General features: G+C 44.6%; 1 pseudogene; it reads right to left on the reverse strand.

Annotated features, from left to right (window-relative positions):
- Nucleotides 1–237245: 237245 nt before the first annotated feature.
- Nucleotides 237246–237363, reverse strand: LOC126191874 (5S ribosomal RNA; annotated as a pseudogene).
- Nucleotides 237364–288358: the final 50995 nt, after the last annotated feature.

Raw genomic sequence — 288358 nt, forward strand, 5'->3', positions numbered from 1 at the left:
GTGAGGGAAAGTGGAATAAAGTACAAAGACATCCGTGTGATACTCAGTTTCTATAAGAATGAGGTGGCAGTGATTAGGAACTGCCACCAGGAACAAGAATCAAATATTAGAAAAGGGGTAAGACAAGGATGTGCTCTCTTTCCTCTTACATTCAGTGCTTACATCCAGGAAGCTATAGACCAAGTTCGAGAAACTACTGAGGTGGGGATCAACATTAATGGGCAGAAGATAGACACGCTACGTTATGCAGATGATATTGCTATAGTCACGGAGACAAAAGAAGATCTAGAGGAAGTCCTCAGAACAATGGAAAAAATTCTATGCAATCAGTATGGAATGAGAATAAACAAGAAAAAACTAAAGTGATGGTATGCAGTACAGGAGCAGAATATGAACCTCTGAGAATGAGAATTGGAAGAGAGGAGCTGGAAGTAGAGGAATTTACTTACCTGGGAAGCAAAATCACAAGAGATGGTAGAAGCCGGAAAGAAATTGCGACCAGAATATAAAAGGCCAAAATTGCATTTAATCAAAAATGGTTCAAATGGCTCTGAGCACTATGGGACTCAACATCTTAGGTCATAAGTCCCCTAGAACTTAGAACTACTTAAACCTAACTAACCTAAGGACATCACACACAAGCCCATGCCCGAGGCAGGATTCGAACCTGCGACCGTAGCAGTCCCGCGGTTCCGGACTGCAGCGCCGGAACCGCACGGCCACCGCGGCCGGCTGCATTTAATCGGAGAAGGAACTTACTCACCAACAACAACATCAGTCTGAAAATAAGGAAACGTATCATGAAAGGTTTCGTTTGGAGTGTGGCCCTATACGGGTGTGAAACTTGGACAATTGGAAGAGAAGAGAGAAGACGGGTAGAGGCGCTGGAGATGTGGTGCTATAGAAGAATGATGAAGATCAGCTGGAGAGACTAAGTAACAAATGAAGAGATGCTTAGAAGAGTACAGGAAACCAGATCTCTATGGAGTCACATCCAAACAAGAAGAGACAAACTTGTAGGGCACATCCTACGACACAACAACATCATTGGAACAATAGCAGAAGGAGCTTTTGAGGGAAGGAATCGGCGGGGGCGACCACGGATATCATACATGCAACAGATCATGAATGACGTTGGGTGTAACACATACGTGGAAATGAAGAGGAAGGCAGGCAGAAGAGAGGAATGGCGCTCTGCTGCAAACCAACCTCAGGGTTGAACACTAAAAGAAGAAGAAGACTGAGTAATTGCTAGTGTGCTATGCATGTACAAAACTCAAGAGTTGTTCATAGGATTTGTCGAAATGGAAAAGGTGTTCGACAGTGTAAGATGATGCAAGATGTTCAAAATTCTGAGAAAAATTAGGACGAAGCTTTAGCTATAGACGGGTAATATACAATATGTAAGAGAACCAAGAGGGAACAATCAGAATGGAAGACCGAGTACGAAATGTTCGGATTAAAAGAGAGAAGTGGTCTTTAGCCCCGACTCTTCAGTCTCTACATCGAGAAAGCAATGACGGAACAGTGGTATTAAAATTGAGGGGGACTGGATGTCAATTATAAGATTCGCTGATGACATTGCTATCGTCAGCGAAAGCGAAGAAGAATTACAAGACCAGCTGAATGGAGCGAACGGTCTAATGAGTACAGAATATGAATGGAGAGTAAACCGAAGAAAGACAAATGTAATGAGGAGTACCCGAAACGAGATTAGCCATATACACTTACTATCGAAATTGGTGACTGTAAAGTAGACGAAGTAAAGGAATTCTGCTACCTTTAACACAGAACAGACGACCGAAGCTAGGAGGACATAAAAAACTCATTAGCACTGGTCAACACGACATGCCTGGCCAAAAGAAGATTGTTAGTATCAAAGAACGCCGGAGAAACGTGGCCACGGATTTACGCGAACACCACATATGACAAGTAGTTTGGGAGCCCATTCATTCCTAGAGCTGGCACTGTCTGCGGATCTCCACCTTTATGCCGCTGTGTACGCTTCTTTCCCCACATGACCGGTACATAAAGGGCTTCCTGTCGATCAACATTATAGGGTCGGTCTTCCCGTATGTTGCAGCCGCCATCACACCATCAATAGTTACGTCAGTATAGAACGATTTAAGGAAGGCAAGATGTCGAAGAACGATTAAGTGTTTTTTGTTATATTATTAACTGTGACTGTCAAAAAGACAACAACGAAAAATGGTTCAAATGGCTCTAACCACTATGGGACTTAACATCTGAGGTCATCAGTCCCCTAGACTTAGAACTACTTAAACCTAACTAACCTAAGGACCTCACACACATTCATGCCCGAGGCAGGATTAGAACCTGCGACCGTAGTAGCATTGCGGTTCGACAACAACGAAAGAAAAAAATAATATGTAATGGTTTACAAAAGAACAGCTATATATTCCATGTGAAATTGCTCGCTGACATACGATGCCTCTTGCGACTTACATAAAATTATTACTTATGATATGGAACAGATCAGAGAGAGAGAGAGAGAGAGAGAGAGAAAAAACATCGTAATTGCAGAGGAATTTGCAGCTGAAAAAAGATTAGAAGCAACTGAAATTTATGCCAAAAGGAAGTTATTAGTGTGAAGTTTAGGATTGCAATATACACTCCTGGAAATTGAAATAAGAACACCGTGAATTCATTGTCCCAGGAAGGGGAAACTTTATTGACACATTCCTGGGGTCAGATACATCACATGATCACACTGACAGAACCACAGGCACATAGACACAGGCAACAGAGCATGCACAATGTCGGCACTAGTACAGTGTATATCCACCTTTCGCAGCAATGCAGGCTGCTATTCTCCCATGGAGACGATCGTAGAGATGCTGGATGTAGTCCTGTGGAACGGCTTGCCATGCCATTTCCACCTGGCACCTCAGTTGGACCAGCGTTCGTGCTGGACGTGCAGACCGCGTGAGACGACGCTGCATCCAGTCCCAAACATGCTCAATGGGGGACAGATCCGGAGATCTTGCTGGCCAGGGTAGTTGACTTACACCTTCTAGAGCACGTTGGGTGGCACGGGATACATGCGGACGTGCATTGTCCTGTTGGAACAGCAAGTTCCCTTGCCGGTCTAGGAATGGTAGAACGATGGGTTCGATGACGGTTTGGATGTACCGTGCACAATTCAGTGTCCCCTGGACGATCACCAGTGGTGTACGGCCAGTGTAGGAGATCGCTCCCCACACCATGATGCCGGGTGTTGGCCCTGTGTGCCTCGGTCGTATGCAGTCGTGATTGTGGCGCCCACCTGCACGGCGCCAAACACGCATACGACCATCATTGGCACCAAGGCAGAAGCGACTCTCATCGCTGAAGACGACACGTCTCCATTCGTCCCTCCATTCACGCCTGTCGCGATACCACTGGAGGCGGGCTGCACGATGTTGGGGCGTGAGCGGAAGACGGCCTAACGGTGTGCGGGACCGTAGCCCAGCTTCATGGAGACGGTTGCGAATGGTCCTCGCCGATACCCCAGGAGCAACAGTGTCCCTAATTTGCTGGGAAGTGGCGGTGCGGTCCCCTACGGCACTGCGTAGGATCCTACGGTCTTGGCATGCATCTGTGCGTCGCTGCGGTCCGGTCCCAGGTCGACGGGCACGTGCACCTTCCGCCGACCACTGGCGACAACATCGATGTACTGTGGAGACCTCACGCCCCACGTGTTGAGCAATTCGGCGGTACGTCCACCCGGCCTCCCGCATGCCCACTATACGCCCTCGCTCAAAGTCCGTCAACTGCACATACGGTTCACGTCCACGCTGTCGCGGCATGCTACCAGTGTTAAAGACTGCGATGGAGCTCCGTATGCCACGGCAAACTGGCTGACACTGACGGCGGCGGTGCACAAATGCTGCGCAGCTAGCGCCATTCGACGGCCAACACCGCGGTTCCTGGTGTGTCCGCTGTGCCGTGCGTGTGATCATTGCTTGTACAGCCCTCTCGCAGTGTCCGGAGCAAGTATGGTGGGTCTGACACACCGGTGTCAATGTGTTCTTTTTTCCATTTCCAGGAGTGTATGTCTGCAACACGACTGTCATAAAAACCTGCAAAGCAATTGCACATTCCGTGTAATAATATCTTCAGTTAATTAAAGGAAAGCAAAGAAACCATTCGATTTTGTTTTGTTTTGTGATTATTATTTTGCATGGCATGGCGATGAATAGATACTATTTTAGAGCAATTTGTAAATACAAACAAATAGGGATGAAAGTACTTATAGATAAAAGTACTTATAGATTTACATTTTCATCAGTCCGTAACTAAATATTGCTAGAGCTGTATGTCCAGATTCCTTAATCATTTGTAAAACTAATTTGCACTTACAGGCTACAAGTTAATGAACAGATCCTCGATATGGTAACAGTTTTCTCCAGTTCAATGTGGAATACAGCTGTAATTTAATTCCACAAGCTAAAACTGTATGACTGTAACTCCATCTTCTGGTGGAGTATGGGCTACGGCTGTCCAATGTTCAATAAAAACAATACCAATCGCCGTTATATAGGCCTAGAAATACACCTACATAACGGCGATTGGTATTGTTTTCATTGAGTTAACATTTAAAATGAAAGCATTGTCCCAGAGAATCACTTGTAAACCGCATTTTGAAATCTCAAATATAATCATTATTGCACAAACTTACGCTACATGAGAATTTTGTATTAAATTACTGAACAACTAAGTACTTGTTTGTTTTAAATGTGTAGTACGAAGACATGCATGGATCGATGCATACAACTGCTACCTCAGGCATATCCTGATGCGAAACAATGATTTCTGCTTGTTTATAGACTAGAAAACGTCGATTAGTATTTGAAAAATTTGCCTTCTTCATGTTATGTCGCGCCCTTGTAAATTAAGTTAAGACAGGGATTTGCGTTTCCACCAGCGCGACATTTACGTAGCTGTTAAGGGGCGGGGACGGCGGCAAAGTACCGACCCAGAGGTAGTTGTCCGCACATCACCGGTGTCCATAAATCTCCGTGCGTGTGTCTCCCTGGACGCCATGCCGAAGACTAGTCATAATCTGAGGAAGAATATTCTGAGAGTACATATTAATACGTGGTGCTACAGAAGGACTTTGAAAATTACGCTCCTGGAAATTGAAATAAGAACACCGTGAATTCATTGTCCCAGGAAGGGGAAACTTTATTGACACATTCCTGGGGTCAGATACATCACATGATCACACTGACAGAACCACAGGCACATAGACACAGGCAACAGAGCATGCACAATGTCGGCACTAGTACAGTGTATATCCACCTTTCGCAGCAATGCAGGCTGCTATTCTCCCATGGAGACGATCGTAGAGATGCTGGATGTAGTCCTGTGGAACGGCTTGCCATGCCATTTCCACCTGGCACCTCAGTTGGACCAGCGTTCGTGCTGGACGTGCAGACCGCGTGAGACGACGCTTCATCCAGTCCCAAACATGCTCAATGGGGGACAGATCCGGAGATCTTGCTGGCCAGGGTAGTTGACTTACACCTTCTAGAGCACGTTGGGTGGCACGGGATACATGCGGACGTGCATTGTCCTGTTGGAACAGCAAGTTCCCTTGCCGGTCTAGGAATGGTAGAACGATGGGTTCGATGACGGTTTGGATGTACCGTGCACTATTCAGTGTCCCCTGGACGATCACCAGTGGTGTACGGCCAGTGTAGGAGATCGCTCCCCACACCATGATGCCGGGTGTTGGCCCTGTGTGCCTCGGTCGTATGCAGTCCTGATTGTGGCGCTCACGTGCACGGCGCCAAACACGCATACGACCATCATTGGTACCAAGGCAGAAGCGACTCTCATCGCTGAAGACGACACGTCTCCATTCGTCCCTCCATTCACGCCTGTCGCGACACCACTGGAGGCGGGCTGCACGATGTTGGGGCGTGAGCGGAAGACGGCCTAACGGTGTGCGGGACCGTAGCCCAGCTTCATGGAGACGGTTGCGAATGGTCCTCGCCGATACCCCAGGAGCAACAGTGTCCCTAATTTGCTGGGAAGTGGCGGTGCGGTCCCCTACGGCACTGCGTAGGATCCTACGGTCTTGGCGTGCATCCGTGCGTCGCTGCGGTCCGGTCCCAGGTCGACGGGCACGTGCACCTTCCGCCGACCACTGGCGACAACATCGATGTACTGTGGAGACCTCACGCCCCACGTGTTGATCAATTCGGCGGTACGTCCACCCTGCCTCCCGCATGCCCACTATACGCCCTCGCTCAAAGTCCGTCAACTGCACATACGGTTCACGTCCACGCTGTCGCGGCATGCTACCAGTGTTAAAGACTGCGATGGAGCTCCGTATGCCACGGCAAACTGGCTGACACTGACGGCGGCGGTGCACAAATGCTGCGGAGCTAGCGCCATTCGACGGCCAACACCGCGGTTCCTGGTGTGTCCGCTGTGCCGTGCGTGTGATCATTGCTTGTACAGCCCTCTCGCAGTGTCCGGAACAAGTATGGTGGGTCTGACACACCGGTGTCAATGTGTTCTTTTTTCCATTTCCAGGAGTGTACATAGACTGATAATATAAGGAATGAGGAAGCCTTCCAAAGAATCGGTGGAGAAAGGAACGTGTGGGAAACACTGACAAGAAGAAGGGACAGAATAAGAGGACATGTGTTTTAGAGGTCAGGAAATGACTTCCATGGTACTAGAGGGAGCTGTAGAGGGTAAAAACTATAGGGGTAGAAAGAGATTTAACATAAGAAATGAATTTGTTACTGGCCGCTTCACGCCAGTCGGAAGTATTCTGCTTTTATGACGTATGTTACTCCAGAACACGTAAACCTTCAACTGTAAAATAGTAAGAGAATCTAATTTTCCATACGAAATTATCGTCGATACCTTACAATCTCTTCCTGGAAAATTCTTCGCAACCATCCGCCTGCTTAGCTCAGTGGTAACGTGCTTGCCTCCCATGCAGCGGGTTCGATTCCCGGCCGGGTTGGAGATGTTCTCCGTTGGTGGACTGGGTGTTGTGTTGTCCTCATGATCATTTCATTCTCATCACCGGCAAGCAAGTCGCACATGTGGCGTCGACTGAAATAAGACTTGCACTCGTTGGCCGAACTTTACTGGATGGGGCCTCGCCAACAACGTCATACGATAATTTCATTTCATTCCTTTGCAACGGCAAATTTTCCTTTGCCTTTCTTTATCACGCCTTTTGTGGAAATACTAACAAATGCAATATAGTGAGCATTATTTCGTTTTACTTGTGCACTTTCAGTGTAAGTAATGTAAAAATCGAAAATAAATTTTTTTCCGCATATAGATTCACCCCCACGATCCTCGTATTGCCTTTATGTACTCACTTCGCTACGCGAACGACTACCCGGGAACTGTACTAACGTAAATGGGTCGTATCTCGCCCGACATCATCTGGAGGTCCCACTTCTGTTACTTTCATTTCATGTTAAGATTTGGACGAAATTGATGGTGATGATGAGTAGGCGCGGACCCCTCAAGAGTCTGTATCAGCCATGCTGTCGTTTCAACCTGCTGTTTACCTTCTTGCCTCATTGTTCACGTATTGCCGCAGATTACCACATTCGAGTCAGAATTTTTAAGCATTTGTTATTCAATAACACGAGAAGGCATAAAACAATGAAACATCGCGTGCCGCATGAAAATAAATTTTCAGACACTGAGAAGAAAAGAAAAAAATGACCACTTCTCTGTGGCATATGTCACTTTGTAAGCATGTATCCTGCGCTATCGTTAACAACAAAAAGAAGCTGTAATTGTGCGAAGTAAATCAAATTACTTCATTCCGACGATGGTAAAATTAATTTCCAATCCCTAAAGTCAGTTTACACTTGAAAAGCAATGCATAGCTTGTACCAATGTAGTTACACAAACAGACCAAAAATGAATATTTTTGTCAATTTTCGGGCTATTCAGTAGTTATCTACGACAACAATAAAAGTTGTCAAAAAAATAAATAGGTTTATGTTGCAACATCCGAAATTTTATTGGCAAAAGGAGCACTGTCCCCTTGATGAGGCCGGCCGGGGTGGCCGAGCAGTTCTAGGCGCTACAGTCTGGAACCGCGCGACCGCTACGGTCGCAGGTTCGAATCCTGCCTCGGGCATGGATGAGTATGAAGTCCTTAGGTTAGTTAGGTTTAAGTAATTCTAAGTTCTAGGGGACTGATGACCTCAGAAGTTAAGTCCCATAGTGCTCAGAGCCATTTTGAACCCTTGATGAGGAGAAGCTTTCATGCCTACCCTTTTATTTTAATGGGGAAACAGTAGCCACTGTCATATAATTTGCAACAATCAGTGTTAAAATTCTGAAAAGAAGCCGTCTACACGATGCACTCAGAAATAAGTTTTGTGAATTTCCTCACCTGTGAAAACTTTAGTATACTTATTTTCGAGTACTAGGGTTGTAGTGCGTCAAGTAACAGCACATGTTAGATGACCATGTAGGGATATCCACATTCAGCGGAGACATTGCGAATGATGGAACTGTGTTCATCTTTTAAGCGGTATCGGGTGAGCGGAAAAAAGTGGAACCCCTGAATCCGTGTTGCTTGGATCACCGAACACCTCTACATTGAAGCTGATCGGGGATCATAGTTTGAAGGAGTCTGCATTCCCTCAACCATGTTGTCGATTTTCTGCGCAAATCCGAGATCAACTTTTCTAATTTGATCTTTCAACCATTTTCTTCGAAAGATCTCATCTCTCTCATATTTATATTTTTCTGTTATATTCCTGCTTTTTATGTACATGTGAAACTACCACATCCTGCTTTTTATGTATATGTGAAACTACCACAAGACAGGTTAATCCCTTTTTCATTTGTAATGGATCCTTTTCTTGCTTTGTTTCGCTCTTGAGATATCAAATTTATGAAGACCTTAAATCTAATCCTTAAGGCACTGTGATTTTATTCTCTATAGTCTAAAGAAATAATTCTTTCACTTTTCTGTAATTGAGCCTGTTCCCTTTTGCTTCAAATGGCACTGAGCACTATGGGACTTAACTTCTGAGGTCATCAGTCCCCTAGAACTTAGAACTACTTAAACCTAACTAACCTAAGGACGTCACACACACCCATGCCCGAGGCAGGATTCGAACCTGCGACTGTAGCGGTCTCTCGGTTCCAGAATGTAGCGCCTAGAACCGCTCTGCCACACGGGCCGGTGATGTTCTCTTTTATATTTAACATCATGTCCGCTGTTTCTACAATTTCGCCATCTTCGGTACGATTCTTTTTTCTCCGCTAAAGTTTGAGAGGTGGCATGAGCCCTCTCATATTTCTTACGATTCTCCTCTTTAATTGCTTGAGGTGGAAAGTCACTATTCCTTCACACGCGGACTTCCCACGCAGCATCTCTCGTCACCCGGGTGGTCCGGTGACAGGCGGGCTCCGCTGATCTGGTAAGGGTTAAGCCGACGGGTGTGAGGAAGTCGAGTGAATGCTTTGCAGACGCCGACATTGTCAAAAGACACGCCCGGAGGGGTCTGAAGTAGCGGCTGGGCTAGAGGTTCCATTACTTCGCAGAATCTTAGCGAAAACACTTTCTGGCGGGCTACCAGCGAGGCGTGGGAATGACTTGTGTACCCAGGCAGTTGTGGCGGGAAAATTCCCGCGCTTTCTGCAAAATAGTAACTGTGATTGGCTTCTCAGGGCATAGCTCCGTGACGTAGCAAAATCAGCGCAGAAATTGGCGCCAGGAATCTCCATTGGTGGAATGGTAGTGCTCCGGCAATAGAGTGGAATTTTCCGCCGGTTTTCGAGTTGCTGATTGGAACGTTTAACCACGGCCACTGTCGTGGGGGCGGGAATGTTGTGTGTTCGGCCTGTACGGGTGCTCTAGGCAGTCGGCTCTCGCCTTTCGGTCGAGGACGTCGAAGCAACCAGCCATCGCCTCCGGTACGCCAGATCGTGTTCTGGCAGTTAAGAAGACAGTTTGGTAATGTATGTCCGCAGCTCCGGCAGATAGGGATTTTCCCAGGTGATAATCAGAGCTCAGCAGAGCGCGCCTGTTCGTCTTTTTCTAACATTGTTCTGTCTTGAGTAGCAGCAATTAATGTTGGGTTAGCTGTGTGTCTCTCTTAAGATTTGAGTGGCAAGGAATTGGCTCCACATACCACTTCGTCTTAAACCTCACAATTTAGTTTAGGGACAACTTCACCTTCACAGTGTTTGTATGAGTATCCAATTTGAGCCAATTTGATGTATTGTAAATGTTTCATGTGTTTTTGTTTATTATTTTGTGTTTAGTCTTAATAAATCATATTGTTATTTTGGACAGAACTTTCATTCTGGTAATCGGTAGAGCAACCCTATCATTCCTCACTATGTTAATGAAACCTTCGTTTATTTAACTTATTTATCAAATTAAATTATTGCAGGTGCCAAACTCTCTTCTACTCCACTGGCAGGGTTGATTAGAGTCAGTTCGCGTATTTTTTTAATCCTTGTGCAACAGCAAAAGTCGGAGTTAGAATAGGGGCGGCTTAGAGCATCATTTACATATGTAGATTCTAGAAGAATTTAGTGTTAAATACACTGCTAGCCCCGGCGCCTCGCATAAAATGGCGACCCTTAGCCTCGGATCTTTCCTGTGAATCACTGATAAGCTAATAGTGTTGTTAGTAGGAACATTCAAATTTTTTTTCTCTACAAATTTTAATAATTAATACCCAAGTTCTTTTTCTTGTAGTTCCGCGATTAGTTTTTAAGTAGCGGCGCATTATTACAGTTTTTGTTTTCAGTGTATATATTTTTTGTTCATTGTTTTTTGTGTTTCGTTGATGTGGTGTCCGTACCACATCGCACTTTGTCGGATTTGTGTGCGGTTTCTGTACCACATCAAATTGTGCTTGTAATTACAGCGTTGGAACAGCGTTGGAACAGCGTTGTTGAAATTTTATGTCTATGAGTAAAAATACAGGGAGTAGATTATTTTTGTTGTGTATTTTAGACAAATTTTTTTTCTCATGAATGATCACGAGAAGTAAGGCACGACTATTAGTGAGCGAAGCTAAAACAAAAGTGGATACTATAATGGATAAGGGGCACGTTACTGACGGGGATAGGTTCGGAGATGAGATGGGCACATTTTTAGCAGCACAGGGCGGCAGGTTCATTGATGAGCACGGTGATTTGGACGCGATCTTAGAGCAACATCGCGGCCGTGATTATGATTGTGAGGTAGAGGATGAAACAGAGACAGGCACACAGGTCGAGACAGTAGCAGAAGTTTATTGTCAAACGATCGAGAGCAGACACAGGCCAGCTCGGTCACGTCAGAGCTCTAGCGCCCAGGTGTCCAGAGTTACATCGCCCATGTGCGACGAGGATCAAAAAGATGACATTAACCCAATACTGAGCTTCCTACGATCAATGAAAGAAGAAGCTGATGAACAACGTAAGAAGGAGAAGGAAGAAGATGAGAAACAGCGTAAGAAGGAAAAGGAAGAAGCGGACGAACAGCGTAAGAATGACACTCAGACTATAATTTCGCATATAGGAGAAATTCGTGGGGAATTACTAACAATAAAGAAAGAATGTGGAGAAGCAAAACAAATGTCAATGGTAGCACAAAAAGTAGCAGGCCTAGCCAAAACGGCAGCAACAGGGGCAATGAAAATCGCAAAAGTAACTTCTCAACTTGCAGGTCGCTTGCGACGTGCGACACAAGGCCACTCAAAATCCCTAGCGTTCTTAAAAGCTCAAGGTAATATTTCGGTTACGAACATCACGAAACGAATGAAAGAAGTAGAGAGTCGGATAGCAAAACTAGAGCGAAACGGGCATACGAGCACTGCGCGTTCGGATACCAATGATGGAGTACACAGAATTGTGTCTCCGAGGAGAAGCCCGCCGTGCTCTAGCCCAGTGACAGAGTGCGGAACTAACAATGCACACGCAGAAACACCTAGTAATAGTTCAAATAATAGTAGCCCACTTAGGAGAGTGAATTCGGAGTGCCACTTCCACTGTGATACAGAGGTAGCACATCACAGTTATCAGCAAGATAGATCAGGACACTCAGCAGACGTGCAAGCATCGGAAACTAGTGATAACACCAGTGCAAGGATCGGACAGGATTTTGATCAGAATCACTTCCTGTCGATACTAAAATTCCAGCAGTTCAAAGATAATGGAGGGTCGATGCATCCGAAGAGCTGGGTGATGCAGTTTACAAATTCATTACCGTCGTCATGGCCAACCCAGGCAAAATTAGAATTTATGTGTGGACACATCGAAGGCCAATCTGCGGAAAAGATGCGGGGTGTGGCAGCGACGTGTCGAACTTATCAGGAATTTGTTGGTGCATTCCTGCGGACCTACTGGTCAAAGGAAACGCAAGACAGGATTTTGTCCTGAACTGGAAGTGTCCGGGCATAGGAGCGCAACCAAATTTTTTGATGATTTACTCAAGAAGAATCAGTTTTTAGACAGTCCATATAGCAATGGAGAAATCATCAAATTTTGCTTTTCCAAATTGCCAGTTAGGTATCAACAGACACTCGTCGGGAAGTGTGGATGTGAAATAGAAGCATTCAAGAGTCTATTGCGCGAACTCGAAGTAGTCTTTGATAAACAAGACGCAAAGGACAGGAAGAAGGCGCAAAATAACAAATACAACTGGCCAGCAAGGGAAGACGACGGCAGATCGCATAATCGCACTGGTCAGTTAGGAAACCAGGGTTACGGAAATCAAGGTTACGCTATTCAAGGTTATGGAAACCAGAGACACGGAAACAAGAACGTCAGGGAACAGGGTCAATCTAGACAGGGAATCTGGGACAGGAGGAATAACGAACGGCAAAGCAACCGTAATTGGAGAGAGCGAAATCAAGGACAACAGGAGAACCAGGAGACTGAAATTAGACCTCCAAATCCTAATGCATGTCAGAGGAGGGGGAGTCTAACAAGGGATTGGCGCTAGTCCATAGGACTCCACCACATCTGTCACATAAAGAAGTTCGTGGAATAGTAGTAGTGTAAGTGGTGTAGATAGTAGAATGGGCAAAAATCGTTGCATTAGTAGATTAAGATTGCTAAAGTATTAACACGCTGCGTTGTCTCGCATAAGAATTTACTGCTGCTATCCTCTTTTTTGTTTATGTTCGCGACTTCCAATGTCGATGGAGTAGGAGACACTTTCTTTCCATGAGCAATGTTTTTGTCCTTTCCTGTCTGGTGTCCATGTTGAGGGATAGTGATGAGTTAGGAGATGTCGCACAAACGGGCGCATACAAGAACGTGCATTTAGAAGCGTTCTGAGAAGTCGTGATACGCTCTATAGCGGCCACAACCAGTTCGTGAGACGTTCATACCAATGCTTGCAGCACGCGTCAGTGCACTGCAAGATTGTGGTATATTGCGTGATTTCGAGGATGAATATGGGCAGTATAGTTTTTACAGTGATGCGCCAGCATCGTTGTCTTGCAAGTCGGGGTGAACCTGTGAGCGTTTGACTCCAGTGGTGCCCTAGACGGTAGAAATGCGGGTATAAAGCCTACCAAGCCAATGTGCTGGTTGGGGATTTAGCATGCTGCTTGCGACTGTCACAGATGAATAACCAGGGACTTATACTTGGATATTCGTGACATACTGTGTAGCTGGCGTGTGGTGGGCGACTGAATCCTCAACAGGAACCAGTCTTGGCTTGGTGATACTACATTGTCTCTGGAATGGTGCGCTTTTATTGCTAAAACTGCATCACATTAAAATTAAGTTCTACTATAAATTTATTGTCTTGTATAGCCATGGCTAACCCAGTCTCTGGAGTTTCAGTGAGGCGTAGTCAGGACTCGGAGGCCATGTCGTACGGCGCGCACATCACTGTCGTCAATAGCGGCGAGCAGCGAGACATCTCAACGTAACAGGAATTATGTAAGAGTATTGTATAAGGTAAACAAAAAAAATAATAATAAATAAATAAATAAATAAAAAAGGGTACGATATACTAGGATAAGTTAAACTGTAGGATTTAACAATAACTAGATTAATATTGTGGGGGTTTTCTACCACAAGTATTTGGCGCGCGCCTGTTGGGATGTTATTTTTCAGGTCATCAAATCACAGACCCGAGATGGAGGGACGACCGGCGAGCGAACGTAGATTAGTTGCATGTTTTTTATAGCTCAGTAAAACTGCAGCCTGCATAATAACATAATTTATTCAGAAGACATAGAATGTAGATCGTTGGCATATGGTAGTTAATTCTTGAGCATGACTACTGTCGATCTATATAATTAATAGTAATATTAGTGCAGGCCCGCACATTTAGCTGTTCATCCAGTGTAGCGTCACACACCATGTACAGTAGTGAGACCGATCTCTACACAAATATCAAGATAAATTATTTCCATGTCTAGATTACATACAGCACGATTTTGTTATAATGATAGCCATAGATTAATAACTATGAAAGTAAAATAAGAGTGTCTGAAATGACAGACCATCAATGTGTCATTATGTAAATTTATTATAACATAGAGGGTCATGGGGAAAAGTTAGGCATAAGATTTTTGTAAGAATTGTGCAGATGACAGGGATCGTGGCAATGCAGAGGCCAGCCGGAGCAAAAACAAGAGGTCATCGGCTACCTGCAAGAAGAGAGCATCAGCGCGCCACCTGACGTGAAGGGCGCGAGAGCATCCGGTCCTACAAGCTGACAGTCACCGGGCCGTATACCTGAGGGATTAGGCGGCAGACAGCCCTCGCCGGGCCACAAGCGAAAGTGAGGCTGGCCGTTGACCCTGACACGCGACCCACACGCGACAGCCTGCTAACTCTCCGGACGCGGCAGCCGTTTGGAGGGATTCCCTGGGGCAGACCACGTTCTCGTGAGTAAACGAAGAAGATCACATATCGTGTCAGAACCTGCGCCTCATGTGCCTCAGGACAGAAAGGGACGCTCTATACTCACCTGTTTGGGTTTTTACAACTCACTAGCATTGGCCGATCTGCATACACAAAGCAGTATCGTGCCACACTAACAAATGAATGGTCTCATATCTAACTTCTCCTCTCTATTAGAGAGCAGTTTTAGCAATCGTCGCTCCTAGTTCGATCCTGTATGGATGACCTCACACACTTGTGGAGTCACTCCACGTGCCATCATCCCTCGTTGAACTGCAATATTGGGAAACGTAAAGTACTGCCCAGCGAGAGAAGAGACCTAGACTAGTGATGTATCCCAACAAGTAGACCTCAGAGACAATTAATCAACGTGAGGAGAGCCTATCACTGTGTCTTCCTACCGTACTGCCGTGATCATATGCGTGGGTCTTGGTGCAATCTCAACAGAGTACAGCAGATGCTCCAGCACACCCTATTGCCGTTGCAACAATGTAGCAACAACACCCGACGTTTAGCCCTATGTGATGTCAGTACTGTGGAATTTGTGAAGTGCTTCGAATATTTCTAACAATGTGATTTAGTGCTTCATTCTCAGCACAATCGTGAACTTTGTGCAATGTGCACGCACAACTTTGAAAGGTCTCTGTTGGATTCCTTTCACGTTTGATTTCTTAAATCTGTTGTCATTTATGGAATAAATTCCTCTTCTAAATTTACTGTGGCGTTTCTGACTATCTGGGAAGAGACTGAGTAGTGGAACGTGTTACTTTTACACGTAAACAAGAACGATCTGTCACACTACTACACTTTAAAACACAGTTTATATGTAATTCATGTCACACAGTCTCATACGGAACCTACATCCGCTTTCTGTTATATACTGTATATGATAAGATACTGTCATCCCCCTTCCCTTCTGTGTGAGAGGATGAATGATCAAATGTGTTTGTAGTTGCATGCTTGAGGGTAGCAGACAAGGCTGTCTGCTAGAGAACAGTAGAACCAACGTCGGAACAGGTAGCTACGCTTTCTTAAAGCAGAGAGGTTTCTATTCTTAGTATGGTCCTGGCCGTCCGTTGTCATGTTGGTATAGGAAGCTGCCCCTCTGGCCCCTTCCGTTTGTCTTTGTGAGCCACCCTCAGGAAGCACGCTCGGTAGTAGGCAGTGGCAGTCGGGTGGTAGGCAGTAGGCAGTCTGGCGGTGGCGAGCGTCTGAAATGGTAAGATCTCCGGCTAAGCGCGTGTCTGCTAAGTCCGTAGGACAATGGATTTGTTAAGTTCAGCCTAACTGAGAATTTAATCACCTTTATTTCGGGTTAGCTCTAAAATATCTAAGGTTATCTTAAATTGCAGCGTAGTGTAATTCTAGTGTGAAGTTCATATTATTTTCCGGTAGTTGCTTTGTCACTACTTTATGAGTAAAGTGGAACCACGTGTTGGTCAGTAACTCTAACTAAGATCAATCTTAAATGCGAATGCTTGTGTGATTATAACGTCTCGTCTTGACAATATTTTCAATATAGCAACTTTTCTTTATGTTCAACCCACGTGGGGTGTACTTTGTGAGACCAGTACCGCGTGCTTATATAACTGTTTGACCCGTCAGGTTAACAGTAAGATGTTAGTAACCAGTTCGAGGTTTATCTTTTGTAATTTGCTTTTCGATCTAATTTATTTTAATTATCAAAATTATTGTGGAGTGATACGCTTTGTGTAAACCAAGTTGACCACGTGAAGCATGTGGTGTAATCATCAAAGTAGCCCTCAGCTATTCTTTTCGCGAAGATTTCACAAAGAGTTAATATGAATTTAGTATACCAGTGTGTGGTAATTACATGACGGACAGGATTGTGCTTCGAACGTAATTTCTTTGGGTAAAAATTTGAATCTGTTTGTAGTGGTTAACTTTCTCTTGCATGCGTTTCCACGTTCTTTGTGTGGTGTTTTATGAATGCAGTGTTGTATGCAGACTCCCAATCTTGGCTCCATATTTGATGTGTTCCGTAAGATTTTTACCATCCTAAATAAGGCACCAGCTTGTTACGAATAAAATTTAATATGCTGAAATTTCATGACCAATCTTAAAAATAAATTTCCAAATATAAACTGATTTCTTTCTTTTTATTTAAATTCTCCCTTTTATATATATATTACCGGTTGTTGTATGACTATTAAAAGATTATCATTAATGTTAGTCTGTTTGGGAATTTCGTAAACCTGGACTAGATACCTGATGAAACAGTTGCCCAGTAATCCACGGTTAACTTCCCCAGACAGCTCACAGCTTTCAACCCGGTTTCATTGTCCATCAGTACCGCTTTCATCATACCAAATTAAAGCTACAACATTACACATGGCGACCCTGTTATGTGATTCCGCTAGACTCTGGAATCTCTGAAATGTTAGATTGCGAGCGCGTTATAATCTTAATTTTTTTCCCCTACACCGCTCAAACAACTTCTGCGTTGTTTCTGAACAGACTTTCAAAAGATTCACGGCGTTGTTGAGCGGCGTTGTGTTGTTTGTCTTGTTTTGTTTTCTATATTTGTGTGTTTTATGTGTGTGTGTTTTATATGTGTGTGTGTTTTTGTTCTCGCTTGTACATTGCACTGTTTCGATCAAAGATAAAAATTTGTTTTGCGTGTGAAAAAGTGCGTACTAGGTTGGGTATCTTTCGTGTGACTGTCGTAATTTTTGGGGGACACATTTATTGAGATTAGTGTGTTGCGTACCAGGTGTAAATTGCACTAATGCTGACACGTATCCAAGCTAAAAGTAAGCGGTCCGACAACTTAAGCAACATGGACCAAGGGGATAATTTGATTTCCAATATTAACGCGTCGGGCGGTTCCGAAAATGCAATGGAGAATACTTCAGACGAAATGCAAAACAGCACGAACGGGCTCACATCAGAGCCAGAAATTAATTTGCCTCCAACTAACCAAATTGATTTGGCAGAACTCATGAAAGCCTTATTGCAACAAAGTAAAGAAAACGCACAGAAATTGGAAAAATCGATCCGAGAGCAAAAAGAATCATTTGAAAAATCGATCCGCGAGCTAGGCGAACAAATGACGCATACATTTGAAAAATCGATCTGCGAGCTAGGCGAACAAATGACGCATAAATCACAAAAATCGATCCGAGAGCTAGGCGAACAAATGACGCAGAAAACAGAAAAATCGATCCAAGAATTAGGCCGTACATTTGAACAAATCGATGACCGTCTGCAAGCCGTAGAACAGGGCAAGCGGAGTGGCGATGCTGAATCTAAAGAGAGCGAAGAACAGCTACTTAGGAATTTCCAAGCGCTGAGAGAAGAATGCCAAAGGGAACACCAGCAGGTACTCTCGAGGGTCCAAGAGGCGGAAACGCATTGTCCCACGTACGTTAGTAACACAATAGCGGACAACAGGTTAGCGATTCACGAGCTGAACCAGTCTGGTTTCGGCAGCCCTGCATGCCTATTCGATCACATGCTGCAGGCAAATCAATTTTTATACGACCCATACGGGCCTGCGGAACTAATTAGGATATGCATCACCAAATTGCCGATGCACTTGCGCCACGTCATTCTTGCGGAACGATGCAAAGAGGACGTGGAAACGTTTAAAACACTTCTCCAAGAGTTGGAATATAATACAGCAGAATGCCCGCCTAATCAGGCACAAAGTTATTACGGGGCACAGCAGCGCGGTCGCAGTCGTGGCCGTAGTACTAATCAACGGCTTGACCGGTCGTCGCGACGCGAACGGAACAATAATCGGGACCGGCCGTATAAAAACAGGGGTAACACTCGCGAGCACAGGTGGAACAACAGAAATGATCGAGGACGTGGACAAGATCGTGAACGCAACAGGTACGGCAACCAGCATCGTTACTACGATGAACACGGTGGGAGTAGGATTGTAGGCGGAGCCCCACATGATGTTGAAATTCGGCCGGCCAACCCTAGACATAATCCAGTAAATGGAAATGAACGAAACCGGCAATGACAAACGATTAGCGCAGAAGGCGCCCAATCGGAACAAATGTGTGACATGGCAAATGAGTACATAGGGTTTATAGAGAGGAGAATGAATTAATTAGTTTAAATTTGTGACGTATGCATTTTGAATAATATGTTAGTAAAAATTAATGATAAACATGTTTCTATGTGATTGATTGAAGTGATGTTTTTAAGTTTTTTTTCCTTGTGCAATTAGGATTTAGTTTGAGTCAAACGTGAAGATAAAAGGTTTCTTTGTGAACGAGTGAAATGCTGTTTATGTTTTTTTTGTGTAAATTGAAAAGAGTCGCTCCTGAGAGAAGCAAGATCGTTGCTGAATTAGTGCAAAAACTCAGGGGAATATCCGATCTGTGGGTATTATGGGTCTGGCAAACCCAGGTCCCCAGCTGTTAGTAGCCTTGTTTCTGATTTTCTGCTTTCAGTGCTACTATCTATCCATTACTGTTCTATAACTGTCAGTATAAATGAGGATCTCTTACTATAGTATGCGTGCTGTATGAATATTTTAAGATAGGAGAACTCTGAGAAAGGAATGAGTAAGTTTAGAATCTTGAAAACAGGATGCGATAATACGATTGTTTAACCATTGGCTTCCCAATTGTGATGATATGTTAATATTGATGATATATGTCTTTTTTGTTCTTTATAGCTGAGTACGTAAAGTGCTGTCGGTGGATTTCGTAAGTATATTGATTCCCTTCAAGGTGAAAGAAGAATTGTGGTTTGTGTAATTTACGTCACCCTGAAATATTATTGTGGCAGCCAAATACGAGCAGTTTTTCAGCAAATGGAGAATGGAACGGAAATATGGATCCTTTTTGTAGTCTTGATTGATATTGAGCTAAAGCCTGAAAAATTATTCTGCGTTAAAACTTGTCCTAGAAAAGCGACGTTTATGTGTTTTGCTGATGCTGTGAGGATTACAGCTTACTGTTTTCGCTGGTGCGGGATGCACTGCAGCCTATATGATTTGTACTGAGGAAGTTTCCCTCTTGAAGGTAGAGGATGATTAAGTAATTTTGATTATGGGAACGAAGGAATGCTTGGTTTAAGGTAATAAGGATGAAGCAAAACATTTGTCATTTGGACTACAGGAGGATTCGGATCTTTTGTGTCTGTTGTAAGTTCAACATATTAAGATGATACTGTTTTACAGAATAGAGGTGACCACAATTTTGCCATTCATGAGAAATGAATCCAGAATAACCACCACAGGCGAAATAACTGATTTGGAAGCGAAAGGTAACGTAAAGAAGGAACGAAATCGAAGCAAAATGAGTAAGAAAATGTAGCATAACCTGTATGATGCAGATATTTGTAACCTTCTCAGAGTCATCTGCGTTATTAACTCTTGTGATAACGTAATTTTAGATGAAATTTTCTTACTGTTTTATGTGTGAATATATGAGTATGATAAATGTATAATTGCGAGTCTCTTTTCAGGTGTGTGAACTGGTATAAATGTTTTGGCGTGTAAATAACCATTGTTCTTTTTACTGTGTATGTGTAAGGAAAGTTTCTCCATATTTATCATGTGACAGGACGTAGGCAGCGAGCGTCAAGAAGAGGACGAATTAGAACAATGTTGTAGTGGTATATACACTTTGCTGAAGTAGCATTGAAGTAGCTTGTTGGATTAATTAGTAGTGGATAGAAGTAGAATTTTTAGTAATGCATGTTTATGGGTAGTTAGTTTGTAGAATAGACAACAGGTGTGCATGTGTGTGTGTGTGTAAATAACATGTAAACCCTATGCTGTCCTGACCTATACTTGCACAAGGGATAATCCTATTCATTTTAGTGAATTAATAAATAGCATTTGATTTATTAGAACGTAAGTGAACCACATTAGTGATGTGGATTTAAATATTATATTGTCAGTTCATTTAATTTTTATTTTTACATTGTCAAGTCATTTCACTTTTATTTTTTTGACATTGTCAAGTCATTTAAATTTTATTTTATATTGTCGATTCATCTAATTTTTTTTATTTTAAAAAAAATTAAGTCTCACTTTTGTTCTTAAAAATTGTGAAAGACAATACTTAGTGGTATTATGTATGACATTGTGTAATCACACAACTACGATAAAAAAATTTTCTGTGAATGCAGTTGAGAACGTGAAAGCGAACCGGCTAAACTCTTACGAGACAGCGGGAGCAGCCGGACTAGTTGTAAACTGGCGGGTTTCCCAGCGGGGGACGATGTCAACCGGGCCACTTTGGGAGCGCGGTCGACCACAAAAGAAGGGCATGCGGCAAACACTTTCCCTTGTACCTGGAGCTCATGGGCGGCCGCCCTGTGCGACCCTTCCTGGAGGGGATGACCTGAGATGGGCGAGCGGTCCACCGCGCGGAAATCCATCTGCTGGCAACGCACCACACGCACACGACCGTGACGAGACGGCCGCGGAGAAACAACACAAGGGACGTGGAGCCTTTTGACAGGTACTGTCTAGAGAAACTTGCAGACGTCAACGACGCCTATCAACGTCTCCTGACGGATGCCCACTGTCAAGTGACAGTAAATCATGGTTCGATGTTATCTGGTCGCTAAGGGTGACACAAAGAAGAGCCATTAAGTGTCATCCTTGCCCAAGAATATCAACCTGGCGTGTCAATCGAGGATACCGCACGAATTTGACAACACAAACATGGAACCAAATCGAGATGTACGTGACACAGACCACCAAGAGAAACTTCATGAGAGGGCAGAGACGGCGGGATTGCACGCAAAGAGATGGACAAGAATCCCTACTGACAGCTGCGGCGACGAACCCCCCTCCCCCACCCCTTATATTGTGCCTCGGAACAGTAGAACTAGTGAGTGTATCAGTGAACAGTGATTATACGGTTCTTAGTTCAATGCATATATGTGTGTTTCTGTCACAGAAACTTTGACTCGTGTGTTTTGCAGGGATTCGATTTATTGGTGTTTATTAGACTGACTCTTGTATTTTGCAGGTGTTCTATTTTGTTTTTAGACTTTGACTCTTGTATTTTGCAGGTGTTTTATTTATTGGTGTTTTATTATTAGATGTTGACTATTGTACTGTTTTATTGATCAATGTTTGTTCTTGTGTTAGGTATTAGATTTGTGTTATTTTGTTTCGTAAATTCATTCAAGTGGCATTGCTTCGTTTATCAGTCAGAGTGCTATTCATTCTCATTGGACTATGATCGATTAGCCTTTGCATGGGGCATATTTATTGTGAGGAACCCCTTTAGGGTAATAATCACATAATTATTGTAGTTTCAGTATAATGACACAGTGCTCATTGATTGCTAACTAATTGAAATATAGTAGAGTGATTAAATTAGTGCCACATAGTTATTTTAATTCTACAAATTATTAGTTTTATAAGATATAATTTTTTTTTGCGATAACCACTTTGTAAAACATGTTTTTTCTCTTATCATTTTTTTTTTGCTTTTGCGAATTGTGCGTTGTAATGTTCTGCTTTATCATACTGATGTTATTTCATGTTCTTTTTTAATTGCTGTGGCACCTTTGCTATTTTCATAACTTTTGCTTGTTAATAAACAGTCATAAATTTTCCTGTGATCAGTTGGCTCTTGCAATGAGCAAATACTGGTGAACTCCATAAGGGTAACAACCAGAAATTGTTTTCATATGAATGACACAGGAACCATTGTTTTTACTTGCTGACCGAATTAGGTTTACACTATCTTTTAAATAGGTGTCACAGATTGTGTTTTTTTTTCCTGTTTGAAATTAGTAGATTTTAAAGATTTGTTGAAATTATTGTGTTTTAGCAAGTAGCTGGTGACCTTTTGCCTTTTCTTTACACTTTTGGTTTAAGTAGGGTGTGAGAAGCCTGCTTGGGAGTGTCCTAGCATGGCCAGAAAATTCCCTGCACAGTCTTTTCCCGGAGCGTTGGGGTTATGAAAGGTCTCTGTTGGATTCCTTTCATGTTTGATTTCTTAAATCTGTTGTCATTTATGGAATAAATTCCTCTTCTAAATTTACTGTGGCGTTTCTGACTATCTGGGAAGAGACTGAGTAGTGGAACGTGTTACTTTTAGACGTAAACAAGAACGATCTGTCACACTTCTACACTTTAAAACACAGTTTATATGTAATTCATGTCACACAGTCTCATACGGAACCTATATCCGCTTTCTGTTATATACTGTATATGATAAGATACTGTCATCCCCCTTCCCTTCTGTGTGAGAGGATGAATGATCAGATGTGTTTGTAGTTGCATGCTTGAGGGTAGCAGACAAGGCTGTCTGCTAGAGAACAGTAGGACCAACGTCGGAACAGGTAGCTACGCTTTCTTAAAGCAGAGAGGTTTGGAAGGGGCTCCCTGGGTATGGGTGTGTGATGTGAGTGTTAGTGTTCCATATTAAGAAGGTGAAGTTGGCTACATCATATATAATCCTCCCTCTATGAGCTGCACTTTTCGGTTGCAGTGGTTTTTTTTATAGATTGCGGCATGTGGAGTCAGTTTGCAAGATTGTTCTTGGGCGATTGACTCACTACCTTGCTCCTAAGTGAGCCAACCGCTCACCAATTACAATCTAAAATGGCGTAGGGGCAATGAGCCCCCTCTCATGTTTCTATCTTACGATTCTCCTCTTTAATTGCTTGCGGTGGAAAGTCGCTATTCCTTCACACGCGGACTTCCCACACAGCGTCTCTTGTAACCCGGGTGGTCCGGTGACAGGCGGGCTCCGCTGATCTGGAAAGGGTTAAGCCAACGGGTGTGAGGAAGTCGAGTGAATGCTTTGCAGATGCTGACATTGTAGAATAGCAGCAGACACGCTCGGAGGGGCCTGAAGTTACTTCGCAGAAACTTAGCGAAAACACTTTCTGGCGGGGTACCAGCGAGGCGTGGGAATGACTTGTGTACCCAGGCAGTTGTGGCGGGAAAATTCCCGCGCTTTCTGCAAAATAGTAACTGTGATTGGCTTGCTCAGGGCATAGCTCCGTGACGTAGCAAAATCAGCGCAGAAATTGGCGCCAAGAATCTCCATTGGTGGAATGGTAGTGCTCCGGCAATAGAGTGGAATTTTCCGCCGGTTTTCGAGTTGCTGATTGGAACGTTTAACCACGGCCACTGTCGTGGGGGCGGGAATGTTGTGTGTTCGGCCTGTACGGGTGCTCTAGGCAGTCGGCTCTCGCCTTTCGGTCGAGGACGTCGAAGCAACCAGCCATCGCCTCCGGTACGCCAGATCGTGTTCTGGCAGTTAAGAAGACAGTTTGGTAATGTATGTCCGGAGCTCCGGCAGATAGGGATTTTCCCAGGTGATAATCAGAGCTCAGCAGAGCGCGCCTGTTCGTCTTTTTCTAACTTTGTTCTGTCTTGAGTAGCAGCAATTAATGTTGGGTTAGCTGTGTGTCTCTCTTAAGATTTGAGTGGCAAGGAATTGGCTCCACATACCACTTCGTCTTAAACCTCACAATCTAGTTTAGGGACAACTTCACCTTCACAGTGTTTGTATGAGTATCCAATTTGAGCCAATTTGATGTGTTGTAAATGTTTCATGTGTTTTTGTTTATTATTTTGTGTTTAGTCTTAATAAATCGTATTGTTATTTTGGACAGAACTTTCATTCTGTTAATCGGTAGAGCAACCCTATCATTCCTCACTATGTTAATGAAACCTTCGTTTATTTAACTTATTTATCAAATTAAATTATTGCAGGTGCCAAACTCTCTTCTACTCCACTGGCAGGATTGATTAGAGTCAGTTCGCGTGTTTTTTTTTAATCCTTGTGCAACAGCAAAAGTCGGAGTTAGAATAGGGGGGGCTTAGAGCATCACTTACATATGTAGCCGGCCGAAGTAGCCGTGCGGTTAAAGGCGCTGCAGTCTGGAACCGCAAGACCGCTACGGTCGCAGGTTCGAATCCTGCCTCGGGCATGGATGTTTGTGATGTCCTTAGGTTAGTTAGGTTTAACTAGTTCTAAGTTCTAGGGGACTAATGACCTCAGCAGTTGAGTCCCATAGTGCTCAGAGCCATTTGAACCATTTGAACTTACATATGTAGATTCTAGAAGAATTTAGTGTTAAATACACTGCTAGCCCCGGCACTTTGCAAGTTTTCACACACCTTCACGCAATACCTTCATTCCGTTTGATTTTCTCCTTATTTGAAATTCTGACGAACTTTTTGCTGCGCTAAAATGTACAATACCTGCTTTGAAAGAAAACGCAGAACTTTTTACGTTTACCAGAACTCTGGCGACAATAGTGGCATATTGAATGTTTTTAATACAATAAATAAACCAGCATTTATGACTGCCAACAGTCAAATAACTAGTTAACATTTAGTTTTGCCTGCAGCGGTCTTCTAATATCCTCTTTTGATGAGTCTTGGAATTCCGTTAGATACATGGTCACGAATGATGAACCTGTAGACGTAAATAAAGGACATAAAAAGCACTCAAGACACAGTATGTACAGTGATGACCAAATGATAGAAATCTTCGGAGGAAATATATCACTTTGTGAGTAGAGAATTGAGATTTGACGATATCAGGAACACACTTCAGTTTCCAGTGGCGTTTGACACAAATTATTTTTGCTTTTAGTAAATAACAACAATAACTACTGTTTTGTTCTGTTATCTAGAGTCATCTGCAGATCCTGATATGAGGTTCCTTCTGATGCAACAATGGAACATTGGAGTGAAGATGACAGATTGTTGATTGTAATTGAAACTGGTAAACGTATGAGTAAGCCTGCGTGTGTGATCAGATAAGGTAAACGAAATTATTGTATCAGTCAGGGTGTTCTCCAAAATGGCATTCATTTCTTTATCTGAGAAAAGTTGTCAGTGACCATGCGGCTATCTGCTCTTCGCACCTCACGAACGCAACCACCGCCTTGCTCAAGGACATTTCAGGCACTGTGTCAGAAAGCCTAAGTATGATCAACAGAACGTAAACGAGCATGAAGAAACTAAAGCACACCCTTGTGCTGGGCAGGCATCGGAATGTCCACAGGAGTGGTAAGGACCAGGGAGGGGTGGGGGGGAGGGCCTAAAACGCCGCTCCATTGCCAAACTAATTATTCGTTGGTGTCTAAGCATGTGCCCTGTAAATTGATCCCTTCATTTAGTCAAGCTGTACATTAAATTTTTCATATACCCGATTCTATCCGATACCTGTTCATTAGCTTCTCACTCTAAGCATGCTACCTGCAACAAAGTCAGTAGCACCACAATTCAAAAGATACTCTACTCCTGTCTCTGTAGTTTCTCATCACTATTTATTTCAGAATAAAGCTACATTTTCTAACGAGACTTCCCTTGTAGGCGATTTTAACACATTCCACTTCTTCAGGACACGTTCTCTTTCAATTGCCAGTCAGCATTTTATGTCCGAGGAGCACCTTTTTCAGTAGTTGCTTGGCCAACAATTTGGATGACTGACTGATTTGCCCTCCTAAAATTAAGCTGCATGGCCTTGCAATGTTGACACCACAAACAGCTGAAAGCGAGGGGACATGCATCTCCACTGCGTGTCTTAATGGTGCAGCATCCTCTAGGGTGAAATATTCCACAAGTGAAATAGTCTTCCCTTCACATCTGCGGGCGAGTAGGCAAGCATTACGCAGGAGACCGTGGGGGAAAAAGTGTGAATAAGAAAGGTGCGGTAGCAGGAAGAACAGAGCCTCTGGTCATCTGCGGACAGGCTTGTAAATACAGAACCAAATGGATTAATGAAGGAGAAAGTCTAATAATGAATAAGAAAATTAGAACGTGGATAAGATATTATGAGCAGCGCAGTGAATACGTTAGTGCAGATGTTAAACACACGCAACTGATACACACCACAGTAGTACAAGTTTACATATCAAGTATCTCCGCAGATGATACAGAGATTGAAACACTGTAGGATATAAAAGAAAGTATTCGGGAAGTTAAGTGGGACTAAAATTTAATTGTGAGCTAGGACTGGAATTCGGTAACGGGAAGAGAAGGAAAAATACCAGGACGATACGCGGTAGGGAAGTAGAATGAAGGTGGAAGTCGTCTGGTAGAATTTTACAAAGAGAACAATTTAATGATTGTTAACACTTGGTTTAACAATCGTAAAAGAAGTGTGTATACGTGGCAGAGGCTTGGAGGCACAGGAAAGTTTCAGATAGGTTATATAATGGTAAAAAAAGAGATAAAGAAATCAGATTTTAAACTACAAAACATTTCCATTCTGTTTATTGTTTATGAACTGAAAATTGAAAGTGAATAAATTATAGAAAGGCAGGATATTGAGGAGATGGAACCTGGATCAATTGAAAGATCCAGATTGTGTTAAGGGGCTCCGGAAAGGCTCAAAATCATGAAAAGTTCAATTTTTACTTTTTTTGAGTTTTCTGAATCTGCAGACTATTACCTTTTAATAGATATATAATTTATTCAATTCCGAAGACTACAACTATTTTTAAATTTTTTTTGAAATGTGTTCTACATGGGCGTGACCCACTGTGGCGCTGTTAAACTGGTGTCAAATGGTGTTATTATTAACGTCCGTGTTCATCAGGTACATTTTAGTGATGTGAGATAAAGTATGTGTTGTGGCTAACCTGTGATGGTTCAATATATATCGCTGGTGTGATTGTCGATTGCTTCATGTTTATTTCCTCTGTCGTTATCTCGAAAATATTCGTAATTAATTCTGTTTCTTGAGTCTCTGTTTTGTTGAAGTATAATAATGAGTAAAAGTAAAGTTATTAGAAATCCTCTGAAGGCTTTTAAGAAAAGGAGAAATGTTGGAAAGCCAAAGGTATGTGTTATTACTGTAAACAATAAAGACGATGAAAATCCCCAACATAGCTTGTGTCCCAAAGAAGAAGACAGTTGGTGTAAATATAACAAAGGATTGCTAACTGGTGAAGTGTACACTCATAAGCATAGTCTGCCTCATGCAATAATGGAGGTGATAAAACCTTTTTTCAGAGACTTAGCAGCACCTGAACTGTTGAAAAAGTGTATTCGCGGAAAAACTCAAAACCCCAATCAAAGTGTAAATAGTGTTATATGGTCGAGAATCCCCAAGACTGTATTTGTTGGAATAGAAACACTTCACTTTGGTGTGTATGATGCTGTTGCGACTTTCAATGATGGCAACATTGTAAGGTGCAAGGTATTTAGAAATATGGGAATGAAGATAGGTTCTAACATGGTACGAGCGGTGCTTGCTTTAGACAAGGAACGCCTTCGGGCTGCAGACAGGGCTGTAAAGAGTCTAGAAATACAAGCAAGAGTAAACAGGAGGAGGAACAAGAGGAAGCTGGAGGAGGAGTTTGCAGAGGATGAAGATAATCCATCCTATGGACCTGGAATGCACTAAAAAGTTAATCCAATCTTTGTCGCTCGATTCCCAAAACTTTTATTTTCTCATACTAATTACATGTTTTCTAAGGATCTTCCAAACATATTTGTTTCAAACTTTCAGTAAATGTTACACAGTACTTTCTGCATAATTTAACACAGCCTTTTTCCAAAAAACTGTATATTTTTGAATATATAAATAAAAAATTGCAAAAAAGTTGTGAAATTTCATTACAATTGAAAAAAAAATCATCTTTAATAACTGAACTAAAATTTTGTAAAATCCCTGTGTTAAGTTGTAGCCCATATTCCAATAAATAGTCTGTAAAAAGTTCAACTTCCTACCTCAAATACTTTGTGAGGAAAGATGTAATTTATTAGCGTTATTTTAACATTGCAAGTATAGGGCGTTCCGGAGCCCCTTAAAAGGTCTAAAGGGACCATTAGGCGACGGTTGGCTGAAACAAGGAAACCTAATATAATAGAAGACGACTGGTTAGCTTTGAAAAATGAAATAATGAAGGCATTAGTGGGATTACACAGGCAAAACGCACAAGTTACTTAACTTAACTGACAAAAGCATGAAATATAGAAATGCATGAAATGAAGCAACCAAACATAGAATGAGAATGTTGAAAATGGCAAAGCAAGAAGATGTAGAAATGTTCATGACAATGGGAAAGATAGATGTCTTCTAGACAAAAGTTAAAGAGAAGTCTGGAGGGAAGAGAAGTACCTGCTGAATGTTAACAGCTCATATGGCAAGCTTGTAGTAAACAAAGACGGCAAGGCTGAGATGGGGCAAAAGTGCAATGGAACGAGCTTACGGAAAGCATCACACAGAGTAAAGAGGAACTATATGATGATGAAACTGGAGGTGTGATACTGCGAGAAGGATTTAACAAAGCAGTGAAAGTCCTTAGTCTAAAAGCGTCCCGTGGAATAAACAACACTCCCTCAGAATTATTGTCATCCTTGGTGTTATATCCTAGCCAGTAATGCCAACCGAGCCCGCTGCCAAAAAGGTTGGCAGCATCAAAGTCCGGACGCCGTCCGCATAAGCAGCGCCAGCGATACAGGAAATCGCCGCAAGTCTGCGCGCGCCACCGCTGGCTTCTGGCTTCTTAAGCGCTGGAGTCGCGAGCGCTAGGACAGTTCTGGATTCGCCGCTCAGTTGTATACTCGCCACCGAATTGTGTACCTGCTAGACAGTTGTGTGTTCATCGCAGCAGAGTTGTTGTTTGTCGTCAGCCGACGCTGACCTAGCCGCTCCGACTCGAACTAGACAGATTTCTGTAGACCATGTTCACCACTGTGTTCTGTATCGTCGTTAATAAAGATAAGTACCGACTTTCATTTAATCCGAGTGTTTGGGTTTTCATCTTTCTGTTCACTGTTCCAGCGGACCGGTCGGCCCGCTATTAAAAGTGTGGCGGTGACTTCGTAGGCCGTTTCTACAGCGAAGTGTTGTCGCTACGAAGGCCGTCACAAAACTTGGGAGAGCCAGCCAAGACAAAAGTCAAGAGTTTTAAACATGGCTGCTTGGTTCAGTGACCGTTTATAAATTAAAGTTGAACTAAATAAGCCCTCGGTCACAATGTCTAGTCTTTTTGACCAGTTTTCAACGCTTCTACGAGTGCCTTCATCAGAAATTAATATTTAAAAGTGACCTATAAAGTAGGTACAAGTCTGATGCTACCTTAGCTCGACATATGCGAGCAGCCCGTAATGGCTTCCACGTATTCTACTTTAAAATTGTGACTAAAGCTTTTTCGCTTAATATTAATACTTGACGTGTAAGTACTGCCATTTTTTGTACTGTTAATCAGTTTTCAAACTGTATTTCTATGCTCTTACGTAAAGAAAATAGTTACCATGTCTGCTGTTGTCAAATAAAACTTCGCCTGTGAGTTCATGTACTAAATACTGTTCATTTTAACATTCAGCTGTCTATATTTTAAATGTTAAGTAGCCTACTTACATTTACGGCTACTAGATGGCACTCTCGGTGTCATGTTCACCTGCCAGCACTTGCTAACGCGGGCGCCTCAGTCTGTTGCTACTTGTGGCTTTATGGGTATGAGCAGCAGACAGTGGCTTGCCTTTCATGTACTCTTTTTAAAATGTTTGTGACTCAAGCCTTTCTGTCTTCATATTTATTTTATACGTGACATGTAAGTACTGTCACTTTCTTGTACTTTTAGTCAGTACTTACACTTTTATATAAAAAGCTTTTGTTCCCCATGAACTTGTGCTTATGTTATAGGCCACTTTAAATATTTAATTTCTGATGAAAGCACTCGTATAAGTGTTGAAACATGGTCAAAAAGACTAAAAATTGTGACCGAGGGCTTATTTAGTACAACATGACAAAACTGTTCCATCTGGAATGCAAGACGTATGAGGCAGACGAAATACTCAGGTTTATTGAGGTCATTCGGAGAATCAGCCATGACGAATTGTATGAAACAGATGAAATACCATCAGACTTCAAGAAGAGCGTAGTAATTCCAATTCTAAGGAACGATGGTGCTAACAGGTGTGAATATTACCGAAACATCAATTTACTAAATCATGGTTGCGGAATAATGGAAATTTGGTGGAAGCCGACCTCGGGTTCCAGGGAAATATAGGAACACACGGGGCAATACTGACAATGCGACTCACCTAAAGACGATAGGCAAACGTACGTCTATAGCATTTGTAGATTTAAGCGAAATCTATTGATAATGTTTACTGGAATACATTGTAACGTTGTTACTTTAATTTTCTATGAAATCGGTGCTAATAGTCAATAAAAACAGGTTAAAGCTGTGAGCCGTCTGGGAAAGTTAGCTTACCGAATTACCAACCAGACTAACATTAATTATAATCTGTTAATAGTCATACGACAACCGGTGCTATATATATAAAAAAGAGAATTTAAATAAAAAGAAATAAATCAGTTTATATTTGGAAACTTATTTTAACATTGATCATTTAAATTTCAGCATATTAAACGTGAGTCATAACTAAGCTGGTGCCTTATTTAGGACTGTGAAAATGTGAGTTTGTAATCTTACGGAACACATCAAACAGGGAGCCAAGATTGGGAGACCACATACAACACTGCATTCATAAAATAACACACAAAGAACGTTGAAACATATGCAAGAGGAAATTAACCACAACGAACCATTTCAATTTTCACCCAAAGAAGTTACGTTCGTAGCGCAATCCTGTCCGTCATGTAATTACCACACACTGGTATACTAAATCCATACTAACTCTCTGTGAAATCTTCCCGAAAAGAATAGCTGAGGGCTACGTTGATGCTTTCACCGCATGCTTCACGTTGTCAACTTGGTTTACACAAAGAGTGTAACTCCACAATAATTTTGATAATTAAAATAAATTACATCGAAACGCAATTTACTAAAGAAAAACCTCGAACTGGTTACTATCGTCTTACTATTAACCTGATGGGTCAAACAGTTATATAAGCATTTGGTACTGGTCTCGCAAAGTACACCCCATGTGGGTTGAACATAAAGAAAAGTTGCTATATTGAAAAATATTGTCAAGACGAGACGTTATAATCACACAAGCATTCGCATTTAAGATTGATGATCTTAGTTAGAGTTACTGATCAACACGTGGTTCCACTTTACTCACAAAGTAGTGACAAAGCAACTACCGGAAGATATTCTGAACTTCACACGCGAATTACACTGCGTTGCAATTTAAGATAACATTAGATATTTTATAGCTAAACCTGAAATAAAGGTGATTAAATTTTCAGTTAGGCTGAACTTAAGAAATCCATTGTCCTACGGACTTAGCAGACACACGCTTAGCCGGAGATCTTACCACTTCAGACGCTCGCCACGGACAGACTGACCTGCGCTCCTACCGAGCGTGCTTCCTGAGGGTGGCTCACAAATACAAACGGAAGTGGCCAGAGGGGCAGCTTCCTATACAAACATGACAACGGACAGACAGGACCATACTAAGCATAGAAACCTCTCTGCTTTTAGAAAGCGTAGCTACCTGTTCCGACGTTGGTCCTACTGTTCTCTAGCACACAGGCTTGTCTGCTACCCTCAAGCATGCAACTAGAAACACATTTGCTCATTCATCCTCTCACACTTCCCCCATGAACCATGGACCTTGCCGTTGGTGGGGAGGCTTGCGTGCCTCAGCGATACAGATGGCCGTACCGTAAGTGCAACCACAACGGAGGGGTATCTGTTGAGAGGCCAGACAAACATGTGGTTCCTGAAGAGGGGCAGCAGCCTTCTCAGTAGTTGCAGGGGCAACAGACTGGATGATTGACTGATCTGGCCTTGTAACATTAACCAAAACGGCCTTGCTGTGCTGGTACTGCGAACGGCTGAAAGCAAGGGGAAACTACAGCCGTAATTTTTCCCGAGGACATGCAGCTTTACATGCAGCTTTACTGTATGATTAAATGATGATGGCGTCCTCTTGGGTAAAATATTCCGGAGGTAAAATAGTCCCCCATTCGGATCTCCGGGCGGGGACTACTCAAGAGGACGTCGTTATCAGGAGAAAGAAAACTGGCAATCTACGGATCAGAGCGTGGAATGTCAGATCCCTTAATCGGGCAGGTAGGTTAGAAAATTTAAAAAGGGAAATGGATAGGTTAAAGTTAGATATAGTGGGAATTAGTGAAGTTCGGTGGCAGGAGGAACAAGACTTTTGGTCAGGTGATTACAGGGTTATAAATACAAAATCAAATAGAGGTAATGCAGGAGTAGGTTTAATAATGAATAAAAAAATAGGAGTGCGGGTTAGCTACTACAAACAGCATAGTGAACCCATTATTGTGGCCAAGATAGACACAAAGCCCATGCCTACTACAGTAGTACAAGTTTATATGCCAACTAGCTCTGCAGATGATGAAGAAATTGATGAAATGTATGACGAGATAAAAGAAATTATTCAGGTAGTGAAGGGAGACGAAAATTTAATAGTCATGGGTGACTGGAATTCGTCAGTAGGAAAAGGGAGAGATGGAAATATAGTAGGTGAATATGGATTGGGGGGAAGAAATGAAAGAGGAAGCCGCCTTGTAGAATTTTGCACAGAGCATAACTTAATCATAGCTAACACTTGGTTCAAGAATCATAAAAGAAGGTTGTATACCTGGAAGAATCCTGGAGATACTAATAGGTATCAGATAGATTATATAATGGTAAGACAGAGATTTAGGAACCAGGTTTTAAATTGTAAGACATTTCCAGGGGCAGATGTGGATTCTGACCACAATCTATTGGTTATGAACTGCAGATTGAAACTGAAGAAACTGCAAAAAGGTGGGAATTTAAGGAGATGGGACCTGGATAAACTGAAAGAACCAGAGGTTGTAGAGAGTTTCAGGGAGAGCATAAGGGAACAATTGACAGGAATGGGGGAAAGAAATACAGTAGAAGAAGAATGGGTAGCTCTGAGGGACGAAGTAGTGAAGGCAGCAGAGGATCAAGTAGGTAAAAAGACGAGGGCTAATAGAAATCCTTGGGTAACAGAAGAAATATTGAATTTAATTGATGAAAGGACAAAATACAAAAATGCAGTAAATGATGCAGGCAAAAGGGAATACAAACGTCTCAACAATGAGATCGACAGAAAGTGCAAAATGGCTAAGCAGGGATGGCTAGAGGACAAATGTAAGGATGTAGAGGCTTGTCTCACTAGGGGTAAGATAGATACTGTCTACAGGAAAATTAAAGAGACCTTTGGAGAGAAGAGAACCACTTGTATGAATATCAAGAGCTCAGATGGCAACCCAGTTCTAAGCAAAGAAGGGAAGGCAGAAAGGTGGAAGGAGTATATAGAGGGTTTATACAAGGGTGATATACTTGAGGACAATATTATGGAAATGGAAGAGGATGTAGATGAAGATGAAATGGGAGATAAGATACTGCGTGAAGAGTTTGACAGAGCACTGAAAGACCTGAGTCGAAACAAGGCCCCGGGAGTAGACAACATTCCATTAGAACTACTGATGGCCTTGGGAGAGCCAGTCATGACAAAACTCTACCATCTGGTGAGCAAGATGTATGAGACAGGCGAAATACCCACAGACTTCAAGAAGAATATAATCCGAAAGAAGGCAGGTGTTGACAGATGTGAAAATTACCGAACTATCAGTTTAATAAGTCACAGCTGCAAAATACTAACGCGAATTCTTTACAGACGAATGGAAAAACTGGTAGAAGCGGACCTCGGGGAAGATCAGTTTGGATTCCGTAGAAATGTTGGAACACGAGAGGCAATACTAACCTTACGACTTATCTTAGAAGAAAGATTAAGAAAAGGCAAACTTACATTTCTAGCATTTGTAGACTTAGAGAAAGCTTTTGACAACGTTAACTGGAATACTCTCTTTCAAATTCTGAAGGTGGCAGGGGTAAAATACAGGGAGCGAAAGGCTATTTACAATTTGTACAGAAACCAGATGGCAGTTATAAGAGTCGAGGGGCATGAAAGGGAAGCAGTGGTTGGGAAAGGAGTGAGACAGGGTTGTAGCCTCTCCCCGATGTTATTCAATCTGTATATTGAGCAAGCAGTAAAGGAAACAAAAGAAAAATTCGGAGTAGGTATTAAAATTCATGGAGAAGAAGTAAAAACTTTGAGGTTCGCCGATGACATTGTAATTCTGTCAGAGACAGCAAAGGACTTGGAAGAGCAGTTGAACGGAATGGACAGTGTCTTGAAAGGAGGATATAAGATGAATATCAACAAAAGCAAAACGAGGATAATGGAATGTAGTCAAATTAAATCGGGTGATGCTGAGGGGATTAGATTAGGAAATGAGACACTTAAAGTAGTAAAGGAGTTTTGCTATTTAGGGAGTAAAATAACTGATGATGGTCGAAGTAGAGAGGATATAAAATGTAGACTGTCAATGGCAAGGAAATCGTTTCTGAAGAAGAGAAATTTGTTAACATCGAGTATTGATTTAAGTGTCAAGAAGTCGTTTCTAAAAATATTTGTATGGAGTGTAGCCATGTATGGAAGTGAAACATGGACGATAACCAGTTTGGACAAGAAGAGAATAGAAGCTTTCGAAATGTGGTGCTACAGAAGAATGCTGAAGATAAGGTGGGTAGATCACGTAACTAATGAGGAGGTATTGAATAGGATTGGGGAGAAGAGAAGTTTGTGGCACAACTTGACTAGAAGAAGGGATCGGTTGGTAGGACATGTTTTAAGGCATCAAGGGATCACAAATTTAGCATTGGAGGGCAGCGTGGAGGGTAAAAATCGTAGAGGGAGACCAAGAGATCAATACACTAAGCAGATTCAGAAGGATGTAGGTTGCAGTAGGTACTGGGAGATGAAGAAGCTTGCACAGGATAGAGTAACATGGAGATCAGCATCAAACCAGTCTCAGGACTGAAGACCACAACAACAACAACAACATCCTCTCACACAGAAGGGAAGGGGGATGACAGTATCTTATCATATACAGTATATAAAAGAAAGCGGATGTAGGTTCCGTATGAGACTGTGTGACATGAATTACATATAAACTGTGTTTTAAAGTGTAGTAGTGTGACAGATCGTTCTTGTTTATGTGTAAAAGTAACACGTTTCACTGCTCAGTCTCCTCCCAGATAGTCAGAAACACCACAGTAAATTTAGAAGCGGAATTTATGCCGTAAATGATAACATATTTAAGAAATTAACATGAAAGGAACCCAACAGAGACCTTTCAACATTCTATAAAATTTTAAAGGGTGCAGGGATGCAATCCAGGGAACGAACGACTACGTACTACTTGCACAGGAAACAAATTGCGGTTGCAATTTTTGGAAGGGCATGAAAGGGAAGGAATAGTGGAGAAGGGAGTGAGACAAGGATGTAAGGGCCTGTCTTCGACGTTAGTCAGTCTGTACGTTGAATGAAGGGAATCAAGAAGAGATTTGTAAGAGAGACGAAGCTGCAACTTCGAGGTGTGCCAATGAAACCGTAATTTTGAAAGAGACGGCAAATGATTTGGAAGAACAGTGGAATGGAATGGATTGTGTCTTGAAAAGTAATTATAACACAAACATTGTCCCCTTTACGACTCTGCTGAGAGACTTGGCAGGAATGTAGCCATGAGCAGCAGTTGGCACCTCAGTGACGTAACGAGCTCTTACAAATCGGTTATTTCATCCACAAACAGCATTAACCGTCCCTGTATTACACGACCAAGTGCAACAGGCATTGGACTCCATCCCACAAACTGACATTCGGCACCTGTGTAACAAAACACATTCGCGATTGCATGCTTGTATTCAATATTCTGTTGGCTAAACCAGTTATTAACGTAAAACCATTTCACATTTGCAGTGGCTTATCTCGCGGTTACCGTAATAATTACATTACATTACACTGGAACGTTAAATAAAGAAATGAGCAAATGTTTTCTCAAAGATTTGTTTAAAAATTAGAGCAACATCTGAGGCGCATGTGAATGATTCTCGAAATCACGTACAGCAGCAAGTGAGGCGCCGACGGAGAATTTAGTGTTTAATCTACCAATAATGATTTTAAGATTCTTAGTTAAACGTTGAATAATTTCTCAATCGGCACCCCATTTGCCGTACCCGATTACGAGCATCATTCAAAGGCGTTGAAAGTTTCTTGTACATTTGAACCCGTGTTCGTAAGTGTCAAGTTTTTATCTGAGAGCCGGCCGCGGTGGTCTAGCGGTTCTAGGCGCGAAGTCCGGAACTGCGCGACTGCTACCGTCGCAGGTTCGAATCCTGCCTCGGGCATGGATGTGTGTGATGTCCTTAGGTTAGTTAGGTTTAAGTAGTTCTAAGTTCTAGGGGACTGATGACCACAGATGTTAAGTCCCATAGTGCTCAGAACCATTTGAACCATTTTTTTTATCTGAGAAAATGTGTAAAACTTATTTTTGATACAGAAATATGTAAAGCTCCGTACAGGACAACAGAACACTATGTGAAAATTTATTTGTGTTCGGAACTATATGGCGCTCAAGCTACACGATGCGAAATCCAGGCTACCCAGTACATCAAACAATTAGTGCGCGAGAAACCAATCCGTTTTCAATGAAATTTACATACGCCATCTGAGTGCAAAACAAAATGACTCAGTTTAATATGTTGGACCTGAGCATTGCTAATCTTTATATTTAGCCTTGCGAACAATCACTGTACCAGAACTGTTATTGTAATTACGCAGCAAATGAACATAAAAACTAACGCATCTTTCTTTCTGATAAAACTGCTTGACAGTTCACAAGATAGCACTTTACTGAAATCTTTTACAGGAGTTAAGCCTCTGAAACGGTACTGATATTATTTTCACAAACATACTCAGCGAATCACTGTGCATTACGGTTGAAATGAACTTTGATAGTGATTAAATCTATTGGCCTACCTGTGCGCACGGAACGCTAGTGTTCTCTGCAGCTAGTTGCTATTAGGAATAATGATGTGACTGTCAAAAATCAAATTTCATATGCCGTAGTTGCGATGTGCAACCTAAGACTGTATCCTACCAATCTTGATACATTCTACTCTGTACACAACTCGCGATGTGCAGTGTGAGTGTGCCAACAGTCATGAAAGTAAATGGAAACGGTGAACTAATCTTAACGGCCGATAAACGATAGGGAAGACTACAAGTTTAATTGCGCTTCACTAAGCCGTAACAATAACACATCTTTTCATAAAGTTCTCACGCCTAGATAAGTTATTAAAATATTTCTTAACAATCCTCCTGTGTACAGTCGCCTCCCTTCACACTTGTTTCAACTATAAGACAAGACCATACACTTCATTATAAAATTTCTACAGCAAATTTCAACCATATGCAATGTTCTAACAATGTAAAGCAACACAGTTACGACTGAAAAAAAATCTGGATTATCTTAAAAGTTGGCTTGTATCATCCTTCCATTAATACAATATCATTTGCTCAATATCTTTCCCACAAACATATTGAGAGGCACCCACGTGCCTTGCTCATACTGTGGCATCAAGCAGTCAGGCCTGCAAGATGAGTGGTCTGCCAAGCGAGTGGATTCATTCTTATTTATCGAGTAACATGAACTCTCGTACTCACAATTAAGTCACTAATCAACCTCCTGTATGAATAATACGCAACGGAAACGCACATCTGCCTATCAGTAATTTACAGAACTCTGACTGTTCACTACGCACTGGCAATAACATTTTCTTTTTTCTTTTATTTAACGGCTTTTATCAACACGTGGCCACCGCACTCAATATGAATGGCGCACACATTATAAATTCGGGACATCATGACAACATACAATTCGAAGGAAAAGTCCACCAATCTTTTTCTTTTCACTATCTTATTTATTCCGATAAATTCTATAACCTAAACACACAAATTCTATAACCTACAGCAATAACACATGAGAAATTCCGCCCAGTGGGCATGGCGTTACATTGGTGATTCTCTACCTTGTTGTTGTGGTCTTCAGTCCTGAGACTGGTTTGATGCTGCTCTCCATGCTACTCTATCCTGTGCAAGCTTCTTCATCTCCCAGTACCTACTGCAACCTACATCCTTCTGAATCTGCTTGGTGTATTCATCTCTTGGTCTCCCTCTACGATTTTTACCCTCCACGCTGCCCTTCAGTGCTAAATTTGTGATCCCTTGATGCCTCAAAACATGTCCTACCAACCGATCCCTTCTTCTAGTCAAGTTGTGCCACAAACTTCACCCCAATCCTATTCAATACCTCCTCATTAGTTACGTGATCTACCCACCTTATCTTCAGCATTCTTCTGTAGCACCACATTTCGAAAGCTTCTATTCTCTTCTTGTCCAAACTGGTTATCGTCCATGTTTCACTTCCATACATGGCTACACTCCATACAAATACTTTCAGAAACGACTTCCTGACACTTAAATCTATACCCGATGTTAACAAATTTCTCTTCTTCAGAAACGATTTCCTTGCCATTGCCAGTATACATTTTATATCCTCTCTACTTCGACCATCATCAGTTATTTTACTCCCTAAATAGCAAAACTCCTTTACTACTTTAAGTGTCTCATTTCCTAATCTAATCCCCTCAGCATCACCCGATTTAATTTGACTACATTCCATTATCCTCGTTTTGCTTTTGTTGATGTTCATCTTATATCCTCCTTTCAAGACACTGTCCATTCCGTTCAACTGCTCTTCCAAGTCCTTTGCTGTCTCTGACAGAATTACAATGTCATCGGCGAACCTCAAAGTTTTTACTTCTTCTCCATGAATTTTAATACCTACTCCGAATTTTTCTTTTGTTTCCTTTACTGCTTGCTCAATATACAGATTGAGTAACATCTGGGAGAGGATACAACCCTGTCTCACTCCTTTCCCAACCACTGCTTCCCTTTCATGCCCCTCGACTCTTATAACTGCCATCTGGTTTCTGTACAAATTGTAAATAGCCTTTCGCTCCTTGTATTTTACCCCTGCCACCTTCAGAATTTAAAAGAGAGTATTCCAGTCAACATTGTCAAAAGCTTTCTCTAGGTCTACAAATGCTAGAAACGTAGGTTTGCCTTTTCTTAATCTTTCTTCTAAGATAAGTCGTAAGGTTAGTATTGCCTCACGTGTTCCAACATTTCTACGGAATCCAAACTGATCTTCCCCGAGGTCGGCTTCTACCAGTTTTTCCATTCGTCTGTAAAGAATTCGCGTTAGTATTTTGCAGCTGTGACTTATTAAACTGATAGTTCGGTAATTTTCACATCTGTCAACACCTGCTTTCTTTGGGATTGGAATTATTATATTCTTCTTGAAGTCTGTGGGTATTTCGCCTGTCTCATACATCTTGCTCACCAGATGGTAGAGTTTTGTCAGGACTGGCTCTCCCAAGGCCATCAGTAGTTCTAATGGAATGTTGTCTACTCCCGGGGCCTTGTTTCGACTCAGGTGTTTCAGTGCTCTGTCAAACTCTTCACGCAGTATCTTATCTCCCATTTCATCTTCATCTACATCCGCTTCCATTTCCATAAAACTGTCCTCAAGTACATCGCCCTTGTATAAACCCTCTATATACTCCTTCCACCGTTCTGCCTTCCCTTCTTTGCTTAGAACTGGGTTGCCATCTGAGCTCTTGATATTCATACAAGTGGTTCTCTTCTCTCCAAAGGTCTCTTTAATTTTCCTGTAGACAGTATCTATCTTACCCCTAGTGAGATAAGCCTCTACATCCTTACATTTGTCATCTAGCCATCCCTGCTTAGCCATTTTGCACTTTCTGTCGATCTCCTTTGGGAGACGTTTGTATTCCCTTTTGCCTGCTTCATTTACTGCATTTTTATATTTTCTCCTTTCATCAATTAAATTCAGTATTTCTTCTGTTACCCAAGGATTTCTATTAGCCCTCGTCTTTTTACCTACTTGATCCTCTGCTGCCTTCACTACTTCATCCCTCAGAGCTACCCATTCTTCTTCTACTGTATTTCTTTCCCCCAATCCTGTCAATTGTTCCCTTATGCTCTCCCTGAAACTCTCTACAACCTCTGGTTCTTTCAGTTTATCCAGGTCCCATCTCCTTAAATTCCCACCTTTTTGCAGTTTCTTCAGTTTCAATCTGCAGTTCATAACCAATAGATTGTGGTCAGAATCCACATCTGGCCCTGGAAATGTCTTACAATTTAAAACCTGGTTCCTAAATCTCTGTCTTACCACTAGATAATCTATCTGATACCTATTAGTATCTCCAGGATTCTTCCAGGTACACAACCTTCTTTTATGATTCTTGAACCAAGTGTTAGCTATGATTAAGTTATGCTCTGTGCAAAATTCTACAAGGCGGCTTCCTCTTTCATTTCTTCCCTCCAATCCATATTCGCCTACTATGTTTCCTTCTCTCCCTTTTCCTACTGACGAATTCCAGTCACCCATGACTATTAAATTTTCGTCTCCCTTCACTACGTGAATAATTTCTTTTATCTCGTCATACATTTCATCAATTTCTTCATCATCTGCAGAGCTAGTTGGCATATAAACTTGTACTACTGTAGTAGGCATGGGCTTTGTGTCTATCTTGGCCACAATAATGCGTTCACTATGCTGTTTGTAGTAGCTAACCCGCACTCCTATGTTTTTATTCATTATTAAACCTACTCCTGCATTACCCCTATTTGATTTTGTATTTATAACCCTGTAATCACCTGACCAAAAGTCTTGTTCCACCTGCCACCGAACTTCACTAATTCCCACTATATCTAACTTTAACCTATCCATTTCCCTTTTTAAATTTGCTAACCTACCTGCCCGATTAAGGGATCTGACATTCCACGCTCCGATCCGTAGAATGCCAGTTTTCTTTCTCCTGATAACGACGTCCTCTTGAGTAGTCCCCGCCCGGAGATCCGAATGGGGGACTATTTTACCTCCGGAATATTTTACCCAAGAGGACGCCATCATCATTTAATCATACAGTAAAGCTGCATGTCCTCGGGAAAAATTACGGCTGTAGTTTCCCTTTGCTTTCAGCCGTTCGCAGTACCAGCACAGCAAGGCCGTTTTGGTTAATGTTATAAGGCCAGATCAGTCAATCATCCAGACTGTTGCCCCTGCAACTACTGAAAAAGCTGCTGCCCCTCTTCAGGAACCACATGTTTGTCTGGCCTCTCAACAGATACCCCTCCGTTGTGGTTGCACCTACGGTACGGCCATCTGTATCGCTGAGGCACGCAAGCCTCCCCACCAACGGCAAGGTCCATGGTTCATGGGGGAAGCCATGGTTCATGGTTCATGGTTCTCTACCTTATGGTCTCGTAATTATTTAACGCCGCAGTGCACTTTCTGGATAGGATGGTGGATCTTTTGCTATATCTCACACTTCGGCTCTGACAACCATCATCACGAAACTTTCCTCCAGACCGAGCGGTACAAAAGGAACATACATACCCACTACCTCTGAAACTACCTTGCTACTCTCCCATGCAAACTACACATACTTAAATTACATGACATACACCACACTACAACATGGAATGCTACACAGGGAATAGTCACAACATTATCACTTTCAGCTTTCCCACTTCAATTAATATTTATCCCAGTTTCACACGACACAGCCCCACTTCGTAATTCTACTTTCCTACTATGAACTCTGGAGATATATGCACGTCTTCCTTTGCAATGCAAGCCAAGTGGCGTTGCTGGATAGACGGCTGACTCACCTGGTTTCTCTCTCAGAGTGTTATAGTTTGAATCAAGCGTCACACGGAAACATATCTGGCAAAGTAATATTAAGGACATATTCATCACACACACCAGTCCTCAACTGATACCATGGACGAGTACTTCTCTTGATCCTTTGTCTCATACACAGATTGAGACTCACACAGTACTCACCACGTGGAAGTACTCGCCTCTAATTTCAAGTCCTGCACACGCTATTTCTTAAATATTTCAACGTGTAGTACACACGCTAGTAATTCCGCTTAACTTAAGCACACGGAAGTATTTCAACTTATTGCTACACGTGGTTTCATTGTGACCGTTGGTCACTTCCGAAGATTACTACGATCCCATTTATATTACCTGCCTGACATTTAATTCTCCCCACAAAAGTTCCTGAAATAGAGAAATTATTATTTCAAACTACTCTTAAATATTCCACATGCATACCATGTCTCCACTCTTTTGTCTTTACGGAGCACAACTAAGACAGGTCTTAACAGCACAAGATCCAGCGGCAGAGTGCTGAAACATGGCCATTCTTCAGGTCATCTCGCACCTCTGTCGAGGTGGGGGAAGACCATGCTACCGTATTGGTCAGCCACATTTCAGGCGCTCAAAGCTCCGGTAAGTTTCATCTCTTTGGTTCCACCAAAGGTGGCCAAAGGATCGTCTCAAACATCATCATATATTCACATTCACTATCTGCGGTTAGCAGACGACCATACATTCATTCATTTCACAGATCTCACCAAACTGGATGTAGGGATTTACTTTGTGGGAGTGCACATGTGATCAATTAAATAAATAAATTGTCATTCTTTCCTACACTGGTATCCGGCTTCGCTGTATTAATTGAAATTGAATTATTTTACAAAAAAATGTGTTGTTCTGACAAAAATAATGAAGTATGTTGTACCTATTTTCAATGTCGGGTTGTACTGTACCCTTTCAATATTACTACAAAATCCTTTTCAAATAATGCTGCCTCTACTAAGCGGCAAGTTTCCATCGTTTTTAAACCACGTACATTACCAGACTGTCCAATATACTCTCCTACTGCTACTCTCTGACTTACTCTGACAAAGTTAACCTCTCTGACCAACATCTTTGGTCTCGAACACAGTCTTACAAAGAATATGCTTATATCGATATTACAGACGTTGAGTACATTTATCAAATTAGAAATTTCATTCACATTTATGAGCAAAACCTCCTGGAAATCATCCTGGCGAATAGACACCCCTCTTTCAGCGGTCAGATAATTTTTGTTTTTTTAAGTTCTCTACCTTCTGCAGGCCTCTTCAAACCGCTGTTGTCAGTCTCAGATTTTGTTTTATCAGCCTAATGTACTGAAGACTTGGTCTTCTTCGTGTTTCTCACCGGACATTTTTTCTTTAGTAATTCCGCAATGATGGGACTCCATGTGTATACATATCCAAAGCATCGATCCCTGCGTTTCCTCGGTAGTCCCGCGCAACGGTATTTTCTCCCCTTTGTTGTTGAAGACATCTTCCTCTGTAGTTCTTTAGGACTCTTCTCCAAAACCACGTCTCAGAATCCTGTAATCTGTTCCGTTTTAGCCCCCGTCTGTCCATATCTCCGAACGATGTAGGGCAACGCTTGAAACAAAAGTTTTTACCTAATGTTTCCTGGCGTATGTACTAATATTATTCGGTGTCAATAACTTCGTCTCGTAGTTGAATTCTATTTTAGCTTGTGAAATTCTGCATTTAATTTCCTAGTGTCGTCTTCCGTCTTCTATTATTCTACTACCAAAGCACTTAAAGCTTCTCGCTCGTCTCAGATTGTCTCCGTCCAGACGCACGTTTTCTGCTCTTGAAATGTTACTACATACATTGATTTCTTATTTATTTCATGCTACGTCTTTCTGAAAGTACCTTATCCGTGCCTTCCATGGCTTTTTGGAGACTGTTTTCAGATACGGTTAACACTGCGACACCATCTGCTAGTGCAACGATTCTTATGTTTTCTCTGTGTATGGGTATTCCTTCAACATATGCATCTTTACATTTGTTTATTGCATCCTAAATGTATAAATGGAAGAAGAATGGGGAAGAGCTGCTTCCCTGCAGAACACCTTTCCTTAGTACGGCAAATTTCGTCTCACTGTCGTTCATTTGGACAACTGCTGTCTGATTCTTGTAAAAGGGCTGGATTATTTAATTGTCTGGGTGTTCCAACTTAACGCGCATTAAATTTTGCTTCACTTTTCGTCAGCCTACATTGTCGCAAGTCCTTTCCAAATAAATAAGGCCTACAAATGGTGAAACGGATAAAATGAAGACAGAAGTAACTAGTTCTCGCAGCTACGCTCCACCAGAAACTGTACCATACGTAACCTGGTTGCACTTGACAGTGCGTCGCCTTGTGCCTACGTCACTTCTGTGGTGAAGCTCCGCTAAGCAAGAAGCCGCTTCCTGGAATTCTGCCCACGCGGCGGATGGCCCCTATAGGCTTACTGTTTCCAGACCGGACGTGACGTCCTCTCCCGAACATCCAGACCACGTCACGTTCTCAGAACATTGCCCGTTGCAATCGGCCTCAGTTTTCCAAGAGCAGCGTGTCCGTCACCTCTGTAGACGCCGACTGTTCGTGTTTGTTAATAACGAGCTTTTTACCAATCTAATATTTATGCTGATTAGGCCTTCAGTGACAACTTTTGGTATTAACACAGCATAAATTGGGCACGCTTCGAGTCGTTTTCATTTATTATCTGCGTTTTCTGCTGGTTGTATACGTTAACGGTGATGCTTTGACCATCTTTTAAAGTTGACGAGTTAGTAACGATGGTGGTGCAGCCAACTTTGTACTTAGGTTCTGAATTTTTAGAAGCCATGATATGAGGATGGTTGCTAGTCATTCGAAACAGGTAATCAGCAACTTGTAATAATATTTTATTTCGTAATAATATTTTATTTCGATCAGAAACGTTAAAATTTTTAACTAATTGGCTAAGAGATGAATAGTAGTTTTGTAGCGGATATTAAGTCACATCTTTTGTGTTTTTTAGATATATGGAGACCATTTTAATCATTTTAACTTCATTACACTGTTTTAATACATGCCTTCTTGTTCCACTGTCCACGTTGTTAATATGTTGTGGAGGGTGTTGAACCAGGAGGACAGCTACCTTTACCTGAGTACACATGTTTTCTGGTCAGCGTTCCAGTCCATGACTGATTTTAGAAACACATAAAGCGAGGCGTACTTGAATTTGCCAGAATGAATTTGTGTTTGGTGCAGCGATTGTATTACGAGTTCTACATATTTAAGCGCTGTATAGAATATTAAATTTATTTTGAGGGTATTGTTAATAGCTCAGTTGCAGAACTTCATGGTGAGTAAAAATTTTAGACAGTCTTTTTACACTTATGTATAACGTGTGAGCAGTTAAGTCCACTTCGTCGCTCGTGCGTCGTCTTGTACCTTGAAACAGAGAAAAGTTTCTACCGTGGAGCACGTGATATTTGCAAATGAACTGGGATTCTTTAATGTCTTAACAGTCCTCCCTGTCTTTAAAATGGAAATTTGTCTCCAGTTTCCAACAGCTTCTATTTCAAAATTCATTTTACTCGTAACTTGTTCTTAATAACATTTCTTAATTTGATTTCACTTACTGATTATTGGGTGTGGTAGAGTAATAATGTAAGATATGGACTATTAAGTATTGATAAGATTTTGTCGATTGAAACACTTCTAAATGTGACTAGAATCAATTCGGAAGAAATCTGAAACACACAAAAGTGAATACAGTTATTTCAAAATGGAATAAGAAAAACATATCAAACTTCTATTGCAGCTCTCGTCCAAGACGCAGCCCTGTCCTCTACTGCAGTCTCAAGGGGTCCTAATTTGCAAGACGACGATGCAGCAAACACATAAAACGACCTCACCGGCTGTGGCAGTATTACACGTAGCCTGTCATCGAGGTGACAGAAGTCTCGGAAGGAACGGACTTTCGTTCCACACAAGTGTTATAGTACTTTGACGGTCGAGACAGACTCTAGTATTTTTGTAACACATTTATTGTAAATTAGTTTGTTTTTTAGTCCCCACGCACATAATAAATAAGTTACACATCCCTATCTTCCCTTGTTTTAAAGCTTCATGTGTTTCGGATACAACTATGTTTCGCTTACGAAAATTTCTGTAAAAAGTTTAAGATTAATCATATTTATGTAGCTACGTTGCACACCAACTGTGTATTTGTTTTGTATAGGTTTTTTATATCGTTGACGGAACTGTCATGCTGATAAGTTCTTTGACATGCACTCCAATTGATTTTAGGACGCTGACCACACGAAGTGTAATTTCACTTTTCACTGCACGTATTTAACGCGTTATACGCTGCCACACTGACGAAAAACGCATAAAGGCTGCATTTTTCCTTTCTTGCATTTGGATTTCACATCTGAGATAGTATGGTTTTACGTCTTTTGACAGCAATATCACTTCAAATTTATATTTTTATGAATTGATGGTAAAATGTAAATGTCGTGTGACTAGGGCCTCCCGTCGGGTAGACCGTTCGCCGGGTGCAGGTCTTTCGATTTGACGCCACTTCGGCGACTTGCGTGTCGTTGGGGATGAAATGATGATGATTAGGACAACAGAACACCCTGTCCCTGAGCGGAGAAAATCTCCGACCCAGCCGGAAATCAAACCTGGGCCCTTAGGATTAACACGCTGTCGCACTGTCTATCGGGGGCGGACGATTTGATGGTGAAAAATGTTTTATAGTGATGTATAAAAGGTTGTGTCAGTAACTACCATGACTGTGCGAAACCATTATTAACGGCGCCAATCATATATCGCCTCCTCCACACAGATGTTTGGAATATTTTATACTATATGCTTACAGTTTTTTACTGTGATGCAAGTAACAGAGGTGTCTAAATTTTTAAATATGTATTTTTTAAATTTTATTTCTTGTTTCTTCTTGAAGATGCTGTAACTTTTGGTACTGTTTTCACCAACAGGTACCCTGATAACGTCGAAGAGATGAAATTAGCTTATAGCTAAATCGCGAAATAAAGGGATTACGTCAAAAATAAGACAGATACGCAGCAAAACGTCTTCTTCCTAGTTTTTTTCCTTTTCTTCTTTATAGCAATTGCATTGTTTCCATTATTAGAAGGAGGCGAGTTGCGTTAGTTTTTATACTCACTTCTTAACATAGACAAATACGTGTGGGTTTTCGTGTGCCATAATTACAGTTGGGGGGCACTGGTAGTTGTTAGTGTCTTGACTGACCAAAATAACCTGTGGCAGCGTACGGTGAGGTGGCCCTGCGATTTTTTTGTTGTTACGAAGAATCAAGGCAAGGCGGCGAGCGATTTGATTGTGCCATAAGTGTATTTAAGTATATTTCATGGTGTGGTTATCTAAGTGTAAGACTTTTGTATTAAAGTGTATTCACACGGTGTGGCCTTGGTGTTATATGAAGATACCATTATTGTTTAGAACTTGAAAACAAGCCAAGGACATTGTGAGATCATTGTGTATTAGCGATAAGTCATTCTACCTTCCGCTTGCATATGCAGTTTTCTGTATATTCTATAGTAGTTTGTATATCCTTGTACGTTACATTCTCCTGTCTGTTGTCCGTCTGGGAGATGAAGCAGTACTGTTTTATCTATATAATGTATGACTGTATCTTAGGATAAGCTTTTGCTCTATATCTTGTTGCCCATCTTGGAGAACAGATTATTTTATTACCGTGGGGGAATAACTGTTTTGTGCTTTCGATATGCTATTCGTTTTCTGAAGTTAATTATTCCAAATGTTGCCCACAAGTGTTTTTTGTATTTTTATCAGCTGTGGTACTGTAAATAGTTTTTGAATAAAGTAAAGTTTGATTAAAATAACCCCAACCAAACTCCACTCCCACCAAATCCTGCGCTACATGACGAATAACTAAATAAATAAGAAATAAAATGTCCATTTACTAAGAGCAAATGAAACATATAAGAAGAGTTGGACGGAGACACCATGTCTGAAACAAAGCTTTTGTTGCTCCAAACTTATTCGAGACAACATTCCTCACTTTTCTCTTTTAGCAGATACTTTGTATTATCATAGAAGTATTTTAATAATACAGAAAGGTTGCAGCTTAAGATCCCGTGGATGGCGAAGTCGTTAGGGACCAGGCATAAGCTAGAGTGAGGAAGTATGAGAAAATAAATCGACTGTATTCTTTTCAGAGGAACCGTCCAGACATTTATGTTACGTGTTTTAGGTAAAGAACGAAACATGTAACTCTAGATGGGAGGACAGGGATTTGAACCGACATTTTTCCAAATACTGATCCAGTGTCATTCCGCTGCTCCTCTTCCTTCTTCCTTCCGTATGGCCTTAGGGAAGTAAAGTCTACATGGTGGTCAACACAAAAGGCTACACTACAGGTTACACTACACTCCATGCTACATGCTACACAGTTAACATGTCTTTCTCTCTCAAGTGTGTCAGCGTCCTGGTGCTATTCTATATGTTACAAAGTATTCAGCTGTAACCTTTCCTAGACTGATGTCCTTTTCAACCGGTGACACCTGATGACAAATACGAGTTAGCTACTCAGTTGCCTATTCATCCATAAATCATTTACGAAATTATATCCAACATGCCATTTAAACTGAAAAAATGTCGCACAGAGCATCAGCGTACTGGAATTTCTGTCATTCATCCTATTCACAGACGAGGCTTCCAGACTGTGAAGCATTCTACGAAGAGTTGCCAACTTTCAACGCAAAACGCCATAGTGAGATAAGGCTGCATCTGTCCCAGGTTTGACTTCACGAAAGCTTCTGCAACAAATCTATTCCACGCTCAAGCTTGTCCCTTACGAAAGTGAAGGGGCAAAGTCCGTGACTGCTCTCATAACTTCACCAGAAGACATTTAATTTGCTAAAAATGAAGGTCCAACGTAAATAAAAACTGCATTGAAGCACATATTAGGAGAAAGAATTGCTCAAAAGACAAGTCGCTCACCATCCTCAAGTTCAGGAGGATTAATGGGGAAATTATCGTTGAAGTTTAATGTGAGGTGGTATGTGTAGGATGTGAAACAAATTATAACAACTCCCAAAAACAAGAAGACTGTTTTGCGTGTATTATTTTATTACCAATTTTTCGTGGCTATCTCGCATACATTGCATTGATTAACCCACCCAGTTGGATAGGGATTGATGGCAACTTATAATGTTTTTTAATCGATGGAAAATAAATGTTGTCAGTATTTCGATCTCTTTTTTGTATAGATTTGGATATTGTTAGTATCTGTGAAAGCATAAAATACACTGCCGGAAAAAATCCCAATACCTAAAAAGATAATTAATCTAGAGTACTGAAATTTCAGGAATACATTTGTCTAGGTAACATATTTAAGTGATTAACATTGCAAGATCGCAGGTTAATAGAGGTAGTACAGTTTACCATTTGGGGAGCATACATTTCAACCGTGATTTATACTGATCGGGAGATACAATCTGTGCTACAGCCCACACTACAACCTACATATACATCCTACACTACAATCTACATATGCAGCCTACACTAAAGCCTAAACCACAGCCTACAATTCAGGTTAAGCTAAGGAGTGCATTATAGTTGACACTGTAGGCTACACTACAGATTACACTACAGCCTACACTGCAGTCTAAACTACAGCCTACAGTACAGCCTACACCACAACCTACACTATGGCGTACCACACAGCCTACACTACAGCCTACACTACATCTTAAACTGCAGGCTACTTCACAGTTTACACTAAAGCCTACCTTACACTCGACACTACAGCCTACACTACAAACTACACTAAAGTCTACATGGTGGTCAACACAAAAGGCTACACTACAGGTTACACTACACTCCATGCTACATGCTACACAGTTAACATGTCTTTCTCTCTCAAGTGTGTCAGCGTCCTGGTGCTATTCTATATGTTACAAAGTATTCAGCTGTAACCTTTCCTAGACTGATGTCCTTTTCAACCGGTGACACCTGATGACAAATACGAGTTAGCTACTCAGTTGCCTATTCATCCATAAATCATTTACGAAATTATATCCAACATGCCATTTAAACTGAAAAAATGTCGCACAGAGCATCAGCGTACTGGAATTTCTGTCATTCATCCTATTCACAGACGAGGCTTCCAGACTGTGAAGCATTCTACGAAGAGTTGCCAACTTTCAACGCAAAACGCCATAGTGAGATAAGGCTGCATCTGTCCCAGGTTTGACTTCACGAAAGCTTCTGCAACAAATCTATTCCACGCTCAAGCTTGTCCCTTACGAAAGTGAAGGGGCAAAGTCCGTGACTGCTCTCATAACTTCATCAGAAGACATTTAATTTGCTAAAAATGAAGGTCCAACGTAAATAAAAACTGCATTGAAGCACATATTAGGAGAAAGAATTGCTCAAAAGACAAGTCGCTCACCATCCTCAAGTTCAGGAGGATTAATGGGGAAATTATCGTTGAAGTTTAATGTGAGGTGGTATGTGTAGGATGTGAAACAAATTATAACAACTCCCAAAAACAAGAAGACTGTTTTGCGTGTATTATTTTATTACCAATTTTTCGTGGCTATCTCGCATACATTGCATTGATTAACCCACCCAGTTGGATAGGGATTGATGGCAACTTATAATGTTTTTTAATCGATGGAAAATAAATGTTGTCAGTATTTCGATCTCTTTTTTGTATAGATTTGGATATTGTTAGTATCTGTGAAAGCATAAAATACACTGCCGGAAAAAATCCCAATACCTAAAAAGATAATTAATCTAGAGTACTGAAATTTCAGGAATACATTTGTCTAGGTAACATATTTAAGTGATTAACATTGCAAGATCGCAGGTTAATGTAAGCGTAGATAAGCCATTGAAAAATGTGAAACGCTGGTTCATTACTAATCGGTATAACCGACAGAATGTTGAATGCAAACATGCAACTTGTTGAACAGCTGCCGGATGTCAGTTCGTGGTATGGAGTTCCATGCCCGTTGCACTTGGTCGGGCAATACGGAGACGATTATTGCTGGTTGTGGATGACGGCGGATTTGTCGTCCGATTATGTCCCATATGTGCTCGATTTAGACAGACCAGGTGATCGAGCAGGCCAAGGCGAGATGTCGACACTCTGTACAGCATGTTGGGTTACAACAGCGGTATCTGGCCGAGCGTTATCCAGTTGGAAAACACCCTCTAGAATGCTGTTTATGAATGGTAGCACAACAGGTCGAATCGCCAGACTGATGTACAGTTTTTCAGTCAGGGAGCGTGGGATAACCACGAGAGTGTTCATACTGTCATACGAAATCGCACCCCAGACCGTAACTCCAGTGTGACTAGGACGCAGACAGCCTGGTTGCAAGTCCTCAACTGGCCTTCTAACCAACACCCAGCCATCACTGAAACCGAGGCAGAACCATCTTTCATCAGTAAACACAACAGACCTCCACCCTGTTCCCCAATGAGCTCTCGATTGACACTACTTAATCGCAAATGGCGGTGGTTTGGAGTCAGTGGAATGCACGATACCGTGCGCCTGGCTCGGAGGTATCGTTGAAGTGACCGATTTGTAACAGTTCGTTGTGTCACTGCGGTGCCAACAGCTCCTCAAATTGCTACTGCAGATGCAGTGCGATGCACAAGAGCCATACGCTGAACACAGTAGTCTTCCCTATTGGCAGTGCTACGTGACCAACCGGAGCCCGGTTTTCTTGTGACCGTACATTTCGTGACCACCACTGCTAGTTATCATGTACAATGGCTACATCCCTGTAAAGTCTTCCAGCATTATTGCAAAAGAAACTCCCAGCTTCTCGTAGCCCTACTACGAGACCTCGTGCAAACTCAGTGGAGTGCTGAGAATGGCGTCTTTATCTCCTTAGTCATTCTACAGTAACATCAGCTCACCACTTTCAAATTACAAGGTAACTAACGCTCACAACCGTTACAGCGTGTATTTACAGCAAATCGGATTTGCATCGTGATGGTGTCGCTACTAGCGCACCCGCCAGGCAAGCCGAGCGCGCTAACACGCTGTTTCCTGGACTCGGGTAGGCGCGCCGGCCCCGGATCGAATCCGCCCGGCGGTTTAACGACGAGGGCCGGTGAGCCGGTCACCCTGGATGTGGTTTTTAGGCGGTTTTCAACATCCCCCTAGGTGAATACCGGGCTGGTCCCCACGTCCCGCAGTGAAAGTCCTTAGTCTAAAAGCGACCCGTGGAATAAACAACCCTCCCTCAGAATTATTGTCATCCTTGGGAAAGCCAGCCAAGACAAAACTCAGAGTTTTAAACATGGATGCTTGGTTCAGTGACCGTTTATAAATTAAAGTTGAACTAAATAAGCCCTCGGTCACAATGTCTAGTCTTTTTGACCAGTTTTCAACGCTTCTATGAGTGCCTTCATCAGAAATTAATATTTAAAAGTGACCTATAAAGTAGGTACAAGTCTGATGCTACCTGTAGCTCGACATATGCGAGCAGCCCGTAATGGCTTGCTTTCCACGTATTCTACTTTAAAATTGTGACTAAAGCTTTTTCGCTTAATATTAATACTTGACGTGTAAGTACTGCCATTTTTTGTACAGATAATCAGTTTTCAAACTGTATTTCTCAGCACTTACATAAAGAAAATAGTTACCATGTCTGCTGTTGTCAAATAAAACTTCGCCTGTGAGTTCATGTACTAAATACTGTTCATTTTAACATTCAGCTGTCTATATTTTAAATGTTAAGTAGCCTACTTACATTTACAGCTACTAGATGGCACTCTTGGTGTCATGTTCACCTGCCAGCACTTGCTAACGCGGGCGCCTCAGTCTGTTGCTACTTGTGGCTTTATGGGTATGAGCAGCAGACAGTGGCTTGCCTTTCATGTACTCTTTTTAAAATGTTTGTGACTCAAGCCTTTCTGTCTTCATATTTATTTTATACGTGACATGTAAGTACTGTCACTTTCTTGTACTTTTAGTCAGTACTTACACTTTTATATAAAAAGCTTTTGTTCCCCATGAACTTGTGCTTATGTTATAGGCCACTTTAAATATTTAATTTCTAATGAAAGAACTCGTATAAGTGTTGAAACAAGGTCAAAAAGACTAAAAATTGTGACCGAGGGCTTATTTATTACAACATGACAAAAGTGTTCCACCTGGAATTGAGCATTTCAACTTCCCCCTAGGTGAATACCGGGCTGGTCCCCACGTCCTGCCTCAGTTACAAGGCCCGCAGACATCTGAACGCTTTCGCACTCTTCCATGGATTACACTAGCCGCCGACAGTTAGGGTACACTAATTCCTTCCTGGGGGTACAGGAAGGGCATCCGGCCACCCCTTCAACTAACATTTCACATCCGATTAACCATGCCGACCCTGCGTATCCGCAGGACAAACGGCACAAGCAAAAGAAAGAAAGAAAGGTGTCGCTACTAGCGCCACTCTTGTGTGACTAGCGAGAAATTTGAGCAGACACCGTCTTTCAGCTATAGGAACACACCTACGAACTTGTGGCACAACTCCTTCTTGGTGCTGTGATTTTTTTTTTTCTGTCAATGTATTACTTTTAGTCTTTCCAGGTAATTACAGGTATGGATGTTTTGAAACAATGACCAACTCACCGTTCTTTATTCTACATAATTTGCATCTTTTAGCTCGTTGTTACTATTCCACCACTTACGAAGGTAATATAGTATAATAATACATAAATGATATTTAAATATGTCACCAGTACAAGAACATGATTCATGCAGAAGGGGCCGTAACAAGGCACAAATGGATGGCTGAAAGTTAACATATGTGAAAAATCACTGCAGTAATCTCCACAATGCGATAAACCATTTAACGATGATCAAACATGGTTGTAGATACCCAGTCCCCCTTTTTAGAGGAAACTCTTCGCGGCGTTGTAAATTAATACCTCTTACGATATACGAGGTGTGGCTAGAAAAAAACCGGACTAGTACTGGTGAAACAATAAAACGAATGCAATAAGGCTGAAAGTCGCGTGGCCTGTCACGTGACTCTCGCTCCGCCTACTGCTCGAGTTTCATCTGCCTCCTGCACTCAGTCTGCCCGTGGCGTCTGTTTTAAGTAGTTGACGTTTTGTCTGTGCGTCGGAAAATGTTGAGTGTACAGAAAGAACAGCGTGTTAACATCAAATTTTGTTTCAAACTAGGAAAATCTGCAAGTGAAACGTTTGTAATGTTACAACAAGTGTACGGCGATGATTGTTTATCGCGAACACAAGTGTTTGAGTGGTTTAAACGATTTAAAGATGGCCGCGAAGACACCAGTGATGACACTCGCACTGGCAGACCATTGTCAGCAAAAACTGATGCAAACATTGAAAAAGTCGGTAAACTTGTTCGATAGTTTCCTTGTCAACTCCTGTTAACTCAGACACTGCTCTGATTGTTAAACGGCGATCTTTCTAAATTAGAGTGCATTGGGCATGTCCAGAAAAGAATGGGGTCCAGGTTGAGAAAATTATTGAAAGAAAAGTCAAAAATATTATTGGAAGATGGTAAGAAGATAGGTGGTAAAGGTCGACTGACAAATGTTGAAATAGATAGATTACAGAATTATTATGGCTTGGCCATAAGAAGAAATGTAGGGGATTTAGAAAACATAAAAAAAGCTGTATGGGTTATCTTTTTCCATAAGCTTTCCACAAATGAATCCAGTGCACCTTCTTTGCCCAAATGATCCTGACGCTTGGTGCAAGTACAGGAGAAGTGCCAGATATGATCACAAACATTTTTTACCTGCATCAGTAATGAATGAAATTAAACCCATATTTAGAGACCTTTGTAAAGATACCTTGTTGAAGAAATGTCTTGATGGGAAAACCCAAAATTTAAATGAATGTGTGAATTTTGTCATTTGGAACCGGTTACTGAAAACTTTAATTTTTCAGCTTACAACCCTCAAATTTGGTGTTTATGATGCTATTTTATGCTTCAGTGATAGTGTAATTAGAAAACTGGATGTTTTGGAATTATTGGGCATAAAAGCAGATATTGCTAATTTAAAATGCACAAAAGCAGCCAGACAGAAAAGAAGAGGGACCAAGAGAAGAAAAGATCAGTATGATTCAGATGATGTTCAATATGGTGCAGGAAAGTATTAGTGGTAAGTAATTCTCATCAATAACTATACTCGAATTGCAATATTAAACTTTAAATAGATTTTTCTCAAAACTACATTATTTTACTTTCAGGTACCATTATTTGATAAACTAATGGGGTTAGAAACACGACATTTGGTCAATTTGTACTGAAGATGGTAATAAGTTATTACAAGTAAATTGAGAACCACCAAACAATCAGAAACAGTTTTATAATAATTAATGTACAGAAAAAGTTAAATTTTACTAGTGAAAGAAAATTTTCTTCTTCAAAACCATAATAAGTATTATGTTCATTTTACTTGTAAATTGAGGTATATACAGGGTGACAAGTATTTAAACCGACAAACTCTGGGAGGTTGTTGGGGACATCAAAACAAATTTTTTCCCTAATGTCATTTTTTCCTATGAGGATTATTTAAACCGGTGGAGGCCGTATTAGGCTCTTCAGTTGTTAGAGGCCGTATTACGATCTTCAGTTCTTAGACTGCGTATTACGCTCTTCAGTTGTAGGCAACAGCTGTCCGCCAGTGTAGTAGTGCATTGTCTCTGTTTACTAATGGAGCGATACACCTGCAGTGAGTACACTGATATGGTTGGTGTGTACTACGTAGCGCACCATAACGGACGAGCTGCACAGCGGGTTTATCAACAACAATATCCTAATTGCCGTATCCCGCATCATACGACCTTTGTGGCTGTGTACCAACGTCTGCGTGAGACCGGGTCATTTAGCAGATTACCTGGACAGGGACGCCGTCGCACGGTAAGAACGCTGCAATTTGAGGAAGCTATCTTGCAGCACTTAAATCAGCACTCGGGCAATTGCACGTAACATGGGAACGAATCAGACGAATGTAAGAACAGTCCTTCGAGAGCAATTGTTACGTCCATTTCATTTACAACGTGTTCACAACCTGGAACCAGTTGATTATCCACCCAGAGCATAGTTTTCGCAGTGGTACCTGGAACAGTGTGAATTGCATCCTACATTTCCATCCTCTGTGTTGTTTACCGATGAAGCAACGTTCGAGCGTGATGGAGTCTTCAACATGCACAAGTCGCATGTTTGGAGTGAGGACAACCCACATTCCACAGTTATTAGCGCTCATCAAGTGCGGTTCTTCGTTAATGTGTGGGTCGGTGTTGTTGGGGACTCTTTAATTGGGCCGTATCTGATACCTAGACCATTAAATGGCAGGCACTATTACAATTTTCTCGCCAGAGAATTGCCAGAATTGCTGGAAGACGTCCCGCTCCCCACAACACAACGCATGTGATTCCAACATGACGGGGCGCCGGCACATTTCAGTCGTCGTGTGCGTCGATTCCCGGACCGACGGTTCCTAGAAACGTGGATTGGCAGAGGTAGTACTGTACCATGGCCTGCTCGATCCCCAGATATATCCCCTCTGGATTTTTTTGTGTGGGGAGAGATGCACCACATTGTTTACGCAACTCCTGTTGCATCAGAAGAGGATCTGGTTGCCCGGATAGTAGCAGCAGCAGGAACAATTGAGGATACTCCTGGGGTGTTTGCCCGTGTCAGACAGAACATGATCCGACGGCGTAACCTTTGTTTACGTGTCAATGGAGGCATTTTTGAAAATCTACTGTAATTGAAATTGGATTGTGTTAATGTGTTGTCTCTTGGTCATAAAAAAATCGGGAAGTGTTTGTTGGTTTAATTAATTTGCCGCCAGAGAAATCTTCCTCTACCGTTTTAAATACTCCCCATAGGAAAAAGTGACATTAGGGAAAAACATTTGTTTTGATGTCCCCTACAACCTCCCAGAGTTTGTTGGTTTAAATACTTTTTACCCTGTATGTCAGAGGTACCTCACACCACATTTCGTTATCTATATACTTCTTGCATCTCCACTGCTCTGGGAACAGCTTCTTTGAGCCTAATATGATGGCTGAACAAGCCAGAAATATTACACTGTACAGACGCCAGTGGCTTTCCCGCGAGCCCAAAAAGGCGACAAAGCTCATTGGAGGAGAGGCAGTGACGCTTGCTGACATAAAAAGCACCGCTAAATTTATGGCAGCAAGCCTGTCGGTTGGGGGAGGATTTTGCGATGCGTTTTGGATGACTTGTTGCGCGGCGATTTGTACGCACGTGATTGGGATTATGATCCGTCGCCGAGCAGTACTGGCAGTCTTGTAACCTGGTGGAGTCGACACGACTACTTTTTAGGAGTTTCTCTGCAATGAGTAACTTATTTGTAGACTCTCACCCAGAGCGCCAGAGATGTAAGGTCTGGAGTAAGAACTGGTGTCCCAGTCCACTTAGGAGTGTTATTACCGACTCCGTAGCCCAGGCGGATTTCCGTGGATTCCCATCAGGGCAGCTGATAGGAGTAACTTTTACACTACTGACCATTAGAATTGCTACACCAAGAAGAAATGCAGATGATAAACGAGTATTCATTGGACAAATATATTGTCTTAGAACTAACATGTGATTGCATTTCCACGCAATTTGGGTGCATAGACCCTGAGAAATCAGCACCCAGAACAACCACCTCTGTCCATAATATCGGCCTTGATACGACTGGGCATTGAGTCAAACAGAGCTTGGATGGCGTGTACATGTACAGCTGCCCATGCAGCTTCAACACGATACCACAGTTCATCAAGAGTAGTGACTGGCGTATTGTGACGAGCCAGTTGCTCGGCCACCATTGACCAGACGTTTTCAATTGGTAAGAGGTCTAGAGAATGTGCTGGCCAGGGCAGCAGCCGAACATTTTCTGTATCCAGAAAGGCCCATACAGGACCTGAAACATGCGGTCGAGCATTATCCTGCTGAAATGTAGGGTTTCGCAGGGATCGAATGAAGGATAGATCTACGGGTCGTAACACATCTGAAATGTAACGTCCACTGTTCAAAGTGCCGTCAATGCGAACAAGAGGTGACCGAGACGTGTAACCAATGGCACCCCATACCATCACGCCAGGTGATACGCCAGTATGGCGATGACGAATAAAACACGCTTCCAATGTGCGTTCACCGTCATGTCGCCAAACACGGATGCGACCATCATGATGCTGTAAACAGAACCTGGATTCATCCGAAAAAATGACGTTTTGCCATTCGTGCACCCAGGTTCCTCGTTGAGTACACCACCGCAGGCGCTCCTGTCTGTGATGCAGCGCCAAGAGTAAACGCAACCATGGTCTCCGAGCTGATAGTCGATGTTGCTGCAAACGTCGTCGAACTGTACGTGCAGATGGTTGTTGTCTTGCAAACGTCCCTATCTGTTGACTCAGGGATCGAGACGTGGCTGCACGATCCATTACAGCCATGCGGATGCCTGTCATCCCGACTGTTAGTGATACGAGGCCGTTGGGATCCAGCACGGCGTTCCGTATTACCCTCGTGAAACCACCGATTCCATATTATTCTAACAGTCATTGGATCTCGCCCAACGCGAGCAGCAATGTCGTCATACGATACACCGCAATCGCGCTAGGTTACAATCCGACCTTTATCGAAGTCGGAAACGTGATGGTACGCATTTCTCCTCCTTACACGAGGCATCACAACAACTTTTCACCAGGCAAAGCCGATCAACTGCTGTTTGTGTATGAGAAATCGGTTGGAAACTTTCCTCATGTCAGCACGTTGTAGGTGTCGCCACCAGCGCCAAACTTGTGTGAATGTTCTGAAAAACTAATCATCTGCATAACACAGCATCTTCTTCCTGTCGGTTAATTTTAGCGTCTGTAGCACGTCATCCTCGTGGTGTAGCAATTTTAATGACCAGTGATGTACATTAAAGTTAGAGTTATAAATGATATATCAAATGAAAGAGCAACTCAAACAGTTTTACCAAGAACTTTATAAATGTTCACTGTCATAGCCAAGTACGCGATTGTTTGAACTTCACTGTACCAAAGCGCTGGATAGGCCACAAGGGGCCCAATGACAGGGCATGCTTTGCATGGCCTCGACATTCACCCAACCTAACGCCATGCGATTTTTTCCTTTGGGGCTTCATCAAGGATCGTGTGTACGTACCTCTGCTACCAGCAGACCTCCCTGAATTAAGAAACCGGATTGAAACAGCTGTTGCTACAATCACTGAAGACACACTTATCAACGTTTGGGAAGAACTCGGCTATAGACTTGATGCGTGTCGTGTGACAAATGGTGCTCAAATTGAACATTTATAAGGTTCTTGGTAAAACTGTTTGAGTTGTTCTTTCATTTGACATATCATTTATAACTGTAAGTATAATACAGTATAATAAATATTATAAAGGGTTAAAACCCCGATATTCATTTATAAACACCCTGTGCTTCGTTTTGCGTCCACAATTTACGCCTCCCGCATTTACTTCCATTACCAAACTGATGAGTCCCTGACGCCTCAGGACATGTTGTATCAACCGACACTTTTTTTTTTTACTTTGGTTGTGCGTTAAATTTTTTTTCCTCCAGTTCGATTCACCACCTGCTACTTAGCTATTCGATCTAACCATCAAATCTTCAGCATTCTTCTGTAGCAACACCCATCAAAAGCTTCTATTGGGTTTTTATCTGCCCTGTTTACTCGCCACGTTTCACCTCCTCACTATGCTACATTCCAGACAAATACCTTCATAGATAATCTCCCAACACTTTAATTTATATTCTACGGTAAGAAATTTGTCTTTTTCAGAAATCCTTTATGTGCTATTGCCAGTCGGCATTTTCAATCGTCTCTACTTCGCCCATCATCAGTTACGTTGTTCCCCAAACAGCAAAACTCATCGACTACACTTAGTATCTCTTTTCTTTATATAACTTCTTTTGCATCGCCTGATTGAATTCTACTAGTTCCATTACCCTTGCCTTACTTTCGTGGATGTTCATGTTATAAACAATTTCTGAGCCACTATCCTTTCAATTCAACTTCTCTTCCAGGTCCTTTGCCGTCTGTGACAGAATGACAACGATGCTGGAAACATTTTTTTTTTAATTTTTTCTCCCTGAAGTTTAAAAGCAGAGTTCAGAGTACTTGACGGCTGAACACGAAAGTTTTGTCTCAAGTACAGATAGTGTTGAGGATCAGTGGACAACGTTCAAAACCATCGTACAATATGCATTAGATCAGTATGTCCCAAGCAAGATCGTAAGAGATGGAAAAGAGCCACCACGGTACAACAACTGAGTTAGAAAACTGCTGCGGAAGCAAAGGGAACCTCACAGCAAACGTAAACATAGCCAAAGCCTTGCAGACAAACAAAAATTACGCGAAGCGAAATGTAGTGTGAGGAGGGCTATGCGAGAGGCTTACAGTGAATTCTAAAGTAAAGTTCTATGTACTGACTTGCCAGAAAATCCTAAGAAATTTTGGTCTTATGTCAAAGCGGTACGTGGATCAAAACAAAATGCCCAGATACTCTGTGACCAAAATAATACTGAAACAGAGGATGACAGACTAAAGGCCGAAATACTATATGTCTTTTTCCAAAGCTGTTTCACAGAGGAAGACTGCACTGTAGTTCCTTCTCTAGACTGTCGCACAGAGGCCAAATGGTAGATATCGAAACAGACGACAGAGGGATAGAGAAACACTTAAAATCGCTCAAAAGAGGAAAGGCCGCTGGACCTGATGGGATACCAGTTCTACACTCCGGGAAATGGAAAAAAGAACACATTGACACCGGTTTGTCAGACCCACCATACTTGCTCCGGACACTGCGAGAGGGCTGTACAAGCACTGATCACACGCACGGCACAGCGGACACACCAGGAACCACGGTGTTGGCCGTCGAATGGCGCTAGCTGCGCAGCATTTGTGCACCGCCGCCGACAGTGTCAGCCAGTTTGCCGTGGCATACGGAGCTCCATCGCAGTCTTTAACACTGGTAGCATGCCGCGACAGCGTGGACGTGAACCGTATGTGCAGTTGACGGACTTTGAGCGAGGGCGTATAGTGGGCATGCGGGAGGCCGGGTGGACGTACCGCCGAATTGCTCAACACGTGGGGCGTGAGGTCTCCACAGTACATCGATGTTGTCGCAGTGGTCGGCGGAAGGTGCACGTGCCCGTCGACCTGGGACCGGACCGCAGCGGCGCACGGATGCACGCCAAGACCATAGGATCCTACGCAGTGCCGTAGGGGACCGCACCGCCACTTCCCAGCAAATTAGGGACACTGTTGCTCCTGGGGTATCGGCGAGGACGATTCGCAACCGTCTCCATGAAGCTGGGCTACGGTCCCGCACACCGTTAGGCCGTCTTCCGCTCACGCCCCAACATCGTGCAGCCCGCCTCCAGTGGTGTCGCGACAGGCGTGAATGGAGGGACGAATGGAGACGTGTCGTCTTCAGCGATGAGAGTCGCTTCTGCCTTGGTGCCAATGATGGTCGTATGCGTGTTTGGCGCCGTGCAGGTGAGCGCCACAATCAGGACTGCATACGACCGAGGCACACAGGGCCAACACCCGGCATCATGGTGTGGGGAGCGATCTCCTACACTGGCCGTACACCACTGGTGATCGTCGAGGGGACACTGAATAGTGCACGGTACATCCAAACCGTCATCGAACCCATCGTTCTACCATTCCTAGACCGGCAAGGGAACTTGCTGTTCCAACAGGACAATGCACGTCCGCATGTATCCCGTGCCACCCAACGTGCTCTAGAAGGTGTAAGTCAACTACCCTGGCCAGCAAGATCTCCGGATCTGTCCCCCATTGAGCATGTTTGGCACTGGATGAAGCGTCGTCTCACGCGGTCTGCACGTCCAGCACGAACGCTGGTCCAACTGAGGCGCCAGGTGGAAATGGCATGGCAAGCCGTTCCACAGGACTACATCCAGCATCTCTACGATCGTCTGCATGGGAGAATAGCAGCCTGCATTGCTGCGAAAGGTGGATATACACTGTACTAGTGCCGACATTGTGCATGCTCTGTTGCCTGTGTCTATGTGCCTGTGGTTCTGTCAGTGTGATCATGTGATGTATCTGACCCCAGGAATGTGTCAATAAAGTTTCCCCTTCCTGGGACAATGAATTCACGGTGTTCTTATTTCAATTTCCAGGAGTGTATTTTACACAGAGTACGCGAAGGAACTTGCCCTCCCTTCTTGCAGCGGTGGATCGTAGGTCTCTAGAAGAGCGTAGCGTTCCAAAGGATTGGAAAAGGGCACAGGTCATCCCCGTTTTCAAGAACGGACGTCGAACAGATGTGCAGAACTATAGACCTATATCTCTAACGTCGATCAGTTCTAGAATTTTGGAACACGCATTATGTTCGAGTATAATGACTTTTCTGGAGACTAGAAATCTACTCTTTAGGAATCAGCATCGGTTTCGAAAACGACGATCGCGTGACACAAAGCTGGTGCTATTCGTCCACGAGACTCAGAGGGCCATAGACACTGGTTCTCAGGTAGATGCCGTGTTTCTTGAGTTCCGCAAGGCGTTCGATACAGTTCCGCACAGTCGTTTGATGAACAAAGTAAGAGCATATGGACTATCAGACCAATTGTGTGATTAGATTGAAGAGTTCCTAGATAACAGAACGCAGCATGACATTCTCAATGGAGAGAAGTCTTCCGAAGTAAGAGTGATTTCGGGTGTGCCGCAGGGGAGTGTCGTAGCACCGTTGCTATTCACAATATACATAAACGACGTTGTGGATAACATCGGAAGTTCACTGAGGCTTTTTGCGGATGATGCTGTAGTATATCGAGAGGTTGTAACAATGGAAAATTGTACTGAAATGCAGGAGGATCTGCAACGAATTGACGCATGGTGCAGGGAATGGCAATTGAATCTCAATGTAGACACGTGTAATGTGCTGCAAATACATAGAAAGAAAGATCCTTTATCTTTTAGCTACAATATAGCAGTTCAGCAACTGGAAGCAGTTAATTCCATAAATTATCTGGGAGTACGCATTAGGAGTGATTTAAAATGGAATGATCATATAAAGTTGATCGTCGGTAAAGCAGGTGCCAGACTGAGGTTCATTGGAAGAATCCTAAGGAAATGCAATCTGAAAACAAAGGAAGTAGGTTACAGTACACTTGTTCGCCCACTGTTTGAATACTGCTCACCAGTGTGGGATCCGTACCAGATAGGGTTGATAGAAGAGATGGAGATGATCCAACGGAGAGCAGCGCGCTTCGTTAGAGGATCATTTAGTAATCGAGAAAGCGTTACGGAGATGATAGATAAACTCCAGTGGAAGACTCTGCAGGAGAGACGCTCAGTAGCTCGGTACGGGCTTTTGTTGAAGTTTCGAGAACATACCTTTATCGAGGAGTCAAGCGGTATATTGCTACCTCCTACGTATATGTCTCGAAGAAACCTTGAGGATAAAATCAAAGAGATTAGAGCCCACACAGAGGCATATCGACAATATTTCTTTCCACGAACAATACGAGACTGGAATAGATGGGAGAACCGATGAGGTACTCTAGGTACCCTCCGCCACACACCGTCAGGTGGCTTGCGGAGTATGGATGTAGATGTAGATGTAGAATTCCCTTTACAAGTTGTTCCTCGGACTTGTTTTTCTACTTTTGGCCAGTAGAGTCTCTTACAGTAATATAATAAACTTTTCTGTTCAGACACCTTGAAGATGCTGATGTTCAGTAATGAGGAGATAAAAAAGTTACATATATTTGATCACAACGTTATGCGGCTGTGCATGCGACGCCTGGAACGGCGTGCACCTCTTTGCCGCCTGGAAGCCGGCCGCGTCTTGCGTGACGGCGGTCCTTGTTCGGCGTCGCCCGCCGCCGCCGCCGCCGCTTAGCGTCTCGGCCTTATTTGCATAATGGCCGCTCACGAGCAAACGGCTGCTTGCCACGCGAGCTGCAGCCCGGGCGCCGCGCCTGTTTCCCCGACATTAAGCACCGGCCGGCGGCTGTGCGCCCCCCCGTAAACAGCGTATAAACAGCCGGCTCCGAGCACGACTGATGAAGGCCTCTAGATCACGAACGAAACTGAATATCTTCCGAAGAGCAGGCGATAAATTATACTCGAAGCCCGTACTTTACCCAGACGTGGCTCCACATCATGTCTTATCCTCAGAGTCCTGTCATCAGTGTGTAACAGCCGCCGCCACCCCCCCCCCCCCCCCAATCTCGTTAAAGAATCGAACTTTGCAACTGTACTCGGGCTCGTTTACCTATTTCTGACGTGGCTCATCTGCAAAGGGGGTTGGTAGTGAACGGTTGTATTTGTGCCCCTAATACTGAGTCATATATTGGCTAGCCTCTGAACAGCAGTGAATTGAGTAACTTGCGGAAAATGAGGCACACTATACAAGTTCAGATTGAAACTTATTTATTTCAAACAAAACACTTCTAACTCTGTGGCGCCGGCCAGTGTGGCCGAGCGGTTCTAGGCGCTTCAGTCTGTAACCGCGCGACCGCTACGGTCGCAGGTTCAAATCCTGCCTCGGGCATGGACGCGTGTGATGTCCTTAGGTTAGTTAGGTTTAAGTAGTTCTTAGTTCTAGGGGACTGATGACCTCAGCTGTTAAGTCCCATAGTGCTCAGAGCCATTTGAACAATTTTTTTAACTTTGTGGCCATGCATATTAAAGTTCACAATAAATCCGATCTGGATGGTTAATAATCGATGCAATACGTACACATGGTTTGTTGCCTCGCACCTCACATTTTCACGTTGTCCCTTCACAGTTTATTCGCATACACTGGCGTCCATGCTTACACTCGCGGCACTTTGGCGCTCCGAACTTACCACTACAACGGAGAACGGACAATGACCCCTTTTCCCGCTCCATATCCCCAGTCCTGAGTCGTGTCACGTGACACTACATTAATCAAAATTATTTCTTAACATGGCCACATTTCGTTTACAATTTTATAAGATTTAATTACTTAGACCTAAATACATCATATAATTTTACACACATTTATCACCACATAATTTTATAATTCGTTGCAATAAAAAAAAAAAAAGACTATGCAACAGAACTACGAACGCTCAAGTATTGCCACAATATTTGACGCCGACGTCACAAGCAGAAGAGCAAGAGATAGAAAAAGTTTATGATGATATTGAAGGGTAATCCATTGTGTAAAGACAGACGGTAATTTAATGATCATGGGGTACCGGAGTGCGGCGGTAGGGGAGGGAATAGAACACAGAGTTCCTACGGAATAAGGTTACGATAACAGGAATGAGAGAGGGGGAAAGGCTAATAGAGTTCTGTAATAAAATTTCAGCTAGTAAATTCGAAAACACTGTTAAAAAAATCACAAGAGCATGAGGTATATTTGGAAACGGCATGGAGACACAGGATGATACCAGTTCGATTACATCATGGTATGACATAGATATCGAAATCAGATATTGGATTGTAGGGCGTATCCAGTAAACGATGTACATTGAATCACAATTTAGAAATGATGAAGAGTAGATTGAAGTTTAACAGAATCTTCTGGAACAATCAGTGTGGAAGGAAGTGGGATAATGACGTATTGCTATTTGGAGTGCCACAGTAGCCATTTCAGTTGAAGAAAAAAGAAAAAAAAAAAAAGAAAGTCCATCACAGACGACGGAAAGGGAAATTTGGGTACAATCAAGGTAACCACATTTACATGACTACTCTGCAATTTACCTTAAGTGCCCTTATTCTACTTCTAAATCATTCCACTCGCGACAGCGCGGGGGAAAAACCAACAGTTAAATCTTTCCGTGAGAGCTCTGACGTCTCTTGTTTTCTTACAATGGTCATTTTTCCGTACGTAGGTGGTACCAACAAAATATTTTCGCATTTGGAGGAGAACGTTCGAGATTAAAATTTCGTGAAAAGATCTCCCTCTTTGTTTTAATGATTCCCACCCCAACTATCGCATCAAATCCGTCAAGCTGTCTCTCACATTTCGCGACAACACAGAACGCGATGTCCTTCTTTGAACATTTTATATGTCCTTCGTCAAGCTCATGCCGCACTGCAGTACTCTAGCAGAGGACGGACAAGTGTAGAGGAGGCAGTCTGTTTAGAAGACTTGTTGAACCTTTTAAGTGTTCTGCCAATAAAATGCAGTCTTTTGTTTGCCTTCTCCACAACATTATCTGTGTGGTAGTTCCAGTTTAAGTTGTTCCTAATAAGAATTTCTAGGTATTTAGTTGAATTAACAGCCTTTAATTTGTGTGATTTATCGTGTAACCGAAAATTCTTTTTATTATTCATGTGGATGACTTCAAACTAGGGTCAACTGCTACTTTTCGCACAATACAGATATCTTGTCTCGATCATCTTGTGTTTGGTTCAAAAATGATTCAAATGGCTCTGAGCACTATGGGACTCAACTGCTGAGGTCATTAGTCCCCTAGAACTTAGAACTAGTTAAACCTAACTATCCTAAGGACATCACAAACATCCATGCCCGAGGCAGGATTCGAACCTGCGACCGTAGCGGTCTTGCGGTTCCAGACTGCAGCGCCTTTAACCGCACGGCCACTTCGGCCGGCATCTTGTGTTTGGCTTTGATATTCTGATGACTTTATTAGACGGTAAATGACAGCGTCATGTGCAGACAGTACAAGATTGCTGCACAGATTGCCTCCGAAACCATATATATAGATTAGAAACAGCAGACCGCATATAACATTTCCTTGGGCAACGCGAGATACCACTTCTATTTTACTCGATGGCTTTCCTTCTCTTACTTCGAACTGTGTCCTTTCTGACAGGAAATGACAACTCCAATCGTACAATTGAGACGATACTCCGTAGACACGCAATTTCATTAGAAGCCGGTTGTGAGGAACTGTATCAAAAGTCATTATTTTCATCATGGCAGTGACAACAGCAACCGTTACGAAATTGTCTCGAATGATAAACAGCCCACAGTTGCACTAAATTACGTTTATTTTAAACCTTGACCATGGTTTCAGCTGCAATAATATAGCCTTCTTCAGAAGTCCTGTCATGATGAAAAAAACGTTCAAATGTGTGTGAAATCTTATGGGACTTAACTGCTAAGGTCATCAGTCCCTAAGCTTACACACTAATTAACCTAAATTATCCTAAGGACAAACACACACACCCATGCCCGAGGGAGGACGAACCTCCGCCGGGACCGGCCGCACAGTCCATGACTGCAGCGCCCCTGACCGCTCGGCTAATCCCGCGCGGCTGTCATGATGAAAATAATGAAATATGTACCTGCCCAGGTAGTGAAAGCAGCATATAGGTTTATGGACACGTCTTTAAAAATAGGACTTCTGGAGAAGGCTATATTATTATAGATGAAACCATGGTCAGGGTTTAAAATAAACATAATTTAGTGCAACTGTGGGCTGTTTTTCATTCGAGATAATTTCGTAACGGTTGCTGTTGTCGCTGCAATGATGAAAATGATGAAATATGTACCTGCCCAGGTAGTGAAGGCAGCATACAGGTATATGGACACGTCTTTAAAAATTATGAAAACAGGACTTCTGAAGAAGGCTATATTATTGTAGCTGAAACCATGATCAAGATTTAAAATAAACATAATTTAGTGCAACTGTGGGCTGTTTTTCATTCGAGACTGTATCTAAAGCCTTTTGTAAATCTAGAGCTAGGGTATCAGTTTGAAATTCCCTGTGGATAGCATTCACTACATCATGAGAATAAAGAACTAGTTGTGTTTGACAAGAGCGATAGTCCTCACTCTGTATCAACATACTGTATTCCTAGAGGTAATTCACAATTTTAGAACACATGTTGCAAAATCCTACTGCAAGTCAACGTCAGTGATATGGGTCTGTAAGTCAGCGTATTACTCCTGCTTCCTCTTTTGAATGTTAGTACCAGTGCAACATTCCAGTCTTTAGGTATGCATAGTTCATCGAGTGAGCGGCTGACAATATTTGTTAAGTATGGTGCTGTTATGCCGGCATTCTCTGGAAGGAATCTAACTGGTATATAATCTGGACGGGAAGACTTGCTTCTGTTGAATGATTTAAGCTATTTTGCTACAAAGAGGATAACAACTTGTAAGTTACTCATGTTGACAGCAGATTTGGTTGCCATTCTGGAATATTTACTTCGTCTTCTTTGGCGAAGTAAATTGTATTTAGTAACTCCACTTTAGTGGCACTGTCATCGGTAACGTTATCATCGCTATTTCACGGTGAAGGTGTTGGTTGCATCTTGCGGCTAGTGTAGTTCATATACAACCACAATGTCTTCGGATTTTCTGTCGTATTTCGAGACAAAGGTTCACTGTGGAAACTTCTTTCTTCTTTATTCGTATCAGAGGTACACTAAAATGAACACATATACAATGCATACAAAGAAACCTATACAGTATCCACCCAGAATTGGGTGCCCCTGTATAGGTACTTGGAATAGATTTTCCATTACTGAACCGAGCATCAGCATTCCAGACGTACAAGCAAATGATGTCATCTGTTGTACGTAGGCCTTTCTTAAGGCCAAAGTTAACTATACTGGCTTTTAATGTAGAGGGACTGTCGTCTGCCAAACAAGAGCTTTTGGGTGAACTCTGCCATACTAACTGCTGCGATGTTCTGTGCCCACAAGAAACCCACATAGATGATCAAATGTGTCGCCCCAAAATACCTGGAATGAGACTTGTTGCTAAAAGACGTCATAAACAATATGGAAGTGCCTTATTTGCACGACCCGACCTCCACATTATGTCTACATCCATCTCTGAATACAATGATATTGAAATACTCACAGTAGAACTTGATAACTGAATCGTATCGTCTATCTACAAACCACCTAATACGAAGTTCTCTTTTGTAACCCCTGAGAACTTCAACAAACACCAAACCAAGTTTGCAGTTGGAGACTTCAGCAGCCACAGTACAGTTTGGGGCTACTCAGGGGAAGTAGTGGTGAAATGGTCTGACGCCTTCCAACTAACTCTCATCCACGATACTGAACTCCCGGCAACTTTCAATAGTGGACGTTGGAAACGTGGATATAACCCAGATCTAATATTCGCAAGTGAGTACATAGGCCAACAGTGTGTTAACACAGTTTGCCACCCTGTATCCAATTCTCAACTAGCCGGCCGAAGTGGCCGCGCGGTTCTGGCGCTGCAGTCTGGAACCGCGAGACCACTACGGTCGCAGGTTCGAATCCTGCCTCGGGCATGGATGTGTGTGATGTCCTTAGGTTAGTTAGGTTTAACCAGTTCTAAGTTCTAGGGGACTAATGACCTCAGCAGTTGATTCCCATAGTGCTCAGAGCCATTTGAACCATTTGAACCAATTCTCAACTCCGCCCTGTGATGTGCCAAGTTACTGCAGTATCTCAACCGAGAACCATTCCATCCCGCAGAAGATAATACTTCCGTAAGGCTAACTGGGAGCTTTTTAGTACCAACCTGGATAAAATTGTAACTGATCTCCAGGCAACACCAGAAAACTACGATAAGTTAGTGGATTGAGTGAAGAAGGTATCACGGCCATCTATGCCACGGGGTTGCAGAACACAACACCTCTACGGATTAACAACCCAATCGGCAGTCCTAATGAATAAATACCTGTCGCTGTTTGAACAAGATCCATTCAATGAGCATACCATCTTGGCTGGTCAAGAAGTAATGCCTTCCATAGCAGAAAACAAACCCAGCCGGGAATCAAACCTGGGCCCTTAGGATTGACATTCAGTCGCGCTGACCACTCAGCTAACGGGGGCGGACAGGCGCCCCTGTCAGCCACAGTAACCGACCTGCCGACACAGCACTCAGCAGGAACTGGACCGTTCCACCCATTGCCGAGTAGCAATAACCGGGCCTAGGTCACTGGACCCCACCTGGAAAACTTCCGCGTAACATAGCAACCCGACGGTCAGCCGCAAGGAGCTGTATTTAAACCTCCCGGAGCCTGGCTGTCATCTTCGATCAACTGGGGTTTACTATGACATCTGGCCTATTGCCAGACAACGCCATACAGGTGAGGCAGCGGCGGTCACCGTAGCCTGGTCTCGAGCCTTCTACCTCCGTCTGACCATCCAAGCAGTTGTGCTGTCTTCACCATCTATGACTCTGGCATCCAACCATCTCTGCAGGTGCCGATGTTCAAACTGAGGACTCCTCCGCACTTTGCCACTGGGGCAAGACGTCGACTGTCGTATTTTTGATGACAGCAGCCGATGCCGTGGCCTGCCAACTTCCACGCACTGGAGGTCGGTGCTCGCTGCCGCTGACAGGGACGGTGTTGGAAGGTCAACTCACTGGGAGAGGACGTGCTGATGTACCTGGTGTACTCGCCGGGGATAGACAATAGCTGCCTCGAAAACTGAATGAACAGCAATAAATGGCTTCTTGTACCCACGAGTTGCCTTCTCCTGCATCCGCGTTCATCTCCGTTAGAGAATCATTGTCCACATCAGTGCTCACTTACAGAAGACGTACTTGTTGAGCGACGAACGAATGAAGTAAAGAAATGTTCAGGAAAGGATAGGAATACAGTCATGTAAGTCACTTAATAATGAGATAAAAAGGAATTTCAGGGAAACTAAAGGGAATTTGCTAAAAGAAAAATGTGAACAAATCGAAAAAGAAATGCTCGTCTGGAGGGCAGATATAATATGCAGATAAGTCAAAACAACCCTCGGTAAAATTGAAAGGGTACAGTACCGCCCGACATTGAAAATGGGTACAACATGCTTCATTATTTTTGTCAGAACAACACATTTTTTTTGTAAAATAACTCAATTTCAATCAATACAGCGAAGCCGGATACCAGTGTGGGAAAGAATGTCAATTTATTTATTTAATTGATCACATGTGCACTCCCACAAAGTAAATCCCTACATCCAGTTTGGTGAGATCTGTGAAATGAATGAATGTATGGTCGTCTGCTAACCGCAGATAGTGAATATGAATATATGATCATCTTTGAGTCGATCCTTTGGCCACCTTTGGTGGGACCAAACAGATGAAATTTACCTGAGCTTTGAGCGCCTGAAATGTGGCTGACCAATACGGTAGCAAGGTGCTCCCCCACTTCGACAGAGGTGTGAGAGGACCTGGAGAACGGCCATGTTTCAGCACTCTGCCGCTGGATCTTGTGCTGTTAAGACCTGTTTTAGTTGTGCTCCATAATGACAAAAGAGTGGAGACATGGTATGCATGTGGAATATTTAAGAGTAGTTTGAAATAATAATTTCTCTATTTCAGGAACTTTTGTGGGGAGAATTAAATGTCAGGCAGGTAATATTAATGGGATCGTAGGAATTTTCGGAAGTGACCAACGGTCACAATGAAACCACGTGTAGCAATAAGTTGAAATACTTCCGTGTGCTTAAGTTAAGCTGAATTACTAGCGTGTGTACAATAAGTTGAAATATTTAAGAAATAGCGTGTGTACCATAAGTTGAAATATTTAAGAAATGGCGAGTGCAGAACTTGAAATTAGAGACGAGTACTTCCACGTGGTGAGTACTGTGTGAGTCTCAAACTGTGTATGAGACAAAAGATAAAGAGAAGTACTCGTCCATGGTATCAGTTGAGGACTCGCGTGTGTGATGAATACGTTCTTAATATTACTTTGCGTGATATGATTCCGTGTGACGCTAGATTCAAACTCTGAGAGAGAAGCAAGGTGAGTCGGCCGTCTATCCAGCAACGCCACTTGGCTTGCATTGCACAGGAAGACGTGCATATATCTCCAGAGTTCATAGTAGGAAAGTAGAATTACGAAGTGGGGCAGTATCGTGTGAAACTGGGATAAATATTAATTGAAGTGGGAAAGCTGAAAGTGATAATGTTGTGACTATTCTCTGTGTAATATTTCATATTATAGTGTGGTGTATGTCACGTAATTTGGGTATGTGTGGTTTGCATGGGAGAGTAGCAGGGTAGTTTCAAAAGATTAGTGGGTTATGCTTGTTCCTTCGGTACCGCTCGGTCTGGAGGAAAGTTTCGTGATGATGATTGTGAGAGTCGAAGTGTGAGGTATAATAAAAGATCCACCATCCTATCCAGAAAGTGCACTGTAGCGTTAAATAATTACGAGACCATAATATAGAGATTCACCAATGTAAAGCCATGCCCACTGGGCGGAATTTCTCATGTGTTATTGTTGTAGGTTATAGAATTTGTGTGTTTAGGTTAGAGAATTTATCGGAATAAATAAGATAGTGAAAAAAAAAGATTGGTGGACTTTTCCTTCAAATTGTATGTTGTCATAATGTCCCGAATTTATAATGTGTGCGCCATTCATATCCAGTGCGGTGGCCACGTGTTGACAAAAGCCGTTAAATAAAAAAGAAAGAAAATGTGGTATTGCCAATGGGTAGTGTACAGTCAGAGTTCTGTAAATTACTGATAGTCAGATGCGTGTTTCCGTTGCGTATTAATCATATAGGAGGATAACTTGTAACTTAAGTGTGAGTACTAGAGTTCATGTTACTCGATAAATAAGAATGAATCCACTCGCTTGGCAGACCACTCATCTTGCAGGCCTGACTGCTTGATGCCACAGTATGAGCAAGACATGTGGGTGCCTCTCAAAATTAAGAGTAAAGACGTCAATGTTAAGAGTGCAGTGGGAATTCTACCGCTAAATGCAGACGAGAGGGCCGATTACACCGAAGATCTTTTCCAGAAATAGGATGTGTCTGATGATATGACAGAAGAAGAAATGGGAGCTGATGTGAAAGATGTAGGTAGATAACTGCGAATACTATTACTTGATCAGCTTAACAACGTATATGCAGAAGTCGCTGTCAAGAACGATGCTCACAAGAAAGGAAAGGAAAATTGTGAAGCTGTTAGATGACGGTCAGTTTCGTTTCCGTAAATTCAAAGGCAGCACAGAAAGTGCCTACGCTGTGCCTGATAATGTAGTCAAGACTTACGAAAAATCAAGTCCTTTTCATAGGATTTGTCGCCTTAGAAAAAGCTTTCCAAACCGTCAAAATTCTGAGGAAAACCGGGGTAAGCTGTAGGTATAGACAGGTAATTCACAATGTTCGTAAGAACCGAGAGGGATCATAAGAACGAAAGACAAAGAACGAAGTGCTCGGATTAAAAATGGTGTAAAATTGGGATGAATTCTCCCGCTCCCCCTCACCCCTCCCTTGTTTTTCAATCTATACAACGAAAACACAATGACAGAAATAAAAGAAACTTTCAAGCGTGGGATTAAAATTGAGGGGGAAGGGATATCAGTGATAAGATTCGCTGATGCCATTGCTGTCTGCAGTGAACGTGAAGAAGATTACAGGATCTGTTGAATGAAACGAACCATGTAAGGAGTGTAGAATATACGTTGAATATAAAGTGAAACAAGATGAGAGTAATAAGAAGTGACAGATAGGAGATTGGCGATAAAGTTGACATCAAAAATGGGAACCGCGAAGTAGACCAAGTGAAGGAATTCTGCTATCTCGGAAGCAAAATAACATGGTGGACGAAGCAAGGAAGACGAAAAAGCGGAGTATCACAGGCAAAGAGGCCATTCCTGGCCAAAAGAAGTCTGCTAATATCAAATATAGGCCTTTAATTATGGGAAGAAATTTCCGTGAACGTACGTTTCTAGCAGAGTATTTCGCGGTGATAAATCATAGACAATGGAAAAACCGGAAAAGAAGAGAAAGCGTTTGAGATATGGTCATGTAGAATGGTGTTGAATGTTACGTGGGCTGGCGAGAAAAGAAATGGGGCGGTTCTCCGCAGAATTGGCGAGCTAAGGAACATGTGGAGAAAGCTGACAAGAAGAGGGAACAGGATGACAGGACATCCGTCGAGGTCAGCCAATAACGTCTGTGGTGCTCGAGGGAACTTGTTTCAGATGGCTCTCTGCATTATGGAACTTAACATCTGAGGTCATCAGTCCCCTAGACTTAGAACTACTTAAACCTAACTAACCTAAGGACATTACACAATCCATGCCCGAGGATTCGAACCTGGTAGGAGGAGGGAGAGACTGGAGCACGTCCAAGAAATAAATGAGGACGCTGGGTGGAAGTCAGATGAAGAGGTTCCTCCACGAGGCAAAATCGTGACAGTCCGTAGCAGAAGACAGATCATTAAAAAAAATTCTGATGCCAGATACCTCAGTTAATACTCGTTCCTCAAACTTTGTAAGCAGGCTTTCGGGGTATAGTTGGCGTCTTATCTCGAAGCATGCATCGCATCAGGTTTGCCAGCACGACTTGGTCATTCAGGGCTCCCAGCTGCTTTTACTTGGTGCCCGATATTTGGTGGAAAAGGCATAATTACAGGTAGTGGTTGTAATTCGATAAGTGGAGCTAATTTTAAGGTCAGTGTTGAATTCAGTGGCAACAATTTTAACAAATTTCATTACCACAAAGTTTTGTGTGTCAGACGGTGTGATGGGTGTGCGACGGAACTAACCACACGTTTTCCACTCACTGCTAAGCGTGGTGGGTGATGGTCCCATCATGTACGGTGGGAAGCAGACGTGTCTTCTCGTTCAGTGTGTCCTGGCCAGACAACGGCAGGCGTTATTCGGTGAGAAGCTGGAACCTTTCATCGCCCCTCAGCACACCTCCAAATGAATGTTTTCGGAGGAGTCACTGTTGGCTATGGCTTACAGGCTTATGTTTTTTTTTTTCTTTTGTGAACCTGTAACTGCCCAGCACTATACCTGTAACGTAGAGTAACATCGACACGGGAGGAGATTTAAACGTAAATGATAAAATTCAATGGCACTTCACTAAATTCATGCGTAATACTTTGCTTAGCAAACAAGTTACAAACTAGTAAAGAAAGGAATCTTTAGAAGCAATAATGAACTTTTGCCGGTCTCTAGCTTACCATAAAATAAGGCTGGTAGAGAAAGTAGTATACACCAGCAGGACTTGAACCGGCATCCTTCGCAGCCTAGCGCCAGCACCCAGGCGTGGGTTTGTGGCCTCCGCTACTGAGTCCTGGACGATGCGAGCTCTAGTATCAGCAAGCCTATCGTCTTGAACATGTAAATGGATCTTATAAGCCGAAATGGTCTTTTTTTTTCAGTCATCGGACTGGTTTGATGCGGCTTGCCACGAATTCCTCTCCTCTACCCCCCTCTACATGTCAGAGAAGCACTTGCAACCTACGTCCTCAATTATTTGCTAGATGTATTCCAGTCTCTGTTGTCTTCTACAATTTTTGCCCTCCACATGGAAATCATTCCGTGGTGTCTTATCAGATGTCCTACCATCCTGTCCCTTCTCCTCATCAGTGTTTTCCACATATTCCTTTCCTTTCTGATTCTGCGCAGAACCTCCTCATTCCTTATCGGTCCACCTAATTTTCAACATGCGTCTGTGGCACCACATCTCAAATGCTTCTATTCTCTTCTGTTTCGGTTTTCCCACAGTCCATGTTTCACTACCATACAATGCTGCGCTCCAGACGTACATTCTCAGAAATTTCTTGCTCAAATTAGGGCCTATGTTTGATAACTTCACCTACTTCGTGACCATCAATCCTGGTGTTAAGTTTTTCACTGTTCTCATTTCTGCTACTTCTCATTACTTTCGTCTTTCTTCGATTTACTCTCAGTCCATATCCTGTATTCAGTAGATTGTTCGTTCCATTCAGCAGATCATGTACGAGGGTAAGTCAATTATTATCCGCAATTTAGTTATATTTTTGTTTACTTTGGTAGTAGTGTCGCATTACGTTGATGACGCATGCTTTCTTTATTTGTTGTTACATCTTCGCAATTTTCAAGCTGCTACATTAGTTTCGTTATCGCTGCCGTCTATTTGCACCAAAGAAGAGCAATGTTTAGTGATCCGTTTTTTGTGGTCGGAAGGCGTATCAAGGGCCGAAATACATCAAAGACTTTCGGTACAACGCGGGAACAGTGTTTTGCCACAATGGAGAGTCTACGAATGGATTGAAAAATTCCGAAAAGGTCGCACAAGTCTTACACACGATGAAGGAGCCGGACGACCGTTTACCGCCACAAATGAAGAAACCATTGAGCGTTCACGTGAAATGATTCTCTTAGACAGACGATTAACTATTGACGAAGTGGCACATCGTCTTCAACTTAGTCCACAACAGACTTGGGTTTCATAAAGTTTGTGCAACGTGGGTCCCAAAACAAATCACACAGTTGCATAAACAAACGCACTTGGACATCTGCGAAAACGTCTGGTTCGTTATGGTAACCAAGGGGCCAACTTCTTAGACAAGATCATTAATGGTGACGAAACAAAGATCCATCATTACGAGCCGAAGAGTAAACGGCAGCGTATGGAATGGAAACATCCAAATTCGCCGTGCAAGGAAAAGTTCAAGACCCAACCGTCCATAAGAAAACTGATGCTTACGGGTTTTCGGGACGCACAGGGTCCAGTACTGGAACGTTATGGGGAAAGGGGCACAACAATAAACAGTGTACGTTACAGTGAGATGCTTACTGCCAGGCTAAAGCCTGCAATTCGAAGCAAACGCCGAGGATTGCTGTCAAAAGGCGTTGTGTTGCTGCACGACAATGCCCGTCCGCATACTGGTGCCTACACTGCTGAAACGCTCCAGAAACTCAAATTTGAAGTACTGGATCATCCTCCATATGGTCACGATCTTGCCCCTTCTATCGCTTATTTGGTCCACTCAAATAGGCATCAAGGGGCCGTCGATTTGCCTCGGACGAAGCAGTGAAAGAAGCTGTGCATTCCTGGCTGGCAGCTCTTTCTTTTATGAGGACATCAGGAAGCTTATACAACGATGGACCAAGTGCGTTGAAACGCAAGGAGACTATGTCGAAACATGATGTTCTTGTAAGTTTCCTATTTGATAACAATAAAATTTTATAACTACTTTGCGGATAATAATTGACTTACTCTCGTAATTCTTCTTCACTTTCACTCAGGTCAGCACTGTCATCAGCGAATCGTATCATTGATATCCTTTCACTCTGTATTTTAATTACATTCCTGAATCTTTCTTTTATTTCCATCATTCCTTCTTCAGTGTACGGATTGAACAGTAGGGGTGAAAGACTCCAGCCCCGTATTACACCGTCTTTAATTCGAGCACTTTGTCCTTGGTCGACCACTCTTATTATTTCCTCTTGGCTCTTGTACATACTGTATGTTACCCCTCCACCCCTATAGCTTACCCCTATTTTTCTCAGAATTTCGGACATCTTGCACCATTTTACATTGTCGAACGCTTTTTCCAGGTCGACAAATCCTATGAACGTGTCTTGATTTTTCTTTTGTCTTGTTTCCATTGCATCCTGTCCCTTCTCCTTGTCAGTGGTTCCCACATATTCCTTTTCTCTCCGATTCTGCGCAGACCCTCCTCATTCTTTACCGTGTCTTCTTCCTCTTCTCTTCTCCTCAGCGATCACAGGCCCTGTAGACCACTCTCTGCATCACGATCTGCTTCCATCGCCTTCTATCTCTCGCAGCCTCCCTCCACCCTGCGGAAATTCCTAATGCTGCGATGTCCTCTGTCATCTTTCCACCTCGTACGAGGTCGGCCCAGTGGTGTTGTTGCCTGGAGAGTTCCATCAAATGCTTTTTTGGTGATTCTGTTACTTTCCATTCTAGCCACGTTTTAATTTCTGGATGATAGTGGGTTGCTTCATTAGCTGATAAATTTCATTGTTCTTTCGAATTCTCCATACACCATTCTCAAACACAGGTGCTCAGATTTTGCTCATTGCTTTTCTTTCGAAAACATTCAGTTTTTCTCTTTCATTCTTTGTAAGCGTCCAGCTTCTGAACCGTACAGTACTATGGGGCACATGATAGTGTTGTATATCTTCATCTGTGTGGTGATTGACAAAGATTTACTTTTGAGTGGGTTGCTTAGTGAGTACAGAGATTTTGACCATGGGGCTATTCTTTCGTTTATATCCATTGTTGCGATATTTTTACTGTTGAAACGTGATCCAAGGTATTTAAACTGAAGAACGTTTCGGAAATTTAGAATGTTGGTCAATTTCAAAGTAAGGATTTGGGTTTATGCCTCGACCTATTTTCCATACATTCTGTTTTCTCTTGGTTAATCAAAAGCCCCATTTTGCTGGCACTGTGCCTCAGAAATCTGTACATGTCTTTCAGTTCTTCTTCAGTTTCACTCAGCAACACTATATCATCTGCATAAGCCAGGAGTTTTACTTCACTGTATTCGAATCGGAGACCATTGCATAGATGTAAATTACTCTCCCGAACCACTTTCTCTAATGCAAGGTTGAAGAAGACATATGAAAGAGCGTTTCCTTGTCGCAAGCCTGTTTTGATTGGAAAGGCAGGAGATATGGATCCTCTGAACTTCACTGCTGTCTGGGAGCCATCCATGCACAGTTATATCATCCTAATGATTTTACTGGGTATACTAAATTCTCGTAATGTGTTGCAGAGGCTACTTCTATGGATGCTGTCATAGGCTCGCTGGGAGTCAATTAATTCCCAGTATTTCTCAAAGATCTGTCCCATAGTAAACAAATTATCAGTTGTGGAACAGTTTGTTCGAAATCCAACCTGGTAATCTTGAATAATGTTCTCTGCGTAAGATTTACGTTTTTCCAGAATGATCATAGACAGGATTTTATATGTTATGTTCAGCAAACTGATTCCTCTGTAATTTCCACATTACATTCTGTTTCCTTTCTTGTGTGTCGGACAAATTATTGCAGTTTTCCAATCTTCAGGCAGTGTTTCACTTTTTCATATCATTGTGATAAGGTTATAAATTTCTTTGTGTAGTTTGCTTCCGCCGTCTTTTAACATCTCTGTTGATATCTGGTCCTCGCCTGTTGCCTTGTTGTTTTTCAGCTTTTGAATGGTGTGAATAACTTCCTGTTCTGTGATTCTACATTCGTCATTATTAATGCTGTCACTCTCAGACACTGCGTAATTAAAAGTTATGTACGGATCTGTGGAATTTAACATTTCTGAGAAATACTCTTTCCATCTTTCGAAGATATCTTCCAGCTGTGTTAGCATATTTTGATTTTTATCTTTTATGAATAGGTTTTCACTTTGATAACCTCTCTTACTTGTATACTGAAACAGCTTCTTGGAGTTTCCATTCCTTCTTTCCACTCCTATAGATTCTAGCACTACAGTTAGATATTTCCTTTTCTCTGTTCGTAGAACTCTTGCTGTTTCTCTTCTAACCGCCTTGAAGGTCTCTCTCCTGTCCTCACTCTCCTTATTATGCAACCACACCATCTTGGCTTCTTTCCTCTTTGCTCTCTGACACTTTGTGTTGAACCATTTCCGTTTCTTCGTTTTCTTTTTCATGCCGAGTCTTTATTCTGCTGCATCTGTTACTACAGTGGCCGCGGTGGTCTAGCGGTTCCAGGCGCTCAGTCCGGAAGCGCACGACTGCTACGGTCGCAGGTTCGAATCCTGCCTCGGGCATGGATGTGTGTGATGTCCTTAGGTTAGTTAGGTTTAAGTAGTTCTAAGTTCTAGGGGACTGATGACCTCAGAAGTTAAGTCCCATAGTGCTCAGAGCCAGCCATGTTACTACAGTCTTTATTCTTTCCCAAGCCTTCTCGACGCTATTTACCTCCTCAGCTTCTTGCATTGCTGTAAATCGGTTATTTATTTCAATCGCATAGGTTTCTTTAACAGACAGTTCCTTCGGTCGTTCGATGTCTGAATTAGCTTTTGGTGTGGCTTTTGGTCTTTCGGTTGTTGAGTCCAAATCATCTTGATTTTCATCTTTACTACCACTAGGAAATGATCTGAGCCAATTTCAGCTCATCTGTACGTTCTGACATCTCTTATAAATGAAGTGCAACGTTGATCTGTCATAACATGGTCAATCTGATTTACTGTTTCGCCATTTGGAGAGCACACCTTTGTGTATTTCTTTGTGAGGGAACACCGTGAGCAAATTCTCATATTCTATGACAGTCCATTTTAGTTTGTGGTCGAGTACTTGCTATACTTTCCTGTCTTGGGGATGAACGTATCCTCTTTACCTACTTTTCCATAAAAGTCCCCTAGGATAATTCTCATATTTCTTGTTGGAATACTTTCGACTACTCTCTCTAATTATTCATAGCAGTCATCTTTCTCATCCTCAGTTGAATCTTCAGTCGGTGCATGGACATTTATACAGGGTGTTTCAAAAATGACCGGTATATTTGAAACGGCAATAAAAACTAAACGAGCAGCGATAGAAATACACCGTTTGTTGCAATATGCTTGGGACAACAGTACATTTTCAGGCAGACAAACTTTCGAAATTACAGTAGTTACAATTTTCAACAACAGATGGCGCTGCGGTCTGGGAAACTCTATAGTAAGATATTTTCCACATATCCACCATGCGTAGCAATAATATGGCGTAGTCTCTGAATGAAATTACCCGAAACCTTTGACAACGTGTCTGGCGGAATGGCTTCACATGCAGATGAGATGTACTGCTTCAGCTGTTCAATTGTTTCTGGATTCTGGCGGTACACCTGGTCTTTCAAGTGTCCCCACAGAAAGAAGTCACAGGGGTTCATGTCTGGCGAATAGGGAGGCCAATCCACGCCGCCTCCTGTATGTTTCGGATAGCCCAAAGCAATCACACGATCATCGAAATATTCATTCAGGAAATTAAAGACGTCGGCCGTGCGATGTGGCCGGGCACCATCTTGCATAAACCACGAGGTGTTCGCAGTGTCGTCTAAGGCAGTTTGTACCGCCACAAATGCACGAAGAATGTCCAGATAGCGTGATGCAGTAATCGTTTCGGATCTGAAAAATGGGCCAATGATTCCTTTGGAAGAAATGGCGGCCCAGACCAGTACTTTTTGAGGATGCAGGGACGATGGGACTGCAACATGGGGCTTTTCGGTTCCCCATATGCGCCAGTTCTGTTTATTGACGAAGCCGTCCAGGTAAAAATAAGCTTCGTCAGTAAACCAAATGCTGCCCACATGCATATCGCCGTCATCAATCCTGTGCACTATATCGTTAGCGAATGTCTCTCGTGCAGCTATGGTAGCGGCGCTGAGGGGTTGCCGCGTTTTAATTTTGTATGGATAGAGGTGTAAACTCTGGCGCATGAGACGATACGTGGACGTTGGCGTCATTTGGACCGCAGCTGCAACACGGCGAACGGAAACCCGAGGCCGCTGTTGGATCACCTGCTGCACTAGCTGCGCGTTGCCCTCTGTGGTTGCCGTACGCGGTCGCCCTACCTTTCCAGCACGTTCATCCGTCACGTTCCCAGTCCGTTGAAATTTTTCAAACAGATCCTTTATTGTATCGCTTTTCGGTCCTTTGGTTACATTAAACCTCCGTTGAAAACTTCGTCTTGTTGCAACAACACTGTGTTCTAGGCGGTGGAATTCCAACACCAGAAAAATCCTCTGTTCTAAGGAATAAACCATGTTGTCTACAGCACACTTGCACGTTGTGAACAGCACACGCTTACAGCAGAAAGACGACGTACAGAATGGCGCACCCACAGACGGTGTTGTCTTCTATATCTTTCACATCACTTGCAGCGCCATGTGTTGTTGAAAATTGTAACTACTGTAATTTCGAAAGTTTGTCCGCCTGAAAATGTACTGTTGTTCCAAGCATATTGCAACAAACGGTGTATTTCTATCGCTTCTCGTTTAGTTTTTATTGCCGTTTCAAATATACCGGTCATTTTTGAAACACCCTGTAAATGTTATATCGTACCACTGGTGTTTGATTGTTATGTAAGACATTCTTTTGTTAGTGGTATGGAATTCCTTAACCCGATTAACAATCCTGTTCTTAACAGCAAAACCAGTACCAAATTCACGATGTTTTTCATCTCCCTCATAAAAAATGACACAGGTATGCTCTGTGTGTTTCCCTTCTCCAAGCCACCTAACTTCCTGTAGAGCTACAATGTTTGTTTTGTCAGTCCTCCTAATTCTGAACATTCGTCTACCGGCTGCTGTGGCCGAACGGTTCTAGGCGCTTCAGTCCGGAACCGCGCTGCTGCTACGGTTCCAGGTTCGAATCCTGACTCGTGCATGGATGTGTGTGATGTCCTTAGTTAGGTTTAAGTAGTTCTAAGATCGAGGCGACAGATGACCTCAGATGTTAAGTCCCATAGTGCTCAGAGCCATTTGAACCAACATTCGTCTGTGGCGTCACATCTCAAATGCTTCGATTCTCTTCTGTTCCTATTTTCCGACAGTCCATCTTTGACCCCCCAAATCCCGCTATGGCTGCCGAAATCACCGGCGAAACCCTACCATGATATCAACGCTGGGACGTAAACTCGACCATAAGCTGAAAACAGCGTGAAACAAGACTCGTACGACCAAACTACTTTCTTCGATTGGTCCGTAGCCTCACTCTTATAGCCTGAACACCGCTTTGTTCTGTTAGGGCATTTCCGTCACTGATGCGTGGTTTTGGAATTTCAGTACGCCCTGCAATTTCCTGCTCATGGACCCCCGCTCGTGTTGCTTTGGTACTGACAGGATTCGCGTGTGCGACCTTTTTTGTTCTGCAGCGACTTCTGCAGCTGTCGCGCTGTTATTTTTCGCCACAGAAGTCTTCGAGGAACGTGTGCCACCACCACGCACCAAAAATTTTCGTTCGCGTTGTGACTTAGCGGATGATGTTTTTCCGCTTTTCCTGTAAGCAGTATAAATCTTTGTTATGGTGCCTTTTGAAACACCAAACGCCTCGGCTACGCTGGTTGTGGGAGCTCCTACACGTGTGCACCGACAGTTTCCCCACGTTCCGATTCTCTTAGCTCCGACATAAAGCACTCACAAATACACAGAACCCTTTTGTTACCGCACCATAACTGACACGTGCAACGAATTGAAGACACTGTACATGGGGCGTTCATGGTCAAATACAACAGCGCAGCCGGCCGAAGTGGCCGTGCGGTTAAAGGCGCTGCAGTCTGGAACCGCAAGACCGCTACGGTCGCAGGTTCGAATCCTGCCTCGGGCATGGATGTTTGTGATGTCCTTAGGTTAGTTAGGTTTAACTAGTTCTAAGTTCTAGGGGACTAATGACTTCGGCAGTTGAGTCCCATAGAGCTCAGAGCCATGTTGAACCATTTGAACAACAGCGCAACCTGCAGGCTTCGCTGTCACCTGCGGCGTTTATGTTCAGCACGCATTTTTCGCTGTGTTCCTGTATTTTTCTCCAACCCCTCTAACTCTTTAATTTACAACGTCATTTCTGCTATTGCCATCGTCCGATTTTTAACTAAGACTAGAGAAATGTAAGAACGACAGACGTTTGTTACGCGTTATCAGGTTACAAAAGACGAAAAATTGAAAAGTCGAAAATTTTTTAAAAACTTCAGTCACCAAAACTTAGAACTTGTAAAACAAGCTTCGGTGTCGGTGTCAATAAACCTGCGCCTAACTGGACGTGATACTGATACCGAACCTTGTTGTATGGACTTTTCAATTTTTCATCTTTTGGAGCCTGATACTGTATGACAGACACCTCTGGTTCCGATGTTCCTTTAATTTTAGTTACATTCTTCATAATCTTAACTACAAATCTGATGACAGCAGGGCTCCAAATGACGTCAGAAACAAAGCAATCTAAATAGTCTTATTCACAAAATATTCTCAGTGATTGCGGTCTGATTCCGCAGATGTATTTCCTTAATTACTGAGTAATGACTGTAAAAATTCTTTGCTTGACACGCACTTGAAAGTACGAACGAGCTCTTTCCTCGATTTACACTTGTTAGGCAAGATGTACCGTCGGAAGTGATCGTTGCATGAATTCTATACCTGAAGACGGGTCTTTGTTACCCGAAACGTTTTTTTATATATTTCTTTGATAATGAAGCTGTTCTTTATAGCGAATATTGATAGTGACCGGCCCGAATATCTCACGAAATAAGCATGAAACGGAAAAACTAGAAAGAACAAAACTAGTCTAGCTTGAAGGGGGAAACCAGATGGCGCTATGGTTGGTCCGTTAGATGGCGCTGCCATAGGTCAAACGGATATCAACTGCGTTTTTTGAAATAGGAACCCCCATTTTTTATTACATATTCGTGTAGTATGTAAAGAAATATGAATGTTTTAGTCGGACCATTTTTTTCGCTTTGTGATAGATGGCGCTGTAATAATCAGAAACGTATAAGTACGTGGTATCACGTAACATTCTGCCAGTGCGGACGGTATTTGCTTCGTGATACATTACCCCTGTTAAAATGGACAGTTTACCAATTGCGGAAAAGGTCGATATCGTGCTGATGTATGGCTATTGTGATCAAAATGCCCAACGGGCGTGTGCTATGTATGCTGCTCGGTATCCTGGACGACATCATCCAAGTGTCCAGACCGTTCGCCTGATAGTTACGTTATTTAAGGAAACAGTGTTCAGCCACATGTGAAACGTCAACCACGACCTGCATCAAATAATGATGTCCAAGTAGGTGTTTTAGCTGTTGTCGCGGCTAATCCGCACATCAGTAGCAGACAAACTGCGCGAGAATCGGGAATCTCAAAAACGTCGGCGTTGAGAATGCTACATCAACATCAATGGCACCCGTACCATATTTCTATGCACCAGGAATTACATGGCGACGACTTTGAACGTCGTGTACAGTTCTGCCACTGGACACAAGAGAAATTGCGGGACGATGACAGATTTTTTGCACGCGTTCTATTTAGCGACGAAGCGTCATTCACCAACAGCGGTAACGTAAACCAGCATAATATGAACTATTGGGCAACGGAAAATCCACTATGGCTGCGACAAGCGGAACACCAGCGACCTTGGCGGGTTAATGTATGGTGCGGCATTATGGGACGAAGGATAATTGGCCCCCATTTTATCGATGGCAATCTAAATGGTGGAGTGTATGCTGATTTCCTACGTAACGTTCTAGCGATGTTACTACAAGGTGTTTCCGTGCATGACACAATGGCGACGTACTTCCAACATAATGGATGTCCGGCACATATCTCGCTTGCGGTTGAAGGGGTATTGAATAGCATATTTCGTGACAGCTGGATTGGTCGTCGAAGCACCATACCATGGCCCGCACGTTCGCCGGATCTGACGTCCCCGGATTTCTTTCTGTGGGGAAAGTTGAAGGATATTTTCTATCCTGATCCACCGACAAGGCCTGACAACATGCGACAGGGCATTGTCAATGCATGTGCGAACATTACGGAAGGCGAACTACTCGCTGTTGAGAGGAATGTCGTTACACGTATTGCCAAATGCATTGAGGTTGACGGACATCATTTTGAGCATTTATTGCATTAATGTGGGATTTACAGGTAATCAAGCTGTAACAGCATGCGTTCTCAGAAATGATAAGTTCACAAAGGTACATGTGTAACATTGGAAGAACGGAAATAATATGTTCAAACGTACCTACGTTCTGTATTTTAATTTAAAAAACCTACATGTTACCAACTGTTCGTCTCAAGTTGTGAGCCATATGTTTGTGGCTATTACAGCGACATCTCTCACAGAGCGAAAAAAGTGGTCCAACTGAAACATTCATATTTCGTTTCGTACTACACGAATATGTAATAAAAAATGGGGGTTCCTATTTTAAAAAAACGCAGTTGATATACGTTTGACCTATGGCAGCGCAATCTAGTGGGCCAACCATAGCGCCATCTGGTTTCCTCCGTCAAGCTAGACAAGTTTCGTTCTTTGTAGTTTTTTGGTTTGACGTTTATTTCGTGAGATATTTGGCCCGGTCACGATCAATGGACCACTTTGTATACACAGTCTATACTGTTTGTTAGAAAGAACGAGCACCTGTCTTTGATGCAGACGCTTGTTTCTGTGTAATATTAACGTAGTCACGGACGTTGCACACCTGCGCTGCATTAATACTGGGTAACGCTGAAGTGAAGTGAGCGTCGTATCTTAGCCAGAGAACCCGCCCGCAGCTATTTGGCTCGCTGCCGCTTCAGGTTCGCCCTGCACGCGTCTGTAACGTGAAACTGCCTGTGCGGAGCTGCTAACGAGGCCCAACACCTGCTGCGCATGCGCCACGTCATCGATCAGTGTGCGTCTACATTCATTCTCTCTCTCAGTCTCTCTCTCTCTCTCTCTCAAACACACACACACACACACACACAAGTGCCGCGTCCCCTGTCCAGCCCACGCGCGGCCCGTTCGTCTTGTGCTGTGTATTATCTGCCTGCGCTGAGCTCTGCCATTACTCAGCGCTCTGCCAGGTTTCCGCGACGCCAGATAACGGCTCTGTTGAGGGAACGCGCTTTCCGCTCGCGGCCACGTGGGGCGCTCTGACAATGCTTCTGCTACGGCAGCGGTTCCCAACCTTCCTTAGACCATTACTCCCGAGTGCAATTAGACATTAGCTAATACCGCAGCCCTCCCTTCACCCCCCCCCCCCACCTCCCCACCATTCTGCCATCTGTTGCTCCCCTCCCTACCCCACATTACGACCAATTCTAGCACCTAACTATAGAATGAAAGACTTTTCTTGGAATACTTTTATTTTTAAAATGATGGAAGATGTAAAAGGTGAATGAAATTTAGTGTGTGTGTACGTGTTAGAATGAATGATGAAGCAATTAGCAGTGCAAAAAAATGGTTCAAATGGCTCTGAGCACTATGGGACTTACCATCTGAGGTCATCAGTCCCCTAGACTTAGAACTACGTAACCCTAACTAACCTAAGGACATCACACACATCCATGCCCGAGGCAGGATTCGAACCTGCGACCGTAGCGAATTAGCAGTACATCGCTAGTGTTAGCCACAACTCTTTCTCAGACAAGAAAGCTAGTGAGGGCAGACACTTGCTACGAAACATACTTCACCTGCATTACTCCTCGTCACTGCGACACCTGCTTCACCTGCACACTGCAACCTCATTTAAAAAGAAACGAGTTCAGGTGTGTGCACTATACTTACTGACTGTGAATCACCTGATTGCTGCACTCCTTACTTCTGAACTGGCACAAACTGGACGACTTCAGGCTGTTAATGCCTTGTGTCTAAACAGTCTAATAATAATTATACTGCTACAGCCTTATGAAGTTACTGCTGTGTGGTGCTGTGAATTAGTTCATTTATCTGTTTAGAAGCGAATGGTGAAGCAATTTTCGGACAGCTGCAGATACTTTCTACAACTTGGAGAAGACATTTTTTTGAGATTTTGGCATTTATAACGTACATGTCTCAGTTTTATCATCAGCAATGTACCCGACAAAGCACAGCATGTGTGTGTAGTGGGTTGGCTACGTGAGGAACCTGTAACCTCCACTGGGTTAATACAGCTAACTGACAAAAAATAATTGTTGATACCTTACATAAACAATATTAGAGTATTACAAAATAGCGATAATAGTAATGATCTTTTGACAATAGTTTTGTGACTGAAACAGAACCGAATCGTTTAGTTTTTACCCCTCAGAAACTTTCATTTCATGCCTCAGGGGGTAATTACTCCTAGGTGGGGAACATTTTGCTATGATAACGCAAGAGCTTTGTGGCTAATTACTCCTTTTTACATTTATGAAGCCAAACTTTAAAGCATTACTTTAATTACAGTTCTTCACATAGTGTTTTTATTGTTTGTTTTTCTTTTTTCGAATAAGAAAGTGGTGAATAAAACTACCTAGGAAGGTCACCGTAATACTTGCTTATAAAATACACAAGTCGAACTATGATTGCAAAGACCTTTGCTGTAATCCTTTTAAAAGACTCAGCGCATCTACAGAGGCCAAATCATCCCTAGACGATACATAGGATGTCTGTGTCATTTATCTTGATCACATCAAATACCATTTTGTCCAGGAGCAAGATGAAAAAGAACTCAAACAAACGTTGTTTAGCTACCAGAGGCCATTACCCTGTATGACTGCCTTCATTCATCTACATCTACATCTACATCTACATGGATACTCTGCAAATCACATTTATGTGCCTAGAAGAGGGTTCATCGAACCACCTTCACAATTCTCTATTATTCCAATCTCGTATATTGCGCGGAAAGAACGAATACCTATACCTTTCCGTACGAGCTCTGATTTCCCTTATTTTGTCGTGGAGATCGCTCCTCCCAATGTAGGTCGGTGTCAACAAAATATTTTCGCATCGGAGGAGAAAGTTGATTGGAATTTCGTGAGAAGATTTCCTAGCAGCGAAAAACGCCTTTGTTTTAATGATGTCCAGCCCAGATCTTGTATCATTTCTGTGACACTCTCTCACATATTTCCCGATAATACAAAACGTGCTGCCCTTCTTTGAACTTTTTCGATGTGCTCCGTCCGTTCTATCTGGTAAGGATCCCACACCGCGCAGCAGTGTTCTAAAAAAGGACGGACAAGCGTTGTAACTATATTCATTACAAAGGAACAAAGAACACGTCATTTTTTAAACAGCACCCCAAATTTTATTATTCGGTAATCCATTTCCTCTCCTCAAGACTTGTTCAAAAACGTAAAAAAAATGTGTGTGAAACCTGATGGGACTTAACTGCTAAGGTCATCAGTCCCTAAGCTTACACACTACTTAACCTAAATTATCCTAAGGACAAACACACACACTCATGCCCGAAGGAGGACTCGAACATCCGGCGGGACCAGCCGCACAGTCCATGACTGCTCAAAAACGTCTCACACTATACAGTTCAAGTATACATCAAGTCATAAAAAGGTAGCACAGAACTGACTTTGACTCTCGTGCACGAGCACACGTCGCATTTACTCCGACTAACGTAACTTGTCCACTTAATGGAGTCGGCATTATACAAACACTCATAGAAATGCAAAGGAAAAGGCACACTTAAATTCTCCTTATCGCACCCCGGCAAGAAAAGTGACACATGTGAAAAATAGGCAGTTTTCAGTTTATGTCACAGAAAAATACGTGTGAAGTGCCCCCGCGTGCACGAGAAACGTCAAATCTCTGTCTCTCAGTTTGTCCGCTTCAGGGCAGGTGTCCCAGTTTTGGCGTAGCCTACTTCACGATTCGCCATGGCAAGTGCGGAGTCACTTCGCCGTTGCTGCTGGCAGGTGCGTATGGCTCATTCGAGAAGAGCGGCGTGTTCTGAGTTGTGGCACTTTTCAAGTACAGTATAATGTAAGATTAGTGTAATTTTTAATATAACTGATTATTACAATGTCTGTGTTTATACAGTGTCTGTGTTTTACATTACAATGTCCTATATCCAAGCGCGTCTGAAGCAACAAACACTGTTTTGACAGTTAAAGCTCTAGTAAAGACACTATTACGAAATATGCAAGGTTCGCAGAAGAGCTTCTGTGAAGTTTGGAAAGTAGGGGACGAGGTACTGGCAGAATTGAAGCTGTGAGGGCGGGTCGTGAGTCTTGCTTGGGTAGCTCAGATGGTAGAGCACTTGCCCGCGAAAGCCAAAGGGTTCGAGTCTCGGTCGGGCACACAGTTTTAATCTGCCAGGAAGTTTCATATCACCACGCACTCCGCTGCAGAGTGAAAATATCACTCTGGACTATTACGAAAGTTTGTGCGTTTCAGAGAACGAGAACAAAATGGGAATTTCTGCTATAAATAAAGTTCATACTGAATCATTTTTCTGGGCGAAAAGTATTCTTACATTTTATAAGCCCATTTCTGATTCTATGTGTCCGAAAATTGCCTTCCTTGCATTATACATAGTTAATGTTCCTTAAGCACGTGAGGCAATACTGACCCTACGACTTATCCTAGAAGAAAGATTAAGGAAAGGGAAACCTACGTTTCTAGCATTTGTTGACTTACTGAAAGCTTTTGACAATGTTGACTGGGATACTCTCTTTCAAATTCGGAAGGTGGTAGGGGTAAAATACAGGGAGCGGAAGGCCATTTACAATTTGTACAGAAACCAGATGGCAGTTATAAGAGTCGAGGGACATCAAAGGGAAGCAGTGGTTGGGAAGGGAGTAAGACAGGGTTGTAGCCTCTCCCCGATGTTGTTCAATCTGTATATTGAGCAAGCAGTAAAGGAAACAAAAGAAAAGTTCGGAGTAGGTATTATAATCCATGGAGAAGAAATAAAAACTTTGAGGTTCGCCGATGACATTGTACTTCTGTCAGAGACAGCAAAGGACTTGGAAGAGCAGTTGAACGGATGGACAGTGTCTTCAAAGGAGGGTATAAGATGAACATCAACAAAAGCAAAACGAGGATATTGGAATGTTGTCGAATTAAGTCGGGTGATGCTGAGGGAATTAGATTAGGAAATGAGACACTTAAAGTAGTAAAGGAGTTTTGCTATTTGGGGAGCAAAATAACTGATGATGATCGAAGTAGAGAGGATATAAAATGTAGACTGTCAATAGCAAGGAAAGTGTTTCTGAAGAAGAGAAATTTGTTAACATCGAGTATAGATTTAAGTGTCAGGGAGTCGTTTCTGAAAGTATTTGTATGGAGTGTAGCCATGTATGGAAGTGAAACATGGACGATAAAAAGTTTAGACAAGAAGAAAATAGAAGCTTTCGAAATGTGGTGCTACAGAAGAATGCTGAAGATTAGATGGGTAGATCACATAACTAATGAGGAAGGAGGTATTACATAGAATAGGGGAGAAGAGGAGTTTGTGGCACAACTTGACAAGAAGAAGGGACCGGTTGGTAGGACATGTTCTGAGGCATCAAGTGATGATCGATTTAGTACTGGAGGGCAGCGTGGAGGGTATAAATCATAGAGGGAGAGGTGAATACACTAAGCAGATTCAGAAGGATGTAGGCTGCAGTAGGTACTGGGAGATGAAGAAGCTTGCACAGGATAGATTAGCATGGAGAGCTGCATCAAACCAGTCTCAGGACTGAAGACCACAACAACAACAACAACAATGTTCCTTAGTAAATTGTATTGATATTCATAAATTATAATTTTGCATTATGTATTTTTCTAATAACACAATATCCACTTATTTTTAATTTTTTCTTCAACTTAAGTACTATTTTTGCCTGATGTAGGTTTGAACATTGTATTATATTACAGTAAGCAGTACGTAGTACATACATATATTTTTTTGTGCAAATGTGCCAAAAGTGTTATACGATCGCTCATAACAAAAGCAAAAACGTTTTTAGAAAAGAAAGAAAAGTGACGCAGCTCAAATAACTCCTGATAACACCTCGCATTCGGCGAGAACAGAACTACATTTCCATATTAGTCTTCTATATAACATATAGTTGTTGTACTTGTTGTGGATGGAATATGTTATTGTTGTTGTCGTTGTGGTCTTCGGTCCAAAGATTGGTTTGATGCAGATCTCAATGCTACTCTATCCTGTGCAAGCCTCTTCATTTCCGAGTTACTACTGCAACTTATATCCTTCTGAATCTGGTTAGTATATTCATCTCTTGGTCTCCCTCTACGATTTTTACCCTCCACGTTTCCCTCCAATTCCGTGATGCCTCAGAATGTGCCCCTTCTTCTAGTCAGGTTGTACTACAAATTTTTCTTCTCCCCAGTTGTATTCAGTACCTCCTCATTAGTTACATGGTCTATCCATCTTATCTTCAGCATTCTCCGGTAGCACAACATCTCAAAAGCTTCTATTCTGTTCCAGTCTAAACTGTTTATCGTCCATGTTTCACTTCCATGCATGCGTACACTACATACAAATACTTCCAAAAAGGACTTCCTGGCACTTAAATCTACACCCGGTCTTAACAAATTTCTCTTCTTCAGAAATACTTTTCTTACCATTGCCAGTCTATATTTTATGTCCTCCCTATATCGACCACCATCAGTTATTTTGCTTCCCAAACAGCAACACTCATCTACTACTTTAAGTGTCTCATTTCCTAATCTAATTCCCTCAGCATCACCTGATTTAATTCGACTACATTCCATTATCCTCGTTTTGCTTTTATTGATGTTCGTTTTATATCATACTTTCAACACACTGTCCAATCCGTTGAACTGCTCTTCCAAGTCCTCTGCTGTCACTGACAGAATTACAATGTTATCGGCAGACGTCAAGGTTTTTATTTCTTATCCCTGGACTTTAATTCCTACACCAAATTTTCTTTTGTTTCTTTTACTGCTTGCTCAATATACAGATTGAATAACATAGGGGATAGGCTACAACCCTGTGTCAAGCCGCTTCTCAACCACTCCTTAGCTTTCGTTCCCCTCGACTCTGTTAACTCGATTCTTATGACTGTCACCTGGTATCTGTACAAACTGTAAATAGCCCTCTGCTCATTGTATTTTGCCCCTGCCGTCTTTAGCATTTGAAAGAGATTATTACAGTCAACACTGCCAAAAACTTTCTCTAAGTCTTCAAATGCTATGCACGTAGGTTTGCCTTTCCCTAATTTATCTTCTATGAGAAGTCGTAGGGTCAGTATTGCCTCGCGTGTTCCTAAATTTTTCCGGGATCCAAACTGATCTTCCTCGAGGTCGGCTTCTACCGGTTTTTCCCCTCTTATGTAAAGGATTCGTGTTAGTATTTTGCAGCCGTGACTTAAAAATGTTTGGCAATTTTCACACCTGTCAGCACCTGCTTTCTGTGTAATTGGTATCATTATATTCTTCTTGAAGTCTGAGGATATTTAGCCTGTCTCATACACCTTTCTCATCAGATGGAAGAGTTTTGTCATCGCTGGTTCTCCCATGGCTATCAATAGCTCTAACGCAATGTTGTCTATTTACGGGGCCTTGTTTTCGCTTAAGTCTTTCAGCGGTTTGTAAAATTCTTCACGCAATATTACTTCTCCCTTCTCATTTTCACCTACGTCGTCTTCCATGTCAATAATATTACCCTCAAGTACATCTCTCTTGTATAGACTCTCTATATACTCCTTCCGTCTTTCTGCTTTCCCTTCTTTGGTAAGGACTGGTTTTCCATCTAAGCTCTTGATATTCGTACAGGTCTTTTCGGCAAAGGTCTCTCTAATTCTATTGTATGCAGAATCTACCTTATCCCTACTGATATATGCTTCTACAACTTTACACTTGTCCTCTAGCCATTCCTGCTTAGTCATTTTGCACTTCGTGTGGCTCTCCTTTTTTAGACGTGTTTGTTTCCTTTCACCTGCTTCATTTATTGCATTTTTATATTTTCTCCTTTCATCGATTAAATTCAGTATATCTTGTGTTAGCTAAGGATTTCCACCGGCCTTCGTTCGTTAACCTACTTGATCCTCTGCTGTCTTCACTACTTCATCTGTCAAAGCTACCCATTCTTCTTCTACTGTATTTCTTTTCCCTGTTCTTGTCAGACGTTCACACGTTCCCTAATGCTCGCTCTGAAACTCTCTAGAACCTTTGGTTCTTTCAATTTATTCAAGTCCCAACTCCTTAAATTCCTGCCTTTTTTGCAGTTTCTTCGGTTTTAATCTGCTGTTCATAACCAACAAATTATAATCAAAGTCCACATCTGCACCTGGAAATGTCTTCCAATTTAAAATATGTTTCCTAATTATCTTTTTAACCATTATGTAATCGATCTGAAATATTCCGGTGTCTCCAGATCTCTTCCATGCATACAACCTTCTTATGATAGAATTTATTGCCAAAAAGACTTACTTGAAATTTAAGCAAGCTTATACTGTTTCAATGTATGTTTTTGTTGTGGCGTAGTGAGACAACCACGCCACTTGGAAGTAGCCGAAAGACACGCGTTAACTCACGCAGGCTAGTAGATAGGTCTGAAACAGGATACGTAATGAATGCTACAAAGAAAAGTACGTAGCTCCTGGAATACTTAACTTTAATCCATCCTTGTGGTACATCGCTCTTGACGATACAAGTGAGACTCTTTAGATACAAGCTATGTAATGCTAATGGCGCCTTGCTAGGTCGTAGCCATTGACTTAGCTGAAGGCTATTCTAACTATCGGCTCTGCAAATGAGCGAGGCTTCGTCAGTGTGCATCGCTAGCTACATCGTCCGTACAACTGGGGCGAGTGCTAGTCCGTCTCTCGAGACCTGCCGTGTGGTGGCGCTCGGTCTGGGATCACTGACAGTGGCGACACGCGGGTCCGACATGTACTAATGGACCGCGGCCGATTTAAAGCTACCACTTAGCAAGTGTGGTGTCTGACGGTGACACCACAGTTTTATATAGTTGTTTAAGTTGTTTTTCTCAACTAATGCACTTTTTAGTTGTGTCACTGTTCTTGTCGGGGACCGATATATGAGTAGCAATTCCAACATCTCTTCGTTCGTGACACTGTACTCACACAATCCTTCAACTACAGACGGTTGGACGGTTGACTCAATGACGTATGTGCATTTTCGTTGTGTTTCCATTTGTTTACTGCCGGGTCAAGCAAGAGGACGAGTCAACTTACCCCCGGTTACCTGCAATATGTGGTAGTGCAGGAGAGACAAAGTAGTCAATTTTCTGTTACGTTTTTATGATTTCATGTTTACGGAATGGCACGTTTTTGAACATGTTTTGAGGAGATGAAGGGAATTACCAAATAAAAAATGTAGGATACTATTTGGAAACAAAAAGAAAAAAAAGTTCTGCTCTACACATCTTCGTAATAGAGAAAGAACTAGAGGAGGTAATGACGTTTGGCTCTGGGGTCTGGGAAGAAGTTGACCTTCTAACCCATCCCAGCTGGTGATCCGTTGGGTCCAGGACGGGACTCAGGGGCAGGCCAATCTATTACAGAAATGTTATTGTCCACAAACCACTGCCTCGCTGATGCAGCTTTATTACACTGTCATGCTAATACAAACGATCCTCATCCCCGTGCTCTTAACCTGCTGTACGCAGAACACAGGGGGACCGCCACTGACCACCAACACCTCCATTCCGCAGCACTGCCTCTTCCGTACTTCAGTGTTGACACTGCACAGGGTGGCAACTGGCGTTCTTCAGGCATTCTCCAAACCGAAACCCGTCCATGGGACTGCCACAGGTCGAGGGGTGAGTCATTACTCCAAATCACTCGTTCCCAGTCACACTCTGTCCATTCGAGTCACTCTTCACGTCACGTCAAGTCTAGCTTAGTGCTGACTGCAGGAAAGTGTTGATTATGAGGAGCTGCTCCATTACTGTACCTCCTTTTTTTTTTAGAAGTCCCTACGCACAGTCATTTTGCTAGCTGGACTGCTGTAGCGGAAGTCACGAGTGATTCCGTCCATTCATTTGGTTCAATTTTTGAGATCCACGCTCCGCAACCTTCGGGGGTCCCTTGTTCAGTACGTGAAATCTATCTGGCCCTGTGGTTGTTCCTTTACATTCCTACTTCGCAATCACATCACCAACGACGACTTTGGCAGCTTGATAAGCGCATAAACAGCCGCATGGGTACGACATCCAACGACCAGTCCACGTTCGACCTATTCTGCAGTTACTCCTCCTCTACTGACTACCGAATACTACTTGCCTCCTTTTGTATCGGACGGCGTGCCTCACTGACATCTGTTAACACTTATACCCACGCGTTCCACACCGTAACGTCTACCGTCGATATGATCTATGAAATAAGCAAGTAACTAACAATCTAACTAAGCAACTAACTAAGCAAGCGTTATACTAAGGTAGCGTTATAGGCCCTCTACTGATTCTTATCTACATAAAACGATTTGGGAGACAATCTGAGCAGCCGTCTTGGGTTGTTTGCAGACGATGCTGTCATTTATCAAATGGCTCTGAGCACTATGGGACTTAACGTCTCAGGTCATCAGTCCCCTAGAACTTAGAACTACTTAAACCTAACTAACCTAAGGACATCTCACACATCCATGCCCAAGGCAGGATTCGAACCTGCAACCGCAGCGGTCACGCGGTTCCGGACTGTAGCGCCCGAACCGCACGGTGTCATTTATCGTCCAGTAAAGTCATCAGAAGATCAAAACAAATCGAAAAACGATTTAGATAAGATATCTAAAACTGGTGCAAAACTTGGCAATTAACCACAAACAATGAAAGTGTGAGGTCATCCACTTGAGTGCTAAAAGCAATCCGTTAAATTCGGTTACACGCTATCTCAATCAAATCTAAAGGCCGTAAATTGAACTAAATACTTAGGAATTACAAATACGAACAACTTAAATTGAAAAGAAAACATAGAAAGCGTTGTGGGGAAGACGAACCAAAGGCTGCATTTTATTGGTAGAACGCTTATTGTTAAGAGATTCAACATATCAACTAAAGAAACTCCCTACACTAACCCTGCTGGCCCTCGTTTGGAGTACTGCTGCGCGGTATGAGATCCTTACCACATAGGATTAACAGGGTACATCGAGAAAGAGCAGTATTTCTTGCATTATCGAAAAATAGGCGGGGGGTGGGGGCGGGGGAGTGTCATGGATATGATACAGGGTTTGGGGTGGACATAATTAAAACAAAGGCGTTTTTCTTTGTGGCGGGATCTAGTCACGAAATTTCAATCAACTTTCTCCTCCGAATGCAAAAATGTTTTGTTAGTGCCGACCTACGTAGAGAGAAAGGATCATCATAATAAAATAAGGGAAATCAGAGCTCACACGGAAAGGTATAGATGTTCGTTTTCTTCCGCCCGCTGTTCGAGAGTGGAATAATAGAGAATTATTGTGAAGGTGGTTCTATGAACCCTCTCCCAGGCACTTAAGTGTGATTTGCGGAGTACCCATGTTGATGTAGATGTAGAAGCAGCGACACAACTCGCAGGAGGCAACTGGCGCAAATACAATCCGATCCACGAAAGATGGCGATTCACGCACACGGAGGAATGAACAGGAGTTGCGTTGTTCCCGGATGCAGGCGACAGTTGCAATTCGCGGATACCCGTGCTTTGCGCTTGAAGAAATCGTGTGTTCTGGAAACTATGTCTCTCTTGCTTATGCAGAATATGCCGCTTACCACCACTATCGGCGATGGCAACTCGAAAAAAAAGTGGAAAAAAAATTCACTAAATAGCTCGCCCACCTACAAAGGCTCTGACGTGCGCAACAGAGCACTCAGAATACTACTGAACACTCATTAGCCGCCGGAGAATGCGTGACGTAAGTGCGCACACCGAGCCTAAGCTCGACCGCCGTCGTTAGTAACACTCCGCAGTTGTACGGCAGCAACGCTTTCTCACCGCTCGCATTGTTTACAGACACAGGTTTCAAACGGAAAATGCAAAGGTACGGTGTACTGCCGTCCACGATACGCTGTTACTCGGCAAACCAAACAGTAAACCGGAGGTAGTGGGAACTAACTTCTTCACCTGAGTAGGCACAGCTATGCTACAACAGTCAAAATACAGAGGTTGTACAAAAATGTGGAGACACCTCGAGAAATACATGCCTGTACACAAGTGTAGCTGCTAGCCAAGTCTGCAGGCCGCACTGTTGTATTTCACAACCAACGGCACCTGTAGAATGTCCTCACTAGGTTGCGTGTGTCAGTCGTTGTCAGACAATGCACCACGTACACTCGTGCTCATAAATTAGGGATAATGCTGATGCATGTTGAAACAAGGCTCTGGTGGGCGGTTTACGGGTTTAAATCACCTCGGCGTATGACCATGCAGTACATTTGACCTGCGGTCATCGCACGGTGGCGCTGGCAGCAGACCACATACACAGAGGTGTGTTGGTGCGCCGGCCGGAGTGGCCGTGCGGTTCTAGGCGCTACAGTCTGGAGCCGAGCGACCGCAACGGTCGCAGGTTCGAATCCTGCCTCGGGCATGGATGTGTGTGATGTCCTTAGGTTAGTTAGGTTTAATTAGTTCTAAGTTCTAGGGGACTGATGAGCTCAGAAGTTAAGTCGCATAGTGCTCAGAGCCATTTGAACCATTTTTGTGTTGGAGCATGTCAGAGTACGGTGCAGCGAGTAAGTGTGCAGACGTTTTCAGACGTGCTAATGGCGACTGTGTGTTGAAAATGGCTCGAACAACACATATTGATGACGTTATGAGGGGTAGAATACTAGGGCGACTGGAGGCTGGTCAAGCACAGCAGGTCGTAGCAAGGGGCCTCCGTGTGCCACAAAGTGTGATCTCAACATTATGGTAACGATTCCTGCAGACAGGAAACGTGTCCAGGCGCTACAGTACGGGAAGTCCACAGTGTACAACACCACAAGAAGACCGATATCTCACCATCGGTGCCCGCAGACGGTCATGGAGTACTGCAGGTAGCCTTGCTCGGGACCTTACCGCAGCCACTGGAACAATTGTCTCCAGACACACAGTCTACAGATCGCTGAAGAGACATGGTTTATTCGCCTGGAGACCTGCAACGTGCATTCCACTGAGCCCTCGTCACAGGAGAGCTCGTAAAGCCTGGTGTCAAGAACACAGTACATGGTCATTGGAACAGTGGTCCCTGGTTATGTTCACGGACGAGTCCAGGTATAGTCTGAAGACTGATTCTCGCCCGGGTTTTCATCTGGTGTCAACCAGGAACCGAATACCAACCCCTTAATGTCCTTGGAAGAGACCTGTATGGAGGTCGTGGTTTGATGATGTGGGGTAGGTATAGTCTGAAGAGATATTCTCGCCCAGGTTTTCATCTGGCGTCAACCAGGAACCAGATACCAACCCCATAATGTCCTTGGAAGAGACCTGTATGGAGGTCGTGGTTTGATGGTGTGGGGTGGTATTATGATTGGTGCACGTACACCCCTGCATGTCTTTGACAGAGGAACTGTAACAGGTCAAGTGTATCGAACGTCATTTTGCACCAGTATGTCCTCCTTTTCAGGAGTTCAGTGGGACCCACCTTCCTCCTGATGGATGATAACGCACGGTCCCATCGAGCTCCCATCGTCTAGGAGTACCTTGAAACATATCAGGCGAATGGAGTGGCCTGCCTGTTCTTAAGACCTAAACCCCATCGAGCACGTCTGGGATGCTCTCGGTCGACATATCACTGCACGTCTTCAAAGTCCTACGACACTTGAGGAGCTCCGACAGGCACTGGTGCAAGAATGGGAGGCTATACTCCAGCAGCTGCTCGACCACCTGATCCGGAGTATGGCAACCCATTGTGCAGCCTGTGTACGTGTGCGTGGTGATCATATTACATACTGATGTCGGGGTACATGCGCAGGAAACAGTGGCGTTTTGTAGCAAATGTGTTTCGGGACGGTTTTCTCAACTTATCACCAATACTGTGGACTTACAGATCGGTGTCGTGTGTGTTCCCTATGTGCCTATGCTATTAGCGCCAGTTTTGTGTAGTGCCTCTTTGTGTGGCAGCACATTCTGCAATTATCCTTAATCTATGCTCATAAATTAAAGAGTGTAGTTGTGAGTGCATTATGTCGGAGCTGAATGCATTCCAACGTGGCGAAACTGTTGCTGTTCATATGGTGGGTACTCCCGTGTGAAAGGAAGCCGAACTGTTTAGTGTTTCAAGAGCCATTATATCGAAGATTTAGGCTTCAGTCTCAAAGAGAACAGGTCCAACACAAATAGAACTTAGATCCAGGAACCATCTGTGTAACAGTTGTAAATTGTCGTAGCTGTGTTGGGAAGGTACCAGACTTCCAAAAGCTAATAGAAAGCACTGAAGCTCAAATCGCTGTAGGCACTGAAAGCTGGCTACAGTCGGAGATAAGCTGAGCAGAAATTTTTACGAAGTACCTAACAGTCTTCAGAAAGGATAGGCTAAACTCGTTTGGCGGTGGCGTGTTTGTTGCCTTTTTAAGTAGTTTATCTTGTAGCGAAATTGAAGCAGATTGTTTCTGTGAGCTGGTATGGGCAGAGGTCATTCTTCGCAACTGGGATAAAATAATAATTTGATGCTTTTGCCCACACTCCAACTCAAATGACATAATTGATGAAAGGTGCAAAGAACCTGTTTAATTTCAAACACGTTACCGACTCATACGATTACAGTTAATGGTCGCTTTAATTTACCCTCCATGTGTTCGCAAAAATACATATTTAAATCAAGAGGTACGCATCATCCGAAATTGTGCTGAACGCACTGTCTGAAAATCATTTATAGCTGTCAGTTCATGATCCTACGCGAATAGTAAACGGTTGTGAAAACACACTTCACCTCTTAGCAACAAATAATCCTGAGCTAGTAACAAGCATAGAAACGGATGCAGGTAATAGTGAGCACAGGGTTGTCATAGCGAAACTGAATATCGTAACCCCCAAAGTCCCCAAAAATAAACGAAAAATATGTCTATTCAAAAAAGCAGATAAAAATTTACTTGACGCCTTCCTGAGAGGTAATCTCCACTCCTTCCAAACTAACAATGTAAGTGTAAACCAGATGTGGCTTGCAAAGAAGTAGTATCGACAGCAGCTGAGACACTTTTATCAAATAAATTAACTAACGACGCTGCTGATCCCTTTGACACACAAAACGGGTCAGAACACTGTTGCAGAAAGAACGAGAAAAGCATGTCAAACTTAAAAGGACGCAAAACCGCCAAGACCGGCGATCTTTTACAGAAGCTCGAAATTTATCGCGTACTTCAATGCGAAATGATAACAGTTTCCACAACGAAACTTTGTCTTGAAACCTGGAAGAAAATACAGCCAAAGCACAGTTAGTAAACCGAGACTTTCGAAATCCCTTCACCAAAGAAGACGGAGTAAATATGCCAGAATTCGAATCAAGAACAGCTGACAACACGACTAACTTAGAAGCAGACATCCTCGGATAGTGCAGCAACTTAAATCACTTAAAAAAATCAAGTCTTCCGGTCCAGACTCTATACCAGTTAGGTTCCTTTGAGAATATACTGATGTAATAGCTCCATAATAATAATATACAACCGCTCTCTCGATGAAAGATCCGTACCCAATAATCGGAAAGTTGCAGAAGTCACACGAGTACTCAAAAAAGGTAATAGGAGTAATCCAGTAAACTACAGGCCCATATCGTTAACGTCGATATGCAGCAGGATTCTGGAACATATATTGTGTTTGAACATTATGAGTTACCTCGAAGAGAACGGTCTATTGACACACAGTCAACACGGATTTAGAAAACATCGTTCTTGTGAAACACATCTATCTCTTTACTCATACGACGTGCTGAGTGCAGTCGTCAAGGGATTTAAGATTGATTCCGCGCTTCTACATTTCCAGAAGGCTTTTGACGTTGTACCACACAAGCGGCTCGTAGTGAAATTGCGTGCTTATGGAATATTGTTTCAGTTATGTGATTGGAATCGTGATTTCCTGTCAGAGAGGTCACAGTCTGTAGTAATTGTCATCGAGTAAAACAGAAGTGATTTCTGGCATTCCACAAGGTAGTGTTATAGGCCCTCTGCTGTTCCTTATGTGTATGAACGATTTAGGAGACAATCTGAGCAACCGCCTTAGGTTATTTGCAGATGATACAGTCGTTTATAGTATAGTAAAGTCACCAGAAAATCAAAATAAGTTTCAAAACGATTTAGGAAAGATATCCGATGGTGCGAAAATTGCCAATTGAACCTAAATAATGAGATCATCTGCGTTAGCGCTAAAAGGAATCCGTTAAACTTCGATTACACGATAAATCAATCAAATCTAAAGGCTGTAAATTCAACTAAATACCTAGAAGTTACAATTACGAGAACTTAAATTCCGAAGAACACATTGAAACTGTTGTGGGGAAGACGAACCAACAATTGCGTTTTGTTGGCACAACACAGAAAATTCGACAGTCCTATTAAAGAGACTGCCTACACTACGCTTGTCCGTCCTCTGTTGGAGCAATGCTGCGCGGTCTGGGTCCTTACCAGATAGGATTGACAAAGGACACCGAAAAAGTTCAAAGAAGAGCAGCACGTTTTCTATTATCGCAAAATAGGGGGGATAGTGTGACTGACATGATACAGGATTTGGGGTGGACATAATTAAAACAAAGGCATTTTTCGTTGGCGGCGGAGTCTTCTCACGAAATTTCAAACACCTACTTTCGCCTCCGAATGGGAAAATATTTTTTTGACCCCCCACCTGCATAGGGATTCCTGATTATGTATAAACGAGCATCATAGTAAAATAAGGGAAACGAGAGCTCGTACGAAAAGATGTTGGTATTCGTTTATTCCAAGCGCTGTTCGAGTTTGGAATAATTGAGAATAGTTATGAAGGTGGTTGGATGAGTCCTCTGCCTGGCACTTAAACGTGATTTGCAGAGTATCCATATACACTCCTGGAAATTGAAATAAGAACACCGTGAATTCATTGTCCCAGGAAGGGGAAACTTTATTGACACATTTCTGGGGTCAGATACATCACATGATCACACTGACAGAACCACAGGCACATAGACACAGGCAACAGAGCATGCACAATGTCGGCACTAGTACAGTGTATATCCACCTTTCGCAGCAATGCAGGCTGCTATTCTCCCATGGAGACGATCGTAGAGATGCTGGATGTAGTCCTGTGGAACGGCTTGCCATGCCATTTCCACCTGGCGCCTCAGTTGGACCAGCGTTCGTGCTGGACGTGCAGACCGCGTGAGACGACGCTTCATCCAGTCCCAAACATGCTCAATGGGGGACAGATCCGGAGATCTTGCTGGCCAGGGTAGTTGACTTACACCTTCTAGAGCACGTTGGGTGGCACGGGATACATGCGGACGTGCATTGTCCTGTTGGAACAGCAAGTTCCCTTGCCGGTCTAGCAATGGTAGAACGATGGGTTCGATGACGGTTTGGATGTACCGTGCACTATTCAGTGTCCCCTCGACGATCACCAGTGGTGTACGGCCAGTGTAGGAGATCGCTCCCCACACCATGATGCCGGGTGTTGGCCCTGTGTGCCTCGGTCGTATGCAGTCCTGATTGTGGCGCTCACCTGCACGGCGCCAAACACGCATACGACCATCATTGGCACCAAGGCAGAAGCGACTCTCATCGCTGAAGACGACACGTCTCCATTCGTCCCTCCATTCACGCCTGTCGCGACACCACTGGAGGCGGGCTGCACGATGTTGGGGCGTGAGCGGAAGACGGCCTAACGGTGTGCGGGACCGTAGCCCAGCTTCATGGAGACGGTTGCGAATGGTCCTCGCCGATACCCCAGGAGCAACAGTGTCCCTAATTTGCTGGGAAGTGGCGGTGCGGTCCCCTACGGCACTGCGTAGGATCCTATGGTCTTGGCGTGCATCCGTGCGTCGCTGCGGTCCGGTTCCAGGTCGACGGGCACGTGCACCTTCCGCCGACAACTGGCGACAACATCGATGTACTGTGGAGACCTCACGCCCCACGTGTTGAGCAATTCGGCGGTACGTCCACCCGGCCTCCCGCATGCCCACTATACGCCCTCGCTCAAAGTCCGTCAACTGCACATACGGTTCACGTCCAGGCTGTCGCGGCATGCTACCAGTGTTAAAGACTGCGATGGAGCTCCGTATGCCACGGCAAACTGGCTGACACTGACGGCGGCGGTGCGCAAATGCTGCGCAGCTAGCGCCATTCGACGGCCAACACCGCGGTTCCTGGTGTGTCAGCTGTGCCGTGCGTATGATCATTGCTTGTACAGCCCTTTGCAGTGTCCGGAGCAAGTATGGTGGGTCTGACACACCGGTGTCAATGTGTTCTTTTTTCCATTTCCAGGAGTGTAGATGTAGATGTAGATGTTTCTTTGGATGTTTCGCACGTTGACACTGGTTGATGGCCCAGAACTGAAATCTGCAGCAGTTTGCGGAACGATTGCATTTCTGTCACGTTGAACGATTCTCTTGAGTCGTTGCTGGTCCCGTTCTTGCAGGATCATTTTCCGGCCGCAGCGATGTCGGGGATTTGGTGTTTTGCCAGATTGCTGATATTCATGGTACACTCTTGAAATGGTCGTACGGGAAAATCCCTACTTCATTACTACCTCGGAGATACTGTCTCCTATCGCTCGTACGCCAACTATAGCACCACTTAAATCTTGATAATCTGCCAACCGCGCCGGTTAGTTTTATCTGTGAAGGGTTTTTTTATCATTCTGTTTAAGCCGGGTGCCACAGCCTCATCTTTCATTCCCTCTCCCTACCTGCATTTTAACTCTTCCTCGCTCTCTCTGGAGCTGTCTCTTCGCTTGGTGTTCATCTTTTCACCATCCGTGTTTACCTTGCCTTGTGTTTTTAGGCTGGACATTTTAGTGTGTTGCAGAGTGGCTGGTTCATCCATTTCAATTCTTGCGATCAGCCAGCCAGGGCCGTGTGATAAATTGTTTTAGCACCTTATACCCTTTCTTTTCCTTTTAATTAATGTTTTCAGTTTTGGCTAAATACCTTGGAATTCTGCTTCATTGTGATTACACACATAGTTCTACGCATTTTGTTCCTTCCCCGGATTTCAGGTGATAGGATTCTTTTGGGGTATGGTTTTAATCGGAGACCTGTGTGACTAAGGAAGAAGGGGCTGATAACCTTGCAGTTCTGCCGCTATAATCTACCGACGAACCAACCAACCAACAAACATTAAAAGACTGGGGACATCACATTGTTTGCATGGACAGATCTACGTTGGCTGATCGCATGTATCGAGAACCAGAAATCTCTACATATACGCAGAGAACAAGAAGTCTCGGAATGTTGTTTACAGAGAAGTATCATAGTGATTTCTGGCTCTCCATGCATAACAAGACAATTTTGATCTTTTCTGTACCAGGTAATTCGCAGTGGTGAAATTGCTGACTCCCTTTCTTGGAACATCCTGTAATTCATAATTGGTCGCGTAAATTTCTTTCCTTAAGTAAACGAGGGAGTTGTGAGAGAAATGTATTCTGTCAGCTTCTCCCATCGTCTCAAAATTCGGTGTTTTTCACCGATGTCACTCCGTTAGCTGATCCGCGGGCGATTCTCGCCTCAATAGCTTCAAAAGACAGCTTTCGTGATGACGCACACGCGTGGATAGTGAGTTTCGGCATTAGCGTTTCGTTATAAATAACTGTTTAACCGCGGGTAACAACGCCGAGTGCTCCCATCATTTATGTGAATGTAAGTGTCAGAAACTCTTTTCTGAAGATATTTGTCTGTAGTATAGCCTTATGCGGAAGTTCAGACAAGAAGAAAATAGAAGATTTTGAAATGTGATGCTACAGAAGAAAGTTGAATATTAAATGAGTAGGTCAAATAACTAATTATGAGATACTGAAGCTAATGGCGAAAATGTCACTTGTGGCACAATTTCACTAAAAGCGGTGATCGGTTGATGGGACACATGCTGAGACCTCAATGGGTTGTCAGTTTAGTATGGGGATAAAATTTGTAGAGGGAGACTAAGGCTAGAATACGGTAAGGTGATTTAGGAGGATATAGGAGGTAGTCGTTTTCAGAATGAAAAGGTTTGTCCAGGATGGATTAGCTGGTAGAGCTGCAACAAACCAGTCCTCAACACCAACTTCATATCCGATTTTCTGTCGATCCCCTCTTTTTCTATTTCATCGTTTAGTCCTGCACAACAATCACTCTCTCTTTTCTCTCTCTCTCTCTCTCAGACACACACACACACACACACACACACACACACACACACACACACACACTGTAACACCCCACCCGTCACTTATCTGGTTTTGGCGTGTGTTCACTGTTGTGGATTGGCAAGACAGCCAAGCCACTAGGAGGAAGCCGAAAGGCACGCGTTTAAACTCACGCAGGCTGGCGTGAGGTCTGGAACAGGACAAGGAATTGAGACTAGCAATAAACGTACGTATCTTCTGGAATACTTAACTTTAATTCATAATTGGTGAACATCGCTCTTGACGGTACATGTTTTATAGCATCAATAGTAACTGGTAATGGCGCCTTCCTAGGTCGTAGCAAATGACGTAGCTGAAGGCTATGCTAACTATCGTCTCGGCAAATGAGAGCGTAATTTGTCAGTGAACCATCGCTAGCAAAGTCGGTTGTACAACTGGGGCGAGTGCTAGGAAGTCTCTCTAGACCTGCCGTGTGGCGGCGCTCGGTCTGCAATCACTGATAGTGGCGACACGCGGGTCCGACGTATACTAACGGACCGCGGCCGGTTTAAAGGCTACCACCTAGCAAGTGTGGCGTCTGGCGGTGACACCACATTCACCCCAGCTAATTGACTAACAGATCAACAGAGAGTGCAAAACTGCCGCAATATCGGATAACACAAAGAAAGTAATAAGGCCCTGTGACTCCTGATTGAACTGCGGTGGCAGTGTTGACATTAATTGATTCAACATTGATCACTTTTAATTAAAAAGGGGTGCACATTGATGTTATATGCAGCTATTGAACACCAGATACAAATGTTGAACATAAAATTAATTAAGAAAGTGACTTGAGATTTCAACTACTTGATTGAAAACAGATGCAGTCGATTATCACAAATTTATTTTAACTCACGACCTTCAATCATCACATTACATGACTCTCCTACCAGCCAGTGGTAATAAATTGCGTTTGCATGGAATAAAGCTCGATAACTCAAAAGTAATTCCTATCGACTGACACAGGCGTAATGCGAAGTGTGAGAAGAATTCTACAATACACGGCCCATGAAAACCTCGTGGAAACTTTGCGGACGTGATCCAACAAATTAATTAGTGGTCGGAGCGGGCGCAATATCACCGAATACAGCGTGGCGGAGCGGCGTCCTTGTGTGGACGTCGGCCGACCTCAAGGTGCTGCAAGGCTGCACTCACCTATTCACTCCTAGCTATCTTGCTCAGTACATAGCTGAACCAAAACTTTCTATCTCCGAGCTCAATCGTTGCATTTGCTAAGTCCTAAACTGCAGAGATGCTCACTCTTTCTCAGGCAAGCTGAGTAAAGAACGCGACGTCCGCACTCTAGGCAAGCTGGGAACGGAAGACCTCTGCTGACCCTTCTGCCAGTCCGCTCTTCGCCTCAGTTTCCCCTCTAGCAAAATCACTTACGCTAATTGCAGCGCAAGTCGCGTTAATTATGCGTCGCTTCCCAGCGCCGACCAATGCCTGCTCTGGGAAGTGAACAAATTCCCACAAAATTTCCCTTCCTCTCAACTTCTGTTATTTAGCTGCTCCCAGGCCACCCATCAAGGTTAGCGTCTGCACAACACCAAGTTTTCCGGAATTCTGACTCCCAGGAGAGTACTTCAAATTCCTCGGTCCTACGTTCCCATCGGAGGCCGGCGTATTTCATGCTGTCGCTCTTCACCTGATTTACTTCAGGTTCATCGGACCGTGAATTCAGCGTGAAGTTGCTATAGTCACGAACACGCATATTTTGACCTCTGTTGACCGCTCCACCGTAGCTTTGCGCAGCTTTCTCGCATGTTTCACAGAAAATGGGGCGACGGACATTTATCAACAGGCGTACAAGTTCTCCGTCTGTTTCCCGGTACACCAGCATGGAGTTGGGGTCAACCACCGACTCACTGTCACTCATCTTAAGGCGGCTGGAGGCCGCACACCGTTACCACTTTCTCAGAGCTTGAGCTGCCCTAAGCTACCTATTGTCGCTTCCCTTTGCCGCTCCCCCGCCAGCCACGGTGGTCAACTCGAATATTTCCCTGGGGTAAACTAGCCTCCAGTAAATCGACGCGTTTCCACAAAGTTTTCATGTCGCAAGAATTACTTTACAACCATCACCCGACATTAATTATTCCGATACGTCCATACTATACCCTCTACAAGATGCATTGTGCCTTGTCAGTCATTTTTGTTCAGCCCTACTGTTCGCTCAACGTGAGTTAGGTGACCTTTAATGACTTCATGTAGGGGGCATAGTTCTTGCCATCATACAACACAAACAAACCGTGGTTGTGAAATTTTTAACACATAACTGGTTGTTGGTGTGCACAACCATTACAGCATAATGATCGATTGAAGCTCAAGGTTATATGTTTGTGTTTCTCGCATTAACACAGTTCACAGCTGTATTACACTGAATATCCAAAGAAACTGGTACACCTGCCTAATATCGTGTAGCGCCCCCGCGAGCACGCAGAAGTGCCACTACACAACGTGGCATGGACTCAACTGATGTCTGAAGTAGAGCCGGAGGAAACTGACACTATGAATCCTGCAGGGTTGTCCATAAATCCGTAAGAGTACGTGGGGGTGGAGATCTCTTCTGAACAGCACGTTGCAAGGCATACTAGATATGCTCAATAGCGTTCATGTCTGAAGCATGTTCCTGGAGCCAAGCTCTAGCATTTCTGGAAGTGTGAAGTGTCGCATTGTCATGCTGGAAGTGCCCAAGTCCGTCAGATTGAATAATGAACATGAATGGATGCAAGTGATCAGGCAGAATGCTTACGGATGTGTCATCTGTCAGAGTCGTATCTAGACGTATCAGGGGTCCCATATCACTCCAGCTGCACACGCCCCACACCATTACAGACCATCCACCAGCTTAAACAGTCCATGGATTCATGAGGTTGTCTCCATCCCCGAACACGTCCATCCGCTCGATACAATTTGAAACGAGACTCGTCCGACCAGGGAAGATGTTTCCAGTCCTCAAGAGTCCACTGTCGGTCTTGATGGTCCCAGGAGAGGCGTAAAGCTTTGAGTTGTGTAGCCATCAAGGGTACACGAGTGGACCTTCGGCTAGAAAAGCCCATATCTATGATGTGAAAAAACATATGGAAAATGTTGTGGGGAAGGCTAACCAAAGACTGTGTTTTATTGGCAGGTCACTTAGAAATTGTGACAGATCTACTAAAGAGACTGCCTACACTATGGTGGCGTGTCCTCTTTTAGAACACTGCTGTAAGGTGTGCAAAAATGGCTCTAACCGCTATGGGTCCCCTACACTTAGAACTACTTAAACCTAACTAATCCACGAACATCACACACATCCATGCCCGAGGGAGGATTCGAACCTGGGAATGTAGCACCCGCGTGGTTCCGGACTGAAGCGTCTAGAACCGCTCGGCCATAGCGGCCGGCGCGCGGTGTGCCATCCTTACCAGATAGGACCGACGGGGTACATCGACAAAGTTCAAAGAAGGGCAGCGCGTTTTGTATTATCGCAAAGTAGGGGATAGAGTGTCACTGAAATGATACAGGATTTGGGCTGAACGTCATTAAAACAAAGGCCTTTTTAGTTATGGCGGACTCTTCTCGTGGAATTTCAATCAGCAACTTTTCCTCCAAGTGCGAAAATAGTTTGTTGACTCCCACCTACATAGGGGGAAACGATGACCATAATAAAATAAGGGAAATCAGGGCTCACACGGGAAGATATAGGTATTCATTCTTTCTGTTCGCTATACGAGATAGGAATAACAGCGAATTGTGAAGGTGGTTAGATGAACCCTCTGCCACGCACTTGAATGTGATTTGCAGAGTACCTATGTAGATGTAGCTGTAGCTGCAGACCTAGGTGTTTATTTGGATGTTTCGCACGCTGACACTGATGGTCCAGCACTGAAATCTGCAGCAGTTCGCGGAACGGTTGCACTTCTGTCACGATGAACGATTCTCTTGAGTCGTTGCTGGTCCCGTTCTTGCAGGATCTTTTTCCTGTCGCAGCGATGTCGGGGATTTGATGTTTTACCGGATTCCTGATATTCATGGTACACTCGTGAAATGGTCGTACTGGAAAATGGACACTTCATCGCTACCTCGGAGATACTGTCTCCCATCACTGTACGCCGACTATAACACCAGTTAAATCTTGATAACCTACCAGCCGCGCGGTCTGAGGCGCCTTGCTACAGTTTACGGGGCTCCCTCTAGTCGGAGGTTCGCGTCCTCCCTCGTTCATGGGAGTGTGTTGTCCTTAGCGTAAGTTAGTTTAAATTAGATTAAGTAGTGTGTATGTCTAGGGACCAATGACCTAAGCAGTTTGGTCCCATAGAAGCTTACCACAAATTTCCAAATAACCTGCCATTGTAGCAGCAGTAACCGATCTAACAACTGTGCGAGACACTTGTCTCACATAGGCGATGTCGACCGCAGCTTCCTATTCTAGCTATTTACATATCTGTGTATTTGAATATGCGTGCCTATACTAGTTTCTTTGGCGCTTCAGTGTATATTGACAAACCAGTATCATACAAATCTGATTCTGTTGTACTGAGGGTTATATCTGAAATTATCTGAAGCCGGGAAAAAGAAGTAAAACAAACTGCATAATGCTATTGATGTCCAGCAGCTGTTAACACACTGAAACATTCACTGTCGCGCAGAACAGAAAAATTCTCTACTAACATTTCGAAATAAACGTTAATAGCAGTTCTCGCAAGAAATAAATGAGTCAAGTAAGCCGTTAAACAAAACGTTTCGAACATCAGTATGAAGAATGACGAATAAACGAATAGATTGCCGTGAATAACTGAAAAAAAATTGCATTCTATGGATACAAGTAATCGGCAAGCTTGATATGTATTTATTTTCATTTCTTCTAAAGTAAATGCAGTTGCAGTAACACAGTCTTAATTGTGGCCTGTTTCGACCGTACTTTCGCCATTGTACAGACGGGGACGCTCACGATTAAAAGCTAGTTATTGCGATTGTGGCGAGGAGAAGTTGAATATTCTTTGCGAATGTTCAAGAAAATCGCAACAGAAAATCTTCGAACTAGGGTAGCTGTGTTACAAAAAAGTCAGGGTATGGAACATCAGAAAGCGAGAGCTACTCAGACGCTGAGAGAGAAATGCGGCGTAACTTCCTGCTGGTTGGCAGCTGCCTACAGAATGAAAGTCTGCCAGCGAGCGTTAACTGGAGACGAGCTCTTAAACAATCCAGTCATTACTCCGATGTGTGCTCCCTCCATAACTTCTGAGAGGATCGCAGCTGTAACTGTTACGTTCTCCGCACTGTAGGGGAGAGAGCGAAATTAATGAGACGCGCGTCTGTTCGCTATTCTCCCGCTCCTGCGCACTTCGCCCCCTCCCCCTCTATCGCGCCCCAAACACTCAACCCCACCACAAAATTAAAAATCGCTGCAAGGGACGAAAATGAATGCAGACGAGCGTTGCCTGTGTCGTAGAATCCGTACTTTGTTTGAAAGCGCTGCAGATTTCAGAGTGAGCCGCCCTGGCATGTTAGTTGGTAAGATCTCTGCACGAGAAAGAGGGGAAAGACGTCGTGATAACTATTATCTCGCATCGTTCTTCGTCACAGAGCTGTTCCATGGTGACGGGAATTACTTTGTGGCCAGATGTCCTTCTTGCCGTTATAGTCGTTATTTAACCCAAGCTATGTGACACATCTGTCTGTGAACCAAAAAACCTTCGTTATGTGTTTAATCCTGGAGTTATTATTATTGTTACTGTTATTGTTATAAACAATGAACTATTAGCTGGACAGAATAGAAATACTTGAAAGACCGATTATTAGAATAATAAAGGGTTTAGTACAAACTACAGCTGGTACAAAAGTGAGGAGTAATAAGGATTCATACCAAAATTCACAGAAAATAAAAGAAGTAATGCCAAAGTTAAGACACATTCCTTGAACACCTCTACCGAAGGAACGAGAACAGGTTAACGAAACAAATCGTTTTGCATTTCTAGAAAAATAAATCAAAAACAGCGTGGATTGTAGAAGTAAAAAAAAGTAAATAGAAAGAAATAACATGAAAGACTTGGCAACAAAAGGCGAAAACCATTACAGCAATAAAACATTAAATTTAGAGGGTACTCAAGGCAGAAGAAATAAGAAATCGGGAACAACACGGGCAGAAGAAAGGCAAGGACAACATGGGGAGAAGACGAAGGTACACCAGAAAATAGGAAACAAGAAAGAAAGAACAGGAATTAAAGTTGTTGCGTGATCCAAACAAAAACATGAATAATAATACAGTCTAAGAAAAAAACAGACTCACCTCGAAGACGGAAATCGGTAGGTATGACATACTTTTACAGCAAAACAAATTATTAAAATTTCCGAAAAATTGCATGGTCTGTTCAAGAGAAGGAGCTTCACAAATTGAGCAAGTCAGTAACGCGTTGGTCCACTCTGGTTCTTATACAGGCCGTTATTCGGCTTGGCATTGATTCATAGAGTTGCTTAATATCTTCTGAGGGATGTTGTTGTTGTTGTGGTCTTCAGTCCTGAGACTGGTCTGATGCAGCTCTCCATGCTACTCTATCCTGTGCAAGCTTCTTCATCTCCCAGTACCTATTGCAGCCTACATCCTTCTGAATCTGCTTAGTGTATTCATGTCTTGGTCTCCCTCTACGATTTTTACCCTCCACGCTGCCCTCCAACACTAAATTGGTGATCCCTCGATGTCTCAGAACATGTCCTACCAACCGATCCCTTCTTATAGTCAAGTTGTGCCCCTAATTTCCCTTCTCCCCAATTCTATTCAATACCTCCTCATTACTTATGCGATCTAATCTTCAGCATTCTTCTGTAGCACCACATTTCGAAAGCTTCTATTCTCTTCTTGTCCAAACTATTTATCGTCCATGTTTCACTTTCGTACATAGCTACACTCCATACAAATACTTCCAGAAACGACTTCCTGACACTTAAATCTATACTCGATGTTAACAAATTTCTCTTCTTCAGAAACGCTTTCCTTGCCATTGCCAGTCTACATTTTATATCCTCTCTACTTCGACCATCATCAGTTATTTTGCTCCCCAAATAGCAAAACTCCTTTACTACTTTAAGTGTCTCATTTCCTAATCTAATTCCCTCAGCGTCACCCGACTTAATTCCACTACATTCCATCATCCTCGTTTTGCTTTTGTTGATGTTCATCTTACACCCTCCTTTCAAGATACTGTCCATTCCGCTCAACTGCTCTACCAGGTCCTTTCCTGTCTCTGACAGAATTACAATGTCATCGGACCAACCTCAAAGTTTTTATGTCTTCTCCATGGATTTTAATTCCTACTCCAAATTTTTCTTTTGTTTCCTTTACTGCTTGCTCAATATAAAGATTGAATAACAGGCTACAACCCTGTCTCATTCCCTTCTCAAGTTCTATTTTACCGCTGCCACCTTCAGAACTTGATAGTATTCCATTCAACATTGTCAAAAGCTTTATTTAAGTCTACAAATGCTAGAAACGTAGGTTAGCCTTTCCTTAATCTTTCTTCTAAGATAAGTCGTAGGGTCAGTATTGCCTCACATGTTCCAACATTTCTCAGGAATCCAAACTGCTCTTCCCCGAGGTCGGCTTCTATCAGTTTTTCCAGTCGTCTGTAAATAATTCGCGTTAGTACTTTGCAGCTGTGACTTACTAAACTGATAGTTCGGTAATTTTCGCATCTGTCAACACCTGCTTTCTTTGGGATTGGAATTATTATATTCTTCTTGAAGTCTGAGGGTATTTCGCCTGTCTCATATATCTTACTCACCAGATGGTAGAGTTTTGTCAGGACTGGCTCTCCCAAGGCTGTCAGTAGTTCTAATGGAATGTTGTCTACTCCCGGGGCCTTGTTTTGGCTCAGGTCTTTCAATGCTCTGTCAAACTCTTCACGCAGTACCATATCTCCCATTTCATCTTTATCTACATTCTCTTCCATTTCCATAATATTGTCCTCAAGTACATCGCCCTTGTATAGACCCTCTATATACTCCTTCCACCTTTCTGCTTTCCCTTCTTTGCTTAGAACTGGGTTTCCATCTGAGCTCTTGATATTCATACAAGTGGTTCTCTTTTCTACAATGGTCTCTCCAATTTTCCTGTAGGCAGTATCTATCTTACCCCTAGTGAGATAAGCCTCTACATCCTTACACTTTTCCTCTAGCCATCCCTGCTTAGCTATTTTGCACTTCCTGTCGATCTCATTTTCGAAGCGTTTGTATTTCTTTTTGCCTGCTTCATTTACTGCGTTTTTATATTTTCTCCTTTCATCAATTACATTTAATATTTCTTCTGTTACCCAAGGGTTTCTACTAGCCCTCGTCTTTTTACCTATTTGATCCTCTGCTGCCTTCACTATTTCATCCCTCAAAGTTACCCATTCTTCTTCGACTGTATTTCCTTCCCCCATTCCTGTCAATTGTTCCCTAATGCTCTCCCTGAAACCTTGTTCAACCTCTGGTTCTTTCAGTTTATCTAGGTCCCATCTCCTTAAATTACCACCTCTTTGCAGTTTCTTCAGTTTTAATCTATAGTTCATAACCAATAGATTGTGGTCAGAGTCCATATCTGCCCCTGGAAATGTCTTACAATTTAAAACCTGGTACCTAAATCTCTGTCTTACCATTATGTAATCTATCTGATACCTTTTAGTATCTCCAGGGTTCTTCCATGTATACAACCTTCTTTCATGATTCTTGAACCAAGTGTTAGCTACGATTAAGTTATGCTCTGAGAAAAATTCTACCAGGCGGCTTCCTCTATCATTTCTTAGCCCCAATCCGTATTCACCTACTGTTTCCTTCTCTCCCTTTTCCTACTCTCGAATTCCAGTCACCCATGACTATTGAATTTTCGTCTCCCTTCACTACCTGAATAATTTCTTTTATCTCATCATACATTTCATTAATTTCTTCGTCATCTGCAGAGCTAGTTGGCATATAAACTTGTACTACTGTAGTAGGCGTGGGCTTCGTGTCTATTTTGGCCACAATAATGCGTTCACTATGCTGTTTGTAGTAGCTTACCCGTACTCCTATTTTTTTTATTCATTATTAAACCTACTCCTGCATTACCCCTATTTGGTTTTGTATTTATAACCCTGTATTCACCTGACCAAAAGTCTTGTTCCTCCTGCCACCGAACTTCACTAATTCCCACTATATCTAACTTTAACCTATCCATTTCCCTTTTTAAATTTTCTAACCTACCTGCCCGATTAAGGGATCTGACATTCCACGCTCCGATCCGTAGAACGGCAGTTTTCTTCCTTTTGATAACGACGTCCTCTTGAATAGTCCCCGCCCGGAGATCCGAATGGGGGTCTATTTTACCTCCGGAATATTTTACCCAAGTGGACACCATCATCATTTAATCATACAGTAAAGCTGCATGCCGTCGGGAAAAATTACGGCTGTAGTTTCCCCTTGCTTTCAGCCGTTCGCAGTACCAGAACAGCAAGGCCATTTTGGTTAGTGTTACAAGGCCAGATCAGTCAATCATCCAGACTGTTGCCCCTGCAACTACTGAAAAGGCTGCTCCCCCTCTTCAGGAACCACAATTTTGTCTGGCCTCTCAACAGATACCCCTCCGTTGTGGTTGCACCTACGGTACGGCTATCTGTATCTGTATCTCCACCAACGGCAAGGTCCATGGTTCATTGGGGGAGGTCTGAGCGATATCGTCGGCAAATTCTGTCCAACTGGCACGTTAGATCGTCAAAATCCCAAGCCGCTTGGATAATGGTCAAAGGTGGACCAACGCGTTATCGACTTGCTGAATTTATAACGGTCTTTCTCCTGAATAAAACACCCAATTTTTCTGAAATAGTAATCATTTGTTTCTCTGTAGTTGTACAACACACGTACGAATTTCTATCCCACTGGGACAATTCTTAGCGGCAGCCGATAAGCAGAAGTAAAGAGAGCTTTGGAAGAATTAAGATAAAATAAGGCAGAAGGGATAAATAACATTCCATCAGAATTTCTAAAATAGTTGGTGGAAGTGGCAACAAAATGATTATTCACGATGGTGTGTAGAGCGTATGAGTCTCACGACAAACCATCAGACTTCCGAAAAAATATCATCCACACAATTCCGAAGACTACAAGACCGGACAAGTCGGAGACTTATCGCACGATCTGCTTAACAGCTCGAGCATCCAATCTGCTGACAAGAATAGTCTAAAGAAGAATGGGGAAAAAATCAGAATGTGTTATATGATTATTAGTTTGGCTTGGCTTTAGGAAAGGTAAAGGCGCAAAAGAGGCAATTCTGACGTTGCGGTTGATAATGGAAGCAAGACTAAACAAAAATCAAGACACTTTCGTAGGATTTGTCGGCCTGGAAAAAGCGTTCGACGATGTAAAATGGTGCAAGATTCTCGAAATTCTGAGAAAAATAGCGTTAAGCTATAGGGAGAGACGGGTAATATACAATATGTGCATGAGCTGAGAGGGACGAATAAGAGTGGACGACCAAAACGAAGTGCTCAGATTAAAAAAGGTGTAAGACAAGGGTGTACTCTCTCGCACTTACTGTTCAATTTGTACATCGAAGAAACAATTCTGGAAATAAAAGAAACGTTCAGAAGTGGAAGTGAAATTCAAGGTGAAAGGACATCTATGATAGGATGCTCCCATGACATTTCTATCCTCTTTGAAAGTGAAGAAGAAATACATGATCTGCTGAATGGAATGAACAGTCCGATGAGTGCAGAATATGGACTGAGAGTAAATCGAAGAAAGACGAAAGTAATGAGAAGTAGCAGAAATGAGAACAGCGAGAAGCTTAACATCAGGATTGGTGGTCACGAAGTAGATGAAGCTAAGGAGTTCTAGTACCTAGGCATCAAAATAAGCAGTGACGGATGGAGCAAGGAGGACATCAAAAGCACTGGCAAAAGTGCATTCCTGGCCAAGATACGTCTACTAGCATCAAACATAGGCGTTAATTTGAGGAAGAAATTTCTGAGAATGTACGTCTGGAGCACAGCGTTGTATGGAAGTGAAACATGGACTGTGGGAAAATCGGAACAGAAGAGGACGGAAGCATTTGAGACGTAGTGCTACAGATGAATGTTGAAAATTAGGTGGACTGATAAGGGAAGGAATGAGGAGGTTCTGCACAGAATCAGAGAGGTAAGGAATATGAGGAAAACCAGTGATAAGGAGAAGGGACAGGATGATAGGACATTTGTTAAGACATGAGGGAATGACTTCCATGGTACTAGAGGGAGCTGTAGAGGGCAAAAACTGAAGAGGATGGCAGAAATTGGAATACATCCTGCAAGCAATTGAGGACGTAGGTTGCAAGTGCTACTCTGAGATGAAGAGGTTGGCACAGGAGAGGAATTCGTGGCGGGGCGCATCAAGCCCGTCAGAAGACTGATAACTCAAAAAAAAAAAAAATTGCATGAGCTTCCGTAAAAAATAAGCACGTAAGAGTGTTTATTTATTTATTTATTTAAGCTTATCAGATTTGGGCCATCAGGCCCTCTCTTACATCGGACCAGTGTTTCACACATGCAGCATTTCACACACCAGAGTTACATCATGACAATAGTTTAAATAAGAAAATTAGATTACTCTAGTGACAATATGAATGAAGAGTAATGACTAAGACCTAATAAAGTAAATGCTGGCAGTATTTTTACAACAGGTGCTATACATACAAATTTAATAACAGTAAAAAAAATCAAATAATAATGATAAACATGAGAAAAATTGGCAATAGTAATGAAGATTTGTGCAGATGTACATTAATATCTTGGTGTGTAAAGTAGATGTTTACTAGTATAGCGAGTTTTGGGGAAGGGAGATTTAAGGAGGCGGAAAGAGCGAAGTAATGAGGTGAAGTGCATTCACGTACAGGGGAAGGCATTACTGTTGCTTAAGATCTACTTACTGTTTTTTGAAGCCGGACATGTTTTTAAGTTCTATAACATAACGAGGGAGGTTATTCCAGAGTCGGGTTCCCGCTACTGTAAAGGACTTGGAGAAGGTGACTGAGCGATGCAGTGGAACAGAGAGGATTTTATTGTGATGGGAACGTGTGTTTCTGTCATGTTGTTCCGACATAAGCGTTAAAGACGAGAAGAGATATGAGGGACAGTGTACATTTATAAGGCAGTAGATGAGACAGAGTGTATGGAAATCTCTGCGTTTGTCTGCACGCAGCCAGGACAATTTTGCATATGCTGGTGAAATGTGATCAAATAGTCGAACGTCACAGATATATCGGACGCAAGCATTCATGACCAGTTCCATAGGTCGCGAGATATCCTGAGATAGGCCTTGTAGGATAATATCGCTGTAGTCAATGATTGGGAGTGTAAGCGTTTGTACTAATTTATTTTTCACATCGAAAGGGAAGAGTTTTTTATATTTTTGTAGGACATGAAGGGATGCTGATGCTTTTTTGCACACTGCAGTTACGTGCTCTGTCCAATTTAGATTTTCATCTATTATTACTCCCAAACTCTTTGCTGAGGGAGAGAAGTTAATATTTGTTCCATTTAGGATAAGAGATGGTACGGATTCCCGATGTTTTGGGCTAATGAGCTTAGAATGACCAACAAGTACCGCTTGGGTTTTAGATGGGTTTAGTTTTAGTCCTATGTCCTGTGCCCATTTTGATAGGGCATCGAGGTCAGTATTGAAATTTTCAATAGCTTTCTTAAGATTGCTTGGTTTCGCACTTAGATACAACTGAAGGTCATCAGCATACATACACTCCTGGAAATGGAAAAAAGAACACATTGACACCGGTGTGTCAGACCCACCATACTTGCTCCAGACACTGCGAGAGGGCTGTACAAGCAATGATCACACGCACGGCACAGCGGACACACCAGGAACCGCGGTGTTGGCCGTCGAATGGCGCTAGCTGCGCAGCATTTGTGCACCGCCGCCGTCAGTGTCAGCCAGTTTGCCGTGGCATACGGAGCTCCATCGCAGTCTTTAACACTGGTAGCATGCCGCGACAGCCTGGACGTGAACCGTATGTGCAGTTGACGACTTTGAGCGAGGGCGTATAGTGGGCATGCGGGAGGCCGGGTGGACGTACCGCCGAATTGCTCAACACGTGGGGCGTGAGGTCTCCACAGTAGATCGATGTTGTCGCCAGTGGTCGGCGGAAGGTGCACGTGCCCGTCGACCTGGAACCGGACCGCAGCGACGCACGGATGCACGCCAAGACCGTAGGATCCTACGCAGTGCCGTAGGGGACCGCACCGCCACTTCCCAGCAAATTAGGGACACTGTTGCTCCTGGGGTATCGGCGAGGACCATTCGCAACCGTCTCCATGAAGCTGGGCTACGGTCCCGCACACCGTTAGGCCGTCTTCCGTTCACGCCCCAACATCGTGCAGCCCGCCTCCAGTGGTGTCGCGACAGGCGTGAATGGAGGGACGAATGGAGACGTGTCGTCTTCAGCGATGAGAGTCGCTTCTGCCTTGGTGCCAATGATGGTCGTATGCGTGTTTGGCGCCGTGCAGGTGAGCGCCACAATCAGGACTGCATACGACCGAGGCACACAGGGCCAACACCCGGCATCATGGTGTGGGGAGCGATCTCCTACACTGGCCGTACACCACTGGTGATCGTCGAGGGGACACTGAATAGTGCACGGTACATCCAAACCGTCATCGAACCCATCGTTCTACCATTCCTAGACCGGCAAGGGAACTTGCTGTTCCAACAGGACAATGCACGTCCGCATGTATCCCGTGCCACCCAACGTGCTCTAGAAGGTGTAAGTCAACTACCCTGGCCAGCAAGATCTCCGGATCTGTCCCCCATTGAGCATGTTTGGGACTGGATGAAGCGTCGTCTCACGCGGTCTGCACGTCCAGCACGAACGCTGGTCCAGCTGAGGCGCCAGGTGGAAATGGCATGGTAAGCCGTTCCGACTACATCCAGCATCTCTACGATCGTCTCCATGGGAGAATAGCAGCCTGCATTGCTGCGAAAGGTGGATATACACTGTACTAGTGCCGACATTGTGCATGCTCTGTTGCCTGTGTCTATGTGCCTGTGGTTCTGTCAGTGTGATTATGTGATGTATCTGACCCCAGGAATGTGCAATAAAGTTTCCCCTTCCTGGGACAATGAATTCACGGTGTTCTTATTTCAATTTCCAGGAGTGTATGATATTTGCAATAGGTCAGAGCCGATGACACATCATTGACATACAGAGAGAAGAGTATAGGACCTAATACTGACCCTTTGGGTATGCCTGATACTACCTGCCGCCATTGTGATTTTATATTCCCGGACAGGACGCGTTGTTGACGAGACGTCATGTATGAGCGAAACCATTGCACTGCACTTGGTGAGAAATTTAGACCGCTAAGTTTGGCTAGTAAACTGTCGAAGTCGACAGTATGAAATGCTTTGCTGAAATCTAAGAAGCAAATGATAGTCGCTTCTTGTGTGTCCATGGTAAGTTTAAGGTTATCTGTCACATTTATCAGTGCGGATGTTGTGCTTCGATGTTTACGGAAACCTGATTGGTATTCGTCTAGTAGGTTGTTAGCAGTTAGGTAGTTGGTGAGCTGGTCATGAACTATATATTCTAAGGTATTTGATAGTGCAGGAAGAAGGCAGATCGGGCGGTAGTCAGAGGGTGCTGTGGTGATGTCCTTTTTAAGCAGTGGCTTAATTTGTCCTAGTTTCCAGGGCTCAGGGAAAACACTTGTGATTAATGAATCGTTGAAAATGTCTGTTATAGAGGGCAGTAGTTGATCAATAATAAGTTTTACCATCTGGATAGTGATGCCATCATGTCCAGAAGATGTAGATCTAATCCGCATTGTGGCTTTCTTGACAGTATTGCAAGTGACGTGTTGTAGATAGAATTTTTCTTTGCTACAGTCGTTCATCCCCATGAAGTAATCAATGATTCTCTGTTTTTTTTTTTGCGGTTCAGTTGTGGTTGTAGGTAATGTGAAGAATCGGTTTAGTTCTTCAGGTGGGAATATGGGATTTTCTGCAACTTTAATTTTGCCTAAACCGAGACTACGGAGATTTTTCCACATGATAGCTGGTCTACATCTATTGTCAGCTAATGTGCGGGCATGCCTGAGCTTAGCGTTTCTCACCGCTTGACTGGCTATGTTTCGTTTCTGTTTGTATACAGTATGATTTTCAGGTGTAGTCTGTATCTTGTATGCTCTATGTGCAGCGTCTCCGAGATTCATGTGCTGTTTTAGTTCATCAGTCAGCCAGTATTCTATAAGAGGACAGACAAGCGTAGTGTAAGTCGTTACGTTGGTTTGTTGCACTGTCCAAGCTTCTGCTAATAAAAGGTAATCTTAGGTTCAACTTCCTTCAACATTATCTGTGTAATCGTTGTACTTATTTTAGGCATTACCGTAATCCTTAGCTGTATAGTTAAGTCAATAACATGTGAATTTGTGTCTCTTATCACGCAACAGTTATCCTACGGAATTCCCTTAATACTGATACGACAACCTCATACTTTTCATCGATCAGGGTCAATTGCCACGTTTCGCATTTCTTTTTGATCTTCAGTTGACTTCACTAGACAGTAAAAGACAGTTTCATCTGCAAACAGTCCAAGAGCGCTGCTCAGATTCCTTGACGTGGCAACTCATTCCAGACAAAAGTGTAATTTTTGGCTAGACGTGCGGCCTGTCCATGTCGTTACCTCGTGCAGTTTTTTTAACTAGTGGGGAATTTTTGCACGGCCACGGTTAGTAAATCTACTACGATATGGTACTTACGATTGAATACACGACGCTGAACGCAGGGGAAGCAGAATAGGTTTTGCGAATTTTTTACGGGAAGCTGTTAAAGCCTTTTAAATAAAACAAACGTTATTAAGAATTTAAGGGCTGTTTCCTTCTTGTTTACATATTTGCAGCCCTCTGCTGCTAGACGGCTCCGAATTGTAGCGTGTAACGTGGTGGTGTGTGACGTAACTAGGTCGCTGAGTGAGGAACGGCGTGCTGTAACCAGGGCTAGTATGTGAAGAGTTCGACCACACATGGAGCACTCACTCCTTCAGCAAGACAACGCCAGGCCACACACGAGCGATCTGACGTCCGCAACAATGCGACGTCTTGGGTTCACCGCTATCGATCATCCTCCATATAGTCTCGACTTGGTCAAATCAGATTTTCATTCGTTTCCAATACTTAAAGAACACCTTCTGTGACTTCACTTTGACAGTGATGAAGCAGTACTAGCAGACGTGGGGTTGTGGGTCCGTCAACCAAGTCGTGCATTCTACAGTGGCGGTATCAACACACTTGTCTCCCGTTGGCGGAAATGACTTCGTTACCAGGATGACTATGTCGAGAAATGAATAAGTAGACATGACGAATAAACATGTAGAATGTTAACAACGTCTATTTTATTTAAAAAGCTGTAAGTATTTTCACGTAAAAAATTCGGAGGAATTACACTACCGGCCATTAAAATCGCTACACCAAGAAGAAATGCAGATAATAAACGAGTATTCATTGGACACATATATAATACTAGAACTGACATGTGATTACATTTTCACGCAATTTGGGTGCATAGATCCTGAGAGGTCAGTACCCAGAACAACCACCTATGGCCGTAATAACGGCCTTGATATGCCTGGGCGTTGAGTCAGAGCTTGGATGCCATGCACAGGTACAGCTGCCCATGCAGCTTCAACACGATACCACAGTTCATCAAGAGTAGTGACTGGCGTATTGTGACGAGCCAGTTGCTAGGCCATCATTGACCAGACGTTTTCAATTGGAGAGAGATCTGGAGAATGTGCTGGCCAGGGCAGCAGTCGAACAATTTCTGTATCCAGAAAGGCCCGTACAGACCTGCAACATCCGGTCGTGCGTTATCCTGCTGAAATGTAGAGTTTCGCTGGGATCGAATGAAGGTTGGAGCCACGGGTCGTAACACATCTGAAATGTAACGTCCACTGTTCAAAGTGCCGTCAATGCGAACAAGAGGTGACCGAGACGTGTAACCAAAGGCACCCCATACAATCACGCCGGGTGATACGCCAGTATGGCGATGACGAAGAGACGCTTCCAATGTGCGTCACAGCGATGTCAAACACGGATGCGATCATCATGATGCTCTAAACAGAATCTGGATTCATCCGAAAAAATGACGTTTTGCCTTTCGTGCACCCCGGTTCCTCGTTGAGTACACCATTGCAGGCGCTCCTGTCTGTAATGCAGCGTCAAGGGTAACCGCAGCCATGCTCTCCGAGCTGATAGTCCATGCTGCTGCAAACGTCGTCGAACTGTTCGTGCAGATGGTTGTTGTCTTACAAACGTCCCCATCTGTTGTCTCAGGGATCGAGACGTGGATGCACGATCCGTTACAGCCATGCGGATAAGATGCCTGTCATCTCGACTGCTAGCGATACGAGGCCATTGGGATCCAGCACGGCGTTCCGTATTACCCTCCTGAACCCACAGATTCCATATTCTGCTAACAGTCATTGGATCTCGACCAACGCGAGCAGCATTGTCACGATACTATAAACCGCAATCGCGATAGGCTAAAATCCGACCTTTATCAAACTCGGAAACGTGATGGTACGCATTTCTCCTCCTTACACGAGGAATCACAACGTCGTTTCACCAGGCAACGCCGGTCAACTACTGTTTGTGTATGAGAAATCGGTTGGAAACTTTCCTCATGTCAGCACGTTGTAGGTGTCGCCACCGGCGTCAACCTTGTGTGAATGCTCTGAAAAGCTAATCATTTGCATATCACAGCATCTTTTTCCTGTCGGTTAAATTTCGCGTCTGTAGCACGTCATGTTCGTGGTGCAGCAATTTTAACGGCCAGTAGTGTACTTTTCAGAACGCCCTCGTACATGTGAAAAGTGTGCAGTATACTGTTTTTTCAAAATTCGAAGCGTGTTAGCTACAAACCGCGAACTATCAAATGCGAGTTGAAGACTTTTCTCGTGATACTATTACAGTATGTACTCTGATGAGCGAAAGCATTACGGTCACCCGTTTAATGGTGAGTTTGTCCACCTTTGGAACGCAGTTCACAGTGATTTTGCGCTGCATGGATTCTCAAAGTCCGTTATGAAGGTAGATATTAAACAGACTCGGCGACAGTACGAATCCTTTTGGAATTCCTGCAGCTGTTACGTTAGATTCTAGCCTCCCACTATAACAAAGCGTGCAAGTTGTGGGGCACGCTAAAATGCCGACTGTACAGTTCCAATACAAGAGGACGTCGACACATTGTAAACATTTAGTGTCTGACATTTTACCGTTAAATGTAACTGCAATCCTTCTGCTTTGTAGCAAACTACAGATAATTTTATCGTAACAGTCTTGGACGCTCGTCTGTGAGATTAATTCTTGATCAAATTCTCTCTACACATTTTGTCACAAGGGCGTACTCAATCTAGGAATACACGAGTAGCTGTTGTATGATTGGATCCAATCATGTCGTCGTTTATCTCTTCTACTAGCCGAAGAACTTGTAGCTCAGCTGGTAATTTCTTTCTAAATATGAAACGCACTGCTCAAATGGCTCTGAGCACTATGGGACTTAACTTCTAAGGTCATCAGTCCCCTAGAACTTAGAACTACTTCAACCTAACTAACCTAAGGACATCACACACAAGCATGCCCGAGGCAGGATTCGAACCTGTGACCGTAGCGGTCGCTCGGTTCCAGACTGTAGCGCCTAGAACCGCTCGGACACCCCGGCCGGCAGAAACGCACTGTCCTTAGGGTGTTGTCTTCCATTAAAGGAATCTGGATTCCTTTCAGAACCAGCCCTTGTAGGGCTTCACTCACGGTGCTTAGTAGGCTTGCAGTTGAAACTTCTTTATTTAAATGAGTGTGGCTGTACTTAAATTGCTGAATGACTGAGACCCACAATACACTAGCGTAACGCAATCTGACTGCTCAGAAAAAAGATAACCTGACTTCTAATAATTAATTCAGAAGAATGGCCCTGACCAAAATGAAATCTTAACAATAACCTATACATTTCATTAAGCACTTACCTCACAAAAATCTTCATTACGCGAACTACTGGACTACAGCGAGCGTCAATACGATTCTAGCTTCTAAAGCCACTAATAATGTGGCATCCAGTTCAAACATGAATATAAATAGTCATTGACATCTAATACAAAGGTGTATAATCATGAATAATATTCAATCTCTAAGTCGAACATGTACAGATCGTTAGCCTACGCCAATAAATCAGACCTCTACACTCCATCAATGCTAACTTCTCACATCTAACATCCATCGATGCTGGCTGTTCACCTCCAACACTGCTGGCGACTAACTTCCAACTGCCCAGCAGTACTGGCGATTAACTTCCGACGAGTCCAACCAGCCACAGAGTCTCTTACAAAGAAAGCGCAGTCAGAGATCCAATGCAATGCGCTACACAGCGCTGCCAACACAGAAGCAGCCCACTTACACAGTTCCTTAGCTGTCTGGTATCTATAGGTTTTCTCCTGGCATGAGGAGTGTCACAAACCTCGCTTTTCCCACTGCTCCGGGAAGTGGCCAAGTTGAAGGCATTTACTGAATTTTTTTGTAATCCACACCAGCAGTGGAGAGAGCCCTTCGTTTGTATTATTTCTCTCTTCCATTCTAATTATTATCACGGAAGTTTTTGGTGTCCTTTAGCAAGGCTAGGCTTGATTTGGAATACGATGGAATAATGTAATTTCTTTCGGTAATATATTGAACAGAACGAAAAGCTTCCAGGCTACGATTAGTTGTCCCGTCATGATTGTGTTGGCCTTTGCTGCTTTAAAATTTCTACCATATGCACCACGCGCGCCATCTTCAGTCTCGACCAATGGTCGCATTGTGAAAGCCAGACACAGTTCTTGGAGATCGGAAGTATTTGTTAGTGCCAGGACCAAAAACACGTCCGATACTAAGTTCGAATTATTTTTCTGGTATTCAAAACCGACCCCGATAGCTGAGTGGTCAGCGCGACAGAATGTCAATCCTAAGGGCCCGGGTTCGATTCCCAACTTGCTCGGAGATTTTCTCCGCTCGTGGATTGGGTGTTATGTTGTCCTAATCATCATCATTTCAACCCCATCGATGTGGCGTCAAATCGAAAGACTTGCACCCGGCAAACGGCCTACTCGACGGGAAGCCCTAGTCACACGACCTTAAGTACTGGTATTCATCACAGGATATACAGCAGGAGGTCGTGAAACTGCTGACCGGTGGCAGCATGCGACCCGCGGTCCTGAGCCATATTTTACAGTAACGTGTATCCACAATGTTGGGCACTTACAGCTTTTTTGCCCGATATTACGCAGAAACTCAACAAATTTCATTTGGAATTGGAGGGATCAAACAAGATAATTCGGGAAATGACTAATAAAATATTTGTATTACAAGCCAAACTGTAATTGTATGTAAATGAACTTGAAGAAAAAGATTTGCAAACGTTAAAAATATCTGAGCCTGTTGCGTTCTTGTAGAGAACCCTTGGCATCTTGAACGTGATGACCTCAAATTATTCTGCTAGTTTGGGTATCATGAAAGTCGCTTGACAATGAAATAATCGAACTTCGACACGACACACAGTTTGAAGTTCAACTTTTAGAACACTGTGAAAAACAAGAGTACATAGAATTTTGAAGATGTGTGCCTAGCAATTATAAAAATTTACGAGACCCTCGACAGCTTGTTTTAACACTATTTTCTTCAGCTCACCTTTTTGAAGCTTCGTTTTCAAAACGAAACACTTGAAAAATAAACATCGTTATTTGTTCTCTACTCGTCTAGAAGACACAATGAGGATTGCACAGTGTCTAAACGACGCTAATACACACTGACGGGAATAAAATCACCACACCAAAAAATAATTAATGTAGAGTAATGAAATTTCGGGAATACATTTGTCTAGGTAACATTTGTAAGTGATTAACATTGCAGGATCACAGGTTAGTGGAAGCAATAGATAAGCCATTGCAAATGTGAAATGCTGGCACATTAGTAAGCGGTGTAACAGCCAGAATGTTGAATGCAAGCATGGAAACGTGTATGCATTGAGTCGTACAGATGCGGGATGTCCGTTGGACTTCCATGCCTGTTGCACGTCGTCGGTCAGTACGGGGATGCTTAATGCTGGTTGTAGATGACGCTGGAATTCGATGACGTTCAGTATGTATTCGACTGGAGATAGATATGGTGACCCAGGAGGCCAAAGCAAGATGTCGACACTCTGTAGAGCACGTTGGGTTACAATAGTGGTACGTGGGCGACCGTTATCCTGTTGGAATACACCCCCTGGAATACTGTTCTTGAATGACAGCACAACAGGCCGAATCAACAGACTGATGTACAAATTTGCAGTCAGGGCGAGTGGGATACCCACGAGGTGTTCCTGCTGTAATGCAAAATCGCACGCCCGACTATAACTCCAGGTGTAGGTGCAATGTGTTCAGCATGCGGACAGGTTGGCTGCAGGTCTGCAACTGGCCACCTTCTAACCAACACACGGCCATCACTGGCGCCGAGGCAGAACCGGCTTTCATCAGAAAACACTACAGACCTACAACTCTGCCCCACCAATGATCTTCGCTGGACACCACTGAAGTCACAAATGGTGGTGGTTTGGGGCCAGTGAAATGCACGCTACAGGGCGTTTGGTTCGATGCTGTCCTTGACGTAACCGATTTGTAACAGTTCTTTGTGTCACTGTGGTGTCAACTGCTGCTCAGATTGCTGTTGTAGTTCCAGAAACATGACGTTAGACCAGATTTAAGACCAATAAAGACAAAAGGTCAAGCACTCCGACCTGTAAAGGTTAGAACTTCACCGGTTGGAGTCTCCCGGCCAACAATGTTACGCGGTGATTTCATTTCACTTGCGAAGATTAAGCGCCCCCCTTTGTCAGCATGTGTCGCATATAAAATTCCGTTTCGTGTGGTATAGTTTATATTGGAACAAACAAGAAGAGTGTGAATACGTGATTAAAGGAACACAAAAGTCTTTACCGGCTGGGGTAAATAGATAAATCGGTGTAGCACAGCATGCTCTTGAGCCAGGAACTCACGAAGTGGAATTTTCTAAAGAAAAAAAAATGTATCTACGACGACGAACTACTGTCAACGGCTATGTAGAGAAGCCATTGAAATCTAAACATTGGGATAAACTACTGGAAAGAAGAGACCATGAAATTTACCGACATATGGGCAGTAGCTATGCAGTTTTTTTATCTTTGACAAGACGACAATCGATAGTTAAGTTTTATCCTTGACAAGGATCATATCTGTTTATGACGTGTAACTCTGACCACACCCCTTTTTCTACAATATACATGTCGCTATCAGACAGCTCGCCCGTCAGTCGGCAAGACAGCGGAGGAGCAACGCCTCTGAAGATGTCCAGCACAGTGCTGGTCGAAACGTTAGGAACAAGAGAATTTCGTGGATCGCGAGCTTATACCCTGAAAAGTTTACCAGCTGCAATGTCATCCGGTCTTCAAAGCCTTCATTCTATCGTCAAAAAAGTATTTGACCTCCACCGACGAAACGGAGAAAGTAAACGCGTGACAGTTGCTTCTGGCAATCCTCTTCCATTCCCCCCACGCTCCGTAATTCTTCACATACACACATAGGCCGGCCGCGGTGGTCTCGCGGTTCTACGCGCGCAGTCCGGAACCGTGCGACTGCTACGGTCGCAGGTTCGAATCCTGCCTCGGGCATGGATGTGTGTGATGTCCTTAGGTTAGTTACGTTTAAGTAGTTCTAAGTTCTAGGGGACTAATGACCACAGCAGTTGAGTCCCATAGTGCTCAGAGCCATACACACATACACACACACACACAACACACAATTGGACCCCCCACGCTCCGTCCTTCTCCACACGTATACACACACAGACACACACACATTCTGGCAGAGGAGGTCCGTGCTTAAGCGGAAAGGGGAGAGACACGCAGAGGGAGAGTAAGCCATTGCGAGAAGGGGTGAAATGCGGCAGGCAGCGTTCCGCCGACAGCTCGGCATGCCGGGAATCCCCCGAGTAGTGGGCGTGCGCGCCTCTCCTCCCCCACCCAACCTGCCGGCCGTACATCACAGGGCCGCCAACCTGACGTGAGTTATCGACCCGCGGCGGATCACACAAAGCGCGCTCCCCCCTGCGGCCTGCGGTCTATGCCGCGGCAGCGAACGGCCGCTTCCGAGTTGAGGCCGTTTCGGAACAGACACTTTGGAGGTGGACAGAGAAGCAGCAGTAAGAATACCGAGAGCCCATACTCCAATCCAGTACTAAGCAAAGAAGGGAAAGCTGGAAGGTGGAAGGAATGTGTAGAGGGGGTATAAAAGGAAAAAGAAATGTAATACGATACCACAGTGGTGCTGAGGAAGTCGAGACGGATGTGATATAGGACTCTCGTGGTCCTTTAAATCGGGAAACAACCTCAAATTGGCCTACAAAAACCATCTAAGGTACAGCGCACGTGCGTGACGCGAGATGTGAAGAGTCTCTCGCTTTCTGCTCGCAATTGATACTAGAGAAAAAAAATTATTGCAATGTTTCTTGTAGTGATTTAATGTAGTTTAATTTTGTACTGAGATATGTTTTCGCTAGACGCCGTGGGTTTTGAGTTATTCAAGAAAAACGTACAGAAGTTGTCTTCAAACATACTACCCATCGGTCAGGATTTTTAGTATGTTGTTCATGGTCTTCATTGATTGGCTTATTACGCCACCAGATTAGTCGATTATTTCGTTACCATTACTAATTAAAGCTTTTCCTTGAGCGTATTGAAAAAAATACTTTTGTAACCGTTATGCAAAAGCTAATTACGTTTACAATTCGATCTCAACTTAACCCCTACAAGCACAGCAGTTTTGTAGTAAGGAGACCCACCAAACAAAACGAATTAATTGTCAGTTTCATGCTGCAAAAATTCAGCCGAGAGAATTAAAACAAAAAAAGGTAGAGTATGGGAAATAATTCGTACAGTCACTAATTCTTGTGCAATTGTAGGAGGAACTCCTTGAACAACTTTCTAAAGTCCCGACAAATTGGGGAGGGAGGGGAGGGGTGCGTTTGAATGTCCCTTGTGTATGGCTTTTTCATTTTTTTAATAACTCGAAAACTGCTGCTTCTAGCTAAAACGTATTCCAGTACGAAATTATGCTACATTAAATGAGCGGTAAATAAATGGATAAAATAAGTTTCCTACAAGAAGTTGCTATATCTTAGGTAGGCTTTGTGGGCCAGTTTGTGATATTTTCCCGGCCTGATGGATAGCAAGTGTCCTATATCAACCTGTTCACTTCCTCCAAATCACTGTGATACGTTGTAAACAATTATCATTTACACCCTCTAGAAGAAGAAGGGGAACTGTATGAAAATAACATGGGAGATACAACTCTACCAGATGAATTTGACACGATACTGAGAGACTTCAACGAACCAAGGCCCTGAAGTACGCGGTATTCCACCGGAATTAATCATATCCTTAGGAGACTCGGGCGTGACACGTTATATGATATATGAAAACTGCACTCAGTGAAATTTGCACACAACTGTAAATTTGCACCCATTGTGCTTGGAAACTGCTTGCTCACTGCATCACAGCCTACCTGCACCCCGAGTCCCCGCTCACCCACTCTCAACGTCCGCGGTCAGGGGTCTACGTAATGTTCTACGTTGTTTCCCCTTCCGAAGTAAGAGTGATTTCAGGTGTGCCGCAGGGGAGTGTCGTGGGACCGTTGCTGTTCACAATATATATAAATGACCTTATGGATAACATCGGAAGTTCAATGAGGCTTTTTGCGGATGATGCTATAGTATATCGAAAGGTTGTAACAACGGAAAATTGTACTGAAATTCACGAGGATCTGCAACGAATTGACGCATGGTGTAGGGAATGGCAATTGAATCTCAATGTAGACAAGTGTAATGTGCTGCGAATACATAGAAAGATCCTTTATCATTTAGCTACAATATAGCAGGTCAGCAACTGGAAGCAGTTAATTGCACAAATTATCTGGGAATAGGCATTAGGAGTGATTTAAAATGGAATGGCCATATAAAATTAATCGTCGGTAAAACAGATGCCAGACTGAGATTCATTGGAAGAATTCTAAGGAAATGCAGTCCGAAAACAAAGGAAGTAGGTTGCAGTACACTTGTTCGCCCACTGCTTGAATACTGCTCACCCATGTGGGATCCGTACCAGATAGTGTTGATAGAAGAGATAGAGAAGATCCAAAGGAGAGCAGCGCGCTTCGTTACAGGATCATTTAGTAATCGCGAAAGCGTTACGGAGATGATAAATAAACTCCAGTGGAAGATTCTGCAAGAAGTAGCTCGGTACTGGCTTTTGTTAACGTTTCGAGAACATACTCACCGAGGAGTCAAGCAGTATATTGCTCTCTCCTACGTATATCTCGCGAAGAGATAATGAGGATAAAATCAGAGATTAGAGCCCACACAGAGGCATACCGACAATCTTTCTTTCCACGAATAATACGAGACTGGAATAGAAGGGAGAACTGATAGAGGTACTCTAGGTACCCTCCGCCGCACGCCATCAGGTTGCTTGCGGAGTATGGATGTAGATGTAGATACGTAAAAGTCATTCGTTCTACTTTCTTTTAACGTTTGTACCCTACTGTTAAGAAAAAAAGTTTTACCTTATTGTTACCCACGTCTTTGATTAGGTTCGAATCCCGCCACCGCTGAAATTTTGAATAAAACTCAACAGCAATGGCGGCCGGAGGCTTCCGGCATCATGGCAAGTCACTCTCATACAGCCAACGGTCTTGCAAAGAGGGCAAAGGAGCGGATAGAGAGGTTCAGAGCACTCTCTTGGCCTTAGGGTGGGAAACTTCCCCTAACGGTGGAAGAATCAACAAAGATCAACGGCATGCGGTCGCAGAAGGCAATGGAAACCACTGTATTAAACTCACACAATGTGTGTCCACGGCATATGTGGCCTGAATTTGAAAAACTCTCATGTTATTCTCTTCATTGCCAAAGATTCCGTACTAGTCCCCCAATGGAATCGCCGGGAGGTGGCTGCCAAGGGGGAATTGACTATGAGAAAAACACTGAGTAACCAATGAATGCGTCACGTTCTAAAACTCAGGACGTGCAATGTCAGAAGTCTGAACATGGTAGAGAAACTGGAAAATATGAAAGAGGAAATGCTAAGGCTTAGTCTACATGTAGAGGGTGGCGGCTAGTAAAGAGTAAAAGAAAGAAGATGAGGATTTCTGGTCAGATGAGTATAGGATAATACCAACAGAAGCAGAAAATGGTGTAACTGGAGTAGGATTCGTTATGAATAGGAAGGTGGGGTAGAGAGTGAGTTACTGTCAACAGTTCAGTGATGGTGTTATTCTCGTCTGAATCGACTGCAAACCAACACCAACAAAAATAGTTCAGGCTTACATACCGACGTCGCAAGCCGAAGACAAAAGATAGAGAAAGTATATAAGGACATTTAAGGGATAATTCAGTACTTAAAGGGACATATAAATCAAATACACTCCTGGAAATTGAAATAAGAACACCGTGAATTCATTGTCCCAGGAAGGGGAAACTTTATTGACACATTCCTGGGGTCAGATACATCACATGATCACACTGACAGAACCACAGGCACATAGACACAGGCAACAGAGCATGCACAATGTCGGCACTAGTACAGTGTATATCCACCTTTCGCAGCAATGCAGGCTGCTATTCTCCCATGGAGACGATCGTAGAGATGCTGGATGTAGTCCTGTGGAACGGCTTGCCATGCCATTTCCACCTGGCGCCTCAGTTGGACCAGCGTTCGTGCTGGACGTGCAGACCGCGTGAGACGACGCTTCATCCAGTCCCAAACATGCTCAATGGGGGACAGATCCGGAGATCTTGCTGGCCAGGGTAGTTGACTTACACCTTCTAGAGCACGTTGGGTGGCACGGGATACATGCGGACATGCATTGTCCTGTTGGAACAGCAAGTTCCCTTGCCGGTCTAGGAATGGTAGAACGATGGGTTCGATGACGGTTTGGATGTACCGTGCACTATTCAGTGTCCCCTCGACGGTCACCAGTGGTGTACGGCCAGTGTAGGAGATCGCTCCCCACACCATGATGCCGGGTGTTGGCCCTGTGTGCCTCGGTCGTATGCAGTCCTGATTGTGGCGCTCATCTGCACGGCGCCAAACACGCATACGACCATCATTGGCACCAAGGCAGAAGCGACTCTCATCGCTGAAGACGACACGTCTCCATTTGTCCCTCCATTCACGCCTGTCGCGACACCACTGGAGGCGGGCTGCACGATGTTGGGGCGTGAGCGGAAGACGGCCTAACGGTGTGCGAGACCGTAGCCCAGCTTCATGGAGACGGTTGCGAATGGTCCTCGCCGATACCCCAGGAGCAACAGTGTCCCTAATTTGCTGGGAAGTGGCGGTGCGGTCCCCTACGGCACTGCGTAGGATCCTACGGTCTTGGCGTGCATCCGTGCGTCGCTGCGGTCCGGTCCCAGGTCGACGGGCACGTGCACCTTCCGCCGACCACTGGCGACAACATCGATGTACTGTGGAGACCTCACGCCCCACGTGTTGAGCAATTCGGCGGTACGTCCACCCGGCCTCCCGCATGCCCACTATACGCCCTCGCTCAAAGTCCGTCAACTGCACATACGGTTCACGTCCACGCTGTCGCGGCATGCTACCAGTGTTAAAGACTGCGATGGAGCTCCGTATGCCATGGCAAACTGGCTGACACTGACGGCGGCGGTGCACAAATGCTGCGCAGCTAGCGCCATTCGACGGCCAACACCGCGGTTCCTGGTGTGTCCGCTGTGCCGTGCGTGTGATCATTGCTTGTACAGCCCTCTCGCAGTGTCCGGAGCAAGTATGGTGGGTCTGACACACCGGTGTCAATGTGTTCTTTTTTCTATTTCCAAGAGTGTAGTCATGGGGGGACTGGAGAGCGGTTGTAGGGGAAGGAGCGGAAGAGAGGATTACCGGAGAATATGGCGTCGGTAGTACGAATGAATGAGGAGAAAGACTTACTGAGTTCTGCAATAAATTTAAGCTAGTAACAAGGAATATTCTGTTCAAGAATCATAAGAGGAAGAGGTACACTTGGAAAAGACAGGCAGATACGGGAAGAATACAGTACGATTACGTCACGGTCAGGCAGAGATGCCAAGATCAGATATTGGATTGTAAGGCGTATATAGGAGCAGATACAGACTCAGATCACAATTTAGTAGTGATGAAGAGTAGGCTGAAGTTTCAGAGAGTAGTCAGAAGAACAGTGCGGAAAGAAGTACGATGCGGAAGAAGGAATGAAGAGGTGCGTTTGAAGTTCTCCAAGGCTGTAGACACTGCAATAAGGAATAGCCCAGTAGGCAGCTCAGTTGAAGAGGAACGAACATCTCTAGAAAGGCAATCACAGAAGCTAAAAGGAAAAACATAGGTAAAAAAAGGGTAGCTACGAAGAAGCCACGGGTATCAGAAGAAACACCTCCGTTGATCGATGAAAGGAAGGAAGCACGGGAATGTTCAGGGAAATTCAGGAATACAGAAATACAAGTCGCTGAGGAATAAAATAACTAGGAGGTGCAGGGAGGTAAGGCGAAATGGCTACATGAAAAATCGAAAAAGGAATGATTGTCGGAAGGACTAACTCAAGGATACAGAAAAGTCAATACAAATTTCGATAGAATTAATAGCAAGGGCGGTAGCATTAAGAGTGCAATACGGATTCAACTGTTAAATACAGATGACAGAGCAGGTAAGGGGAAAGAGTACACTGATGCATTCTGAGAGAGGGAGGACTTATCTGACGACGTGACTAAAAAAGAAACAGGAGTCAACAGGGAAGAGATAGGGGTGCGAGTTGCCAGGGAGGAGAAGAGTTTCTACATCTTTAATTTAGACGAATTTTGCATGAGAACGAGACATGCATTCGACCCCCTCCTTATCTACCAGCTAATTAATTATGCGCACAACGGTAAAGGAAGGAAATGATGGTGGACCCTGCTAGTTGGTAAAATAAGGAGTGCACACTCATAATAATTTTATAAAAATCGTAATCTACTTAAAAAAAAGAGAACTTTATCACAATAAACAACAGGAAATGAGATTCTGCATATATATACGAAATGATATGCGGATTAAATATTACAATGAGATTTATTATACATCAGAACATAAATGCATATGATTGTCGACACAAACAGTTGGTTAAAGGATAGGGTATACTGAACTATTATGAGAACAAGAGTTGGCTCGAGAACAAGGGGCTCCTACTCTCTGTGATGCAACAGACCGACGATAATGACTGGAGGTCCTAATGATTCAAATATTAATCTTCCGACTATACACCAGTGTCGCAATTACTAGTGAGAGCTCAAATGGGGTCACATGGAGAAACAAGCAAGGTGGACTTGTAGCAAAGCGAGCGCGCGTGCTGCTGAGGGATTCAGCATAAAATTGATAAGGTTCTACAATGCCGGAGCCGCAAAATACTGTACCAGTAGTGAAATCTGCAGCTCATCGTCTGTAGACAGCGTCCTGATGATGTAGGCGCCGACTTCTGCCGTGCAGCAACTCTGTGTCAACCCCTGGCCTCGAAGGCTGTCCGAGAATTCTAAGTTCTTCCGAAAAAGATCGACCAAGTTGCACGACTGTCCGACTCCGACGAAGCTCAGATCCCGAAATCCCCTCTGTGATACGATGCAAGAGCGAAGCCAGCATTAACTCCCTACTCTCCTCGAAAACCGCGAATCAGCATTCAGTTCTGATTCCAAAATACCCCCACACTGTCTCGGAACATCATTCGCGCCAATAGCGACAGTTCCCTCCAATTTCGAGCAGAGCTTTATGACGTCAACTAGCCTCAGTTTAAATTGACCAATTATGCCTCTGCTATTCAGCTGAGGGCACTGAACCTGCCGTTTGACCGGCTACGAAAACAACATGCCTAGACCACCGGCCATCCGGCGCCAGACAGTTGCACCCAGCAGGGCGCTGTCCACACGTATTCTCAGAATCAAAAGAACAATGCAGTCAGTCAGTGCCAGGAATCTTCTTCGTTCTGGACGCGCCGGAGCGGTAAACACATAAACTGCGGTGACACTCAGACGTCTCGCAGGTCGTTTCGCCCTGCATACAATAGGCGAAACTCGACCGACGTCAGTCGTTCCGCCAGGAGCTTAAGCCTATTGTACGAGCCCCTCAGAATTCAGGGAAGTGCAGCCCCCAACCGGAAATGCAGTGTGCCGCGTCCTCCGATGTTTGCCTCGCACAAGCCACACAGGGAAGGAAAAACAACATGTATAGGAATCAAGTGAAAAGTATTTTTTGAGCTCTCAGTACAAATACTCTCATTACAATAACCTTATTCGGTCTATTACTACCGTGCAATGACATAGAACATATAAAATTGATGAAAATGAGAGTAGACGTGCAAAACAGGGCATGGAACCTCTCAGGGGATCCAGTACTAGAATCAGATTTTAGAAGAGATCTGGAAAATTTACAATCAAATAGGGCAGAAGAGATGGATAAAACACCATCAGAATTTCTAAAATCGTTAGAGGAAGTGGGAACAAAACGACTATTTACATTGGTGTGTAGGATATATAAACTGGAGATATACCATTAGCCTTTCGGAAAAACATCAATCACAAAATTCCCAAGATTGCAAGGGCCGACAAGTGCGAGAATTACCGAAGAAATAGCTTAACAGCTCATGCCCCCGGGCTTTGACAAGAATGATATACAGCAGAATGGAAAAGAAAATTGAGGATGTTTAAGATAACGATTACTTTGGCTTTAGGAATGATAAACGCACCAGAGAGGCAATTCTGTGTTTGTCGTTGATAATGCAAGTAAGACTAAAGAAAAATAAAGGTTTGTTTATAGGATTTGTCGACCTGGAAGAAGTGTTCGACAGCGTCAAATGGTGCAAGATGTTCGGAATACTGAGAAACATAGAGGTAAGCTCTAGTGAAAGGCGGGTAATCTACAATATCTATAAGTGCCAGGAGGGAAGAATAAGAGTGGAAGATTAAGAAAGAAATGCTCGGATTAAAAAGGATGTGAGACAGGGAATTACTCTTTCGCTTCTGCTGTTCAATCCGTACGTCGAAGACGCGATGACGGAAATAAAACAAAGGCTTAAGCGTGAAATTCAAATTGAAGATGGGACAATATCAGTGTTAAGATTCGCTAATGAGATTGATATCCTCAGTGAAAGTGACGAAGAATTACAGGATCTGCTGAACGGAATCAACAGTCTGATGACTAAAGAATATGGACTGCCAGTATATCGAAGACAGAGGAAAGTAAGGAGAAGTAGCAGAAATGAGAACAGCGAGAAACTTAACATCAGGATTAGCAATTACAAAGTAGATGAAGTTAAGGAATTCTGCTATCTATGCAGCAAAATAACCCAAGAAAGAAGGAGCAAGGAGGACATAAAAACGGACTAGCTCCGGAAAAACGGCATTCCTGGCAAGAGAATACTACGAGGGCAGTTCAATAAGTAATGCAACTCTTTTTTTTTCTCGGCCAATTTTGGTTGAAAAAACCGGAAATTTCTTGTGGAATATTTTCAAACATTCCCGCTTCGTCTCGTATAGTTTCATTGACTTCCGACAGGTGGCAGCGCTGTACGGAGCTGTTAAAATGGCGTCTGTAACGGATGTGCGTTGCAAACAACGGGCAGTGATCGAGTTTCTTTTGGCGGAAAACCAGGGCATCTCAGATATTCATAGGCGCTTGCAGAATGTCTACGGTGATCTGGCAGTGGACAAAATCACGGTGAGTCGTTGGGCAAAGCGTGTGTCATCATCGCCGCAAGGTCAAGCAAGACTGTCTGATCTCCCGCGTGCGGGCCGGCCGTGCACAGCTGTGACTCCTGCAATGGCGGAGCGTGCGAACACACTCGTTCGAGATGATCGACGGATCACCATCAAACAACTCAGTGCTCAACTTGACATCTCTGTTGGTAGTGCTGTCACAATTGTTCACCAGTTGGGATATTCAAAGGTTTGTTCCCGCTGGGTCCCTCGTTGTCTAACCGAACACCATAAAGAGCAAAGGAGAACCATCTGTGCGGAATTGCTTGCTCGTCATGTGGCTGAGGGTGACAATTTCTTGTCAAAGATTGTTACAGGCGATGAAACATGGGTTCATCACTTCGAACCTGAAACAAACCGGCAATCAATGGAGTGGCGCCACACCCACTCCCCCACCAAGAAAACGTTTAAAGCCATACCCTCAGCCAGTAAAGTCATGGTTACAGTCTTCTGGGACGCTGAAGGGGTTATTCTGTTCGATGTCCTTCCCCATGGTCAAACGATCAACTCTGAAGTGTATTGTGCTACTCTTCAGAAATTGAAGAAACGACTTCAGCGTGTTCGTAGGCACAAAAATCTGAACGAACTTCTCCTTCTTCATGACAACGCAAGACCTCACACAAGTCTTCGCACCCGAGAGGAGCTCACAAAACTTCAGTGGACTGTTCTTCCTCATGCACCCTACAGCCCCGATCTCGCACCGTCGGATTTCCATATGTTTGGCCCAATGAAGGACGCAATCCGTGGGAGGCACTACGCGGATGATGAAGTTATTGATGCAGTACGACGTTGGCTCCGACATCGACCAGTGGAATGGTACCGTGCAGGCATACAGGCCCTCATTTCAAGGTGGCGTAAGGCCGTAGCATTGAATGGAGATTACGTTGAAAAATAGTGTTGTGTAGCTAAGAGATTGGGGAATAACCTGGTGTATTTCAATGCTGAATAAAACAACCCCTGTTTCAGAAAAAAAAATGTGTTGCATTACTTATTGAACTGCCCTCGTATTAGTATCAAGCATAGGCCTGAATTTGAGGAAGAAATTTGTGAGAATGTACGTCTGGAAAATTTTTGGAAGTTTGTGGTATGGTCTTATGGGGCCAAACTGCTGAGGTCATCGGTTCCTATGTTTACACACTGCTTAATCTAACTTAAACTAACTTGCACTAAGGACAACACACACACACACACACACACACACACACACACAGCCATGACCGAGGAAGGACGCGAACATCGGACGGGGGAACCAGCGCGAACCGTGACAAGGCGCCCTAGACCGCTCGGCTACCCAGCGTGGCTGTACTTCTTGAGCACAGCATTGCATGGCAGTGAAGTATGGATTGTGGGAAAACCTGGAGAGAAGAGAATCGAAGCATTTGATATGTGCTGCTACAGAAGAATTTGGAAAATTATATGGGTGATAAGGTGAGGAATAACGAAATTCGCTGCAGAATAGGCGTTGAAAGGAACGTATGGAAAACACTCCCAAATAAAAGGAACAGGATGCTAGAACATCTGTTAGTACATCACAATGAGTTCCATCGCACTAGAGGTAGCTGTAGATGGTAAAGACTGTAGAGGAGGACAGAGGCTGGAATACACCCAGCGAGTAATTGAGGTCGTAGGTTTGCAAGCGCTACTCTGATATGAAGAGGTTGGCACTGGAGATAAATTCATGGTGGGCCGCATCAAACCAGCCAGACGATTTCTTTTACCTGCAGCTACAACTACATGACTAGTCTGTAGTTCACACTTATGTGGGTGGTAGAGAATGTTTCAAGCAGATTCATTTGATTTCACTACGTCTTCTATAAAAATCACGACAGATGTGTGGGATGAATTTTATCTTGCTAGTTGCAGTGGATTTCGTTTTACATTCGAAATGAACTATCTGATTTTACAATGGTACATGTATCACATGCTTGTGCATACATCCTCGGTGTACTTTTTCAATTATGTTGAGGTCCAAGTTTTCATTTGCTGTTCATAATACATAATATTCAATGTGGTAGCCAACGGAGTAGGCGCGGAACCAAGGGAAGGGTGGGTTCACGGGAGGACGAGGGGGCGGGGCATGACCTCCCCCCCCTCCACGGCCGCCCCTCTCCATGTGGGGACTTTATTTTTTATTAAAAGGTTTATGTTTTTGAGTATGAAAATTTCATAATTTTTCAGTTAACCTTCGGAGAATGAAGCAGTATGGGAACGGAGAATCACAGAAACGTCAAAGTAAAATCAGTAATTACAAACTCTCTTTATGACAAGGTACCTCTCAGCAACATACTTCACACCTGTCCACGTGGAAAATTATGAATTACTGTGCTGGTGAACCTGTTACGTTATTTGATTTACAAACAGCTGAGCAAAACTCAACGTACTCAAACATTTTTCTCTTTACTTATTCAGATCATCATTAAAGTGACACACAATATTTTTAGCGCCACGCAATCTGACTCTCAATAATCCCTACAAAAGAATGTCCCTGACTAACAATTACCTAACCTTTCATGAATCACTTACCTCACAAAATCTTCGTTACTCGAACTACTGCAATACAGCGGGCGCCAATACTGCCAGCTAAATAAAAGATTCTAACTACTGAAGGAACTAACTACTGATAGGCATAGTTAGAGCAAATGAAAGATTTTGATAGAGAACAAACAAAGTATTTACCTTAATAATGTTCAAAACTCATCATATATGTATGTCTGTCAATTCATGATATCCATCTTTACAAATTTCCTTTTTCTGGAGGACACACGTCCAGATCGTGCTCACATAGTAATCTGTCAAAACTGTGGCATCTCTCTCTCCACGTCCACCACTGTTGGCGGCTCACCTCCAACCGCGCAACGCTACGCGCGCTGTTCCCTCCCAACTGCCCAACACTACACAAGCGAATATTCCAACAATGAGTCCAACCAGCCACAGACTGCACACAGCACAGTCAGTGATTTTCATACAGAGCGCTACGTGGCGTTACCAACATAAAATCCTAAACAGCCTACTTACACATGCACCATTCACAGGTTGGCAGTACTTGCCGTCAACAGCAAACCTGACAGGATTCGTCAGTCCGCAGCTAGAACCGTCAGACCAGAGGAAGTTGAATAAGACAAGGCACAAGGAAAAAACATCCACTGAGATGGCCTCAAGTGGTTCTGAGCACTATGGGACATAACATCTGAGGTCATCAGTCCCCTAGAACTTAGAACTACTTAAACCTAACTAACCTAAGGACATCACACACATCCATGCCCGAGGCAGGATTCGAACCTGCGACCGTAGCGGTCGCGCGGTTCCTAGCTGAAGCGCCTAGAACCGCTCGGCCACTCCGGCTGGCCCTCCCACTGAAAGAAAGAGATTAATTGGAAGGTTGACTTTCCCGAACGTGGACCTGAATAAACACCATCCAGCTACAGATCTGTGTTCGTAATCGCAGTGGCAAGGACAAATTGGCCACCCTTGAGAGAGTAGTTAAATTTTAAGTGGTGTAAATTAGGAAACTTTCAAACTCGTGAGACTTTGTTGCTTTCGTAGTTTTTAAGTAATTTGCAATGCATGTGCGTACTTCTCGAACCTTCTAGTTTCTTTGAAGTTATGACAAAGTGTAGTAGTAAGGACCGATGTGAATAATCAGTCTTCTGAGAGGTTTCATGCGCCCCGCCACGATTTCCTATCTTGTGCCAACCTCTGGATCTCCATTTTGACTCAACGTCCCCCAATTATTTATTCGGTTATTTCCGGTCTCCCTCTTACCCTACAGTTTTTGCCTCTACAGCTGCGTCAAGAATCATAGTTATTAGTTGACGTCTTAAGACGTGTTTTTCTTAGTGTTTTACGCTTGATCCTGTCCTCGGCGATTATGCAGGGAATCTCTTCATTTCTTATCTTATCAGAACACCTATTTTGCAATATCCTTCTGTATGACCACGTCTCAAATACTTAAATTATCTTCTTTTTCTGTTTTTCCATAGTCCCATAGTCCATAATATACTGGGCTTCTAGCTTACATTCTGAAACTTCTTGCCTAAACAGAGGCCATTGTTTGACACTAGTAGATTTCTTTTGGTAAGGAACGCCCTGAATCAATTTTCACTCTGCAGCGGAATCTGCGCAGGTATGAAACTTTCTGACAGATTAAAACTGTGTGCGGAACAGGGATTCGAAATCGGGGAATTTGTTATTGGCGAGCAGGTACTCTATCGACTGAACTACCCTCGCTTTTGGAAGGTAGGAGATGAGAAAGTAAAGCTGTGAGGACTGGTCGTGGGTCGTGTTTGGGTAGCACAGTTGATAGAGCACTTACCCGCGAAAGCCAAAGGTTCCGAACTCGAGTATAGCCCGGTACACAGTTTTAATCTGCCAGACATTTTCAAGGAAATGTCCTCTTTGTCTGTGCTAATCTGCTTCGTATATCCCCCTTGCTTCGTCGTTATTTTGCTTCCAAGGTAGCAGAATTCCTTCAATTCGTCTATTTCGTGCGTCCAAATTGTGATGTTAAGCTTATCGTTAATCTCGTTTCTACTGTTTCTCTTTGCTTTCGTTGGCTCACGCTGAAATCTTACTTATTGTGCTCATTAGCCTGTTCACTCCATTCATGAGTTCCTGTAACTCTTCCTCACTTCCACTTTCATTAGCGAATCTCATTAGTGATTCTTCGATGTAAAGCTACGACAGTAGATGAAAAAGATTACATCTCTGTCCAGAATGAGATTTTCACTCTGCAGCGGAGTGTGCGCTGATATGAAACTTCCTGGCAGATTAAAACTGTGTGCCCGACAGAGACTCGAACTCGGGACCTTTGCCTTTCGCGGGCAAGTGCTCTACCATCTGAGCTACCGAAGCACGACTCACGCCCGGTACTCACAGCTTTACTTCTGCCAGTATCTCGTCTCCTACCTTCCAAACTTTACAGAAGCTCTCCTGCGAACCTTGCAGAACTAGCACTCCTGAAAGAAAGGATATAGGGGAGACATGGCTTAGCCACAGCCTGGGGGATGTTTCCAATATGAGATTTTCACTCTGCAGCGGAGTGTGCGCTGATATGAAACTTCCTGGCAGATTAAAACTGTGCGCCCGACCGAGAGTCGAACTCGGGACCTTTGTCTTTCGCGGGCAAGTGCTCTACCATCTGAGCTACCGAAGCACGACTCACGCCCGGTACTCACAGCTGTACTTCTGCCAGTATCTCGTCTCCTGAAAGGCAAAGGCCCCGAGTTCGAGTCTCGGTCGGGCACACAATTTTAATCTGCCAGGAAGTTTCATTACATCTCTGTATTACACCCATTTTAATGCTTGTATTGTTATTGTTGCTTGTTGAGTCTAATTGTTTACAGGGTGATTCAGAATTCGTTTTATAGTCTTCCTGGAGATGTAGAAGGACGTTAGCAGCTGAAGTTTTGATAAGGAACTGATGGGTGTAATCTCTGACGATCGAATCAGTTTCAGATCTCCCGCTTCACGACGCGCACTCAACATGAGAAGAGGGCGCCACCGTCATTCCCCGTTGTGATTACGACGTCAAGTAACACCTTCATCCGATTACAACAACGGGTGCGAGAAATCGAAACTAGATGGGTTGTCCAAGGAAGCGCCGCAATCTCGACGTTGAAGACATGTCGTCATGTAGAAGACAACCCGACGACAAGGGCTGGAGACACTGTCCGTGCCGTGGGCTCCTACAGCACACAAGTCAGATGTGATAATCCAGGCTGTGGCCGCCAGTATTTTATTTTGCTAGAAGCTCGCCTTGATGCAACTTGATATACGTGAAGCAGCATATGGTACAAAAGTGGAGTGAGGTACAAGCGACAGAGCGCACAGGATGTACCCGTCCCGTGGGAGAGTCTGCCAGTTGTACTGAACTTGCTTCTGACTCATAGGCACGTTCGTGTGCTAGGCGCCAACACGCCTAACTTCTCTTATTAATTATTTATATACTTTTTATTGTATTTAATCCAGTTTTTAGTATGACAATCTTTCATGGTTACTCTACTTGTCTATCGTTTTTTAATTAAATTTCACTAGTTCTGAGAAACATAATGGTACCGATATTGCAATTTAAGTGCTTCGAACACCTTAGTGTCGCTTTGGCGCTCCTGGGAGACGAAGTACTTCGGCTACGCTAGTCACTTTGTTTCTTGTGTTCTTCAGAGCCAGACACGTATCTCTGTTTGGGGCGTTCCGGAGGGACGGACATGTAACTCTGTTTTGGGTGTTCTGAAGGGACGGACACGTACTCAATATCGGAAGATGGATGGAAAAGTTACGGTACAATTACGATGTCGAGTGTTGTGAAAGGAAGTATAAAATATATGAATATTTAAATAATAGCCAAACAGGCTACATTAATAAGAACTGTCGCCTACCATCTTTGTCTGTATTACAGATCTTGCCCTGTGTAGGTACAGAGAATAACCTGGGTAAGTGGCATCCCATAAGAAAACAGCAGAATCACAGGTTCAAGTTAACAGCGTAGCAGCCTCCGCCGAAGAAGATCCCACGACCGACGAGCCGTCTTCTGCGCTGGGGACACAACTTTAGAAGACGACAGGTTGGTGGAAAGAACAGTTAAAGACTCTTATCCAATCTCTCCAGCTTCCAGATCTGACTACCAAAGGACGCGTAATTTATACAGAACTCATTGAATTGATCCGATTCTCACACTCATTTTACACGGAAGCGGTACATTTCCGACTCTTAGTCTGATCCCGAGGTGTGGTCGTTAATTGCACGAGTTGATCACCTACGCTGACGTGATGATCAATGAACTATACTTGAAGGGATGTATCTGGAACATCTTAGGTGATTAGAAGTTAGTAGACAGGAATACAAGTAAATACTTAGCTTTAATTCAGCATCAGCGATGAACGTCGATCTTGACTTTGTACAATAATATTTACAAATGCAGTTATACACTGAACTGCGAATACTTCTTTAGAATTCTGATTGCTTCACACATATAGATCAATTGTTAATTGCATAAACTGTATGTGGCGCCTGGCTAGATCGTAGCTACTGGCATAGCTGAAGGTTATGCTAACTAGAGTCTCTGCAGATGAGATCTCTGAAGCTATAACGAGTGAACCATTCCTATTAAAGTCGGCTGTACAAATGGCCAGTGCGCTAGCTTGTCTCGTAAGACCAGCCGAGTGGCGGCGCTCGGTCTGCTAGCGTCGACAGTGGCGACTCGCTGGTCCGATGTGTACTGACGGACCGCGGCCGATTTGAAGCCTACAACCTAGCCAGTGTGGTGCCTTGCGGTGACACCACAGATTCCTTATCAAAACTTGGTGTAGCAAGTCCCCTAGAAGCCTGTAAAAGGAATTTTAAATACACTACTGGCCATTAAAATTGCTACACCACGAAGATGACGTGCTACAGACGCTGAATTTAACTGACAGGAAGAAGATGCTGTGATATGCAAATGATTAGCTTTTCAGAGCATTCACACAAGGTTGGCGCCGGTGGCGACACCTACAACGTGCTGGCACGAGGAAAGTTTCCAACCGATTTCTCATACGCAAACAGCAGTTGACCGGCGTTGTGATGCCTCGTGTAAGGAGGAGAAATGCGTACCATCACGTTTCCGACTTTGATATAGGTCGGATTGTAGCCTATCGTGATTGCGGTTTATCGTATCGCGACATTGATGCCCGCGTTGGTCAAGGTGCAATGGCTGTTAGCAGAATATGGAATCGGTGGGTTCAGGAGGGTAATACGGAACGCCGTGCTGGATCTCAACGGCCTCGTATCACTAGCAGTCGAGATGACAGGCATCTTATCCGCATGGCTGTAACGGATCGTGCAGCTACGTGTCGATCCGTGAGTCAACAGATGGGGACGTATGCAAGACAACAACCATCTACACGAACAGTTCGACGAGTTTGCAGCAGCATGGACTATCAGCTCGGAGAGCATGGCTGCGGTTACCCTTGACGCTGCATCACAGACAGGAGTGCCTGCGATGGTGTACTCAACGACGAACCTGGGTCATCCGTGTTTGGCGACACCGCGGTGAACGCACATTGGAAGCGTGTATTCGTCATCACCATACTGGCATATCACCCGGCGTGATGATATGGGGTGCCATTGGTTACACGTCCCGGTCACCTCTTGTTCGCATTGACGGCACTTTGAACAGTGGACATTACATTTCAGATGTGTTACGACCCGTGGGTCTACCCTTCATTCGATCTCTGCAAAACCCTACATTTCATCAGGATAATGGACGACCGCATGTTACAAGTCCTGTACGGGCTTTTCTGGATACAGAAAACGTTCGACTGCTGCCCTGGCCAGCACATTCTCCAGATCTCTCCCCAACTGAAAACGTCTGGTCAGTGGTGGCCGAGCAACTGACTCGTCACAATACTCCAGTCACTACTCCTGATGAACTGTGGTATCGTGTTGAAGCTGCATGGGCAGCTGTACCTGTACACGCCATCCAAGCTTTGACTCAATGCCCAGGCGTATGAAGGCCGTTATTACGGCCAGAGGTCGTTGTTCTGGGTACTGATTTCTCAGGATGTATGCAACCAAATTGCGTGAAAATGTAATCAGATGTCAGTTCTAGTATAATATATTTGTCCAATGAATACCTGTCCATCATCTGCATTTCTTCTTAGTGTAGCAATTTTAATGGCCAGTAGTGTATGTATTACGCTTTTTTTCAGACTTCATTAATATTTAGCATTTCCCACATCCAGCATCTGTTGACGCTGACGCTTTTCCAGGTCGACAAGATCGTGTCGTGCGCAGAATCCACCGCGTTGAGCCAGACCGGTGTGTGTTATAGTATTGCTGCGCGGTATGGGATCCTTACCAGGTGGGATTGGCGGAGGACATCAAAAGGATGCAAAAAAGGGCAGCCCGTTTTGTATTATCACGTAATAGGGGAGAGAGTGTGGCAGATATCATACGCGAGTTCGGATGGAAGTCATTAAAGCAAAGACGTTTTTCGTCGCGGCGAGATCTATTTACGAAATTTCAGTCACCAACTTTCTCTTACGAATGCGAAAATATTTTGTTGAGCCCAACCTACATAGGTAGGAATGACCATCAAAATAAAATAAGAGAAAGCAGAGCTCTAACAGAATGGTTTAGGTGTTCGTTTTTCCCGCGCGCTGTTCGGGAGTGGAATGGTAGAGAGACAGTATGATTGTGGATCGATGAACCCTCTGCCATGTGAATTGCAGAGTAATCGTGTAGATGTAGAAGACGGATAATCCTGCGCAGCAACGTCAGCTGAGAAATGACAGCGCCGAGTCTCACAGAGATACGTGAACACTGGCACACGAGCAGGCGTGGAGGACACTGCACCGAGGGCACTGCAGGGGGTCAGCCTCGGTGGGAAGGAAGGGAATAGCGAGGCGATCAGCGCCCGCCCGCCCACCGCTGTGGCCTGTGGGCGTGTTGCGAGACGAGACCCGCCCTGCAGGCGGCTATAAATCACCCTCACAACTCCCCGGGTGGCGAGGGGCAGTCCCACACAGCGCCGCTTTGCAGCAGACGGCAGACGGCACCGGAAAGCAGACAGCGGCGTTTTCCGCGAGCAGTGCGAGCCCACCCGCCGAAGTCGCGGCGAGGGCCAGCCAGCTCCGGGCCGAGCTGCGGCGAAACCGGTTCCCCTCGGACAGGTCTCGCATGTACAGGCAGTGTAAACCTGCGCGCGGAAGACGGGTCCCCCTGGCCACTGGCGGCGGTTTCCGCTTCGCTGGTGGCCACGTGCTGGCCTGCCCGCACCGCGGCCTACTTTGCAGCGCGGTCACCTACCATTTTTCTGGGTCCTCTTGCGTTACTGCATCTCCACACGCGCAACTGACGCGACACGACTGCCCGCGGCATATCTACTTCAGTTGCGCCGCACTCGCACGTGGTCCGTTCTCACTGACGCTGTTTTCATTTTCTTACCGAAAAAAAATATCAAAAGAAATGGTTAGCAGTTGCAATGTTGCACAGTGAAAGCGAAAACTGAACTGAAATTACTGTTTAATCTTCTGTAGAAATATATATGCATAGCATATGTATGTGTTTGTGCTTGCGTGTGTTCAAATTCATTCACAATACGAGGTGTGGCTAGAAAAAAACCGGACTAGTACTGGTGAAACAATAAAACGAATGCAATAAGGCTGAAAGTCGCGTGGCTTGTCACGTTACTCTCGCTCCGCCTACTGCTCGAGTTTCATCTGCCTCCTGCACTCAGTCTGCCCGTGGCGTCTGTTTTAAGTAGTAGACGTTTTGTCTGTGCGTCGGAAAATGTTGAGTGTACAGAAAGAACAGCGTGTTAACATCAAATTTTGTTTCAAACTAGGAAAATCTGCAAGTGAAACGTTTGTAATGTTACAACAAGTGTACGGCGATGATTGTTTATCGCGAACACAAGTGTTTGAGTGGTTTAAACGATTTAAAGATGGCCGCGAAGACACCAGTGATGACACTCGCACTGGCAGACCATTGTCAGCAAAAACTGATGCAAACATTGAAAAAATCGGTAAACTTGTTCGACAAGATCGCCGTTTAACAATCAGAGCAGTGTCTGAGTTAACAGGAGTTGACAAGGAAAGTGTTAGGCAGATTCATCATGAAAGTTTCAACATGAACAAAGTGTGTTCAAAAATGGTTCCAAAGTGTCTCACAATTGAACAGAAGGAACGCCGAAGAATGATTTGTTCTGACATCCTGGAAAACATTCAAAGTGATCCCACCTTCTTACAAAATGTTATTACTTGCGATGAATCGTGGTTTTTTACTTACGATCCCGAAACTAAACGCCAATCGATGCATTGGAAAACTACTGGTTCTCCACGACAAAAAAAAGCACGAATGTCAAAATCGAAATTCAAGGCAATGATGATTGTTTTTTTTTGACATCAAAGGGATTGTGCACATTGATTGGGTACCAGAGGGACAAACAGTGAATCAGCATTACTACATTAGCGTCCTGGCTACCCTACGTGAGCGAGTACGGAGAAAACGGAACGATTTGTGGAGAAAAAAGTCATGGATCCTTCACCAAGACAATGCCCCAGCTCACAGTGCGTTGTCAGTGAAGACGTTTTTGGCAAAACACAACATTCCCATCTTAGATCATCCACCCTACTCACCTAATTTGGCCCCCTGTGACTTTTTTCTTTTCCCTAAAGTCAAGTCAGCTTTGAAAGGAACTAGATTTGAGACTGTTGAAGCAGTAAAAGAAAAAGCGACGGAAGTAATGTATGGACTTACCGAAAATGATCTGCAGCATTGCTATGAACAGTGGAAAATTCGTATGGAGCGGTGTAGAGACCGAGGAGGAGAGTACATTGAAGGAGATAACATGAAATTGTAAATAATTGTAAATAAATGTTTTTTCCAGCATCAGTCCGGATTTTTTCTAGCCGCACCTCTTATTTATGAGTGAATCATGTATCCTACAATATGAAGAGATTGTTGAATAAATATATACAGGGTGTTTATAAATGAATAGCGGGGTTTTAACGCTTCATAATATTTATCATATTAAACTTACAGTTATAAATGATATGTCAAATGAAAGAGCACCTCAAACAGTTTTACCAAGATTCTTATAAATTTTCAATGATAGCACTATTTGTCACACGGCAGCGTATTCATTATCTATTGACTAATACACTGTAGAATGTGGGCTAACCGTGAAGTAGCATCACAAGTGTCAAAACGTAGTGATTAGTGAACATCAGTAGCAAACACATATTCTAATGAAGAGTGCTTTGTGTGAAAACGTGTCAGCAAGATCTTGCTATACAAGGTAAAAGGGCTGTGCAGTTGGAGACTCATGAGTATAATAAACTAAAATGCCCTGAAGAGGGTGCCATATTGTGTGTATATCTGTGTTATACATTGTGTCCAGTGAAGTCCCTGATTTCAAAATTAAATACCTCGGAAACTAAGCTCGGTAGGCAAGTGTTACAAAAAGTATATTTATTGTGAAAACTGTAAGAATTTTATATAAAAATTGTGCAGAGGATAAGCAAAATAATGTGAACACCTGTGCTAACTTGGGAATGGTTTATTAATAAGGGGTTGGATATCTATTTGCCCGTAATACAGCTGCGTTTCTTCTTGGAGTACTGGCATATAATGATTGTATAATCTCGAATGGAATTTTATACCACTCTTCGATGAGGACCTTTTCTGACTGCTGTAGTGACGATGGAGACGGAAATTTGCTCCGGAGTCTGTGCTCCAATACTGCCCACAAGGATTCGATAATTTTCAAATCCAGCGAACTGTGCTGGCCACGGAAGACGCTGCAGTTCAGTTGCAGGCTCTTCATACCACGATTGTACTGGCTGTGCGAGTGGGTGCATTATCGTCCCGAAATAAGGCATCATTGTTGAGGAACAACATTTTACTCATTGGGTGCACCTGATCACCTAAAATGTTCATATAATCGTTGGCCATAAGATGGTCTTTGAGAGTAATGATGGGACCAACAGAATACCATGATATGGTTGCCCCGCGCGACTGCTACGGTCGCAGGTTCGAATCCTGCCTCGGGAATGGATGTGTGTGATGTCCTTAGGTTAGTTAGGTTTAAGTAGTTCTAAGTTCTAGGGGACTTATGACCACAGATGTTGAGTCCCATAGTGCTCAGAGCCATTTGAACCATTTGAACCATTTGATATGGTTGCCCACACCATCACACTTCCACCTCCATGCTTAACCGTTCGAATCAGTCAGGATTGTAGGCCTCTTTTGGCGTCCTCGAGGCATAAACCCGGCCCGACGTTGGAAATAACGAAAACGGTAACTCGTCGAACCATACGACATGTTTCCAGTGATCAGCCGTCCAGGCTTTATGCTGCTCACACCATGTTTTACGCTTCTTTGCATTGGTTGTCGTCACTCATGGTTTCGGTACAGCAGCTCGTCCATGAATTTTCGCTTTATGGAGTCCTCGACGAACAGTGTCGAGAGATACGGGCTATCCATGATGGCTGTTGAGCTCTGCAGTCACTTTAGCCGCCGTAGTTTTGTGTTGTACTGACACCATTCTTGGTAGCGTATGACCATCTCTGTCATTTAGTTTCGATTTGCGCCCACTATTATGTTTACACGATGATGTCTTTCCATGTTTTGTGCAGGCTGTCATGACTGTTGAAACAGCTGCTCTTGAAACATTCAACAAGTCGGCTGTCTCGGTTACTATAATAGTGCTCGAGCTAATCGGGCTGCCACAGTCTGCCGTCTTTGGAACTCTGTTACATCTTTCATTGCATATCGACTTCGGCCTCTGAACGCAAATACGAAGTGTGCACTACTCGTAACCAAGCTGCACTGATGCCTAGTCCGTACTGAACACGCACGGTACAGCGTGACACGTGTCTTACCTGCGTTATTGACCGTCAAACACAACCATCCCATTACTACCACTGTTCACATTATTTTGCCTATCCTCTGTACTTAAGTTTGGCAACACTTCAAAAAGCTGTTAATAGATGGCGTGGTACGCTATGCAGCTCGTATAGAATCGGCGTGCACATTTGAATATTGTCCTGTGCGAATCGTCTTTGCCGTCACATCACAATCTTTTCGAAATACCGACCATTCGCAGGACGGAGATGGCGCAAATGAACAATGAAATTTGTCATCACGTCCTGCAGTGTCACGACGGATATGGATTCACAAGTCACACAGTCCAGCGGGTTGCGATAGTTCCGGTAGAAATGGCTCTGAGCACTACGGGACTTAACTGCTGTGATCATCAGTCCCCTAGAACTTAGAACTACTTAAACCTAACTAACCTAAGGACATCACACACATCCATGGCCGAGGCAGGATTCGAACGCGCGACCGTAGCGGTCACGCTGTTCCAGACTGAAGCGCCTAGAACCGCTCGGCCACACCGGCCGGCCATGTTCCGGTAGACAATGTCTCTCAATGCCCGCCCCCCCCCCCTCCCACACACACACAAAAGTAATCACAAAGAGTCGGGTAGGGCGAATATGGAGGCCAATCCATCTCTGCGCCAGTAAATTTGCAATAATCCAGCGTAACGACTCATTCCCCAAAGTATTAGTCAAGAAAGCGAAACACATATTCGGTGAGATGTGGTGCCGGCCGATGTGGCCGAGCGATTCTAGGCGCTTCAGTCCAGAACCGCGCTGCTGCTACGGTCGCAGGTTCGAATTCTGCCTCGGGCTTGGATGTGTGGTGCCCTTAGGTTACTCAGGTTTAAGTAGTACTAAGTCTGACCTCAGATCTTAAGTCCCATAGTGCTTAGAGCTATTTGAACCATTTTGAGATGTGGTCTGGCCCCATCTTGCACGAACGACTCGGTGTCTATTCGATCCTCCCATGCTTGCTGTGTTGCGACAAATTATTCCAAAATCCCAACGTAACTTTCACTAGAGCTCGTTTCTCGCATCAAGAAAAGACAAACAATGCCCGTGCTGCACGCCCCAGCACCAGCAGCAACTTTTGGAGAATACAGTGGTTTCGCTTCACATAAATGGAGAATTTCGGAATCCGAGAATCGCCAGTTTCGTTTGCTCACGACTCCCCTCGGATGGAAGTGAGCTTCCTTCATCTGTGAACCAGATGCAGCCGACATCAAATCCTTCATTATCAGTCATTGTGAGAATCTGTTTCGCAAACTCAGTCATGTATCGTACAGCTCTTGTGGCTTGGTGGCTTTGAGTTTTGAATGGCAACTAGTGTAGCTTCTGTCTCAGTATTTTCTGCATGCTGGAAGACTCCAAACCAGTCTCTGCTGCAAGTCTTCGGACGGATATCCTTGGATACTGCAGAAAAATTCCAGAAACCATAACTACAGTTTGCCCAGGTTCAACATCCCCGATTGATCATCAGTCAAACTGCCTGTCCGTTGGAATTTGGGGTAGAGACTGCGATTGGTTTTCGCATTGGGTCCTTTTGGAACATTACTGCGGTACGCTAACTTCCTCTCACGTTTCAACGGCGGAATCGATCGCTCTGAGCTACGACGCACAATTTACAAGCACTACGTATTACGAGTACAACGCCATCTGTTAGCAGCTTTTCGATCTATTTCGAAACTTCTGTATAACTTCAGTATAAAATTCTTACTACTTTCACTATAAACTTACGAAGGTTGGAACTTCAATGGTGACAACTACTTATTTACAGGTCGTACAAATTAGACACGTGTTTCAAAGTTTTACTGACCTTTAAAGTAGTCACCAGCATTGTGTATAACCCGTTGCCAGCGACGTGGAAGTCGTAGGATAACCTTAGCAGTGCCAGTTGTGTTGACAGTTGAGCGGCGCGGTCTATTGCCTGATGAATTTGTAGCAGTTCTGAAGCAAACGCCGTGAAGTGTTCCCTGCAGTTTAGAAATCGAGTAGAAGTCACGAGGGCTTAGGTCAGGGGAGTGCAGTATGTGGTATAGCACTTTGCAGCCCTATCAGTCAAACAAATCAGTAACAGAATGAGATTTTCACTCTGCAGCGGAGTGTGCGCTGATATGAAACTTCCCGGCAGATTAAGACTGTGTGCCGAACCGAGACTGGAACTCGCGACCTTTGCCTTTCGCGGGCAAGTGCTCAACCATCTGCCAGGAAGTTTCATATCAGCGCACACTCCGCTGCAGAGTGAAAATCTCATTCTGTTACTGATTTGTTTGACTGATGGGGCTGCTAAGTGCTATACCACCTACTGCACTCCCCTGACTTAAGCCCTCGTGACTTCTACTCGATTTCTAAACTGAAGGAAACACTTGCTTCAGAACTGCTACAAATTCGTCGGGCAATAGGCCGCGCCGCTCGAATTGTCAACACAACTGGCACTGCTAAGAGTATACTACGACTTCCACATCGCTGGCAACGGGTTATACACAATGCTGGTGACTACTTTAAAGGTCAGTAAAACTTTGAAACACGTATCTATTTTGTACGAGCTGTTAATAATTGGTTGCCACTATTAAAGTTCCAACCCTCGTACCTTTTGTTACTCTATCGAGTTAATTTTCGAGATATTTAATTTTGAAATTAAAGACTCCTTAACTGGACACCCATATCATGTGTGGGATAAGACCACAATGGTCCAGTCCTTTTTAAAAGGGAATATTGTTCTTTTTTATCGTCGATTTTAAGAATTCTGTACAACGGAAAATAGGACGTGAACACATTTTACTGCTCTGTTTGCTGAGTACAGTGGAGGAACAGTTCGGTGGTAATGATTGTTTGTATCGGCAAGACAATGTGCTGTGTCGACCTAACAACACACAGCCAGGGTAAAAGCGCCACAGGCGCAAAGACGCGAGCTGGTGCCAGTGCCGTAGAGACTCGCAACTTGCGCGAGTTCCACCAGCGCCACGGGCGGCCCTGACGACGAAGATATCGACTTCGCCTCGGCCAATTTCCGGCCGAATGCAATCCGCCAATGACCGGACTACAAGGACAGAAGCCTACTCGGAAGAAAGAAGAGCAGCTCTCGCCCATTTGGTTATAGATCATCGTCCTAGGCTGACACAGACAGGGCACGTCGTTTAGTGAACTCTTAGAAGTGAACACACAGTTATTGTAAATTGCATTTGCTACGTACTGTGAAGTTTACCTACGGTTATTTGCACTTAGCCATTGAGGGACTTCTTATTAGTCGAGATACAACGATAAGTAGGCCTTTTTAACTCATTTGTGTAACTTCGTTACTAACTTGTTGGAGTGCTGTAGAACCTTCGTTCTCCTATCCTGTTACCTGACCCTGCGGCGTTGCTGTGTAACAGTGACAGGGATAATTTGTTTTAGCGGTGTACTGCACCAGAAGCCGTTTCACGATGTCACAGACTGGGCCTACTGTGACAGCAGTAGCGACGAGGCCTTCACAAAACTGTCGACGAGCGTTTGCAAAACAATGCAGCTTGTCATAAAACAGCATGTGAGACAGTTGTTTGTGGACAATAACAGGCCTGAAATGGACTGGCCTGGCACTGAGTCCCGATCTGAACCCAATGGAACCCGTATTGACGCCTAGGGCGAAGGCGATGTTCTAATGCAACCCGCATGTTTCTCATTTTAAATTCAACTTTTCTTTACTTTCATGCGACACAACTAAGCATGTTAAAAATTTAATGGTCTCATAACGACTTCCTTAAAAAAAAATTACTCAGGAAATTTCTAGTGCTAGCGTCTCGTTTCCTTTCTTCTATAAAACTCCCGAAATCCTGCGGCAGTAAGAATAAATGATACGTTGCACTATTTCTTCCCATGGGTGGTAGCAGTCTTCAGGTCCCCACACCATCTGTAGTCAAGGACTCAAAGTGCCTTCAGAGTAAATACACTGCTGGCCACCGTAAATGCAACACCCTGAAGGAAGCATTCGAATCAAGTGAAATTTACACCATGGGTTTGCAGCGATGAGATATGCAACTGATTAGAATTTCAGCGCAGACGCACATCACGCGCGCCTGTGGCGCCACCTCATAGCGCCATTTAAGGCTTGGCGATTTCGACGAGTGTACGTTCGACACGTGTGTTTGCCTTGTGGTTGTTTCACAAGACGATCAGTTATGCCTCGTAGACAACAGCGAACATCTTTTGATCAAGTATCCGAGTTCGACAGAGGAAGGATAGTGGCTTACCGAGATTGTGGATTATCATACAGAGAAATCGCTAGTCGTGTTGGACGAAACCAAACAACCGTAATGCGGATATGTGACCGTTGGATGCAGGAGGGTACGACGGACCGACGTGGTCGATCGCATTCACCTCGGTGCACCACTGCACGTGCTGATAGGCAAATTGTGCGCATGGCAGTGACGGATCGCTCAGTGACATCCCGAACCGTAGCACAGCACATTGCGTCTGTAACGCATCATCCAGTGTCTGCGCGTACCATTCGACGCCGTTTACAGCAGAGTGGTCTGTCCGCAAGACGTCCATTGCTTCGTCTACCATTGACGCAGAACCACAGACGTCTCCGTCGCCAATGGTGTGATGACAGACGGATGTGGACGGCAGAATGGAATGACGTTGTCTTTACTGACGAGGCACGCTTCTGTCCGCAGCACCACGATGGTCGGATTCGAGCGTGGAAACACCGTAGAGAAAGGATGCTGGACAGCTGCATTATGCACCGCCACACTGGTCTTGCACCGGGTATTATGGTATGGGGCAGTATTGGATATTATTCTCGCACGCCTCTAGTACGCATTGCCGGTACTTTAAATAGCCGGCGCTACATATCCGAGGTGCTGGAGCCAGTTGTCCTTCCTTACCTTCAGGGCTCGGCCACAGCCATATTTCAACAGGATAATGCGCGACCACACGTGGCACGCATTGTCCAAAGGTTCTTCGTCAATAACCAGATTGAATTGCTTCCCTGGCCGGCTCGCTCTCCGGATCTTTCGCCGATAGAAAACATGTGGTCCATGGTTGCTCAACGAGTGACCCAGATTACATCCCCAGCTGCCACACCAGATGATCTTTGGCAACGCGTGGAAGCTGCTTGGTCTGCTGTACCCCAGGAACACATCCAACGTCTCTTTGACTCAATGCCGAGACGTGTGGCAGCCGTGATCTCCAAGAATGGCGGCTACTCTGGCTACTGATTCTGGCAGGAACCACATGTCACAGACGTCTGTAAACGTAATCATTTGATACTTGGTCAACATGTTATCTACAAAATAAATCTTGTTGTGCTACCTCTTGTCTTTCTTGGTGTTGCATTTACGGTGGCCAGCAGTGTATGAAAGAGCGACGGTAGTGAAAACCATTATTTCTTTCTTTAGCCCGTTCCCTAATTACTAAAAGTTCTCAGAAACTTGTTTCCCCGTCTCTGTTACACAGCGCTCATGCACTCATCCGTATCGGAAATCCAAACAGGCTGCTATACTGAGGGCGGTCGCTAATGTAGTCAGGTCTACGCAGAACATGAGAAAGAACTTACTCCTTTCCTAGCAGCAGTATGTAGTAGGTCACTGGGGGAGCGAATCATTCCCAGTGACTGGGGAGAAAGCGCAGGCTACACGCTGTACGCTATTGGAGAAATACAGGGTTTTCAGAAATTAAGCACCAATTTTGTTGAACTAATTATTGTACTGTTATTTTTTATAGTGGCATTTGTCAGTCACATGTTACATTCAACGTCAACTCCGTTTACATCCCGACACAACTCTCAACTGCCGACTGCTGCACGGAAGACATCCCGGAGCATTTGTGGTATTATAGCTGCAGCAGCGTGAGTAATTCAGTGTTGGAGCTCCGACAGTTAGTTGATACGGATTCGGCGAAACACACGTATCTAGATAAAGCCCCATACGAAGAAGTCCATGTGGGTGTGAGGTCGGTAGAACCGCGCCGTCCAGATCATGGGTCCTGTGCGCCCAATCTGTCTTCCAGACTTCCAGGAAACACATCATTCAAAGACGTACTCACATCTGCACCATAACGGTATAGTGGCTCGCTTCATGGAAGTAAACATTTCGCACACATTCATCCTGTAAAAGCTGTGGTAAACAAACTGTTGCGCCATATCCGGTTGCATTGCCCCATTGATGGAGTTTTGGCGAAGAAGAACGGACCATAGATTTTGTCAGTGGATACTCCCATCGACACATTAACTGTGGGAGAACCTCACTGGAATTCCAGGTGTTCCGCTGGTGGTACGTCAGCCGAGATGATGTGGTTGTGCCGGGCTGCCAAGTCGTCGTCATGTAATTGGTGGAGTTTCTTTCAGCGTGTGTCACAACACTTTATGTAAAGTCGAGCGTGGAATGTCTAGTTCCACCGACAATCGTAACACCGATTTTGGACTTCATTCAGTAATCCTAATATTTTCATTTCGCTCAGCAGATGTTGACGGACGGCCTCGTCCCTAAATGTAGCAGTGCCCGTAACGCTAGCAGTACCAAGGCATTGCTCATAACGTGGTATACCAAGCGGGGATAGAGGAGTATTTCATGCCCACCACAAAATATTTAAAAAAAAACTTAGTTAACCGCTGTTAACTTTTATTAAAATCACCTTTTTAAATGATGTACAAGTAGGATCCAGAGCCGGACAATATCGTTTAGCACAATCCTGTCAGTACCAACGCATTTTCCGTAATGTGTATACCAAGGGGAGTGGGACACCTATTCCTGATGTTCTTCTCGTGCTTCTCAATAATGCCTCAGATAGTTCCCCCTCTGTCAGTTCCTCGCTGAGAAAACTGTTGTCAGGTTCTGTCAGCACGTAGTAGATATTGTTCAGAAAATCTGATTGGTTGTTCTCGTCTACTTCCGCTGCAGCAAACAACTCACGGAAATGATGCACTGCTCCGCTTTTGATATGAGCCTGGTGTTATGCTGTCTCGTTTCTTATACGGAGTATCTCGACTGTTTTATCTTGTACCTTTACGATGTTCGAATTGGATGGTAGAATAACACAGTCTGCTCTAGTTTCCTTCTCTGCATTGACAATACTGTGCTTTAATGTGCTTTATCTGTGAACTGTTACTGGTTACATATCGTGTAGTTTTGTACAGTTCTCGAAAACACGCGAAATAAAATTCCTCTGCTTATTTTTAGACTCAATTTTGTTGCATGCTCCACTCAACCACTTCATCTGCTGGAGCATTTCCTTACTTTAGTGCAGGCCTTCCATATTTTCTGCGCCATATTTCTGAATTCCTCGTCTCTCAGTAATGTAGTATTTCATTGCGAATATCTTTTTATACGAAAACAAGTCCGGTTATGTAAACTGATGCTAGTAATAATGGCACAATTGTTGGTAAAATTTACATTCCGGACGCAGTGACATTACATACTAAGTTTTGTGAAATGAAAATACAGTTTATTCCGCGCGCTACGTGATTTGTGAGTAGACTTACATTGATGAGTCTGCGTTTCTAGCTTCCCATGTCTCAACTATATTTTAATTTGAGACCATGCACTCGAGTTCCATGCATCAGTTCAGATTTGACTTTTGGTCTTTTCTGTTAATAACAGAGCTAAAATCAACATCAAATACGACATTTCTCCTTGTCGTTGAAAAACCAGACATAATTTTCTGTTTGAAAAACCCAACCCTCGCTTCGCTACGACTGCTTCCAGACGGAGAAACGCATTCACAAAGATCATATCTTCTGTTTGTGCTGACTTTTTCTCTACCGTTCAAAAGCCTCCTAGTTTCTGCCACTTAAATGTCTTTTGTTAATATCGTTGTGCCTGCACTTTCAGATCTGACGAGAAATCCATTGCGACCTGCTGCTTCATCTAGATTTTTAGTTTCGATATCAGGCGTACGTCGATTTCGGCCTCGTATAAGGACGGTTGGAGACAGGTCAGTTTTAACTTCATGGATATTCTTTCGATATTTAAAGTACGTATATATAATTTTGGTTGTTCATTAAGTCTTTTGTTGTTGTGAAATTTGGACTGAGATTAGGCTTCGCCTCTCATTCCCCGTATTTCCGTTTCGCTCTACTTGAGACTACAATTCCCGGCTGCTGTAGTTTCTTTCTTCCCTTGCTATTGTCCGCAGAGAGTTGGCGTTCGACGTGGGAGGTTGGTTCCCAAACAGAGATTCTCAGTTGCCTGTAGGTTACTAGCAGCAGAAAGTTTCCTCTTAGACTTTTCATTTGAAATCTGTCTCGGATTTTCTGTACTAGCAGACTGAGATGCGTCCATCTGTGATTGTTCTGTTGTTTCTGATGTTGGATCCACAGATGTTTTTGCTGGATGTATCGTCTATTTAGTTTTATGGCTTGGTTGGCCCCGGAGCACGGCCTATGCATCACATTGCAAGATCTACACGTAACGGACATTTCTGAGTTGTCTGTTGTGAACTGTCCAGCATCGAATGCAATGTCTTTTTGACGATCGGGTTGTTTACCGCTTGTTGCCTCAACATTGCCAGTGTCAGGTAGGCTACGATTTTCAGCATTACTATTTGTCTTGACGTTTAGATACTGGATGAGAATCCCCCGTTCTCAAATCGTTGTAGCTCTTTCCACGTACAACCAAAGATGGAAATACACGTTCGTTTGAAACATTTTGAACATAACTGCTGTACTCAGACTTATTATTTACAGGGGCGGGATCATTAACAGCAACTGTATTAGTCCTGCTTTCAGCAGATTTTCTGCTTATTCGTGCTATGACGTCGGAAAATAAAGATTAACGTTTACATACATTCAGTTCAAGCCGGAATTTTCGTCAGGGACAATCTTGTTCAAAGGCTGTACATAAGGAGTTGCCCCATGCGTATAATGTATGCTTGCTAGCCTCTAATACTCGTTATGGACGGGATCGGTTTTCTAACTTCCATTTTGACAGATATTATTCTATTTGGGACAGGAAATATATAAATATCTCCCCAGATCTCGTTCCTGACTTCGACTGGACTAACGGTGAAGTAGAGCGTGTTACTTTTGTTGATTCAAAGTTACCAGTACACTCACACATTTGTCGCTGCTACACTAAGTTAGAGACAAGTCTGAAATAGCAGAGCGACAGGTTAGTACTAGGTGTACAGCTTGATCTCTTGTTAGTTTCGTGTAGGTAACTACCCATATCAGAATTTCGAGAGGAAATGTGGAGATGCGTATTGGGAGTTACTGGGAGAGAAGCCGATTAGGATGAAACATTAGTTATTATTGTGATAAAAGTGAAATGCCGTGGACGGGATATGTGGCCAGGTAAATGAATGATTAACTGTAATAAGGGAGTTTTCCTCATGATCACTTGACATAAGAAAAGACCAGTATGAAGACATAACAAAAAATGGGTAAATACCTGCAAAAGGCAGGCACCACAAACCTCTGGAAACATGCCAAGTGCTTGTCGAAGCCATGGCACGCAGAGTCACTGCTGTACTGCGTTCCAAATGTGGAACAACACGCTTTTTAGCCGGTGGTCGTAATGTTTTGGCTCATCAGTGTAGACCAAAATGGCGCACAGCTATCGCAAAACGAGTTTTCATTTCACTTTTCTGTTCAGACTTCGCCCTTCCAAATGCGATTGACATTGATCAATTTCTTTGCGACGACGTCAGAAAATCAGCACTAGACCCAATTGGAAACCACCTGTCCATAGTTAGTAGTACCGTCTACGTCAAGATGATTGACGCAGCGTGAAACAGGGTGCTACAGGAGGCCAAACGTGAACCACGTTTCTGTCATTCCGGCGGCAACATAGGATCCGTAACCGTCTTGGCATACGAACGATACGAATACTGCTGTAACTGCCATTCGAACTATCCTCGGGCCCATCATTGCGGCGCTCCGACCCTATGGCAACGCCCAGGAACTCGTCGCCGAACAATCCGTACAATTCCGAATCTATCGCGTGTTACATAGAGTCAGGCAGGTTCGTATTGTAACGGCTCCATGTAAGCCGCTACATGGCTCGACCCCACAACTAAAGACACCTCAGTGCCCTTCCGACACTCAGGGAAGAGCCTGATGATAATCAGTAAGATAGGGTTATTTAAATATAGACGATCATTTTAATATTAGATGTGGTAATTGTCTGCAAGGTGTGAATGCGAACGTATGATGAGGTATGCGTGAGATGTCGGCTGTGGGTGTGCTATAGGCATAGTGGAAGTGTAGCCAACCTCGAATCTAGTAGAGCGCGACTGCACTGGACCAGAGAGGCATAACCTCCACGCGCACCATTAGCGCTCGTTAGGTTGGCAAATAACCGTGTGCGGTATCTCTGAGTCCTTGCGGCCACGATGTGTGGACCCGGACGAGGGAGACCGTATCGGGGTTGTTGCTGGGAAGACCTGGGTGAGTAAGCACGCTCTGCTCTATCGCTCCGATAGTTAGCGAAATTTTAGAATTCCATGTTCACTTTGAACTTGGAAGCAGCTTTCCTGCTGAGGAAAGCCACTATGGTATTTCCTAGAATCATCTCGGTTAGGAGAGATAGGGAGATGATTTCTTTTTCCAAGTAATTTCATGGGAATTTGTGTTCACTGCACTTGGGAGTGAATAGGCGCTCATTGCCGAGTAATACTCAGAATTGCTCAATTTGCATTTCAGTGTGAGTGTGAAGTATATATGCAAAGTGTATTTTATTTAAATGCGTTTATTGACTACTGATTGTGGAGAGATTGGTAACACGTGGTCCGCAGACCCCGTGCATTTCTTGGTGAGAAGCTTCAGCTCGACGTAATCACATTTCGTGATCGAGCTGGATCTTCTACGTAAATTCACGCGTGTGATTGTTCCTTCATAATATCCAGTAAAACTCGCGGAGTTAGTTAAACGTGAAGACGGGACTTGCCCGAATTAAAGTTACAGTTGGAACCATGTGCTCTCTCCCAATGTTGTCCCACTTGGTGTATGGGAACGTTCCTCTTTTATCTGTTAGATAAAATGAATAGATGAATGTTAGTGTGTGCGTGTGTGGCTAAATGATGATAGAAATGTGCAGGCGGTAGTCATTGTCGATTCACGGCGCACGTTAGCCGGATGTTTAACTAAGTTTACTTAGATATGATTCTATTTGTATCACGCCAGCATTCCGTGATAAGTGAGAGGGAATAGTTGAGATGGTAATGTTCATGGAATAAATGTGATTGTGTTATTATATAAATATGTTACAGTGACTTCTCCCAGCCACACCATATTCCCTTATCATTTCACAGAATATTTGGTATGCGTATTTCAGTTAATCACCTGTTTATGTTCCACTCATGGGCATATTTCATTTAATAAACTGTAAGGTGGTATTAAACTTCATTATAATAATAGTCTAATTCTAACTTGATCAAAACCACCGAATAAAACTTTAGTTTGAGTATTGATGCTTGTTGCTGCAAATGGCCGCCGGCGTCTTCTATAGAACAGGTGCCATTTATAAAATTGAGGACGCCTGCCGAGGGTGCGGGAAGCAAGTATCATGCAGTATCGATCTGCAGAGTCTACCTTCGTATCGGAGCCTGCCGTGCCATCACAGTGTGTGACGGTCAGCCCCACACCTGTTCCGGTTGTGGAAACGAGGACGACTTGTCATTCGAATGCGTCCTACAGCCTACAGTCTCATGCAGATGTAGACGGAGGGCACAAGCAATTACAGGCACGTCAACCAGTCGAGGCCGGCACATTGTACCGAATGCTTCACAGGTAGAGGCGCATGTATCCCTGCCAACACTTCACGATCTCCAAGTTCACTTGGATACTGGACAGATCCTCAACACGGGGGCGTGGGGTGACGAGAAGAAGTGTCTCCTCCATGGGACTGTCTGCTCCCCTATGGCAAGGTTAGAAGTTAATATCGACGCATAGTGGACAACGGAGCAGGCCCTCCTTGCTGTTCCCGGCCTACACCACCGCCAGCGATAGTAGAGGCGCATGCACCACTTTTAGCAGAGACGACTGGTTCGCCACGCTAAACACCATTATGATCAGCACTGCATCAAAGCTGCTGCTCCTCTGTGACACGCTTTGGACCTTTGACATTGATGTTGCCCTTTTCAGGAAGTTCGTGTTGCCATGATACCACCAGTGTATGGCTGTGATGCATACGCACCTGTAGGCAATTACCAAGGCTGTGCAGTGGCCCTATTATATCCGCCTAAGGATCCCAGTCACAGACATGACACTCCTCCCCTACGGACAGGACATGGCTGTAACCATCTTTGACAGATGCATCGTCAGTATCAACACTTCGTCTGCCTCCATGAGTTATTGGCAGCAAGTTCTTCACCGTAACATGACCCCTAGTTTTCCACATGCTATGATCAATTCATTGTGGGTGGCGATTTCAACTGTGTCCTCCACTCAAACAATTAACCACTTGGTTATTTGCCATGCCTGACACAATGTACCTTGGTCGATGATTTTCATCTTGTTGATACTTGGGAGAAGATTCATGGCGATGCCCCTAGTTGTACCCGTTATACAGGACTTTCAGCGATTGGACTCGACTGGTTTTAAAGTCATAGAATTGTAGTCTGCCAAGCAGAAAAATGCCCCTTACGTTTTCGGACCTCTGCGCCATCACCCGCACACTCACGCTACCACCTCAGCTGGTTTGGCGCAGCAAGGCTTCTGGAAGCTTATTACTACATTACTTGGAGAACCACATTGCTGACAGCCTATGTAAGGTGACCATAATTTTGCTCCTTACAAGCACTCATCTACATACTTTGCCGTGATTTACAACCGGAATTAGGTATCATTTCATAGATTGTACATCGTATATACACTGCTGGCCACCGTAAATGCAACACCCTGAAGGAAGCATCCGAATCGAGTGAAATTTACACCATGAGTTTGCAGCGATGAGATATACAACTGATTAGAATTTCAGCGCAGACGCACATCACGCGCGCCTGTGGCGCCACCTCATAGCGCCATTTAAGGCTTGGCGATTTCGACGAGTGTACGTTCGGCACGTGTGTTTACCTTGTGGTTGTTTCACAAGACGATCAGTTATGCCTCGTAGACAACAGCGAACATCTTTTGATCAAGTATCCCAGTTCAACAGAGGAAGGATAGTGGCTTACCGAGATTGTGGATTATCATACAGAGAAATAGCTAGTCGTGTTGGACGAAACCAAACAACTGTAATGTGCATATGTGACCGTTGGATGCAGGAGGGCACGACGGACCGACGTGGTCGATCGCATTCACCTCGGTGCACCACTGCACGTGCTGATAGGCAAATTGTGCGCATGGCAGTGACGGATCGCTCAGTGACATCCCGAACCATAGCACAGCACATTGCGTCTGTAACGCATCATCCAGTGTCTGCGCGTACCATTCGACGCCGTTTACAGCAGAGTGGTCTGTCCGCAAGACGTCCATTGCTTCGTCTACCATTGACGCAGAACCACAGACGTCTCCGTCGTCAATGGTGTGATGATAGATGGATGTGGACGGCAGAATGGAATGACGTTGTCTTTACTGTCAAGGCACGCTTCTGTCTGCAGCACCACGATTGTCGGCTTCGAGTGTGGAGACACCGTGGAGAGAGGATGCTGGACAGCTGCATTATGCACCGCCACACTGGTCTTGCTCCGGGTATTACGGTATGGGGCGGTATTGGATATTACTCTCGCACGCCTCTAGTACGCATTGCCGGTACTTTAAATAGCCGGCGCTACATATCCGAGGTGCTGGAGCCAGTTGTCCTTCCTTACCTTCAGGGCTCGGCCACAGCCATATTTCAACAGGATAATGCGTGACCACACGTGGCACGCATTGTCCAAAGGTTCTTCGTCAATAACCAGATTGAATTGCTTCCCTGGCCGGCTCGCTCTCCGGATCTTTCGCCGATATAAAACATGTGGTCCACGGATGCTCAACGAGTGACCCAGATTACATCCACAGCTGCCACACCAGATGATCTTTGGGAACGTGTGGAAGCTGCTTGGGCTGCTGTACCCCAGGAACACGTCCAACGTCTCTTTGACTCAATGCCGAGACGTGTGGCAGCGGTGATCTCCAACAATGGCGGCTACTCTGGCTACTGATTCTGGCAGGAACCACATGTCACAGACGTCTGTAAACGTAATCATTTGATACTTGGTCAACATGTTATCTACAAAATGAATTTTGTTGTGCTACCTCTTGTCATTCTTGGTGTTGCATTTACGGTGGCCAGCAGTGTATGAATATTAAAAGGAGACTGACATTGTCACGTACACCTTGTAAGTAGTTCTTAATGCTTATTGCATGAAAGGTGACAGAAAGTCTTTATTATCAAAATGGCGTAATGAATGATTGTCTATACTAGTAGATGTTGGAACGCCAGTGGTAATGAAACAGCAGGCGTAACTCAAGCCCTGGGTGGAAAAGACCTCGCAAGTGTGTTGGTCCTGCTTGACAAAGGAAGTAGCCAAGATGGACGGTAGGGGCACCTGAGCGCTGAAGCACAATACAGCGGCGGCCAGCCGGTTTGGGGCAAGGCCGGAAGGATAAGCGGATAATACTTCGGAAACTCTGACATCTTGGACGCAACAGAGAGGAACGTGGAAGTGTTACCTCGGAAGTCACGTAGACTGAAATATTTCCGAGGATTTTTACTCTGAGAAGCGTACCATTGTATGTATTCCTAATTAAAGTATTTCCTCGCAAACTTTCCGCGCTGGACGACAAAAGATAAAAATATGGTGGTCGGCGCTCGGAAGAATATGTAGAGAGGGAGAATATTCCGTGGTTTCGAGAATATGAATCGCCTTCCGCAGTTACAGGAGCCGAACTTTGCTGGAAAGCCAGCGGTAGAGAGAAAGGGGTCTTCCGTTTTGAGCGACCGTGTTTGACGGTCGCTCAGTACCAGATTTTGTTGGTACAAACGGACTTTATGTCTTTGCTCGCAAGATATTTTATAGTTAGAACGGTTAGGCACTGTACTGTTGTGAACTTATACCATTCTGGACTTCGTCTCCGAGTAGGGGGTCGTCGTTGAGTATGCAGCGTTCAGTGATTGAGAGCGCTTCTTCCGTCCATATTCACGTTGAGACGTTATCTGAACTCCGTCCTTGTGGCTGAGAGTTCGCGTTTCTCGTCTGTACAACACAGAGAGAAGACAGTATTAGATTATTCTAGTCGGAGTACGGCCTTCTGCTGTCCTAGTGTTTGAATGAGGTTTTTTTTTTTTTATATTTTGTAGCTGGAGTTCTTCCGTCGTCACAGACGTGTACGAGAACCATCACTCCGACCCACCGGACGCAGTACATGGGGTGATACTGCTAACTGCTTTGGCTTATTAGGGCTATAAAGCTTAACAGCTGTGATCACGTAAATTTTATTTCCACTGAGGTTGCACACCACTGTAGATCATCTTTGAAAGTAGTGTCTTCTAGTGTTTGGTACATAGATGATGTCAGTCATCTCGTGTTATTTGTATTAGATTTCGTAGCCATAAAAAAGGGGCAGATTTGGGTAACTGATCAGTAATATTAGTTAAGAAATTCATTTGCATCTCTTTGTGTCCATTGAACATTGGCATATAAAGAGGTTTTAATCTACAATAAATGTATAAGCAGAAACAGCATTTATCATTTTCTAGTCACTAGTTCCCTTAATCGTTCATTTACGTTTATGTAGTAATTTATATGTTAAAGAAGGAGATAATATCACCATTAACAGATCTTAAGATCTGCTTCAGGGGAAAGTCAAACCGGGCCAAATCTTCATTTTCGCGTTCAGTATTTTCCGTTGCGCACATTCATTTTACACCCCCCTGGAGTAGCATCTTGGACCTATTGCGACTACGTGGGCATGCTGCAAAAAGCGTCTCCCATAGTATGAATCCACATTGCACTGGTGGCTCGAGTGTGCGATACCAGTGTGCCAAGAAAGCAGCATCATGACACTGGAATACTACCAACTTTCACTACACTAACCTCTGCAAGCTCGACACATGCCCTTCCATCATCTGATCTCCAAAGCGAATGCCAACGTACTAAAGCCTGTCTACTCACTCTCCAGCACGACAAATTGCACAGTGGCATGGCATATTTGCAACGACGGGGCCTTCTACACGAGGAATCAAAATTCAAATGGCTGTGAGCACTATGGGACTTAACATCTGTGGTCATCAGTCCCCTAGAACTTAGAACTACTTAAACCTAACTAACCTAAGGACATCACACACATCCATGCCCGAGGCAGGATTCGAACCTGCGACCGTAGCAGTCGCGCGGTTCCGGACTGCGCGCCTAGAACCGCTAGACCACCGCGGCCGGCCCACGAGGAATCGCCCTCGACAGTCCACTCAGTATCTGACCATCCTCGTCGACGTTGTCTTTTCGTCTCCATCTGATGGTACACGCCACACTATACGAGTGGCCATGGTGTCTGCCTTTGCCAACCACTACCACCACTTTTCCAACGACGATCCTACCAGCAGTGCCAATTCCTGAGGATCTGCCCCCCGCTCTTTAATGGACCCTCACCACGGCAGAGTCAAGGCCAATGATGTCTGCGATCACCACGGACTAGATGAGAGACGTGATCGGAAAGGGGGTGAAGAATAAGTCGCCAGGACCAGATGGTCTACTGGTGGAGTTCCATTGGGCGTTCACCACCTTTATGCTCCCTAGCTGGATGCACACGCGGGACCCGCCAGGTTAGCCGGGCGCGCTAACGCGCTGCCGGCACGGTAATTCAGCATGTTCGGTCAGAGGGTTAGCTGCCCTCTGTAATAAAAAAACTGAGTTAATGGATCAACAACGAACTGCAACGGGTGTCTTTCGCGTCCGCACGGAGCAGATACAACGAACGAAAACGAACAAAATGGCGCGCTGGCCCCGGATCGAATCCGCCCGGCGGATTAACGACGAGGGCCGGTGTGCCGGCCAGCCTAATGTGGTTGTTAGGCGGTTTCCTACACCCCTCTAGGTGAATACCGGGCTGGTCCCCACGTCCCGCCTCAGTTACACGGATCGCAGACGTCTGAACACTTTCACACTACTCCATAGATTACACTAGTCGCCGACATTTGGGGTACACTAATTCCTTCCCGGGGGGTACGGGGTGGCGGCAGAAAGGGCATCCAGCCACCCCTTCAACTAACATTGCTACATCTGATTAACCTTGCCGAACCTGCGTATCCGCAGGAAAACCGGCACAAGCAAAAGGAGAAAGAAAGAAAGAAAGCTGGAGGCAGACGCATAAGGAACTCTTTATTCTGTCCTTCCTGATACCACCCAAATTTGTGACTGGCGTTCTTTTACCAATGCCTAGGCAATCAAGAGGAACAAATGTCTCCACAATCCTCTCTCTTATATTACCGAATGTTGATTATAAAACCTATACGCTCCTCTTAGTGGCGCGCTAATGCACAGTCTTACCTATTGTCCTTTCATTGAAACAAACTGCTTGTGATTGTGGAGCTAGCCCGCATCTCGTGGTCGTGCGGTAGCGTTCTCGCTTCCCACGCCCGGGTTCCCGGGTTCGATTCCCGGCGGGGTCAGGGATTTTCTCTGCCTCGTGATGGCTGGGTGTTGTGTGCTGTCCTTAGGTTAGTTAGGTTTAAGTAGTTCTAAGTTCTAGGGGACTGATGACCATAGATGTTAAGTCCCATAGTGCTCAGAGCCATTTGAACCATTTTATTGTGGAGCTACCCTTCAAACAGCTTTGGGAGAACACCATGACCTAATCTCGACAGCATGAGGATCTGCCCCCCGCTCCTTAATGATGTTGAAAAGGCTCTGAGCACTATGCGACTTAACTTCTGAGGTCATCAGTCGCCTAGAACTTCGAACTAATTAAACCTAACTCACCTAATGACATCACACACATCCATACCCGAGGCAGGATTCGAACCTGCGACCATAGCGGTCGCTCGACTCCAGACTGTAGCGCCAATGATGTCTACGATCACCACGAACTAGGTGAGAGACGTGATCGAAAAGAGGGTGAAGAACACATGGCACTGGTCTCCATTCATCTTACGAGTGCCTTCGATCACGTTCAACACTCATTCCTCCTCGTGGTCGTGATACATATTGGGTTCCTGCCACTCCTTGTGGATGCCATTCGCCAGTTATTGTATCCTGGCATCTCCATAACCCAGGTCTATGGGAGACTTGCTGAACTGATTCCTATTACGAATGCTCCATGTCCATGCTTCTGTATCCCATTGCACTGGAGGCCCTCATCACTGGTCTTACAACTCGCCTACAGGGTCTCACCTTGCACATTCGTACCTATCGCTGCAAGGCCTATGCAGATGATGTCCTACTTCCTGACCACTCCAAACAGAAACTCAATGACACCACCTAATGACTGCACCAGTTCGAATACATTTTGGGTAGCATCCTTAACGTCCGCAAGTCGATGATGATTCATGATGGACATGGATTCCTCGTAGTGGCACTGGACCTGCTCCCCATCGGTACCACCCTTTGTTACTTAGAGATCGACTTTATGGGCTCCAAACAACACATTATGACATTGGCTTACTGCCGGCTTTTGCAGTTCATATGACATCATATTTGCTGCCACGTCCTCTGTAGCACAAACCAACTACAATGTGTGTCCTATGTGAACATGTATGTGGCCCGTAAACTGATACATGATGCCCAAATCTTTCCAATGCAGTTACTCCTTGGGTGCTAATTCCAATCGGTATTTGGATACTTTGTGCCCTCTCTGAAAGGTGAGCATGATCCACTGTGCACTTAGAACATGCTGTGTTGTAGCAATGGTGGGGTCCTCCTCATCTTTAGCTCGCAGTCTCTTGGATGTTCTCTGACCAACTTTTCGCCAACCGCCGACTGACTTATTACTTTTCTCACCGTTACTGTACCACATCATAACTTACTTCATCGAACTGAGCCATGTTTGGAACGATCTCCTGATCACCTGTCCTCCCTATGCGAACGACTTTGTTCGCATTGCGCATCCCTTGCAATTCAATTGACATACGTAACCCAGATGTCAACTGGAGGATGCTTTGGGGATGAGTTCAGGCACCCTTTTTACCATCAAACGTGGCTGCACTCTTGTCGTTGTCAACAGTAAATTATCGATCACTCGTCGACTTCTTCACATGGGACTGGCTACTTCAGCACTTTGCTCTGACTGCCAACTCGACGACAACGATGAGCATTTTGTTACATGCCCCCTGAAATGGGTCGTTTGACTCCAATGCGTCATGGCCGGGTACCTCTGAGCCCCACCAACTTCTGTTACCCTCGAGTCGCTGCTGTCCCTAACTACCCTCTTGCAAAATATCACGCATTCATCTGGTTTCGACCATTGGCTTTAGAATACTTCTTTCACAATGGTCCACATAGAGTCTTCGACTTCTGGAATTGGGTTGTGACAGCGGACAGTACTGAACCGTGGTGCGACTTTTCTGACACACCAACGCATTGGCACGACACTATCGATTACCCGGCTGTACTAGGATCTATGCCCCTGTTGTGATCTCGCGGGTGTTTCGCGCTCGCGGCAGTTGATGTTGGTCTCGCCACGAGGCGCAAGGACGTGCTTGGGTGGACGAAAGAGGAAAACAGGCGTGCTCGGCCAGCGGCGGCACGCCGGGCCTACCTCGTAAGACGGTCGCGAGTTTGTGGTGGACCTGCCTGATGTCAACTACAGGCGCTGTTCGCCGCATTGCCTTGGTGCCTGTTTTCTCGGAGAGACGCATCCCTGGAGACCATCTCGAACAACGCTCTCCATCGAAAGTGTAAGTGATTTTGGTGCCTTCGTTTCGTTGAACCATTAGCGTTCCAGCGAGTGTACTTGTTGCTTGGTTGCCCTAATGTACACTTTGTTGAAGTAAGAGCAGCCGGCAAAGTGCGTGACTGCATGGAGACCAGCAGTTACTAATTCGGCTGGTTGCATTACTATTAGGAAGCTGATTAGCAGGAAGGTCTGTGTGTTATATTTTTGGGTTTTGGGGACAAAAATGGTTCAAATGGCTCTGAGCACTATGGGACTTAACTTCTGAGGTCATCAGTCACCTACAACTTAGAACTACTTAAACCTAACTAACCTAAGGACATTACACACATCCATGCCCGAGGCAGGATTCGAACCTGCGACCGTAGCGGTCGCGCGGTTCCGGACTTTTTGGGGACAGTATCCAGAAGTTTATGTACTGTCTGTAGGAGATTTTCAGTGTATTTTGCCATCACGTCGACGTCCCTTGTATATTGCTGTAAAATTTGGGTCACTTATATACGTGCATTTATTTAAAATCACTCACTCAGTTAGTAGTAAAGACTCGTATTTGTAAAGCTAATCATTTATACATAGTTCCTTTATACAGGGTGTCACAAAAAGGTACGGCCAAACTTTCGGGAAACATTCCTCACACACAAAGAAAGAAAATATGAGGACATGTGTCCGGAAACGATTACTTTCCATGTTAGAGCTCATTTTATTACTTCTCTTCAAATCACATTAATCATGGAATGGAAACACACAGCAACAGAACGTACCAGCGTGACTTCACTTTGTTACAGGAAATGTTCAAAATGTCCTCCGTTGGCGAAGATACATGCATCCACTCTCCGTCGCATGGAATCCCTGATGCGCTGATGCAGCCCTGGAGAATGACGTATTGTATCACAGCCGTCCACAATACGAGCACGAAGAGTCTCTACATTTGGTACCGGGCTTGCGTAGACAAGAGCTTTCAAATGCCCCCATAAATGAAAGTCAAGAGGGTTGAGGTCAGGAGAGCGTGGAGGCCATGGAATTGGTCCGCCTCTACCAATCCATCGGTCACCGAATCTCTTGTTGAGAAGCGTACGAACACTTCGACTAAAATGTGCAAGAGCTCTATCGTTCATGAACCACATGTTGTGTCGTACTTGTAAAGGTACATGTTCTAGCAGCACAGGTAGAGTGTCCCGTATGAAATCATGATAACGTGCTCCATTGAGCGTAGGTGGAAGGACATGGGGCCCAATCAAGACATCACCAACAATGCCTGCCCAAACGTTCACAGAAAATCTGTGTTGATGACGTGATTGCACAACTGAGTGCGGATTCTCGTCAGCCCACACATGTTGATTGTGAAAATTTACAATTTGATCACGTTGGAATGATGCCTCATCCGTAAAAAGAACATTTGCACTGAAATGAGGATTGACGGATTGTTGGATGAACCATTCACAGAAGTGTACCCGTAGAGGCCAATCAGCTGCTGATAGTGCTTGCACAAGCTGTACATGGTACGGAAAGAAGTGGTTCTCCCGTAGCACTCTCCATACAGTGACGTGTTCAACGTTACCTTGTACAGCAGCAACTTCTCTGACGCTTACATTAGGGTTATCGTCAACTGCGCGAATAATTGCCTCGTCCATTGCAGGTGTCCTCGTCGTTCTATGTCTTCCCCAATCGCGAGTGATAGGCTGGAATGTTCCGTGCTCCCTAAGACGCCGAGCAATTGCTTCGAACGTCTTCCTGTCGGGACACCTTCGTTCTGGAAATCTGTCTCGATACAAACGTACCGCGCCACGGCTATTGCCCCGTGCTAATCCATACATCAAATGGGCATCTGCCAACTCCGCATTTGTAAACATTGCACTGACTGCGAAACCACGTTCGTGATGAACACTAACCTGTTGATACTACGTACTGATGTGCTTGATGCTAGTACTGTAGAGCAATGAGTCGCATGTCAACACAAGCACCGAAGTCAACATTACCTTCCTTTAATTGGGCCAACTGGTGGTGAATCGAGGAAGTACAGTGCATACTGACGAAACTAAAATGAGCTCCAACATGGAAATTAAGTGTTTCCGCACACATGTCCACATAACATCTTTTCTTCATTTGTGTGTGAGGAATGTTTCCTGAAAGTTTGGCCGTACCTTTTTGTAACACCCTGTATACGTGCATTTATTTGAATGCACTCAGTATTAGAGCAATTGCTTCTTCATTTATATTGTTATTTATTCATCTCTTAACATATATTAATTGATGTTTGGTTGGTGTTTTCCGTGTCTTCTGCGGTCTGTTTGTGTTCCCGTTTTCTGCGAGTTGGGGTGTGTGTGAGTGACGCCACTTTTCGCTTCGGTGTACAGAAGCTGTGACGTGACGTCTAATGGGAAGTGACTCCCGGTTGGACCCCGGCGTTTAGGTGTTGTTTTGGACGGCTGGTCTACTGCAGGCATTTTACGTTAAGTCACCTTTTGCCCAGGGCAGCCGGGCGTCACTGTCCGTTTGGTAAACTTTTAACGTGTTTGATGCATATTTTAAAAAAAAGTTTTTTCATTTGATTAGGAATGAATTGTATTAATTGGTAACTTTAAATGACCTCCAGATTGTAATTTATTGTTCTTTTAACTATTGTAATCTTTGTGGCTCATCTCTTTAAGTTAGTCTTGGTAATTATAATTTGCTGCCTTGCTTAAGAAGCAAGCTATGTGACATTTTGGTATTGTCTTAAAGATGGCCACGTGTTGATTATTTCTTAGCTGTTGTTTTGAGTAAATTGTTAATTTATTGTTTTGGTAGTTGTTGTGTTTAAGGAGTGACGTTATAGGGGCCTTGACCTTCCATGCTCAGTGTACCCCTCATCCCGACTTCCTGAGTCACAAGTACACTCACCCAGTCTCCCTATTACCGACGAACCTTTGCAGGATATACTAACAGAGTCTTTCTTGACCCTCCCCCCTCACCCCTATGGTTGGAAAGTGCCCTGTCCCCCATTTCATGACACACCTGTGATCACCCTCTACGTTATGGTGCACCAACGAGTACGGATCAACAAACAGATATAATAAGAAAAATAAAAAATAAATAAAACACAAAAATAAATCAATAAAAAACTTGTTTAATGGCTGTTGGTGATCTCCTGTTATAAGCCTCCTACCTTTCCAGCTAATTAGGCTTTTCTATATGACCGTGTGCCTAGAGTCCCTAATGTGTCGGGAAAAGGCATCTACTCCGAAGAATAATGCAAAACCGAGAGAAGCAGATGAAGTTGTAAGCGAATCGCTACTGCGCAGTACTTTAGCAATGCCAATTAGAAACAAAGTTCGGTTAACTTTATATTTTTATTATGTAAACTAATTTTTAACTAACATGAGTTAGTGGAAAATTTGGAAAAAAAGGTCTTCAAAGTTCCTCACCGTAACAAGAATAATTAAACTGAAACTGGACTTCATACTCGTAAGCAATCTTATGCAATAATAGTTATTGGCCTCATGACGTAGAAACAGTACCTAACACACACTTTCAAGTACTGCACACCACACATGTCACAGTAGTCAGATAATAATCTAATAGCAAACAAATTATATTAATTTTTGAAGATCAGTTGAAGTAAAATAATTTACTGGCTGTGGACAGAAACTTTTTGTTCTAAACTCACCATAATACTGGCTGTTGTAATTGCAGCAAGCAGAAAGATTGTTTGAATTTACCTATTGGTAAGGACTTTCTTTTACCTAGCAGTTACTCTGATATTTCTTTGTAATAAAAGTTAAAAGTTATGCCACGAGGTATGCGTTAGAAACTGTGCTTTGACAGTGAAATTCAGTGTCCAAGTTACGTAAGTTTTACCACCAACTTTGTATTATGAAACTTACTCTATTTTTAGCAAATGAATTAATACTGGCTTTTGCATCATTCTATTTCTGACATTATTCATACTACAGTCGAAGATTTCTTTATTACGTAATTGTTCAAAAGTTGGAAAAATTATGTTTTGATAATCTAATAAGTTAATTTCACTTCATTTTCAGTTCATTTTCTGATTATCTCGGGTCTTACAAAGGATACGATGGATACTATTTGGATAATGGTTTAGGAAAACTATTTACGTGACAATACGCACGACAACAATGTAATTTAAGTAATAAAATTCCAACTACACTGGTCAGCCTATGAAACTCCTAGTTATAAAAAGTCTAGATCTTACTTCACTTTATGATGCCGTTGGTATGTTGAGCTGCTTCATTTAGCGGTGAAATAAGACACAGGTTGATGTTCTTGCCACACCATGGCCAATAACAAGGCCCCAAAGTACTCTCGGTATTACGTGAATTACTCTTGCAGCATTTGTACTGTGCGCAATAACTGAAATTCACACAGCTCGCCCATATTAAACATCCGCTAAAGCAACCATTTCAGTTTTCACTGCTCCGCACTTCGGAAACATTTTATCTCCGCACTTTTGCATAGCCACATCGGCGAACACACACAACCAACGGCACCAATCGTCTCCTCACGAATCCGAACTGCTACTTTTTCGGCGCGCTCCCACGCCCAGCGATAATGCATTTACAGTTTATTACACTCTTTGACAATAGCTTTTCCCTGACTAGGCCAGCGTGTCAACTTAACAACGTGTTAGCATTCCGTGCCTATTCTCTTTCTTAAATAACAAATAGCATTTGCAACTTGACAAAATATTTACAAGAATAATATTCAGCACAACAAATAAAACAAACTCCGTAAAACACGTAGAAAATGTCTGACCATCCACAGAGTTGTGGTGTTATATTGTCTCTCATTCCTGCCGCCCTTAGAAACTGGCGCTCGAAGAATTGACACTTTTTGCTATCTTATTGTTAGTTTAGTTTCCTAGGTGTGGGGAAGTTAAGGTGCAATTACGATGGCAACACCTGAAGAAAGATCAGTTTATTTTTGTTTGGTAGGGTCACAAGAGGTGGGGCACCATAGGGTTAGTACTGCCTTTCTTGGTTCAAATGGTTCAAATGGCTCTGAGCACTATGGGACTTAACATCTATGGTCATCAGTCCCCTAGAACGTAGAACTACTTAAACCTAACTAACCTAAGGACATCACACAACACCCAGTCATCACCAGGCAGAGAAAATCCCTGAACCCGCCGGGAATTGAACCCGGGAACCCGGGCGCGGGAAGCGAGAACGCTACCGCACGACCACGAGCTGCGGACTGCCTTTCTTGTTTTCTTCTGTTATGCACCCTTCATGTGCAAAGGAAGGGGTCGGGGGTACCGTAAAAACATGAAAAAAGGGGGAATAACAATCATCAACAATGGCGGCTGAAGACTTCCGGCATACGACGTCCCCCTCAATCTGCCAACGGCGGAATAGCGGACAGAGTTTCAGGGCACTCTTGTCCTTAGGGCAGGAAACTGCCCATAAAATGCGGAAGAATCAGCAATAGTCAACGGCATGAGGATGCAGAAGATAATGTAAAACAGAGTATTACAGACACATAACGTGTATCCACAAGACATGAGGGCTGCACTGAAAGAAAAACAGTCACGATGATCTCTCCGTTTGCAAAAGATTCCAGACTAGTCCCACTTTCGGGTCTCTGGGAGGGACTGCCAAGGGTCGGCGACCTTGAGAAAAAGGTTGAATAACCAATGAGAGGGTAACACGTTCTACGAGTGGGCGCGTGGAATATCAGAAGTTTGGCACGGAAGCTAGAAAATCTGAAAAGGACAATTCTAAGGTTCAATCCAGAAATAGTGGGTGTCAGTGAAGCGAAATGGAAAGAAGACAAGCTTTCTGGTGAGACGAGTACTATAGCGTAATATCAACATCAGCAGAAAATGGTATAATGGTAGTAGGATTCATTATGAAAAGGAAGGTAGGGCAGAGAGTGTGTTAGTGTGAACATTTCAGTGATAAGGTTATTGACACAAGAACCAACACCAAACCAACTCCATCAACAGTAGTTCAGGTATACAAGTACTAAGGAATGAGGTGCTCTGAGGCTATAGATCTCCAAGAATGACTATCTCAGTAGGCAGTTCAGTTGAAGAGGAATGAACGTCTCTAAAAAGCGCAATCACAGAAGTTGGAAAGAAAAACGTAGAAACAAAGAAGCTGTGAAGGAAACCTGGGTAACAGGAGGAATACATCAGTTGATCGAAGAAAGGAGGAAGTGCAAAAACGTTGTGCGAAATTGAGGAATACAGAAATACAAGTTACTGACGAATAAAATAAACAGGAAGTGCAGGGAAACTAAGGCGAAAAGGCTGCATGAAAAATGTAAAGGAACTGAAAAAGAAATGATTGTCGGGAGGACTAACTGAGGACATGAAAAAGTCAATACAAATTTCAATGGAATTAAAATCAAGAGTGTAATACGAATTCCACTGTTAAATACAGAGGAGAGAGCGGATAAGGGGAAAGAGAACACTGATGTTCTCTGTGAGAGGGAGGACTTATCTGATGACGTGACAGAAGAAGAAACAGGAGTCGACAGGGAAGAGAAATAGGGGATCCAGTACTAGAATGAGAATTTAGAAGAGCTCTGGAACACTTAAAATCAAATCAGGCAGAAGGGATGGATTGCATTCCATCGGAATTTCTAATATCATTGGGGGGGGGGGGGGGGGAAGTGGCAACAAAAGAACTGTTTACGTTGGTGTGTAGAATATATGAAACTGGCGATATATCATTGGACTTTCAGAAAAACGTCATCCATACAATTCCCAAGATTGCAAGGGCCGCAGAATTAGCCTAACAGCTCATGCATTCAGGCTGTTGACAAGAATAATAGAGAGCAGAATGGAAAAGAAAACTGAGGATGTGCTAGATGACGATCAGTTTGGCTTTAGGAAAGGTGAAAGCACTATGGAGGCAATTCTGACGTTGCAATTGATAGTGGAAGCAAGACTAAAGAAAAATCAAGACACCGCCGTAGCATTTGTCGACCTGGTTAAGCGTTCGACAGTGTAAAATGGTGCAAGATGTTCGAAATTCGGAGAAAAATAGGATTAAGCTGTAGAGAGAGACCGGTAATATACAATATGTACAAGAGCCAAGAAGGAATAATAAGAGTGGACGACCAAGAACGAAGGGCTCGGATTAAAAAGTGTCTTGGATGTAGTCCTTCTCCCCTCCTCCACCCCCCCTCTCCCTACTGTTCAGTCAGTACACTGAGGAAGCAATGATGGGAATAAAAGAAAGGTTCAGGACTGGAATTAAAACCCAAGGTGGAAGGATGCACGCTGTGATCAAAAGTATCCGGACACATGGCTGAAAATGACTTACAAGTTCGTGGTATCCTCCATCGGTAATGCTGGAATTCAATATGGTTTCCCTTCACGTTTCTACATCACTATCACATCGGAAACAGTGCATCTAGTGATGTTTAGGAGTGTGGAAATCTCGCGTACATACGTATGACACAAGGGACACCCAATCACCCGACCAGTGTGTGTGTGTGTGTGTGTATGTGTGTGTATGTGTGTGTGTGTCTGTATACGATGTTAGGGGAAGAATGAAAGAAAGGAGAGAAACTCATGCTTAAATGTAATAATATTATACACCAGTCTGCAAAACTTACTGAGAAACTTGCGTATCATTATAAAAGTTATGTTTCAAGGTAGCGAAGATGAAAAAGTGCTCATAGCTCTTAACGTATGCATTTTAGAGCACATGTCTAAAAGGACTTTTATTTCTTGTTTTGGACCATACTGCCACTTCCCAAAATATGGAAAGCAAAGAGCTTGCAGTAGGAGAGATTTGTTTTACAGTATCGAAGATGAAAAATTGCTCGTAGCTTCGACCCTATGTTTACTGACACTTTTTTGCTTCTAGTATCGTGTACTTTCAACTGTATGCGTTTACGACATTAATTATGATACAAAAATGGTTTAAATGGCTCTGAGTACTATGGGACTTAACATCTGAGGTCATCAGTCCCCTAGAACCTAGAACTACTTAAACCTAACTAACCTAACGACACACATCCATGCCCGAGGCAGGATTCGAACCTGCGACCGTAGCAGCAGTACGGTTCCGGACTGAAGCGCCTAGAACCGGTCGGCCACAACGGCCGGCTGACAGAATTTCCATCCGTATCATCTAACACTACAAGAGGCACGCGACCACTGTGATTTCGAACGTCGTACAGAATTTTATCGGTTTGGCCTTCAGCAACTGAGAGACAACGAAACGTTTTTCCAACGTGCGCTCGTTACTGATCAAGCAACGTTTAATTACTACGATAACAGAAATTTGCATAACATCCACTACTGAGCAGCCGAAAACCCACATTGGCTCCGTCAGGTGCAACATCAACGGCAGTGGACGGTAAACGTGTGGTGCGGTATCATAAGAAATTACTTTGTGGGATCTCACTTGATCTCAGGCGTTCTAAGTGGACATTCGTACGCCCACTTTCTGACAAACACTCTGCCGGCTCTTATGGTACAGACACCACAGGATATTCGACAGCGTTTGTAGCTGCAGTACTCAGTTCACTCGTCCCGTGTTGCAGCGCAAATTCTGGAGGAGAACTTTCCAGGACGCTGGATAGCACAAAATTCTGCTTTCAAATGGCCTGTGAGGTTCACCGATTTGACTCCTCTTGATTTCTTTCTTTGCTGAACACTCAAACCTGCTGTCTATGACGAAGCCCCAAGTACACCAGACCATATATGTCGTCGAATGGCCAGTGCATGCTCTACCATATTAACACTGTAATTACATCTGTTCATTGTTCTTTCGAACGGCGATTGCAGATGTGCCTTTCTGTCCACGGTCATCAGTTTTCAACACAAGCTTTGTAAGTAGGCTGTTTAGGTTTTCTTATTGGTAACGCCACGTAGCGCTCTGTGTGAGAATCACTGGCAGTGCTGTGTGCAGTCTGTGGCTGGTTTGCATTGTTGTCTGCCATTGTAGTGTTGGGCAGCGGCAGCTGGATGTGAACAGCGCGTAGCGTTGCGCAGTTGGAGGTGAGCCGCCAGCAGTGGTGGATGTGGGGTGAGAGATGGCGGAGTTTTGTAATTTGTCATGAACTGCTATATATATTATGACTATGGTAAATACATTGTTTGTTCTCTATTAATATCTTTCATTTGCTAACCATCCCTATCAGTAGTTAGTGCCTTCCGTAGTTTGAATCTTTTATTTAGCTGGCAGTAGTGGCGCTCGCTGTATTGCAGTAGTTCGAGTAATGAAGATTTTTGTGAGGTGGGAGATTTGTGAAAGGTATAGTTTAATGTTACTCAGGGCCATTCTTTTGCAGGGATCTTCGATAGTCAGATTGCGTTGCGCTAAAAATATAGTGTGTCAGTTTAAGCACAGTCATTTGTAGAATTGTTCAAAAGGGGACGTTTCAGCTTAAATAAAGGATAAAGTTATTCTTTTGGGAGACAAAACTTATGTTAGGTGATTTGGGTGGTGTTATGTCCGCACTATAACACAACAAATATTCCGTGATAACCAAATTTATTTGACCTTCTGTCACTCAAAACAAAACTTAAGTTCGACTACACAACACTTCGCTGGCTGTAGCGCCAAGGAGAAATCAGAGTCACTAGTAGAGAATACAAGTCTAAACCACTGCCAACCAGCCGATACCGACGCGTCGCAAGTTTCCAGCCAGGGAGGCCACAGTACGGTTCGGTCGTCGTGAATCCAGCAGCCGGGTAGTAAAACAGTCATCGGCGAAGATTGAACTGGTTAAACGGGCTAGGGAGCTCGCTTAAATCCGCAGGTCCCGCCAGTCAGAGTGTTGGTAGATGGCGCCCTTATACGGTTGCTCACTCTGGTGGCAAGGGCAGCGCCGCCAGGGTAATCCGTATCGTAGGTGGTGTGTAGGCTGCCGCTAACCCCGCGACGACGCGTTCACTGGCGCCAGTTGTTGACATCGTGTGCGGCGCCAGCGATACTCGCTGTGTGCCGCGCGTGTTGTAGCACGCCGCGCCCGAGTTGACGGCTGCTGTGCGGCGGCCGATACGACAGGTGGCTACCAAATCATTGTTGCTAAATGGTTCAATTCATTTACGAGTGTATGAAATTAAACTGCAGGATCAAATAAGTCTACAGCATCTGTTGTACGTAGTTGGTAATACTATTGTTACTCGCGTACGTTCAACATGAAACGACGTTTCGTTAAAAAGAATATTTATTTTACACAGTATTACAGTACTGCACTTAGGATGTTCCGACACTGTAGAAATATACCGTCTTCCTCTCAACGACACATGGGCACTAGTACAAACCTAGGAGACTTCGGTACCATTGTAAATCACCTCATATACTGGAAACGTGCCGCCAGAAACTTCGTTGGTCCGTCCGTGGTAATGTCCGCTCCCAGTGTGTCACAAAAAGTCGCTCACGAAAATGCGATTTTTTGACCGGATTCTACTGATCGCAGAGACAGGGGGTAGAGTATTTGCACAGCCCTTGGCCTAGCGACCATTTGTATAGCTATTGGGACAACAGCCGCACTGCAGCCTACACAGCTCTTCCAACCCAGGCAAACTGAGTAGATCTGTGGGTGCTTTTGCGTTAGGTGTGGTATAGGGCGGATCTTCGTCAGCTTACAAAAGACCCATTTGTTCGTGGGCGGTCCCCGAGGAAACCGCCCCAAAAAAACCATGAATTTTGGGTACATAGATCTTACAAACTTTTTTCGATATCCTTGTCCGTTAGTTAGACGCAGAGCTACACAGTTACCGTACTGGTGCACGTAATATCCGATCTGAGAAGTGAATATAGTTTCAGCTGCCGCAATGAACACATGGTAAGGGTCGAGGGTCATCGCAAGGTGTTCTATGGTCAAAAAATGGTTCAAATGGCTCTGAGCACTATGGGACTTAACATCTGAGGTCATCAGTCCCCTATAACTTAGAACAGGGCTTCACAACACGTGCTCGCGGAGCAAGCTGTGAGCAGCAAGGCGCGAGCACGGAGCAGCGCGAGCACGCTACCCCCACTACCGGACCCGAGCGGAGAGTGGGGAAAGTCACGTGGGGCACACAACAGCTGCCGCCAGTCAATGTAAATCCGCGGCCACCTGCAGGGATATCACTCACGAATTATTACTGCGACAAATGAAACAAATAAAGGAGAATGTACGCGTGCAACATAATTTTATTAGCTTAGTGTATGCTTCTACATTCGCATTAATTTGTGAACTGTTACACAATAAAAGGTGTCACTGAAGTGTGGGATTCTCGGTTATCTTGTACTTTTTGCCCTTTACAATTGCGTCTATGTTCGGAGTAATCGTTCTTGTGCATTTTAGGCGCAGCGTGCAGTTTAAATTTCGATCAGACAATGCGTTTTTCAGGCGCGTCTTGTTACATTTCATTTCAGAGAACAGTTGTTCACAAACATACGTGGAACCGAACATTGATATTATTGTAGCCGCCAGTTTGTGCAAACGAGGAAATCTATCCTGAGGGAAGTGTCTGTAGAATTCCAAAATGTTTTTCTTGTTCTGAAATTTGCCTCTGTATTCTCTGTCACACTGCAGGTCAATAATTTCTTGCTGCAGCTCGGGACGAATCTCTTAAATATTTGCTGAATATGGAGAGAACAGATCAAAATCACTGTCTAGTGCTGTCAGATCTTGAAAGCGCTGATCAACTAAACTATGTGAATAACGTTCACAGTCTTTGTGAACATCTTGCATGGATGATAATTTAGGAAAATGAGCTAGGTTTCCTGTTTCCAGCTGACTCACCCAAAGTGTCAATTTCATTTTAAAAGCTCGTATTCGATCTTTGAAATGAGTAATTAGCAGATCTTTACCTTGTAGTAAAATGTTCAAAGCATTCAGATGACTAGTTAAATCTGCTAAGAACGGGAGATGACATTCAAACGTGCGCGCGCATTTCCCCTCCCTCCCCTCCCTCCCTACTCCGCGACCTTGCACCTGCTCGCGAGCACGTGCCTGAGCAGACGCGAGTACTCGCGCTCAAATCCGGCCAGTTGTTAAGCCCTGACTTAGAACTACTTAAACCTGACTACCTTGTCACACACATCCATGCCCAAGCAGTATTCGAACCTGCGACCGTAGCGGTCGCGCGGTTCCAGACTGTAGCGCCTAGAACCGCTCGGCCACCCCGGCCGGCGTTCTATGGTCACCAAAATATGTTTTTACTCAGTATTTTTCACCAAGAAATCATTACGACGCGCTGTCTCTGTGCAATGGGCACTTCACACGTAAACGGTTTTGCCCAGAATGGTACCGCAGTGACAAAAACGGGCTAAAAGGCGTATTATCATGCCTGACAAGAACTTAAAATGACTGCCAAAAATCATGTAAAACTGGAAAGACTCCAAATACAGTAAAATTTTAGTCGGTTGGAATACAAATCATAAGCCGGTGCTTTTCAGTGAATTGAGATTGATGAACAAAGTATACGGAAGGAATGTAAAGGAAACGGTTTGGTGCTAACCGTATATTATGCGTACTATTTGTTGTATAGACAGTATGTATCAAAGTATGTAAATACGCTGAAAAAAAATTGCCAATAATCTACTGGCCCATAGAATTCGTTTTATATGAGAAGCACAGATGGACTGATAAGGCAAGCAATGAAGACATTTTTCGCAGAATCAGTGAAGAAAGTAATATATTGGAAACACCGACAACAGCAAGGGACAGAATGATAGGACACCTGTTAAGACATCGAACAATAATTCCATGGTACTAGAAGGAGTTGCAGGGAGTAAAAACCGTAGAGGAAGGCAGAGATTGAAACACGTGAAGCAAATAATTGAAGCTGTAGGCTGCAGAAGCTACTCTGAAGCGAAAATGTTAGCATAGGAAAGAATTTGTAGTGGGCCACATCAAACCAGTAAGAAAAGGAAGAAAAAGGAGAATATGTTTCTGTATAAAATACTCTGCGCTTTTTTGTGCTGAAAGAGAGTAGCAGAGACACAGTGACAGTGAAAGAGAAAGGAGACACTGCAGTGAAAGAGAAAGACAAAGGAGACACTGAGGGTGGGAGACAGAAGTGGCAGTGAAAGAGAAACAATAATGGATGAAGGCAATAGCAGCGAGAGCCAAAGAAAGAGGAGATGTCGACGGTTAGAGATAGTGGCAATGGGGGCAAAAGAGAGAGTAGAAAGTGGAAATGAAAAATACAGATGAGTGGAGACATTACATTGGCTTGAGGTGTCTGAACCCTCCCAGAACGGCGAACTTTAACACATAGGTAAAGGGGAGGGCTCGTTTTGTACTGATAATTTAAACATGTAGGGGTAAAGGAAAAAATAAATTTGACCCACAGAATTTTCGTGCTTGCGAGGTATGGTGGAGTCGGTGGCAGTGGGAAACAAAGAGAAAAGGAGACAGTGTAAGTGAGAGAGGAGACAGTGGGAGTAGGATACATCGTAAATCAATGGCAGAGAATAATAGGCAATAGGAGAGAGACATGTTCAGTGGCAGTGAGAGAGAGATGCTGAATAAGAACTCATAACTACAAGTTAAGATTGGGTAAAAGGATTTCGAATGTTCTGTGTTAAGAGAATGCGAATATGTTCGCATGACAAAATTACTGGTGAGGACGGAGGCAGCTGGTTCCCCATTTTTCTGACAGAGTTTTTGAGAGAGTAAAGTATTGGCCTTTCCTGTACTCCGATAAGAGCACTTTTCCGTTGGTTTATAAAATATATTCGAATTCTATCCTTGACTTTTGGGTTCAAAATGGTTCAAATGGCTCTAAGCACTATGGGACTTAACATTTGAGGTCATCAGTCCCCTAGAACTTAGAACTACTTAAACCTAACTAACCTAAAGGACATCACACACATCCATGACCGAGGCAGGATTCGAACCTGCGACCGTAGCGATCGCGCGGTACCAGGCTGTAGCGCCTAGAACTGCTCGGCCACCCCGGGCGGCCTGACTTTTGGACAATGACACCGTTTACGGTAAGGCTTGGATAACAACCAACGTCTTAAGTTTATTTTTTAAATATTTGACTGCTTTCTTTACTAAAAGAACACGTTAATAAACGACGAACTACAAACGTCTTAAATGTTAACTTAGAATGAAAGCCAGATAGCTTATTCTTTTTACTCAACATTCTCTGCATTATCATACTCGATAATGTCTGCTTCTATAAAATATTTCTATTACAAATATCTCTTTCCTAGAATTCGTAACGCAGGACTGTTCAACTAATCTAAATGGGTAGGGCTAATTAGAATCCTGAATAAATGATTGATAGTTCTTCCTGATTATCAGCATAGATATTATCAGACTCAATGAAATCCTCGCATAGCAATAATGCGCGCTTGCAGCTAATGACTCAAAATAAACTGCCTTTTTCTGAAGAGCTCTCTCTTTATTTTTTTGAGTCATCAGCAGTTTTCTGTTTTGATGCGGCTCGCCACAGATTCCTCTCCTGTTCTACCCTTTCCATCTCAGAGTAGCACTTGCATCATACTTCCTCAGTTCTTTGCTCGATGTGTCCCAACTTCTTTCTTCCTCTACAATTTTTACTCCCTACAGCTCCCTGTAGTACCATGGAAGTCGTTCCCTGATCTCTTAACAAAAGTGTTATCATCCTCTACCTTCTCCTTCTCAGTGTTTCTCACATATTCCGGTCCTCTCCCATTCTGCGCAGAACCTCCTCATTCCTCACCTTATCAGTCCATCTAATTTTCAACATTCTTCTGTAGTACTATATCTCAAATGCTTCGATTCTCTTCTGTTCCGGTTTTCCCACAGTCTATACATACAATGCTGTGCTCCAAACGTATATTCTCAGAAATTTCTTCCTCAATCCAAGGCCTATGCTTGATACTAGTAGACTTCTCTTGACTTGGAATGTCCTTTTTTCCATTGCTAGTCAGCTCCGTCATTGGTTATTTTGCTGCCAAGGTAACAGAATTCCTAAAATTCATCTACTTCTTGACCATCAATCCTGATGTTAAGTTGTACGCTGTTTCATTTATTCTTCTTCTCATTACTCTCGACTTTCTTATGTTTACCGTCAATCCACATTCTGTACACATTAGACTTCATTCCATTCTGCTGATCATGTAATTCATCTTCACTTTCACTAGGATAGCAATGTCATCAGCGAATCGTATCATTGATATCCTTTCACCTTGAATTTTAATTCCACTCCTGAACCTTTCTTTATTTCCATCGTTGCTTCTTCAATGGACAGTAGGGGCGAAAGAGCACATCCCTGTCTTACGCCCTTTTTAATCCCTGCACTTCCTCCTTGGTCGTCCACTCTTATTATTCCCTCTTGACTCATCTACGTACTGTATATTACCCGTCACTCCCTATACCATACCCCTATTTTTCTCAGAATTTCGAACATCTTGCACTATTGTACATTGTCGAACGTTTTTTTCTTTAGTCTTGCTGCCATTATCAACCGCAACGTCAAAGTTGCCTCTCTGGTGCCTTTACCTTCCCTAAAGGCAAACTGATCGTCATCTAATCCATCCTCAATTTTCTTTTCAATTCTTCTGTATATTATTCCTGCAAGTAACTTCGATACATTAGCTGTTAAGCTGATTGTGCTATAATTCTCGCACTTGTCAGCTCTTGCAGTCTTCGCAAATGCGTGGATGATATTTTTCCGAAAGTCAGATGGTATGTCGCCAAACTCATACATTCTACACACCAACTTGAACAGTCGTTTAGTTGCCACTTCCCCTAAAGATTTTAGAAATTCTGATAGAATGTTAGCCATCACTTGTCCCTTATATGATCTTAAGTCCTGCAATGCTCTCTTCAATTCTTATTCTAATAATGGATCCCCTACCTCTTCTAGTATATCGACTCATGTTTCTTCTTCTATTACATCAGACAAATCTTCCCCTCATTGAGGCTTTCAATGTAGTCTTTCCACCTATCAGCTCCCTCCTCTGCATTTAACAGGAATTGCCGTTGCACTCTTATGTTACCACCGTTGTTTTGTTTTTACTTCCATATATGCTGCGTCAGTCCCTCCGACAATCATTTCTTTTTCGATTTCTTCACATTTTTCATACGCCAATTTCGTCTTAGCTTCCCTTCACTTCCTATTTATTTCATTCCTCAGCGACTTGTATTTCCGTATTCCTGAGTTCCCCGGAATATTTTAGTACTTCCTCTTTTCATCGATCAACTGAAGTATTTCATCTGTTACCCATGGTTTCTTATCTTCTTTGTACGTATGCTTCCCTTTCCAGCATATGTGATGGCCCTTTTTAGAGATGTCCATTCCTCTTCAACACTACTGCCTACTGAACTACTTCTTACTGCTGCCATCTTGTCACTTCTTAGTACTTCCGTGTCCCACTTCTTTGCGTATTGATTCTTCCTGTCTTAAACTTAATCCTACTCTTCATCACTACTATACTGTGATCCGAGTCTACATCTGCTCCTGGATACGCCTTACAATCCAGTATCTGATTTCCGAATCTCTGTCCGACCACGATGTAATCTAACTGAAATCTTCCTGTATACCTCCTCCACTTGTGATTACTGAACAGAGTATTCGCTATTACGACCTGAAAATTGTTATGGAACTCAATTAGTCTTTCTCGTCTCCCATTCCTTGTCCCACGCTCACAATCGGCGGCGACGAGTGAAAATGTGTACCGCGTAAGGTCCCAATACAGCCGACAGCAATGATCCCTCCCCTTTCCTTTCCTTTCTTGTTCCACCTTTAATTTTCCTATAATGTATAACAGTTGCGGATTCTGTTTGGTGCCTGTTCTTTCGGACATATCATATTCACATATTCATATTGTTTATTGTGGTGTTCAATAGACTACTGGAATTTCTAAACTAATCGTTGGCTTGTATTGGGTTGATGATGTACTGTGCAGCTGGGATACGACAGCCGTCTCTCCGCTTGCCTATCTTGTTAGTTGTCAGCAATTTGTTTTTTCGTAGAATGTTGACCTAAATACTCTGTAATTGATTAATATAAATAATAATCCGTTTATGTTTCATTTGAATTTTTATTTGGAGCTGTTCACTGATTTATCCTAGTGACTGAATGGATAGTTATATAATATTATTACTGCAATTTCCCACCTTATTATTGTACGTTAGGGCATTTCGAGACAGCGATTCCGTTGCGTAATTTTCAGTTAATATATAGTGTTAAGGGGAGTGTGACGGATTCTGGGTAGGCCATTACTGTGAAAGGTTTCACAGTCTCACACATTGCGGTAACCCGCACAGGAAAAAAAGAGGATGAAAATTGATTGTATTTTAACTCTCTCCTTAAGGAAGGATTATTATATATCAGATGAATTTGAAATGAAATAACAGAGTGAACTTGGTAGAAAATTTACGTTATACAGACGTAAATGGAGGGGGGTAATTATACAAGGTGGGGCAAATAAAATGGCCCGGAGAACAGAGTTCCAGGATACAAAGATACAAAGTAGAGGAAAGAAATACAGTACTAAGCTGACTACAGCAGATACTGAAAGTGACCACCATTCATCACTTTTGGGCTCTGGTCAGCAAGTTGCTGAAGGCGGATCGAAGCTGGACTGCTGGAATTGCTCCAGTCTCATTCGAAATGTTCTGCAGCAGTTCTTGAAGACTATGAAGGTTGATGCGGTACTCCTTAGATTTGAGGGACCCCCACACAGAGTAACCGCACTGACAGATCAGGTGACTTGGGTGGCCAACTAGGGCCGCGACCAGACTGACCTCTTCTAACAAGTCTGTCAGGTGTGAAGATAAATGTGCTCCAAGGACTGAACGGCTGTATGGGCAGTTGCTCCGTCCTGTTGGAAGTAACTGTAGGTGTTTACCTCCTCCATTAAAGATGCCACAAGTGGTTTCCACTTGTCCGGGCCACTATTATTTGCCCCACGCTGTATAATGAATATACTTATGCAGACATTACATGTTGCAACTACGAAGAGAGCAAAATTCAAAAGCTATCCTACAACAAAGCCGGCATCTATTAGCAACATTCATGTCATGTGTCCATACGCGAGTTGCTAAGCACTCGTGAACTATTGACTATAGTCATTATCTGCGTCTGCTAAGAGCGGCTTAACCTTTGTTGAGTAGTGGAAAGCAGGTCTCTTCCGACTAATCTTAACACTATGCCGTCCAGCGACACCACAGTGGTGTCGTGTGCATAGTTTAGCTCAGTGGCCGGCGACACCACAGTGGCCGGCCGGGGTGGCCGAGCGGTTCTAGGCGCTACAGTCTGGAACCGCGCGACCGCTACGGTCTGTGGCCGGCGACACCACAGTGGTGTCGTGTGTATAGTATAACTCAGTGGCCGGCGACACCACAGTGGTGTCGTGTGCATAGTATAGCTCAGTGGGCAGCGACACCACAGTCGTGTCATGTGCATAGTATAGCTCAGTGGCCGGTGACACCACAGTGGTGTCGTGTGCATAGTATAGCTCAATGGCCGGCGACACCACAGTGGTGTCGTGTGTATAGTATAACTCAGTGGCCGGCAACACCACAGTGGTGTCGTGTGTATAGTATAGCTCAGTGGCCGGTGACACCACAGTGGTGTCGTGTGTATAGTATAACTCAGTGGCCGGCGACACCACAGTGGTGTCATGTGCATAGTATAGCTCAGTGGCCGGTGACACCACAGTGGTGTCGTGTGCATAGTATAGCTCAGTGGCCGGCGACACCACAGTGGTGTCATGTGTATAGTATAGCTCAGTGGCCGGTGACACCACAGTGGTGTCGTGTGCATAGTATAGCTCAGTGGCCGGCGACACCACAGTGGTGTCATGTATATAGTATAGCTCAGTGGCCGGTGACACCACAGTGGTGTCGTGTGCATAGTATAGCCTGTGGGCAGCGACACCACAGTGGTGTCATGTGCATAGTATAACTCAGTGGCCGGCGACACCACAGTGGTGTCGTGTGTATAGTATAGCTCAGTGGCCGGTGACACCACAGTGGTGTCGTGTGCATAGTATAGCCTGTGGGCAGCGACACCACAGTGGTGTCATGTGCATAGTATAACTCAGTGGCCGGCGACACCACAGTGGAGTCATGTGCATAGTATAGCTCAGTGGCCAGTGACACCACAGTGGTGTCGTGTGCATAGTTTAGCTCAGTGGCCGGCGACACCACAGTGGCCGGCCGGGGTGGCCGAGCGGTTATAGGCGCTACAGTCTGGAACCGCACGACCGTTACGGTCTGTGGCCGGCGACACCACAGTGGTGTCGTGTGTATAGTATAACTCAGTGGCCGGCGACACCACAGTGGTGTCGTGTGCATAGTATAGCTCAGTGGGCAGCGACACCACAGTGGTGTCATGTGCATAGTATAGCTCAGTGGCCGGTGACACCACAGTGGTGTCGTGTGCATTGTATAGCTCAGTGGCCGGCGACACCACAGTGGTGTCGTGTGTATAGTATAACTCAGTGGCCGGCAACACCACAGTGGTGTCGTGTGTATAGTATAGCTCAGTGGCCGGTGACACCACAGTGGTGTCGTGTGTATAGTATAACTCAGTGGCCGGCGACACCACAGTGGTGTCATGTGCATAGTATAGCTCAGTGGCCGGTGACACCACAGTGGTGTCATGTGTATAGTATAGCTCAGTGGCCGGTGACACCACAGTGGTGTCGTGTGTATAGTATAGCTCAGTGGCCGGTGACACCACAGTGGTGTCGTGTGTATAGTATAGCTCAGTGGCCGGTGACACCACAGTGGTGTCGTGTGTATAGTATAGCTCAGTGGCCGGTGACACCACAGTGGTGTCATGTGTATAGTATAACTCAGTGGCCGGCGACACCACAGTGGTGTCGTGTGCACAGTATAGCTCAGTGGGCAGCGACACCACAGTGGTGTCATGTGCATAGTATAGCTCAGTGGCCGGTGACACCACAGTGGTGTCGTGTGCATAGTATAGCTCAGTGGCAGGTGACACCACAGTGGTGTCGTGTGTATAGTATAGCTCAGTGGCCGGTGACACCACAGTGGTGTCGTGTGTATAGTATAAATCAGTGGCCGGTGACACCACAGTGGTGACGTGTGTATAGTATAACTCAGTGGCCGGCGACACCACAGTGGTGTCATGTGCATAGTATAGCTCAGTGGCCGGTGACACCACAGTGGTGTCGTGTGCATAGTATAGCTCAGTGGCCGGCGACACCACAGTGGTGTCATGTGTATAGTATAGCTCAGTGGCCGGTGACACCACAGTGGTGTCGTGTGTATAGTATAGCTCAGTGGCCGGTGACACCACAGTGGTGTCGTGTGTATAGTATAGCTCAGTGGCCGGTGACACCACAGTGGTGTCATGTCTATAGTATAACTCAGTGGCCGGCGACACCACAGTGGTGTCGTGTGTATAGTATAGCTCAGTGGCCGGTGACACCACAGTGGTGTCGTGTGTATAGTATAACTCAGTGGCCGGTGACACCAGAGTGGTGTCGTGTGTATAGTTTAACTCAGTGGCCGGCGACACCACAGTGGTGTCATGTGCATAGTATAGCTCAGTGGCCGGTGACACCACAGTGGTGTCGTGTGCATAGTATAGCTCAGTGGCCGGCGACACCACAGTGGTGTCATGTGTATAGTATAGCTCAGTGGCCGGTGACGCCACAGTGGTGTCGTGTGCATAGTATAGCCTGTGGGCAGCGACACCACAGTGGTGTCATGTGCATAGTATAGCTCAGTGGCCGGCGACACCACAGTGGTGTCATGTGCATAGTATAGCTCAGTGGCCGGCGACACCACAGTGGTGTCGTGTGTATAGTATAACTCAGTGGCCGGCGACATCACAGTGGTGTCATGTGCATAGTATAGCTCAGTGGCCGGTGACACCACAGTGGTATCGTGTGCATAGTATAGCTCAGTGGCCGGCGACACCTCAGTGGTGTCGTGTGTATAGTATAACTCAGTGGCCGGCGACACCATAGTGGTGTCGTGTGTATAGTATAACTCAGTGGCCGGCGACACCACAGTGGTGTCGTGTGTATAGTATAACTCAGTGGCCGGCGACATCACAGTGGTGTCATGTGTATAGTATAGCTCAGTGGCCGGTGACACCACAGTGGTGTCGTGTGCATAGTATAGCTCAGTGGGCAGCGACACCACAGTGGTGTCATGTGCATAGTATAGCTCAGTGGCCGGTGACACCACAGTGGTGTCGTGTGCATAGTATAGCTCAGTGGCAGGTGACACCACAGTGGTGTCGTGTGTATAGTATAGCTCAGTGGCCGGTGACACCACAGTGGTGTCGTGTGTATAGTATAAATCAGTGGCCGGTGACACCACAGTGGTGACGTGTGTATAGTATAACTCAGTGGCCGGCGACACCACAGTGGTGTCATGTGCATAGTATAGCTCAGTGGCCGGTGACACCACAGTGGTGTCGTGTGCATAGTATAGCTCAGTGGCCGGCGACACCACAGTGGTGTCATGTGTATAGTATAGCTCAGTGGCCGGTGACACCACAGTGGTGTCGTGTGTATAGTATAGCTCAGTGGCCGGTGACACCACAGTGGTGTCGTGTGTATAGTATAGCTCAGTGGCCGGTGACACCACAGTGGTGTCATGTCTATAGTATAACTCAGTGGCCGGCGACACCACAGTGGTGTCGTGTGTATAGTATAGCTCAGTGGCCGGTGACACCACAGTGGTGTCGTGTGTATAGTATAACTCAGTGGCCGGTGACACCAGAGTGGTGTCGTGTGTATAGTTTAACTCAGTGGCCGGCGACACCACAGTGGTGTCATGTGCATAGTATAGCTCAGTGGCCGGTGACACCACAGTGGTGTCGTGTGCATAGTATAGCTCAGTGGCCGGCGACACCACAGTGGTGTCATGTGTATAGTATAGCTCAGTGGCCGGTGACGCCACAGTGGTGTCGTGTGCATAGTATAGCCTGTGGGCAGCGACACCACAGTGGTGTCATGTGCATAGTATAGCTCAGTGGCCGGCGACACCACAGTGGTGTCATGTGCATAGTATAGCTCAGTGGCCGGCGACACCACAGTGGTGTCGTGTGTATAGTATAACTCAGTGGCCGGCGACATCACAGTGGTGTCATGTGCATAGTATAGCTCAGTGGCCGGTGACACCACAGTGGTATCGTGTGCATAGTATAGCTCAGTGGCCGGCGACACCTCAGTGGTGTCGTGTGTATAGTATAACTCAGTGGCCGGCGACACCATAGTGGTGTCGTGTGTATAGTATAACTCAGTGGCCGGCGACACCACAGTGGTGTCGTGTGTATAGTATAACTCAGTGGCCGGCGACATCACAGTGGTGTCATGTGTATAGTATAGCTCAGTGGCCGGTGACACCACAGTGGTGTCGTGTGCATAGTATAGCTCAGTGGGCAGCGACACCACAGTGGTGTCATGTGCATAGTATAGCTCAGTGGCCGGTGACCCCACAGTGGTGTCGTGTGCATAGTATAGCTCAGTGGCCAGCGACACCACAGTGGTGTCATGTGTATAGTATAGCTCAGTGGCCGGCGACACCACAGTGGTGTCGTGTGTATAGTATAGCTCAGTGGCCGGTGACACCACAGTGGTGTCGTGTGCATAGTATAGCTCAGTGGCCGGTGACACCACACTGGTGTCGTGTGCATAGTATAGCTCAGTGGCCAGCGACACTACAGTGGTGTCATGTGAATAGTATAGCTCAGTGGCCGGCGACACCACAGTGGTGTCGTGTGCATAGTATAGCTCAGTGGCCGGTGACACCACAGTGGTGTCATGTGTATAGTATAGCTCAGTGGGCAGCGACACCACAGTGGTGTCATGTGCATAGTATAGCTCAGTGGCCGGTGACACCACAGTGGTGTCGTGTGCATAGTATAGCTCAGTGGGCAGCGACACCACAGTGGTGTCATGTGCATAGTATAGCTCAGTGGCCGGTGACACCACAGTGGTGTCGTGTGCATAGTATAGCTCAGTGGCCAGCGACACCACAGTGGTGTCATGTGCATAGTATAGCTCAGTGGCCGGTGACACCACAGTGGTGTCGTGTGCATAGTATAGCTCAGTGGCCAGCGACACCACAGTGGTGTCATGTGTATAGTATAGCTCAGTGGGCAGCGACACCACAGTGGTGTCATGTGCATAGTATAACTCAGTGGCCGGCGACACCACAGTGGAGTCATGTGCATAGTATAGCTCAGTGGCCAGTGACACCACAGTGGTGTCGTGTGCATAGTTTAGCTCAGTGGCCGGCGACACCACAGTGGCCGGCCGGGGTGGCCGAGCGGTTCTAGGCGCTACAGTCTGGAACCGCACGACCGTTACGGTCTGTGGCCGGCGACACCACAGTGGTGTCGTGTGTATAGTATAACTCAGTGGCCGGCGACACCACAGTGGTGTCGTGTGCATAGTATAGCTCAGTGGGCAGCGACACCACAGTGGTGTCATGTGCATAGTATAGCTCAGTGGCCGGTGACACCACAGTGGTGTCGTGTGCATTGTATAGCTCAGTGGCCGGCGACACCACAGTGGTGTCGTGTGTATAGTATAACTCAGTGGCCGGCAACACCACAGTGGTGTCGTGTGTATAGTATAGCTCAGTGGCCGGTGACACCACAGTGGTGTCGTGTGTATAGTATAACTCAGTGGCCGGCGACACCACAGTGGTGTCATGTGCACAGTATAGCTCAGTGGGCAGCGACACCACAGTGGTGTCATGTGCATAGTATAGCTCAGTGGCCGGTGACACCACAGTGGTGTCGTGTGCATAGTATAGCTCAGTGGCAGGTGACACCACAGTGGTGTCGTGTGTATAGTATAGCTCAGTGGCTGGTGACACCACAGTGGTGTCGTGTGTATAGTATAAATCAGTGGCCGGTGACACCACAGTGGTGTCGTGTGTATAGTATAACTCAGTGGCCGGCGACACCACAGTGGTGTCATGTGCATAGTATAGCTCAGTGGCCGGTGACACCACAGTGGTGTCGTGTGCATAGTATAGCTCAGTGGCCGGCGACACCACAGTGGTGTCATGTGTATAGTATAGCTCAGTGGCCGGTGACACCACAGTGGTGTCGTGTGTATAGTATAGCTCAGTGGCCGGTGACACCACAGTGGTGTCGTGTGTATAGTATAGCTCAGTGGCCGGTGACACCACAGTGGTGTCATGTCTATAGTATAACTCAGTGGCCGGCGACACCACAGTGGTGTCGTGTGTATAGTATAGCTCAGTGGCCGGTGACACCACAGTGGTGTCGTGTGTATAGTATAACTCAGTGGCCGGTGACACCACAGTGGTGTCGTGTGTATAGTTTAACGCAGTGGCCGGCGACACCACAGTGGTGTCATGTGCATAGTATAGCTCAGTGGCCGGTGACACCACAGTGGTGTCGTGTGCATAGTATAGCTCAGTGGCCGGCGACACCACAGTGGTGTCATGTGTATAGTATAGCTCAGTGGCCGGTGACGCCACAGTGGTGTCGTGTGCATAGTATAGCCTGTGGGCAGCGACACCACAGTGGTGTCATGTGCATAGTATAGCTCAGTGGCCGGCGACACCTCAGTGGTGTCGTGTGTATAGTATAACTCAGTGGCCGGCGACACCATAGTGGTGTCGTGTGTATAGTATAACTCAGTGGCCGGCGACACCACAGTGGTGTCGTGTGTATAGTATAACTCAGTGGCCGGCGACATCACAGTGGTGTCATGTGTATAGTATAGCTCAGTGGCCGGTGACACCACAGTGGTGTCGTGTGCATAGTATAGCTCAGTGGGCAGCGACACCACAGTGGTGTCATGTGCATAGTATAGCTCAGTGGCCGGTGACCCCACAGTGGTGTCGTGTGCATAGTATAGCTCAGTGGCCAGCGACACCACAGTGGTGTCATGTGTATAGTATAGCTCAGTGGCCGGTGACACCACAGTGGTGTCGTGTGCATAGTATAGCTCAGTGGCCGGTGACACCACACTGGTGTCGTGTGCATAGTATAGCTCAGTGGCCAGCGACACTACAGTGGTGTCATGTGTATAGTATAGCTCAGTGGCCGGCGACACCACAGTGGTGTCGTGTGCATAGTATAGCTCAGTGGCCGGTGACACCACAGTGGTGTCATGTGTATAGTATAGCTCAGTGGGCAGCGACACCACAGTGGTGTCATGTGCATAGTATAGCTCAGTGGCCGGTGACACCACAGTGGTGTCGTGTGCATAGTATAGCTCAGTGGGCAGCGACACCACAGTGGTGTCATGTGCATAGTATAGCTCAGTGGCCGGTGACACCACAGTGGTGTCGTGTGCATAGTATAGCTCAGTGGCCAGCGACACCACAGTGGTGTCATGTGCATAGTATAGCTCAGTGGCCGGTGACACCACAGTGGTGTCGTGTGCATAGTATAGCTCAGTGGCCAGCGACACCACAGTGGTGTCATGTGTATAGTATAGCTCAGTGGCCGGCGACACCACAGTGGTGTCGTGTGTATAGTATAGCTCAGTGGCCGGTGACACCACAGTGGTGTCGTGTGTATAGTATAGCTCAGTGGCCGGTGACACCACAGTGGTGTCGTGTGCATAGTATAGCTCAGTGGCCGGTGACACCACAGTGGTGTCATGTGTATAGTATAGCTCAGTGGGCAGCGACACCACAGTGGTGTCATGTGCATAGTATAGCTCAGTGGCCGGTGACACCACAGTGGTGTCGTGTGCATAGTATAGCTCAGTGGGCAGCGACACCACAGTGGTGTCATGTGCATAGTATAGCTCAGTGTCCGGTGACACCACAGTGGTGTCGTGTGCATAGTATAGCTCAGTGGCCAGCGACACCACAGTGGTGTCATGTGCATAGTATAGCTCAGTGGCCGGTGACACCACAGTGGTGTCGTGTGCATAGTATAGCTCAGTGGCCAGCGACACCACAGTGGTGTCATGTGTATAGTATAGCTCAGTGGCCAGCGACACCACAGTGGTGTCGTGTGTATAGTATAACTCAGTGGCCGGCGACACCACAGTGGTGTCGTGTGTATAGTATAGCTCAGTGGCCGGTGACACCACAGTGGTGTCGTGTGTATAGTATAACTCAGTGGCCGGCGACACCACAGTGGTGTCATGTGCATAGTATAGCTCAGTGGCCGGTGACACCACAGTGGTATCGTGTGCATAGTATAGCTCAGTGGCCGGCGACACCACAGTGGTGTCGTGTGTATAGTATAACTCAGTGGCCGGCGACACCACAGTGGTGTCGTGTGTATAGTATAACTCAGTGGCCGGCGACACCACAGTGGTGTCGTGTGTATAGTATAACTCAGTGGCCGGCGACACCACAGTGGTGTCATGTGTATAGTATAGCTCAGTGGCCGGTGACACCACAGTGGTGTCGTGTGCATAGTATAGCTCAGTGGGCAGCGACACCACAGTGGTGTCGTGTGCATAGTATAGCTCAGTGGCCGGTGACACCACAGTGGTGTCGTGTGCATAGTATAGCTCAGTGGCCAGCGACACCACAGTGGTGTCATGTGTATAGTATAGCTCAGTGGCCGGCGACACCACAGTGGTGTCGTGTGTATAGTATAGCTCAGTGGCCGGTGACACCACAGTGGTGTCGTGTGCATAGTATAGCTCAGTGGCCGGTGACACCACAGTGGTGTCGTGTGCATAGTATAGCTCAGTGGCCAGCGACACCACAGTGGTGTCATGTGTATAGTATAGCTCAGTGGCCGGCGACACCACAGTGGTGTCGTGTGTATAGTATAGCTCAGTGGCCGGTGACACCACAGTGGTGTCGTGTGCATAGTATAGCTCAGTGGCCGGTGACACCACAGTGGTGTCATGTGTATAGTATAGCTCAGTGGCCGGCGACACCACAGTGGTGTCGTGTGCATAGTATAGCTCAGTGGCCGGTGACACCACAGTGGTGTCGTGTGCATAGTATAGCTCAGTGGCCGGCGACACCACAGTGGTGTCGTGTGCATAGTATAGCTCAGTGGCCAGCGACACCACAGTGGTGTCATTTGTATAGTATAGCTCAGTGGCCGGCGACACCACAGTGGTGTCGTGTGTATAGTATAGCTCAGTGGCCGGTGACACCACAGTGGTGTCGTGTGCATAGTATAGCTCAGTGGCCGGTGACACCACAGTGGTGTCATGTGTATAGTATAGCTCAGTGGCCGGCGACACCACAGTGGTGTCGTGTGCATAGTATAGCTCAGTGGCCGGTGACACCACAGTGGTGTCGTGTGCATAGTATAGCTCAGTGGCCGGCGACACCACAGTGGTGTCGTGTGCATAGTATAGCTCAGTGGCCAGCGACACCACAGTGGTGTCGTGTGCATGGTATCGATCAGTGGCCGGCGACGGCACTTTCTTTTGCATTCTGTTGGTGTTTTGTTCAGGTAACAGTAAGTTACACACGTCAACAAGTTTTTTCTTTTTATAAGTACTTGCGCCCTTTCATAATGGCGGACGAAAGAGACAATAGGATTATTTACGATGAATGCGCAGACGTCTTGTCTGACGTTCTGGAGGACTTGTCCGATTGGGAAGAAGACATTGGATATTTTAAAAAAAATTAAAGTGAAACAGAATAGTAGGAAGATAGTGAAATACGTCCAAGAAGAATTCGGCGAACGCTACGGTTGCCAACTGATTCGGCTGAATCAGACGAAGAAGACTGTGCACAGTGCTCAGACTTTGATTTACCGAGGACCTATAATAAATTTGAAGGATCCCCAGGTCCAAACGTATTTCCCAAAGATACAAAGAACATCGAGGATATCGTATAACTATATTTTGGGAACGATTTCTTTGAATACCATATTTGCAACGAAACCAACAAGTACTACAGTCTAAATTACAATAGAAGGAAACTGGATTTAAAAAATGCCAAATTTGTCGACGTTACGGGACCTGAACTTAGAAAATGGTTTGGGCGTTTTATCTTTATGGGAATTGTAAAAAAAGCAAGGATCGATGATTATTGGTCGACGAATCTGTTGATAGACGCACCGATATTTCGCAAATGATGTCTCGCAACCGATTCAGACAAATATTATCATTTTTACATGTTTCCAACAGCAAGAATAAACGGGATAATGCCGACCTGCTTGTCAAAATGCAATTCATAATTGATTATATTTCCAAAAAGTTTAAATAAACGTTTAATCTAAGTCAAAACATCTCAGTAGATGAAGGACTGATACCGTGGCGTGGACGGGTAAATTTGAAAGTTAACAATCTGTCGAAAATTACGAAATACGGCATACTCATTCGGATGCTATGTGATTCGAGTACGAGATACATCTCCTCATTGAAGATATATTCTGGCGCTGGACAGCCTTTAGCAAAAACAGTGATGGAACTGTTGACAATTCTCATGGAAAGTGGCATCACCTCTGCATGGATGATTATTATAACAGTGCAAACTTGCAGGGAAGTCACTTGAAAAGAAAATTCGAGTTGTGGAACGATACGGCAAAATTAAAACTCGCAAAAGTCAATGTGTTTGAAGCTTGTCATCAACGGAAAGGTGACAAGCGGCCGGCGACAAGCCAAGTAATCCGAATTAGCGCTGCCGGCGCCAAGCGAATAAATTTGTACGAGACGTGCGGACGGCAAAGTGTTAACGTTGACTCGCGCCGGCTTATCTGGACGTGATTAGCAGTTGGTCCACGTAAGCAATGTTACTTCTTCGTGCGATTCACGTCTTTTGTTAGAATGCGTGGAGTTCAATAAGTGCTTTTCACTGAGTAATAGGGGCATATCAGCGGCTTATCACATTACTTTCCAAATCATTAAATAATATGACGAAGATTATTATGAATGTGACAGAACATTTGTCTTTTGTACATGTGTGGTCCTATATGCCCAAGCGGTCTGTTAGAGGAGATTTTTAATGTGCTATTCGTGAGATTTTGTATCCACTTGATGACTAATAAGTTAGATTAATTTCGGGTTTCTCATACATTATGTTCCTTTTGCAGTCCTCCCAGGTTTGACTCTCGTCCGCACATTAGTTATTCACGCAACATTCACGGAAGTACCACGTTCACGTGCAGCGTATTTCAAGTATTTCTTGAACTCGTCTTAGCAGAAGCAACATTTCTTAAACTGTCTTCAGCAACATGCAGTTTCCAGGTAACTGAGGTGAATGTGAGCTACAGTGATCGTCAAGACACGTCCTGCAGCGAAGAACACGTCGAGACTTTGCTTCCGAATAAGTGGTTTTCCATTCGGTAAGGTCAGAAAATACTATGTGCAGCTACATCTGCGTGGCACGTATCACCTCCAGTGTGACTGATACATTAACGCTAATAGGTTGTACTAGAATGGTCCAAGATTTTGGTGGCAATTTATCTTGGTTTAATTCTTGTTAAATGCCCGGTTACTGCTGCGTTGCGCTTTGAAAGCTGTTTAACTACCTCATACGAGGGTCACTTCAAAAGAAATGCACTCTATTTTTTTTAATCCATCTTTTATTCTACACGTTTGCAAGTTTTACAGTGTGTAGGTACATCCTTTAGGAACAATATTTTCATTTCTCCACATAATTTCCATCCCTCTCAACTACATTACGCCAACTTGGAATCAGCGCCTGTACACCTGCACGGTAAAATTCTGGACCAACCTGTTGGAGCCACTGTTTGGCAGCGTGCACAAGGGAGTCATCATCTTCAAACCTTGTTCCGCGAAAAGAGTCTTTCAGTTTCCCAAAGAGATGATAGTCACATGGAGCCAGGTCAGGACTGTAAGGCGGGTGTTTCAGTGTTGTCCATCCGAGTTTTGTGATCGCTTCCATGGTTTTTTGACTGACATATGGCCGTCCATTGTCGTGCAACAGCAAAACATCCTGCTTTTGCCGATGTGGACGAACACGACTCTCTCGAGCTTGAAGTTTCTTCACTGTCGTCACATATGCAACAGAATTTATGGTGGTTCCACTTGGCATGATGTCCGCAAGCAAGAGTTCTTCGGAATTGAAAAAGACCGTAGCCATAACTTTTCCAGCAGAAGGTGTGGTTTTGAATTTTTTTTTCCTTGGGTTAATCTGCATGATGCCACTCCATTGATTGCCTCTTCGTCCCTGTTGAAAAATGATGGAGCCATGTTTCATCACCTGTCACAATTCTTCCAAGAAATTCATCTCCACCATTCTCGCCTGTTCCAAAAGTTCGCTACATACCGTTTTTCTCGTTTCTTTATGAGCCACTGTCAACATCCTGGGAACCCACCTGACACAAACCTTTTTTAACGCCAACACTTTCAGTATTCTGCAAACACTTCCTTCCCCTAATCCCACCGTAGTGTGACAATTCGTTCACTGTGATGCGTCTCTCAGCAGTCACCAATTCGTTTACTCTCTGCACATTGAATGGAGTGTGTGCAGTACGAGGCCTGCCGCTGCGAGGATAATCCTCGCCCCCTCTGTCTGCGTCATCCGCTGCTCAGGGTGGTCCTGCCCCCCGCCATCTCCCCCTGCAACCCGTCCCCCTGCCCCCTCTACACTCGGTCGTGACCACGAAACCTTCAAAGCACCCGAATGTTGACCCTTCCCCCGAAGTCTCCTCCAAAAAACCCCCAATCCCCGTGACCCACCCACCCCCATGGACGCGACCCCGACCCCCACCCCCGCCACGCCTGCCACCCACACCTTTGTCCTCTCCAATCCTGACCCTCAATTCCTTGATGCCCGCTCCCTCACCCTCGCCATCCGGAAATACTACCCCAATGCCCCCATCTCCCTTCTGATTCCTTGCAAGGACTCGGTCCTCATTAAATCCCCCAATGCTTCCTTCCACACCGATCTCCTCTCCCGTATCCCCCGGAAACAATTTGGCCAACGTGCAACCCTCACCCCCTACCACACCCCGTCCTCTCCTCGTCAGCCTCAACCTCCCCGACATCCACTTATCCCCGTGATCACGGAGGCTGAGGTGTTGGCGGAACTCAACTCCCGGCCCGACATTGAAATCCGCTCGGCCCGTCGCATCTTCAATGACGCCGGGCCGACTTTTCTCACGCGGATATTCACCGAATCCTCCTCCTCCATTGACCGCCTCCTCACCGAGGGAGCCCTCATCTACAATCGCCATCATAAGGTGGACCCCTCCCATTCCCCAGTCCAATCCTACCCCTGCGCACGCTGTCTCACCTACAACGACCACGTTACCTCTGCCTGCAAGAACCCCCTACTTGTCCCCACTGCAAAGCTTCACACTTCCTCAAGAACTGCCCCAACCTCACCTCTCCCCCCTCCTGCAACACTTGCAACGAACCCCATCCTACCTACTCCTCGAAGTGTAAATCGAAACCTCCACCAGTCACCCCTGACCTCACCGTCCCTGTCCATCATGTTGATGACCCCATCCACCCCAACAACTTGCTCCACCCTCCCCATACTGCCGAGGACATCATCTGTTTCACCAACATTGTGCTCCAAAACATCCACCCCTTCCAGCGCTCACACACTCTTTCCCAAATCGCCCTCGCTGCCCGTTCCATCTTCCATCTTACCACCTATGCCACATACTCCCACAACCAGGCCCACTTCACCTTCACCCCCCTCACCACCCTCATCTTACTCTCCCCTCCCATGGTACACGAACCCTACCGTCTCCTGTACCACAATATTCGCTCCCTGCCCATCCACAAACTCCTCTTCCTCCACACCCTCCATCAGCACTGCGTGGATGCCTTCGTCCTAAATGAAACCTTCCTTCAACCCCGTATCTCCGTCTCCATGGCTCCTTACACCCTACACCGCACTGATAACCCGTACCCTCTGGCACGTGGCGGAGTTGCTATAGGCCACCTCAAGCACCTCCCTGTCCGTCCCCAACCTCTCCTTAACAATCCTGCTGAGCATCTCACCCTCAGCCTCTTCTTCCCCACCCTTACCATCACCTGTACCACCATTTATGTCCACCCTCGCACCCCCATCCCGTACGATTTCCTGGCCCACATTGACCGCACCTTTTCCACCTACGTGACTGCCGCCGACCTCAATATCCACAGCCGTGATCCTGCCGACCTCCAGCAGTGGCATCAGTTTCTCGCCACTCTGCAGGGAGACCTGGTTCCCCTGCCTCAGCACACCCGACCCAAATCCAACACCACTCCTGATGTGGTCCTTGCCTCTCCCAACCTCCTTGGGCGCATCACCGCGGAAGTCCTTGAACTCATTGGCAGTGACCATGCTCCTGTTCTCCTCACTGTCTCTAATGGTCGTCATCCCCGCAACACCCCTCGCCCTGACATCCCTCCTAAACTTGTCCATGATTACTCCCATGCCAACTGGGATGCCTACCGGGACTCCATTCACACCCAGGTTGACGGCCACGCCCTTACCCTCCAATCTCCTGATGACATCTCTCGCACTGCTGCCTTCCTGCACCAGACCTTGTCTGACGCCGTCGCCACCCATATCCCCACGAAAGCCATCCACCCTCACCGCCCTGCCTTGCCTCCACAGGCCGTCCTTCTCCTTCGAGAGTCCCGCCGCCTCTACCGCTATTTTCTTCGCACTCGTGACCGGGATACTACAACGTCACATCCGCAACCTGCTTACTGCGAAGAAACGCCGTGCCTGGCGCCAGACATGTACACAACTCAACACCACGCTCCCCATAAACTCTTCCAAGTATTGGTCTGCTTTCTACCGCCTTACTGGGAACCGCCCCACCCCCCAGTACCCTATCCTCCTTAAAGAGCCGTCCCTTTCCTGACAACCTCAGTAAAGCCAACCACTTTGCCTCTCACCTCTCCGATGTTTTTTCCATCCCAGATGATCCCCACTTTGATTATTCCCTCTTCCCTGACATCATGGACCGTACGAATACCTCTGTTCCTCCCCTTGCTCCTAGCTTCCAGTACTTGGGCCACACACCACCATCTGAACTTAAGACTCCCATCAGTACACAGGACATCAGCCTCAGACTCCGCACTAAACGCAACACTGCTCCCGGCCACGACTGCGTTACCTACTGCCACCTCAAACACTGCCCTGCCTTCTTCCTTTCAATCCTTGCCACCCTCTACAATCTCATCCTTGCCACTGGCTTCTATCCCGACCTGTGGAAAACCTCCCGCATCCTGATGTTCTCCAAACCCAACAAGCCTCCATCTAATGCCTCTTCCTATCGTCCTATCTGTCTCACATTGGTGTTCAGCAAGCTCTTGGAATCCATCCTTTCCCGGCGCATCCATCACCACCTCCGCCAAAACCACCTCCTCCCAAACACCCAATGTGGCTTTCGACCTTCCTTCTATGCTGATGACCAACTCCTCCGCCTCACTCATCTCCTCTCCCTCCAGCTTAACTCCCGTCGCTCCACCATTTTTGTCTCCCTTGACCTCGAAAAGGCCTACGACTGTGTCTGGCATCCTGGGCTCCTGTTTAAACTCCAAACCTACGCCCTTCCTATCAACTACATCCGTCTGGTGGCCTCCTTCCTCTCCCACCGCCTGTCCTATGTTACCATCCATAATGCCAATTCCCACACCTTCTACCCCTCTGCAGGTGTGCCCCAGGGCTCTGTCCTCTCCCCTCTACCTCCTGTACACGGCAGGTATGCCCCAACCCCCCGCCCTCCAGTACACCTCTTGCACTATGCTGATGACACCGCATTCCTCGCCCTTGCTCCTACCCTCCAACGGTCCCAACGCCTTCTCCAGAATCACCTTGACCTTTTTGCTGCATGGTGTAACCAGTGGCTCCTGAAACTCAACCCTTCCAAGACCCAGGCAATTTCGTAGGTCATACCACTCACTCCTTCCGGCTCCTGGATTTCTCCCTTACTGTCTGCACCTGTCCTGTCCTCCTCACCCCCATCCTCACCTACCTTGGCTTCACCATTGACCGTCACCTCACCTGGATCCCTCATCTTTGCTCCATCCAATCCAAAGGCCACAACCGCCTCCTCAAACTCCTCTCTGTCTGGACATGGGGGTTGAACCCCTCTACCATCTTCCACACCTACAAATCCTTAATCCGTCCCATTCTCTGTTATGCCAGTCCTGCCTGGATATCTGCCCCCCCCCCCAAATTCTATAAGTCCCTCCAGATCCTTGAGCATCATGCACTCCGCCTCGCCTTCCTTATATGCCTTCCACGCAGATCCTCTATGATCTCATTCCTTTCCCCCATCTGCTCCTATTCCTCGAACATATCTGCATCCTCTACACCTCCCGCCGTCTTGGACCCCCTCACCCCCTGGTTGCTCCTCTCCTCTCCCATCCCTGCCCCCTGCCACGTCTTCACTATTGTGTCCCCCCTACCCTCCATCTCTACACCCTACATCTCCTTTCCCAAGGTGGCTTCCATCAACTCCCCCTCCCAGATGATGCCCTCTCTCCCTCCATTTGTCCCTCCTATCAACTCTGATCCTCACTCCCCCTCCTTTCCTCTGTCTTTTCCCTGGGCTCCCTCTTCCCCCCTTCCGTCCTGTTTTCTCCCCACTAAACCTCTCCCTACCTCCCTTCTCCCCACCCCCAAGTCCTTTTGTATTCCCCTCCTCTGCCTACCACACTCCCTGTCGCGTCTGCCCAGCGCCCCCTACCCCTCTTATGGGTCCTCATCCTCCATCAGCTCCTTTCCTGACTGCCCCCCTTTTTTATTTTCCCATCATCTGTCCAGTTTCCCCCCACCTGCTCTCGGCTGTGGTATGTCAAATTTGCCAACTTTTTAGTGCAGTGTTCCAGTGACTGTTCAGTGTTGTTCGTCTTTCTCGTGTTTCGAACAGAAACCATGCTATCTCTGGGTGTGAATTTTATGTCTTTTGCGAACAGCAACCAGACTGTCGCCGTGTTTTTTTTAATTGTCTGTCTATCGTTTTACCTGTCTGCTTTGTATGTATTTTCTTAGCGTCATCATCCCTCTGTTCTTTGTTTTAAGTTCCGCGATTTCTTTTCGCCATGTTACTCTTTAAGTCTCCGATTTTATCGCCTGTTTTTATTATTTATTCTCTTCATATTTCTAACAAAGTCTGTAGGCTGAAGAGCGGCATACTAAGCTGCTGCCAGCCCGCCCCCTTGGGGGGGAATTGAAATTCAATAAAGGAAAAAAAAAATAAAGAAGGATAATCCTCAACATTGCGGTGCCCGCTTTCATCATGTAACCTCCTCGCCCACCGACTAACTGTACTGCGATCGACAGCAGCACCTCCATGCACCTTTTTCAACCTCTAGTGGATGTTTTACACTGTCTCGTTTTCACAGCACAGGAATTCTATGACAGCACGTTGCTTCCGACGAACGTCAAGTGTAGCAGCCATTTTGAAGGTATGCTGTGACGGCGCCACTCACGGGAACAGGTTGAACTAAGTTTGAAAACAAGCGGGAAGGATATATCTACACACTGTAAAACTTTCACACATGCAGAATGAAAACTGTATTTTTACAAAAATAGTGTGCATTTCTTTTAGAGGGACCCTCGTATTTCACTAAAAATAGTCATACGGCGTTATCAAATTTCCTGCATAGGGGAACGTTTTGCAGGGCATTAAAACCGGAGACAGGAAGTAATATGTACTGATAGTCTAAAGTTAGAAGGTACTGGCACATTTTAAAACGAAAGCGGGACTTTCAATTAGACAATAACAGGAACTTTATAGATATGTTGGATTAAAGTATCCGCCGTGTCTGACATGGACATTTTGCAAATGAGTGTGCGAGTTTTAAGATGAAGTAGCGAGGCACGGATTTTTAGTGCAGAAATCAAGCTGATATTCCGGGTTGCTCAGGGAGCAATTTAAACACTAACGTTGGGAATTACTGGGAGAGAGATATACAAGCAACAGGATAACGGAAGAGAATGCGGCTGGAAGACGAGATTACGACCGCAATGAAAACGGAACGGGGGACAGAGCGATTGTAGCCAGACGAATGGATGGGTGATAAACGGACGGAGTAATCTCTCTACTAGACTGCAAGAGATAAACAGGAGACCGACGCGACGACGTAATGGATGTCGTGCAGCTGACTTTTGAAAACGTTCTACATCTGCGTCAGTTCTTTGCTGATGCATAGCGGAAAGTACGTCGTACTGACGTAATCGATTTTCTGTTCGGTGCACTCGCCTACTCAGAGAGGGAAACCTTCCTGTACGCTCCCCTTATCGCTCTTACCGGACTCGCATAATCCCTGTACAACATGTACGACGGTGGCAGCGTAATGGTCGCACGGTCTTCTTCCAGTACAAATTCCCTAAATTTACTCAACAAACTTCCGTGAAGCGTAAGTACGTCGTGTTTCTTCCAATACTTTGCATTCAGCTTCCTCGAAGACACTTTCGTGTATGCTGTTCCGACCTATTACGATATACTAAGAGTATGCCCATGAATTTGGCGATGTCTGTCGTCATGCCTACTTGAGAAGGAATCCAAACACTGGAACAGTCGTCTAGAATTGGTCGCACCAACGTACTGTACGTGGTTTTCTTCACAGTTGCACCGTACTTTCCCACAATTCTTCCAAACAGATCAATCTCCCATTCGCATTCCTCAACACCAATATTAAGTACTCCTCATATTTCACTATCCTTCTGGGTATTAACCCCAAATGCGTATACAGTGTAACATGTTCATGATGTTGACCACTGATCTTATAATCCAATACTACCAGCTTCTTTCTCCTTCTTAATATCATTGTACTGCATTACATAAACCATACATTCTCTGTCCTGTCATTTCTGTATTTCCTTGCCCTCAGCTAACGATGATACAATCGTGTACAAAAGCGCATGATGAGTAAAAACATACCCCTGCGATGACCCTCGACCCTTACCATGTGTTCATTACGACGGTTGAAGCTATACTCATGTATCAAACAGAATATTACGTGCAAGAGTACGGTAACTATGAACATCTGGATCTCGTTAACGGATAAGGATATCGAAAAAAGTTTCTAGGATCTACGTACCCAAAAATCATGGTTTTTTGGGACTTTCTCGGGACCGAACAAGAACATATGGTTATTTTGTAAGCCTCCTAAGGTCCACCCTACACCACAACTAATGCAAAAGAAGCAACCGATTTTCTCAGTTTGAGGATATGTGTCATGTTTAAATTTTTGATAATGTAGTTTTTGGATAGGTACAGTACAACTGTTGTTCCAATAGGTCGCTAGACCAAGGGCTGTCAAAAACATCCGACCGATTGTCCCTGTGATCTGTAGAATCCGAGTAATGACCCTCTGAAAAAATCGCATTTTCGCCCGCAGCTTTTTTGGATACATTGGTACCGTGAGCACCACGCGCGGACCGGCGAAGTTTCTGGCGGGGCGCTTCCAGTGAGTGAGGTGATGTACAACAGTATCGACGTCTCCTAGCTTTCTACTAGTGCCCATGTGTCGTTGAGAGGTATATCCTATGTGTAACACTGAGTCTTCTCATTGTTGTTTGATATCCAGTGGAGCACAATCTGGTAAACAGACGGCATAATTCGTTCTTTTTACTTTTAATGTGTTGTGGTAAGCGAAACCTCTCCTTGTCTATGCAGGCACGGATCTAGGACACACTTCTGGAGACAGGAGATGGGGAGCGGTTCTGTCTGCACTCCAGCCCCCCCCCCCCCCTCCCCTATCCATCCTTTTTCCCGCAAATACAACTTGCCGTCGCCTTCGCTTTTAACGTCTCTCAGATGGTTACTATATTCATAGTAATAACAATAAAATACACAAAATGTTTGAATATAATGATAAATAAGTGCCAGTTTAGTGCCGCAGTATGTGTAAAATAAAATATTTGAACTTAATAATAATAATAATCTGTTTACATCATGAATAGCACATTTTTTTAGCATAAGGGGCGGGAAATTGCAATGTAGAAAAATATAGACTTTGAAAGCATAGACCGAAAATTTTAGGAGTCACTGTGTCACGCTATTAATTTAAGAACAAAAATAACAGTGAACTCTCCCGATTTTGACACTGAGCTTCTACGTTTATCAGTAGAGGGCTAAACTGAAGTAAACTCCGTCCGAACAGGCCTTGGAAGACCTAACGGTATCGACCGGCCGCCGTGTCATCCTCAGCCCACAGGCGTCACTGGATGCGGATATGGAGGGATGTGGTGAGCACACCGCTCTCCCGGCCGTATGTCAGTTTCCGAGACGGGAGCCGCTACTTCTCAATCATGTAGCTCCTCAGTTTGCCTCACAAGGGCTGAGTGCAGCCCGCTTGCCAACAGCGCTCGGCAGACCATATGGTCACCCATCCAAGTGCTAGCCCAGCCCAAAAGCGCTTAACTTCGGTGATCTGACAGGAACTGGTGTTAGCACTGCGGCAAGGCAGAGGAAGGTGTCCTAAAATGCTGCACCATAAGGGAAAAATTCTACGGTGAGTTAGTTTGTTCAATTACAGGGTTTATTTTTAAAGAGTTAACATAAAAAACTATTAACTACATCGTGACTCAGTAAAGAAAACTATATCTTAGCTTGCAAGATTATTACAGTGTGTTGTTGGAAAGTTTAGGCAGTGTCATGAGAGCCTTTGGCCAAAATGACGCACTCTTATACAAATTGAACGTGGAAGAAGGAGAAATGAAGGGAAAGGGGAGGAACTGATGATATCATCTGCATCAGGGATTCGTGCGGGATCAGCGGTGATAAGGGAAAATTTGTCCCAGACTCGAACCCAGGAGCTCCTTATTACGAAGCAGCTGCGTTAACCTCTGCGCCACCGGAACGTAGGGCTAACTACAAATGTGCGGGCTAACCCGGCACGCACCTCCACCAACACCACTCATTCGCAATCCCCGTCCATGTTGTCGGTGCTCGTTAATTTTGGATTCTGCTGGAGGTCGAATGTAAATGTGCATCTGCACTGATGGTTGTGGGTTCATAGCCCATCTAGGCATATCGTTTATATGAAGCTGGTGGTGCCTCTTCTTTCGAACATGTCCGAAAGAATAGACACCACCAGATTCAAACGCTTATGCCATCTATAAGATATTCACTTTTCTTGCAAACGTCATAAGTAAATACCAAAAAAGTGTGGTTTGTCGAAGTATAGTAACGCCTTCTAATGTTCATTATTTGTGAGCTGTGGAGCGCCTTTTCTGTCACACCAGCTCTTTGGCCCGACACTATCGATTACCCGGCTGTACTAGGATCTTTGCCCCTGTTGTGATCTCGCCGGTGTTTTCGCACTCGTGGCAGCTGGTGTTGGACTCGCTACGAGGAGCAAGGACGTGCTTGCGTGGACGAAAGAGGAAAACACACGTGCTCGGCCAGCAGCGGCACGGCGGATCTACCTCGTAAGGAGGTCGCGAGTTTGTGGTGGACCTGCATGATGTCAACTCCGGGAGCTGTTCGTCGCATTGCTTTGGTACCCGTTTCCTCGGAGAGACCCATCCCTGGAGACCATCTCGAACAATACTCTCCATCGAATGTATAAGTGATTTTGGTGCCTTCGTTTCGTTGAACGATTTGCGTTGCAGCCAGTGTACTTGTTGCTTTTTTGCCCTAATGTGCGTGTTGTTGAAATAAGAGTAGCCGGCAGAGAGTGTAACCACATGGAAACCAGCAGCTGCTATTTCTTTTTAAAAACTGCTGGTTGGATTACTATTAGGAAGCTGATTAGCTCGAAGGTGTGTCTGTTTCATATATATATATATATATATTGGGCAGTATCCAGAAGTTAATGTATTGTCTATATGAGATTTTCACTGTATTTTCATTGCCATTAAATCGACGTACCTTGTATATTGCTGTAAAATTTTGGTCAGTTCTATTGAAAGCACGTACTCAGTTATTAGCAAAGACTCGTATTCTGTAAAGGTAGTCATTTGTGCGTAGCTCCTTTATACTGTAAGTAGGCTGTTTAGGTTTTTATATTGGTATCGCCACGTAGCGCTCTGTATGAAAATCACTGGCTGTGCTGTGTGCAGTCTGTGGCTGGTTTGCATTGTTGGAATTTGCTATTGTAGTGTTGGGCAGTTGGCTGTTAACAGCGCGTAGCGTTGCGCAGTTGGAGGTGAGCCGCCAGCAGTGGTGGATGTGGGGAGAGAGATGGCCGAGTTTAGAGAGCGGATGATCTGGACGTGTGTCCATCAGAGACAGTAAATTTGTAAGACTGGATGTCATGAACTGATATATATATATATATGTGTGTGTGTGTGTGTGTTCATGACTATCAAAATATTTCATTTGCTCAGTATGCCTATCAGTAGTTAGTGCCTTCAGTAGTTAGAATCTTTTATTCAGCTGGCAGTATTGGCGCACACTGTATTGCAGTAGTTTAAGTAACGAAGATTTTTCTGAGGTAAGTGATTCATGAAAGGTATAGGTTATTGTTAGTCAGGGCCATTCTTTTGTAGGGATTTTTGAAAGTCAGATTGCGTTGCGCTAAAAATATTGTGTGTCAGTTTAAGCACACTCATTTATAATTTTTCTAAGGGGACGTTTCATTACATGTGCATTTATTTGAAAGCACTCACTCAGTATTAATAAAAGAGCCATAGGTTCTTCATTTATTTGTTGTTTATTGATCTCTTAACTTATATAAATTGATGTTTGGTTGGTGTTTGTCGTGTCTTCTGTGGTCTGTTTGTGTTCCAGTTTTCTGAGGGTTGGGGAGTGTGGGAGCTACGCCACGTTCCGCTTCGGTGCACAGAAGGTGTGACGTGCCGTTTAATGGGAAGTGACTCCCGGTTGGGTCCCGGGGTTTAGCTGTTGTTTTGGGCGGCTGGTCTGCTGCTTCCGGCATTTTAAGTTACGTCACCTTTTGCCCAGGGCAGCCTGGCGTCACTGCCCATATGGTAAACATGTAATGTGTTTCATGTATATTAAAAATGAAAAGTTTTTTATTTGCTTGGGAGTGAATTTTATTAAACTGTAAATTTTGTGCTGCATGTATTATTTGGGTTCTTAACGAACTGGCGTGCGTTTCATAAATCACTTTCGTATTGCAAACTATTGCTCCTTTAAATAAATTATCTGTGCAATATTTCTTTAAATCACTTTATGATTGTAATTTATTGTTCTTTTAAGTATTGGAATCTCTGTGGCTCATCTCTTTAAATCAGTTTTCGTAATAGTAATTTGTTGCCTTGCTTGAGAAGCAAGATACCTGTGATATTTTGGTATTGTCTTAAAGACAGCCACTTGTTGATTGTCTCTTTGCTGTTTTATAAATATTGTCTTTAAATAAATTGTCAATTTATTCATTTGGTAGTTTTCATGTTGAAGGAGTGTCATTATAGATGCCTTGTCATTCCATGCTAAGTGTATCCCTCATCGCGACTTCCTCATTCACAATTTATTTGATTAAATTAAACAAGTATTTATTTGCTTTCGAGGTCTGTTTGCAGAATCGATTGGCAGTTTGAATTCCTCTTGGCTAATGTCAGCTTCCTTACGTCGTTCATTGTTAAGTTCAAATAGCCAAGATTCAAAGTCTTTAATGTCCTATAAGAGCTCAGATTCTGGCTCTATTAGAAGCGTCTACTGGATTCGACGTAATCCTTTTGCTTATTCTTGCCACTTACTGTCCTTCTTAAAGCAGACTGAGGAACACTGCACATTTGCTTGTTATTAACAGCGTCAGTAGCTTCCTGTATGGTCTCTGAATCTCATCACTGACAATTACTGTTTCTCTTATACATGCCAACCATTGCTACTGAACTAATAATAACAATAATAATTGTGCTGGCGTAAGCTGTCGCCAGCACACCGATCGGCAAAATTGAAGCGCGAAGATCGATTGGTGGAGATGAAGCGCACCTACCGCGAGGGAGGCCAGAGACGCACCCACAAACAACACAGTGACAACGCCCTCTGTGGAGCTCACTCGCTCAGTTACCCAGTTTGGCGTCTGTCAGTTTACTCGCAGAGCGGGACTAGTTCGTCATAGGCTACGACAGGACGAGTGTTGCCCACAAAGTAATGCACACCATGTTTTTCTCCAACAATTCTTTATTGAACATAATAATAATAATAATGGCGTGTGACGAGGGCCTCCCGTCGGGTAGACCGCTCGCCTGGTGCAAGTCTTTCGATTTGACGCCACTTCGGCGACTTGCACGTCGATGGGGATGAAATGATGATGATTAGGACAACACAACACTCAGTCCCTGAGCGGAGAAAATCTCTGACCCAGCCGGGAATCGAACCTGGGCCCTTAGGATTGACAGCCCGTCGCGCTGACCACTCAGCTACCGGGGGCGGACATTGAACATAATGAGAATCACACACACGAAGGAATGGTGTTTTATCTATACATCATATTTTGCCATGTAATCTGCATCCCATTCTACAGCCTTCCTCGAGCGCGAAACAACGGCGTGTATGCCCTGTCGGTATCAATCCTTGTCCTGGTGGCGGAGCAAATGCTTCACTGTGTGAATCACCTCCTCATCCTCATCAACATGTTTACCCAAACAAGTGGAAGTCCGAGGGGGCTAGGTCAGGGCTGTAGGGTGGATGGGGTAACACTGTCCAACACTGTTATGCGATGTGTTCAGCAGTCCTCAGACCTGTGCGCGGCCGAGCGTTATCGTGTTGCAGCAAAACATCTACTGGGTGGCTGTGGCGCCGAAGTCGCCGGAAGCGCATCCTGAGTTTTGTTAATGTGTTGACATATTCTTATGAATTAATGGTGCCGCCTCTCGGCATCACATCAATGAGAATCGCACCTTCACAGTCCCAGAACATGGAGATCATGACCTTACCGGCGGAAGCAGTTGCTTTGAATTTCTTCTGTGGGGAGTGGGAATGGTGACATTCCATCGACTGTCGTTTAGTTTAGAGCTCAAAATAGTGAACCCAGGCTTCATCACCCGTCACAATCCAGGACAAGAAGGCCTCCCCCTCAGCTTCGAAATGTTGCAACAAACCGAGACAAATGTTTTTTCTATGCGATTTGTGATCCACCGTTAGATATCGCGGGACTATCTTGCACAAACTTCTGGATATCCGAGAGCGCGGATAATTGCATCCACATTTCCTTTTGCTGATTGATAGATACAGCGCCAGCTGCCGAGTCGTAATGTCTGTCCTCGCGAATGACATCAGCTCGCTCTAACATATCAGGTATGACAGCCGTGGATGGTCTCCCCGACCGCTGCAAATCGTGGAGCTCCGACGAACCGTCTTCTGATGACGTCACCCTCCGCGCCCAGCGACTAACTGTACTTCTGTCGACACCAGATGTTCCATAAACTTCGCACAAGCAGTTGTGACTATTCCCAACAGTTTCTTTCTCTGCAGTGAGAAATTCCATGACGGCACGTTCCTTGTAACATACCTCACCTACAGCCGCCATTTTGAAACCGTCCTGTAGCTACGCTATCTGTCGGAAATGACGGAAACGTGGCGCGCTCTCTCAGGAGACTTCAAATAATACAGGGTGTTTCAAAAATGACCGGTATATTTGAAACGGCAATACAAACTAAACGAGCAGCGATAGAAATACACCGTTTGTTGCAATATGCTTGGGACAACAGTACATTTTCAGGCAGACAAACTTTCGAAATTACAGTAGTTACAATTTTCAACAACAGATGGCGCTGCGGTCTGGGAAACTCTATAGTACGATATTTTCCACATATCCACCATGCGTAGCAATAATATGGCGTAGTCTCTGAATGAAATTACCCGAAACCTTTGACAACGTGTCTGGCGGAATGGCTTCACATGCAGATGCGATGTACTGCTTCAGCTGTTCAATTGTTTCTGGATTCTGGCGGTACACCTGGTCTTTCAAGTGTCCCCACAGAAAGAAGTCACAGGGGTTCATGTCTGGCGAATAGGGAGGCCAATCCACGCCGCCCCTGTATGTTTCGGATAGCCCAAAGCAATCACACGATCATCGAAATATTCATTCAGGAAATTAAAGACGTCGGCCGTGCGATGTGGCCGGGCACCATCTTGCATAAACCACGAGGTGTTCGCAGTGTCGTCTAAGGCAGTTTGTACCGCCTAAATTCAGGAAGGATGTCCAGATAGCGTGATGCAGTAATCGTTTCGGATCTGAAAAATGGGCCAATGATTCCTTTGGAAGAAATGGCGGCCCAGACCAGTACTTTTTGAGGATGCAGGGACGATGGGACTGCAACATGGGGCTTTTCGGTTCCCCATTTGCGCCAGTTCTGTTTATTGACGAAGCCGTCCAGGTAAAAATAAGCTTCGTCAGTAAACCAAATGCTGCCCACATGCATATCGCCGTCATCAATCCTGTGCACTATATCGTTAGCGAATGTCTCTCGTGCAGCAATGGTAGCGGCGCTGAGGGGTTGCCGCGTTTGAATTTTGTATGGATAGAGGTGTAAACTCTGGCGCATGAGACGATACGTGGACGTTGGCGTCATTTGGACCGCAGCTGCAACACGGCGAACGGAAACCCGAGGCCGCTGTTGGACCACCTGCTGCACTAGCTGCGCGTTGCCCTCTGTGGTTGCCGTACGCGGTCGCCCTACCTTTCCAGCACGTTCATCCGTCACGTTCCCAGTCCGTTGAAATTTTTCAAACAGATCCTTTATTGTATCGCTTTTCGGTCCTTTGGTTACATTAAACCTCCGTTGAAAACTTCGTCTTGTTGCAACAACACTGTGTTCTAGGCGGTGGAATTCCAACACCAGAAAAATCCTCTGTTCTAAGAAATGAACCATGTTGTCTACAGCACACTTGCACGTTGTGAACAGCACACGCTTACAGCAGCAAGACGACGTACAGAATGGCGCACCCATAGACTGCATTGTCGTCTATATCTTTCACATCACTTGCAGCGCCATCTGTTGTTGAAAATTGTAACTACTGTAATTTCGAAAGTTTGTCCGCCTGAAAATGTACTGTTGTCCCAAGCATATTGCAACAAACGGTGTATTTCTATCGCTGCTCGTTTAGTTTTTATTGCCGTTTCAAATATACCGGTCATTTTTTAAACACCCTGTACATACGTAACGCTTCGCGTTCGTAGTATTGTTTTCGGCTAGGAAAAAAAATGCGGTGCATTACTTTTTGGGCAACCCTCCTACATAATGACCAGATTAGTGAGTATAGCGGGACTAGTTTTATTGACATTATACTACTGAGCTAGTACCACAAAACATGGACTCCACTCAAGCTAAGTAACAGTTTCCTGTTCATGTAAATAAAGAGCTGTATTAATCAACGTGTGCGTTTGTGTTGTAGATAGAGGATAGGCCACCCACAACATCCTCTCTTACGGTACAATACTCTACAGTGGCGATCGAAGTTAATCAACTTGGCCGAAGATTTTACTTGTGTTTTAGCTAGCCGGGGTGATCACGTTCAAGTTTTTCTATTTGTTAAATGATTGTTGTGTTGTTGCATGTATTCCAGGAGGGGAGCCGCAGAACTAATCAAATATCTCTTTTCAGAGGCTTTGCTTGCTTTCTGACGTAACGTATTTCTGTAAACCATGAATTCCCCGCCCCCTCCACCCCTGCCCCAGCGCCTCAACCACAGACGGCCAATGTAAAGGATGTGACACGAGCTTTTCAGTTTCAGAATCAACAAATTGCTGCCTTACTGACGACGGTACAACTACAGCTGCACAAGCTGCATCGGCTGCACAACCACAACCGACCAACCATCCAGCCCAAGTGCCGCCGCCCAGTATACCAATTGTTCCGGCAATTAAAGGAAACAGAGGAGTAATTGATTGAATATCTGACTCAGTTCCGAGCACATTGTCAAGTTCATCGTGTTCAAGCTACTATAAAGGTACAATACTTTTTTTCGGTTGCAGAATCCCCGATGTTCGGGTTAATACAAAAACTCTTCCCAACTGCGTTTCCTGACGAAATCGTCTGTGACCAAGTAATCGCAGCATTAACTAAATACTGTGACCAATAAGCCCAAGTAGCTGCAGTTAGATATCAGTTCTTTCGCTTGCAGAAAAAGCCGAAACAGACGTACCGCCAGTGGTACACAGAATCAACGGGCATGGCTAGGAAGTGTAAATTTAAGTGTAGTTGCAACTTTTACAGTGATTTAATGACATGTGATCCAATAACATTCAGTGTCCCAGATAGTAGACTACGGGAACAGATATTAAAGTTCTCAGACCCATCACTTCCCCGACTATTGAAGATCTTAGAGCAAATTGATTCGGTCAGCAGCTCGTGGTCTTGCGGTCGCGTTCTGGCTTCCAGAGCACTGGGTCCCGGGATCGATTACCGTAGGGGTCAGGGATTTTCACCTGCCTCGAGATGACTGGGTGTTGTTTTGTCGTCTTCATCATTTCATCGTCGTTCATGAAAGTGTCGAGACTGGGCTGTGCAAAGTTAGAGAATTTATACGGTGTAACTAACCTGTTACTGCGGGTTATTACGTTGTTATTGGGAATGGAAATACTTATTGCTTATGAAATTAACGTGAGAAGATTAGGGTCGCCACCGACTCTAACCATACAAGTAATCAAAGGTTTGGTCGAGTCGGAAAATAAATTAATTTGATCGCAGACCAAAAACTGACAAAAATGCATACGTTGTGATGTCGCTCATAGGGGATACGATGTAATTAATAGTATTCCCCGTGCACTGTTCACGACAATCAAACATTTAAAATAAAATATCACATGCAAGAACACTGTGCAGAAGGTCAGCTCCCAGCAACACACCTGAAAATAAGACTTAATCTAAGACATTTGTCTTAAAATAAAGGGAAACTAATCACTGGACCTGTGCATAAGGAAACGCATTGGATGTGCTAACGGGAAAGCTACGAGGTGAGTGGCTTAGGTGCAAAAACGTAATCTCGGAACACAAGAGAAAATTGTAGATAAAATCATTTATTCCTAAGATAAGGATGTGAGGCATGTACACGATTCCTGATAACACGTCGTTTGTGGAGACACAATTTCTAGGTATAGTGCCAAATTCCAATAGTATCACATCACACAATCATGTTAACATTATCTAAAACAAACATGCGATCGGACAGTTAGTGATGCCGGTAGCCCAACAACTATAATGTTCTACCACGTGGTTGGCTCCCCACGGACGAAAGACACATGAAGCAATGAAAGTTTACGAGAAGGCAAAGCTCTAAATATTTAGAAAGGTGAAAGCTTATGCAGGCACAGCTGAAGGCAAACAGACATTCATACAGAAGCGAGTGCTCACTTCTTATCGACACCTTTGTATGGCGCTCTTCCGGCGGTTCCAAGTCTGCTACAGAAATTTGCTAAAAGAAAAATCTGTCAAAGTTTCGCACTCCTTGCTGCGACAAGGCAAAGCAATCTTCCAGATTTGAAAAGCGAGACCAAAAGCTAACAGCTCTCCCCTCGCCAAGTAACAACGCGCCACGCGGTCAGTTTAACTCACCCTTCTTCGACTGGAGCACAGCTGTGGACGCTTCCCGTACCGGCGGCAGACTGCCTCCCGCTTCTTCTCCAGCCTCTTCCACGCTCCGCGTGGCCCGGAAAACTCAAGATGCCATTTCCGCCACCAACCTAACGCAGGTGGATTTCTCACAAGTAGCGCAAACCTCTTTGCCTACTTGACCACTACGAGAGTTGGCTATTCTGTACAACTGCTGCTGAATCTGTATGACTATCGCAGACTTTCTGCAGCAGACTACGCCACCGTCTAGCAACGTGACACACAACGACATTCATTCAATCTCACTACTATGAGTTATGAGAAAAGATAAACAAGGAAAGAAAGAGAAATACTAGTGAAAATGGGCTACCGGACTAATGAAAGGTGGCTACAGGACCCTTTCAACGGGCGCTGATAACCGCGTAGTTGAGCGCCCTACAATCCGAACATCATCATCAATATGATTCGGGTGCCATAGCGGCCGATAAGTTTGATGTCGCAGCAAAGTGTCTGTTGTAAATACACTCGTAGGACTGTTCAAGTATTTGCGTGAGCCTTTTGGCAGTGCTTCCGCACCCGCCATTTTTCAACGTTACTCGGAACAGCTGACTGCAAAAGTGCCATTGTCGGGTCGAGTCGCCCCTTGTTCGCAACCGCACCAAGCAGCCAAAACAACGAGCGCGTAAAGAGCCGCGCGGACAGCCACGTAGACAGGTAAACAGGACTGTAAATTTGGTGAAGTCTTGCCGTAGATGTTTTGTTCGCCATAAAAGACCGGATTGTCCATCACTTAACGCAACGTGTTACACGCGTGGAAAAGGGGGCCATCTCCAAGCAATTTGGTTGCAACGAAACAAAAACGCCAATTTTGCCCGCTCCCAGGAGAAACAGGCTCGTAAACATGCAGTGAACGCTGTGATTGCAAAACATACAACAGGTTCTGAAAAAAATGAGATTAAAGTTGTGCCTCTTCCTCACCCTAGTTCTGTGCAATGACGTTCTAACAAACTATATGTCTCATTACGAAATGCTGGCCGTCGTGTGAACTTTCAGTTAGACACAGGTGCCTCTGTAACTTTGATTAATCGTGCCACGTACGAACAGTTAGGCTCACCACGCGTTTCTAAATCTAGCAAGCACCTCACTGCGTACAACGGACAGAAGGTTCTCGTGCTTGGGCAGTGTAATTTGCCTGCCTCTTTCAAATCGTACACTAGGACAGTGAATTTCCCTAAATCAAGAAACAGTGAGACCATGTTCAGTTTAGATGCCTTTGACTTGTTTGGACTTAGCATCCAAGACAATGTACTTTCAGAGTCTGCTTTTGAACCAAAAGACTGTGCACCTAGCTTGCTTAAAGATTTCCTGAAGTATTTTCAGAAGGAATCGGAAAAGCTAATAACTTTATAGCGCATGTTACATTGAAAGACAATGCACAGCTTAAGTTTTTCCAGGCCCTCCCTGTTCCAATTGCTTTAAGAGACAAAGTAGCCAGTGAATTGAAAGAATGGTATGATAATGGTGTAACTGCTCCCATTCAAGCTAGTCAACGGGCAAATCCTCTCGTTTTGTTTCCTAAAGTTACGTTGTGCAAGACGCGACAGTTGGCTGCGACTGCGACGCTGCCCCCTCCTCTTTTCCCACCCTGGCAGACGGCGACACGGCCGCAACACGACTGGAGTCGTCGCCGTTTCCCAAGCTCCGGTCGGCGGCGGCGGATTCTAATACATAAGAAAAATAAGAATTCCGATTTTCCTGCTGTAAAAAATACTGTATGTTAATGCAACAAAGTTACATCGGCTCCCAGAGTTATTTTTTCGATACAGATTCTCCTTTTACTTTAAAAAATTGTAAAGTATCTCTTCCGGTTTTGCGTGTTTTTTTCGCTGTATATTACTTCTCTATAAATTGTGAGGAAAGTAAAAGGCACAAAAAATTGATGTTTGCGTATCTTACAGTTTCACATCACAGCTTGATAATGAGGTGTCTATTTTTCCGATATTCGTCACAGTTATTCCGATACTTAATTTACAAGTAACCTACTGCATAAAATTTGAATTGTGTACAGTGAAAAATGTGGTCGCTGGCTACTTTACGTATGGTTCACGTTAGGTCATACATCGTTGCCGATGAAAAGAAGCTGACATATCGAAATTATTTTTAAAGTTGAGATCAGAATGATATCGATCTCCGTTTCCGAGATTTGGGCTCATATACTATCTCCGGGAGCGTCGCGACTAGCCGCCAGTTCTGTCGACGCGCAACGAGAATCGTGTGGTCATCACACGATAGAGAATGCATTTGTTTTGTTTCGCTGACACATTTGGACCTAATGAAACGATTTAATGTCATATATTTCTCCGGTATGAGTTACTAATATTTCTCCATATGCTCTTGACAATTTCATTTAAAATGCCACGAAATGTAGGTTTCTTAAAGCCAAGTGATCAAGCAGAACCCATTTTCTTGGTTTTGCTGAGGCATCTGAACCTGTTCCAAGCTTCCTTTCTCGTTTATTTCTGATACGAGTCCCGAATATTCCTCCATGTGTTTTTGCACATTTCACCTAAAATTCCAATGAAAGATAAGTTTATTAACAATAAGCGCACGCTAGCGTCATTGCATTGTTTCAAGTTCTTGACAACAAGATAGGGTTTCACCTTAAACATCTCTAGAATTTTCATTCTGAACGTCTACAGTATACACTAGCAGAAATGTGGAAGAAATAATGTCTGTGCTTGTTCACAAAATTTCCCCAAATTATACTTGTCAGTTTCTCCCATGCAGAAACTTTTGGAACAAGCTAAGGCAACTTTCATAGCCGACTGACTCTTTATTCCCATCCAAATGAACTTCCATATTCTTATATTCTGACAGCATACATCGTTATGGATGACATGAACATTTAATCTTGCCAAGCTGCACTCCAGGATTTACAAAAGACGAATTTCAATTGTGAACTGTGTCAGACCAGAAGGGCCTTGGAAAACAGTAGTCACTTTTGGCACAAGTTTTTTGAGCACCATCTTCTACCAATGAATTGAAGTCAATGTGACAAATTACTTATTGCAGCAAACTGTTTGCGCAATCTGTTGAGAAACGCCTTCCTCAAAAACGAACATCTATTGATTACAGAAAGCTGTACAACAATCTGGTGGTGGTTTTTCACAACTAGAAGGTATCATCAAGACACCAATCTACCGTTTACTTTCGAAGTGAAGGTATTGTAAAATGTAACTTTCTCGTTGTACTTTAGATTGTTCATTTTGTAATGTACTTGCCGTTTTCAATTTTTATCGTCACAAAAAAGAGTAATGCGAAAATTGACCTTCAAGTTCATTTTCATCATTCTAATTCTACATCTGCATGGATTATATGATTTTCATAACAGGCCTGAAAAATTTGCATTAATGGGAAAATATTATATATTTCACTCACCTGCCAGTTTCAAATGTGCACCAATTTCTTCCCAAATTCTGTGTCTGAACATAGTGTCTATATTTAGGGTTCTTCAAATCGTAAAGGCAAGGATGTTGCGAGACCAGCTCACAGAGCATCACATCCTGTGAGTGGCTCATTTCAGTTTTCCTTGACTGGCTCGACATCTTTCTGGCAGCCGAACGTCTTTGTGTCGTGCGACTTCCGTCGCAACACTGCTCACTGGTGCAGTGCTGCGACAGCTGCCGCAACAGTCGCGCGTCGCATCCCAAACTCGAACTGCGCATGCGCCAGCAGGCAACTTCTGACGTCACGTAGCGACCCGTCGCAGTCGTTAGTGTGCGTCGCGTCTTGGACAACGTACCTTAAGCCGTCTGGTCGCATTCGAATTTGTGTTGACTTCAAGTCTACAGTCAAGCCACAGACAGTAGTTGACACTTATCCACTGCCTCGCCCTGGAGGAACTCATGGGCAGGCTTGGTGCAGGACGTTACTTTTCTAACAAGGGAACCTCCCAATCACACCCCCCTCAGATTTAGTTATAAGTTGGCACAGTGGATAGGCCTTGAAAAAATGAACACAGATCAATCGAGAAAACAGGAAGAAGTTGTGTGGAACTATGAAAAAAATTAGTGAAATATACAAACTGAGTAGTCCATGTGCAAGATAGGCAACATCAAGGATATTGCGAGTTCAGTAGCGCCGTGGTCGCTTGGTTAGCGTAAGTGCGGAACGAGAGGTTCTTGGTTCAAGTCTTCTCTCGCCTGAAAATTTTACTTTCTTTATTTTCGCAAAGTTGTGATCTGCCCGTTCGTTCATTGACGTCTCTGTTCACTGTAATAAGTTTAGTGTCTGTGTTTTGCGACCGCACCGCAAAACCGTGCCATTGGTAAACGAAAGGACGTGCCTCTCCAATGGGAACCGAAAACATTTGATCGCAAGGTCATAGATCAACCGATTCCTCCACAGGAAAACACGTCTGATATATTCTATACGACACTGGTGACGGCATGTGCGTCACATGACAGGAATATGTTGTCGACCCACCTAAGTTGTACACTCGGCGAATGGGTAAAAAGATTCTTCTACCTTTCCCGATTTAGGTCTTCTTGTGGATGTGTTAATTGCTCCCAAAAAAGTGATGAAAACATAAGAGTTTGTCACATAAACTGAAAATAAAAAGTTAAACTTTTCACTCGGGGGAAGACTTGAACCTAGGACCTCTCATTCCGCACCTGCTCACGCTAACCACGGGACCACGGCGCTCCTTGAGTCGCATTGTCGTTGATGTTGCCTATCTTCGCATAGACTACTCAGTTTGTATATTTTACTAATTTTTTCGTAGTTCCACACAACTTCTTCCTGTTTTCTCGATTGATCTGTGTTCAGTTTTTCAAGGGCTATCCACTGTGCCAACTTATAACTAAATCTGAGGGGGGTGCGATGGGGAGGTTCCCTTGTAAGATAGATTTGCGTGATGCCTACTTGCAAATTCCATTGGATGAACAATCACAGAAAGTGTCTGTTGTAAATATACTCGTAGGACTGTTCAAGTATTTGCGTGTGCCTTTTGGTAGTGCTTCCGCACCCGCCATTTTTCAACGTTACTTGGAACAGCTGACTGCAAAAGTGCCATTTCGTTCAATCTAACTTGACAATATTGTCGTCTCAGGTCGCACGCCAGATGAACACGTTGCCAATTTGCGTACTCTTTTTCGAGTGTTGTCAGATGAAGGACTCAAGTGTCGTCTCGAAAAGTGCGACTTTTTTCAAACTGAACTACAGTACTTAGGTCATGTGATAAACAGTTAGGATGTGCACCCCCTCAATCTCATTTGCTTGCGATCCGTCACCTGCCTGCTCCTGGCAATGTGTCTGAACTGCAGTCGGTACTAGGTGAGATGACGTACTACACTCGGTTCATACCGAATGTCGCTCAGATCGCGGCTCCATTGCATCGCTTGCGTCACACAAATGTACTTTTTTGTGGACTAATGACTGCAAAGACGCATTTCAGGAACTCAAAAATGCTTTGCTTGGTGACAGATATTTACCGCATTTTAAACCTACCCAAGCCCGTAGTTTTGCAAGTCGACGCTCTACGTACGGAATCGGCGCTGTGCTTTCGGACAGAATTGGTGCACAAGGCAGAGACATTGCTTTTGCCTCAGACTTCTTAAGGGGCTCCGGAAAGGCTCAAAATCATGAAAAGTTCAATTTTTACTTTCTTGCGTTTTCTGAATCTGCAGACTATTACCTTTTAATAGATATATAATTTATTCAATTCCGAAGACTACAACTATTTTTAAATTTTTTTTGAAATGTGTTCTACATGGGCGTGACCCACTGTGGCGCTGTTAAACTGCTTTCAAATGGTGTTATTATGCAATATTATGCAATAATGGAGGTGATAAAACCTATTTTCAGAGACTTAGCAGCACCTGAACTGTTGAAAAAGTGTATTCACGGAAAAACTCAAAACCCCAATGAAAGTGTAAATAGTGTTATATGGTCGAGAATCCCCAAGACTGTATTTGTTGGAATAGAAACACTTCACTTTGGTGTGTATGATGCTGTTGCGACTTTCAATGATGGCAACGTTGTAAGGTGCAAGGTATTTAGAAATATGGGAATGAAGATAGGTTCTAACATGGTACGAGCGATGCTTGCTTTAGACAAGGAACGCCTTCGGGCTGCAGACAGGGCTGTAAAGAGTCTAGAAATACAAGCAAGAGTAAACAGGAGGAGGAACAAGAGGAAGCTGGAGGAGGAGTTTGCAGAGGATGAAGATAATCCATCCTATGGACCTGGAATGCACTAAAAAGTTAATCCAATCTTTGTCGGTCGATTCCCAAAACTTTTATTTTCTCATACTAATTACATGTTTTCTAAGGATCTTCCAAACATATTTGTTTCAAACTTTCAGTAAATGTTACACAGTACCTTCTGCATAATTTAACACAGCCTTTTTCCAAAAAACTGTATATTTTTGAATATATAAATAAAAAATTGCAAAAAAATGTTGTGAAATTTCATTACAATTGAAAAAAATCATCTTTAATAACTGAACTAAAATTTTGTAAAATCCCTGTGTTAAGTTGTAGCCCATATTCCAATAAATAATCTGTAAAAAGTTCAACTTCCTACCTCAAATACTTTGTGAGGAAAGATGTAATTTATAAGCGTTATTTTAACATTGCAAGTATAGGGCGTTCCGGAGCCCCTTAACTCAAACTCAGTGCAATAGTTCACAGATTGAAAAAGAAGCTTTCGCTATTGTGTACTGTGTCACAAAATTCGATCGCTACTTTTATGGTCACAAGTTCTTTTTAGTGACAGATCACAAGGCTTTCCAATTCTTGTTTCATCCATCATTCCTATACGCACTGCCAAAAGTTGCAACGTTGGGATTTGTTGCTTTCGCAATATCAGTATGACAATATGAACAGACCTGCGGCAAAGCATGGCAATGGACGCGCCCTATCTCGCCTTCCGATTGGCCCAGACTCTGATTTTGATACATCTGCCGCGTCTTGTTGCCAAATCGATGCGCAGGACTCTGAACTGCTGGAATCTTTTCCCTTGCACTCCAGAAGAATTGTACAGGTCACGGAAGAAGCCACAGATCTCGAGATTTTGTTGCGTTACACTCGCACGTCTTGGGCTCGTCTGCAGTTCAACACGGTGTGATTCTATTTCGGAATGACAGTGGACAATCGCGCGTGGTTATTCCCAAAGTGTTGCAAAAGGATGTGTTGCGAGTCCTCCACCAAGGACTTGGGAAATTGTTCACACTAAACAGCTAGCGCGCCGGCACTGTACATGGCAGGGCATGGACGCCGTTATTGAATAGATGACGTCACAGTGTCGCGCATGTGCGGAAAACATATCAGCTCCGCCACAGACATTCTCAGCTTGGCTCAAGACTCAATCCCCACGGCAAAGAGTGGACACAGACTTTGAAGGAGCCGGCCGCTGTGGCCAAGCGGCTCTAGGCGCTTCAGTCCGGAACCGCGCGACTGCTACGGTCGCAGGTTCGAATCCTGCCTCGGGCATGGATGTGTGTAACGTCCTTAGGCTAGTAAGGTTTAAGTAGTTCTAAGTCTAGGGGACTGATGACCTCAGATGTTAACTCCCATAGTGCTTAGAGCCACGTTTCAGGATCATTTTGGAACACTCGTTGGCTCATGGTGGTAGACTCATTTAGCAAGTTACCATTTTCTGTGTCTATGGCTTCTACCACATCATTTAGCACAATTCAAGCATTGTCCGCCATATTTTACATATGTTTGCCAAAAGTACTTGTGTCCGACAATAAATCACACTTCACTTCGTGATATCGAACAGTTTTGTGAACGTCACCCCAAGAGCAAGGGAGAAGCAGAACGCTTCGTGCTCACTTTTAAACAACAGATGAATAACCTTCGCACCACCCACACACGGGACAGGCGCTGCAACTCTTCCTCGCCTCCTATCTATCCACCCACGACACGGACCATCACCGGCGGAACTTCTACATGGCCGCCGCCATCAGTCGCTGCTACACTTGCTACACCCACCACAGCATCCTGCGCCCCCAATGGTTCGCAAGTATCGATTTGGCATCGCGATCCTCTTCTTCCCAGTGTTTATGGCAACCGTGGGCGCTGGAAAGGAGGCGTGATCCAGGAACGCACTGGCTCTTTTATGTACTTGTTTGCAGGTCCCTATGGTTTGCAGCGCCGCCACCAGAATCAAATTCATGCGTGTCGTTTGCTCCGTGATTCTGCTGCTTTTCATCCCCCAGATTCAGGACCTCACGGGACGCACGGCCTTTGCAGCCACCCGCTGGTGCCACCAGAGTACCTCAGGAGGAGCAGATGGACGATGTGTCCTCGCCCCCGCCGTCTCTGCTCGCCCACCCGACGGACCTCTCTTCGCCGTCACCGTCGTCATCGCCCAGGACACGCCCTCAGGCCTGACTGTTTGCCCCGGCAGCAGTTTTGCGGGGGATGTTCCTGCTGCCTCGCAAGCCAAGATTTTGGGATAAGGTCGGGAGTATGCTGACCTCCACCGTCACAGCTACTGTCTCATCTCTACTTCCAGCATCTTGCCTCTCCCCTCTCCCCACCCCCGAATTGCCGTTCGCATCCTCCTTACACGGCAACGGCGCGTCATTTCGAGTCGAGTGTGGGGGGGGGGGGGTGCTGGGGTAAGCTGTCGCCAGCACACCGATCGGAAAAGATGAAGCGCTGAGATCGCTTAGTAGGCGCTGGATCAAGCACACCTATCACGAGAGAGGCCACAGACACAGCCAAAACCGAACGCTGCCAACGCCCTCTCGACAGCATGTATTTAGGCCGTCGCCGCTGACCGGAGGGCCTCACTCTGTCATCCAGTTTGGGGTCTGTCAGTTTACTCGCTGAACAGGTCTAGTTCGTCACAGGCTGCGACAGTACATAGCGACCAGATTGGTTACTATAGCGGGACTAGTTTTATTGGCTTACATCATTCTGCAAGAGGACTATTACTGGTGGACTTGTAACATAAAACATGTGAGCCGTGGTAAAAAATTGCGGTTTTGAAGAGCGCGCCGCAGCGTATTGTGTGAAGCAGTCGCCCTCCGTCTCTGGCGGTGGCGCCGCTGTCGCACTCGCATCTTTGGTGTCTCCCTCTGGTGCGAAAGCGGAAAGGTTGCCTGCTCACGTGCATTTAAGGGGCGCTATCAGCTCGGCAGTGAGTCAGCCGAGGTGAATCTGTCAGTCTCGGCGAGTCTGGTCAGTTGGTCAGCCGGGTCAGCGTGGGGCAGTCAGTGTCTGTCTGTCGTCCGGAGTGCTAGTATGTGTTAGGCCGCCAGTCTGCTCGAGTTTGCTCAGCCAATGAACATTGGCGGTTGGATCGATCGGTTGGTCGGTCGCGCATTGGGACACAAGATGACTTGTCCGTCTTGAGCGTCGGCGCATGTGAGGTCGCCACGTGAGTCCAGTGGCCGCGCCGTATAGCGAGGGGTAGTGGCTTCGCGGCCGACACGAGAGCAACAGCAGTCAACCCACGACATCAGTCTGACCGGTGCGAGGTGCGACGCCGTGAGACGGGAGATCGGCGCGCCTTCCTGCGTCCGTTGAAGCGGGTGTCAGCGGACGGTTCGAGAGAGCGTTTTGGGAGTGCTGCGCCAGGTCTTCGCCAGACATCGCAGTTCATTAGAAGTTAAATGATTAGTGATATGTTGTTTCAGTCACTTGTTAAATTCTACTTGTGTTCTTGGTCAGTCTCTCGTTCCCAGCTTGCTCGTCTGTCTCTCGTCCGCATTTGTTAGGCAGTTAGTGTGTGTCTGTCTGTCTGTCTGTCGGTCTGCCGTACGTTAATAGCTGCCTCTGTCATCTTTGTCGGATTCGGTGTTAACGAATTTATTGCTTAAACGCCGAATTCCTGAAATATGTATTTATCTTGCCTGTCAAGTTGCGAGGTGGTATATGTGTAATGTAGAGCATGTTGTACATTTTATGTAAGTCTGCATTTTATGGGTTTCATTTAAATAGTCATTTTAGGTTATAAGCTTGCCACCCTTCCACCGTAAGAATCCTTAAAAAAAAAAAAAAAAAAAGATTCACTTTCGGTGGCAAATAATTTGAGTGTTGTACCATTTCCATACCTCTTACGGGGTGCATAGTTTACGTGTTTGTGTGAGTTGTTAAATTTTTCTTTTTTAGTAAAGTGATCTGGTGTGTTTCAGATTTGCACCAGTGTACTCTTTCAGAGGTTGTTGTGAGCGGTCATGACTACGGCCGTGTTGAAAGGGAGCAGGCAAGTTCCTCAGCCCCAAGGCTCCTACTGTTAATAATGTTCTTTATAGTGTTGGCAGAAGAGCCAACACCGTGTTGCTAGAGGAGGCCGAAATGCACGCGTTTAATTACACGCAGACTGGCGTGAGGTCTGGAACAGGACAATGTCTTGAGAATTGCAAATAAAGTACGTAGATGATGTAAAACTTAACTTTAATCCATAATTGGTGTACATCGCTCTTGACGGTGCAGGTTTTATAATAAGCTCAATATAACTGGTAATGGCGCCTTGCTAGGTCGTAGCAAATGACGTAGCTGAAGGCTATGCTAACTATCGTCTCGGCAAATGAGAGCGTATTTTGTCAGTGAACCACTGCTATGAACGTCGGCTGTACAACTGGGGCGAGTGCCAGGACGTCTCTCTAGACCTGCCGTGTGGCGGCGCTCGGTCTGCGATCACTGACAGTGGTGACACGCGGGTCCAACGTATACTAATGGACCACGGCCGATTTAAAGGCTACCACCTAGCAAGTGGTGTCTGGCGGTGACACTACATTCTTCCTGCCTCTAAATAAAATTGTAACTTGATATTTCGAGGGTGCTTTTCTGCTTATAATTTTAAATCTGTTTTGAAAAAGCTTTTAGGAATAAAATTCACATTTGTTAAAGGTAATTTCATTTTCCATCAGTTGCTTCCTGGCAAATACTTCCACGTTCACCTAGTGTGATTAAATGTGTTAATGTTCTTGACGAATCGCTAGTGAATAAAGTAAATTATTTAAGAAAAGATTTTGAAAGTAAATTCACGGTTCAACATGGACTGTACTGCTGTTACGTAACAGCTTCCTGTTCTTGTAAATAATGAACCATTTTAATCGATGTGTGTACTCGTGTCGTACAAAGAGGATAACGGCCACCCTTAACATCCTCTGCCTTTCTCCCTTGCTGTACAAGACTCTACAGTGGCGAACGAGGATAATTCAGATCGAAGATAACAAACTTCGCCGAAGATTATGCTTGTGTTTTAGCTTGTCGGGGTGATCGTGTTCATGTGTTTCTATTTGCAATAACATCTGCAATAATAATATTAATATTAATAATAATAATAATGATAACAAGAAGAACTAAAAGAAAAATATAGACAAAGACAAACAAAAATACTGAAAGCAGAATTGACAGCAAGAAACAAGACAAAAGCTATAAATATGCTATACCAATATTGACCTACTCATTTGGAGTAGTGAAATGGAGTAACACAGACCTAGAAGCACTCAATACACTTACACGATCACAATGCCACAAATATAGAATACATCACATACATTCAGCAACTGAAAGATTCACATTAAGCAGAAAGGAAGGAGGAAGGGGATTTATCGACATAAAAAACCTACATTATGGACAGGTAGACAATTTAAGAAAATTCTTTTTAGAACGAGCAGAAACTAGCAAAATACACAAAGCAATCACTCATATAAATACATCGGCTACACCACTGCAATTTCATAACCACTTCTACAACCCTTTAGATCACATAACATCAACAGATACGAAGAAAGTAAATTGGAAAAAGAAAACACTACATGGCAAGCACCCGTATCATCTAACACAGCCACACATCGATCAAGACGCATCCAACACATGGCTAAGAAAAGGCAATGTATACAGTGAGACGGAAGGATTCATGATTGCAATACAGGATCAAACAATAAACACCAGATATTACAGCAAGCATATTATTAAAGATCCCAATACCACAACAGATAAATGAAGACTTTGCAAACAACAAATAGAAACAGTAGATCACATCACAAGTGGATGTACAATACTAGCAAATACAGAATACCCCAGAAGACATGACAATGTAGCAAAAATAATACATCAACAGCTTGCCTTACAACATAAACTTATAAAACAACATGTTCCCACATACAAGTATGCACCACAAAATGTACTGGAGAACGATGAATACAAATTATACTGGAACAGAATCATTATAACAGATAAAACAACACCACATAATAAACCTGACATCATACTCACCAATAAAAAGAAGAAATTAACACAACTAATCGAAATATCCATACTCAATACAACAAATATACAAAAGAAAACAGGAGAAAAAATTGAAAAATACATCCAACTGGCTGAGGAAGTCAAGGACATGTGGCATCAGGATAAAGTTGACATTATACCAATTATACTATCAACTACAGGAGTCATACCACACAATATCCACCAGTACATCAATGCAATACAGCTACATCCAAACTTATATATACAACTACAGAAATCTGTAATTATTGACACTTGTTCAATTACCCGAAAGTTCCTAAATGCAATGTAACATATACCGTACAGTTAAAAGGAAGTCACGCTTGATCAAGGTCCGCGTCACCTTCCATTTTTAACCAGACATAACGTCTGAGGCAAGAAAGAAACAATAATAATGGAGTACAGTTTTGAACCCAACAGCGCGCAATTCGCAACTTATGCGATGAACGCATTTAGAAGAAATTATTGTTCGATTTCACCCACAGTCAGACAAACGAATCGAAACAAATGCCGTAGTTGCTTCGTAAGCAATCAACAGACGGCACTGCATTCGAGGAACTTTGTGCTGAACTGCCAACATTTAAATATAAGCAAATAGACTTACTTTTCGTACACGCCTCGTAGTAGCAATTTGTTTAATATTTTACTAAAAAAAAGGAAGGAAGGTAGGGTTTAACGTCCCGTCGACATTGAGGTGATTAGAGACGGAACATATGGTCGGATTGTGTCAAGGATGGGGAAGGAAATCGGCCGTGTCCTTTGAAAGGAGCCATTCCGCATTTGCCTGGAGCGATTTAGGGAAAACCTAAATCTGGATGACCGGACGTGGTTTCAACCGCAGTCCTCCCGAATGCGTGTGCTAACCAATGCACCACCTTGCTCCGTAGTATTTTACTGTTAACTTATTACTCTCTTATATATCGGGTCCGAAGGTTAAACTAAATTTTCTTATGGCCGCATTAAGCCTGCAAGGCGATGTGCCACAGTGCAAGGGCATGCACACCACAACAGCGAAGCCTTCGCAAGATTCGCAGCACCTGAAATGATCTTTATCCCATAATATGCAGCAATTACTCCTTCCGCTCGTCACACGAATACCAGAATGACAAATATCGGAGTACGCAACTGCGGGATAGACAATCAACTAAAATCACTTAACAGAGGGAAGCAACTAGGCCTGATGAGATGTCGTTGTGCTCTTCAGTGCATAACTACCACGATCGACATCAATTTGAGCCTGCGTACTGTATTCAAACCTTGTTCTCCCTCTACAATTGTTTTAATAAACATATGATTTCTTTATGCCTCATGAGTCCCATTCAACTGGTCCCCTCTTGTAATCAGGTTATGTTATGTCTCAAATTACTTTTTTCCTCTATTCGATTCACTATCTCCTCATTAGTTATATGATCTACTCGTCTAATTTTCAGCATTCTTCTGTAGTGCCATGTTTGAAAAATTCCTATTCTCTTTTTGTCTGCACTGCACCTCGAGGTTTGATGATGGCATTGTAGTCTTGTCACAATCGACAAGGGACTGGATAGAATAGTTGAATGGAATGAATAGAATCTTGAAAAGAGGCTATAAGATGAACACCAACAAAAGTAAAAGAGAAATCGTCTACTGACTTCAACATATCATTCTGAAATCAGATCCCCTCAGCATTGTCTGATTTACTTAAACTACATTTCATTATCCTTGTTTTATTATTTATCGTGTTCATCTTACAATCTCATTTCGAGATACTATGCATTACATTCAAATTCTCTTCCACGTTGTTTTCCCTCTTAGCCAGAATCGCAATGTCATTAGCAGTCTTCAAAGATTTTATTTCTTCTCCCTGAAGTTTAATACCCATCCAAAATTTCACCTTGGTTTCCTTTGCAGCTCGCTCAATGTAACGTCGGGAATAAGTTACAATATTAAGTCACTCCTTTCTCAACGTCTGATTCCTTTTAACTTGTGCAACACTTACAGCTGCAGTCTGCTCTCTGAAAAAGCCGAAGATATGTTTCTCTCCCTACCTATACTACGACTGTGCATATGTTCAAGAACTCGTTCTTCTTCTAGCAACAGTTTGACAAAGTTCGCTGGAGATATCAAGTGCAGTTCATACATCGAACAAAAAAATGGTTCAAATGGCTCTGAGCACTATGGGACTCAACTGCTGAGGTCATTAGTCCCCTAGAACTTAGAACTAGTTAAACCTAACTAAACTAAGGACATCACAAACATCCATGCCCGAGGCAGGATTCGAACCTGCGACCGTAGCGGTCTTGCGGTTCCAGACTGCAGCGCCTTTAACCGCACGGCCACTTCGGCCGGCTCATACATCGAACAGATGTATGCAACTATAGGTCTATATCATTGACATCACTATACAGGAACAGTAGGGTAACGGCGGTGCTAGGACACTTTTGATATCAAATTTATATGCAAATTAATTAAATTGATCAATTAATTACCCATCCCTGCCGGATGACGTCATGAGTTTTCCTCAGCTAGCACGTCCCCCCCCCACAGTCCCTCCCCGTTCTGTAATATTTAAATGCCAGCCAATGACACAGCAGAATGCTTCACAATTTCTGTATCATTGCTAAATCATGCTTCCACTACTTTATAAGTACTATATACTAGATTGCGAATTGAGATCGATAACTGTGCAGTACATCCATTCAGCCCCATACACCAAAGTATACCAGACAGCATCCTATACCAATGGAATTAAGTCATCTACAAAATTTCCAGTGCATTGGGATTGGTGTCGTGGGTAAGATCGGTGTTGCAGGGGGGACTGTTTGAGGACAGTGTGCGAGGGATCTGTCAATCTGCGACTTTATGCTAGGAATGTGAGAATACTCTGTGATGCCCATCCACACAGGGAAAGATGGCCAGTCATAATCGTAAATTCTGCACTATGATTGATGCGCTGGAAATAGATAGCCCGATTAAATTGGTAAAGAACACTGTCTGCTATACTTTGGTATATATGGCTAAATGGACGTACTGCACATTCAGTCGCAATCTAGTACATGGTACCTGCAGAGTAGCGGAGGGGTGATTTAGTGATGATACAGAAAATGGGAAGCAGTCGGCTGTGTCATTGGCTGACGTTGAAATTACAGAATATCTGGCAAAACCGGTAAAACTTATCGCACCATAAATTGTGGTGGGTACATCATCCCATATCAATGGTGTCTTTCCCATACCGTCCATCCGCTGGTATGCTGTTTGTTACCACATAATGATTGAGTGTCACCACTCGGTTGAGATGTAAGGAGACTTGGTGGAACACCGGACATTGTCACTGTTACTTATCACCGTGGAGCACAGGATTACATATAAAGGTCATCACCTTGAGACAATTGCTTGGAAGCGTTCCTGAATGCTGCAGACTTGTTCTATTTCCATATGCTGTGATGCCCTCCACATGTTTTTTTTTTTTCACCAATAAGAAAGCAGTTCCTCTTTTTATATATACTATCTCACTCATGTTGTGGACAGCACCCTACGGCGATGGTCAAAACAGGAAGAGTAATCATGTACATAACTGCAAAATGAGGAAACAATGTTCTTCAAAATGGAACAGTGAGACATCCGCTACCCTGTCACTGTGGAAGATGAGATTATCTGTGTAGGTCATGACCTTCGAATAGCTGTCGGAAACGTTCTAGAATGCCACAAAATCTTCCAGCTACCATATGTTGTGATACCTTCCACATTTCTTTCAGTGAGGAACATCACCTCTGTGTTTCATTTCTATCGTCCTGTGTGTTGTGTGAGCTGCGTAGTTTATACCATGCAATGCTCAGATTTCCCTGAGAGCCAGAAATTTAAATGAACGCAAAATCCCCAAGATTGGCAAAGTTTTGCATAAGTTTGAAACATAGCGCGTACTTCAATGCGAGATGCTTTTAATAATTTCCACAACGAAATTCTGTCTCGAAATCTTGCAGAAAACCCAAAGAGATTCTGGTCATACATAAAGCACACCAGTGGCAAGACGCAATCAATACCTTCACTGCGCGATAACAACGGTGAAGTCACTGATGACAGTGTTACTAAAGTAGATTTATTTAACACGGTTTTCCGAAACTCCTTCACCAAAGAAGACGAACTAAATATTCCTGAATTCCAATCAATAACAACTGCAAAGATGAGAAACATAGAAGTAGATATCCTCGGTGTAACAAAGCAGCTTAAATCACTTAATAAAGGCAAGGCCTCCGCTCCAGATTGTGTACCAGTCAGGTTCCTCTCAGAGTATGCTGATAAAATAGCTCCATATTTAGCAATTATATACAACCACTCGCTCACAGAAAGATACGTACCTAAAGACTGGAAAATTGCTCAAGTCACACCAATACCCAAAAGGGAAGTAGGAGTAATCCGCTGAATTACAGGCTAATATCACTAACGTCGATTTGCAGTACGGTTTCGAACATATACTGTATTCGAGCATTACGAAGTACCTCGAAGAAAACGATTTATTGACACATAGTCAGCACGGATTCAGAAAATATCGTTCTTGTGAAACACAACTAGCTCTTTATACTCATGAAGTAATAAGTGCTATCGACAGGGGATGTCAAATTGATTCCATATTTTTAGATTTCCAGAAGGCTTTCGACACCGTTCCTCACAAGCGTCTTCTAACCAAACTGCGCGCGTACGGAGTATCGCCTCAGTTGTGCGACTGGATTCGTGATTTCTTGTCAGAAAGGTCACAGTTCGTGGTAATAGATGGAAAGTCATCGAGTAAAACGGAAGTAATATCCGGCGTTCCCCAAGGAAATCTTATATGCCCTCTATTGTTCCTGATCTATATTAACGACATAGGAGACAATCTGAGTAACTGTCTTAGACTGTTTGCAGATGATGCTATCATTTACCGTATTGTAAAGTCATCAGATGATCAAAACGACTTGCAAAATGATTTAGATAAGATATGTGTATGGTGCGAAAAGTGGCAATTGACCCTGAATAAAGAAGAGTGCGAAGTTATTCACATGAGTACTAAAAGAAATCAGCTAAATTTCGATTACACGAAAAGTCACATAAATCTGAAGGTTGTAAATTCAGCTAAATACTTAGGGATTACAATTACAAATAACCTAAACTGGAACGGTCACATAGATAATATTGTGGGTAGAGCAAATCAAAGACTGCAATTCATTGGCAGAACACTTAGAAGGCGCAACAGGTCTACTAAAGAGACTGCTTACACCACGCTTGTCCGCCCTATTCTAGGCGGTGTGGGATCCACATCAGGTGGGACTGACGGATGACATTGAAAAAGTACAGAGAAGGGCAGCTCGTTTTTGTATTATCGCGAAATAGGGGAGATAGTGTCACAGACATAATACGTGAATTGGAGTGGCAAACATTAAAACAAAGGTGGTTTTCGTTGCGACGGGATCTTCTCATGAAATTTCAATCACCAGTTTTCTCCTCCGATTGCGAAAACATTCTGTTGGCACTCACCTACATAGGGACAAATGATCATTATGATAAAATAAGAGAAATCAGGGCTCGCACAGGAAAATTTAAGTGCTCGTTTTTCCCGCGTGCCGTTCGAGAGTGGAACGGTAGAGAGACAGCTTGAAGGTGGTACATTGAACTCTCTGCCAGGCACTTTATTGGGAATAGCAGAGTAATCACGTAGCTGTAGATGTAGATCAAAACGGGTTAACGGCAGTTAAGCACCTAACACAGATCTCAAAGTCATTGTAGAAAAAACGAAGTGGTTGGCGGTGTACAAAGCGGTAGTTATACAATGCTTGGATGTGTTACAGCCCGAAAAAGAGAAATGTATTAAACTACTTACGAAGGAAAAATACAGGAACCCTCTCTTGTGACAGATAGTCCGTTGGATATGGTCTTCCTTAGTAATGTCGACAAAACTTTGTGCAGATCTGTGCAAGCAACTTCGAGCACTGGCCTTCAGCTCCAATAGAGCGATACATGTGTACGTAAATGCTCGATGTCAACACACAGATGGTATTTGTTTTTCCCATTTATTGGAAGAGAGAGAGATGTGATGAAATATTATAGGAGTTTCTATTACAAGGAGTGGTACAAGCCGTTAAGGTTTTGATGCATACAGTTCTATCAAAACTACACCGATTTTGCTCTTAAAATCATAGAAATCGGCTGTAACTATTCTCGTGGACTATTGGTTGTTTTATTATTATTGTCACGATTGCGTGTTTAAAAATAGGTGTTGCCGAAAGTCCTATGTTATTTCATACTTCACAACCTCTAGTTACGGAGTAGACACTACTTGAATTATAGCTTGTTGTGAAACCTTCAAATGATAATGACATGTGAGTAGATCGCGCGAAACAGGCTGTGATTATCGAATTGCTTACAAAACCAGATTGCAAGAATCTGCTACTTTCGAAGTATCAGAAGAGAAGGACATGGTAAAATCTTACAGGTTGTTCTATTACAAGACAGGCTCTCATGATTTATTTCGTAAAAGCCAGTGTAGTATAGCATCACATTGGTAAAACAGGACCTGCTATAGTGTGCAAAACGGTAACATTCTCTTGAATTATAGCATGTTGTCGAATGTAAAATGACAATGTTTTCTTCCGACATGTGAGTAAATGGCACGAAAGGTTGTATTCTGTAATGTTATTTCAACTGGAATGTTTATAATACACTGATTTGAACATGAAAGATGCTCTCAGGTCGTATAATTTTTCCATCAGGCTGAAAGACATGCTTAACATAGATTTTTTTCTTCAGAGTTTAAATTCTCGCTTTTTCTTTACTCCAACGACGATTTCGAAATAATGACATTCTGCAGTGATCAGTAGTTTTCACAGCAAAATAGTGGAAGTTTTTTTCCGATTTTACATAGAGTGAACATGGGTCTGGAGTCTGGTCATCTGTAATCAACGGCGATGCATTTTGTTGGATGTCACAAAATAGTGAAATGCGAATTGCGACCTGCAGTAGAACACAAAAACTATAACAATTTTGCTCATAAAACTAAAAGAAACTGGTGTGGACCTATTTTCATGGAAAAAGCACCCCATCTTCAGGCCACAGGTGGCCTAGCGGGACCATCCGACCGCCGTGTCATCCTCAGGATGCGGATAAGAGGGGCGTGTTGTCAGCACACCGCTCTCCTGGCCGTTATAATGGTTTTCTTTGACCGGAGCCGCTACTATTCGGTCGAGTAGCTCCTCAGTTGGCATCACGAGGCTGATTGCACCCCGAAATATGGCAACAGCGCATGGCGCCCCGGATGGTGACCCATCCAGGTGCCAGCCACACCCAACAGCGCTTAACTTCGTTGATCTGATGGGAACCGGTGTATCCATTGCGGCAAGGCCGTTGCCTATTTTCATGGAAAGAGGACATTTATCATCATCACGATTGTACTTTCATTTTTAATACACTCCTGGAAATTGAAATAAGAACACCGTGAATTCATTGTCCCAGGAAGGGGAAACTTTATTGACACATTCCTGGGGTCAGATACATCACATGATCACACTGACAGAACCACAGGCACATAGACACAGGCAACAGAGCATGCACAATGTCGGCACTAGTACAGTGTATATCCACCTTTCGCAGCAATGCAGGCTGCTATTCTCCCATGGAGACGATCGTAGAGATGCTGGATGTAGTCCTGTGGAACGGCTTGCCATGCCATTTCCACCTGGCGCCTCAGTTGGACCAGCGTTCGTGCTGGATGTGCAGACCGCGTGAGACGACGCTTCATCCAGTCCCAAACATGCTCAATGGGGGACAGATCCGGAGATCTTGCTGGCCAGGGTAGTTGACTTACACCTTCTAGAGCACGTTGGGTGGCACGGGATACATGCGGACGTGCATTGTCCTGTTGGAACAGCACGTTCCCTTGCCGGTCTAGGAATGGTAGAACGATGGGTTCGATGACGGTTTGGATGTATCGTGCACTATTCATTGTCCCCTCGACGATCACCAGTGGTGTACGGCCAATGTAGGAGATCGCTCCCCACACCATGATGCCGGGTGTTGGCCCTGTGTGCCTCGGTCGTATGCAGTCCTGATTGTGGCGCTCACCTGCACGGCGCCAAACACGCATACGACCATCATTGGCACCAAGGCAGAAGCGACTCTCATCGCTGAAGACGACACGTCTCCATTCGTCCCTCCATTCACGCCTGTCGCGACACCACTGGAGGCGGGCTGCACGATGTTGGGGCGTGAGCGGAAGACGGCCTAACGGTGTGCGGGACCGTAGCCCAGCTTCATGGAGACGGTTGCGAATGGTCCTCGCCGATACCCCAGGAGCAACAGTGTCCCTAATTTGCTGGGAAGTGGCGGTGCGGTCCCCTACGGCACTGCGTAGGATCCTACGGTCTTGGCGTGCATCCGTGCGTCGCTGCGGTCCGGTCCCAGGTCGACGGGCACGTGCACCTTCCGCCGACCACTGGCGACAACATCGATGTACTGTGGAGACCTCACGCCCCACGTGTTGAGCAATTCGGCGGTACGTCCACCCGGCCTCCCGCATGCCCACTATACGCCCTCGCTCAAAGTCCGTCAACTGCACATACGGTTCACGTCCACGCTGTCGCGGCATGCTACCAGTGTTAAAGACTGCGATGGAGCTCCGTATGCCACGGCAAACTGGCTGACACTGACGGCGGCGGTGCACAAATGCTGCGCAGCTAGCGCCATTCGACGGCCAACACCGCGGTTCCTGGTGTGTCCGCTGTGCCGTGCGTGTGATCATTGCTTGTACAGCCCTCTCGCAGTGTCCGGAGCAAGTATGGTGGGTCTGACACACCGGTGTCAATGTGTTCTTTTTTTCCATTTCCAGGAGTGTAGATGCTTGATTATAAGAGACGCATTGATGTTAAATACAATTGTTACAGTGCAGTGTTTTTGCCCTCAGAACGACGTGCGCTTGCTGTTGGGCCTGCTGGAGTCGTAATGTGTGAGTTCTGTAGGAAGTCACAGCTGTCCTTTCAAACAACCCACGGTCAGGGTAGCTTTCATTTATCTCAGATTTGTTCCAAGGGATGCCGGCATCGCGCTGTGTGGTATGTGTGGCTTTTGTCGGCGTCAATAGCGCTGACTGCCCAGCCACGTGCTCATCTGGGACGCATTGTACTGAAGACTCTGCAACCAGATCGGTGGGACGCTGTTCTGCGGTCTGTGGTCGCTTTAGGCAGAGGGCATCCTGTTTTCCAAGCAGTGGACATTTGAAAACTTTTTTTTGTTGTTCCAGGGCGAGGGGGAGGTCCCATCTTTCCGAGAAATACGTTTAACGGATTGATGAAGGCTCTTGTTGTTGTCTTCTGTCTATTTGTGACCGATTTCCGCAGACTGGAGACAGTATATCAATGCCACGAGAAGGACCTCTTTGTAGACCGTCAGTGACAAGACAGAACAGGCCTCTACCCGTACCTAAGGTGAGGAGAGGGAGGAATGAGGGTTGGTAGAGCAGGATCGTAAGACTGACTCCAAGTTGGTTAGTTCGTTACCGCCCATCAAGGAGGACACAGCTGAGGCTGCTCCCCCTCTGCAATTTTCTGGGGTCAGTTTTTGTGGTAGTTGTGACATGACGACCATTTTTTCCAATCCCCAATACATGTGTTGTATTATGATTTATTGATTACGAGTGCTGTTATTTTTTTTTCACGACAATTTCGATATGTAATTAGAGTAGTGAATCATTTTCCATTAGTTATAGTTGTGTGTATTGCCTTTGATTGCCTATGATTGTCGAGCAGGTGTCTGTAGCAAACTCTCATATCAAACATCGATAGGTACAGTCCTCAGCTCTATGCTTACACTTATTAAACTCATCTCCATCCAACATCAGCATCATGTCAGCTGAAAATATTTTTAAGCAAAAAAAAAAAAAGTGAAGATAGTATCTTGCACCCCAACCATTTCCCTGCCAGTATGTAGGTGAAGGCTAGAGTTTGAGTATGTCTGACACTAGTTTGGAGTTGTACTACGAATTTTTTTCCTGGCAGGATAACACCAGTCGTATGCGACGTCAGTTTTTGAGCTGTATTGCGAATTTAGGCAGTCCTTGTATAGTGCTATGCGTGTAGTTGTGTAATCAGGCCCAATGTTTATGCCTAATTACTTAATTAGGACCAAAATAAATAAAGTACACTAACCTAACCTTCCTCTCCTGCATCTGGACTGGTCCCATGTGTTGGTCGTGCCCTTGGGCCTTCGTTCCAGAAGGACGAGGTTCGAGTCCCAAAGAGGGCATCGTCATTTTGAATATCCTTCCAATTCCAGGGTGAGGGCAGTGGGGTGATACGTCAGCAGAGGCTTGGGACAAAGAAATTCCCAGTAAAATTCGAAATTCCCGCCAAAATGAGAAATTTCTGCCAACATAGAAATTCCCTCCAAAATTCGTAATTCCCGTCAATAGGGTAGATGGGGGAGGGAGAGCGGGAGGGGGAGGGAGGGTTGGTGCAGAAATGCACGTGCCAGCCAACCGACGGCCACCCTGAGGCCACGCCCTCCTTGGGTGGCGCAGGCAGCGTAGCTATCCACGTGCATAAGATTTTGTAGAAATAACGAGTACAAACAACTATACTTTTTACAAAATATATTAGTTACATGACCAGTTTCGACGCTACATTATTGTCATCTTGTGGCCCCAGTACGTCAGAAATCACGACACATATTACAGCTAATGCACAAATGTTGATACTATTGTAATAATAAAATGAGGCACCTTAAAACGGTTATTTGAAACCATCAAAGCACATGTGTAAACTAATATCTGTGCTTATGTAAACATTGCCTACATCAAAAAAAGCTGTTTCTTCGATAATATTAGGTATTGTTGGAACAAAAGAGATGTAATATAAGATGCATAATAATTCTTATCACAGAGCATATATGCACTCAAGAGCCAGGGAAACTAGTACACCTGGCTAATATCGTGTAGGCTCGCCGCGAGCACGCAGAAACGCCGCAATACGACGTGGCATGGACTGGACTAATGTCTGAAGCAGTGCTGGAGGGAACTGACACTATTAATCTTGCAGTGCTGTACATAAATCCGTGAAAGTACGAGGGGGTAGAGATCTCTACTGAACAGCACGTTGCAAGGCATCCCAGATATGCTCAATAATGTTCATGTCCGGGGAGTTTGGTGGCCAGCGGAAGTGTTTGAAGTGTGTTCCTGGAGCCACTCTGTAGCAACTGTGGACGTGTGGAGTGTCGCGTTGTCCTGCTGCAATTTCCCAAGTTCGTCGGAACGCACAATGGACATGAATGGATGCACGTTATCAGACAGGATGCTTACGCACGTGTTACCTGTCAGAGTCGTATCTAGATGTATCAGGGGTCCCATATCACTCCAACTGCACACGCCCCACACCCATTACAGAGGCTCCACCAGCTTGAACAGTCCCCTGCTGACATGCAGGGTCCATGGATTCACGACGTTGTCTCCATACCTGTACATGTCCATCCGCTCGATACAATTTGAAACGAGACTCGTCCGACCAAGCAACATGCTTTCAGTCAACAACATTCCAATGTTGGCGTCGAAGAGCCCAGACGAGGCGTAAAGCTTTGTGTCGTGCAGTCATCAAGGATACACGAGTGGGCCTACGGCACCGAAAGTCCGTAGCGATGGTATTTCGATAAATGGTTCGCACGGTGATACTTGTTGGTGGCCCAGCATTGAAATCTGCAGGAATTTGCGAAAGGGTTGCACTTCTGTCATGTTGAACGATTCTCTTCAGTCGTTGTTGGCCCCGTTTTTGAAAGATCTTTTTTTGGCCACAGCGATGTTGCAGATTTGATGTTTTACCGGATTCCTAATATTCGCGATACACTTGTGAAATGGTTGTACGGGAAAAGCCCCACTTCATCGCTACCTCGGACATGGTGTGTCCCATCGCTCGTGCGCCGACTAAACACCACGTTGAAACTCACTTAAATCTTGATAACTTGCCGTTGTAGCAGCAGTAACCGATCTAACAACTGCACTAGACAATTGTTGCCTTATACAGGCGTTGCCGAGCGGAGCGCCGTATTCTGCCTGTTTACATATCATATTTTTGAATACGCATGTCTACACCAGTTTCTTTTTCGCTGCAGTGAATATAAGTACAAATTAAATTTTTTTAATAATGTAAGGGCCTGAATGTGGAATACTACTACTACAGTATTGAGGCAAAAAATATGCCATAAGAGTATTATTTATTATTATTAAGGTAAATTGTATGATGAAAGATCACGTCTGTACGTGTCGCGTTGTATCCTGAAAAGTTTGGAGCCTAGTCACTGATTGGGGAGACAGTGTGGGAAAAGAAAAATGTAAACCATGGCGCTCCCCTATCCCCTTTTTATCGACTGAATGGTTAACGCGTCCCTTTTCGGGTTTTATTTACAAATACTGACGTATATTGATGACGTACAGCAATGTTTTTCGTTACTTGCCTTTCAGAGATTTAATTTAGGCTTGACAGATTACCATTTTGATAGGATTAGTTTCAAATGAGTTATAGGTAGATGAACTTGTTTCATACTTATTTCTTCTGTTATTATGACCTCTATGGCATTATACTGTAATATTGATTTTGATGGCTTTACCGTAATAGGCCATGAATCAGTGACTATCTAACACAGTAGTTACTGTTATCTCGTTCTACACAATTCTTCAACAAACCGCCGTTGGCATACTTCATTGTAGTAATGTTATTCCTGTCGTTATTTCGTTCTATACAATTCTTCAGCAACAAACCGCCGTATGCTATACTGCCATTGTCGTATAGCATACGGCGGTTTGTTCCGAAAGAGTTGTATCTCCGACTATGAACCATGCAGGAATTCAGTCATGTTTGTCTTAGATGATTGTGTCATTTACATTTTTCTTTGTCCGACACTTTCTCGCCTTTCAGTAATTACACTCAGACAGGTACAACGCCACATGTATGGACGTGATCTCACACCATATAATTTACCTTAATAATAACAAATGGTAGTCCTATGGCATACGTTTTGCCTCGATACTGCAGTTGCAGTATTTCGTTTTCAGGGTCCGGAGCTCGTGGTCTCGTGATAGCGTTCACGCTTCCCTAGCACGGGGTCCCGGATTCGATTCCCGGGGGGGTCAGGGATTTTCACCTGCCTCGAGATGACTGGTTGTTTGTGTTGTCCTCATAATTTCATCATCATTTCTGAAAGTGGCGACATTGGACTGAGCAAAGGTTGGGAATTTGTATTGGCGCTGATAACCGGGCAGTTGAGAGCCCCACAAATCAAACATCATCATCATCCTTTTCAGGTTCTGTATGATATAAAAAAAATATTTTCATTTGGACTCATATACAGGGTGTCTCCGCTAAGAGTCGTCACACGCATTTTTTCTGGCGTTTAAGCTCATATTGCCGGCCACTGTGGCCGAGCGATTCTAGGCGCTTCAGTCCGGAACCGTGCTGCTGCTACGGTCGCAGGTTCGAATCCTGCCTCGGGCATGGATGCGCGTGATGTCCTTAGGTTGGTTAGGTTTAAGTAGTTCTAAGTCTAGGGGACTGATGACCTCAGATGTTAAGTCCCGTAGTGCTTTGAGCCATTTGAACCATTTTTTTTTCAGCACATATTCGCAGTTTAGTTTTTGCAATGTGTAACTGGAGTCAGCCCAGCAAACAGTGCTCATCACGTCTTTCACGAGACGCGCAGCGCCCACGGAAAGTGTTGGTTTATTTCCCGTTACAAACAAAAATGAATTGTAACCAGAATTTTACGAATTCTTTAGATGGAGCGGGCTCAGATTAGTGTAGTGGAATATTGGTATGGTTGATATGTATAAGAGGGACTGTAAAACTCGAAGTATAACCCAGTACTCCAGCAGCGATTCGGTAGCGCTGCACGCTTGGCGGTAGCAGTCACCGTGGGCCAGGGCGGTGCTGTCAGTGCTCGAGTACTGGGATACTCTTCGAGTCTTACACGAGGCCCAGAAGAAAGGCAGCCCTCGAAGCGTACCTCACGAAGGTAGACTTCAACTAGCTCGCTCGCTCAGCTTTGCAGCCAAAATGCTTTTCTACACCTGTTAACTCATTCATTGAATTTCAATTTTATTTCTAACGGGAAACGAACCGACGCTTTCCGTCGGCGCTGCGGGTCTCGTGAAAAACGTGATGAGCACTGTTTGCTGGGCTGACTCCAGTTACACGGTGCAAAAATCAAACTGCCAATAAGTAATGAAAAAAATGTTCAAATGGCTCTAAGCACTATGGGACTTGATATCTCAGGTCATCAGTCCCCTAGACAGAACGACTTAAACCTAACTAACCTAAGGACATCAAGCACATCCATGCACGAGGCAGGATTCGAACCTGCGACCGCAACAGCAGCGCGGTTCCGGACTGAAGCGCCTAGAACCGCTAGGCGACAGTGGCTGGCAATATGTGCTGAAACGCCAGAAAACATGCGTCTTACGACTCTTAGTGCAGGCAGCGAGTATATATAACTGGAATTAATGTGTATCCTACATTAGTTCACACGCTTGATGTGATACACTCCTGGAAATTGAAATAAGAACACAGTGAATTCATTGTCCCAGGAAGGGGAAACTTTATTGACACATTCCTGGGGTCAGATACATCACATGATCACACTGACAGAACCACAGGCACATAGACACAGGCAACAGAGCATGCACAATGTCGGCGCTAGTACAGTGTATATCCACCTTTCGCAGCAATGCAGGCTGCTATTCTCCCATGGAGACGATCGTAGAGATGCTGGATGTAGTCCTGTGGAACGGCTTGCCATGCCATTTCCACCTGGCGCCTCAGTTGGACCAGCGTTCGTGCTGGACGTGCAGACCGCGTGAGACGACGCTTCATCCAGTCCCAAACATGCTCAATGGGGGACAGATCCGGAGATCTTGCTGGCCAGGGTAGTTGACTTACACCTTCTAGAGCACGTTGGGTGGCACGGCATACATGCGGACGTGCATTGTCCTGTTGGAACAGCAAGTTCCCTTGCCGGTCTAGGAATGGTAGAACGATGGGTTCGATGACGGTTTGGATGTACCGTGCACTATTCAGTGTCCCCTCGACGATCACCAGTGGTGTACGGCCAGTGTAGGAGATCGCTCCCCACACCATGATGCCGGGTGTTGGCCCTGTGTGCCTCGGTCGTATGCAGTCCTGATTGTGGCGCTCACCTGCACGGCGCCAAACACGCATACGACCATCATTGGCACCAAGGCAGAAGCGACTCTCATCGTTGAAGACGACACGTCTCCATTCGTCCCTCCATTCACGCCTGTCGCGACACCACTGGAGGCGGGCTGCACGATGTTGGGGCGTGAGCGGAAGACGGCCTAACGGTGTGCGGGACCGTAGCCCAGCTTCATGGAGACGGTTGCGAATGGTCCTCGCCGATACCCCAGGAGCAACAGTGTCCCTAATTTGCTGGGAAGTGGCGGTGCGGTCCCCTACGGCACTGCGTAGGATCCTACGGTCTTGGCGTGCATCCGTGCGTCGCTGCGGTCCGGTCCCAGGTCGACGGGCACGTGCACCTTCCGCCGACCACTGGCGACAACATCGATGTACTGTGGAGACCTCACGCCCCACGTGTTGAGCAATTCGGCGGTACGTCCACCCGGCCTCCCGCATGCCCACTATACGCCCTCGCTCAAAGTCCGTCAACTGCACATACGGTTCACGTCCACGCTGTCGCGGCATGCTACCAGTGTTAAAGACTGCGATGGAGCTCCGTATGCCACGGCAAACTGGCTGACACTGACGGCGGCGGTGCACAAATGCTGCGCAGCTAGCGCCATTCGACGGCCAACACCGCGGTTCCTGGTGTGTCCGCTGTGCCGTGCGTGTGATCATTGCTTGTACAGGCCTCTCGCAGTGTCCGGAGCAAGTATGGTGGGTCTGACACACCGGTGTCAATGTGTTCTTTTTTCCATTTCCAGGAGTGTATTTTATAGCTCTCGTTTTATCAGTACATTATATCTGTTTTATTTTAACAATACCTATGACAGATGTGAAAATTACCGAACTATCAGTTTAATAAGTCACAGCTGCAAAATACTAACTCGAATTCTTTACTGGAAAAACTGGTAAAAGCCGACCTCGGGGAAGATCAGTTTGGATACCGTAGAAATGTTGGAACACGTGAGGCAATACTGACCCTACGACTTATCTTAGAAAATAGATTAAGGAAAGGCGAACCTACGTTTCTAGCAATTGTAGACTTAGAGAAAGCTTTTGACAATGTTGACTGGAATACTCTCTTTCAAATTCTAAAGGTGGCGGGGGTAAAATACAGGGAGCGAAAGGCTATTTACAATTTGTACAGGAAGCAGATGGCAGTTATAAGAGTCGAGGGACATGAAAGGGAAGCAGTGGTTGGGAAGGGAGTAAGACAGGGTTGTAACCTCTCCCCGATGCTATTCAATCTGTATATTGAGCAAGCAGTAAAGGTAACAAAAGAAAAGTTCGGAGTAGGCATAAAAATCCATGGAGAAGAAATAAAAACTTTGAGGTTCGCCGATGACATTGTAATTCCGTCAGAGACAGCAAAGGACTTGCAAGAGCAGTTGAACGGAATGGACAGTGTCTTGAAAGGAGGGTATAAGATGAACATCAACAAAAGCAAAACGAGGATAATGGAATGTAATCGAATCTAGTCGGGTGATGCTGAGGGAATTAGTTTAGGAAATTAGACACTTAAAGTAGTAAAGGAGTTTTGCTATTTGGGGAGCAAAATAACTGATGATGGTCGGAGTACAGAGGACATAAAATGCAGACTGGCGATGGCAAGGAAAGCGTTTCTGAAGAAGAGAAATTTGTTAACATCCAGTATTGATTTAAGTGTCAGGAAGCCGTTTCTGAAAGTATTTGTATGGAGTGTAACCATGTATGGAAGTGAAACGTGGACATTAAAAAGTTTAGACAAGAAGAGAATAGAAGCTTTCGAAATGTGGTGCTACAGAAGAATGCTGAAGATTAGATGGGTAGATCACATAACTAATGAGAAGGTATTGAATAGACTGGGGAGAAGAGGAGTTTGTGGCACAACTTGACTAGAAGAAGGGATCGGTTGGTAGAACATGTTCTGAGGCATCAAGGGATCACCAGTTTAGTACTGGGGGGCAGCGTGGAAGGTAAAAATCGTAAAGGGAGACCAAGAGATGAATACACTAAGCAGATTCTGAAGGATGTGGGCTGCAGTACGTACTAGGAGATGAAGAAGCTTGCTCAGGATAGAGTAGCATGGAGAGCTGCATGCATCAAACCAGTCTCATGACTGAAGACCACAACAACAATAACAACATCAGTATCGAAACAACAGCTTTTATTCGTACATGTAGCATGTACATAACTTCATATATGTTCATACAAGTGCTTATCTTTCTTTTTCTTTTTTTTTCAATTAACAAATTTTAAAGTACCTTGCCCGCTCGGTTAGCCGTGCGGTCTAATGCACGGCTTTACGGATTGTGAAGGAGCGCCTGGTTCCCGGCACGAATCCGTCCGGCGGACTTCTGTCGAGGTCCGGTGAGCCGGCCAGTCTATAGGTGGTTTTTAGGCGGTTAACCATCTGCCTCAGCGAATGCGGGCTGGTTCCCCTTATTCCGCCTCAGCTACACTACGTCGGCGATTGCTGCGCAAACAAGTTCTCCTTGTACGCATACACCACCATTACTCTACCACGCAAACATAGGGGCTACACTCGTCTGGTGTGAGACGTTCGCCGGGGGGGTCCACCGGAGGGCCGAACCGCAGAATAACCCTGGGTTCGGTGTGGGGCGGCGGAGGGGTGAAGTGGACTGCGGTAGTCGTCGTGGGGTTGTGGACCTCTGCGGCTGCGGCGGGGACGGAGCCCCTCCGTCGTTTCTAGGCCCTGGTTAACATACAACACAATACAAGGTACCTTGTTCTACAATTACAATATTATCAACATTTGTGCAAAAAACATTCAGACGACAAAACCGCATAAAATATTTCCTAATTTGAGACGACCGGTTTCTACAGTCATTTTCATGTCTGTAAGAAAGTGCATTTACCTGGAATATCTCTCTTAAGTTAAGATGTGACATTTGATATAAAAGTTTTAGTTTGGTATTATAAAAACCGGAAGTGGACGTGTAGATTTACATACCTTTAACATCTTTCTGTAGTAAATCATGTTCACTTTGCGCTGACCCTCACGCACAAGATTCAAATGGGTAAGACTCAGCACATTATAAACGTTTGTCATAGCTAATGTATTTAACAACTGAAAGCACGTTGTGCAACGGGCCATATTGCTCACAGATGCTTGTTACATCACACAAATACGGTACATAACAGAAAATTTCTTTACCTGTCCTGAAAACATACTAACCAATGCGATTCCGCTTTCAATGGCGTATAACGTACAGCTGACACGTAGTACTGCAAAGATAACATTTGTATAGCGTGTTGCGGCCAATAGATGGTTCTTACATCAGAACCATATAACAGATCGTAAATACGTCTCTTCTCATATTTAAAATTAATAACTTTTATGAGTGGCCTTTAAGAGTAATAAAGTTTACAGAATTGTACTAACAATTGAAACACATATTTAATTCACACAATCCTCTTTACACGTTCTTATTACTGCATGCATAATAGCAAAATTAGGGACTTTACTCTGCAACAGTTTATTATGTTGTTCACAGGCGCACGAGCACACTGCCCCAGAGGGAGGGAAACACCGCCACAAAGCTTTACTTCGAAAACTTGGTACAGATAGATGCAGGTCATACCCTGCTGTGTTGGGCTGTGCATCCATGGGTGTTGTACTTCAACATAGAGAAATATATATAAACGTAAGACAGCGCAAATGACATAAATAAGAGTATGTGACCAACCAGGACAAAAACGTGTGGAACATGTAATTTATGTTATGCAGGCAGCAACGTGACTGTTGCTTTTTTTATGGTTAGTGTGTGCAAATCACAAATATTTCTGACAATAAAGGTGTCGCCACAGTGACAGCTTGCAGTGTGGCTTATTTCTACAATGGGTACCTGTAGGAGTGCAACTAAAGGTGTAAGCTAGAAGTACCATCATTTTTGTGCAAAAAGTCACAGACATTAAAAACAGAAGAGCACTGTAATTTAAGACAAAAAGTTACAGGAGATCATTCCACTGAGGGAAGTGTGACGTAATCATATCATCACCTTGCATATAATAATATTGTGGATGTAAGGGGTGGTGCGTACTCTAACAAGCTAATATAGCATGTCTGCCTGTATTCCAAGTCGCTTTTTATCATGGCACTTGACAGTCAAAAATATATAATACAATAACATTGTAAGTGGGCTGTTTAGGTTTTCTGATTGGTAATGCCTCGTAGCGCTCTGTATGAAAATCACTGGCTGTGCTTTGTGCAGTCTGTGGCTAGTTTGCATTGTTGTCTGCCATTGTAGTGTTGGGCAGCTGGATGTTAACAGCGCATAGCGTTGCGCAGTTGGAGGTGAGCCGCCAGCAGTGGTGGATGTGGGGAGAGAGATGGCGGAGTTTTGAAATTTGTAATCCTGGATATCATGAAGTGCTATATATATTATGACTATTAAGGTAAATACATTGTTTGCTCTCTATCAAAATCTTTCATTTGCTAACTATGCCTATCAGTAGTTAGTGCCTTCAGTAGTTTGAATCTTTTATTTAGCTGGCAGTAGTGGCGCTTGCTGTATTGCAGTAGTTCGAGTAACGAAGATTTTTGGTGAGGTAAGTGATTTGTGAAAGGTATAGGTTAATGTTAGTCAGGGCCATTCTTTTGTAGGGATTTTTGAAAGTCAGATTACGTTGCGCTAAAAATATTGTGTGTCAGTTTAAGCATAGTCTTGTATAATTGTTCAAAGGGGACGTTTCAACATGATAGCAAGGCTGTAAGCATATCTTACACTGCAAGTTAATTATTTATGGTATTGAAATACTAGTAAAAACTGATTTCACGTTAAAATGAGACTCATCCAGGTAGGTTGTCATGAGGCGAGGCACAACAGCCAGAAGTATAAACCATGTGGTACTGTAGAAGGACAGGAAGCAGAACGGCCACGTTTTCTAGGCACTTGCGATAAAATCTGTTACGTTTCATTTTCGCAGTAGTGCCGCTGAAGCACTCGCTCTGTCTCTTAAAGTTATGAAGATGCAGAGGCTTGTTAGAAGTACCCACAAGCCTGAGAGACACGTTCTAACGCTAAGAAATATATGTCAGCGTTAGTCAGCACGGTTGTTCAACTCTTGCGATTGGTAGTTATAGAGCTAGGAGACGTATTTTTAATTTGTTTGCAGGGAAATGTCTTTTGTCCTGGTACAGACTGAAATCCCTGAGCTACGTTACCGCTGCAGCACCGACAGCAAAATGGCGCAGCTCGTGGAAATAATACTTTGTTATAATGTTACGAGTGTTCCCTTCATAATTTCTTTTATCGAATGTAATGTGTTATAGTGTGAACCTGTGAATATTGATTACCAATTTGTGAAAATTGAGAGAATTTGAGAACTTAGCATATGGGAAAACATTAGGATCAGTGGAGAGTCAGTTTTCTGCATTGGAATCGGAAACAACGCTGGAAACATCCGCGTTCAGCTGGTGGAAGTGAAGAGAGCGATTCACCATCACACAGCAAAGTGCGTAGGTGGTTCAGACGCTTCCATCGCGGTCGAAAAACTCTGAATGACGAGGAGCGAAGTGGCACACCGTCTCTCTTTGAAGAAGCGGCAACCACAAGATATTGGACGCAGTGCAGCTCGAAGACAACCGTACCACAATCGTGGCGATAGTGGGAAAAGTGTAAATTAATCTTACATCCGTTGTCAAAAGTTGCACAACATTCTGAACGTGACACACGCCGTGGGACGCTAGGTTCTGCTGCTCCTCGCCAGTTCCATTCTAAAAGCCCAGCAAACCGAGGCAGCAGCGGTAATGTCACAACTGTGTAACGCCAGTTTGGATTACAGCCACCCAACAGCCAAGGACGTGTGCCGGATGTATTCCTATGACTCCGAGAAAAGAGTAAAAAGCAGTGGAAACGCGCGGATTCACCACCGTCGAAATGGGCAAAGGCCTAACAATATCACAGATCCAAAAAAATTTTTTGCAAATTTTTTGAAAATCATTTTAGGTGATCCTAATGTTTTCCGATATGCCAAGTTCACAGATTCTCTCAGTTTTCACAAAGTAGTGATCAACATTAACAGATTCACGCTTTAACACATTACATTCGAAAAAAAGGAGTTGTTAAGGAAAAATTAAAATAAGACACTATTAACATTATAACAAGCATTAATATAAAGGCATAAATCTTAGTGACACTTCTTAGCCCCTTAGAGCTCTGTATGGAACTTCCTACTTTGTGCTCTGCTGAGGGCACTCCCCATGCAGCACCCATTAACAGCTGATATGCTGACATCCCACCGGCCATGATACCACCATTCCAGTTTCTTTAATCTCTTCGTAGAACCTCTGTTTGCGTTTCTCACTGATGCCTACCGATCGTCTGAAAAATAGCTAACGTGGCAGAGCACTGCAGGCTCATTGCGACAGTCAGTACTCTGAACGTATCCAGCACGTTTCTAAATTCTCGTAGTCAGCTTGTTTGCAGTTGCCGAGAAACTTGTTGACACATTCTTTACTGTCTGATCCTTCAACGTATTTCGCTTTTCCTTTTTTGTCTTTCGTTAGCTGCCGTACGTCGATGTCGACGAATGCTGCTCCTTTCAGTTTAGCTTCTCACAGTCTCGGAAAACTATTCACCCTTGCCACATGGTGGAATAGTTTTTCGAGACGAATGCTGCTCCTTTCAGTTTACCTTCTCACAGTCTCGGAAAACTATTCACTCTTGCCACATGGTGGAACCTTCCCCCATGAACCATGGACCTTGCCGTTGGTGGGGACGCTTGCGTGCCTCAGCGATACAGATGGCCGTACCGTAGGTGCAACCACAACGGAGGGGTATCTGTTGAGGGGCCAGACAAACATGTGGTTCCTGAAGAGGGGCAGCAGCCTTTTCAGTAGTTGCAGGGGCAACAGTCTGGATGATTTACTGATCTGGCCTTGTAACATTAACCAAAACGGCCTTGCTGTGCTGGTACTGCGAACGGCTGAAAGCAAGGGGAAACTACAGCCGTAATTTTTCCCGAGGACATGCAGCTATACTGTATGATTAAATGATGATGGCGTCCTATTGGGTAAAATATTCCGGAGGTAAAATAGTCCCCCATTCGGATCTCCGGGCGGGGACTACTCAAGAGGACGTCGTTATCAGGAGAAAGAAAACTGGCATTCTACGGATCGGAGCGTGGAATGTCAGATCCCTTAATCGGGCAGGTAGGTTAGAAAATTTAAAAAGGGAAATGGATAGGTTAAAGTTAGATATAGTGGGAATTAGTGAAGTTCGGTGGCAGGCTCTGGGCACTAAGGGACTTAACAGCTATGGTCATCAGTCCCCTAGAACTTAGAACTACTTAAACCTAACTAACCTAAGGACATCACACAACACCCAGCCATCACGAGGCAGAGAAAATCCCTGACCCCGCCGGGAATCGAACCCGGGAACCCGGGCGTGGGAAGCGAGAACGCTACCGCACGACCACGAGCTGCGGGCCGGTGGCAGGAGGAACAAGACTTTTGGTCAGGTGATTACAGGGTTATAAATACAAAATCAAATAGGGGTAATGCAGGAGTAGGTTTAATAATGAATAAAAAAATTGGAGTGCGGGTTAGCTACTACAAACAGCATAGTGAACGCATTATTGTGACCAAGATAGACACAAAGCCCATGCCTACTACAGTAGTACAAGTTTATATGCCAACTAGCTCTGCAGATGATGAAGAAATTGATAAAATGTATGACGAGATAAAAGAAATTATTCAGGTAGTGAAGGGAGACAAAAATTTAATAGTCATGGGTGACTGGAATTCGGCAGTAGGAAAAGGGAGAGAAGGAAACATAGTAGGTGAATATGGATTGGGGGGAAGAAATGAAAGAGGAAGCCGCCTTGTAGAATTTTGCACAGAGCATACCTTAATCATAGCTAACACTTGGTTCAAGAATCATAAAAGAAGATTGTATACCTGGAAGAATCCTGGAGATACTAATAGGTATCAGATAGATTATATAATGGTAAGACAGAGATTTAGGAACCAGGTTTTAAATTGTAAAACATTTCCAGGGGCAGATGTGGATTCTGACCACAATCTATTGGCTATGAACTGCAGATTGAAACTGAAGAAACTGCAAAAAGGTGGGAATTTAAGGAGATGGGACCTGGATAAACTGAAAGAACCAGAGGTTGTAGAGAGTTTCAGGGAGAGCATAAGGGAACAATTGACAGGAATGGGGGAAACAAATACAGTAGAAGAAGAATGGGTAGCTCTGAGGGATGAAGTAGTGAAGGCAGCAGAGGATCAAGTAGGTAAAAAGACGAGGGCTAATAGAAATCCTTGGGTAACAGAAGAAATATTGAATTTAATTGATGAAAGGAGAAAATATAAAAATGCAGTAAATGAAGCAGGAAAAAGGGAATACAAACGTCTCAAAAATGAGATCGACAGAAAGTGCAAAATGGCTAAGCAGGGATGGCTAGAGGACAAACGTAAGGATGTAGAGGCTTGTCTCACTAGGGGTAAGATAGATACTGCCTACAGGAAAATTAAAGAGACCTTTGGAGAGAAGAGAACCACTTGTATGAATATCAAGAGCTCAGATGGCAACCCAGTTCTAAGCAAAGAAGGGAAGGCAGAAAGGTGGAAGGAGTATATAGAGGGTTTATACAAGGGCGATGTACTTGAGGACAGTATTATGGAAATGGAAGAGGATGTAGATGAAGATGAAATGGGAGATACGATACTGCGTGAAGAGTTTGACAGAGCACTGAAAGACCTGAGTCGAAACAAGGCCGCGGGAGTAGACAACATTCCATTAGAACTACTGATGGCCTTGGGAGAGCCAGTCATGACAAAACTCTACCATCTGGTGAGCAAGATGTGTGAGACAGGCGAAATACCCACAGAGTTCAAGAAGAATATAATAATTCCAATACCAAAGAAAGCAGGTGTTGACTGATGTGATAATTACCGAACTATCAGTTTAATAAGTCACAGCTGCAAAATACTAACGTGAATTCTTTACAGACGAATGGAAAAACTGGTAGAAGCGGACCTCGGGGAAGATCAGTTTGGATTCCGTAGAAATGTTGGAACACGTGAGGCAATACTAACCTTACGACTTATCTTAGAAGAAAGATTAAGAAAAGGCAAACCTACGTTTCTAGCATTTGTAGACTTAGAGAAAGCTTTTGACAACGTTAACTGGAATACTCTCTTTCAAATTATGAAGGTGGCAGGGGTAAAATACAGGGAGCGAAAGGCTATTTACAATTTGTACAGAAACCAGATGGCAGTTATAAGAGTCGAGGGGCATGAAAGGGAAGCAGTGGTTGGGAAAGGAGTGAGACAGGGTTGTAGCCTCTCCCCAATGTTATTCAATCTGTATATTGAGCAAGCAGTAAAGGAAACAAAAGAAAAATTCGGAGTAGGTATTAAAATTCATGGAGAAGAAGTAAAAACTTTTAGGTTCGCCGATGACATTGTAATTCTGTCAGAGACAGCAAAGGACTTGGAAGAGCAGTTGAACGGAATGTACAGTGTCTTGAAAGGAGGATATAAGATGAACATCAACAAAAGCAAAACGAGGATAATGGAATGTAGTCAAATTAAATCGGGTGATGCTAAGGGGATTAGATTAAGAAATGAGACACTTAAAGTAGTAAAGGAGTTTTGCTATTTAGGGAGTAAAATAACTGATGATGGTCGAAGTAGAGATGATATAAAATTTAGACTGGCAATGGCAAGGAAATCGTTTCTGAAGAAGAGAAATTTGTTAACATCGATTATAGATTTAAGTGTCAGGAAGTCGTTTCTGAAAGTATTCGTAAGGAGTGTAGCCATGTATGGAAGTGAAACATGGACGATAACCAGTTTGGACAAGAAGAGAATAGAAGCTTTCGAAATGTGGTGCTACAGAAGAATGCTGAAGTTAAGGTGGGTAGATCACGTAACGAATGAGGAGGTATTGAATAGGATTGGGCAGAAGAGAAGTTTGTGGCACAACTTGACTAGAAGAAGGGATCGGTTGGTAGGACATGTTTTGAGGCATCAAGGGATCACAAATTTAGCATTGGAGGGCAGCGTGGAGGGTAAAAATCGTAGAGGGAGACCAAGAGATGAATACGCTAAGCAGATTCAGAAGGATGTAGGTTGCAGTAGGTACTGGGAGATGAAGAAGCTTGCACAGGATAGAATAGCATGGAGAGCTGCATCAAACCAGTCTCAGGACTGAAGACCACAACAACAACAACAACAACATGGTGGAAAGTGCGAGCAGGTTTTGGTAGGATCTTAACAAATTGTTTCGTTATTTCAAGCTGTAAGTGGAGTGGAAGCAGACTTTTTAAGTGTTTTTTTGTTTTTTGTTTTTTTGTTTTTTTTTTTTTGCATCAACTTTTGGCGTTCTTCTTGGTCATGTTCTCCAAGCCCATTGCTAGTTTTCTGCACGATTGGCGCTTAGTGAGGTATCTGTACTATACACCGTAAAATGAAACTAATTTTTGTAGCAGGTTACATCGGAAAACACTGTAAAACAATACATTTTCCATACCACACAGAAATTCTCAATTTGTGTTGAAACTGCGTGTTAATTGAACAATTTAAGCACTTTATCCAAAATGAAGACACCAGAAAAAACTCTTAGCTTTATGAGCGTAATTTCATTGTCAATCAGTGGTCAAGCCTAGTGGGTTTGAAACGTCCCCTTAGAAAAATTAATGAATGACTGTGCTGATAAACCTCTTACATTATTTGATTTTCAAACAGCTGAGCAAAACTGAACGTACTCAGACATTACTCTCTTTAGTTATTCTGATCAACACTAAACTAACACAATATTTTTAGCGCAACGCAATCTGACTTTCAATAATCCCTACAAAAGAATGGCCCTATACCTTTCATGAATCACCTCACAAAAATCTTCGTTACTCAAACTCAAACTACTGCAAAACAGCGAGCGCCAATACTGTCAGCTAAATAAAAATTCTAACTACTGAAGTCAGTAACTACTGATAGGCATAGTTAGCAAATGAAAGATTTTGATAAAGAACAATGTATTTACCATAATAGTGTTCAAAAGTCTATATATATATATATATATATATATATATATATATATATATATATATATATATATATATATATATATATATATCAGTTCATGACATACAGTCTTACAAATTTACTGTCTCTGGTGGACACACGTCCAGATCATCCGCTCTCAAAACAGCCATCTCTCTCTCCCCACATCCACAACTGCTGGCGGCTCACCTCCAACTGCGCAACGCTACGCGCTGTTAACATCCAACTGCCCAACACTACAATAGCGACTATTCCAACAATGCCACCCAGCCACAGACTGCACACAGCACAGCCAGTGATTTTCATACAGAGCGCTACGTGTCGTTACCAGTATAAAAACCTAAACAGCCTACTTACAGGTTTTACGCGTGCCATGGTGTGGTGCTAACAGCTTCTGCTGGAAAGGGGCAAACCATCCATCAGACGAGCAGAGCACACTACCGAAACCTGCTGACGACGGGGAGACAGGCGTAGCGCGAAGCTGTGCAGGCAGTGGTGTTCCTGCTCTGCGGCAATGCCCTTGCTCATTCAGCGCAGGGCACGTGCTGCGTCTTCGAACTATCAAATTTTGCATCATCACCGCGTATTCCCCTGAAACCTCACCGAGCGATTTCCTCCTGTTTCCTCGGATGAAGAAGTGAGCATTTGCGAAATGAGCAAGAGGATATTTTCGAGGTGAAGAGTTTGCCAAACACTCAAAATGCAGACTTCTGAAACCGAGGTCTCTGATACGCCCTGCTAAAACCGCAGAACAGGACAAGTAGTAGGAACTATGGAAGGGGCCAGAATGAGCGGCTGTCAGTTACACTCCGAACACAACACTTTATTTAGTTGTCCAAACATTACAGCGCAACTTCTAAGCTTGACTATCGACAGAAAAACATGTTCAATTCAAAAAGCTGCTGAAGGCCCATAAATTTAAAACAACGTAACTACAATAACCTTTCAGTAGACAGAAGGCCCAAGCTTTATGACCAATAGGAAACCTTACTTCAAAACGGCTGAAGGCCTTTGTTTAAAAAAACTGCAACCAATTTTCCAAGGCAGAAGGCCCAAAGCCTTTAACCTCAAATAGTATTTAAGTCCAAGTGATGTAAGACTTGGTAAGCAAGAATCGAAAATTTTAAAGCGGCTGAAGGCCCATCATTTTAAGAACAATACAATAAATTTTCAACAGAGAGAAGGCCCACAGCTTTATCTTGAAAGAAAGTAATACTTGATAAGTAAGAACCCTAAAACTTAAAGCGGCTGAAGGCCGATGCTTTTACAAACAATACACTACAATAAATTTTCAGCAGGCGGAGGGCACACAGCTTTATCTTCCAAAAGGTAAGACTAGCCCAATTTAGAAAACTTACTTTTAAAACGGCTGAAGGCCTTTGATTTAAAAAACACAATTACAAGCATACAAATCCCAACCATCAGGTACGAGCCATTAAAATATACAATTAAACGCCAATAAGAAAGGCAGTATAGACAACGGCTCTCAGAAGTTTCCAAGGGGCTCGGTCTGCCCCTGAAATCTTAACGCTCTCTTAGGTGAGACAAGAAGTCGGCCCACCTATACTCAATCCGCCGGCAACACAACCAAGAGACAGTCAGGGACCCACCGACAAGACGACTTGCTAACCACCGACCAGTATACGCGAATTCCAAAGCCAAAACGTTACAGATATAGCCGCCCACAACCAAAAATACCTTAAGGGGCTCCGGAAAGGCTCAAACTCATGAAAAGTTCAATTTTTACTTTTTTGCGTTTTCTGAATCTGCAGACTATTACCTTTTAATAGATATATAATTTATTCAATTCCGAAGACTACAACTAATTTTAAATTTTTTTTTGAAATGTGTTCTACATGGGCGTGACCCACTGTGGCGCTGTTAAACTGCTGTCAAATGGTGTTATTATTAACGTCCTTGTTCATCAGGTACATTTTAGTGATGTGAGATAAAGTATAAAACCTATTTTCAGAGACTTAGCAGCACCTGAACTGTTGAAAAAGTGTATTCACGGAAAAACTCAAAACCCCAATGAAAGTGTAAATAGTGTTATATGGTCGAGAATCCCCAAGACTGTATTTCTTGGAATAGAAACACTTCACTTTGGTGTGTATGATGCTGTTGCGACTTTCAATGATGGCAACATTGTAAGGTGCGAGGTATTTAGAAATATGGGAATGAAGATAGGTTCTAACATGGTACGAGCGATGCTTGCTTTAGACAAGGAACGCCTTCGGGCTGCAGACAGGGCTGTAAAGAGTCTAGAAATACAAGCAATAGTAAACAGGAGGAGGAACAAGAGGAAGCTGGAGGAGAAGTTTGCAAAGGATGAAGATAATCCATCCTATGGACCTGGAATGCACTAAAAAGTTAATCCAATCTTTGTCGCTCGATTCCCAAAACTTTTATTTTCTCATACTAATTACATGTTTTCTAAAGATCTTCCAAACATATTTGTTTCAAACTTTCAGTAAATGTTACACAGTACCTTCTGCATAATTTAACACAGCCTTTTTCCAAAAAACTGTATATTTTTGAATATATAAATAAAAAAAATGCAAAAAAATGTTGTGAATTTTCATTACAATTGAAAAAAAAATCATCTTTAATAACTGAACTAAAATTTTGTAAAATCCCTGTGTTAAGTTGTAGCCCATATTCCAATAAATAATCTGTAAAAAGTTCAACTTCCTACCTCAAATACTTTGTGAGGAAAGATGTAATTTATAAGCGTTATTTTAACATTGCAAGTATAGGGCGTTCCGGAGCCCCTTAAGCTGTCAAAAACTACACACCATGTTGGACAGCGGCAACAGGTGAGGAAAGGACACTGCCTGAATTTACGTCAGCGACCAGGGCAGGTAAACGGAACACTAAAGGCCAAAAGGCAGACAATTCCGCTGGTCTACTTGAATTTCAGACCGAAAAATACAGTTAATTCCATCACACAGTGGCTAAACTTCACCAACTCGACACTCGCTGTTGCTCCCAGGAATACTGCCAACAGCGAACCACCAGCCAAGGGGACAACGTGAACAGACGTGGCTTCGGTAATAAAATCACCACTCAACTTTCATGTCCTAGGTCAGCGAGCCACGAACCTCGTAGCACTCGGAACAGCCCCCACACGCTCCGACTCTGCATAGACACCGCCAGCAGGCCCGGCCGACTGCGCCTCGTCGAGACTTGCTTTCTGACCCGCTCCAACCGACCGACTGGCTGCACACCGCCAAGCTGGAACTATAAACACCAGATCAAAAATGGTATACGGTGGAGATATCGATACACACCACTGCTGCCACACGTAGAAATAGGAGGAACCACGGCATAACCGCAATATCCACGGGAAACCAAACGCAGAGTAACAGCCAAGTTTAAAGCAACCCATAAGCCCGGGTCAGCACGGCTCACAGTCCCGAGTGTTCGAAAGGAGCGAGTGGTATTTGTTGTGTTGTGTGCCGGTGCGTGGGTTCTTAAGTTAGAAAGCAGATACTGAGAGACACGGCAACAGTCAGGTAAAAATGGTTCAATTAATTTCGGTGGGTTGCAGAACACAAGTGCACCCGAACCCTGAATACAACGCATAGAGTCCCAGTCCGCAGACAAGTCCGTAACACACTGTAATCACTGACAAGGGAAAATCCCCATCCCACCGCCCTCAGTGGTAAGATGGTCCAGCGGGGTAGCCCTTCAGAAACTGAACACAGATCAAGCAGTCTGCTCTCAGCCGTATTGCGAAGCGGACGTGCGCGTGGCTCTGTGCGGCGTTCCGCAAGCGGGCCGTTGTTCAAAAAATGGTTCAAATGGCTCTGAGCACTATGGGACTCAACTGCTGAGGTCATAAGTCCCCTAGAACTTAGAACTACTTGAACCTAACTAACCTAAGGACAACACACACATCCATGCCCGAGGCAGGATTCGAACCTCCGACCGTAGCGGTCGCGCGGTTCCAGACTGTAGCGTCAGAACCGCTCGGCCACCAGCGACCGGCGGGCCGTTGTTCACTCGCGCGGGTAGTGGTATTGTAGTGTAAACAGATCACCTCGAACGACAATGGCGCTTTCTTATAGAAAGGCCACGATTAAAGTTCGATGCCCAGTACGCACGCCCTAAAGCATACGAAGTAGAGCGTTTCCTGCGTGAAGTAATGGACGTCGATCCACAGGAACTTATCGGTATACATCTTTCGATCATCTCCAGCACAGTTTACCTGAAACTTGTCGATGAAGCAGCGTGCGAACGACTTCTTCGCCGTTCCACCGATGGATATCGTTTCCAGCACTCGGACGGCAACGTGGGTGTACTGACTGCCGACCATACAGGACTGTGCGTCCGGAACATACGAATCTTCGAGCTGCCGTTTGAAGTTCCGGCCATGCTCGTCGTGAACGCGCTGCGACCTTACGGGGAAGTACTGACAAGGGGAGGCCGCCAATTGTGAAATTCAGATTCGATTCATACTGCGCATAATAAAAGCTCATGGCCAGAGGTGTAATGTGGCAAAGCACCAAGATGCACTTCTCAGCCGTTGTCGAGAAAATCGACAGTTAAAAGAAACCGTTGCGGTGAAATACTCTCTACGATTAACAATTTTCTATAGCGTTGTGGCGCAGCGGTAAGCGCTCGGGTTCGTAATCCGAAGGTCGCCGGATCGAATCTCGCGCCATGCAACCCTTTTTTTTAGTATTTTTTTTTGTAATTCATATATATATATATATATATATATATATATATAATTCCCGGCAATCAGTTGCAACAATTATGCATATAATAAGTTGTTGAAAGTCGTTTGTCGTGGAAAAACTGGCGACTTCGAACATCATTATGTTTTCCGCAAACAAAGTTGTATTTCACAAATGTTATTAATTGTCTTCATAATGTTAACCACGTATAGTTAACAGAAGACGTAGAAACGGCATTCCGAAACGAATACCTATAGCGTAAGTCAAACGTTCGAATTAGAATAGAGACCCCACGAACTCAAATTTGCTGCGGCAGGTATGAAATATAAACTCCGTTGCTCGCTCGTTACACTTGAAGGACAGATGTTGAATGGGCCGAAACGAGCCGCCGCATAGCAGCGTAGTTGCCTGCTAACTTCGAAAGAAGGTAGATGCGGTCCCTAGCGCAACTTATAACATCGTCGAAAATCATTGCGGACGGGAGAGCTTTGTTACACCCTGTTAAAAAAAAAACGGAAAAATGGAGGCGGTACAATTGGAGAGCGATCCGCCTTCACCAACATGCATAAGCAATTCATTAATAGTTTATATATATATATATATATATATATATATATATATATATATATATATATATATATATATATATATATATATATTTGAATTACAAAAAACTAATAATAAAAAAAATTGCACGGCGCGAGATTCGATCCGGCGACTTTCGAACTATGAACCCGAGCGCTTACCGCTGCGCCACGACGCTGTAGAAAATTATTAATCGTAGAGAGTATTTCACCGCAACGGTTTCTTTTCTCGACAACGCCTGTGAAGTGCATCTTGGTGCTTTGCCACATTACACCTCTGGACATGAGCTTTTATTATGCGCAGTATGAATCGAATCTGAATTTCACAATTGGCGGCCTCCCCTTGTGAGTCACGTGGAAGAAAAGTGGCATACGTTCGAGACTAACCTGTACTTAAAATAGTGCGTCAGGTGTCAATCGAACTGCGTAAACACATCCCATCGTACGTGATCGTCATTTTTGAAGATCAACCGCGGACTTGTTCAGGGTGCGGGCAGGAAGGGCATGTACGCTCTGAATGCCTGCTGCAACGCCTCGTCCAGATGCCACGTGCAGACACGACTCCTACATCGTAACCGACAACGCTGCCTATTACATACGTTGAGGCAGCGAGGAACATGTCGGACGCGGACGTTGTTCCATGCCAGTTGCCGACCCCCGCGGGCCCGGTTTCTGCGTACACGACGACACAGCCTCCATCGGAACAGTCGCAGTGCTCGACAGCAGCAACCACGTCTGCGCCCCAGCCGTGTGAGGAAGGAGAACACCAGAAGGTCGATTCGATCTCGCACACGGACATGCGGGAGGTGCCTACTGTTTGCCGTGATCCACAGGAGGCTGACACGCGTTCCCGCAAGCAGAAGCCGCCCAAACGACGAAAGAAGAGGAGGCTGTCTGCAGGAAATGATTCGCGAGATGGTGACTCGTTGCAGGAGGATGAGAAAAATCAATCTGCGGCCAGGGCTGTGGACCTCACACGAACGGTTCCTGGTTCTCTGCTGGCAACGTCCGCCCAAGTTGACGACGTTCAGCTTACTGACGAGCCCCCGGACGATATTGCGGCTGAGACATTTGATGAACGTCATGCGTCGCCTAACGTACCACACCTCCAGCTTGATGACTGGGCGTCCGAGATGGAGATAGAAAGAATGATATCAGACTCGAGCGACAACCAGATGCCCGCGGCCGGCGGACCGGCGGACGGACATCTTGTCTCAGCCGATCAAAAATATATGCGCTGCGGGTGACGGGGACAGTCGGACGGACGACGTGTGTAGGGGAAGGCGGGGCAAGCTGGGGAAGCTAACTTTAAACCCTTCCAAAAGGGACAAAAACAAACAAATTCAAGTAGGTTTGATTATCATTTGTTTATTTAACCATTGAATTACAATAGCATGCAAATAAACCTGCAAACTTGTTACATTTAGTTAGAAATATCTCGATTTGAAACACAAACTACCAATTCCCCATCTTGCCCCATATGCGGGGTAAGATGGGGAACTAGCATGAATTAATCTCTAAAGCTTAAATAAGGACTGGAATAACGAAATCATGTGACGATAAGGTTGCGAAACATGGTTCTGCGAAATGTAGAATCAGGTATTACGTTTTATTTAGGCCTCTTACTTTCACATAGTACACAAGTGTGGACAGCCTCGTCATCATCACTTTCTGTCCCTGCACAAGTGTCGTGGGCACCCCGACGCTGAAACACATATTTCTGTGGCACGTTGAACAGTCGAGCAGCCCTGAAAGAACCCATATGACCTTCCATAACAGCATTTACAGCGCCTTCCATTGACTCCAATGACCAATCTTGCCTAGACGTTTCTCGCCGATACTTGCGAACCATCTGAAATAAAACACATGGAACGTACAATTGAGTCAGATCATTCCTGGTAATCTATATTATACAGTAAATACCATATTTCCAATAGTCAGTCGTTAAAGCATGGCAAGAATACTGACTTTACACGTTTTGTGTACTTTTATTCACCATATAGCCTAAGGCATACTTTGTAATTAATTAGGAAAGTGTTGGAATAACGAATACCATTCTATTTACAGTTGTATTCAACGTATAATGTGCGTGTTCAAAACCTGCAGCGAGGTAAACACATGAGCCGATAAGAACGTAATGGTGGGACAAATAGTAGGGGTAAGACGGGAAAGCTCTCCATCTTGCCCCACCCCGTCTTGCCCCCTACCATTCTGTCAGGTTATATTACGCCTACATGAACACTATTTAGTGAACATTGACTACTGACACAGCAGTTTACTGTTAATAAGACGTACTATTCAGCGCTACATATACAGTCTGGACAAATCTTCACCAAACACATGTTTCAGGACCGCGAAAGGTGTAAAACGTTGCAAATCAGTATAACAATTGTACGTACCTTGAAAAGTTCACAAAACCGCCGCGGAACTAAGGTTCAGCAATGTCAACACACTGGGACCTGTGTATTGATGATGTTGACGTAGCTATCCACAGTTGGCAATACTCTAACTGTAGCTTATAGCCCTTCCCTGTCTTACCCCACCTCCCCCGTCTTGTCCCACCTTCCCCTATATCAGTTCATGAATCCAGTCTTATAAATTTACTCTTTCTGGTGGACACTCGTCCAGATCGTCCGCTCTCAAAATTCTGCAATCTCTCTCCCCACATCCACCACTGCTGGCGGCTCACCTCCAACTGCGCAACGCGATGCGCTGTTCACATCAAACTGCCCAACACTACAATAGTAAATATTCCAACAATGCAAACCAGCCACAGACTGCACACAGAACAGTCAGTGATTTTCATACAGAGCGCTACCAACATAAAAACCTAAACAGCCTACTTACAATTGATATCTTGTTTCTTCAAGAGCTACGGCCTGATCTCTGGCTGGATGTTTATGGATACGCATCTTATGTCAACCCAACTTCCGACGGTGGCGGTGGTACGGCCATACTACTACGCGATAACATCGAACCAACGAATATTCAGTTTTTGCCATCAGCGAGAATCATTACGCTCACCATCGGCGCAGTGCGCCTTGTGAATCTGCGTGCCTCTTCTGGTACTGCGAAGCGTCGAGAGCGAACACTCCACTGAGGTAGCTCCATTGTTTCAAGGCGCTACAGAGCACCCGGTGGTGGGCGGGGACTAACAGCATCTTACGCCCTGGGGATCAGATCCCTCACCATGTTCCTTGTCCAGTCCTTCATGCTACGGTCAGAGATCTCGCTTTGCGTGATACATGTACGCTAATCCATGGTGACCGACACGGATATACACACTTCACCAGCCACTCGGCCAGCAGGTTGGACATGATTTATGTCTCCCGAGGTCTTCGGGCAGCAACTGTCGGTGCTGAGCCGTACCCCACTTCATTCAGCGACCAGCAGGCCTTCATATGCGCCGTGACTCTGCCACGACAACAGGCGAGCCTTTTTAGAGGACCTTGGACTCTTAACAACATTCTCCGAGGCTTGCCATGTAGCCGTCACTGACACCTGGCACAAATGTGAGCGACGGCGTCATACCTATGATTCCACGACACGATGGAGGACATACTGCGACAAACCAGCTCTTCGTCGCACGCTCGTGGCATACGGACGAGACAGGGCGCTTTGGCTCCGATCCACCTCTGAGTTTAGCTACACGGCCCTGCGGGAACTAGCGTCTCAACCACCTTCGCCAGAGCGCCAAATGGCCGTCTACCGGACACAGGCACGGCTTCTGCAGATCACGGCTGACAGATTGGACGGCACGTGGGTACGATCGAGACTTCAAGATTCCATCCCAGAGGAACATGCCTCTATCACATCGTCAGAGAATGGAGACATCGTAAGAGACGACTCATCAAGGTAGTTATTTCGGCGGACGAGCAATGTGCAGAGACACACTCCATCCCAGAGGAACGTGCCTCTATCACATCGTCAGAGAATGGAGACGTCGTAAGAGACGACTCATCAAGGTAGTTATTTCGGCGGACGAGCAATGTGCAGAGACACACTCCATCCCAGAGGAACGTGCCTCTATCACATCGTCAGAGAATGGAGTCACCGTAAGAGACGACTCATCACGGTAGCTATTTCGGCGGACGAGCAATGTGCAGAGACACACTCCATCCCAGAGGAACGTGCCTCTATCACATCGTCAGAGAATGGAGACGTCGTAAGAGACGACCCATCAAGGTAGTTATTTCGGCGGACGAGCAATGTGCAGAGACACACTCCATCCCAGAGGAACGTGCCTCTATCACATCGTCAGAGAATGGAGACATCGTAAGAGACGACTCATCACGGTAGCTATTTCGGCGGACGAGCAATGTGCAGGGAGACACAACGCCATCTCCCGTGCCCTCACAGATTATTATCGCACTCTCTATCTCGCAGATCAGCGGCGTGACAATGACGTTGAGGATGTCCTACACGACCTGCCACCTTCCTGAAGGGCGCAAGGCGACGCCACATTCTTGGATACCGTCATGTGGGAAGAAACGCGCATGGACCTCAAGGGGGGCGCGAGAAACAAATACCTGGACCTGATGGTCTTCCGCTTGAATTTTATATCACCTTTTCCTGAGCTGATGGGGGAAGTTTGGCGGCAGATGTGCTGCGAACTCCTGGATCCGGACTTCCGCGTCCCCTCCGAATTTTTGGAGGGCATGATCATCCCTGGCCAACGGCCTTGCCGCAATAGTAACACAGGTTCCCGTCAGATCACCGAAGTTAAGCGCTGACGGGCTGAGCTAGCACTTGGATGGGTGACCATCCAATCTGCCGAGCGCTGTTGGCAAGTGGGGTGAACTCAGCCCTTGTGAGGCAAACTGAGGAGCTACTTGGCTGAGAAGTAGCGTCTCCGGCCTCGCAAACTGACATACGGCCGGGAGAGCGGTGTGCTGACCACATGCCCCTCCATTTCCGCATCCAGCGACGCCTGAGGGCTGAGGATGACACGGCGGAGGGTCGGTACGGTTTGGTCTTCATGGCCTGTTCGGGAGGAGTGTAGTTTTAGTTTTTAAGATCATCCCTGTGCCAAAATACTAACGCGAATTCTTTACAGACGAATGGAAAAACTGGTAGAAGCGGACCTCGGGGAAGATCAGTTTGGATTCCGTAGAAATGTTGGAACACGTGAGGCAATACTAACCTTACGACTTATCTTAGAAGAAAGATTAAGAAAAGGCAAACCTACGTTTCTAGCATTTGTAGACTTAGAGAAAGCTTTTGACAACGTTAACTGGAATACTCTCTTTCAAATTCTGAAGGTGGCAGGGGTAAAATACAGGGAGCGAAAGGCTATTTACAATTTGTACAGAAACCAGATGGCAGTTATAAGAGTCGAGGGGCATGAAAGGGAAGCAGTGGTTGGGAAAGGAGTGAGACAGGGTTGTAGCCTCTCCCCGATGTTATTCAATCTGTATATTGAGCAAGCAGTAAAGGAAACAAAAGAAAAATTCGGAGTAGGAATTAAAATTCATGGAGAAGAAGTAAAAACTTTGAGGTTCGCCGATGACATTGTAATTCTGTCAGAGACAGCAAAGGACTTGGAAGAGCAGTTGAACGGAATGGACAGTGTCTTGAAAGGAGGATATAAGATGAACATCAACAAAAGCAAAACGAGGATAATGGAATGTAGTCAAATTAAATCGGGTGATGCTGAGGGGATTACATTAGGAAATGAGACACTTAAAGTAGTAAAGGAGTTTTGCTATTTATGGAGTAAAATAACTGATGATGGTCGAAGTAGAGAGAATATAAAATGTAGACTGGCAATGGCAAGGAAATCGTTTCTGAAGAAGAGAAATTTGTTAACATCGAGTATAGATTTAAGTGTCAGGAAGTCGTTTCTGAAATTATTTGTATGGAGTGTAGCCATGTATGGAAGTGAAACATGGACGATAACCAGTTTGGACAAAAAGAGAATAGAAGCCTTCGAAATGTGGTGCTACAGAAGAATGCTGAAGATAAGGTGGGTAGATCACGTAACTAATGAGGAGGTATTGAATAGGATTGGGGAGAAGAGAAGTTTGTGGCACAACTTGACTAGAAGAAGGGATCGGTTGGTAGGACATGTTTTGAGGCATCAAGGGATCACAAATTTAGCATTGGAGGGCAGCGTGGAGGGTAAAAATCGTAGAGGGAGACCAAGAGATGAATACACTAAGCAGATTCAGAAGGATGTAGGTTGCAGTAGGTACTGGGAGATGAAGAAGCTTGCACAGGATAGAGTAGCATGGAGAGCTGCATCAAACCAGTCTCAGGACTGAAGACCACAACAACTACAACCTGTGCCAAAACCAAACGGGGGGGGGGGGGGGGGGGGTGCAGACCGCAAGACTTCCGGCCGTTGACGTTATTGAATTCGGATTACAAGCTGTTCGCACGCATTCTTCGTGCTCGCCTCTTCGCTATTGTCAAAGATGCGATTCATGCCGACCAAACATGTCTGGGAGGTGGCAGCAGTATGCGTTAAGCTCTTTTAGAGATGTGATGGCGCTCATGTTGGCATGCCTCTTAGAGGGCGCCCTCGTGGCGGTTGACCTACACCACGCATTTGACCGAGTTTACCACCATTTCTTGCAGGCTGTCCTAGAGAAGATGGGACTGTCCCCAATATCAGCAGGTGTGGTTCTCCGTCTCTTCGACGGAGCCTCTTCCACAGTTCTGGTCAATGGCTGCCGCTCGCCACCGTTCACTATTGAGCGCTCAGTGAGACAAGGATGTCCCCTGTCACCCTTTCTCTTCCCCGTTGCGCTCGAGCCTGCACTTCATGGTCTACGACAGTGTCTGGAGGGTATTCACCTCCGCGATGTGCATTTTATATGTTTTGCCTGTGCGGACGTAGTATTCTTGGCGAGGTCGGCAGAAGATATATGTGCGGCGATCGCGTAGCTTCAGCATTACGGAGAGGTAGCCGGGAGCCGTATCAACCTTCGAAAGTCGCACTACATGGATGTAGGCAGAGGATTGCATATGAGTACGCCAGTGCCCATTTCCAAAGTCCCGGCGATGAAGTGTTTGGGAGTGACCTTACATGGGAACGTGCAGCGTACAGCAGCAAATACGTATCGCAGACTACTTAATGTGATCCGCACGCAAGTTCGTCTCCATAACTTTCGAACACTTGACTTGATCATGCGAGTACATTTTGTCAACGTCTAACTCGCTCAGAATCTTAATCATTACACACACGTTCTCCCGATGGCAGCTACGGTAGCTGAGAAGTTCCAGGCGGCCTTCGGTCATTTCGTCAGCGAGGGTAGCGTGTTCAAGAACCGTTACGAGACCCTAACGTTGCCCACACACGCAGGCGGTATTGGAATGATGAACGTGCACAACAGGGCGCGCGCTCTCTTCCTGCGGATTATGCATCGTCTAAGTACTTCGGACGAGGCTACCCTCCCTGGTACACTGATTCAGGAGGTGGTGCCTCAGTCCCTCCGTCCGCCGATTCCTGTTGGGCATATCACGCCAGCACTGTGTCACATTCGCACCTATCTGATCGACATGAGTTACCTGTTGGATCTCTTGCCGACGACACTGGGTCCTAGAACTAAGAATTTCTATCGCTACTTTCAACGGACGCTGCCTGCTAATGTGGTTGAACGCCGCCATCCGGCAGTTGGCTGGAGGTGGCTATGGAGTAACATACACTCGCCTTTCCTTCCCACCACAGTTAGGGCGCTGTGGTATGTGATAACGACTGAAAAATCCCCCTCCCAACAACGGTTACACATGATACATCTTGCCGAGGATCCTCTCTGCCCCAGATGCGCCGCTGTCGACACCGACATGCACCGTTTCATTTGTGGTACGGCTGCCGATTGCTGGCTCCTCACACATCTACATCTACATCCATACTCCGCAAGCCACCTTACCGTGTGTGGCGGAGGGTACTTTGAGTACCTCCATCGATTCTCCCTTCTATTCCAGTCTCGTATTGTTCGTGGAAAGAAAGACTGTCGGTATGCCTCTGTGTGGGCTCTAATCTCTCTGATTTTATCCTCATGGTCTCTTCGTGAGATATACGTAGGGGGGAGCACTATACTGCTTGACTCCTCGGTGAAGATATTTTCTCGAAACTTCAACAAAAGCCCGTACCGAGCTACTGAGCGGCTCTCCTGCAGAGTCTTCCACTGGAGTTTATCTATCATCTCCGTAACGCTTTCGCGATTACTAAATGATCCTGTAACGAAGAGCGCTGCTCTCCGTTGGATCTTCTCTATCTCTTCTATCAACCCTATCTGGTACGGATGCCACACTGGTGAGCAATATTCAAGCAGTGGGCGAACAAGTGTACTATAACCTACTTCCTTTGTTTTCGGATTACATTTCCTTAGGATTCTTCCAATGAATCTCAGTCTGGCATCCGCTTTACCGACGATTAACTTCATATGATCATTCCATTTTAAATCATTCCTAATACTACTCCCAGATAATTCACGGAATTAACTGCTTCCAGTTGCTGACCTGCTATATTGTAGGTAAATGATACTTTCTTTCTATGTATTCGCAGCACATTACACATGTCTACACTGACATTCAATTGCCATTCCCTGCACCATACGTCAATTCGTTGCAGATCCTCCTGCATTTCAGTACAATTTTCCATTGTTACAACCTCTCTATATGCCACAGTATCATCCGCAAGAAGCCTCAGTGAACTTTCGATGTTATCCACAAGGTCATTTATGTATATTGTGAATAGCAACGGTCCTACGACACTCCCCTGCGGCACACCTGAAATCACTCTTACTTCGGAAGACTTCTCTCCATTGAGAATGACATGCTGCGTTCTATTATCTAGCAACTCTTCAATCCTATCACACAATTGGTCTGATAACCCATATGGTCATACTTTGTTCATTAAAGGACTGTGAGGAACTACACTCCTGGAAATGGAAAAAAGAACACATTGACACCGGTGTGTCAGACCCACCATACTTGCTCCGGACACTGTGAGAGGGCTGTACAAGCAATGATCACACGCACGGCACAGCGGACACACCAGGAACCGCGGTGTTGGCCGTCGAATGGCGCTATCTGCGCAGCATTTGTGCACCGCCGCCGTCAGTGTCAGCCAGTTTGCCGTGGCATACGGAGCTCCATCGCAGTCTTTAACACTGGTAGCATGCCGCGACAGCGTGGACGTGAACCGTATGTGCAGTTGACGGACTTTGAGCGAGGGCGTATAGTGGGCATGCGGGAGGCCGGGTGGACGTACCGCCGAATTGCTCAACACGTGGGGCGTGAGGTCTCCACAGTACATCGATGTTTTCGCCAGTGGTCGGCGGAAGGTGCACGTGCCCGTCGACCTGGGACCGGACCGCAGCGACGCACGGATGCACGCCAAGACCGTAGGATCCTACGCAGTGACGTAGGGGACCGCACCGCCACTTCCCAGCAAATTAGGGACACTGTTGCTCCTGGGGTATCGGCGAGGACCATTCGCAACCGTCTCCATGAAGCTGGGCTACGGTCCCGCACACCGTTAGGCCGTCTTCCGCTCACGCCCCAACATCGTGCAGCCCGCCTCCAGTGGTGTCGCGACAGGCGTGAATGGAGGGACGAATGGAGACTTGTCGTCTTCAGCGATGAGAGTCGCTTCTGCCTTGGTGCCAATGATGGTCGTATGCGTGTTTGGCGCCGTGCAGGTGAGCGCCACAATCAGGACTGCATACGACCGAGGCACACAGGGCCAACACCCGGCATCATGGTGTGGGCAGCGATCTCCTACACTGGCCGTACACCACTGGTGATCGTCGAGGGGACACTGAATAGTGCACGGTACATCCAAACCGTCATCGAACCCATCGTTCTACCATTCCTAGACCGGCAAGGGAACTTGCTGTTCCAACAGGACAATGCACGTCCGCATGTATCCCGTGCCACCCAACGTGCTCTAGAAGGTGTAAGTCAACTACCCTGGCCAGCAAGATCTCTGGATCTGTCCCCCATTGAGCATGTTTGGGACTGGATGAAGCGTCGTCTCACGCGGTCTGCACGTCCAGCACGAACGCTGGTCCAACTGAGGCGCCAGGTGGAAATGGCACGGCAAGCCGTTCCACAGGACTACATCCAGCATCTCTACGATCGTCTCCATGGGAGAGTAGCAGCCTGCATTGCTGCGAAAGGTGGATATACACTGTACTAGTGCCGACATTGTGCATGCTCTGTTGCCTGTGTCTATGTGCCTGTGGTTCTGTCAGTGTGATCATGTGATGTATCTGACCCCAGGAATGTGTCAATAAAGTTTCCCCTTCCTGGGAAAATGAATTTACGGTGTTCTTATTTCAATTTCCAGGAGTGTATATCGAACGCCTTGCGGAAGTCAAGAAACACGGCATCTACCTGGGAACCCGTGTCTATGGCCCTCTGAGTCTCGTGGACGAATAGCGTGAGCTGGGTTTCACACGATGATCTTTTTCGAAACCCATGTTGATTCTTACAGAGTAGATTTCTAGTCTCCAGAAAAGTCATTATACTCGAACATAATAGGTGTTCGAAAATTCTACAACTGATCGACGTTAGAGATATAGGTCTATAGTTCTGCACATCTGTTCGATATCCCTTCTTGAAAACGGGGATGACTTGTGCCCTTTTGCAATCCTCTGGAACGCTACGCTCTTCTAGAGACCTACGGTACACCGCTGCAAGAAAGGGGGCAAGTTCCTTCGCGTACTCCGTGTAAAATCGAACTGGTATCCCATCAGGTCCAGCGGCCTTTCCTCTTTTGAGCGATTTTAATTGTTTCTCTATCCCTCTGTCGTCTATTTCGATATCTAGCATTTTGTCATCTGTGCGACAATCTAGAGAAGGAACTACAGTGCAGTCTTCCTCTGTGAAACAGTTTTGGAAAAAGACATTTAGTATTTCGGCCTTTAGTCTGTCATCCTCTGTTTCAGTACCATTTTGGTTACGGAGTGTCTGGACATTTTGTTTTGATCCACCGACCGCTTTGACATAAGACCAAAATTTCTTAGAATTTTCTGCCAAGTCAGTACATAGAACTTTACTTTCGAATTCATTGAACGCCTCTCGCATGGCCCTCCTCACATTACATTTCGCTTCGCGTAATTTTTGTTTGTCTGCAAGACGTTTTTAATGAGAACGATGCAGGGTTGTTAGATTTATGGCATTATTTAACGAGTAACTACACGGTTTTATGGCGCAAAGCGTCGTATGGTAGGCACTTTGTGCATTACTTGGGGTCGTTGTTTACACGCCCTCCAGACCATTGTGGTGTACCGGGTGTGAGAAGAGACTGAGATATCGCACATGATGGCCTGATGAGAGTCATCAGCGGTAATTATAGGGTGTTCAACCCTCGCTGAACGAGAAGACGACCAGGACGTCACGCCGCCTGGCTGCTCTGGACACCCCCGAAAAAAGAAATAGAACAAAAAAGAATTACAAATAAAAACAGAAGAACAAAATGAACAACAAATAAAATATAATAAAGCATTGTACCCCTTCGTTTATCCTTTTCTGTTTTTTAATAAAATGTTCAGAGGCATGTTAAAAAAAAGCCATGTTCAAAACTATCATCTTTATTTTTTTAATTTTATTTTTTACTACATTATGATCTGTCCGCCCGGTCAGTGAAATTTTGGTTCTCTTTCTGTAGTCTTGGCAGTTGTCATGCTATATGTTGGTTATAGAATATGAGTCATGTGGTAAGAACACGTTACTGTCGCAAATAAACGTGATGAATAATGAGAACAGGCGAGTTACCATACAGATGTCTCACAGATGGTTCAAATGGCTCTGAGCACTATGGGACTCAACATCTTAGGTCATAAGTCCCCTAGAACTTAGAACTACTTAAACCTAACTAACCTAAGGACATCACACACACCCATGCCCGAGGCAGGATTCGAACCTGCGACCGTAGCAGTCCCGCGGTTCCGGACTGCAGCGCCAGAACCGCACGGCCACCGCGGCCGGCAGATGTCTCACAGAAATGAAAATGAAAAAAAGAAGGCTGTGAAAGATTTTATAACACAGGAATTCAAAAGTCAAGACTTCCAAAACGGAACGCAACTTCAAAAATGTTAAAAACATATGTTTTGACAGAGAACAGAGAAGCTGCGTGATTGTGAAACTGTTGCGTTTATTTGTTGCAGCTTATGTGATAAACTATCACGTGTTTATCATTTCCTTGGGAGAGATCACATTCACATTCATACGAACACCTAAATCGGGCAAGGAGACGTATCTCACTCACTTACCAGTCGTACAAATTACGTGCGTCGGTAAGAGATTCCTATCATATGACACACGTACTGTAACTGATGCCGTGCGAGACACACCAGGCGTGTTTTACGGTGGGGGATTCGGTTGACTTGTAGCCTTGTCATCGAACGTTTGCGGTCCCCTTTCGAAAGCCACTTCCTTTCGTCTGCTAGTAGACTAATTATGCAAAATCCTCTGTCATTATAAACTATGTGATAGTGTGACGTGGCTGAAAATGAATTACAAGTTCGTGGCGTTCTCCATCGGCAATGCTAGAATTCAGTATGATGTTGGCCAGCCCTTAGCCCTGAGCATAGCTTCTTCTCACGCAGGCATACGTTCAGTCAGGTGTTAGAAGGTTTCTTGGGGAATGACAGCCAATTCTTCACCGAGTGCTGCACTGAGAAGAGGTATCGATGTCGGTCGGTGAGGCCTGGCACGAAGTCGGCGTTCCAAAACACCCCAAAGGTGTTCTATTGAATTCAGATCAGGACTCTGTGCAGGCCAGTCCATTACAGGGATGTTATTGTCGTGTAACCATCCGCCATAGGCCGTGCATTATGAACAGGTGCTCGATCGTGTTGAAAGATGCAATAGCCATCACCGAATTGCTCTTCAACAGTGGGAAGCAAGAAGGTGTTTAAAACGTCAATTAGGCCTGTGCAGTGATAGTGCCACGCAAAACAAGAAGGGGTGCATGCCCCCTCCATGAAAAACACGACCACGCCATAACACCACCGCCTCCGAATTTTACTGTTGGCACTACACACGCTGGCAGATGACGTTCACCGGGCATTCGCCACACACCTTCTTCCTGCTTTCATCTTTATCTGTGTTCAGCTTTTGAGGGGTCTCCACTGGGGCCTCTTACCACTAAATCTGATGGGGAGCGCGATGCGCAGTTTCCCTTGAGAGAGAGAGGCTGGCTAATCGTAGGCGTGTAACATAAGAATGTAGGGGGCTCTTACACATTTTTAGATGATCCATCTTTGAAGCGAGACTGTGGATGATCACAAACTTGTATAAATGAGGAATACCAATGGCCGTAAGTTTTATAAAATATATTAATTGCTCGATCAGTTTCGACACTACATTATTGTCATCTTCAGGCCCCTGTAGATCAGAAATCACAAAGCATACAATGTGTCACAAACAACTACAAATGTTAAATTTTGTCGTTTTCAGAGTATTGAAGGGCGATTTGTCTTAATTGTTAAAAACCATTCAAAAGGCAAGATCGCACAAAAAAGATTCAACTGTCAAGGTTTGTAAGACAGTGCATTTAAGTGGAATATGTCTTATAAGTTAAGATGTAACATTTGATAAAAAGTTTTAGCTTCGTATTATAAAATCCGGAAGTGAACCTGTACATTTACATGCATTTAATATCTTTTTGTTGTAAAACATGTTCATTTTTCTGTAGAAGTTGCTTATGGGTTCAAACCCTGTCCTCCGAAAGGACAATTTTATACTTCCCATAGCTTCCCCGGCTACCCCGCGCGGTCTCAGGCGCCTTTTCACGGTCCGTGCGGCTGCCCCCCCCCCCCTCCTCATCGGGGGTTCGAATCGTCCCTTGGGCATGGGTGTGTATTGTCCATAGCGTAAGTTCGTTTAAGTTGGATTAAATAGTGTGTAGGCTTAGGGACCGATGACCTCAGCAGTTTGGTCCCATAAGACCTTACTACAAATTTCCAATACTTCTCTTAAGTTCACATAAATACCTCCACAGGTGGCCTATGGTTTTAAGTGCATTGGTATATGTTAATTTACCAAGCTATTTTATCTACCCCAAAATGAGTCAGCATAATACATCGATTGTACTTTGTCTGGTATTCGCTAAGTAAAATGATCTGATTGGCTGCTGGCAAAGCTGAACCAAGATCGATGGCTCGACTTCAGTTGTGATTTTAAACGGATGACGCGATCTAACTGCGATTAATACGAATGGAAGTGATTGTGAAATCAACCTGGAAGCAAATTACTACTGTGCGTTTGAATTGGACAACATCTACTGCTGCGGGTGCGCAAGGGGTAAGATTCCTAGTGCAGATACTCTAAAATGCTTACAGTACTCATGTTGAAAACTCGAGATGCAGTGCCCAGTGTGTCTTGGCGTCGTGTCGGACAGTTGACCTCCATTATCTCCTCTCATGTCCGCCCCGGTAGCTGAGTGAACGCCGGCACGGTAACTCATCGTGTTCGGTTAACTGAGTTAATTGATCAACGACGAACTGAAACGGGTGTCTTGCGACGTCCGCCCCAAGCAGATACAACGAACTAAAACGAGAAAAATGAGATTAAAAGCCGGCCGGCGTGGCCGTGCGGTTCTAGGCGCTACAGTCTGGAGCCGAGCGACCGCTACGGTCGCAGGTTCGAATCCTGCCTCGGGCATGGATGTGTGTGATGTCCTTAGGTTAGGTTTAATTAGTTCTAAGTTCTAGGCGACTGATGACCTCAGAAGTTAAGTGTGGTGTCACAGCCAGACACCACACTTGCTAGGTGGTAGCTTAAATCGGCCGCGGTCCATTAGTACATGTCGGACCCGCGTGTCGCCACTGGCAGTGATCGCAGACCGAGCGCCACCACACGGCAGGTCTCGAGAGACGGACTAGCACTCGTCCCAGTTGTACGACGACGTTGCTAGCGACTACACTGACGAAGCCTTTCTCTCATTTGCCGAGAGACAGTTAGAATAGCCTTCAGCTAAGTTAATGGCTACGACCTAGCAAGGCGCCATTTGTACCATTGCATGTATCTCAAGATAGTCTCACTTGTATCATCAAGAATGCTGTATACCAAAGGACGATATAAAAGTTAAGTGTTCTAGTAGCTACGTTCTTTTCTTTATCACATTCATTACGAATCCTGTTCCAGACTTAACGCCAGACGACGTGAGTTGACGCGTGCCCTTTCGGCTACTTCACTGTGGACTGGCTGCCTTAACAGTCCACTACATTAAGTCGCATAGTGCTCAGAACCACTTGAACCATTTTTTGAGATTAAAAAAAAATAAAAAAATGTGGTCAGCGCGAGAGAATGTCAATCTTAAGGGCTCGGGTTCGATTCCTGGCTGGGTCGGAGATTTTCTCCGCTCAGGGACTGGGTGTTGTGTTGTTCTAATCATCATCATTTCATCCCCATCGACGCGCAAGTCGCCGAAGTGGCGTCAAATCGAACGAATTGCACCCGGCGAACGGTGTACCCGACGGGAGGTCCTAGTCACACAACATTTATTTATCTCCTCTCATTAGGATACACCTTCACACCCAGACTCCAAGTCAAAAAACACCAAATCTCCCCTGGAGGACGCAACCAAATCTCCTCCGCACTGCCGCGCACGGATCACCTGCTCCTCATACTATACGCCAGGCTGTGGAAAACTCTGCATGGAGTTTTCACCAAGAAAACTAAAACCGCCAACTAAAAACTGGGAAAACACTCGTGCGGCAACTGCGCAGCACTTCGCACACTTTACAGCCTCCCTCCCTCCATGAGAAGTGAAAAAGGTGTTCCTCTAACCGCAGTACATCGGCAGGCATCCGCAGTGACGATCTGACATCACGGATCGCGACCCATTTAACACACTGTTATTTTGCACCTTGCAGTCCGGTGTGTCTACGTGACCTGGAAAGAAGCGCGGCCACTTAACAACCACGCTTGCCTCTGCGACTTCACCACATGGGGACCGGCGAGGTCAAGCTGCGGAAGCGGGATACAGTATGAGACCTGTTGCCGAAACGGTAGACTGCGCTTCGCCTTGTCCGGGAACAAGTGCGGCTTTCACATTCCTACGCATCGCTGCCATGGAAGATGCATGCACTGTGTGTTTTCCCCAGGCCCCCACAACCGCACGAGCGGTCGACTGTGAAGAGCGGACAAATTGAATAGCTGGGCGGCGGCCATTAGAGTGGTAAACTGACGCGCAGAGTTCGAATGTTTATACATCGCTTTTGGTTATAAAATGCCTTCCCTTGACTTAGGTCACAAACATAATGCCTCATTTAAATACGTTACTACAATATACTTCTTAATTTATGAACAAACAGCAACTAGTCGCTGTTTACGAATTTATCTTACGTACTACATGGAATCTGCCGTAGCTAAAAGTTATGGACTGGACCCCTAGAATTTTTCGTAGTTCATTTACGATAAATGTACGCAAAATGCATCAAAATACTCGAAGATTTGCCCACTATATTAATAGATATTTTCTGACTCTACCTTGCTTTAGATTTTATGACGAGAAGTGCGTTATATACGGCATAGTGCTTTGGCAACTCACGACCAAATTATCAAGTTTCAACCTAACCTAGACCATGAAAACACTACCGATCAGCCAACTTTCTTCAAAATGATCAGAACATATAAAAAGTTATTCTGTCGGTCGGAAATCTTGCCTCCTGACAGCGTGTAACCATTTTTGTTACAGCTGTGGTTTTGAGAAAGGAAACCTGCAAATAGATGCACAGACATTATGCTAATACCGTGTTACAAAAACATTTATTAAGCAAGTGCACCGACATACAAAACAACTTAAAATATCCACATACCTGTGAAATGTAATATTCGTTCCTTTCTCGAATTCATTTGTACAATTAATCGCTGCACAACTCTTCACCATTGTACTTCTTTTGATTGGAACGTACAGACAGTAGAATTACGAGTAACAAATACTGTATGTACGCCCCAACAAATATACAAACCTGAATCAGGGTCTTAATAAACAACAATACTACACAACACATCAGACTACAACCACTATAATGGCGTCCAGCCGAAGGTTCAAATTATCCCGCGACTGCAGCGCCATCAGTGAGTCTAGTTATTTTTTACAAGGTCTTTGGTTTTCCCCTGGCCATAGGGGCAATGCGCCGAGGTCCCTGCTCCTGGCTCTTCACTTCCTGTAGCCAGTGACTTCCGCGTCCACAGCGGTGGCTTCTGTTGTGCAAAAGCGCCGGCCCAGCTGCTCTTCTCAGAACTGGCAAATTAAGCCCCACCTGCCGCAACCGTGGCTGTCCGATCAAAAACAGGCGCTCTTCTCCTCCAACTCAAGTAACTGCGTGCATTTGGCTACGATTCAATACAGCATTACAACCACTGTCAATCCCCTCTAATATTCTCACCGACTATAGAACATGTGATTACCAACCTGATTTAGTAAATAAACTAGACGAAAGGCGGGACGAAAGCACCTGCCGTCCTTCAACGTTGCACCGATTGGGCGCAGTCCCGAATCCTGCCGCGGTCAGAAGAATCGTACTGAATCCTCCCAAGCCCGCAAGGGTCTGAAAAACGATGGGACCGAATCCTCCCGTTTGAAGCAGGCAGAAGTTCTAAACGTTATGAATACTCCAAGCAGGCAAAGGAAAGCATATTAAGTTACAGTAGAAGACATACGTTCAAAAGTTTTATTTTTTATCTTATTTAGATATTTCTTTTTAGAAACTGGAATCATTTATAGTCTTGATTTCTTCATAATTAATTTGTTAAAATAGCAAATCATGATTTCGCAACACATATTCTATCTCAGTGTTCATTTTATGAATTATGGTTAAATTTCCAGCAAATCGATACGTACAACAAATTAATAAGTGTCCGATGTCTGAATATAGGAGATGGTTACGAAAACTTAATTTGAATGGCCTATAGAAGCGCAATAGACGCCAAAAAATATTTTTATAATTTCTTCTGCGTCCCTGTTTATACTCGTATTATGCAAAAAGTAATGCACGAAGTTGGATGCTGCTTTGACACTTATATCGTTGCGGGTCCAATGTAACATCTGGTACATATTTCTTCTTTATAAGCAACCTAGAAGCAGGCACAAAATTATTGTGGACTGAATATTTCTTTTGCATTTTTAAATATATTTACAAAAAAATCATTTTATCCTAATATGTTTATGTACATCTAAAAATCACAATTATTTATTGTGTAGCTCCTGGTCTGATTTTGTGTGAAACTGATTTTACATACTGAAATCTGGAAATTTTAGCAGCTTCGAAATTTTCCACTTGCCGTTCCATAAATTTCAAGTGTGGGCAATTTCTTTCCTTTTTCTTCGTTTTCGACGAATTTATTGCAATGTTAGAATCGAGCTAAATTTGTTTCAGCACTTCAAGAAATCGGTAAATGTCAGGACTGGAGGAGTAGAACTAGCACTTCAAGAAATCGGTAAATGTCTGGACTGGATTAGTAGAACTTGTAAGAAGGCTGTTTAGGTTCTTATATTGGTAACGCCACGTAGCGCTCTGTATGAAAATCACTGGCTGTGCTGTGTGCAGTCTGTGGCTAGTTTGCATTGTCGTCTGCCATTGTAGTGTTGGGCAGCGGCAACTGGATGTTAACAGCGCGTAGCGTTGCGCAGTTGGAGGTGAGCCGCCAGCAGTGGTGGATGTGGGGAGAGAGATTGCGGAGTTTTGAAATTTGTAAGACTGGATGTCATGAACTGCTATTTATATTATGACTATTAAGGTAAATACATTGTTTGTTCTCTATCAAAATCTTTCATTTGCTAACTATGCCTATCAGTAGTTAGTACCTTCCGTAGTTTGAATCTTTTATTTAGCTGGCAGTAGTGGCGCTTGCTATATTGCAGTAGTTCGAGTAACCAAGATTTTTGTGAGGTAAGTGATTTGTGAAACGTATAGGTTAATGTTAGTCAGGGCCATTCTTTCGTAGGGATTTTTGAAAGTCAGATTGCGTTGCGCTAAAAATATTGTGTGTCAGTTTAAGCACAGTCATGTATAAATTTTTCTAAGGGGAAGTTTCAAACTGACTATTATATTTGCTATGGAAACTTTCGCAAGCATTAGTTGTTCTCTGTTTGTTACAACTTAGTTCTGCCCACATGGGTGGAGGAAAGAGTGCATTCTCTTCTATGTAAGTTTCTACTAAATAGTCACAAAAGGCTTGCAATTTTTCCGATGCAGGTATCTCTGCCATGAAATCGTCAACAAAACTGTCACCGACCATATCAGGAACCAGCATGGGCAAACCAAATATGTACCACAGAAACCGCCCAATTTCATATTTTGCGTAGTAGGCACGTGCAAGCTACAATGTTTGTATTTTTCGCCACCAGCTCTGTGTTAAATGAAATTTGCATCCCGGAATGCGAATATCAGGCCAGACCTCGCTTCCAGCTTTCATTGTGCTCTCTTCAAAGTCAGAAAACATTGCTGATGCTACATTTATCAACAACGCTTTGAAATACGTACTGATACTACGAAGTTTTCTTGACGTTCAATAAAGAGAAGAGCAATGGAATGTAATGGCCATTAACTCAAGTATTGTAAACAACTGAGAAAAAAACTTTGGACAGCACTTGAACGTACCACCAACATATATAGATTCACTCTGCGTTAATATTTTAAGGTTTACAGAGTCACAAAATATCATCACTTAGCGCTGCAAACTGAGAAGTGGCCGCAGGCAGGTGTGGTCATTAGCGCACACAGTGCTCTGTTGCATTGTGTCAGTTTGGGAGGATTCGATCCTGTTACCTGCTTACCTAACTGGTTTCGGGAGGATTCAGGGATGCGCCCCCTTGATTACTTTCACATGTCTTTTGTGAATACTGTAGATTATCCGTCTGTGTCTGTACTTTAGCCTCAGTTTTTTAAGGATTGAGAACGCCTTATTAAACCTACCAATAGTGAACTCTTTCTCTAAGACAACAAATGCTAGGAAAGCACCCTGATTTTTCTTCATTCTTCCATTACTAATAAGGGGAACTCCCCATCGCGCCCCCATCAGATATAATGGTAAGATGGCCCATTGGATGGACCGTCAAAGACTGAACAGAGATCAAGCACGAAAACAGGAAGAAGTTGTACTGTGAAAAAAAAAAGAAAGAAAAATCACAGGATAAAGTTAAAACTATGTCGTCAGTTGTGAAGGAAGTGTCTCGTCAGCAGCACAAGGTCGACGGTATAAAGCCAGTTCGCAGTAAGACTATTTCTGTTACTGATAAATCAGATATATGTACAGTATTGAACAATCATTTTCTCAACATTGCTGGTGAACTAAATCAAAATTTGGTTTCCACAGGGAATCACATGACTTTCTTGGCAAATGCCCTTCCGAGATTGATGTCTGAAATACTCTTCAGTTATACAGACAAGAGGGAGATTGAGTCAATAATTAAATCACTGAAGACTAAGGACTCTCATGGTTATGATGGAGTGCCTAGCAGTACTGTGCTGCACATGTTAGCTCTGTATTTAGCCCATTTTTTAATTTTTCCTTTAGGAATAGTCAGTTTACTGAGCGATTAAAGTACACAGTAGTAAAGCCGCTTTATAAAAGGGAGAAAGGGATAATTTAGATAATTTTAGACTTATTTCTATGCTATCAGTGTTTGCTAAAGTTATTGAAAAGGCTGTGTATGTAAGGATAATTGATCATTTTATATCACACGATTTGCTATCAAATGTCGCTTTAGAAGTCGCTTAACAACTGAAAATGCTATATTCTCTTTTCTCTGTGAGGTACTGGATGGGTTAAACAAAAGGTTTCGAACGCTAGGAATATTTTTTTAAAATTTAAATAAGGCGTTTGATTGTGCTGATCATAAAATAATGCTCCAGAAGCTAGACCATCACAGAATACGGGGAGTAGCTCACAGTTGGTTCACCTCTTACTTTAGCAACAGGCAGCAAAAGGTCATTATTCACCATGTTGAGAATGGCTGCTATGTGGGGTCTGAGTGGGGTACTGTCAAGTGGGGGGTGCCTCAGGGATCAGTGCTGGGGCCACCCCTGTTCCTTATTTATATAAATAATATGCCCTCTAGTATTACGAGTAACTCTAAATTTTTCTGTTTGCTGATGACACTGACTTGGTAGGAAAGAATGTTGTGTGCAACATTGGCTCGGTTTCAAATAGTGCAGTTCATGACCTAAGTCCATGGCTTGTAGAAAATAAAATAACGCTAAATCACAGTAAGCCTTAGTTTTTACAGTTTCTAACACACAATTCGACCAGACCTGACGTTCTAATTTCACCGATTGGGCATATGATTAGTGAAAATTGATAGTTTGATTAGTTAAAATTCCTAGGTGTTCACATAGATAGTAAACTGTCGTGGAAAGCCCACCTCAGGATCTCGTTCGAAGACTTAATGCTACCATTTCTACTGTTCGAACGGTATCTGAAGAGAGTGACCGTTCGACACGGAAATTAGTCTACTTTGCTTGTTTTCATTCGCTGATGTCGTGTGGTATTATATTCGGGGGTAACTCTTCCCATTCTAAAAGGATATTTTTGGCTCAGAATAAGTGGTGTAGGTTCACGAACCTCTTGTCGACCCCTGTTCACGAGTCTGAGTATTTTGACATTGGCCTCTCAATATATATATTTCTTATTGTCATTTCTGTTAACAATATTAGCTTATTCCCAAGAATAAGCACCTTTCACTCGGTTAATACTCGGCAGAAATCAAACCTACATTTGGATCGGACTTCCTTAACTCTTGTGCAGAAAAGTATACAGTATATTACTGCATCCATTTCCAATAAACTACCACTCGAATTCAAAAATCTTAGCAGTAATTCACGCGCTATAAGATCGAACCCCCCATTAACCATGGACCTTGCCGTTGGTGGGGAGGCTTGCGTGCCTCAGCGATACAGATGGCCGTACCGTACGTGCAACCAAACGGAGGGGTATCTGTTGAGAGGCCAGACAAACGTGTGGTTCCTGAAGAGGGGCAGCAGCCTTTTCAGTAGTTGCAGGGGCAACAGTCTGGATGATTGATTGATCTGGCCCTGTAACACTAACCAAAACGACCTTGCTGTTGTGGTACTGCGAACGGCTAAAAGCAAGGGGAAACTACAGCCGTAATTTTTCCCGAGGGCATGCAGCTTTACTGTATAATTAAATGATGATGGCGTCCTCTTGGGTAAAATATTCCAGAGGTAAAATAGTCCCCCATTCGGATCTCCGGGCGGGGAGTACTCAGGAGGACGTCGTTATCAGGGAAAGAAAACTGGCGTTCTACGGATCGGAGCGTGGAATGTCAGGTCCCTTAATCGGGCAGGTAGGTTAGAAAATTTAAAAAGGGAAATGGATAGGTTAAAGTTTGATATAGTGGCAATTAGTGAAGTTCGGTGGCAGGAGGAACAAGACTTTTGGTCAGGTGATTACAGGGTTATAAATACAAAATCAAATAGGGGTAATGCAGGAGTAGGTTTAATAATGAATAAAAAAATAGGAGTGCGGGTTAGCTACTACAAACAGCATAGTGAACGCATTATTGTGGCCAAGATAGACACAAAGCCCACGCCTACTACAGTAGTACAAGTTTATATGCCAACTAGCTCTGCAGATGATGAAGAAATTGATGAAATGTATGATGAGATAAAAGAAATTATTCAGGTAGTGAAGGGAGACGAAAATTTAATAGTCATGGGTGACTGGAATTCGACAGTAGGAAAAGGGAGAGAAGGAAACACAGTAGGTGAATATGGATTGGGGGGAAGAAATGAAAGAGGAAGCCGCCTTGTAGAATTTTGCACAGAGCATAACTTAATCATAACTAACACTTGGTTCAAGAATCATAAAAGAAGGTTGTATACATGGAAGAATCCTGGAGATACTAGAAGGTATCAGATAGATTATATAATGGTAAGACAGAGATTTAGGAATCAGGTTTTAAATTGTAAGACTTTCCCAGGAGAGCTTCTGTAAAGTTCGGAAGGTAGGAGACGAGATACTGGCGGAAGTAAAGCTGTGAATACCGGGCGTGAGTCGTGCTTCGGTAGCTCAGTTGGTCACAGTCGGCTCTCAGCCGTGGCAGCGTGCGGACGGCCCCGCGCGCCGGCCAGTGCTCCGCTGCAGGCTTTGTTTACTTCCGCGTCGTAGCTTTAAGGCTTGTGTCCGTCCACCGTGAACAACATGTCGAGCGCTTACCGCCGTGCGACCCTTAAAGTTTCCTTCCCAGCTGAACATGCGCGACCTCGTGCACATGAAGTTGAAACGTTCATACGTGAAGAAGTTCGTTTAGATCCTAACCACGTTATCGGAATCCATTTTTCGATCACGAGTAGTGTCGTTCATATTAAAATGACAAACACCGAGGTGTGTGAAGATGTTATTCGCCGCCATGCCAATGGACTTAAGTTCAAATACTCTGATGGTCACGTCGGAGCTGTAACACTTGAACTCGCAGAGTACGGTCAACGCACGATTAGGGTGTTTGAACTACCTTTTGAAGTGCCGAAGGACGAAGTTGTCTCTGCGTTACAACCATACGGTAACGTCATCGGTTACGTAGAGGAAAAATGGCAAACCTTCACGACCTACCATGTCCTTAATGGTGTGCGTCAGGTCAAAATTGAACTGAAAAAACGTATTCCATCATACCTGACCATTGGCGGAGTGCGAGCCATTGTCATGTACGACGGCCAACCCCGAACATGTGCGGGTTGTGGACAAGAAGGCCACGTCCGATCCGCCTGCATGCGACGCCGCCTGATCCAGACGCCGGTCGGCGAGGAAACGTCCCCAGCAGTGATGACTCAGATCCCTGTCACATACGCTAAGGTTGCCCAGGAAGGTAGCACGTCTACACAGAGTCTTCCTGCTCCGTTGACGTCGTCTGATCAGGTAGATGCAACCGCTCCTGAGATTCCTTCTGAGGTGCCCCAGACGCCAGATGCTAACCTGCCGAATCATCGCAGCACTGTGACTGAAAATGCTACTGAGATGGATGTTGATCCGGGCGTGGTACCCACTTCTGCTTTCCTTCAGACTGGTCCAGAGTCAGACGAAAGCCACCCGCAATCGGACTCTGAACGACATGTTAGAAAACAAGGGTCGACACGAAAGAGAAAGAAACGTAGCCGTACACCCCCTGATGAATCCATTCTACGGATGGATACCAGGGATGCAGACCCGAAGATGGACGACAAACCGCTCTTTGATGACCAAAAGTCTGATGCGAAAGACCCGCCACAGGCGACCACTGGCAACGAACACCCCTCCTTACTGACGCCGTCGACCCCACAGGTCGACGTTGAAGAGAGCCTATCCGATGAGACGAAAACTACGTCTCCTCTCCATGTGGATGACGTGCACAGCCGATGCCCTACCGCAGTATCAGTCTCCTGGGCAGACGACGTGGAGATCGAAGGGACTGGGGTGGACGCTGCTGATGATGGGGCACCCCCATCGGTTGCGCCCGCGCCCGCAAACTCTCCACAATAGCAGCCTCTTCAGCGGACCGGCAAGATCGACGACCTCTCGCTCCTGAAGAAGAAGCCCCACCTGTGCCTGTGGGACTCCAACACCAGCATTATCGTGTCGCAACGATTAACCTCGCGACCATTCGTGCGCCCCACAAACTAGCGCTGCTCCGCGATATGATTTATGATGCGGACATAGATATTGCGCTTTTTCAGGAAGTGCATGTCGCCGATTTTTCACCACCACATGGCTTCACGGTGCATCTTTCTCCCGCTTCGGACACCGGTAGCGGTGTTGCCATGATCTTACGCGAAGGTCTTCCTGCCGAAGATGTCCTATACCTCCCCAGCGGCAGAGGTATGGCCCTTACTCTCTTTGGTGTACGCATCGTCAACATTTATGCGCCGTCGGGCTCCAGCTACCGTCGTGAACGCAATGCCTTCTTCGCGAATGAAGTCACACCCCTTTTTATGGGACCACACGATGACTGGGTCATGGGTGGAGACTTCAACTGCACCCAGCGACCTCAGGATCAATTGCCGCGTCACTCACCATGCGCAGCTCTGGAAACAGTCGTCACGCGGCTACAATTTGTCGACACGTGGAGACATGTTCACGGTGCTCTTTTGGGCTTTACGTACTACACTGCGCACTCCTCTAGCCGACTGGATCGCATCTACATCTCGCGATCCCTAATTCAACACACTCGACAGGCTGAAATCTGGCCTGTTGCTTTCTCAGACCATGAGGCTTACTTCTGTGATGTTGTTCTCACAAGACAGGCAGTATGGCACGGACGTGGTTTATGGAAGCTGAACACGGCACTTCTTAATTCACCTGACTGTCGACTTCTAATAGAAGACACTTGGATTACATGTAATCGACGCCGACCCACGTATCCGTCTACCATATCCTGGTGGATCCAGTGTGCAAAACCTGCTCTTCGAAAAACTTTAATCCGGTATGGCAAAGATGTTGTCGCCTGGAGGAAGAGCACTATGGACTTTTACTACAGGATCCTACGAGAATGCTCCACGATGCCAGCCTCCCCTGAGCGCCATACAAGGACGAACCAAGCTAAGGCCCAAATCTCCAATCTCATGCGACGGCATTTGGAAGGAGCGATAGTACGATCTCGTACTGCTGATCGCATGCCTCATGAACATCCGTCGATGTACCATATCATCCAAGAACGACAAAATCGACGCCAAAAATTGATTCACGTCCTAACGGATCAAGAAGGGCGTCGCTACGTAACCCAATCTGCAATAGGGAATGTGCTTCACGCCCACTACCGGCAGCTCTACGCCGCAATTCCACATTCCCCAGAGTTGATAGAGGAAGTCTCACAGCTCAAATTCGGTGGTATCCCAGGAGATGCGGCGATTGACTTGATGTCGGAGGTGACTGATGAGGAAGTCCGCGATGCGATCCGGGCAGGAACCATCAATCGCTCCCCAGGACCCGACGGTCTTCCCCTCGAATTTTATCGCACCTTCCGTGATTTGTTAGAGTCCACCTTCACCTCCATCTGTCGGGAACTGATGTCTCCGGAAGTACCCGTGCCGGACGCTTTCATGGAAGGAATTATTATTCCTGTACATAAACCGCACGGTGGCAACAATATCAGTGATTATCGGCCCCTCACCCTCCTTAACAGTGATATGAAAATCTTCACTCGCCTTTTGGCAGCACGAATTAAAAACGTTGCCCGATATGTTGTGTCGCCAGACCAAGCATCTTTGGGAGGAGATAATAATATTCGCACGGCTTTATGCCGCTACAGGGATATGATCGCCGTTACCCAGGCACAACGCCTCTCTGGGGCACTTGCGTCTTTGGACTTTAGTCAAGCTTTTGATAGGGTTGACCATTCGTTCCTTACGGCCGTTCTCCACCATATGGGTTTCCCAGTCGCCGTTATCACGGTAGTGATGCGCCTTCTGCGGGGTGCCTCATCCAGGATTATGTACAATGGCAGACTCACTCCACCGATAACAATAGGTCGATCTGTACGTCAAGGTTGCCCTCTATCAGTAATTTTGTACGCCTTTTCCTTGGAATCCTTGCTATGTGGATTAAGACAACGTTTGGTAGGGTTGTCCATAGATCGCTACCGATTCTGTTGCACGGCCTATGCTGACGATGTAGTCATCTGTTTACGTAATGCCGACGAGGTTCGAGCTGTTTTGACGTGGGTAGCGACTTATGGTGAGGCGTCGGGTAGCTCTTTAAACGTACGTAAGTCACAAGTTATGTTCATTGGCACGGGACTTCCCGTGGAGTGCGTTACACCTCTCACCATCGTTGATACCATTCGTTGTTTGGGAATAGATTTTTCATCTGATCTCCGGCGTTCAGCCACCATCAACTGCCGACGCCTCCTTTTAATGATCAGAGCAGGTCTTATGGACCATCGCCTTCGATCCCTAGATATTCTCCAACGAGCTCGATATGTCAATACATATATCGCA

Source organism: Schistocerca nitens, chromosome 6 (genome assembly GCF_023898315.1).
Source record: "Schistocerca nitens isolate TAMUIC-IGC-003100 chromosome 6, iqSchNite1.1, whole genome shotgun sequence".
Lineage (NCBI taxonomy): Eukaryota > Metazoa > Arthropoda > Insecta > Orthoptera > Acrididae > Schistocerca > Schistocerca nitens.